The sequence below is a fragment of the Bombus bifarius genome, unplaced genomic scaffold, assembly GCF_011952205.1.
Source record: "Bombus bifarius isolate JDL3187 unplaced genomic scaffold, Bbif_JDL3187 scf7180000007975, whole genome shotgun sequence".
In the NCBI taxonomy this organism is placed as follows: domain Eukaryota; kingdom Metazoa; phylum Arthropoda; class Insecta; order Hymenoptera; family Apidae; genus Bombus; species Bombus bifarius.
In genome coordinates this window covers 1497790-1715152 of record NW_022884361.1, presented here as the reverse complement: position 1 = coordinate 1715152, position 217363 = coordinate 1497790, and the positions used below count along the sequence as shown (strand labels likewise).

The 217363-nt window shown below is 38.1% G+C and overlaps 1 protein-coding gene across 1 annotated transcript; it reads right to left on the bottom strand.

The window, feature by feature from the left end:
* Positions 1 to 16393: 16393 nt before the first annotated feature.
* LOC117217280 lies at positions 16394 to 175079 on the bottom strand. The gene is made up of 7 exons (XM_033464783.1): positions 174808 to 175079; positions 166121 to 166630; positions 114258 to 114372; positions 61540 to 61664; positions 19724 to 19965; positions 19403 to 19535; positions 16394 to 19308 (listed from the first exon to the last, which is right to left on the bottom strand). The coding sequence occupies exons 2-7, from the start codon at positions 166356 to 166358 to the stop codon at positions 18533 to 18535; spliced, it is 1629 nt and encodes a 542-aa protein (XP_033320674.1). The 5' UTR covers positions 166359 to 166630; positions 174808 to 175079; the 3' UTR covers positions 16394 to 18532.
* Positions 175080 to 217363: the final 42284 nt, after the last annotated feature.

The window sequence follows — 217363 nt, the reverse complement described above, 5'->3', positions numbered from 1 at the left end:
CTTTCCGTGATGCAACCTTAAAAGTAGAGATACAACACGTACTCTGGTTATCGGCTATAACCAGCACATCTACAAACCCACAGATGCATAAACATCTACTATGTGCATTCGATATCGGACTTTGATCGACAGGATGCAATACCGGTCAATCTAAACGCGTGATAAAAGGAATCTGGATCTGACGATGGAATTTGCATCGCGAGAATCGAACACCTGATGTAAATACGCCCCTTAGATTAGCTGTGCGTTTGCCGGAGCAAACCGACGACCCGTTTCACCGAAACCAGTAATTTCGAGACTTGGCAGACTCGGTGAGCCCAGTTGGACGCGTGTGACTAGGTATTATTCCGTGCCCGAAGCGGTACGTGCCACGTCCATTACTTTTTCGTGATACAACGTTCAATTTCCAAATGGAAATGGAACGAAGATTATCGAGTCCATTTCAATAAAACGTTCTACTTTGTTCATCGCTGTCAATTTCAACAGCAACTTCATGAGCAGAAAGGATTCTTTAAACCTCTGACCACGATTGATCGATTATTATTATATTGCGTCTCAATTCTTCGACGATGATGAAGCGTATGGTTGTATATTAATGAGATATCTTTCCTTTCTTTCCTATTCCATGAAAATTTTATAGATCCTGTTGGAATGTTCAGCCGTTTTAACGTGATTATCAAACTCATTTTTATTTTGAAAATATTTATTTGGAATAAAAACATGATGGACATTTCTATCGTATCATTACAGTGTATTATACATACAGCGAGGGATGGAAGTATTCGTACAGTTGGAGTGTAGAAATAAAAGTATCAATATCATTTTTATTATCCAATATATTCAAATATATATAATGGTTTACTACAATAGGCGTTTACATAAATAATGCAATTGTGTAATAGAACATACTTACAATATAAGAATCCATTTACTCATACGTGTTCACTGTTTTCCAACATTCGTTCATTCGACTATTCTTTCCTACTTAATCGACATCGGTGAAGACCGACCACCCTTTTAATTTTCTGTCACCTACTCGTTGACTTCGACATTACGCAGTGTCAAATATATGTACTCACAACAGCATTTTTGCATAGATGGTCAACGTACCGAAGAACCACTACGATCAGTTAACCCCTACGCACATACGCACAAAGAATCCAGCTTATTCCGGGGCTACAAGGCTCGGTTAACGAATTCAGATGGGGCACGTTCACACCTCCGGCTGATTAGGCCGAGCATAATTTTCTGTGTCGAAGCCGCGGCCGTAGTCGGACAGGGCCGTAGGTCGTTGGATGCGGACCCCGTGAGCCCTCTCGCCTCTCTCGATCCACCTCTCGATCCCATATCCCCATAGGTAGGGGAATGGCTTTTGCCAGGCACAGAAGTGGGGGAAAGGGTGGAGCGGTGGGGACTGGATGGAAGGGGAGAATAGTGGCGTAGAAGGTGTCGGGCAATACTTTCCAGGTCGTCCGTCGCCGCTTGACGTCTTAATGCACGTCGAGAATAATCTCACCGCCAATTTATTACACTCTTTCTCATTTCTTCCCGGCCTCTCCCCTCCGTGTTGGACGTGCCAGGCTGCCACCCCTTCTTGGCCAGCCTCACGGCGCACCTACCGGACCCTTCTCTCCTTTTGTACCCTCGGCCACGAGTAGTAGAGCGGCTCGTTTCCTCCTTGTTTCGCCGATTGAACCGGCCGCCACTCGATCCCCGTCCCCTCGTTTGCCCTTTTTCTCGCTCCTCCAACGACCGTCCGCCGACCGTGGCCTACCCTTCTTCTCTCTACCCTTCCACTTTTTCTCTCTCACGCTCGTTTCTCTTGCGTTGCAGCCCGCGGCCAGCCTCGCACCTAATAGAATACGTAATTTGAATTTTTGAATTACGCCGCCGCGACCGAGACTCCGAGGGGGCGGACGACCCACAAAAATAGCGAACGCGCAGTGCTAAACCTCGACGACAGCACCGCGATGCCGCGCGATAAATTTATCAAGTTTACGGCGATTTTTTAGTTTTGCGTCTTCTGACTTTTTCTTCTTCTTCTTTTGTTTCTTCCCTTTGGCCTCTTTTTTTCGTTTTTGCAAAAGAGATGAAGAGGAACCCTCCCTGGTGTTGGAGGACGGAGCATCGGTTGAGTGGAATCCGGGGAAATCCGGCCACCGGGAATAATCGATGCAGAGGCATCGGTCGTGCTGCGGAGATTAATCGAGTTTCAATTTTGCCGGAACGAGGGATCTTGTTTTTCTTGGCAGGTTTTTTAGGTTGGTTACTCTGGGCGGGGTTGGGCTTGATCGGTGAAGAATTTGATTAATGCGATAAACAGGTTTTTTCGTAGTAATGGGAGTTGGCTACGTTTGTTATTGTCGATAGGTGGGTTTATAAAATTGGTAGAGATGTGGCTAGGTTGTTGTACGCGGAACGAGCGATTTTACAAACGTAGAAAGTGGATTTAGTGGACGAACATGCCCGTTAAATTGCGTTTATTACGCATCGATCTAATGCCTGGACCAGTCGAATACAATATCACCATTGGTTTGTCAATTGTTTTATTCTAAAATGGTTAAAATATATCGAATCCGAAAGCTGAAAGCTCTATGAAGAACTCAGCCATTTTATTTGGCAAAGTTGTTTCGCTTCTCATAATTTTAAACCGTCCGAGAGTATTTCTGCAATATTTCAGAAGAAATTAAAGGGCCATTAACTGTTCTAACACTTTCGAAAGAGGTGTCCAAATGTAGCTGAGAAAGTGTTCGATGTGTCAGTGATAATTACAATTCCGATAAATAATTTCAGTGAAGAGAATTTATATTTTCAGAGTATCGTCCGCTTCTAGCTGGCATAACTTGTATTAAACATGGGTCTAATTTACATAATTTCATCGTAAATCCTACTCCAAGTTCTGTGTCCGTTTTCGTAAGTTCTAATGCCGCTAACTTTTTCATTAATATTCTCGGCACAACGTGTTTTTGTGGAACTTTGCTCACGAAGTCGAATATCGATTTAAAGAAATTTTAATATGTTAACTATCAGAAAACAGAATTATATTAACTGTAATTTGTACGATGAAATATTTCCTCGATAATCTATGATTTTACGATATTTCACTATTTTTGAAAATTAATTTCGTGCTACTGAAGAGTCTTAAACATTTCCCTGTTTCTCGGTAGAATAATAAATGTTCCCCTTTTGATTTACTGAGCTTGAAAAAACCAAGGGAAGACTAGGAAATTATATAAACATTTCTTAATATTCTTAAGATATTAATACTGAAGCTATGAAATTATATTTCCATTTTTCGATAATAAAATAAATATTTAAATCGACGAGGTGCTTAATGAAACTATGAAATTATATTTTCGTTTTCAAACAACAAGATGAATATCGAAATATTTATTAAAATCCACGGCATGTCTGTTGAAATTATGAAATTATATTTTCGTGCGAACGATAAAGTAAACACCAAAATATCTATTACAATCGACGGTGCGCCAGGTGAATTATTGTTTCCTAAAGAGCGGGCCAGGCAGAGGATGTAAGTCGGTCCAATTTCGCTCCACCTGGTTTCTCTAATGAAGCATGGAGAAAAAGATGAGCCAGGCCCGTTGATCCTGGGATGACGAAAATGCTCGTAAATCTCGCGCTCGTATAATAATTTAATAACGGATTCGTATAGGTATGCGAGACCGACACCTTATTTAGGCGACGGTTAAGCTCTGCGGCTGTCTTCTTACGTCCATAAATAATCATTCCCGGATTAAAAAGAAGCGGCACTCATGGAATCCGTGTATTAGCACCAAGCATCCGGAAATTTGGCTTTCGGCCGCTACTTTGAGGATTTTACGCGTAATAGACTCTTAATTTCGACTTGGCCGACCGATTGATACGCGATTTGGGAAGCGAAGTATGGCTTCCTCTCGAGTACCGCTTATGAAACTCGTCAGCCACCATTATGCTTTATTTTTTGTTGTTCGGATTTTCGATACGCGGTGGAACGTTCAAAAATTCTTTTGAGGACAGAGATAGTAAAATCAGAATTTTTTAATAATCCGATGCAAGAACCATGATGCAACGAAAATCATAAATCGCCACACAAACCTTTGATCCTTCCAAAACCCGAAACCAGCTCGCGAAGTAATTCTTTAAAAAAAAAAAGAAAACAGCACCTTTCAACAAGTATCCACTAAATCCCCCTGGTTCGGCGATTACCTTAACATTTTCATCACTTAAACGTTTTCCAAAAGTCGCCACTGGAACACTGTTGAAATTAACACGCAACCGATCAACCAGCGGCTACTAGTCTTCCAACAAAGTGGACATCTTTTCGGGGTTACAAGTATCATCCTCCTGAAAGACTCTCGAGTCTCATTGGAGTGGCGTGTCGGCTCATATAGGACGAGGCTATAAAAGAACCCAAACAAGAAAGGAACGCACCGCGCGCATGCAAAGAACGAAGCAAGATGGAGACTGCGAAGGATGAGAAACGAGATTAAGGGAAGAGAAAGACTCAGAAGGAGAAGAAGATAACGAAAGAGGACAAAGAGGAAGAAGGAAAGAAGGAAGAGGACGCGGCAGCTGTTGGCCAAATTAAGTGATCATCTCGTCATCATCAGTGAAGCCGCCACGAAAGGGGACCGAGGCTCGTAGGCCTTGCTACGAGTTCCACGTTGATGCCACGTTGCCGCCGCACTGCCGCCACGTTGCTGCTGAAGCGATACAGCCCCGTAAAATTAGCATCGGCGGATCGTAAAGGATGCCTGGAAGAGGAAAAAGATAACACGTACCAACCACGGATTGGACGTTGTCAGTAGGAGCAAGAGAAAGGCCTGAGAACACATGGATGATAGTCCCGTGGAAGGGAGAGGGCTGTATCGTGCAGACGAAGAGGAAGAAGAAGGAGAAGAAAAGGTAGGGAGGTTGGGTCAAGATGAGACTTTGGTAGATGCTCTTGAAAGACTTGATCCCGGAGCCGGACGAGAGATGTCCCTGGACGACGACGGATTTAATAAGCGCAACCGATAATCGGGGTATTTACGAGCAGGCCCCAGAAGTCCCTGACTCGAAATTAAATTATTGTCATAATATAGATGGCGGCCGTGAGACGAAGGAGGGGAGCCAGCCTGGCACTTTGTAGAGAACCGGCCTTCGTCCACCATGAACTGGGGGCTGTGTTTTCGTGGGTTAATGCGCAGGCTTTCGAGGCATGAGATTTTACATTGGATTTCTGGTTACGGGGAATTACGAAATTTTAGTATAGAAAGCATCGGTATGCATCATGAGTATTATTAGCGAAATTTCGCATGTCACGGGTTGCAACATATCAGTGATAATAAATTACTTGTACGACAGTAATAAGTAGACTGCGGATATTCATGCAAATTCGTATTCTTCTAAATATAATTTACAAAATCGAACTTAGGTAGAAAAATGTTTTATCTATTAAATATCTTAAAGGGCAACTGTACTCTGAATATTTTATATGTTTTTCCATTCTATGCAATTTTGTACCTTCGAGTTCCCTATAAACGCATGAAAGTTCGCGCTCTAGTAATAAATCTGATAATGCACCAAATAAAGGTCTAAACATGAGATTGGATTTTTCAAACGTAAAGGTTAAAGATTTTTCCATTTTAATTTTTAGCGCACGAAAAATTGTGAAATTCTAATGTAGAAAGTATTAAGCGACCCTTTTACGCGATTAATATTATTAGCGATATTTGGTAAGTCGCGGATTATAAGTTACCGGTGTTCACAAATTCTTTGAAATGCCAGTAGTGAGTCTGATAAAACAAGAGAACTTCTGCAAGAGAATTCTTCAAATCGCGAACCGGCTATTCGATGTAAAATTGTTGATTCAAGTTTTTAAAAGATTAGTCGACGAGGCATAAAGCTTCGTTAGTAATCGGCGTCAGTTGAAAACAGTGTTATGTTTTTGCAGTTCGCGTACTGTTTGAACCATTGCGTTATCAATCACTGTGAATGATTAGTACTTGCGCTTGGATAGAGCTCGACTATTGAACCATGACCAGTTTCTGGATATTTATACACCTATCGTCAGCCCATTAATTATTGCGGTCGAGCAGGCCATCGCCAAAGTTGTATTTTAACGTAACTTGCAATAAATATCCTCCATGATAGGTGGGAATTCACTGAAGCGAACAGCGATTAGTTGACACTAAGTAATGTCCCGGCATTTCTTTGGAACACACTGCAGACAGTGCAAACTGGAGACTACGAATTAATCAGAAGACTCCAATATATTGCCAATACTCGCGAAAAATATAAAGGATCACGTATTAGCTATGATTAAAAGTTTAATCACATCTTGCTACCAGTTTTTAACATTTTCCATCTCTAGGGCAAGCTGATCTTGATTTGATTCGTAAATGTAACAGAAAATCGTAAACAAGCCTTGTAAAATACAGCCTCTGACCATGGGAATGAGGGTTATTTTTTTATCAAGCAAAATTTACAGTGAAATTGGAAAATTTAGCCTTGTCCTAACTCTACGACCAGAGACTATGCATAAAACATCAGTTACAAGTATAGTCGATGAAAAATTGAGCATAAGCTTGCCTCTGGTCGATTTTCTTGCGCATAATATCCGTGAAACGTCGAAACGAGCGGGAACTGAGGCGGATGGAGCGTTTCCTCGCGCTTCAAAGCAGCGGTACGCAAAGTGCCATTTATCTGGTCGATCCGCAACGTTCAAGTACCGCAATTCCATTTACAGCGTATAACCCGACCCGTGCACCGGGATAAACCGTACAATTTATCCATCGTTTAGAAGGTCTTCTTTCGCCTCCTAGACCGCTCGCTGTCTTCGTTCGTCTCTCGTTCACTCTGTTCTCCCTATTCAGCGTTTATCCCACCCATAAGTCCTGCTATTACAACTGGCGTCGCTTTCCGCGAGATTCGAAAGAACCGAGCTTGAATTCCATCCAGGTAGATGAAGAAATCAAGCGTTAGATCGGACTCGCCTCCACTGGATTATAGTCATAAATATCGTTTATGCCTGGTAAAAGAGCCGTCGAACGAGGCGGTGACAAAACCGAACCGAATCTAATTGCCATTATTCGCGAAACCATTAATAGCAGTGTTTACTATAAGTCGGATACAAAATGGAAGGAAAGTGAAAGCGCCATTGAACCGTTTTGAGGATCGTTCGCGGATTATCAATGAAAACGCGTATGTGGAATGCGTGCAAAGAGGAAACGAAGTTTGGGCAGCTTACAGTGGAGTAAGGTGAGTTTTAAGAAAGGTATTTGACGATATAGTTTAAAAAAAGTTTGGAAAGGCGTAGTCGTTCACGATATTCCGGATGTAAATTGAAATGGATATAAAGAGTTCTTTTTTCTCCACGATCACCGATAAACTAGCCTGCGTGTACTTACTTTATCTGTACAATAGATATTCCTTTATACGAGGTCCTTCTATTTGAAGGAAATTATATTTACTGTCTGGACAAATGAGCTCCTGTCGACTGAATCTACTTAGCTGTACATGAGCTATTATGTACACAAAAGATTATAGGTAGTGGAGACAATCACTGAACTCCTACAGTATTCTATGAGCTTCGTATCTCTTAGCAGATTCGTATAAACAAAGTTCTATTATGTTATAGTAATAATATGTTGACAAACTATGATATGTGTTACGAAAATAATAATAAAATTGACTCTTCCAAAGCCCAGAACTAAAACCGACGGAATTAAATCACCAGAAAATTCAAAGGACTCTCTATGCTCACGATTACAAATACACTGGCCTTGTAGTATGGATCGAGAGGGTGAAAGATCGGCTACGACGAGAACATGGAAGATGGACTCCGAAAAAATCTCACTCTTTGTCCTGCAAATGGAGACGTTTTCACGCCATTCTCTCGTCCGCCGGGCAATCTTTCCACCGAGGGAAGAGAGACCTTATTTTTTCTCCACCCTCGTGTCCTGAACCGGCTTTTGACCTCTGGTCTCGCGACGCTTCCAACCCTCGTCGGGAGTTACACACTTTCGACGAGTTTATCAGGCTCTCGCGAAAGCCTCCTGTCTATTCTCTGATTCTGATTCCTTCAGGAACAAATCCGCGAGAGCTGACCGCGTTTTCCGGGAATCGAAGGGACACCAAATCGAATTACGTGGATTTACGCCTCGTCCATGGGGACAGTAAGCATCCCTTAAGTCCTTGGCTTCTTTCGTTCGCGCTGAGAAATTTCGTTGACGACGAAGGGTGGTGATTTCGAGAGATAGGTATCTTTGGGATTTCTTGGGATTCGTGTGAAGGTTTCGGGCACGATTCATCTGGTACAAATCACCCGTGGGAGGCGATTTTACCTTTCTTTATTTCAAATTTAGAGTCAGAATTTTATTTTATCTTTTATTACGAGTTTGTAACATTTAATCTTCAATTTCGTTCCTCTGTAATCGTAAAAGTAACTTTGTAACCCCAAAGTTTCTACGTTGAAAGACCTAAAAAAATGAAACTATAGTTAGAAGTGAAATTATAAGTACTTTATTAATACGGTTATGTAAGGAAATAGGATTTAAATAAATATTATATTTCAGCTTACAATATTTCAATACCTTGATTATTACGCCCATACTAATAGAAAGATTCCATATCGTCATATCCAGCGAAGAAGAAAACCGTCACGTCATAATCATAAGTAGTTTTGTACTTTCGAAGTTCTTACACTGAAATACCTGAGAAAAAGCAAAGCTAGAGTTAAAAGTGAAATTACAGGCATTTTATTAATACGGCTAAATAAGGCAGCCGGCTTTATATTGCAGCTTCTAGATATTCTAACAAGTAATTTATTTTCAATATTTCGTTTATTGCCACTTTGCTTTCAGGAAGATTTCGTGTCCTCAAATTCAGCAGAGAATGAACTCGTTAAGTCATAATGATAAGTATTTTTCGTAGTTCCGAAGCCTCTACGTTGAAACACCTGAAAAATGAAGGTAGAGTTAGTATTGCAATTCTACTGTGTTATACTTTTAACGGAGATTCTAATTTCAACCTGAAAACAGTAGAACAGATGATTTACTTTCAATATTTCGTACATCACGTGCATTCTATACATGGTCGCACGTTTAAGTTTCCCACAAATGCGTGATCATTTGCAATTTAATAACCATAACGAAGTTCCGCGTTAAAATTACACACGTTAGAAAATATCACTCTTTGCGCCACTTTCTACAATTTCCAAGTCTACGTATAGCCACGATATCCAAGATTCCACGAGTCTACGTAAGAGACGCGAAATTTCAAAGGAAAATAAGGCGAGCGGTAGACGGAACGTACGATCATCGATAGATCAAAGTGAGCGTGGTGAGGTCGATTGCGGAGGACGCGATGTTCCAGAGCTCATGTATGGAGAACAAGTTGGAGAGATTGGCGGTGGCTGCAGTTGCTATGGCGACAGGACCGTCTAAATCCGCGAAGCACCCTTCCGCCGTGACTGGTCGAGGGGAGGGTGCTGGCACACAGGGGTGACAATGGGGGTGCTAAGCCTGGAGATTTGCAGGGACCACGCCGGTTGGTCGGTTCATTGTTTCAACGCCAGCTCAGTCGGGAAACGTATCACCAGGAGAGCCAAGCTCTCTCCTTCTCTCTTTCCTTCTCTAATTTTTCTTCGCTGTCCCTCTGCCTCCCTTGCTTGGCGCAGCTGAGAAAAAAGTCGTGAAACTTGGGCAGAGACGAACGAGCGACGGTCACGTTGAATATAAATCGCGTCGCTTCAGCTTCTGCTCCGTGGAAACCACTTTCAGCTGAGAAAAATGCCGTTGAATTAAATCGGCCGCTATTAATTTAATGGCCACTTCATTAGAGGCTGCGATAGGAGTATCGGTTTCTCGCGAGCTCGACTTTTTATTCGTTTCTTTCCCCTTTTTTTCTCTCTGTCGCCTCTTTCTTTTTTTTCTCCGTTTTCACTCTCTTCCGATACTTCTTTTTGCGTCGTTTTCCTTTTTCGTTCGTCGGGTATATACGTCTACTTACTTTGTTGCGTGCTCGCGTACGTACATGCACACATTTGCGCGGCGAGAGCGGCGAGAGTATCGATTAACCCGATCCTCCTCGAGCTTGGACTTCTCGTTCGTGATAATTAATGCGGTGATTATTGATTGTGATTTATGCGTACACGCTAACTTTCAATGTTGCCTGGTATGGTACGTGCTTGGCAAATTAATCCTTTTAATGCGATCTGATCCTTTTTTCTGATCCGTATGTAATTTCCTAAAGATTTGGTATCAAAGCAAGTTTCTCGCGAAGGATGTTGTATCACGATACGAACAATTCATCGCCTTTTCCTTGAAATATGACCTTCAAATACGTTACTTCCTTAAAATTGATTTTATTCCACTGTAATTTCTTAAGGGATGCTTCTCGAGGAAAACGTTATTTCACAACATAAAATTTATTTTACACCGACTCACGGAATACTAGTTCGAAGCGGAGGACGGCATGGCGAAACGCGATTCCTTAATGATCGTGAATCGTCGCAAGAGGGTGGCTTGGTAAACGATTCGACGATAAGGGGCGGCGGTGGCGGGCAGAATACCACGATAGTGAAAACAAAACGAGAGAAGACGATAAAAATGTTTCATAGATAGAAAGAGCCCGCGGCTAGCGGCAAGTCGAGCAGTTCGTTCGGTGGAGATTGGCCCAAATGAAATTACCCCTGAAAGGCCGGCACAGACGATCTCCGGACAGAAATAAAAGCCGCGTGCTTTAACCTTTTAATACGTGCAGTTTCGTATGATAAAGATAAGCTTCTTCCGTGTATATTTACGATCGCCATTGATATAATTGCGATGGAGTTACGATCGAGGCCATTTTACGAACATGTAGCAACCGGTAAATTGATTTCCCGTGAAACTGACGATTCTACTTCTATTTACTGCATAAAGTAATTCAAAGTCGGGAGAATCTGTTTCAAATCATTATTTTAATGCAAAGTAGAACGTTTAGGGCTAGCAAGTAGACAAAGTTTTAATCTTGTATTTAGACAAAAATACCCCACAATTAATTAGTTCCGAATTCCTTAAACGACTAAGGAATAGGATATGCTGCAACGCAAGTTAATCAAAAAGAAAAAGCAACAATTTTAAGAACAGCATTCTTACAAAAGATTTTCCATGCCCACAAGATCGTATTAAATCGTAATTAAAAAGTCACTATTAGAAGAAAATATTTGTCTACGAAGCTCACGAACCTCTACGTACAGCACTCGCAAACCATTCTCTCTCCAATTAAACGAATCCGCGATTCCTCCGGTTTTATCGAAAAAGAAAAAAAAAGAAAAAAACAGTGTATCTCCCATTCACGAGACCCAATATAAACTCGTTTTCTGAACGGTTCCACCGGCCAGCCACGAACCACGCGCAAGAGCCGAGAGAATTGCGTATCTTGGCAAAAAAAATTAGCCGTAAGATAGAAGAAGGGGTGAAAGAGGAAAGAAAGAGGGAAAATCGGAAGGCAGACAGCCTGCGGCCAAAATGGACCATGGTCCGCGTTAGCCAGGAGCCGCTGCCAAATGAAATTATCCCTCGAAAGCACCGACGATCTCGGGGGTTAATTTCACGAAGGGGATGTGTGTTTGTTACAGGCCAACGTCGTGGTATCACTGCTGCCTTGGGCTGACCATAATTTAATACCGGCCGCTAATACATCCCTACCAGCGTCGCTCGTCCCACCGTTAGATAAGAGTTTCACCCCCTCTTTCCTCTCTACCCTCATCAGCAAACGGGAAAAAGGGTGGAACTGCAGTGGCAGCCAGAATTTCGGGTGAAAAGATGCGAGCTGCTTTTTAGGGGGTGCGCTTTAGGTGACAAATGAAGCTTGCGAAATGAAGAGATTACTGTGCAGCTGGATTTAAATGGTGGGCGAGGGTGGTTTGGAAAATAAGCTTTCTGAGGACTAGGTGGCACGTTTGGTCGCGAATTTAAGTAGCGTTATAATTTGACGAGTCTTGGCAGAAATTTTGAGTCGCGGATGGTCAGAATGACTTGCATTAGGATTACGATTATATTTTTAAATCTACTATGTAAAATACGGAATATGAAAAAAAACAAAGTACGTAATTTTAAATTAGCTAACAAACTTTTGTGTATTAATCGTACACAACTTGATGGTACAATTAAGAGTTGAACAGGATGTAATAGGTCTACCTTTTCGAACATTCTGTCTTCTGCTCGTCGATGTTCGTTAAAGGCTATTTAATAGCACTATTTTCTTTCGTAATCTTTATATAAATAACAATTTTTATTAATCGAAAACATTTTTAACACTAGTAACACCAGAGACTCTCTCTCGATATTCCTTTCAAGTATAATATTCTTACATACCGTGGCAGCTATCTTTTTCTAACGTTAGAACCAATATCAACTGGCGAAACAGAGAGCAAAAGTAAAAAATTGGTAGTTCCATCGAAAACCGTGTTCGTAGATTTTTCGTGGTGAGCGCGAGACTCCGCCAAGGATTTATCGTTTTAATTTCTGACGGGTCGGAAGCAAGAGAAGAAGAAACGAGGATATCTTGGGACCCTGGGGATCCTTGTGGCTCGCGCAGGACCAACTGGAAGCGAGGCAGCCTGAGGTACATTCATCACGAGTTATTAAACAAGCCAACAAAAGGCTTGGGTGACTGGAGGGCGCGCGAAAAAAGCTGGAAGATAGAATCGGCTAACCAGTACGGTCCGCGATGATAGATGACCGCGAGGATTAAGGCATCCTTGCCGCTCGCTTCCTTCCTGCAGAATTTCTTACCGCTACGATAGCAAGAACGAGGAACAGAGACGATAAGAGTTGCCACACGGCTGCGAGATAACGCGAGGAAAAATTAGTAGAAAATAATTTGGCCGTCGCGTTAACGTTCCTTGATTAAGACGGCCGTCTCTTCCATTCTTTCAAAAGAAAAATAAATTAAAATGATGCGCGTACTTACTGAGATATACAATGAAAAAATCCAAAATTTAATAAATGATGAGAACAACATAAAAAAATGGAGGATCTAGGTCGTTTTGTTGCATAGAAAAACTAACTATGGAATTAAGATTTTAAATAGTTTTGCGTATTTCTGTGAATTTGAGATATTATTTATGAAGGATATTAGTTTGCTTAATTCTTCTCATTCTTTTATACTTCTTTCATAATGAGTGCTATATCTCAACATGTGTGTACATATGTGATACAAGGAACTATTTATGTTTTATGTAATATTGTGCAATGGGATAAAAATTGGTAAATATTGTGCATAATGGGATAAAAATGGAAGATTCTAACTATTGTGTTGTGTATAATTAAAAGGATGAAATAATAAAATGATAATTGCAGACGATGGAAATATATTTTGTTTGAACATTGATATTGCTCCTGGTTTATGTTTTTCACGTTCTCGTGCGTGGACATATTAGAAGGGAGAAAAATCGTTTTTAAAAGCGCACAGTAATATCTATATTGAAAACCAGATCATTATAAATTAGAAATTAATAGAGCAGATCGAGACAGGATTGCTTCCAGCTAATAGTTTCCTTCTTTATTGAAACTGAAATTACCCTGTTATTAATAATAATTAAGCTTGTTGCCTACACTGTAAGAGTAATTAAATTTACTATTGCTAAATGATTCGCTAATTACTCCGTTAATCAATTTCGAATCAATCAGCACTTCGCTAAAATTTATGCGTCCCTTTTTCCGAAAAATGTTTCTAATACAACATTACATCCTGTAAAACACGATCTTCACTCTAGGGAATGCAATGAAGAGCTTTAAATCTTCTATAACCGCAATCATTATTTATTCAAAAGAAATATTATCTCAAAAATCTTCTTAATCATCTCAGATTCTGTACATCCATCCTATCTGTGAATTTCACTCCCATCGTGTGTACAACATTAATTAGTAAACTCATAGTTTGCCCTCTAAAAAATATAAATCTGCGAACTTCAAATTTCCTATAATCGCAATTACGTTCCACCTAAACGATTCTATCATCCCCAAATCTCGCACATATATCCACTTCAACCGTGAATTTTCACCAGGTGTACAACATTAATCAGTAAGCTCACAGATTGCGTTCCAGAAGCTATACACCTAAAATCCACAAATTTTCTATAATCCAAGTAGAGAATTCTATCATTACCAAAATTCTCTGAGCCGTCTCAGATCTTCTATATGCACGTCAACCATGAATTTCCACCGTGAGCACGACGTTAATCAGTAAACTCACAGTGCCGTTTCGCGTTCCCGTGTCTGCTCCCGCGCGTAAACACGCTGCTCTTGGCTGATGGTTAACACGATTCCACGCGACACGTTGAAGAGGAGAGGATTCGTGTTGGCGAAAGTTGGCTTGCAACGTGGCTCGCTGACAGACCGTCATCCAGCCTCAACCACACTCCATTCTCGATCCGTTTTACACGGGCAAATCACCCCCTTGCCCTACGAGGCCAGCCCTTTCTACATCCTCCGATCCTCCGCAACAGCAGCCAGCGCCACCCTCTCGTACCTGTAACATCAATTAAAATTCCCGCGGTCGATGAGCCGCTGTTTCGTGCGATCGCCCGCCGTTTTTAATTGGATTAGAGCGAGACGGCTACACGCAGCATCGGGGTCGCGAGGGTGGGTCGAGCGTGTCGAGGGTAGCAGGTTTGTTGCAGGAACGGGGTTGCCTGGAATATTCGGACGTGGCAGGCGAAGGGGTAAGGGACGATTTGGGAAGGTGCAGGTAAATGACAGAGACAATCTACCCACGCGCACCGCCACCCTCCTCGCGTTCCATGGTATTCGTATATGGGGGAGGGGAGAATATCGATTTGCGCGGTTTTGTTAGAAAGGAAAAGCACGGGGAAATTGGAAGACTCGATGCTGTTTGGCTGATCGTTTTCTTTGAATTCAAAAGAACAGAAGGGGTGGGGAACGGTAGATTGTTTTGGAAACGTGTAGGAGGAGGCGAGAGGCGTGAATATCTTTGAACGTTTAACAATGCAATAAGTTTAATTGATTTGTTGTTGAAAGTAAAATAAAATTGCGACAGCTTGGTAAAAATGGAAAACGAAGTTTTAAGTTGTTTTACTGATTATCTTTGGGTTCGGAAGGATGAAAGGGACGTTGAGAAGTTTTCTTTCAAAAAATAACATTGGATTGTTCATCGCAGCTTGCTAATTATTTGAGGTGAAATAGAGATAAGAACAACGAACTCGATTAGCCGCGAACTTGCAATTACATAAATGCATACTGCTGTCAGTCGCGAGAACATGTCAACTAGAACGAGAAATGAACATTAAAAAAACGATTTGATCATCGGTCACGCAGGCCTCAATTTCATCCAACAGCGGTCGTAAATTACTCAATTGCCATCTACTTTTCTCGAAAGAAACGTGGTCGACCTCGGGCGACGTAAATCATATTTATCCAATACAAAACAGAAGAAACATGCTGAATCCATTAGTTATTCAATGTTTTCAAATCCCAGACCACTTAATATTCGTATATGGATTAATATACAAAATATTCCGTACTAAAGTAGCGGAGAGAAAAAAGAATGATATTTATTCATTATTTCCGTCAAATATAATTCTCATTCATAAAATTATGACTTTTTCTTTTTTTTTAAATAGCTACGCTCAATTTAGAAATTTTCCATCCTCCATCACTACAGATTAACGACTTATTTCATTTTCTGCTATCACTTGAGCCTTCCTATATACGTATATTCGAGTTTTCAGTATCAGAACAGACGAATGCCTGGTCAGGATTGTTTGGATGTCGGTCGCCTTCCGCGAGCTACGCTCTCGGGAACGATTAACTATTTTCATGGGGTTTTTTCGGGGCGAACTTTCGGAGGACTGTCGGAATAAATCATCGGGAGAGCGTGCAAAGTGCCGGGGGCGGCTCGTGCATCGTATCTGCATTCGCGCCACGCGGCATTAATTATGTATTCAATAAATTTTAAACGCATCGAAATGAATTCAAATTGCAGATTAATATTAAACGGTGTTGGCTAATTGGCCGGGCAATTATGCGGCGTTAATTAAACATTAGGAGAGAAAGTCTCGCGACATAAGCACGGCCTCTGCCATCTATCGAGAAGCTCACCGACGATGCTTCGCACGGAAGTTTCTTGCGGACAGTGCCATCTGAAAGGGTGCCTCGATAATTGTACCAGAGATTCCAGACAACTTTTGGAATGTCTACTTTATCGTTGGACAGTCATCGTTTTTTACTACGTCAGTTTCGTCGGAATTCGTGGATTGTAATTTTTTATTTATTTGTTTGTTTGGAAGGGTAATTTGGAAAGCAGACGGTAGATTATGAGATTTGATGAGTTGGACGTGCAATTTTTTATAGAGATTTATAGTGACATGCGAAACACGAATGCGAATAGTATCAGTATGAGATACTAAAGAGTGTAATTGGGAAAATTTAATAGTTTCAGTTGATACATTTTTTCGTACAAATTTGTGTTTTATGTCACATAATTCTTATCGTTTAAAAAGGTATTGAAAACGCTAGGATTTAGTTCATAAACATTTTCATGATCGATAGTAAAATGGTAATCCGCTTGGTTAAAACGTTTGTGATGATTTTAGTACAGAGATAATTTGATATATAATATTCAACACGTATAACAAGTAGGAAAATATTGCAAACGATAATAAAATGATATAAAAGAGATACGGAAATCTAACAGCTTAGAGAAATGTACGAGTAGCAGAAAATACAACATTACGTATACATACACATTATAAATACACATACAGATAAAATTCATAGCTGTTGCTAGTCAAAAGATTTCCAAAGTGAAGTGACTGAATAATTCAACAATGCAGAAACGGTTTTTATTACGAATAATCTTGAATAAATCACAACGACAAGATTACGTACAATTTTATTCGAATGGGTTGGGTAAGGAAACAACGCGTTTAGAAAAAAAAAAAACGTTTTATTACACTTACCTACGATCTGTATACGTGAATATACGCAAGTCACGACGTTACATACACAACAACGTACGATCCTGCTCGAGGGTGAAATTTTTAACGGGATCTTTGAGATGTTCAAAATATTCTCAACCCTTGCGTAGAGCACCCCGCGAGGAAATAGGAAGGAAGTTTAAATCACGATTTCGTGTCGGATTGGATTAAAAACATTTCTTCGTGTTCTTGATATGTCCAAGATTGGCGAACGCAATGAAAGACTTTGCCATAGATGAATAACGATCAAGGGAAACGATTATTTAAATAATAGACAGCTAAGCGAACGATGGTACATCGTATGATGTAGTAGTAAGAAAATGTTTTGTACTCTAATCCATTTATTCCTTTTTCCCCGTATAATAATATTTATTGTGCTTCATGTCGATGATCCGTTCCTATGGTAAAATCTTTTCCACGATTCGTCAAACGATCGTTTTCTCGAATTATCGCTCGTAACTCACGGCATTCCCTCTTTTCCCGAAAATAGCCAAGCGAGTTTACGCCCGATTGAGTATTCGTGACCATATCACGATCACCGAGTTATATGTTACAGCATATCGACTACATTAATATTCTTCTTCGACTTATAGCTCCATTCCATTGGTTATGCAGCTTGAGAACGCGATTACGTGATTAGTTGAGGATAAATTTAACGGCGAGTTGCGAGTTCCCATGTCTCTTGATCTACTTTCCATGCGAATCATGGTCGACACTATCGGTTGCTTCACTTATAAAACGATAACTGGAGGAAAGGTTTATGCACCGATGGAATTTGCGATAATAAATGCGTTGAAACTATCTCTCACTCCAGAGTAAAATTATTAAGCGGATCAAACGACTGGCAACCCTGTACCTCTGTCATTCCTCCTGCATCGACACGCAAAGTACGATCGACTAGATTTTATAGTGGCAAAGAGATCACGGCCCAAGTAGAAGGCATAAATTACCCAGTAAAATCGAGCCTATACATTAATCCTTTTAAAGATACGTTGCTTATGCCACTTAACGCTACGCTTAGTTTATGCACGCTACCACAAATCTTGTTTTCTCTTTATTTTATCGATTAACATGTCGGCTGTTATAATGACTATGTGACACGTCGCTTGAGTAGTTACGAAACGTTAGAAAAATTCGTTTCGAGTTATTCTTTCGCAGAAAAGGAGCTCAATGTCAACCTTATTATTGATATTGTATATACAAGTTCTTTTCTCATTAGTCTGCATCTAATCTCTTAAGTAGTTTGCACCTTATTCACAAAAGAATCTTCAGCTTCCAGTTTATCATTCGACGACGAATCACAGGGAACTATACGATCAGCTGTGGATACTATTCACTCACATGATAACCATATTTTTGTCAATATCCACTTTATCAACTATAGATACGACCAAGATCTGTGCATATCCCTCGATAATACAGATTTCTTTCACGAGAGTTGTCAAAGTAATTCCTCCGACGAAATAGGTTGCACGCCACTGATTCCTCTTCAGTTTGTAATATAGAGGCTTAAAGTGGCGTTTCCTCCTCTTGCAGTTACCTGGGCGTCGGAGGAGGTGGTGGTGGTCATACGGCGCTACCTGTGTAGAAACCTGTTTTACCAGCCATGCCAGGTCCTCGTTTCCTCTTCTCACACTCCATCGTGCTAAATGTATTTTGGGCGATCTGCGACTTTCTCTTCGGGTTCTGCAGCGTCATACTTCTCTGACTCGAATTCGAACTAGAACTAGTTCCTGGCTCGGATACCCTTAAAATCCCAGAATGTATCGTGCCAAAATTCTGATAAATATATTGGGACTGAATAGCCGAGACAGACGTGTTCTGATTTTTTAGAGTGATGGGCACTGTCTGCCCTGCTAAACTATTGTATCGCGTATCGTACCCGAACGGAGTGTCCAACAACGATTCGTTTTTCTCTCCATACCCACTGAGTCTGGAATCGAGGAGACCTTCCTTTTCGGTAAAGCCACTCAATCTCGAGTCCACCACATTTTGTTCAGTGGTTTTAGGAGAAAATTCGGAATATCGTGGCTCTTGGCCAACAGAATGTTCTTTATTCTCTGTGAAAGCTATCATATTCTGTCGCGAATCAGACAGAATTCTAGAATCGATTAAACCTTCTTTATCGGCAAAACCGCTTAATCGTGAATCGATAACGCTAGCTTCTGACTTATCCCCGAAGGTATATCGGGGATCGCTACTTTTTGCATCCGGATACGCTGGTAAAACGTGAGATAGATCTGCCTTATCGACATAGCTGATAGCTTGCGGGTTCGAAGCACAGATATCCGGGGCTGTTTTGCATAACAGAGATGTTCCTTCCTCGGGAGCTCTCTGGGATGCTGAAAATGTGATAAATTATCAATTTTTATTAATAATTTGTCCATTAATTTACTTTAAGCTAGATAAAGTACGTAATAGAATAAGTAGAAGTACTTTTCGAGGGCTGCCCAAATCCTCGAGCCTGTGGAGGTCCAGGCGATTTCTGGTGAGCTCTGACTAAGTACTCTGAACTTAGTCCTCTTTGTTCCCGTAATTTTCTCTCAGCACCAGGCACCATGACTCTCACCTTGAAAAATCAAAGTAATAATAAGGTCCAATCAGAATTCAAAATGTAATTAGTTACAACACTCGATATATCAGAATGTTTATTTATATTCAAATCGAAAACAATTCTTTCTTTTTTCAAACAATTTCTGTATCAACTATATTTTATCCTTGTATGATATCCATAAAAAGCGATTATTACGACCGTACCATTTCTTCCACTGTGGAGAAACGAGCCATATACCCGGACATAGTTAACACAGCGGCAACTTCCGCGAGAATCAAAGCCAGCCCTGACAACTGAAGGCACCAACCATACTGATACTGTGGCAGACCGTTGTCATCAGCTTGCATGGTGGATGTAGAGGGCAGACTGTACTTTCCCGGTAATTCCAATGATGCATCTGATAAAGCAGATGCTAGGACTATCAGGCCACCACCTAACGAGAGTCCTGGAACACAAATGAAATTATTACTTGGCTTACATCCTAATGTCTTGAATATTTATGGTTTTCCGGCGGAATCGGTTCGACATTCGTGATTTACCATCGAAACTATGCTCGGTGTACTGTTCACCGGAATCGAGCCAACTTGATAAACTCCGTTGGATAATATGTAAACTTTCGTAACAGCCAGATCTTTATCATGGTCTGGATGTTTTTGAATTCAGTGCATTTTCAAGTTAAATCATTCGTATCTTGTGTTACCGCTCTGTGGAAGATTTGAAACTTCAATATTTATGAAGGGTTACTGTCTTCAAATGTTTTATACTTTCTATTTTCTACTATTCTTTCGCCAACCTAACAAACTTTCTACGATAGTTTCTGGAAATTTCACATTTCTAATCTTATATTCAAATTTTCTAAGATGTATTGTTTAACTATCGATGACTACAGTGTGTATTTTGTACCAGAGAAACGAAACTAAGAAGCGTGTAAAAAGAAATAAAAATTTGTATCTATATATATATATATTTATAAATAAATCTCTGAAATCTCTAAAAATGTAGCGACGCGAGTTCTATGGAATGTATCAGAAATCTTCGTTTTAACATAGATAGCCATAGCTAAAACATTAAGCCGAGAAAAGTAAGTAAGACGGAGTTTATTAATAACGCAGAAGGGGTTGTCGTGGATTAAGGCAGGTGAAAAGTTGAGAAACTGATCCAAGTTGCCGGCAGACCAAGTTCCTAGGCTTCAATCTTCCCTTTTATTATCGTTCGATCGCTCGTATCTCTTTAAGCCCGGCCAACAGCGTTATTGCATTCTCGTAAATACGCTAGCATTACAGTGGTAATGCGAGACGAATGGAGCCATTAAAATTGATCGTTCCATAAAGCTTGTCGCGTTTTCTGCGTCCTTAACTGTGCCTTTCGGCTGAATAAACGGCCCCACTAACAGTAATTGAGGTCTAACATTGCTCTGCACTCTTCCTGACCAACAATTAGATTCAACGTTTCAATGAAAAGAAAAACACAACAATCCGTGAAACCATTCGCTCCAAATACATAATCTTACTTTTTGAAACTAAGTAATTGAATAAACGAATTCTAGCAATGTGCTGACCTATTCTGTAAAAAAAGTTAAATTGATCTGTCGCAATTAAAAGAAGAAAATATTTTTCGTCGCGCACTCTTCGTTCGAAACGAAAATTTTCTCTTCGTCAAAAACGAGTACCCTTATCCTTCTGAAGCTCCCTCTGTCCTTCTTTGAACATATCAAAAAGGCCGTGTTGGCCGCGTTTACTTTTTATCTACAGCGTATCTTACCACGCGTAAAGCGCGCCGCATAAAAATTTGCATACGCGTAAAACGAACGAGGCAAGCTTGGTGCCATTTCCTCGACAGTCGATTCAATTCCAGTCGCACCCAGCCACCGTCAACGGGACATTGTTATGACGGGATAAGCCCTGCCGTTATTGCATTCTTAACGACAGATAGTCGGCCCGCGTCACGGCGACCTGGATTATCTCTGAAACGCGCGAGCTACGTTCTCTGAGTCTTCTTTTCAGATCGTTTTTGAGAGACTTCATCTGCTTGTCGTGTCCATTTTGCTTCTATTTCACGAGGATACGGTGTTGTTAAGTCATTCCATAAAAAAGTTCCTTCTTTATTTTATCTCCTTTAAGTTTGTTCTTGGAAACCTTATCATATATATGCTTATTACCTTTCTGTTTTACAGAGTTACAGACCTCCGATTTAATGCTATTAATATCGTTGAGGAAATTGTTCTACATTATTGTCAGAATTATTCCGTTGAACTAGATTATTTATTGTTCGTGAATATAGTTGGCGTGAAATATGCGCCTTTTATTCAGAAATGTTAACAAAATACATATATATAGAGCACAGCAAAGTTATATTAACACCTAAATGGGAAACTGCACGTTATTTAGCAAATTGAATAACTTTAGCTAATATAAATCGTCATTTTCGACGGGGAAGGTAAACGCATCTCTGTGGAATATCTTCGATAATTCATTAACGTGATTTATATCTGCATTCAAAATATTACACAATTAATACGACTCATGTGTGATGTGACGTATGAAATTCAGGAGAATTCAAATGAATGTGACAAAGTTCGAAAATCATCCGAGATTTCTTAAGATTCTCGGTCTTTTTGCTTCCTTGCTACAAAAGAGCAATAATCGGTGCACAAGGCAGTCATAGATTTCAAACTCGCTTGGAGATTAATTTCAATAATTGATTACTGCTTCAGCTTGTTAAATTGCAGTGGGCATAAAAAGCATGCATATTTCATTTGCGCGTCTCAGTTGAACGCTGAAAATGTGTCTGGATGAATTTAAATTTCAATTAACGCTGCCATACGTTTTACAATCGGACGTACGTCGTTTTGGGGGCAAAGTTTATGCTCCGTTTCGATTCGGGGCACGTATCCGCGTCCTCTCTGAACATGAACACGCGGAACGCACGCACGCCTTGTCACAAAGGTGATTTAAAATTTGAAAATAGATAGCGATCGGAATCAGCTAATCCCGTTGGTTATTTATTACCTTAAATCAATAACATCTACATTGAAATATGTATTCAGAGGGACAAACATCGAATTTGTAATTTATCTGGCAGTAAAGCTTACTTTTTCTAAATTTTTGTACTCTGAAATATACTATGAGTAATTTTAGCTGAGAAGGATTTCGCTTTTATAAAAGTTATTGAAATGTTAACGCTAACGAGAGTTATCACACTCGTTAAAATGGATTCTTCGTTTTTAATCTCTAAGCTTTCTTTTTTATTATATTTTGTCTATTTATTTATTTTCATCGTTAAAAAAATTTTAAAGTAACAACACTAAACGCTGGAACTACCAAACCCGTCGAAATGATCGTTTTCAGATTATTTTTTACGATTACTACAAAGATGCTGATATTTTTGCCCAAATTAATATTGAATTTCATTTATATAGACAGATAATTCGATATTAATATATTTTAATTAATATCATTTGAATTATGCTTACTGATTTATATGTGGAATATCTAGATACATATTATACGTCGACAGTTCTAGTGTTAAATGAAAGAACCTTGCACTTCTTTATTTTTTAAAAGATTCTTAATTATTCGAAGGGAAGAATCTAGGTGAATAGGTTTTTTTCTAGATCATCCGAACGTAGTTGAATCGCCCCAGAGAATCCACACGTGATCCAGCATTTCACACGTATTTTACCCTGGCACGTACAAAAACCTGTTCCCCCGTATCGACGAATCGAATTTCTATACGCAGAGGGGTTTAATTAGCGCGCTGCTTGTCAGCCGCTACGTTCCCTCATTCACCGATTTCATTTGCAAGTATGCCAGGCTAGACGCTGTTTATCAATTAGCCCTAGTTAGCAGGCACGACCCAATTTCACGCGTCTTCAGAAACAAGCTCCGACAGATGTGAAATAATTATGCGAGGAAAGGCCGTGGTACAAGTTTAAGGTTCGTTAAGGGCTGTGAAAGGGATCTTTGTTGAATTTGGGTTAATCCTAATTTGCCTGACTAATTACACTTGGATTTGATTCCTTTAGATTTCCGAAATTGAATTTCTTGAAATAGCACCACAACATTTGCAACAGATAGTGGCTACGTCCAACAAAGTAATTCTGTCGTTTTGTCGATCAACTTCGTTAAAGGTATAAAGCTACACACACTTTATTCTCGTTATACGATATTCCTCTTATACGATGTGATTGATAACAATTCCAAAAGATGAAATCAATATTAGTAAAAATTTACATTCATCAGTCACGAACGAATACGCTTGACGTATTCATCCAGATTCCTCTGAAGTTTCCTCGGGAAAAAAAGGAAGTTTGCAATTGTAATTGACACAGACAGATGACGAAGATTGTATCAGTATGGGAGTAGTATCGCGGAAATAAATCGGGGCTCGTGAATCATATCAGCAAACGAAAGTTCGCGGACAGTCGTCATCAGAACGTCGACGAGTTTGGAATATTCAATCGAGAGTCGTCTTCAATTTCCCCGTTGACTCGATTCCGCTACGCTTTGTTCCCGGACGACTCAACCCATTGCTCAATTAATTAGCAGTAATTGCAATTTAGTCGTGAAACGTTGGATTCGACGAAGTGAACTCGACGTTTCCATTGACGCAATATGAACGTGGCATTCGGACTCTGTTCAAAAGTAAACGTACAGGATCCTCGTGCTTATCAGAGTTAATCCTGGCCGAATGTTGAATGGAAATTAAGCAGAATTAGAGGTTACCCACTAATCCTTTGGACCTCCCGCTTTAGAAAATTTCGCAGAAGTCGTGTAAGCCTTAATTATATAATTTATCAACATGTATTATGTATTATGTATTTTGTAGAAATACCAAATTAGAGATGAGACTTTCAATGTACGAGTCTCAAATAAAATAGTCAAAGCTATACGTAATACATTTCGTGATTAAATGGTACTTCTCTCTCTCTCTCTCAATTTGCGATTGATTGAATCCTTAACTAATCCAACTGTAAGATTAGGTTCCAACGATTGGGACACTTTGTTATTCGAGAACTTTTTATTTTTCCTATAAATCTTAAGATTCTTACCTGTTTCCATTCAGAAACTTCTGCGATGGCATCCTCCGTTCAAATAATCTCAATCATTCGAAATACTCTTCCTTTACACTCCTGGATTCTAAACCAAGTACACATCATTCGCACGTCTATCGATCTGTTTCTAAACATTCTTCACTCGCTGAACAAAATTCCATCACTCTCACACTTCGAGGAAATTTAAGAATCGTGTTTCTTAGTAGATTCTCTTCCCTTGGTATACCAATCGTTTGCACGTTCCGTGAATTTCCGAAGGATAGAAATTTTGACCGATTTACAAGTCGCAGGATGGAATAATCGTGTGAAAATATTCTGCAGAGCCATCAAGTTTTGAACGGGTAACTGTACAATTCTGACAGTCAATGAACGTCAGTAAAAGCATGAACGACGCTCAATCGACAGACACGTCTGCTCTCGTTTATTGTCTATTATCTCCCGTGTCGTGGAATATCTTTTATCCTGCAAAGGAATTGGAGAACAAGTTGGTCTGACATATTTCCACAAACGTACGTATCTGCGTTTGATACTATTCATGAAGAAAATAAAAAGAAACATATTTTAATAATCTTTCATATGAATTTTATGCCGTACACGCAGGTATATTACATATTTTTAATAATATGTTATATTCTGGACGTTATCTGCTACTATATAAATATTTTTTACGAAGTGGTTCAACTGCAGCATTCAAGTTCAGCTGAGTATGATCATCCCAGGAAAGATTTATACATCATGGTTATCGTTATTGCCATCGGCTGGAAAATAAACAAAATACTTAACGCCGAGAGCGTTTCAGCGATGGCGAATCGCAGAGAGTCGGGCGCAGTAGTAGCGGACTGCACGAGTCAGCCATAAGAATTCCGAAGACCAGCGCTCTGTTAGGTCTTGGTTAGATACGAGCTCCGAATATAAGCTCTTCCTCTCTATCTGTAAGTTTGTAGATAACAGATAGAGAATATTAACCACTAAACATGCCTGTATTCACCGGAGAGTTTCCTCTGAAAATTTCGAAGAAAATAAGAAAAAGCTTAAGAGGAAACAATACAATGTGCCTAATATTATGAAGTAAAACTATGGTTTCCTTTATATAAATTGATGAATATGTCGACGAGAAGGATTCTGTCTAAGAACTATCTGAAGTTCTAGTAAAGACTATTGCGTAGTTATGCGATGGATTTTTGTGAGCGTGTTATTGAAAAGTTCGTTGGAGAAGTCGTAGAGAATGATTTCACTATTAGTAATGTCTCCGAAACTTGTTGCTGTCACAGAAGTTGCTCGAGTAACGAGCGACCATTTTTCCTTTGACTTTCCTTCTTTATTTTCTCTAGTGTTTGGCGTCTAAGAAACTTCCAGATAAGCTCGAAATTCATCGAGGTAAATGTAAGATATCGGTCGTACTCTTAGAAAGCTCAAATCGATTGAAATTAAGGAAAATGACGTGTAAAAATAGTAGTGATAATTATATCAATTTTTCTGTTATCACGCATTTTGCAGTTGTGGGTACGAGAAGTTATCGTAGTTTGATCGTTTAATGCGTTATGTGACATATCGATTTCCAAAGGTTTCATCCAACGTAGGTTAATCCTGTCTAGGATCATTCAGCTGGTAACGAGCATTCAGTGAAAAATTTATCATTCTACCAATACAGAAGTTTCGTGTTTCAATTTTTACAGTGGCATTTTTTAAAACATCATTTATTTATCGTAAATTACAAAAACATTAGATCGTTCTTGTTCGACGTTAATTTTGCAATAGCTTCTATTTCAATACAAAAATTACTATTTTATTCATTTCGCCCATAGAGATTATATATACTATCCTAAAATTAATCTATTCCGAAGTTTTTTAATTTTCTGCATCCACGGTATTAAAGTAACATTTTCAAACACTTTAGCCTTTGTACAATGCAAATACTCTCTTTATGAATACATTTTTGATGCGAAGTGACGACAGAGCCAGAGATAATCTTGTAAGACGCTGGCTGGAACAGGGAAACAGGAACAGAAATTTCCTTCTAAGACAAAATGCAGCTGCTGGCACCTCCTGTCTACCTTCTCGTATCCACTCCAGGTGGAACGTAACATGCATGTACCTTGTGTTCACCAGCGTGAAGCATCGCCGGTCCCTGGAAAGTAGCTTGCATCAAAGTTGACAAACTTGATTCACGGAACTTGAGGAAAAGCTTCAACAGTCTCTGCTTCAGCTCGCGTAATTTAAACTAGTCAAACTGTGTTCTTGCTAATTTAAAAGATAATATAGATTAAACTGGAATTCGGTAGGAAGTAATCACGTACTTTCATGTTTGATCAAAGAAAGAAACTCCCCACGTGTTTTTAAAGAGTGCAGTTTTAAAAATGTATACGCGGCTATATTATAGACTGTGTATTAAAATTAATGGAAATCTTTTTTTATTTTTATAATTCGCGAATGGTAGGAAATGTACCATGACAATATATGTAAATACCATTATTTTCCTATTGCAGATCTTTTCTTCCATTTTTTGAACCGCTATAGCCAAAGTCACATTAATTAAGAGTCTTTTGGTTTTTTTTTATTTCGGATAAGGAGCACGCTAGGAAGAAGAAAGATATAAGAAACATATGGTTCGAACAAATTATAGAGCTACGTATAGAAGAGTTGTCGTAACAGACAACCAATTCGAGAGCACTTACAAGAGAAACAAACGTAGTTAGATATTACTTTAGAAGGAGAACTCGGTCTCTTGAGTCATTTCTTCTCAAACACCGCCGCTGTCGTGCAATAGAACAGGGAAATAAGATTCGAGAGGTAAGAAATCCTCTAAGGACTTGCGAACTTTTGATTACGTCGGATCTTGTTTCCACAAGATCAAATGATTTTCTTGAAAACATCATTAAAAATACTGCTCCCTCTGTATCCAATTTTCCAGTATCTAAACCTCGTATCATATCAGACAACTGCTCTGTAATAATCAAATTCGCGAAAATAATTAAGCTAAATTTGTTACTCTAAAAATGTTTATCAAAGACTACGATTAATTTCTCTAAAAATATTATTGCAATTTTTAATAATTTTCTCAGTCGTACTAAAGTATGCCATAATATTATACATTACGTTTAATAATAAATGTAACTGCAACATTAAGAATATTTCTCTTTATTCGATTAGAGTAAATTCGTCTCTTAAGAGTCTTCAAAAAAGAAATTATACCAGAAAATTCAGCATTTCCTGTCGCTATTTCCGTCTCCGATCAAAGAAAGTTTACTAAAAACACACATAGCACTCGTCAAGAATTTCAGCATCCAACCGGAATCCTCGACGAGCTCCCCAACTGCACATGTTGAAAAAGATCGGCTCTGCAAAAATTCCCCTCTGACAATCGTTCACGTGTAGGGAAATGTCGAAAACGACGGGGTTTAATCTGTGGAGATTATAAGAGTCACTTCGGCAACGATTTTGTAGATCCCGAGGGAATCGCGAATTTCTTGGACGGCCAGGAGTATTTCGGCCAACTATTCACTCCGTTGAGTATTCCAGCACGGTTCCAGCGCATAAATTTCAAGCGTGCCTGCGATGCTTTATGCCGGCAGGATTAAATAACTTGACCCAGTCGTAACATATCACGCCTAGGAAGCATCTCACCTGCCCCCTTCCAATTGTCGTTCTCGCACATTCTTTTCTAACATGGTTCACCCTTTTCCCACGTTCCTCCACTATGAAACCCTTTCTTAAAACTTGTGTTTGACTTCAGTATGCATAAATGTGCGTTAAAAATGTTTAATATAGTTATTTAAATGTAGCACGATTTGGATGTTGATTGGACGAATGTACATTAGATTTTATAGTCGTTAAAATAGTCTTAAAAGTAGAATAAAATACATAATCGTTAGATACCCTTGGCAACAATTTTCTGCCATAAAATTCATCGTCAAACTGAAAGCATGTGTGGCAGTTCTCTCTGAATAACTTTCTCTTCTCAATCCTCAGTAAACACGCGTTTTCTTTTCCTCACAAAATTTTCCTTCACTGTTTGTAACAAACTGTAATCGATTACAATTTCTTCTTGCTCTATACCAAATCTCTAACATCAGTCCAGGCGATGACTGATCAATCCCTCCTACCAAATTATGATCAGTTGCAATTCATTCTTTCTGTATATCAAACCTCAAACATCAACCCGGAAAAAATTTTTAAATTATTTACGAACACGATTTTCGTTTGCAAAAGCCCCGTAACCAGCGAAATATTTAAGTTGTACCCTAACCAGTTCTGAATAACTTCTATCACTGAACCTTTAACGAACACACTATTCCTCTTCTCAAGCTGCCTTCTGGACCTTCTCCTTTCATCTATCCGTCTAGAAACCCATCCAAAAGGATCCCCAAACCTGTTCAGTTGGCTTCCTTTCACCAGCCACTCTTTGCTCATGAGGGGGTGAGTCTGGTAAAGTCTCGCGTGGCATTTCTCCGAGATGCAGCGAGTCTAAAACACGGGGACTTTCTCCATTGTAGTTGTAGTCAATGTTCCGCTGGTCGTCGTCGTGATCGTCGTGGAAATTGGATCGACCATTCGATATCGCGGCCGGTATTCTCGAAATTCAAGCGGGCTTGCTTGCTACGCAACGGCTCGTATTAATATTAAATTCCGGTTGCTGGTGGCTGAGCCACGGGTAGATGGCTCCGGCATGGCCGTGCCTCTGGATGCCGACTCGCAGACAAGAATTATATGAGCGAATGCCTCGCGTCCCTCCTGTCCGACGCACGATGGATCGCGGCTAGTTTTCACGAAAACGCTCGCCAGGGAAATGAATTCGGTTTCGCCTGGTTTGGGTGTTAATTTGCTGCACGCGGACTAGTCGGAAAATTGGCGTGGGAAACGTGGAAGTGTTGGCTGAGATTTGTTTTGTTCTATTTTTGTTTTTTTTTTTTTTTTTGTTTGGTTTCTAATCGATTTTAAGCGTAATTCGCTGCGTGAAAATATCACGTGGCAAGGTGTTTTTTGTTTTCACCGTTTCGTGATGAAAGAGATTATATGGATGTATAATAAAGGGTTTTCATAAGTATCTGAGCATTGCTTCTGCAGTAGATTATAGATTATAGGCACGAAAATATTGAGAGAAGCTCGTATTATGATATTTACTTGACTGATTACTTTAAATATTATTTTACATATGATTTGTAACGTGAAAATATTTTAAAATATGCAATAACGTATTGTAAAGATTTTATAAGGAACGAGAACAGCGAAATTCAATGTTCAGAGCATCAAAATTTCATACGCACTAACCTAATATCTTCCTTTAATGTAGTGAGATCTAATCATTCAAATTTCCTCGAAGAAAATTCGTGTAACGATTCAAGATCAGCTATCATTGGGAAGAAACGAGCGACGTTGCTTAAGAGTCGACGATAATTCGTGATCAAGCGATTCATCCTCTTCCGCGGATGGACCGCGTATTTGTCATGATTAACACGCGTCATAAAACGAGCCAGCTTCACCGTAGAACAATGCCGTGCGAATTAATGAGGACACGAGAACGAAGGCTGTCATTCACTGACGCGGAACTATGATCTCCGATTGGCAATGGAGAACTCGGTTGCGACATGTTTGTTCAATGGAATCCCCCCCCCCCCCCGAACACGGCTCATTTCACGGATCCATTGATAATCGAATACTTAACACGCGATGAATTACGATTGTCATCCTGGCGAAATTATAATACGTATAGAGAATGTGAAAAGTATACAAAGTTTCAGGTGTTCATTTTGTATAATCTGACATGAAGAATTTTCTAGCAGAATGTCGATTAGAAAAACTATGTCGATAGTATGTCAAAATAAAATGTTTAAATGTTCATGAATTCCCTTTTTGTAAGAATCTAGGTCTTTCCTCTTCAACGGCTGACTGTTCTTGCGAGTCAAGGGGTGTAACGTTGAGTGTGTCGTCAAGAAGTACGAAGAAGTACATTTGACGTTATAATAACGACGTCGTTAGGCGAAACTTTCCTCTCTTACGTGGCTTCACTGCGGTTCAAGTAGTCAGTTTTTCGCCAAGCATTCGCGATATCAATAACCTCATGATCTCTATTTTTCCTTTCCTGACTGCCGCAACGGAAAACAATTCTTAATTCCAATTAAAACTTCAAAGATAGAAAATACTACACTGTAAATCCCGTAATAAATATAACGGCAGAAACTTTCTAAAAATATAAAAATTCTCAAATAACGTGCCAATAAATTGTTCCTAGGAATAAATCTTCGTTCCCTACAAAACATTTACGAACTGCTTCACAACAAGTAGCCAACAATTCTCGAGTCATAAATACCCTATCAAAAATCCTTTCGTGTCAAGAGAGAAGTGATATCTTCAACAAGAAGAAATTACGATATTAACTAGGGAACGGAACGATATTGAAAAAAAGAAGAAGTCGGAAATGCAATTCACTCTGTAGAGGTTGCTATCTCGAAGGGAGCATATCGCACGGAACGAAAGAAATCGATTGGTCACCCGTGAAAGCTCGCAGGAGGCAACATGATTTATCCGACACCTCGAGCGTGTCCCAATTTATCAGAGGCTCGCAGGAATTAATTCGAGATAGGATCACGGTATCGACGGGTAGATTTGTATGACGGCCGGATGGCCAGTGCATTGCCACGTTACTCGGCGCAATTTGTATTCAGGCGGTGGCCAACGCTGACGATAGTAGTAATGGCAATGGAGCCCACGGCTTCCTCAAGATAACGTCCCAATCCCTCGGCTGTCGTTTTACCGCTACGATTAGCGCAATCTGGAAGTCGCATCGAAGCTTTTTATTCCTCTACAGCTCCTTGATCTAATAAGAGATTCTTCCTCTCGCAAATCGAATATCTTCTAGGGAATCGGTATAACGCGCGAAATAACGCGATGGATAAAGAGTATTATAAGAAGTTATCCGTTGGGTATCTTTTTCCTGACTTATTCGTTTCTACGACGCTATTATAATTAGAAGACTTTCAAATTGAAATTCGGTAATTGAGAATCGAAAACATTTTCATATTTTACTACTAAATCTATTTTACAATTTTAATTAACATGGTTTAATTAACATTTAATTATGGTTCCGATCTTCGCGCTACATGCTAACGAGAAGTGTTCATATAATACCTGTCTTAATATTGTGAAATTTTACGTATGCGTTTAATATGAATTATTATGAAGTACTTTCACGTAATTTCAGGGTTTTCAGCTCACGTGCCCTATTCAAGTACATACGTATGTGTTGACTCGTGCGTACGTCACACGTAATGAACATGTTTAGTGCATCGTGTGTTTACGATCGATGGAGAACTATGTGCTTTCAGTTTCTTGGAATTGACTAGAACTTGAAGCGAGTGATCTTCAAATATACGTGGAATAAGAATAATGTTCGAATAGAAATTTCGAATTACGCTGGTCATACGCTGATAGAATTAATAAGAACAGGGAACAACAGGGTGATTGGATTTGCGTTAATCGCGGCCGCAATTGGAAGCCGAATTGGGAATTAAAGTTAAAGTGGGAATCGTCTAGGAGTGGGGGTGGTTGAAACGTCTGGAATCGGCGGTGTTCTGGTAACCGGAGAAGTGGAACAGCGAGAATTGTTTCCGATCCAGTTAAGAGTGCATCTCTGATTTATGAAAATTATACCAGGGCCGGTTGTGCTCAAGTTTCTGAATTAATATGTAACTGCGCTAATGAAGTGCAAATTTAATGTGCCTGCGGGACAAACAGCTACGTGCTCTCTAATTAACGCTAATAATTAACGCCGAAGAATTATCGGGTGAATTCGCTTGACGCGAAACAAAATTTTCTCGTGGAACTGTGCTGGAAATTGGAGAAACCGTGACGGGTTTGCGATTGATTGGGTTTATAGAGATTCAATTGCCTATACCTTATTTGCTTAAGAAATAATTCTTCGCGTATGAGTTCACGTTTATTTCTTACTTTAGCAAAATTTTCTAACCGAGATTGCAGATACAAAGGCAAATAGCGAATCTCCATCCTTTAATTTTTTAGATAAGAAGAATATCCCTTTTACTGAAAAGTAAATTTTTCTTTTATTTGATACTCCTAATTAAAAGCACGACACTCATGAATTAATTTTATCTCCGTAGCAGATTCAAATCTATTCACGTATCAACCTCCACTTTGTTTCTTATCTTTTCTTCGTGCATTTTTTTAAATCGCCAGCTTAATTCTCTTTATTAAATCGTGTCAATCCAACCACGTGTTTGTATTTTGCCGAGAATTACTTTTTCTCCTCTTAAACTGTTGTTACATTTGGCAAAACTAGATTAAAGAATAATTAACCAATTTGGCGTAGTCACGATACCAGCTGCTGACTACTTTCCCCGATGATATGGAATTAAAAATAATATTTTGTAACTATGTTGGTAACATCGTCCAGAGTAGGTGTTACTTTAATTAACAGAAGTGAATTGTAAATGAAATTGCTTGAAAGTTTGCATAACACGATTTACTTGGTATATCTACAGTAGAAACAAAACCAATTCGTCGTATTTATATTTTGCGAACAAAATTATGAAAAATGAAAAGAGGCTTGTAAAATTTTTGAATATCTAGGTACATCAGAAGCTTCTACATTACATTTGCTTAAAATTTCGGCAGAAGGAGGTCGTAGATTTGTCAAATATTTTAAATTTTGCTCACTGCCGAAAGAAATTAGAATGTATCTATATGGTAATTCCAATGGAAATTCAGAAATTATTCGAAAGGCGAGGCGGAATATATTCTTTTGTTCTGTAGGAATTTAGTTGGTTCAGGTTACATGCAAAATTCGCTGTTGAATTTCTCAGCAAAGTGTTCAACGTCTTTCTCCTGTTTTTCTTATTTTTACCGCTGTAGAGAGATCGGTCTTCTGTTTTTATCTCTCTTTTCGTAGCTACATATTCTCTGCTCTTTTATTCTTTTTAACGGGAAGTTGTTTGCGCGTCAGGCTGAGAAATTAATTCGAATCTCTTTCTTTTGTTAGGTCACGCCACTGGGTGCAAGTTAACTTTCGTTCTGTCTTTAAATCGTGTTCTCAAGTAGTTCTTTCGTCGCCAGTCACAATCATAAACCAAGATTTTTCAAGAATAGCGTGCAGGAGAAATTTCTAGATTTCTGTCTTTTCTCCTCAGTTGAAACGTAAGTTATGTAAATTTAATGAGGGGACAGAGGAAGAATGGCACAAATAATAAAATTTCTGACTTTGAGTGTGAAGTTAAATTGAAATAGAAAACTCTAAAATAATATTAATTATGTTTAATTGGCCAAATATTTGGATATCCTTAAAAATTTATAACAGAATCTACATGAATGTAGGAATAAATATAGAGCTATGATTAATTTTCAAATGTCCAAGTTTTAATTAACGAAGAAGCCAACCACTTGTATTAACGTAAATTGAAAAGTTCTTACAAAATGATATCAAAGAAGCAATACGTATCGTAAAGTGCATAATTAACGAACGAGATAGGGCAAAAAAGAGGTGTCAAGAGTAGGTGGAAGGTGACAGTTGGAAAAGAGCAAAAACAGGGCAAAAGGAATGAGAAGCTTGAATGAAAATTAAAGAGCAAGAAAACGGGGTGGAGGGGTACGTGATGCGTGGGAAAGGGTGCTGAAACAAGAACAAACTTCTCGCTCGAGCGAATTCCGGCATTTTCATACAACGTACAGCTAATGAATGTAGTTACTATCCGGAAAAGTAATTTTAATATGCCGTATCGGTAATTTTCATCGCCGCCGGGCATCGTAAACTGCGCTAATAGTTTCCAGTTGTCGACCAGGCGGTAATAGATACATCCGGTTAATTAATTTTCATCTCGATTCCCCTCTAAACAATTCTCGATTTTATTTCCATGGATCGCGTGATCCCTGACCTATGAAAAATTATTTTTCACAATGCTAGAGAGTATATTAACCTCCACGGAATCTTTCGGTATAAAAAATATTTATTTGCGAAATATTTTGGTCTCATGAACATTTATCTAGAACTTATCTTTTAATAATCAGATGATCAATGGTCAATATTAAAAGGGCGATTGCGAAATATTAAATCTGTTATTCTCTTGTTAAACTCAAATCTATAGAAAAACGTACAAAAAAAGAAAAAAAAATGAAAGAGTGATCTAGAAAATTTCCTCACCGTTCTTCTCTGTGATTGATGAAACGAACAGAAAGATTCCATTTTCCCCGGCTTTCCGGTCCGTCAACCGGGTGCGTACCAAAATAAATCATAGTCGAGTATGTAGCAAATGTTTACAAAAGCCGGGTCGATTATAACCCGAGTCGAAGAGGGCGGGACATTCTATACCTTCCAAAAAAATTCCGAATCTAGCGTCGACACTTGAAACGAACCATAAGAAAAATAAAAAGAAAGAAAAAGAAAAAAACGGGCGAGAAAAATGGACGAAAGTGGACGAAATATTAATCGAATTCAAGTAGGGAAACTTTCGAAGCTATTCGGTATTATTTCATCCCCTCTCGATTTTACCCTCTCTTCCTCTTTCATCGTTTACGCGAACGAGGCAACGATCCGATTGAATACAGCCGGCGCCAGGTTTTTCAGGGACGTCACAATGAATCCTGTCAAACGAGTGAATCGCAAGCTTTATTTCGACCGCGTCAATATTTGACGAAGGTTTCGATATTTCATTACATTGGCCGTCCGCCCCACTGTTTTCACCGACGTTATTTCGTAAACGAAATATCCGGTCGCGGCTCTAGCTCGCGAGAAATCTCCCAGTGCGATTTGCTCTCCTTTTAACGCGACCGCACCTGTTCGAATTATCGATCATTTTATTCTATTTCCACCGGTGGAAATTGTGTAAATTTGAGGGAAATACTGGTTATACTCGCAACACCGGGCGGTTTATCGTGTTTAACTCTCCGCATCGCGTCCAAGTGTTTGTGCCCTCTATGCCTAACAATCGCTGAATAATATCGGCGAAAATATTTGTTTAATCCTGTGTAACGTTACTTTTCCGACGTTTTATACGGCGGAAATGATGTATTTCAGATATCATTTATTCTATGTTTACGGTTGAGAATATTACACATATATTATTTTCTTTGGAATAAGATCATAATATTTATGTAAAAATCATTTTACCCAATTTTTAAGTTTTCAATCATGATAACACGACATTCTGACATTTTGACTGTCGCTGGACGCTTTGCTATTTGTCGTCGGTTGTCGTCACGTTTCCATGACTTCAGTTTTTGTTTTAATTTAGCCGGCGTTTAAGCGCGAGACGAGCGTTTCCTGTATTTAATGGTGTTCTATTGAAGTGAAACGATCTACAAATGCACTAAAAAATTGCGGTAATTTGTGAGTTTAACGACCCAGTGAAAGAAAATGGTCAGCAAATGATTATAATCTCGATTTCTGTAACTATATAGGACAATCAGGACATAAATAAATAAATTCATGCAATGCATGAATGTAGAAAATAAATTGAGATAATATCATAGAGATCCAATAATGATGATGGATTCAATGTGATTTTCTCAAAAAGTGTATGATAATTATACAATAACAGACTGAATGATAAGTGCCGGCTGTTGTGACAAAGATCTACATCGAAATGTACGATCACCGAGACGTTGATGAAAATGATTTAGAGACTTAAAAGTAGAAATCGAGTGATTGATATATTTATGAATATTTATCATTGGAGTTTGTCTTTCGTACCATCCTTCATAATTTGAAAAAAATCATTAAAACTCAATCTCAATATACAATAAAAATGATCGATATGTATTATACAGATATCAAGTTGTTATTAAATCGGAGACGTACGAAATGAAAATAGTGGAAATACCAGAAGAGGCAGGACTCACAAACAGCGTTTGTGCGAAACGATCGAGGCGCGAGCGATGTAACGATCGAGGCCACGAATTTTTGGAAATTACTCAAAACGAGCTGAGCAATTTCAATTAAAATTCTGCGCGCGAACGCAATATTGGTTCCGGAGATCGTGATTATGAAAGTAATCGTGTCATGGAGACACGGTCGAAATTGCTGGAGGAGCACATTCGACGTAGCCACCGACCAATCGCGTTCGTTAAAGCCTGACGTTCATTAAACCACCATAGATGTTTGGTTAATTCGCAGCCGCACGTTTCCGCTGCAAATTACCCAATCCGACTGAATCCTGCGCACCGATTACATTTAATCCCCCTTCCACGAATTTTCCGCAATTCATTATACACCGTTTTCAGAATCGTTGGTTTTGTCTGAGATAAATTTTGATTAAGGAGTTAAACAGTGTATATGTAGTGCGTAATATATGTAAATATGTATGAAAGCGTTGTATAAGCATGCAGAAGGTGATCTTATGCAAAATACAACGTAATTTAATATTTTGCTTCATATTATCGAGTCACGTCCGTGATTTAGCAAAGACGAGTTGAATGTGTAAGAAAATTTAGTTTTAATCCTAGTTCAAGCTTAATTTTCCCGTGAAAAATATTAAATATGAATAGCATATGATGTTTAAATATTTTCTATCCGACAAGGTACTAGAACAGTTAATTAAAAATGATGATAAAAATAAATTACGAATAATCCTCTCCTGTTGACAACGTGTGCTTCGATATTAATAATGAAAAAACTTAAAATACAGCTAGTATGGCTGTTCTACATTGTTAATAACCTTACCAACGGAGTTATTAAGCACTCTTTTGCTACAAAATATTTAAAAAACTTTGGACGCAACCACTTTGTTTCTCTTTCTGAATAAACGTAAATAAAAATAGGGGAATTATCGTGAAAAGAAGCGACAATCGATTAAAAACAATAATCTTTCATTATGGAAATTCTTTTTCAAAGTACTACAGGTGACGAAAACGTGGCTGGTATTCGCCACGTGACGGTCGGAACGAGTCGAACGAGGACCAAGGTCGACCAGAGATTCATGAGGCGAAACTAACGCCCTGGCGATGTTCAGTTTGCTGGAAATTCGTCTGCAAGACGAGCCACTCGATCGGAGCGGCCAAGAAATTCACGTGGAAGTTGGCAGTGTCGCAAAGGAGCCACTCTATCGAAGTTCGACCGCATCAGAGCAAGCTTCGTCACACTTGAACCCCGAAAAGTGCAGTAAACGTGTCCTGCGGCGATTCTCGCGCTTCTACGAAGGATACACTGGCCCCGAAGTTGGATCGATCGACGATCATCATTTGAAACTATGTTGAGAAGTTGACTAGGGTAAATAAAGACCGATTTCACCTCCGGATCGCTCAGTCAACAATGCTGCGTCCACTTTCATTGAAGAGAGACTGATCTTCGATGAACTCATTCTCCTTTCTATTTTGGCTAGTCATTTTACGATGATCCTTGATCTTATAAATAAACTTATAAATAAGATAGAGTGACTGCAGTGATTGGAGTGGGAAATGCGATGGTAGAGAATCAAGAAGAGGAAAAAGGGTAGCTAAAGGGAGGAAAAAGCTCTTATCCGAGGGATTAAAAATTAGAAAATTGAATTTAACAGCCAGTAGAAGGAGGTATAGCGATAATTTATGAATAAATAAGGAAGTTTGTTTGGCAGACTTAAAAATTGTGGATTAAAGGATAGAACATAGGTTCTACAGTGACATGGATGACTGAAGAAGAGTAGAAAGTCGATTGGTAAAAGAATACGAAAGGAATAAACAGCGAAATTTAAGTAAAATGTCAAAAAATTGACAAAAAATGTCATAAAATATAGAAAAACGGATTTGACGATTAATAAAAAAAGGCGCAATAATTCTTTGTGAATAAATAAGAGAGTTTTGAGCAGAAGTAAATGTAGAGGAGACACAATGAAGAAACGCACTATTAGAGCGATAAAGGAATCAAATATCCTTCCACTTTGTTACAAACTTCAGAAGCAAATCTACTGTAGAAGCGTAAGAAAGGATCCTTTAAAGCCCATCTTCGTAACGAGGGCCGAAAGGGCCTTTCGAATGATTACGCGGCCATTAGAAAGTTCGGTGGCGAGCGAAACTAACGAAATGAAGACAGTCGAGCCCCGAAGGAACGGAGTAGTTTCTACGAAAACCGCGTGGAAGGGGGTCAGGTCCATCGCGATTCCTCGAGAAACTCGGGACAAAGGGGTAAAAGAGAAGGGCAGAGAAACGAGAGAGAAAAAGGGCAATACGAAGGTGGCCGCATTTGAATAAAGTTGAAAGACGTGGCGACGCTCCTCGGCCTGAGGCGTCTTATCTCTAGAGGAAGATCGGAGGGGGGTAGTTTATTCAAATTGAACGTGACAGAGGCAGAATGTCTGGAGCCACCGCGTGCCCGCGGCTTGTCAACTTTCCATTTTTATTTGCTTGACGTATTGAGTCGAGTGAACTTACCCTCCGCCCTACTGAATTTCCGGGAGTGGAAAACTTGGAAAGTGGAGAGAAGTTTTATTCTGTTGATAATGGCATAGAATTTTTTGAAATTGGCTATTGGATACCAGAGGGGAAAGAAGCACTGGTTTATTAACCCACTTGTTTATTAGAAATAAGTTTAGAAATTCGTGCGATTTCAACGATATAATCGGACTTGCGAATAAAAATTAATGGTTGGAAGAATCATTAGAATTTACAGAAAGGAGATTTCGTGTTCTTAATAGATTCTTTAAAGAAATCCAGTGAGTAACATCGATAAAAATATTTCCACAAAGTCTGTTATCGAACAAACCGGTACAAAGCTATTTTCACTTAAATGGGAACAATGTTAATTCAGTAACGTAAAATCTAATTTTAAACATTATAGCAAAGTTAAACAACGTAAAATAATTTCATAGCGAAGAGAGAGGCTTGCCTTTGTAATGATATTTTCAAAAATATTTGAGTACATTTAACGTGCGTCTTTTTACAATTTTTACATGGAAATTGTTAACAGCCGAGAGAGAAAGAGAGAGAAAGAGAGTGAGATCAGTTCCTTTTGGTTGCTTGTTAGTATTAACCTTCAAAGAAAACGAGGAATGTTATTTAATACAGGAAGTGATTTCCACCATGATGAGTAATCACAAGTTGACGCAACAAAACTTTGGATTTCCTTCAAGCGGTAATTTGACCTCATATTTCTCAATCTTCTTATTTCACTTGGTGGAAACTTCCTGCGAAAGTTTCACGATCTGTCCGTGGTCGGTGCAACGCAATATGGAGGAACGAAGACAGATAAATAGATCATTTATAAGACTGTCAGGATTGAAGCAGAAGCAGAAAGCGTTGACAAAAGGAGAAAATTGAAAAAACACGGAGCTTGTAGACGATTTTTCAGTGTTTTCAATTAATCACGGTAAATTAAACTTGCTACTCCTTCGATTACCATTGTCCACTTGGACTTCAGCATAGCTGCTGTTGCAAAAATATAAAATATATCATACACTTCGATCCTCGATTGATATCCTTGGGTCATAAATAACTATAGTAATTTCGTTGTTTAACTTTAGAACATTTAGTTTCAATTTTTTTATATTGATCACTAAATAGAACGTAGAATATAAAATAAAGTAAATACTTCACAACGTAATAATTTAATCCTTCTTCATTGCTATGATCATGTACCCAATGACGACAATTGAAGATTAAATATTTTAAAATAATTATTATAAAAAACATCCTTGTGCAATGTTAATAGAAGTTCAGATTCAATATCTATCACGTTATAAGAAAGTTCTTTATGCTACGTGCAGATATATAGAATTATATGTAAATAATTAATTTCTAATTTTATAATGTAATATTAAAAACTAAAAGAATAAATATTAACGGTAGCAACGGTGAAACAGAAGGTACTTTCTCGACTGGAAAGGGCAACAGGATTTGATTTAGGACAAAGGAAAAATCGTACCCGATGTCGAAGTCACGGTTGGATACAAGTGTCGAGATATTGTGATTTAGGGTTGCGGCCTCGGTTCGATCGAAGATGAGGGGTACTACTGAAACAGTATATTCAGGCAACTATGAAATAGTCGGGGGAGGCTGTAGATATCCAGCACCTAGCGTGTTTGATATTCAAAGCCACCCCTCGATGTCGAGTAATACGCGTAAATTTTTCCATCCCTTGTCAGACATTTATAGATCTCGCGTGGTACAGGGTATTTTTTGCTCAGACGTTTAAGATGTACCTAAAGGTCTTCATGTACGTAAAAAGAGTTAAATGTATGAATGTAAAGGAAGCTAAATTACATCAGAATATGATTTTGTTACAATTCAAAAACATTATTTTATTTATTTAAAACTTTGACTTTTCAGTACTAAATTTCTCACATTTTTTTAGAAAAATTCATTCCTGTAAAAGGTTTAAAACTTTTAATTCTTGTATTGACTAACGAAAGAGGTCAATATTTTCTGACAATTTGTTTCGAACTTCACGAACTCAAATGTTTATACGTCTCTAATTAATTAAATGTTAAAAGTCTTCGTAGACAGCAAACCTTCTGCTCATAATTTACTTGCTATCAAATTTGCAACGAAGTTGCTCTGTAAATGCATCATTAGCAAAAGCCGCAATACCACAACAAAATTCTTCCAGTTTTGCTATAAAATCATATTTTTAATGTTTAAAGTTTTTACACCGATAATATTTTCCTCAATACGCAAATACATCGTTCGTTTCTTGTGGACGATAAAAGAAATTGAAAAATACAAACTGCGTTCGTAGAAGTAATCGCGTTACTTATTACGCGAACAGTAATTTCGCTTGTTGTTGAGCAAGCAACTAAGAAACGCTGAATCTCCCTTACACCGGCCGACCTCTCTTGTTACTCGTGAAAACCGGAGTTTCGTGTTATTAGAGAAGTTCGTGCTCTTGAATATTTTACTAACACGGTGAAAAAATGTTTTCGTCCATTTCTGTTCGAACCTATGAAAGTGGGTAGTCCCTGGGCACGATGTAAAATATAACGCGCCTTAACAATGTAAAATATATGAAAGCTAATTGGCTACTGGCTAATATTTCTTTCATATTACGAAAACAAAATCAAGAACCGAAAGATAATTTTGAATGAAGCAAATTTAAATTCTTAATTGGCGAGTTGAATATAAAACGCTCCTAAACGTTTTGTCCTTAAAAAAGTGCAGATAAAAAATGAAAGAAGGATGCAAAGGAGAATAAGAACGACTAGGGATGTGTCAAACATGGCGAATGGAAACAAAGAGATGTAGAATGTAACAGGACGAGACAAGTTGTTCAAGTTGGCAGAAGTGGCGACGTCGGTCTCGTTATTAGTTACTGCCACTCGGGGAACTCTTTTTGAAAGTGCGTCCCGGCACGTAGGAGTTGTGATTAACTCGGGAACTTTCGGTCTAATAACCTGCGACACAGGACTCACGATTTACGAGCGCGGTTGCGGTTTCGCGGTTGAAGCTTCCTAGAAAACTAATTCCGTTCGGCATAAATTCCATTGCGTTTCATCTGCAAGTTCGCTGAGGGTATCTTGGAACGGAAATTTCGGAAACTTGCCCGACAATTCCGCTTCGATGCATCCCTTAACCGGGAAAAATCATTCTCGTCCGGTTAATAATATCCGCTGGTCGAGAAATTCTGCTATTCGTCGATTTTCGTGCTTCCAACGTCAGAATTTTATTAGTTTCCACCAGCTTTTAACAGTGAAATTGGTTATAAGATGCTGAAAATGATATGGCATATATATATAAAAAAAATGTCTTAAAATGCTATTTTAAAATAAAAAGTTACAAGCAAATTACCTTAGAATAACATTTCAAAGATTTTGCCATTCCAAAAATTTAATGCTAGTAAGACTAATCGAATCATTCTGATTTTTTTAAGGGTCAATAAAGATTATTATATATTTAAATTCTAATACATGTTTTTTTTTTATTTCTTAAAGACACAAACAACATGAAACTTAAAAAATCAGTTTCCTAATATTCTTCGTCCACTATACAGCGGAAATGAAGCGCAATTATTTCAATCTTCTTCCATTTCATCGAACGCTTCCAGACATATCGCGCAGACGGAAGGATGCACGTTTCGGACAAAGGAAATAAGAAAATGTCGCGGAGTTTTAAAAATGACAGGGACTCAAGCGATCGTGGTACCGGTAGATTTCTCGCGGCCTTTTATTCTTGATTCTCATCTAAAACATCACGTTCACGAAGACGCTGTCAAGCCCAATTCCTTTTCCGGCGTATCATCTTCCGCGCGTAAAAAAGATGTCGTCGGACGATCACGGCGACCGGACGTGGAAAATGGAACGCGTTCTGCTTCACGAAGGCAACATCCCCCGGGATCCTTTTTACCAAGAGCGTGAAAGTCTTGTCGGACAGTGCCTGCCAGGACGTTGTAGGACACAACTGATCGAGCAGCGCGGCGTGTCGATAAATCAAAATCATCGACACGAACGCCTAGAAAAAGATTGACCATCGTCGGTGACCATTTGTGGAAATAGTTTTGCAGCTCTGATGAAAGTCAAAGCATCGTGTTCATGCTCGATGCACGTTTCTAGCGTGTTAATTTAAACGGGATGGTGCGTAGGGAATGGATTTTAACTTTTCGGAATTTTTCTATTGAAATTTTTTCCTCCAAATTTTTAATGGGATTTAAAGATAGTTGTAATTGTATCGAAACAAAGAATACGAATTAATGAAAACTCGTAAAACTACAATAATAGTAATAGAGAAGGATTATATCTGATATAATCTTTATTAATAAAATAGCCAGAGGTATTTTTGACTGTCCAGATATCATGTAATTGGTCTTCCTCAATCTACCATTATGAAATTTAATAAGTTACCTATTGTTTCATACACAACATCGCACATTATATAGTTACTATAATTGCATAAATCGTATGCTCAATCATGTAAATCTTTGTTACACGAGTACAGATATCTCCGACCAATCTATAGTATCTTTAAAACATTCTCTTGAGCGTTTTCTATAGCAACGTTATATTGTAACTTTCCTTTACACTTTTATACTGTATCTCTGTTTCATTGCTTCTTATACATCTTATGTATGTCAATTCTTATCCTCTTTTTTCGTACATGTATATCTCCTGCACCATTTTATTTCTTTTCTTTATTTTTTCTTTCCTTTTTTTATTTTTCCTTTATATTTCTTTTTCTATATTTTTATTATAACAAAAGGTTTATCCCGCAAATAAATAAATAACAAAATAAGCAAATAAACAAATAAATAAATAAATAAATGTTTCTATGCCTGTGACATTAATTATCCAACATTTAATTGCAGCATAAAACAGTTGCAATTACATATTACTATCACAATCGAATAGAATATTACTGAAAGCGTAGCAATCTTTATTTACATCGAAAATTTGACATGGCGAGCATTTCCGCGAATGATCATTCATAATACCTGGAATAAGCGATTTTCCGAATCGTTGGTGCCGAAACTGCAGGAAAATCTTTGTACACGCAAATTCATAATAATCCGGTGGGAATCGCCGACGCAGGTTGGCCAAATTAACCCGAAATCCGCGGCAGTGTTCGGTGCATTAAATAAATCCGAAAACAAAAGATCGGGTATTAGCGAAATTTTGGTAATTCCCGTGGAACAATGGCCGTCGCGTCGGTTGACAGAGAAGAGAGATCTCTATACTAAACATCGTCCTCAAATCGGGTATCGATTACGCCAGGAGTGTGGTTTTTCCATCAGATTTCCGGTGGACGCAGCATGAAAACTAGCGCGGACAACTGAAAAACCGTCGGTCGGTTTCTTTTGGCACTTTGTCAAGCAGCGCCTTCTGATGCGGGCTTCCCTAAAAAGTTATGGTTTAATATGCACGTCTTTATTAATCATTCGTGAGTAATAATAGCGAAGAAGAACGAGTCCAAATACCTGCCACAGTAGAAAAAAAGGAATCCGGAGGGAAAGGGAGAAAGGTAAAAGAAGAGGGAAGATGTAAAAGGTTCTATACAGATTCCAGGACCAGCTTGGAAGACTAATAAAATGTTATTAAGCTCGAACGGTGGACTTTAATATTCGTCGGTGGCCCGTTAATTTATCGTTCAGCGAGCCGCTGATTTATTGTCGAGCGATTAGAATATTGGATTAGCGTATTAAAACGGCGAGGAGAAGGTAATGAACGCGACCTGAAGTTTTCGGAATCCCCCGGTAATTTAATCCTTGGTTAATTAAAAGGAATAAAATACGAGCATCCGGGCAGAAACGTTGCATTACGAGACGGATATTAATTTAGACAGGTTCGCCGTGATTACGGACTATAGCATCTTTGATCCGTGACGATTTCCACGATCGCTGTTTCGTGGCTGAGACGTGGGAGAAACTGGGATCTCTAATTGAATGCTTTTGGACGAATTCCGAGTAACACCTTCAATGAGTATAAGATACGATACGTATTAGTTAATTAAACGTATATCTGTTTTTTCACATGCAAAGAGTCGAAAAATACCACGACTTTTGAAAACTCTGCTTGCCCTAAAAGGCTTCAATACCACAACCATCTCGAAATTGAAACCAATTTAATTATGTTAATTAAAGTCTTCCTCACCGCGCGGCCAAACAAATGCGATCTCCATCCACGAAACGAATGTTTCGTTTCTTCTCGAAAAAGAAAAAGGGAAAAGAATGAAAGAGATCCACGTGACCATGAAAAACACCGGCAAGTTTAGTCGACCTTCGACGAGGAAATTGCTCAGATGGCGTAACTATGATCGTGATCAAGGTTGGGTACCTGGTGCGGCCGACCATCAGTTCAAGCCTGGAAAGTTCATCGTCTAGTGGCGACAAAACCGCGGGTGGCTTTTATTAAAATGTTGAATCCAGACGTTCTCCCTCTCTCTTACTGGTCGCTAGCCTCTCTCCTGACTTACGTACCACTCCCCGGTTACGAGGAGAAATCAATTTGGCCTCCCTAGACGCGATATTACCGCGTCACCCTTCTCACTTTCTCCCTTTCGCACCCTTGTTCAGGTGCTCGCTCTCCCCTCCCCCCCTTTTCTCAACGTTGAATTTCGATTTCGTTCGATCCATACTATGCGTCTATATATAATCTATACACATATAGAGGTACGTGTCGACTTGCACTGTGGATTATCGAGGAACGAAAGCGAAAAGGGAGGTCGACGATAAGGGGAAGGTAAGAAACACGGGTGCAGGTCGAATCGTAAAAAGAGCGGAAAGAGACGTGGCGAGCAAATGGAAAGATATCGTGCTCGACGGTGTGGTGTGTGCTCGAGAATCGAGCTTGAAGCGGTAATCCAGCGCGATCCTTGCGTGGCCGGAGCCTTGCCACGGGAACACGCCCGCCCTTTATTCCCGCACCTCTCCTTCTCTGCCTATTTCTTGAGATGTATTCGTAAATTGACTTCCATTCTGCCGGGTTTTACACTTCACGCCGTATTGCGAGCCGATATCCCGCCGATGGGAATCGGCGAACCAAGACCCAGACAAGCTCCCTTTTCATACGCTGTCTAGGAACCACGCGAGCGCAGAGAAGATGGCTACAATGACTTTATCTCGCGAATTTTATTTTTCCACTTCAAATGATTTTAATTGAACGGATATTTATTAAGTCGGGAAATAGCGAGCAATGATTTTGTGTTTGGTGTTTCGCTTTTGAAGAAATCCGAATAGGGAGGGATCATTTAGCGAAAGTAATCAACGTTCGTCACTCCCCAAAGATAATGTACATATAACGATATTACCAAGTAAGTTTACCTGATAAGTAATATAAATCGATATGAAGTAAGCCAAAAGAACATACTCCAATTAGAATAGGCCACGTACACTCAACTCAACACTCAAATACCATGAAAATGTAATATCGACGTTCCAAGTCTTGCCGGCGATATGTCTTGTTAAGGCTACGTTCCACGAAATAACAACATTATGCGAGACTCCGTCGACAAATCTTATCGAACGCAAATTATTTCAATCTTCTGAAACCCACCCCCGTCTACACGCGAATTGCACCACCCTTAACGAGGCCGTTCAAGTAAGACGTAATTTCCGGCTGGGAACGCGTAACAACAAACGTAGAAGCAACAACTCGGAACCGTGCGTCGTGATTTACAACACTTGCCGTGGGATATTAATTCAAATTCACCGCACAGGATACTCGGCCCCCTGGAACTCAGCCTGCTGCAAGCGTGGGTCCTCGATATGCGGAAGTCTCGCGAGCGCCGTTGCATAACCGAACATTCTTTCCTCGAAATGAAAGGAGTTTCCTTTTTGTTGGCAGAGGGAGGAAGAGAGAAAAGATCAGGATGTGGATAGTACGAGATCGCTCAATCGCGATGGAATTCTCAGACGGATTTTCCGTACGAATTTCTCCTTCTCTTGTCTCGTCGAGTTTCTCCCCTTTTCCTGTTCTCCTCCTTCCGGCTAGTCCGGAGTCCGACGACTTCGGACGGAGATTTTTGAAAAACTGCCAAACGAGCGACGAATGGGGTGAAATGTCTTGCGGGTAGACTTGAAGGGTAAAAAAAGGGTAGAAAGAAGAAGATATTTTTAATCGTTTTGGAAGAGGAGAAGTTTGGCATGACGGAAAGAAGGAAGGGAAACTTTGGGCTTTCTCAAGAAGAGTTTTGCGAGACAGTTAGATATTAGACTTGAAATTTGTAGATTATGGGATATGTAAACTTAGCATTAACTGCTTTGGAATTTAATATATCGGAATTATTAATAGAATAAATTTCCGCTGACTTCTACATTCTAAAGGGAAATTTATTGAAATAAAATCGAAATACTCAATCTCATTAGCCACTTAAACCCTGGCGGGTTCCTAGACGGGTTAAATCCCTGGCGAAGCGTAAAATTATCCAGAGATCGGTTATGAAACACAGGACTCGTCTAATCGTCACGGGCCTGGGTTCCCCTCGGGAACGGTACGGTACTCCTCTGGAAAAAATTCCACAATCTTGGTCTCGACGAAGACAGAAACCAAGGAAACGCATGGAGGACTAAAGAAACGTGAAACGAAAGCGGATGTCGCCCATCGCGGCCACCGCGACGCGAAGTGGAGGAAGGCGGGGGTTGAAATCGCTAAAAGGAATGCGCAGTCGAGCGAAAGAGGCTCGAGGGGGCGGTAAAAGGAAGATAAAATAATGTAGGAAGAGGTTTAAAAAGCCCAGGCCGAAACGACTGGAGAACTCGAGGGGCCACGTTTCCCTATTTTTTACTTCCTTCCATCGTTGCTTGCTTTGGCACGTTATCGATCGCCGTGAAAGGGGGTGGGGCGCCCAGGCAGCGACGCCGGGAAGCGGTGACGATTCTGTTTCTTTCACCGATTTACATTCGCCGCTTGAAAATCGCCGCTGATTCTACTGAATGCATTATGCATGGCGAAAGTTTTGTCTTCTGGTGAGCTGTCACGGCTCTGTCGAGGGATATTCTGTTGCTGAGACTTTGTTCAACTTTGGATGGTGTAGCATCGCTTGAAACATAGTACACGTGTTCTTTCGTTTCACTGGAAACAGCGTTTTTGAGAATCTCAACCGCGGGATGGTTTCTCGAGCGGTTGATGGACTATTAATATTGGATTATTTAAGAGATGTAATTGGTAGAAAAAGATACTTCGTAAATCGATCGAATGTGTTCGCAGCTATAGTTTCGATGACCTGGGTTTACTTGATGAACAGGTTCGTTGTCATTTAGCCTATCATCCCAATGTAATGTCACATGTGTTAACGCCACAGGAGATTGAGTAATACACGTCGTCGGCGATACAATCATTAGTTCGAAAAATGTCTGATAGTAAAATACAGTTCATATAATTAGTTATTAAATGAAATCGACGAAAACGTGAACAAATCTCAGGGAGGATTTTTATAAAATTTCAAAGTTTGCTCGAATTATTTCTTAATCTTGTACATTTAGTATGAGATTAAATATATTCTAGTACACGACATCTTTTGTTAGTCAAAAGGTAATAAATGTCAATAAACGTTCGACGGTATGCTAATGGAATGCATGCTTTGGTCGAAGCTTTAGCGTTTTCTTACTCGAACAGAGTCGAGGATCACGCGTCGTTTGCTCGTTCTTTCTTGCCTCTGGGAATCGGCAGCTGTTTGACTTGTTGGAAAAGCTTCGTCGAGTATTAGAGAGTGTTTAATCGGGAATTTACATCGCTTCCCGCCGAATGGTAAATTGTCGAAACGCTGGGAAAGCATATGTAAGCAGCAACTTGTTGCGCGTTGTTCATTTCGAATTTTGGTGGCTTCACTCGGGGTTTTTGTAAGTTTTCACACAGCTTGCGTAGAAATCACATGAATATTCTACAAATAGTTCATTAAAATACAGGAGAATTTTCAGGACAAGCTTCCTTTATCAATAGTGATTCAGAGATACCACGTAACGTAAAATGAGAAGTACTAATTCTGAATAATGAATTTGTCTTTTTGAAAAATCTTTAGTAACTGTCAACTCTTCTAAAAGACACAAGGAACCATGTTATTTGATTCGTAAAACTTGCTTATACTCTGCATGCTCGTTTCGTTTGGAAATAAAATTTTATAATTTATAAGTGATTGAAACGTTCGCCATAGGTGATCCCGTAGGTGATCGACTTGTGTACGGTGATCCTTGATTGTTTATTAGTCGCATGAAAGAAAGATCTCACTCGTGGCCGTTGAGCCACTAGTATCGACCGCTCGAAGTCTTAAGTAGGGTTTGAAGGCGTTCTCGAGAGGCTGGTCTTTGGTTTATTAAGGCCGTCTTGGATCTCCAAGAGGTCGAAGCTCGCTTATTACCTTGGCCACCGCTTCTCCAGGATGTGTGAAACCGCAACACCGTTCTCAAGCCTTAATTGAAACATTGTCTGAAGCGTGCATGAAGATTCCACACGTCTTTGAAGATGGGACGGTTTATCGATTTTCCAAGCACTGCTTGTACTTACGCTAATAGTTTGTTAAGTTACTGAAATGTTAAGTTACTGTCATTAGAGACAACTTTATAATAATATTCACATTAATATCCTTCTGAATTTTTGTGAATATATTTACTAATTGTTCATAGTAATTATGTCATTACTGAATATAGTTATTCAGAGTTTCAAACTTAATAAATAACCTGGAGTTACGTTAAAATAATCAAAATAATTGATACACTAATGTTAGAGGTTGCATCAATTTTCAGTTTCCATTAAACTATGTCGTTTAGAACTATCAATAAATCAAGGAACTTCGCAGAACATTAAACTGTTAATCATTATATGTATGTAACATTCTATAACAATAACAAAGTTATTATATTATATCGCTAATGCTACTTTAGTAATTGCCCTCTGCATTATCCAAGCAAATCACTACAAATATTTATCATGCTATTAATGAAACAAATAGAATTATCACACAGCAGAGAAACAATTTAATTATCTTCCTCGTTTATAGAGATATTTCATAGTATTTTAATAAAATCTCTAGCTACATGCTATTACAAAAACGAAATTACTCTACTAGAAAATAACCAAATTTCCAATAAATGAACAATTAACGTAAATTGTCAGATTCTCGAACTTCTCAAACTTTATAAAATTAACAAGCTCGCACAATTCATACTGTATTTAATCCCGTATTCCACCTTCCCAACAACATAGTCAAATAAATTTCTGGCGACGCTCAAGCCATTTAAAACCGCATTAACCGGAATTCTTATCAATGCATTGGCCCCATTTACAATTCCATTACACCATTACCTCGGCTGTTGTCCCACCATCGATCCTATCCGAATGGCCCCGATTAATCTCGTTGCGAGGAAAGCGAACAGACCGTGCAATTGCGGGGGTCGGAATCGTTCTTTCCAACTGCTTCGGTAAAGCGTCGTTAAATCGTGTCCAGCGTAACAGGGGCGTGAGGTAGGGAACGAAAAAGCAGCGTGAATTTCTGACGAAACGAGGGGAGAACTCGTCAGAGGGTTTAGTGCCCGAAGCGGCGGACGAAAAGAAAAGCCGTCTCGTTAAGGTGACTGTTTCAACCCTTGAAAATTCTGCCAACGGAACAGGCGGAAGTGAAGGAGGGTCTGGACGTTGACGAGAAGAAGGAACACGCCGCGAGCTTCGACGCGTTCGTTCTCGCGCGAAACGCCCGCCGTATTTATTTTAAAGCAAACTCTGGCATTTGTTAATCGTCGCAGACAGGGTCTTCGACAACGGGAAAGTCTCTTTTAGCCGGTCGCAAAGTTTAATTAGGTTAATAAGGCGTTAATCAGGAGGAAAGTTCGGGTGCGATTCGAGAAGAGTGACAACAACGTTCCGCTTATACTTAACATTCATCCGGACATTCAGTCTTCTAAGGTGTGAAATATATAGTTATATTTAAACTGTAAAACCCTGTGTCAGATTCTATCTAAATGTCCCCATCATCGTAATCGAAGTAGGGGATCGGCTGATTCGTGGTGCCGATACTAATCGAAACGAGAATTTACGACTCTCGTTGACGAGTCGCACCGCAGACGCGTCTCTCCGCGAACACAGTTGAACAGATATCCTAAATTATGAGAACATCCTTTCGCACAATTTATGATGATTACAAAATAGGAGTTAAAATACCCCAAAAAGCTAAATTTTGAGATTCGCGAAAAGTAAAAGAATTGGATATTATTCGCTTAATATTCTGCTTTACGCGAATGATAGACATTTTAGTGTCGTTTAGTTAATCTCACGGAAGTCGTTAGAAATTTCTTATTTTTCCGTGCTCTGTACTTCCAGCGAGCTCGCGACTTTCATCGCAGTTTTTCGCTGTTTTAGCCGCTCACTCGTTTCTTGGTACATTAATTTCGCTCGTCAGAGATGCACGTTAATTTTTACGAACTTTCGAATAATAACATGCACACGAAAGTTTGGCAAGGTTGGTCTAATTAACGAGCAACTGACTTTTCGGCAATTTTCGGTACCTCAGCAATTCGTTTTTCCACGCAAAAATGTTGAAACATTTCCAGTTTTTAATAGAACTTTTGCTTTGGTGCACTTTTGCTGTGAAAAATAATAAAGCTTACCTGTTTATTATTGCTAATTGATACTAATTCTTAATTTTTATTTCTATGATTTAATTCCAATTATCTACAAGCAAAGAATAATTTTCAAAGGGAATAATAAAGAAATAGTGTGTTGTTAGAGCAGGAAAATTTCAGACCGGAACTGTTATTGTTCGTGAAGTCTGGTTAGTGTATGGAAGACCGTGCGCGTTATAACATTTGCATGGAATATTTAGGGAACCGTCGCGTCAGAATCAACGTTTCAGTGTTTTCATAAAGAGCAGCCGAGGGAAATTACAATCATACAATTTTTTCCTCGGACGAGTTTAATATGAAATGTTGCTGTAATATTTAGGAGAGCACGCACTAAACCGCAATAATTGATATTAGAGATTTACGTATACTTCGTGGACTAATATAATTCTCTAGATATCCGATATCTCTGCTATTTATCGTCAAAATCTGAAACAAGCTCGCGGTTCAGATTAATCAAATTTCAATCTCCATCACCAATTGTAATTTAATTATCATCTATTAACGTTCACAAAATCGACGTATCCGATTGACTGTTAGAATGTTAGAATAAAACGTAACTCGTCAACCCTTGAAATAGCAACAATATATAGTAGAAATGGCAAGTTATAATAATAAATAATAGAAAGAATTATCTATTAATTCTAAAGTCTATAAAATCATAGAAATTTGTAACTGAAGGATTTCAAAAATATCATGTTAAAAAGAAAAAATGTTTATATAATAACCTTCCTTCCTTTTCCATTTTTGATCGACGAAAACAATGGAAGAAACAATTTTTACATTATCAATGTCGCTATGGCAATGCTAGCGAAGAACAAAGGGATAATTCTCGTACTAGCCTCTCGAATATCGGGCAGACAAAGAACGCAGACAGGAAATAGCTTTTTTTCTCGATCGATCTCGAGGAAGGAAGTTTCGTTCTTTGCTTCGTGTAATAGTAAGTAACCGGTGGTTTTGCCGTTCTCGTTCTTTACAGTTCTCTCATGGTAAGCATAGCCGGTAATGCGCTTCTTGGTACATTAACCTCGACTTGCACACAAGTTCGAAGCAGGCACACGTACACGGGTGAACAATAAAGGGTTGCGTTTAACTCAGCCCCGTGGGTTTCAAGTTGAACCGCCACGGAAACGAAACATCTTCCTCGTCGATGCACGTGTTAATTGAAATTATTAGGCTTTTCGTGAACATGGAATTAATTTTAGATTTTACTTTTTGGTTTAAGAATTTGATCTCATGGAACTTTAAAACTCACATTTGAATAGTATCAAACTGCGAGACTTATTGTTGATTTAATAAAAGTAGATTGGTTGAATCTGCATGTAACTATAGTTATACAGTATGTTAGAAAAAAGAGCCTAAGATTTTTTGAAATTGTAATATTTTTTCGTGACTGTGTACTGTATACTTATATGTTGAAAGTGAATCATGGAAAAATTGTAAATAACAGTAAAACTGACGAAGTTGTACCAGTCATTCAAAAATAGTAATCCCAGAAAAACGGAAAATAAAAAGAACAAAAAGACATGCTATGTAACTAAATAAAAGCGAAGATAAAGGACGTCAAACCCGTAAAACTTTTCTGAACGATCAAAAGAGTGACAGGTATATTTCCAAGGGAATGGCCAACTCATCGATTTCCGTCAACATTTTCACGAGATTTAATGTTTAACAACGTTTACGTGGAATATTTGCTTTCACGGAGAATTCATGGCTTTCCTGGCTGCCTGTTCCCAACCTATAATTTCTCGTGTCGACTGACTAAGCATTTCCAGCCGACCATGGACATCCAACGTAGTCGACGAAGCGTTCTCGGACACTGCCAGACCACTTAACCGACTGTTCCGTTTCGTTCGCCGACAATCTGCTTCCGATTATCGTTAGAATCCTCGATCTCGTTGCATCCGATTTTCCGTTCGCGCCTTTCGCTTTCCATGTTTGTATAATTCGCTTCATTTCCTTGCCTTCGTTAAACGGTTCGTATCAAATCGGTCGAATTTGAGAATAATTTGAATATTCGTGTGATTTTCTTATACAAGCTTAAATTTGAGAAAATTTGCTGCCACGAAAGTTGCTGTACAGCTAACTTTAATATCTGCGAAAGATTTAAGATACTCTCTACTTTATTTGGACAACTTTTTAATGCATAAATTATTTTGGAAGAAATTTCCAAGGAAGAAACTCTAACAGTTCCACTACAAGAATCTTTGATTTGTAAAACTCATAAACCTTAAGAATCTAGGACGATGAAACTAGTTCATCATTAGGAAAATGCATTAAAAATGCAGAATACTTGTTTCGTGTTCCGTTCGTCTTATTCATTTATCACTCACCATCATCAATACTTGTAATTCTAAAGATTTGAGAAAGAATTCATATCTAAATTCAATCATCGACAAATTAAGAATTTTTCAAACTTCATCGCACTAGGGTTCAAAACATAGAGAATAAAGTTCAATTGATAGACAGTTGCGGTTCTACGGTCGTTTGTGCGCGTTCACAGTGACAAAATAGCAGATAAAATGTGGCCAGCCGGCGCATTTCAGCCATCCCAGTAGAAAGGAAACAATTACAAGTATTCGCCAACAATTTATAATTCTGTAGCGCATAGCAGTTTCGTCGCCGTTCGCTCACAGGTGCTCGTAGGTACTTTTGAACGTTATTATTAAATCGTCGCAGATAATTTCCCCCGTTTATTCGTTATGGGATTTAGAGTTCTTCTATGAGTAGACTGGTTGACGAATTCGCGCCAACCGAGAAACACGGCTGGGGATGAATATAATTCGCTTTTAATTCCTGACAGCGTGATCCGACTGATGGAATCACGAGACGAACGGGAAGCTTCCGTGTTGCTAGAGAAAGGGGTAAAGAATAGAGAAGGACAGAGAATATCATAATAGCGAGAGTGAGGAAAATTCGAAGGTGCTATGCTTGATAAGTATATGATAAATTTGCTAGAGATATTATATGAGAATTATGAAAGGTTAATGGGAGTAATCAGTGACTGTAGTATGTTAATGAAAGTAATTTGAGAGATATTAGTAATGTCAATGAGGAAAGAATGGAAAAGAAAAAGCGAGAAAAATTTATGTACTGATAAGATGTAACAGTAATAGAGTAGATAGAATAGGTTAAATTTAAGGCATTAGAAAAATAACAAAAAATGTGGAGATATAACGAAAATAAGAAAACCTGAGTTAATGGCAGCGCTGTTCATTAATTTATTGCCCTTTCCATTTATTACGCCACGAGGCTTACTATAGACCGTATTTCTAAGGTCCTGCAGTGTCGCAGACGGATCATCTGATCTGCCCGACGGAAAATATACAATGTATCGACGAGCGCATAATTATCACCAAGCAGCGGGTTCTAGAAACGTCGATTTCGGTCCGTTATTTTTTCCACACAAATAAGGCGGCATACGTGATTATAGGCGCGGACGGTGGCGTGACCCGAGCGTAGTGGGGGTCGACTCCCAGAGAAGACAAAGAAATGATCGAATGGTAATTAGTGCCTTCTGAAAAGTCGAACGCATACATCGAGAGATATAATAAAGTCAGGTCAAATCCTGTATAAACTAATTATAATTGTTGAACAATTTGTGGCGTGTTCGTTATATTATTTTTAAATATTGTCAAATATACAATTTTATGTTAACCCTGTTAATTCAGTGTTAAATTCATTGAACTACCTCTGTTATCTTAATCGAAACAGGGGAACGATTACTTCGCGGCGTCGATCAGTACAATCGTAGCGAGAACGGTCGTAACACCTTTAAAAGATTATTTACTTTATCAAGATTTATTTATGTTTCATGGAAATTTAAATATTTTGCAAGAGTGAAAATAATTTCTCGTTAAATGGTTCAACAAACGTCAATACAAATAACAAACGAAAATAAATAAATAAAGAGTCTGATTAAGTAGAATTCATTTTTATATATAAAATGTGATGTCGTAATTAATTTCAATTTTGCCTTTAATTTTGTACATGGACAATCAGTTAACGTTCCGTAACAAAAACTTAATTTACCATGAAAACTTCAGCACATTTTTCATATGCAATTATCTCATTGTGCCGTGCAATGGTAATAATTACACATCACCTAGAAAATAGCACATAATTGTTATATTCGTGGTAAACGCTGTTAAAATATTTCTCATTTTATTTTCCAATTTTCAGAGCTAATTATGCACCAGAGACGTTTTTCTTTTATGGAAATAATAATTTATCTTTCTTACATGAAATTACTAAAAGGATAAATCAATATTAAAGAATATGTCTCTACCAGTTTCCTGACTTTTATTATTTTTCTTCCAGTTTCTATTTTATTTCGTTTTCGACTCTTAACATCCTAAAATCATTGCTTTAAATTTCTTTTATTTCACTAACCTCCTGCCAATTTTTATTAAATCTCCACACCTTTCTTATAAATTTCTATTATCTCTCCATTACTTCATTTCGACTTTTATCCTTTTTATTATCTTCCCCTTTTCAATTTGTACATTTCCTATCCTTCATTCTAAGTTTCAATGGTTATATTTTAATTTTTGTCGTTAGATGTCTTTCTACCGACCTCTGACTTACTCTTTCACGACTTCCTTTGAGTTCCGTAATTTTCCTTTCTTCCCTTTGATTCCCATTATTATATTCTATCTCCTTTCTTCCTATTTCTGGCGTCATTTTGTTACTTCTCGCTCAACTTCTACCATTTTTCAACGAAATGAAGCGATGAAAGTAGAATTTATTCGCAAATGAAACGTTCCTTCGACGTTACGTTGTACGTTTCTATTCCTCTCTTCTCGCGTCCAACTTCTTGATCGTTTAATTTTGTTTGTCTTTTACTGTAGACATAATCGTTTTGAAGTTTCAGGAGAAGAGTTCAAGGAACTTGGAACAAGTTCAAGCGGATTAAGAAAGAAAGCGGAAAAGACGTCTTATCGATAAGTATTAAGTAGTTATCGCGTAGTTCGAAGTCGTAGGTAACTCCGCGGTTCTTGCCACTCGTCATCGTTACCTTATCTTTTGCAGATTATCAAGTAATCGACAGTCATTTAGTTTCACTTGTTCTGTTCGTTAGAATAATTTCCACTTCGTTATATTTACTTACAATTATTTCCTCTTTACCTACCGCTAGCAACTCTATCAAAAATATGGAAATATGGAATTTAATCAATCTTTCAACTCCAAATTACAAAACGTTAGAAACGATAATTTTAGCGCGCCAATCTTTATTGCAAGGAGTAAATCTTTGTTAACAAAAGTATTAGAATGTATCGAGAGGAAGTTAAAGGAATTCCAGGAAAAGTTATACACGTTCTTAAGCAATAAAGGTAACGGAACTCGGTCGCTAAGACCGGCCAAATTGCGGGAAGCGGGCAACAAATAAATTCTTTGTTGGTGACACGGTTCACGCGATATATCGCGGCGCACAGAAACCGATTGCTTCGTGCTTCGTATTATTGAGGTCGAGAAAATCGAGCTCGTATTGCTTTCCAGCAACCGCTGCTCCCTTCCCTCCCCCTCTCTTTCACTCTTTCTCTGTTTCAGCTTCGCCTTTGATGTACGCGGAGAAGAACTTTTTCGGCACGGCAGAGCGTAAGGGAGTTTCGCGATATTGTATCGCTATCGATTCCGCCAATAAAACGTCACGTCTACTCGGCTACGCGCTCGGAACACGGACAAAAGCCACGTCGCTCCGGGTATCTGTTTTCATTTCGCAAAGTCAATCCCCAACTCGGACGAGATGGCGACCCAACACCTGTCTGTCCGATATTATCGCATTGCAAATTGCTTTTGGCAATTTATCGCTGTGCTTCGTAGGGTAGAGGGAGGATCGGAGTAATGGGAGGCATAAGAAAGTTAGACGGACAGAGGAGTAGGAGAAGAGAGTGCAAAAAAGATAGGTGGAATGGAAAGACTCGTAAGAACGGTAGAAATAGAAACATGTATAAATGCAGAAGAGGCGGAAAAATAAGAATGAATGTAAATTTAAAAGGAATATAGAGAGGGTAGTAGGTAGAGATAAATATAAATTTCAGGAAAGTAAAGGGGAGTAGAGAATTTGAAAAGGTTGGAGGAAAATGGAAAGAAGGCAAAGGACAGAAATAATAGAAAATAGAGAACAGTTAGTATAGTTTTCGAGGATAGGGAGAAAATAGGCAGAATAGAAATAGAGTAACTCAAGAATCAACGCGTTCAAGCTGTTCAAAATAAAATTCAAGTAATAAACCCAGGCCCGAGGCCTCTCAAAAAGATATGAATCACAATTCCACGCGCGAAATAAAAGACATCGATCAAGCGGAGAATTCCCGAGGATTTCAAAGAAATTTCTGATCCAGATTCCAGGAGCTGCCACAGAATTGCGCGCAGCCTCGAAAACCGAGAGACGAGATCGAGGCCCAGTAGTAAAGCTCGATATAAATCAGGCCGATCCTTCGCTTTCGAGTTTCGACCGCGGTCTAGTCTCTTTTTCTCTCCTCTATGATCCGGCTATCTCTCGTGTCCATCTTTTTCTTCCCTCTGCGATGGCCGACCTGTTCTCCGACACGTAATTACAAGTCTTCGTAGAAGAACTTCCAGTTTCCACCGCTTTTAGCCTCGAGCATGATTACCCGACGATCTACGAGGAAAGGAACGCACAAAATGAAAACGGAACCTTCGATAGCGAGCTATCGCGTCTTTGTAAACTGTCAGAGCTTTGTCTTCCACGAATAAGTAATAATAAAATAGGGAATGATACCACGATTACGATGTTAATCGTTATTTCGTTTGATACAGTGGTTAAACGAGGTTCGAAGTTTTCGTGAGACGAAAAAGAGTAATTCGTATTTTAATTGATTTTGTTGTTCGTGTCTAAGGAATGAACATGTTTAAGATAGAACTTATCACGCAGTTTAGAAAAACAAGTGTATGGATTGGATCGTGGCAGAAGAAATTTCTTTGATAAAAATTTCTAGACAGGGAAAATGTTTGGTGTTTATGACTTTTAAACGCTGTTAGAATTGATAAAATTTGTATTTGAAGAATATTGAAAGTGCAGGAACTCATATATTCGCCTTCCCAAATGATTAATTTCTTTAATGGGAAAACCAAAGAACATGGAAACATCATCATACCGACAAGAATTAAACATTCACAGGTCGGGAAAAAGCGTTTTTCACACGAACATGGAATGCTTTTGCATTTCGATTAAAATTTCGTTGAGGACAAATAATGCAGAATTTCAGCGCAAAATTGATATACACGCACGTCTGTATACATATATTTCGCTGAATGTTCCTGGTATAAAATTGGCGAGCTTTTTCGCGTGCTTATATCTTCGAATTCACGACGCGAAACGTACCGGCTTTTCGCGAAATCCGGCTGGCGCACGGCTTGAAAATAAGAGAAAGAACCGGCGGGAAAATGGAGGAAATGGATCCACTGGTGTGTTCTGCATGACTTCATCATCGCAGCCGTGTGTCTCCGTATGGTTGGAAACAAACGGAAAAATGTTTCGCCGCCGATACGCCACCGACAAATTCACACAGCACTGACAACAATATAAGATCGTTCAATTTCTGACGTTTTCTGCTCTCGTCGACCTTTCAGCAACGTATTATTCTTTATTTCCAGCGTCTATACGCTGCTTTCAACATTTCTCTTCGATTTCGACCTATTAGCTCTTGTTTTATCGACTTCAGTCTGTTTCTTTTGAGGGAAAAAGTTTTATTCATGGAGTGCATCGATATTGCAGTTTTTGCGCAGAGACGGATATTTTATGGTAATTATAATTTATCTTTGATCTCTCAAATCAATTTTTAATCTATTCAAAATCTGTTTTTCGCTATTGTCGGTCATTGACGATGTAATAAACATGCAGAGATTTAAAGGCAGATTAAATTATAGAAACAAAGTAACGGAAGAAATTTAATTAAATTTTCTCTTGGACGAACTTTGTGATTTATTTGCAAGCATCTGTGCAATTAAATGAAATAATATAACTTAATCTGAATTTGTGAAAGACTCTTGTACGAACGATGCCTCGTATATCTTGCATACTCTGAACATTTTCAAATTTTATATACATTTTAACAAATTGAACATAAAACAGCAACTATTCTGTCTGACAAACTCTAATTACTGATTATTGAAAGATCCAATATATTATTATTATTAGTATATAATAAATAATAATATTATGATATTCAACCCTTAAAAAGTAAAAAGCAATAAAAGACTGCTGATTTTCAGGTAGCAAGCGGAAGCGAAGCTTTTTCTTGAAAAAAGTCGGTAAACTGGTCGCTAATTACAGCCTGGCAGACGATTGTCGAATTATTTGATCGGAAGTCGAAGGCAGAGGGACGTCGCGTTTTATACTTTCGGTCGAGCGACGATCCCACCCGAGCGATTTTTAATCGAACTACTCCATCCTCTTCCAACTCATCCGCCGTGCATCCAGGAGCATTAGACTTTCCCAGGATATATACTTTTGCTCGATTTTCATTCGCCATTTCCGTTTTACGTTCACGCATTCGATTTTGCTCAAGTGGAAAACTCCCCCGATACAGGTTCATGACCTTCGTTGTTTTTTTATTACCTTCTTAATGATTAATTGTTTATTGCTGATCATGCGAGTGTAAAATTGTGAGTTAAAATTTTACCCATTTACGTGAATATCATAAATGATCGATGCTTGAATTTTTTTACTCTCAATCTTTCTTAATCGATACTTGAAAGTATAGAGAAAAGAAACATTGATAAAATTTGATAATTTATAGAAATATAGATTCCTTGTCAGTAGAAGATTATTACTTCGCAAATGGCAAGCTTGTACATTATCCTGTACATTTATCGTCCTTCCTTTTATTGGAGCTCCAGACACATTTATGAATTCCATCACTCAAATAAACTCAATTTACATTTACTCATATAATCTCCCAAAAACCACAAAGGGAGACGACAGGATCCGAATAACCAAGTGATTCACTTTCGTCGCAAAAACCGTGCGAGCCCAGCCGGCATGTAAACGTTTTATTTAATAAAGCGATTTACCTCCGACGAAAACAGCGTCGAATATTAAGAAGCCACTGGCAGGAGTACAAACTTTCCCATGAGAACAAGGAAACAACGTTCGTGATCTATGAATTGTTCACGCATGAAACTCATGTAGCCAGAGAGTTTAAAACAGCAAGGATCACATTGTTAGCTTTTCAACAGGGAACAGGGAGAAAGTGCGGTTGATACACCGCCAAGTAATTCTCTGAGATCGTGAAGGAGAAAGAAAGGAAGAGCTTGTAGGAAAGACGGTAGAAGAGGAAAGGAGAGAAAGAGAAGCTACGAACTCCATACGTGACCAGCGAACAAACGACTCGTCAGTTCTCAAAAATCGCCCCCACTCTTTTTCCGCCTCTTTATCGTTTCTTTCCGGTCGCGGTGGTCGCTCTGAAAGCGTCCACCGTGTTAATCACCGCGTTTCCACGGCGGTCTTGTCTCCAACCGACGATTTTTTGCCGGATCATCGCTGATTAGAAGCGACTGCTGTACCACCGAGCACTTTTTATGAGACTTTATGGTCCTCGGCCATGCTGACATTCCTCTTTATAAACCTCGGATCGTGTTAAGTGTGAAATGTACTTTTTGGCTCAAACAGATTGCGCCGGCCTTTCGCCGCTTGCTTTCTGATTTCGTGCGGTTCTAACTTGTTTCATTTAGGGTAAATTTTTCTGCCCTTTTTGAAATCTGATTATCGAATAGAGATAGAACTCTTAGTGAAGTTAAACGTGAAACGCACCTTTTCGATGGAGTAGTTTGCACGATTCTATCAAACAGATTGTTGTGTGTTCCTTAATTTCAAAAAATACTAACTTCCTCTTTATAGTAAATTTTATCGCTAGATTTTTTCGATTGCGGAAATTAAAAGATTTTCATTACTACTGATTTCTACATTCCATCTGGTATAGATTTGAAATAAAAATACATTATAAGATATCCAGCAACTGACTAATTTTATTTTTCAACTACGATTTGACATGAATACTTACCACTAAGAAGAAATAATCCACAGGCGACCAGGGTTCTGTGATCTGAATAACAATGTCCAATTAAAGCTGAAATTGTGGCGGCCAGGACAAGAGCTACAGCAGCTACTTGAAACGGTGCTGAGATCCTAAAATAAATTCGAATAACGTTAGTCAATTACAGTTATCCAAAGTTATGAAAATAAATAAAATTACATTTAATTCACTTCTAGTATTAAACACCTGTGTGTGAGTGCCACTATTATATTTTTTCAATCGTTCGTTATTTTCAAGTTTTTCATTTAATAACTAGGGAATAAAACAATATTTTTCAAAAAAAAAGAGCAGTAACCGATTTATTAAACTACTGCAAAAACTGCATTTCTCGTTCACGTGAATTTAATTTCCTGTTTCAGAGATAAAGTGTTTCAATCAAAATATTTGATCAAAAAACAATGTCAGGAATTATTGTGTAAAAAACAACATCACTGTTTTTTTACGATATTCCATGGGAAAACAAATTTCCACCAATGGCTGTACTCTTATGTAACGGATGATATTGATCTTTGAAGCAAAACACACAGTAGAATTTTTACTTCAAGATCTGGTTACTGACTTCGAACAATTCCTCTTTAAATAGCCTGATGTACAATGGATATTGAAATGTCGTACAAAACAAGTAACTACGTACAATAGATGCCTTGGTGAACGTGTGATTGGTCGACAACGGCACATGTCGTTGAAACCTTGAACGGCTATTGTCAACGTGTTCACATATTTCACAAAGTTTGCGCCGGGAAGTGAAACCGGACATAGTTGTCGACGATTTATTTATTATAGATGATCGTGTAAGAATAACGAGAGCATTTCCATGTATCCAACTATGACCGATGAAAATTTTTGCGTAAAACGCGATAACAACCCTCGATCGTTGTACGAACGTCGTTGATATAACGAAACGCTCGCAGTATTTTTCTTTCATTTTTTATTCAAATAGATTTGATGTTCATTCATTGATGATTACTTTTCTCTTTTCAATATAACGAAATTTAATTTCCAAATCTCTCACTGGGATGCCATTAAATAAATTAAATACGATTTAATTACAAACCATGAGTAATTTAAACATACATCATATAATTGAATAAGACAAACCTTTTTTCATATATATAGCAATGTTACTTTACATTCGAATATAATAATATTCACATAAATAAGTCAAAATACGAATTGAATACAAATTTTCTTAAATCGAAGAAAAAGATTATTGATATGCGTAACAAGTAATAAAGTAATAGTTCTACATTCATACTGAATTCGAGTTAGAATAATTACGAACAGAAATTTTTTACAGAGTAAATATATTACTTTCGATTTAAATAAAAATGAAAACATGCTCTTTATAATACTTTTTATGTGAGATCAACATCTCAATTGATTCCCAAGTTACAATATTTGAACACTGGCATTCAGAAAACATTTCTGTACCATACATGTACACAGACGATGTCCAATCGCTGTGACCTACATATATTTGTTTCAGGAACTCTATAAATCAAGTAGTAACTGTGAAAAAAACGCTGACTGAGCATCTGTCACTGACCAACGCACGCTGATGAAGCTTGGCGTAGGTCAGTGAGGATGTATGAGCGAGAAGTCCGAGCGTACGACAAGGACAAAAAGTAAATATTTAAAAAATTACACTTCTCTTCTAAATAATAATTTTTCAATAATGGAGATCCGGATCGATATGAAACAAAATGCATTTTAAAATGAATGACATTCTGCTTTTTATGACATCGAACCTATTTAGTCAAATTTATAAAAAGCGCACGTAGCTCTGAAATAGCAACCGTGCATGATTTGAATATTTTAGTAAATGTTATTCGTGTATTTTGTAGAATTTCTTTCGGATTTTATTGTGATATATGCAGGATTTCAGTTTAATATACATGATAATAAATGCAGTAAGCATTTTAAAAATGTAAATAATGGTAAAGTTGATCAGTTTTATAATTTTTTCAGTTAAGGAAGAGTAAAACTGATGAAAATTTTAATATATATGGTGATGAATTATTATCGTGTATTTAATATAACTGACGTATAAATGTAGATATTGGATATATAATTCAGAGAAATTGATTCATTTATGTGCGGAACAAATTTATTATACTGGCTATAAATAAATAAAATATATCGGATACTGAAATTTCTTTGCGTCTTAAATCCTAATAAAAGGAATCTCATTTCATTTTATTGGGAGTCTATATCACTTTTTATAAAATATTACCGCATTAAAGCTTCTTTGCGTTTTTTTTTTAAACGATCGAAAGTTACGATCGCTGCCGATATTAAAAGAAACTTATAAAACGTTTCCAATTACATAAAGTTCGTCTGTAAAACATTTTAGGACTCGAACAGTATAAATTTCCATCGAAATCCATATCTTAGCAACTAAATTTCTATTAAATGGGCTATTGAACCCATGCTAAATAATTTATCGTAAAGCGAAATGTGCGCGATATTCCACTATTACAATTTAAGTGAAATTACCAGATATATAATGCGCACAATACTATATCATTACTACAACATCTACTACGATAACTTCAATTTCTATCTATCAGACACTTCTGCGCAATATCGTTAATATCAAATTTCTCTTGTCAACAGCTTTGCAGACCTTAACATGATTCTAGTCACCATTAAGGATTAAATATTACCCCTAAAGCGCCTCTCCCTCGAATTTAACATGTGACATTCAACAACTATGCGGACGATCGTCTTCGTGAACAAGACGTACGTCATTGGGGGATGAAAATTGATGTTATGCTCCACCGTCACAGCACTTCGGGACTCTGGAACTTCCCAAAGACGAAGACGAAGGAGGTTAATCAAGATTTGCAGTAAAGCTGTAATGCTTCACAACCCGAATATATACCCTAAATTTTGATCGATCCCCTGACCAACTTCTTTTGAATTCTACCTTCGTTGCCGTGTCGAGGAAATCGCTTCAATTTATTACTCTTTCACATAGCACGTACACGATGACACGTAGTCGCATGATTTTGTACACACTGAGTTGTTGCCTGCGGTTAATTGAGAAAAACTGATGGGAGATTTATGTTTTCTTGGGCAAGTTTTAAATTCGTAAGGTGGTTATTGCAAAATATATCGTAGACTGACAAAAAGAAATTCTACTATTCATGTCTGACATATCTAAAAATTAAACTGCAAATTGACTAAAGATATTGGTTTTTATAAATTTTAAAGACTACGACATTTTCAATACGAATATTCTACAGATATTATAATCTTTTGAAGCCTATAGTTAATTAAATTTTTGCACATGAAATCGTCGGGAAATTACGAAAGCGCATTTCACTTTTCTATAGCGAATTAGCCGTTTAAAATGCGGCTTCAAAAAAAAAAAAGAAAAAATAAAAGGCAGAATGTTTTTCGCAATGAAAAAGGTCAATATTTATCAAGACGACTCACCAATCCCAGTGAAATTCGGTACAATTCTTTAAATGCGATCCTATTAAGTGACGAACGCTCAAGCGAGCATTAAAGACTGAAATCGCATTTGCATTATTAAGCGATCAATTCAACCCTACTCGAATCTGTACGCCATACACCTGGCGTTTTCTTTTCGCTGTCAATACCATCCCAATGGCTGTTTATGGACAGTGAACGAAAACGGATCAGGAAACGGCGATAAACTCCTCTTTCCAATTTTAAATTCTTAATTGGCTTACTTCGTGTGCTCGTAACTCACTTTGTAATTCCTAACTTCATCCTCTCTTCATCTTCTCATCATGCATATTGCATACGAACTGTTCTATTTGAGATTCGATTATTTACCACAAGCACCTGCTAACATTGTTGTTCTTCCTCTGTGAAGTCGCATTGTATTATACAATAGATTATTAGGAATGTATCATATGGTTTTTAATTGTTACATATATTTACACTCGTACGTCTTAATCGTTGAGCGGTCGAGGCAAGACTGAGGAATAAAAGGATTTTAACGACTCTCGGCGGTTATGGCGCAATACGTAACAATGACTCGTCTATGTCAACAATAAGTTGCGATTACACCAATTTTGTGTTTAACACGTCGAAATATTCTGTACTTAATATAATTAATACACTTAATAATTCTTAAGTAATATACTTAAGAATTGCATGGAAATATGTTACGAAAATTATATACATATTTTTTCCTCAAATTATAAATTTGCAATGCCCTATTTATATAATCTAAAATACAGGAATTAAATAATAGATGATTTTTCTTCGGGAACTCACGATATCCTTCATTCGGTTAAAGAAGAATTTCCAGGAACTCAATAAACGCATGAATTCACTCCGCACAGTTTAACCACGGTCAACTAAGCCTATTTGGGAAAAAAGCTCAACTTCACTCGCTTCTATAAATACTCGGCTCTACCAAATATCGCCAGGAGCACCTTCGAATTCTCCGCTAACCGTTGCTTTTTGAACAGAGTACCCTGCCAAAAACAGCAATACATGACAGATAAAATAAAGGTTCGAAAATTTCGTACAAATATACGATAGAAGCAATATCGATCAAAGATTTGTAAAGTATGTTCGTCGTTGATCGACGAAACGACGTTGAAAATTTATCACGGAAATTTTATAGCGAAAAATATAGTGACAGGCGCTCGTATGCGCTCTTCGATCTGGTTGAAATTTCCACGAAATTTTCCCCGCGAAACATCAGATCGTTTTGTCGCGGATGGTTGTCGTTTCAGATAAAATGGCTGCTGCAAAGGGGTGGCGGGGGGACAGTGTGTCACGGGGGACGGGGAATTTCGATACCACGGGTGTAATACACGTATTCGTAGCTATCGGGGTAAATGGAGCATGCTGGGTAACGGCGCGTCTCGCTCTAAGGGGTGCTGCTTGCTGGGATCCGCAATCAACCCTCCAGACGCTCGAGTTTTGAACCTACGGTCGTTTCAAACGGACCACGTCAATCACGATTTTCATGATTGCCGGAGACTCCACTGTTGTGCTCAAAATAGATTTTGAGAGATGGAGCGTCTGGAATTTGAAGAATTTGAAAGATTTGAAATATTCATAGTATTTACACAAATAAAAGAATTCTTACGTTGATATGTAATTATTCGGATAATCGTCAATCTGTTCGTCGTTTGAAAATTATTGGCTACATTATTGAGATAAGAAAGATTTTTTAAATTATTTGTGATTTGTAAGGATTTGGAGAGAAACGATAATGTAATGGTTAATGGTTAATTGTACCTCGAAACTTGTTGGCTAAATATCTCTCTATATATCTACTCATTAATTACGTATGTATTTTATACAGTCTAATAAATTTATTAAATAAATTACGCATACACGTTTTCCAGCAAATGCGAAACTCTTGTTGGTATTTATGTGGACAATATTACTTCCCGCTCAATCACGCGAGAACGTGATTACGCGTTAATCAAGCCCGTGTCTCATAAACGTCGTTTATAATGCCTCATTCTTCGTCATTCACAATAGCTGCCACAGATCTGTATAATGACATTGACGACGTGATAGCACATGCGTTTCATAGTCGATGCGTTCATCGAAAAGCTTGCATTTATTCCACTTAATATGTAATTGCTGCTAATAATTGTCGGCATTCAGCTTCGAATCATCCTCTCATTAATCTTTTCACTTGTAATTTCCTTCATAATGTTTCAATATCAGAAAATTATTAATCTAATAAATCAGGTAAATCATATCCTATTGATGATATTAAAATGCTTGAGATCTCTTCTGGTATGTAGTCAATAAAGGATGGACCGCCGTTCGAACATTTCGAATTCGAAAACGACTCTTTTAATCTGCGGAGCGTGACGACGAACGTATCGCTGGAAATGTCTGGCGCAAGACTAAAAAGAAAGCCAGTGGCAGCTGGGTAATGGAGCGTTTCTTTAAGCGCTTGTACATACGTAGTATTTCCAACCACCTAAAAATCATCTCCCTACCGTACACCGTTCTACAAAATTCTGTGGCGTGTGTCGCGAACGTTATGAGAACTGCGTTAGCTGCGCGCAAACTTTATAAACGCGACGCTGTGCTGTGGACGTTTCTCATATTCCCCCGGTTGTTTGACGAAACGACCTTTTGTCAGCGACCTGTCGCGGAAGTATACTCACCCGTGCGCCTTTTATTCACAACTTTTTCAAAAAAATCGGACAGGGTAAAAGTGCGACTAGAAACTAGCTGGTTAAAGTTCTAGTAATTGGTCGACGTGCATAGTGGTAAGTTTGGACGTCGATTGCACGAAATTTCGCGGAGCCACATGGGAATATTAAGCCGCAGAATTAATAACTAGTTTTTGCTACTTCTCAAAGGAGACGAAATCGTGGCCAGAGATAATAGGAAATTATATTTAAATGTTTAATCTGATTTTGTAGCAATAGAAAGTTGGGATGTGGCAAGGGAAAAGTTGGAACGTTCATTCAGTATTTTGTTATACGATGTTAATAATCTCAAATGGCAGCGAAATCAAAATATGCGTAAAAGAATATCTCTTTATAAAGCTCCTTCTAGAAGATTTTAAATTCAACTGGAAAACCCAAGAGACTTCTCTCTGTTCCAATTAAAGGGCAAGAAAAACATTCCAAATACTTCCGTATAAGATATTACAAGTTGATTAAAAAATACAGAAAGACGAAGTCATTAATATTCCTCATATACATTTTATCGATAAAGTACTTGTAAAACGAACCTACGTTTCAGGGTATTTTCTTCATAAACTCGGTATTGTGACGAACGAAAGTATGGTTTAAGAGATTCTCTTACACAGAAAATTTTCCAATATTCCACATCCTAATTCAATTACGTTCCCCGATATCGTCTCAGGTTGGAGAAATTGCGCCTGAAGGAATACCGTCAGGAATAATATCCACTCAGACGTAATTAATAAACAGTTTTTCCTGAAATCTCTTATTCGCTGTATTTCCCGATTCCCAGTTGGGTTGTCCCGGACAAGCATGAAAAACGATGTAAAACTTGATTAAAACTTGAGAACGGCGATCGATCAATGAAGGTTTTCATAAATTTACGCCTGTTAGGGAATTATTATTCGGTTTCGTTGTGATCATGCGACATCAACTAACCCGTTCGCTAATTACTGTCCGGTTTTAATGTTGTATTATGTTTTAACTGCGACACACAGTCGATACGTAAAATCCAAAGAGAGAAGAGAGAAAGGATGACAGTATGTGCATGCATAAAGGTACACGTTTTAACGAACAACGCTACCGGCTGGCTTTTAATTAACAACGCGTGAAATGATCCCGTCTCGACGAGGTTATTACGTCGTCGTTTTTCACATCGCGCTCATTGTGAAGTTTGTTTCCGACTTATTACGATTGAAATGCTTTTCGCAGATTGGATGCGACTGATTTATGGTCGCCTTGGTGCATACATTGCTGTGAAATACTGAAATTAAATGGACGAATTAAATTCTTTCATTAGTATGATTAAAGAACAGGTATTCGATCTAAACTGAGGTAAGTTTCTGATAATTATTTTTGGTTTTTCAGTTGTACTCGTATATAAATATTAAGAGAGACGCGTAATAATTTTGGGAAATATATCGAGAAGTTTGCATTGTTTGAATATGTTTAATTATTTTCCAATTAGGATATATTACCTTTAAAAACAATTTTTATATAACATAAATGAAATAATGTTAATGTTGTAAATATAATTAAATTGAACGATAAAACGTTGATTTGAATAACGAGACAATATAATTATTCGAAACTCTTGTTTGTGTTGGCCTAAATGAGAGAACTTACATGGTACTAAACGATTCAGTTGTTTATGTGCTATGCTGCTGAAATTATCTTACCAACGTAATTTCGTTACGCATGAAGTGATGCATTTTCCTACATACAATTCAAAACGTGCACACTAAACTATTGAATTCTTTAAGGACTATTTTTCACCACCCATTGTCTAGCACCCTACAATTTTTAAATGTTCCGCTAAAACCTCTCATTTTTCCACGAAGATAATTCATCAATCACCACAGCAGCAGGGAACGCTTCAAAAACACTCAAAGCCTTCGGTCGATATCTCTCTCCTGAAATTAGTTGGGCCAACGCGATCCAAACGCAGTATATATACCCTCTAACAAGCACCGACATCAGCGCACACGATTTTACAAAAGCAAAGCCATGCCACTCATCCCTCTAAAAAACCAGAGGAATCAAAAACGATGCTAGGTATCGAAGGAACTATTACGTTCGACGTTATTCAACCACAGCGTCATTTTCACCCGCACGCTGCATAATGACGGATAATTGTCTGCTGACAAGTGGAACGAAGCATAGGCTTGGTTAAACAACGATTTGCATCACGCATCAAGGCCAAAGGGAGCAACGATGGATCAAAGTTAGCCAAGTAGTCGGAACAGGAGAATCAACAATTCGGTCAGTGTCCAGGGCTGCGTGCTTGCTCTCGTTAATAACGGGCCGTTGTCACAGTAAATAACAATAAAACTCTATTAATGTGGTGGTACGACTAGTAACCAGGTCTGGCAGTCAGCCAGAAACATACCGGCACGGCTATTCACCCCATGGTGAGGCTAACCCGAGTTAGCCTCGAATCCAGCTGCTGTTGTTGCAACTAGTTCTCTCGCATACCTCACAGGCCGTATGTAATGCAGCATGGTTATATAGTATTACGCACTGGAATGGCCCAGCTCTGTTGGGAGTCGACCAGTAGCTAGATGCACAAGATGCTCGTGAAATTGTGGAAATCGATTTGAATGGCTTTTCCAAATCGAAGATCGTTCACAGTGTTAAGAGAGCTCCTTTCTCGCAATCAGTGAGCTCTTTGATAGCTGTGTCGCGATAAAGATGTTATGGCAGGGTGGGAAGTGGATCTTGAGACTAATTCTCGAGGTAAGTTCGCATTATGAGAGAGCTGTACTTGATAAAGATAATGTTCGTTCCTTGATATTAGACAATGGACTGGCTTTTGACGTTTGAAGAAATATTCCTGAGAAATATTAGTTGATAATATGTCTTCGTCGTTCAATTAGACATATTTTTAATTCACAGCAGTTTCGGTTGTTCGTCATCTACGATCCAATGATACGAGCTTGATGGTAATATTTTCAGTATTTTTTTCTTTTAGTGCTTTTAAAGCAATGTTTCGATGCTAATTAGGCGTTATCTAAATAGTGGAACATCAAGATTTCCGTTTGAACGAAGAATTTCCATGCGTTTGAACGTAACCGAGTTTCATTCTAAATTCTACCAACTATCGCGATATATCGGTGCGAAATAGAAGCTTCATCATTTAATCGGATAATCGATATTTACGGAATAATAAATACGGTTTGATTACGAAATAATAAATACCACTTGAAGTAGTAATAATGAATCAGTTTTACAGACAGAGGCTCCGGTAACTACATACATATGTAATGTATTGATTACAAATTTATCAGTTTAAGAGTCGTTTACGAACAAGTGCTTTATTTATCGCGTTCCGATATCCTGTTATTTGTAAAACCATATAAATCTGCCATTATCTCGATATAGGATTTATTGTTTATTTGACTCTGTTGTGTGTTTTTTTTCTTTACGAAGTTGTTTCACAGTATAGAATTCAAAATTACCAACCAGTTTGTCTGACCACACTACGTTACTAATGCTTTCAGTGCATCAATCTGTCCTGCAATTAGCCGGATGCAACTGAGACTTGGCTTTGAGTTCAAAGAAACCAATATGCAAAATCAGGCGTATTAATTACCCTTGGCCTTCTGCGTTTAAGAATTCTGTTTGCTTTTGAAGATAGAGGTTGCTCCAGCTAGGAAACGAATTAATCTATGCTAGTTGGCGCGCCGTGTAATATTGAAGAAATTTCTCTTCCTTTATTCCCAAACAGATCTACTTTCTTCTAGAATATACTACCAAAAATTTGAACGAATCTGCCAAAAAAGAAATTCTATATTTTCCTCCGATCTCCCAAATGTCTTCTTATCTTCTTGTATAATATTTTCTGTACTAAAATTAAAAAAAATAAATTTACCAATAAAATCTTTAATTTCGTTAATAGACCTGACACGCCACCTGACATCAATCTTTGCGGATAAGAATCCTCATTAATTCCGCAATCTTCATTTCCATAAACTTTTATCAAATGTAAAGGCAACCACCGTGGAAAGTAATAATTTCCAGCGGGTTCAAATTTTTCCATCGTAAAAAGAACCGCAAAGAACGAGCGTCAGCTCGAGCCGCAAAAACACTGTAGCCCGAAGCAGCGAAGCGCGAAAGTCGGCAAAGAAACGAAGGAGGAAGGAGGAAAGACACAGAGCTGAGTAATCCGTCGTCGGACCAAACCCAAGTCCAACGGCTGCTCAAGCAGGCGTTTGTTTTCTCTCGATTGCTATCGGATCGAGGTGGAAACGGTATTTGTCGCCGGCACCACCCACCAGAAAAGAAACTTTTTCCCCTTTACGTCCGATCTCACGAATTCTCTTGATTTTCAGCCTTCCGTTTCGATGGACTAAGATAAAAATCGAGAAAGAATAAAGAGGCGCGTCGTAACGGTAACCACAACTTGCTGTTTCGTTTCGCGAAATCGCATAAAACGTTTCTTCGTTGCGAAGTAACAGCGACCGCGATAAATTGCGAGCCGATGCAAGAAAAAGTAGATGTAGTGGGAAGGAAATCTGGATGGTCTGGCCTTAGTTTTATGTACAGATCGTAGAAGGTAACCGTCTGCGATTGTACTTTTATTTGATGGCTGTTACAATTCGATTTTACTTGCTGGCTACTTTGAAGGGTCAATGTCGTTCTAACAGAGGTTTATTTTTAAAGACATATGAAATTTTCGGCTTAAACGAGAAATTCGCATGTTCAGAATTTATAGATTCAGGATTTATGATTTTGAATTTATCGTTCAATGACAGTAAAAATAGAATTTCCTCTCGAAAAATGCGATTAGTCTTCTTAATTCGTCTATGGACAGTTATTTACGAAAATTTTGAGACATAGAAACCAAAGACGATCATGCTTATTAAATACAGGATCTTTGATACGTGTGGAAAATTAGAAAAATCTACTAATCAGATATCATCGTGTTCTACTTAATAAGATTTCGAAGTATGAAAAATTCAAATTCTTCGCAAACCGCCAGTTTGTCAAACGACCGTTTCTAATTTTTTAGAAGCAAGAGAAGGATCGAAGCCGCTTACGTATTTTACGATTTTCCTATATTGAATAAGACCAAAGTCAAAGGCTGCGTACAGAGGAAAATGAAAACTGCTGCGTTCGCTGGACAGCACTTGAAAAGATTTCCCTCCTCTTGTAAAAGGATAAACGTCGCTGAATGTGTGCATTCTTGAAACGCAGACTTTTGAGTGCACTATGCCATTGTTCGTACCAAAATAGGAGCACGTTTAAGTATAACGTATTTTAAGAAAAGCCTTGGTTTTTAAGCTGCTTAAAATTGAAGCTTTTCGTGCGCTGTTACTTCGTTCTTTTCACAACCGTGGAAAAAATGTCTGTATAAGGTTTAATGAAAATTTCTGCGACCCTGGATGTAATAAAACATTTTCCATTCATTGAATTCCCCATTTTTTTTTAGTACGTTGTCCCTATATTAAAGTAGTATTATTCGAGTAAATATTCCGAACAGTAGAAAATCTTTGACAGCCATTCCATTATTAAATACACCTCACATCCTTCAATTTAACGTTTTAAGGATAAAAATCTATCTTTAAAGTAACATTTTTATAAAAACTGATAAAATTACAAATAAATTACAAGAAAATATATTTCACTATCACGACATCAATATTTTTATCTTATGAAAAGAGTCACTCGCCTACAAAAAAAAAAAAAGAGAAAAGTGAATAATATGATTTACCGCATTCTTTCTCTGTAACCTTCAATTATTATATTAATCTTCAAGAAACTGATCACTGATAATTTTCTCAATGAACCATAAGAACACTGGAGAACCCTTTCAAATAAACATAAAATACCTAAATCTCTTTCTCGTGAAGGATGTGCACGTTGTTCTCCGAGCGATAGCGAGCATTCTTTCGCGTACGACGAAAGAACGGTGGGCCATTACGAGAATGTTGCGGTCGTTACGCGTGTTTCTCAATATTACATTATACATCAAGCGGCTTTTACACGATTCGACTTCTGAAACTGCGGGTAGTTTGGCGGGGGTTGAGGGCATCAGACACGAAGATCAATGGCTCAATCCTAGTCGGGGGCCGTGAAAGTGCTTGCATTTTTAAACTTCGAGTAATCCCGTTGCTGTTACGGTGGATGGGCTGCGGGGGCGGGCAAGCGAGCGGAAAGAAACAGGACGAGCAAGAAGACGAAGGGTAATTGATACAGCTTTGGTCATGAGATTAAATCGAGCGTAACGCGTGGCCGGGCCGTTGAGTTTCCCTGGCGAATAGGAGGTCCTCCAGATTAATTTCCCGTTACCAAGGCGCTGGAATTTCTTTCGTCGAGAGGGAGGAAGACGAGATGAAAGGAACGACAGCAAACGGTTTCGCGCTTCTGTTTGAGGAGGACACGATAGAAATTGCGATCCTACCTACCGAAAGGTTTTGCCATCTTCGGTTGAAAAAATTCTGTCGTATACGAGGGGCATGATATTTCTAGTGACTTTTGCTTGCTGATAAATAGGTTGTTTTGGTCTCGTATCGAACGCCAAAATATTGATTCTATCGAGATGAATGTGTACTTTCTAAATTGAACTTTTTACGGCTGAATAAAAAAAAAAATACTCCAAATGTTTGAAAAATTTGCGCTGTGCTTCGATCTGTTGTAAAATTTTCAATTTAGAGATTCACACGATGAGTTAGAGATGTATCGAAAATCCAGAATCGAAATAATCCGTGACACAAACAGGATAAAGAACATTTACGATCACAGTTGATTACATTTGGAACAACGCTCCGAGAGATCTATCTCTATCAAACATCGACAAAAATGTTCTTCGAATGTTCGACGTGTCTTCACATTCGACGATCCATTCTCGATTCGATAAAAAGCCATTTTATTAACGCGCCGCGGAATATGCGGAGGAAATGTTTGCAACGAGTCCCCAGGTACGTCGATGCAAATGGAAATTCGCCGTCTCTCCGGCAGCCTTCGAAATGTACCCTCATCATCGCGCGCCCCTTCGACCCGCGGCTTTATTTCACGGTGCGCTGCACACGCGCAGCTTTTTCTCGGCGAGTGCATTAATGGCCCTGGATGCAGGTTACACCAGCCACGTAAAGTACTCGTTCGTGCGCCGTTTCGAAGTGTTTATCGCCGGATTAGCAATTCTATTGCCGGCATCCTTCTCGTGTACGCGCGTGGAAAGAAGCTGGCCGTGCAACTTAATGGAAAAGCTTGTCTTTCGGCCCGGATAAGACGGAGCTCCGACTTCGTGCCAAGCGATTCTATTCACCATGTTTTGTTCCTTTCTGCATCTTCGTTTTTTAGATCGAATATTTAGATCAGCTTGGATGGGGCAGTTTTTCGTCAAGTTTATATGAGATACGAGAGCCTTCGGATCTTTATTCGATCTGATTGCAAGATTATTTGAGAGTCAAATAGGAGATTTGTAATAAATAAAATTTAAAAGTGACCAAAAGGATTTTAATCAAAATGTATCCGTTGAGCTTATGCTAATTTTAAGCGTTCAGTTAATGAATTATGTACGGTAATGGTAGGAAAACATAATGCAGGGTTGCTGGAATTTAATTAAAATGAAAAACATTAGTTTGAAGGGCGGTTTTTTTTAGGAAGGAAAATGCTTGAATTACAAAAGGATGAAGCATTTACATTTGATCCTTTTAATTTAATTTAAACTAGCAAATTTCACGTTTTTCTCTTTTCAAGTAACAGTGGAATTTTTTTGACAAAGGAATAAATTCTACTCCAAATTTAATTGAGAAAATAAAACTCCTCCTCTAGGCAGAACATTTGAAAAAGCTTTAAATAAGATAAAAACGTCGTGAAAGGGAATATTTATTCATCTTCAAACCAGGGAAATTTTCGACAAAATTTCTTTTTCGGCCTCTCCACCTCTTATGAAAATAAGAAAGAAAATTCCAATGTGTACCGATAAACTTTAAATTCGTAAATTTTTATCTCAACCAGAGATATAATTCTTCCATTTATTATGCTGACATAAAAAATTTAAATTTATCACCAATATCGATTCCCACGGCTCGATAATAAAGATATTCTCGATAAACCATAAACCAAGAGTCTACTTGTCACCTCGCCTATAAAATATCTCTAGAAACAAGCTTGTGGGTTGGAAACCGATGGAAATGGCCATCAGGAAGGTTGGTGAAACTTCTTGAAGATAAGCTCGCCTCTCGTCTATCTATAATCTGAATGTACATAAAATTCAGTGCTTGTCGTTGCCAAGATCCTAGTCGACGTTGTCGGCCGGCAGCAATGCGCTTTATTACTACTAAACAAGCCGCACTAGGCAGTATATTACTAGTGGACGGGTCTGATATATTACTAGGCAGGTCTGCCAACCCACTGGCCAATATCCATACCGAGGTCCCATCGGCGGCTAGCTCGTTGCCCCTTCCTCGCCTCTCAAAGCGACGCCTTTCCTTCCAAGCCAAAACTATTAATTTTGGTTTCTCCTCCGTTCTGTTCAGCGGCTAATTTAATTTGCGGCCTGGTCGCCATGGATCTCTGGATTATATAGAACCTGTCGTCGCTTCAGCTTAATTTTCGATTACTTGAAAAAATATTTTCAGTTGCGAAGTGCTGAAATTGTCCATTCGCAAAGCTTTCATTAATGAAAAGCGAAAGAGGTGAAGATTAAAAGATGCAATTTAAAAATGATACATTAAAGTGCATGATATAGCGGAGTATAAGTTTACACGTCTAAGGTGTTCGAGGGAAAGATTAATAAAAATCTGAGAAGATGACGAAAACCTTCATTAGATTCCCAAGAATTATACCTTAGCCTTATTACAAAGGTAGAATGATACACGAGGATCCCAGTGCCATCAATCGATGTCGCTACATGATATCTTCAATTAGAACCTCCCTACATCGTGTAGATTGCTATATCTTCTGCTATGTAGGTTAGGTTACTAGGTATTAAATAGTTTATTCGTGTATAATCATGTTTACACAGGACAGAATTGCAAATTACGTAAAGTGGGATGGTTACGAGTAATAATTACAGAAGTAACTAACGGTGCAAATTGTGCATAACGATCAAAGTCGTAGCTAAGGATATTTTGTAACGTTTATTGACCATTAACTTCTAAAATCCATGCATCTAAACTACATAATTTGTATTCAGTAATTCTTCATCTACGGAAATAAAATAGAGTTAAGCAAATAGAACTTTCCTTCGTTGAAATCATCGTGCAAAGAGTAGAATATCACTTGATATGGCCAGACAACATGTTGGATTCTTTCTATTCAAGACATAAAGTCTGAAATATTATTCCTTGAATGATACATAAAACTAAAAGCAGTTCTATAACTAGAATTTTTCATACTTTCGAAACGAAGCATCAAACCAGCAACATACGATTATTCGAGCAATGAATGCAACGTCCAGTTGAGCAAAGCACGAATTCGCAGGATACGAATTTATCTGAATTTTGTAATTGAAGGTCTTGAGGAGTTTTATTGAGAAAACGTCTTTTCATCCATTTACATTCTCAATTATTCCACGATGAGGAATTCTCGAGTGCACGGCGTCTTAATTACCGGCAAGTGGGCACCGTATAATTTAAACGCTTCAAAATTAGACTACGTTCTCTGGCCTGCACCGCGGCGGGATTTTTTCTTGTTGCCTCGGTTTCCAAGCGATTCTACTCATTCTGGCCGCGCAACTGCAACAGAACTTTAGCTCCACGAAAAACACGTTTAAACGTTTTCAAAACGCGATGAATGCATTCGCACCAGTCCGCTTTACGAAATTAAGAAAACATTTGCCTGAAACGCTTCCTTAAAACGCTTTAGAAATTGGACAATGAGAATTTCACGCCAAAGATGAATATTTCAATGAAACAGTGATCATGTATCTTAGTACTGGAATGAAAACATTCTCAAAAAATGCAGTTAACTGTAAGATGTGATAATGTAGATGAGAAAAAAATATTTAAAAACAAAGAAAAAAAAATAAAAATTTCTATCGTGCAAAATCCTATTATACCTTAAATTGCTTAAAGCAGATTAAAATCGACCTTTTCTTTGGAAATAAGGTATCGTGTAATACATAATTTGTGGTTTAACCAATAATTAATAACACTATCTCAATATTCCAAATATTGAATCGAATACATTCGACGCCAGCTTGGAACAAACGAAATGCTGGAATAATACAATGGATTCCACGAGCCACATATCGGTCTGACTACCACAACGAATTCTATTCTATTTATTTAAAATCATGAATTACCCAGTGGATATAGTCGGAGCTTGCCCGTTACAAACTGTTTTGCACTAATTACTCGCGGCTAATCCAGTTTATTCGGCCCGATTACAGGAGTCAGACGAAATTACCGCGGAAATTTTTATGCAACGCCACCGCATGATAAACGCGGTTCATTTTTCTCTCGAATAAATTGCATGTGATATCACGTGTCTCTGATGAACGAGTAACACATTGTTGCACGGGTTCAAAGTTGAAATTCTGGCAGGTAGCGCGACGAAGAAATTTCATTTTTAATACGACTCTACACTCGCTCATTTGCATATACGAATTCTTTCCCCTCGGATCGGGATAATTTTTGGAACGAACGTATGTATACCGAATTTTATATTTAAAACGCATGAATTGTAGCTGAAATTTATATAATCAGAGTAATCTCTACTCTTTCTGAAAAAAATGTAAAAATATTCCGGTAAAATGTATCGTCTAACGAACTGCACGAAATTATTTTTAATTGGAGTTTCTACATATACATATGTCAGAATTTTATACGGAGCAAATAAAAGTCAAACAACAATGTACATCCTATAAAAATTGTGTTTTTAATGGAAAATGTTTTATACCGCGTTAAATTAGAAAGGATAAACTCCGTCGTATTCATTTGAAGAGTAACCAGGCTTTATAAAAAAAGAGGAGTATAATACACCAAAGTTTGTCTAATTTAAAATTTATCCAACTAGGCGAAAGCTTGGAAAACTTGTTCGTTTTCAAAAAGCTTCAAACGAACTGTTATCTAGCATTCTATTCTTTCAGTATCAAAGCATGTTGCTAAATTAGGAAAGCTAAATTATAAAGGAAGGTGCTTCTTTTTGGTACGATCTTTTCTTTTTTTAGTGAAATCTGATCCCCTGCTTTCGCCTAGACGACGTTGCATCTTCCAAATTTCATGGAATTTTTATCGTTGGCTCGTGACACGTAAAGCGAAATATAAGATACGCTCGCGAAGGTTCATGGAGAAGTTACGTTTTCTGCAACTGCTCGAACTCGCTTGTTATTCTGGTTTGTAGGTAATCTGAGCGCCGCCATGCATTTCCATTGGCTACTTGCTGCGAAACGTTCATCTTCCGCGAACCTACTGAAAATGCATGGAGCCCCGCACGAGCTTTATTTTCGATTAAACAGAACGTTGCTTCGGGATGCAACTTTTCACTGTGCACCATATCACGTTGCCGATACGCTTCAAAGTACATTTCACGGTGTACTGGAAACACCCTTTTTGTGAAAAAGATTGCTACTTTAATATTTATGACTTCGTTACTTCGATATTCCAGTTAATTAGAGAAAAATCAATAGAAGAAAATCTATAACAAAATAGTAATACAAAAAAATAATTTACGATTTACAAAACTTGTAATATAGGTAACTGTACTAATATGATATAGATAATATGATATAGACAATTCATTAATATAGGTAATATTAATTGTAATGATATAATATGTATAAATTATATTGTGATATAAATAGTTCCGGATTTTTTTACTAAATACTATATTTAATTGATAAGATCACATTTTATTCTTTTTAAAACGTCTCTCTTTTCTCTACAAAATTCCATGAACATATAAGATACCGATTTTGAAAAATGCAATGGAATGTGTGTAGGACATAACATCTGATAGAGAATCTTTCTTTTTTGTAGATATATGATGTAACGTGTAGCAGAACTCAAAGCACAAAATCAAATGTTATTAATGATAAGTTTCGAATCTGTGATTTATTGCATGCCACTAATTCTTCCAGCAGAATCCATGATAAATCATAGGAATGTTATACCGCGGCTAAATTTATACGATTTATTCTGTCCTACGACTATTTCTAATATCTGGCAGAGAAATGAATTTACAAAGACAAATGTTCCAGCTGTGGTGAATTTGTGTGCCTGCAACGAATGCGGCTTTTTCACCCTGCAGCTTGCTGTCTCTATTTCGCGGACTGCAAAGCAACCGCGTGTACCAATGACATGCTGGTGGATGATACTTAAACGCACGAACCTTGACATGCCTCAATTTTCTCGGAAAATGGAACTTTTGGAACGTTTATGGCATTTCGGACAGTTCGACGACAAACTATCCATGCGATAATAATAGTTACAACCTTCAGGGGAGGCCATTAGCGGCCGCAGAAAGGGGACATCAAATAATTTACGCATTTTGTTAAGGGCTAAAGCTGTCGTTAAAAAGTGGCAAAAAAGGGGGAAAGAGAGAAATAGGAACCGAGATGCTGTTCTTAAATTAAGTAATCAGTACCCTGCGGATGTTTATAAACTTGTGAGAAATTCAGATATGTAGACTATTTTCTGCAGGCTTTTGCGAGTCTACAGGACGTGCAAAATATTAAAAATTATACAGTATATGTGTATAGTTTGTAAATTATAAATCGTGAAGTAACGCTACTATTCAAAAAATTCTCGAATAGTTTTATTCATCGAATTATTTTTTTATAAAATATTCACCAATTCCATACGCTATAAAATCTCTAAAAATGGATATTTCCACTTTTTCTCTTTCATTATTTCAGTTATAATTTCAGTATTATTTCCGTTATAATTACATTTCTCTAAATATTATTTTCTCCCTTAAATTCATTAGTGGTAAATTAGTAAATTAACACCTTTAATGGCTCTTTACCTAAACTGTTAAGTGATACAAACGGCGCTTTAATAAATATCAAGTTGGTGGGAAAGTTCTGTGGCTTTTTATCGTAAAAAATGGACGAAACTTTGGTCAAACCGAGTTCGCATTAACGCTCCAGCCCATCAAGCCGGGAAAGGGAAAGTATTTTAATTATCCTCGCGGCTTTATGGCCGGATACATCAGATAGGAAGAAATTCAATGTTGTTGAAGTGTGCTTTTATAGAGGCAGGATTTTAACCCCGTCGCTGGCTTGTTTTAGACATACCGCCATTTCGAGTAATGTTAAAATTCGATGGAATGTTTCAGTTGCCTACGTGTTTTGCTGCTATTCTGCAACCGATTCTCCGAAAATTTCGAAAATATTCACGAATAAGTGGACAATTCTTTAGTTCTTTCAATCTGTAATTCTATAATTTTTCTACATTATATGATTTCATATAATTCAAATAGAATGTCTGATACAATATAGATCAATTATATAATATTATATAATTTAGTATTTATATGAATATAAAATAATTGTTATGGTTTCGCAAAGTTTCTTCCGTTCAATTTCAATTTTTCTACGTATCGAGTTTATGTGGTGTGTTAGTTTATTTTCCAGTAAAATGTTTATCCTACCCAAAGCAAACAAAAATCGATACACCTCGCAGAGTACACTCCATAGAAAAATAAGAGGCAATACCGGAACTTGTACAAATTCACTAGAGCACCGAAATGTACTCGAACAAGTTTCTCCGCGCGTCCTTTGTAAACATTACCGTGTCGACGTCCCTCGGCATACTAATTCATCTTTCTTGAATAACAATAGCTTTAGACTAAACCACTCGACTATCTATATACCCAACACAATAAATCAATTAGAATATCCGTCATATCTCTGGGCCTTTTTCATATACTATAAATAATTGCAAATCTTTATGCATTATGCTCCAATATTATTATACTGATATAAGAAACGTTTACCTATGTACATCTATAATTCTTACAAAATTACTTTCTTTACCCTGTTCACTATTTTCCAACGAAAGTATAAGAAAGCTGAGAATAAAAATGTTGATCGTGTAATTTAAGGAAAATTGAATAAAATGTTTTAGAAAGCTGCAATCGGATTACACGAAAATTTACGTTCGCAATTAACTCGAGGAACATGGAGGTTCGTTACGCGATACGAAATGTAATAAGTAATACGATTAAAATCAGTTTGTTCTATAACGGTTCTGATATCCTCTTTTGGCATCGACTAGAACGTGAGAACGAGTGAAAACGAGTGACAGGCAGATTTTCGAGCATCAAAGATTCACGTTAATGAGAGTCGGTCGCGTCGACGCAGGTAAAGTTGAGACGTGTCCATAAAATGCAATTATAATTTTCCCGTTAACGGACCGACTTGGGAAATCATTACTTCTTTGATTCATTATGGCGTCTATTGGAAATCCGGAATTTCATATTACGCGACATAATACAGAAGATCTGTGCGATACACTATAAATGTTTTAAATCTATTGGTAGATATACCCTTTTAGTACGGGATGTTTCTCATGCAGCATAAACAAATGTAATAGATTAGATCCCACAATTTCATGGAGATTACAACGATGTTGTAATAGTGGTCTAATAATGGTCTTTTTGAAGATCGTGGAAAATATTTCCGTAGCTCTGAGTCATATAATGGCATTCTCCAAATTATTCGTTACTCTAATGTATCTTTTATATTTTTTGAGATAATAGTATACATATTGATTATTTTGTACAGACTTTTCGGTACACTACGTTAATGAAACTTTGGCTCATTATTTCACAGCTCGGCCTTTAACAGACTAACATCTTCATCACCCCTGCCATCGTGAGGAAAATCGACGAAGCAGATTTCGTTACATTTTCTTACGCTAAACAGACCGCAGGGGAGCACGACGTTCCAAACTTAATAATGACGTTTCGCGGCGCAAGTTGGAGGCGAAAGTACAAGAGTTAATGAAAACACGGAGTTCCGGCCCCCGTTTTTCGCGGATTCCTCGTTAATTCCTACGTAAACCCTGACTTACTCCGTCCGGATTGCACCGGGACTCGTTGATCAACGAGCAAAAACGGCGAGCTGCAACGATTCGTGCAGAACCACCACATCCTCTTTCGCTCTCTCTTCTCCCCTTACTCACTCTCTCATTCTCTCTCTCTCTCTCTCTCTCTCTCTTCGTGATCCTCGTAAACAAATAAAACCAGCCAGTGGCTTCAATGCCGCCAGACCGGTTCTCGTGGAGGGTGGAAAATGCTTTAATTTTCCGTTCGCGATTTCAGCGTCGGGCTGCGTTTTCCATTCCCTCGCGTCATCAACGTGAGACCGCACAGCTCCATGTGTCGCTGAAAATTTCGCGCGTCGAGACTACGCCTGTATTCAAAAACCGACGCGTGAATTTCGGGGGAACATCTGTCTGGATGCCCTTTGCTCGTCGTTCCATTCACACGAGAAACGAGAGAAGAACGTTCTTCTGTCTGGGATACCTATAGGGGGAGAGAAAGAGAGAGAGAAAGTGAAAGAGAGAACCGTTTTGGTTGGCGAAACTGTGATAAAAAAGCGATAAGTCTGTAAATTGCATCGTAAATTGACGCTCCACTATTCCGTTAAAATTTCGAGTAGTTTCAATGATCGAGTTCGCTTTTTATTAGAAAAAAAGGAAAAAAGAGTAAAAAAGAGAAAAATTGTACGTATGTGCTTTGATTTAAATCGTTGGATTAACAGTTTGCCGTTAGCTCTTCGAGTCGATATAACATTCGTTTGATAACTTGCCGCTTGTAATTATCTTTCAAAGTGTGGGTGGTCGTGTAGCTTGTTATATGATACTGTAGAGTACCAGAGTTTTAGTTTTCGTTGCGCCAAAGTTTGTCATTATGAAATAATGTAATGGATGGGTAGAATATTGGAGAGCTATTTAGGAATATCATCTGGGGAATTATTGGTAATTATCTTTGAAAATATTAGTTGTGGAGTGTACCACTTTATAGAATACTGTAAATTGGTAAAAAATTTTACTAATCGCTATAGCAGTTTTTACATTTTTTAAATGGAAAAATACCGAAATGTTTGACACGGAAGTATCCCGTGGTAGATCGACGATTTTTAATTTTGTAATCCGGATTCAGTAAGTATAAAATACTGACTAACAGAGCATGATGTAAAAAACTAGATTTTTCAATTAAGGTTGATAGTAACCGAATCGGTACTTCAAAATTTGAGCTCGCTACAAGGACACTTTTTATTCTCCTTGAATTGTTCCCTGAATGTTCTGCGAGGTTTCATTTTCCGTTTCCAATTCTTTCTGTCGGCAGGTGATAAAATCTGACATCTCCGGCGAAAGCCTTGTCAACCTCGTGTCGTATTCGAGAAAGAAGATAGGGTTACTCAGATCCAAATTTGATATTCTATCGCACCCTTTTCCTATTATCCTCTTGGAACGTTTTCTTTCTATCTTCTCTTTCCTATTCTCCACCAGAAAATCCGAGAAATATTGCATTTATCACGTTTGACTTCTGTATTTCTATTTCTGTAGAAACGTACTATCCGTAAAATGTAAAGTAGTAAGACAACAAATTCACGAATGCACTTACGCTACAAAAAGTAATTTATAAAATAACGGACTCGTCTGTTTTCATATGTTTTAATTTCTATGTCTAAAAGTTTGCTTTCGTTAAAGTTCAATGCAGAATTTTTTCATAAAGTTCATTTTAAACTTCTGTATCGCTTTCAAGATAGACATTTGATTACCGACAAAGAATCACACAATTGGCAAAAAATATTTAAGCGTTGCCAATAATTCAAAACCATTGTGAGATATATGTTGCCAATGTTAGAAGATTGGTTCTTGAATAACACCAGACAGAATCGTAGCCTGTGACCAAAAATTTGAAAGAACCTTCGCTCGACACGGCTCGACATTAACCAAAGTCGACACTACACGAAATCGGAGCTGTAGTTTCTCGTGACATAACAACGAAAATGGTACCCCTTTTCTGAAATTCCATGCTAAGGGCAGAAGGAGTTACGATGTGAAGTTTATAAGCTGATACTCTGCAAAAATATCCTGAAAGATGTATATAACTGTCCACCTTCCTGAAATAGATCCTTGTTCTTGGACTAATTATTTCCATTAATTCAATCCATCTTATTAACAAATTCATACACGAAATTCTACCAACTTATAATATTATCCATCTGATCAATTATCACTTCCATTCTGAATTCGTTGCTTTGATTCTTATGCATTTAGAATTTCTAATGAAACGTTAAAATAATTCAATCTACTATGCAATTCTAGCATTCGGTGGTTGAATGAAATTTTCAGCTCACGGAACAACCATCCTGCTAATGTAATTAATCGTTTACGAATCGATAACTTTGCTAACTAAGTCAATAACACGCAATTTGTCTTCATAATTTACCGGCCAGTAACAGGCGTATTTCATAATTCACTAGCTCTGATAGCAACGCCAATGATTAAGTTAATAGTAATTAGGTTGCCACAACAGTGTAGGCAAAAGCTTCCTAATAGTGATAATTGCATCTACACGAATTTAATCGATATAATATTCAGGATTATCAAGATATCGCATTGTAACTTCCTGTTGGGTTCTGCAAATTCATCGTAACGAGCGGTACAGCAGTTGCGTCTACCTTTCTGCATTCAGAACCAACGTCTTAGCACAGCCGCTCTCGAAATGCACGAGTAAATTGCGCTCAGCAAGTTAAATGTTTCGGAATTCGCATTTATCATTTACGAAGAATGCGACGTTCTACTGCATCCATGAATCTAAATGTAACTATCCGAGGAGGAAACATTCGTCAAAGCTTCCAAATGGATGCTGCCTTTCACGTTAGTGCAGTAGAGAAATGTTATTAATATTTCTGCACTGATAGATGTAAAATAGCGAATTCATGCAAATATGTACGTAATTATTGCCAGTGCGAAACGCAGTATCTTGCAATAGTTTCCATAAGTGCAAATTAAGCTTATACCAGTAATAAAGTACAAATCCGGTAGCTTCAAACATTATTTGTTAATGTTAACGTCGAGTTTCCTAACTCTGTAGCCAAAAAGTAAATTGAATTAAAAAAGATCTGGAATTTTAGTTATTCTGCTATTTTTCAGAGAGAATCTAGGATTTGTACTTCTTCCTCGCTTTGAATATCCCTAATTGCTAATAAATTTCATTCTCATAATGGCACTGCAAAATTTCAATCTCTCCACTGAAAACCAGACAAAATTTTCATTTTGCCTCTTTAGAAATTCATTCAATTTCCCAGGAGAACGGAGTGGCAGAGAATTTTCGCGGCGGAATTTCATCAAGAACAACGCAAGAAAGGCGAAAACGAAGTTCGCCTATCCCCAAACTGCGAATTTCACAAACATTTCGCACGTGATATATAATGCTCGCATTGTTGCACCAATGTTACAGCAATGCTCGCTGAATACACTACCTCAAAAGGCAAACCACGGAAGCTGAAGATATCCTTTATCGACCGGAAGAAGTCAGAAGGCTTAGGCGTAAGAGCGTGTTAGTAACTATCCCGGCCCGCCATTGTGCCAGTCTCGAAAATCCGAGAAATTCGCTTGGACTAGCTTTTCCGTTTATGTTAAAGATGCAAACGTTGATCTTCGCGAACGAACGCGCCGTTTTCTCGTATTAATTCGTGCCAATTCGATTACAAAGTCCGTGGGAGTCTCGAGTTGCAAACGATCTGCACGTTTTCATTGGTAGAATCTTTAAATTATGAACGTTGCAATTTTTGTGACGATGAGAAGGAAAAACTCTCTGACAGTATAAGATTCCTAAAGAATGATTTACATTTCTTTATAAATCTTCAATAAATAAATTCTCTAACTAAACTTCATTTTTGCCACAACTATGCTCTCATACGTACTGTAATCTTGCTTTTCTATCTAGCTCGTAACAAATACGTTCTTTTAAATCAAATCTATTCAAACACCGAATCACAAAAATTTTCTCGGAGATCGTTCCTCACATATCGTGAAACATTAGTCACCAAAGTGACAACTCAATTATCAACCTACAGAACCGTTCGCTTCGAATCTCCAACAATCTCCCAAACGATCGTCGATGCAGTCCAACTAAGTCTGCAATTCTGCAACAAAGGACTCAGTCCTATCTAACGATAGTGTGCCATCAATGATCAGCATCGCCCATCCACGATCAAACACCATCGCGGTGAAAGGCATTCTGACTGCCGACAGACAAGACCAGGGAACGCGGCAAAAGTCTGGGAACGGCTGTCCAGTTTGGCCAGACCTTTTCGCCATTCTTCCAGATAGCTATTCAGCTACATGTTAAATGGTGGCGGGGTGTACACCTGCGTCGTTCGAAGGGTAGGATGGCTCGTCATTTGTCGCGTTCCAGGCATCGTATCCTCTTTTCAGCAGGCTTGGGTAGGTTGGCAGTGCCTACAGCCATCTTTCCATCCCCGCAGGCCATTGTTGGCCAGCCTTCATTGTCTCCGCGGCGTTATCGTTCTCGGAGACTGGAGGCTCGCTGAGAGAGCTTGGAAACCGTGTCTCTGACCTAGTGGCGCGAGCACGCCGCGAGCTGGTTGCGCCAACGCGCGCGTTCATTCCTTTTCCTGGACGGTTCATTCAGCCGTGGAATGAATGGGGAAAGAAAGGTGCCACATTGCCGTTGGTCGAGAATAACGGAGATTGGACGAGGGACGACGTAGCCTGCAGTTCGAATGGGCCGTCGATTGAAAAAGCACAGAATGCCCTGCTGCTAATGGACGCAGTCAAGGCGATGGAAAGTGACGACAGTAATTTGCTGGACGCGACGACGCGACGTCTCCTGTAGACTAAGAACACCTACCTACCGGTGAATGTATTCGATGACCTCGGGACTCTTTCGAAAAATTCATGTTTTCAACCTTGTTTGAACGATCGATGGTTTGCTATATATATGAATATAGCACTGTTGTAAAAAATATGACACGAATTTTAATAGAACTGTGCCATTATATAGCGATGGCAAAAATTCGCTGCATTAACGGCTCGTTCTTTCGTTATTAATCAAGGTACTATAATTTATCATAGAATTATAGTGTCAAAGAAGTATCAAATTTTTACGGCAATGTCAATTTTCTTTAACAACTTGATATGCTTTTAAGAAGAACTTGAAAGCGTTTTTTCATCCCTACAGATTTATGATTATGTTTTAAAAGCTTAATAAGAGTACCTACAAATCTATAATATGTTGGCAAAACCTATTTATCGGTCGGAAACAATGATTGACAATATCGAAATTACATAATGTCAATGTAGCCGTGAAATGAAATATATAACTGTTACGTTCGATCAAACATGCATCAAGATAATAATCAATTATCATTATTTCGTACACAAAGGTAGGGAAAATCTTTAAGTTGTTTCGCCTTGGTTAAAATCATTAACTTTTAAGATAATTTTCTGAAAAATTATGTTAAATTTCTTAAAAAGAAAAAAGAAATTACTTAGAAACAGTCGCAAATGCATGGAACACAATCTGCGTTCGAGTTGCGACAACTGGAAGAATACGTACTACGAAAGAATTTTTACACACATTGCGTTGAAAATTTCATCGACAGTGCAATATTTCTGCTTGCGTAAGAAATGCATAACCATCGTAACTGTCGACTTTTCATTTCTCTGGATATCGTAAAACTTTTCCGGAAGACATTGAATACAAAGTGGAGTTCGCGATACGGATAAATCTAGAAGTTGCATGGTAAAAATATCGATAAAGAATTCCAATTCTTTCCAATATAAAATTTCCATATTTATATACAAAGAACCTACAAAATAACAATCTTAAAAATGTAAAAACTTAAAAAGTCAGTTGTATGAAAAACAAAGGCTATACAGTGTGTCCGGTTTATGTCGAGCCGCTCAAATATCTCGAAGGTGAATGATACGAAAAAATGTTTCAGACAAAAATTGTGTGAAATGGGGGGGGGGGATATATTATAGTCTTGCATATTTAATCTTATATTATTATTATTATTATTAATATGTAATGTAAAATGAAGGTATCCGTTAAAAAATTTTAATATGTCCTTGACAATAAGTTTCAAGGTCACCGTAAGATAGAATACACAAGAATATATCCCTTTTGATATCGTGCAATTTTTGCCTTAAACGTCTTTTTATATCATTCATGTCTTTGAAAATAAATATCTAAAGTGGACACCCTGTATGTACATAAATGTCGCAGATACTCGTGAAAAATATCGTTCAATTTCCTAATTAACGAACCAATGAATCTTTTACCAATTAATTATTTGCGGTTTGCGAAATCTTTTGGGAGACAACTCTGTGTCCGAAGGCAATAATCAAATAGACCGCAGTTGGAGGGTACATAATAATTCGCACGAAAATATACATGGCGCATCAGCCGGCTAACAATGAACTGTGGAGTTTGCAGTAGTTGCTAATTAAAGGTGCAGGCTGGGGACTGCAATATTCGACTGACTGCGGAATTATTGAATGGCTGGATTCTTCCAATGCCGCGATCATTTGCACCACCAACCAGATATTTTGGCTTTCGACACTGTAGCCTTGCTTACCTTCCAATCGATTTGCCATAACAAGCATAGCCTTTCATCTATCATATTTCTCTTATTTGTACTTGAAAACTATAGACCGGCAAACTATAAAAAGCTGCACGTATTTACTGACTTGATTGCTTTCGATTTACAATTGGTAATATTGTTTTGAAATTCTTTGAACAGGGATCTATTCGAGTTATTTTCGTAACGTGGACGTCATTTCCACGATTTTTTGCGTCTCGATGCAGTCTTCTTATTTCGCCGTATCGATTTTCAATGACGCTTCGCGCCAACACCCCTGTTCACTCGGCTATAATTCGTTAGTTTGAAAATCGTCACGAGCTAGGCCAAATCGTTCCTGCCCGTAAACATTTGCGCTACCATAATCAATTTTCCTCTCAGCGTTGAGTGACAATTTGAGTAGAGTGCGCGCGTGCACTCGTTACACTGTAAACAATTTAACCGCGACTCATCTGAAATTTCGTCCCTACCAGTGAAATGTTCGGCGTCTCTTCTGCGGACAGCCGAAAATTCATCGTGGCGTACGTTGATTGTTCAGAAGACGCACGAAACGAGTGGAAACTGGATGCAAACACCGGTAAGGTCTGTTGTGAATAAGCACACACTTTATTGCATGCTAATAAAAAGAAAGAAAAGATAAGTGTAAATCCTTCGTCGTTAAGCTGTTTGTAAATCTTTTCCCGTTTGTAGATCTTTCTCTTAAATCTCTAAATAATTTGCATGTAGAAATGTGGATTATATCTTTAATTATCGTTGATATTGTGCTTTTATTTATTTACCGTTATTACGTTATTTAAAACCGATGCATCTTTTGACGAAGTGAAAATATCGTAAAATAAAAATACCGAAATTATAACAGTCGATAATATGAAACAAAACTTAAAAAAATATGCTTCGTCAAAGTCGAATATTGAACATCTATAATTTCAGTTTTGGTTTATACATAGTACCATGAAATTTCAAACATCGAGGCAATATATACGCAGAGATTGGTCAGCCTCAAAGCCAGCGAAATAAACCGAATTTTCATGCAGGTAAACTGTTATACATGGTGAAATGATTACCCAAGTTTTGATTATGCAATACGGAATATCAAGCACATATACACAAGAAGTACGTTGAAAAGACAAATCAATATATAAATTGTAACGTGTAGGAGACGTAGAATAACGTAACATTATGAATTTCAAATTTTTTACGCTACTTCATTAATCCTCTTTATCAGCATCATTTACATATCATCTTAACATTTGGACATTCCGATAGAATTTTATCTCACACTCGTTAAATTTCCCAAGATTCGTCGTAGACTTCCTTCAAAAATAAAAGAAATCACATTTTGCAGAAGCTTCAATATTTTCACTGTTCTAGGTTATCAAAGACCCTGAAAATTTCTGCAAGTTAAATTAAACATTTGACATTTTTCTATGGAAGTACACATCTTTTGCGAAGAAACTGCAGGCTAAAATTTGGTTTAGAGAATGAAAAATACGGAGTAAATAGTGTACCAAAGATAAAATACAAAAATTCACCGTGCCATGAGTATAATAGTGAAGGTTATGCAACGTTGTCCGGCAACGACGCCCCAAAACTTCGTGTCGTCGCAAAACGACATATCAGAAACGTACACGATGGACGGTGACACGTGCACAGTCCGGAAGTTCGCGGTCTGATTCAAAACGAGTTTTCAGCGTGGTTAGTGGTACAAATAAATGGCCAGGGTGTCAGAGGCGTGCCAGGAGAAGACTGAAAACAGATCGACGAAAGCGATCGATACCGCACTTTCATAGACGACAATACAGTCGTGAACTATGGAAATTATTTCTTGATTTTCACGACAATATTCTTTTCGTTACCGAAACAAGATTATTTTGATATATTAAGAATTGTTTAAAATTCGCTTAAAATCGTTTAAAACCGTCGACAGTCGCTCTTTTCATTTGACGAGGAGCATCGAGTGTTTTCTTGCGTTTCGGTTAATGAGAAGCAGCAATTTTTTTCCTCGTAGAATTTATTGGTCGCAGGATAATCCGATAGCGGCCAATTGCGGGGATATTTTGTCAGCGATTAGATGGCGATTCAGGACGGTAAATTTTTCCCTGGGACGCGGTGCTACCGATTAAAATGGAAATTTCGGCGGAGCTGCATTTGCATAAATAACGGAGAAGTGGCAAGCGAGCGCGTTGAATGAAACTGAGAACCGTTCGTCGGAATTTATGTTTTCAATTGTTTCCTTTTTTTTACCATCGATCGCTATCGGTGCGATTTCAAAACGTATCGTTGCCTTGAAACGCGTACCACAATCATATTCCATTAATTCTTCCGCCATGGCGATGCTGGCCCGAAGTTTTCGTTGCTAGGTACCGGCAATTGTACGTTGAATTGCAAATACGATAACTTAATTGAATTTCGACGAAGCTGATCCGTCAGACAGGCGGGATTTTAAGCTCGCGGATTAGCTTTCTCGCTTCGTGTTATTTTAATGCACGAAAATAAAAGCCTCCGGCGGTTTCGGGTCAGCTACTTATGATCTCTCTACAATTTCCTTCGTTTGATCAGTTAATACGATTTTGCGAGAATCATGCACGGGATTTTGTATTCTCCGAATTTACTATCACGGACCGCTAGCAATCATCGCAAGATCGATAACAAGTTTTCGGATCGGTACGATCTTTAGTCACGAGAAGATACAAAGAAGAAAATTTCAGCAAAATATTCCTGCTAAAATTCTAGCAGCAGCTATTACGTCTACATGGAGAGTTTCGCCTCGAGCAAAGTTTTTCTTGTTCAACTTTATCTTATCACACGAGCTTTTTTTTATTACCTTCTATTTTCGCGTTCAGAATTTTTCTACAATAGTTACCTTTGGGATTTGTTTTCAAGCGGAATTTTCATGCTTCTGAACATGATCGAAACTTCACCGTTCCTTACAGTACAGTACAATCGCTAATTAGATATCAATCACAAAAGCTTTTACAAGCTTTACACGAGATTCCCGTAGACGGGATTCTTTGTGCAAAGAGCGTGGAAAAATCGAGTTCGCTAGTTGAAAAACAAAAGAGAGCGAGCAACGAACAAACACGTCGGTTTCTATCGTTATCGTTAACGGATAATCCGATCCATGCTGATCTTAATTAAAATACTAGATGACCGAAGGGGGAGAAGCGGAGGCGAGGGGCATGGCCAAAATTCACAACCGTTGAAAATCGAACGCGACGCCGTTGGGGGGTGGTTCGTAAACGGGGTAGACTCGCGGCTAATTCGAGTCTACCCTTTAATTATGATTCTGCGGGCCACAGGCGCATCGCCAGGACCCAGCCTAATTAGATCAAACGCTCACGACAATTTCATTTGCTCGTGATTCGCCAATTAACGTGGTACGCTCGCGATCGTACTCTACGTGTTCGTGTCGACCAGTCAACCTACCTCTCCCCACCCTTTACCCTTCGATCTCCGGTCACCTTCGCGAGCCCTTTGAGATGACCGAGGATCGTTCATCTCGATTTTCCTGTCCCTTTCGGACGGCTGCTCGCATGGAAAATTGAGTGCTCGGTTTTGCGAGCATCGATAAGTGCCGGGAACCTGTTTGACGCAATTAGAGAGGGTTTGAAAGCTTTTCGGGACGACTGCCGGTGTTGATGCCAGAAAGATGGAAGCGAGGGTGCTTACCGAACGTGTTTGCCGTGATTAATTATTCAAATGGAGGTCGATTAAGGTGATAATTTGATGAAAAAGTTGGTCTCTTGTCGAATCGAAGGTAACAGAATTATAGACAGTTCTTTAAAAAGAGGAGAAAAATTAAATTGAAAGTAAAAGGTTTTTACATTTCGTAGCCTTCTACTGTGCCTAGTACTCAGTCATCTATTTATGTTATAATAAATGAAACAGAGAAGATTTAATGACGTAACTTAGTGTAAGTAAATTGTTACCTCAGAGTCAGACAAATTTCAATCATCGCAGCTGAAGAATTGAAGCAAAACAAAAGAACGCGGCGCAGTGTATATTCGAGATGCAAATAGAAGGGAAGATAGCGAAGTGAGCTTCGAAAAACCGTCGATTCAATTCGTCCGGCTTTCTATCCGCTGGTTCTGGTTTATTTAGCGGAACGTGCTTTTCTCTGGCGAAATTGAACGATAATCTTCGCCACAACCACCGATAAAACAAAAAACACGACTCGCGACGGACGCACAGAACAAACAGTAGCCCGCACAAAAAGCTCAGTTACGTTGGACTTTTGATTGCTACCAGAATTCTCTTGGGTTCAGTTTTCCATTAGCTGTAAACCGCATTGTTCCATTGCCTGGATGCTTGTGTTAAACGCAATAGAAACTTAATGGTGCCCGCAGGTATTAAAATGCAATCCAGCCAATTGAAAGCCCCACTTTAGATCGATCCCCTGATTTAGTGCAGCGCAGGTCGTTCTGCTATCTCTGATCTGTCATTTAGTGTTATTTTGATTGGGCAATAGAAGGGTATTGCTAGCTAAGAGGAAACGCAATAACGAAATACGCTATCCACCAAAAATTTACGAACCCCTTGGTCCAATATTAATTCGAAATTGATTCCACAAACATATCGATATTAATTTTCTTTGTCTATATACACGGTGTCTCGGCTAAATGAGATCATCTTAGGGTAAGGGTGGAAAGAACATTTTCTCAAGTTCATTTTTTTAGAAGATTTCAAATTCATTGGTATTTTCCTAACTGGACCTCTTTTTGCACCAGTGGATGTTGTTGAGAATTGTGGATCTTTGAGGCCGAAATAATGTTATAGGAACACTAAATTTACACTGAGGATTAATAATAAAATAATAATGTATTTATTTCACGGACGATTCCTTATATATTCATCGATACACATTTGCACGCGTCTCAGCACTTTCTTCTATACCCGACTGTAAACCGACTCTTCGACGACCTTTAACCGACTGTGGAGTTTACATTCATCTGTTTTCGAGACGCTTCGGACACACATACTTCCACACACTGATATTCACATACAAATATCTCTACTATGCACTTAACCTAGTCCAGCACAGAAAATTATACATATCTCAACAGATGTGAGTTTTTATCCTCTACACAAAAGTATTAAGGAACTTATGTCGGAAAATGCATAATTTAGATGATTTTTCAATTCTAATTTTATCAAATGTAGCGTATGAAGCACAAGAGAAACAAATACGAGAGTATCATCGCGTCTTTCATTGTTTTTCGTACACAAAGTTTTGCGAAATTAAGGTTAAAATAAGCATTTCCCAACACACTTTTGTATATAGAATAAAAATTCGCATGCATTGATGTCAAAAAAGAAATAGAGTTTTATTTGAAAAAGACACCGACAATTGAAATCTTGTGAAAAAATTCTTTCCATCGTTGTACGAGTCCCTTAAAATAGCTCAACTTTATCCTGAGAAATTTTTCATACGATCGTAAATAAGGCAGATATTTAGATGATTTCATTTTTTAACTAAGATACTCTGTATATTTTTTAATCGAAGAATTTCCCAAAGAAATAGAATTCCAGGTTGAATGTTTTCTCAAATCCATGACTTCTGTAAAATATATAGAAGATATAGATAGAATATATAGAGTATATTAAAAGTACTTGTGAAAAAATTATAAAGAGACTTTATGCAAGCACACGAAGATAACATTATGTAAGAGGAAAAAAATTGTAAAATATAGAGGGAACTGCAAATACGATGTTGAAAAGGTTATTTTTGTACTGCATAAATTGGAAGAGGGGCTCGGGATATCAATTTTTCCACTGTTTCGCTTTATGGTAACACCGAACGTAAAGTGTAACGTGATCATGAAGGAGATTATATTATATGATGTGTAATAAATAGCTGCGTTTTCATTCTCTATTATGGTTTGATGTTACATAACGAGGTTACATGTTTCGCGTTACCAAAGCCCGCTGCAAGTGAGTTGGTGGATTTAAGTTTCTCGGAAACTTTACCTGGAAGTTTCCTTTAATAATTATTTTCAGTCGTAGGCTGTTCGACGATATGAAACTTCGGTTCGAAAGTTTTCCTAATGGTTATGTTCGACTCTTGGCGTGTTTGAACTGAACGTCAGTTCGCGATTGCTTTTACTTCTCCCGTTGCTACGAAAATTTCCTGAAATTTTTTTTATATTTCTCCTTTTGCTCCTTCAACGCTTACTACAGCATTTCTTACCCGACTCGAATTTTTATAACATATCGAATCGGATAATAGTGTGCATTTTGGTGGCACAGCAATTATCATTGACTGCTGAAGTATATTTTCTTTTGCAAATGTTGTCAAACTATTAAATTAATTCTTAGATTCTCTTACATTGTTATTTTCGTTAATTGCAGATTCCTGAAAGTCGCAAAGTTGTAATATTTGAGACTCTTAAGTTACCTCTTTACTGAAAATTTACTCGACAATGCGATATAATATCAACGTGGTCATATATCACGATGTATACCGCTGAAAAGAGGAAACACACGGTATCCAGCGATCTGATCCTCGTTCAGCGGAGTTCAGATATCGAGTAACTATACGTCTGTGGTATTGAGCCATCGTGGATTCGTGCTAAATGAGATAGAAAGTTAGACGAGCCTGCAGAAGTTAGGAAACTGTCTAGAAATTCAAGTTCAAAGGACTCTCTCACGATTATTACCGGGAGGAGCTTAGGTGAATCGATTCTAGATGTTCAATCTCTCTCTTTCTCTCTCTTATTATATTGCTTTATGGCTGTAGTAAATACGTCGATAACAAATAATTCGATACACGAACACTGTCTGAAGAATGCTATACAGCGAACATTATATCATAAAACTACTTTAATAGAAATATAACTTCGCGTATGAAGTACAATTGAACAAATATTATTTCTTTAGATACTGCATAACTCTCTGCGTATTATTTTATAAACTCGTCTAAAAAGAAATAAACCAAGAGTGTGAGGTTTAATCAACATTATTAAGTTTCCTGCAACTTCGATAAACACCTCTATCATCCCCACCCCTAGGCGATACGAGATTCGCCCTAATACCACCCTATCCTTCATCACAGTCTCCAATTCCATGTTATGTCTGCGCTAATTGAAACGAATCGTAAGCGAAAACTCCGATACAGCAACAACTCGGACGGAACTTGCCGAAAAAGCGAAAACGTGGAAAGTCGAGGAACGAATCATTTTATAACGCGGCAGAATGGACGGTGCAACGCCGACCATCGTCAACGCCATAATTAGTCTGGCCTATAGAACTCATCGGAACCTACACAAGTTCTCGATTACTCTCGGCTAACTAACAGCTTTTAACTTCGCTGTCTAAAACTCGCATCTGGAGAAATCGAGTAACAAACTTTGATGAAGCTGTGAAAGCACCGGGGAAACAGGCGGTTTCGCAGCTTGTATTCAACCAACTTTCTCTGGCAAGAAGTTGCTAGGATAACTCTTGGTTCTTGGTAACTTATGCCACTAACCGCTCTATACGAAGACCTTGATGTTTCAATTGTGGCTAGTTAATCTGGGCATTTAATGGACAATGACTTGTTCCCCTTCTATGATAGGTAGATTTGAAGAAACTGCTTTTGCTTTGATACAAAATAGTAAATTAATAAAGAAGAATTAATTTTAATTTAGATCACTCGTATCCCTCAAAAAGATTAGTTATTGAGGTTCTTAATTTTTGCGATGGTGTAATAGTATCGCAGACTAAAGACTTTTCAAGACGGTTTCAGTACAATAAATGTACCCTTAAGCATTATTATTTTAAGAGTACGAAAAGTTTGAGACGTTTTAAACGTTTTGAAGCATTGCAGGAATTAAATTGTAACTTTCTGTGGCGAGCTATTAAAGTATTAATTATTATTATCGTCCTCCATCGCATACTTTCGCAGCAGCATAATCATTTTACGCGGCATTAAGATCCTCTGGGACGTTCAGTGACTAAGTTTCGCTATCCTCGAAACTTTCGAGACATTCTTCCTTCGTTTTGGAGGACTTTAAACATATTTTAACACTTCGGATAACAGATAATTTTAAACAATTTTCAAGCTATTTAAATAACTTTTTTTCGCCAGTTGATGATTTAATAAATAGCATGGTAACGAAGGATCTCGTGTAGTAAAAAGAAGGAAAAAAATACGAGAATGATGTAAAGATAAATAGTGAAAGATAAATACCTCTCAGATATTTATATAACAAGCGTCCGCCGATAAATTAAAATAAAAGGTAGCAAATTGGGTAGCGTTAACTTATACTACCTTCCTTCCTTTCTCTTTTTTTTTGAAATCCTTTCTGTACGCCTTTCACAGAAAATACGCTTCCCCGTAAAATCCACAAACTCTGCCGCCCCGTTTTACATAACAAATTTACCGCAGCTGTAACAGAACGCGTAGTACAAAAAAAAAGCTTCAATAAAACTTCTGTCGCAGCGTTAATGCAGCAAAGCTGCACCTCTGCGCCAGTACCATTTCCCAAATACTGTCACACGAAGATAAATATAATAAACGCTGTTACAGTTCCACTATAACGATTAAAAAGTTTTAGCAACGATATTTAATCGACAAAATTGCCATTGCAATACTTAGCTAGAACAAAGGGAAAGTACCCCGTCTACTTGCAATTTAATCGCTATTTCTTTGTAACCTGATACCATTATCGATGAAAAGTTTTATAGAAAGTACGTTATCAACTTTCACTTTTAAAGTGATAATTTCGAATGGAAAGTATTCAAAAGAACGTCCAAATTCTATAACAAAATCGAATCATTTCGTATGATAAATTTTTTGCAGCAAGAAACGCAGAGATTATTTCTCACTTTTGTCCAGAAATTGAACGGTGAAGGATTTTATGTATGGGACGTACCGATCTAAGAGCGTTGTCCCTTTTCGACTTCACGTCATAATTTCCTGCTGTTGATGATTATATTATTGTTATAAATCACGTAAAAGTGAGGAAAATCAGGATGACGGGGTTGACAAGGGTGATTTTGGTAGGCACGCGAAAGGACTGCAAGAGATGAGGGCATGTTAAATCGTGTATCACTAATGTTGAATAAATGTAGTGTAAGCAGAACAAGAGCGACACAACGAACGTCAACTTGTCTCGATGGCTGGAATTACTTGGTTGCGAGATATCGTCATTAATCTTGATCAACCGATAGCCTGTACTGGTCTCTGTGCACCAGTTCGACATTGACAGAAAACTTTGTTCATAAATCTATGTCCCGTACTCCATCAAATATTTTTACTGTGCCTTTATTACAGCTACTCGATGAACGTATTTAAACGAAGAACGTGTCATTGTTAAAGAATAAGAGATCGAGAACATTGTGGAACATGTCTGATTTCCAATCAATAAGAATGAATGAAGAAATATTTTATTTAAAAATGAGTAATTGAGCAGTTTTTAAACAAGAGATATGTATGAGAAGAAGATTATAGAAAAATAGGAATTGTTGAAGCTGAGCGATTGATGATTAGGCTGCGAACGTTTATGTTTTTAAAAGAAACTCAATGATGTAAAAATATTTAAAAGATCCAAAGTACTTGTAATTTAATATTCGTTATGATATCTAGCGAGTAAAACAAATCTCAGCGTAGATTCCATTTCTCTAACTGTGTTCATAAAAATATAAAATTGTATAAACACCCGCAGTTTAATGATTATAATTAAATATAGTTTCGAATAGTTTATAGGAAGAATCATTTTCTAGTTTACTAGGTAAAGAGAAGGGGAAACGCACGAAGAGCAAATGTTCCTCGGTGGCTGTCTGACCGAAGTTGGAAGTTTCTACTTATACCCGCTGGAGGACTGTTTCAGCTAAAAACAAATACGTGTGGGGAATAGTGAAGTGCGAATAAGTTAATCTTCCTGTTAACTTTCCCTATTTATTACAACATTACAACATTTTGATGGAACAAGCTATTCGGTTTATGTTAACCATCTTGTTATAAACTTTTCAAACTTGTATTTCTTTGTGCATAATACTCTGATTACTTCAACACGTGAATAAACTGTTTCGTGTAGAAATGCGGTAAATGAGAATAGTTATGGTTATCACAGTTTTTGGCGTCTGTGATAACCTGGTGAATCGATAACTCGTCACGTGAGGCAATTACCGGGGAAACCTTTCGACACTCCACAGTTGTCAGCTGCAATTTCAACCCTGCCCTACGCTTCCCTATAGGTAGCTTTCTCTGGCTAGTGGTTGGATAAACTTTATCAAAGCCATGCACAACTCTGACATCACCTATTCGAACGTAACCTTTGATAGAAACGTCAACCAAATTCTAAACTGTTCTAAACGACATGCAACTTTTGAACGACCGTTGGAGAACTATCGATTTCTCGATCAGCCAAGGGAAAGGTAATATTACGAATATTTTCTTTGGATACTTGATAAAACAGGACAGAATTTCTTATTAAATTACTCAGATTTCATAAAGGTTAACATGGCCAAATTTTCTTGGTTAGAATATACAGGATTATCCACTTAATTCGGAATCCGTGCTCGCGAGAACATTGAGAATAACAACAGTGTAACACGTACCTCTACTACTACAATCAAATGTTGCGAGCTATCTAATACTAAGCTGTCGAATACTGCTGTTACATCTGTCGCTCAGAGACACGTTCGGTTTCTTATGAGTGTAACATAGAGAACTTCGTTTATGGACTAGTCAGACACTGCACTACGAGGGTTAAATTCACTTCTACCTTTTAAACTGATTATGGCTTAATATAACTTCTGTAAAATGTCCTGTTGTCTTAAGATCCCAATTGCTTTCCATGTTCCTTATTCTTACATTCGATAGCAGAGCGATCCAAAATTTCGTAATAACGGTTAATTCGTAGAAAGCGAGCATTAACAAATTTTAAAAATAGAAATTATCGAACGAAATAGAAAAGGAGGCTCGATGTTTGTAAGAATACGAATAATTTCATTGTAATCCGTTAATAACGGCGGCGATCAAATGCGATTTTAAATAAACAAAAATTACATTGTAATTATATTTTAAATAAGCATAATCCAAGATGTAAGTTATAAAAAAATGTGGGAAGAAAATCTGGCGCGTTTGTTTGCTTCGAAGCTTAGGGACATGAAAATTCGTTGCACTCAGCAAAAATGTGTAACTCGTTTTCTCATTGATCGTCTTTTCCTTATTGTGACATCAAATGTGAAGTTCTTCGGTGACAATCACACCATTCTGTTTTCTCACCATTGTACTTCTAGCAACAGCTTAGAAATCGTTCGCAATATTTGATTGTAGTAGTAAGAGTATATGCTACATTGTGCAGTTCTCAATGTTCTCGCAAGCGTGGGTTCCGTGTTAAGCGGATAACCCCGTATATTAATCCTTCAATGTACATGACACTTGTGAAACTTGTATCCACATAGGAGATAGCTATGAGAATCTGTTGTGCTAAGAAGAATTTCTAGCGAAGTAAACGACATGTTTAGTTCCCCAAATGTATCGGTGAAATGTTCGAAGTGCTTGTTCCCAGGATCATTTCGCAGTTCGTAAAATGCCGTAAACGACAGAAACGTTCGACTGGCAATTTATAGCAGTTCCAAGTGTTCTAAACGACAATCACATTAGTATACTGCGGTTGATTTTCCGACCTACTGGATTTCTGAGATCTGACAGTTAAACGAGATGTTCGAGTCCAGCTCGTGGCTAAGTTTTCAAGACGGAAGTTCGTCAGATCTAATTGAACTCGAAAATCAAAGTTCGTTTAATGCTTATACTTCGCTAAAGTCTTTTCTTCGAATCCAAATGTTAAGTGAAGGAAAAATCCTCAGAGCGTTATAGAAGGATTATTGCAGAAAAATTCAATTTAAGTATAAAATTTCTTATACTTCGATAGAATTAGTATCTATATTACGCGGATTATATCTTGTTAATTCTGAATAATTAAATCGTTCCAGTTTCACGAGAAAACCCAACACGTCTGTACAGTTCCGCTTATAGATGAACTGGCAATTAAGTAATAACCTTTCCAGTAAGTAGATTTCCACATTGAACCAATGAAAACAAAGAGCCACTGGAACCCTTCGTATATAATGAAGGAAAATGGCTAGAGAAGTAAGATCTGCATATGATAAAGACTGTATCGATTAACTAGATTATAACGCGTCGAATTTCCTCCATTACTTAACGTTGTTTCTGCTAAGTACCCGATCATCGAGTAAAATCCAATTTGATCGTTGAAAGAATCGATAAATTATTTATCTTCTCCCTCTTTTTGTTAGCTTTCTCGCGGAATAGTTTCCTTGAGAAGCTTTTCATTTTCAAATTCTTTAATACCTGAATTACAAGTTGGATCGTAAATTAAATTAATATAACATCGACAAAGGTTTCTTCCGAATACTAGTTCGTGACTAATTGTATAAATTTTGTTCAAATTGAAATATTGTTATCACAAATCAACCAAAGCGTCTGGACACTTGTGAATGTATTTTCGAACTATTCCTCGCTGAAGAGAGTGGAATAAGTTACTTGCAGAAAAGATACATGGAAAGCGGCTCTTGCCAAGGAGAAATTTGGTCCACGGGACGACATGGAACTCTGTAGGACTCTCCGCCCAATAACTGAGTTATCACCATGCTGCTGGACGATACACGAATAGGGCGGTTGCGCGTATACAGTCGGCTACACGTCATATGGTGGATCCCTTTGTATCAGCCCATTCAGGAGAACATCGGCAATACCAGCGTCGCGTACATTCTCTGAGCGTACAACGAGCTGGCTTGCGCGTAATTCGTGATGCCTCGGTGGTGTGCGTCAAAACGTGAGCCCTAACGATGCGGAACGTTGGAATAAACCATGTCTCTGCGTCTGGCAGTTCGTCCCCTCTTCCATTTCTCTCTCCTTTTGTTTTATCTGCTATTCCACCCTTCGAAACAACCACCGTCTCTCGCTACGTACCTTTTCGTTTCCTCGTACTTTTTCTTTCATTCCGTTGATAACTTTTATTCCATTCTGGAAATGTGAATAGTAGGATGACAGTGGAACAAAAGACATATTCAGCACGGTTTTTCCCTAACCCATAGATGCAGATGAATAATTTCTAATACAACGTCTGAAACATTTCGCTGCATTTGGTAAGAGCGCGTATTATACGCGTGGGAGTACGCGTGATTAAGAAACGAGAATCATGCGGAATTTCAGAGGAACAGAAAGTTTAGAGAATTGAGTCTTGAAAGCTACATATCCGAATCCTAGAGCCAGAATGTTTTAAATCATACTTTTCAAACTCCAGAGGAAAGCGAATTAAAGTTACGTAAACTTTATAACGAGACCTAATATCGTTACTACTATCAAGTATATTAAAAACTAAACGACTTCGACCGAAAAAATTTTAACCGTCGGGAAGAGTGGAAAACTTGAAAAGGAAAACATGTAAAATACCATGTTTTTAAAAAAGTGGATTTCTGTGATCCAAACATGTATTTTAGAATTAAATTGCTATTTCATTATTTCTGTTTTATATTAAATGAACAGAAAGCTTCTCCTGTTTGTCAAGAATCGGAATATTTTCTATGTTCTACTCCTAACTCCTTATAACTCAATTGCAGAAAAAGTCATTATCGACGGTTTCTCGTGGCCAAGAAGCGATCAGGTTGAGTTCCATTTTCCGTGGAATTGGGTTAAGCTGGAACGAGTAGTCGAGAATCGCTCTTCCCGAAACATGCCAATGGCCCAGTCGGAGACACGAGTGCTGTAGTTTGTTTCTACGGTTCTGTAGGATTTGTCGTTTTTCGTTTCGAGGAGTTTCAAGTTGACTGACGTTGGTCGAGAGATGGCAACCTCTTTTTATTACTCAAGTACCAACGAGACAAGTTAGGGACCCATGGAACTTCTTCTGGTAGAATTTCCTTGCTAGAAGTTGAAGATGTATTGCTAGCTTTAGCTTCTAGCTTTCGATAGATTCTCCTATTCTCTACTTTTTTTTTAATTGAAACGTCACTGCTTCGATTGGAAATTATTGCTAGTCGGTGCGAAATCGTAATTATTTAAGGTGAATCGCGCTTGGAGGATAATAGAGAACGACAAAAGTTTTCCAATTTCCATTAAAGCTGCAGGTAAAATCTTCCAACGAGACATTTAAAGTATCGCAACAACCGAGATTCGTCGATGAACCAACTTCCTTCCTGAATGTTCTCTGGATGCAGAAAAGTTCGCGGCGATACTAACTGCTATACAATCTCACATCGATTTCTGCCTGTAAGAAGAACCACTCTGATACGAAGAACTCGGAGGAAAAATGGTGCCGCGATTTTACACGGTGGATTCTTATTTGACCAAAACCGTAAATAAATATATGCATATCCGAGAACACACGTTTCTTTTCAAATGTCTAATGTGAAATAGTAATATTAACATATGCAGGTACCCAGCTTAAATTTTCCCCTGTCCACCACTCTGCCTTATTTCTAAAACGAAATAAAACTCGCTCTGAGCCCCTCATGTATTATTCCCGCACTCTTATTCTAGCAAATTTCGCAATAAAAAACTGTAAAAAGAGCAACGAAATATATTCCGTGCAAACAACATCTGTCAAGATATCGACAAAACGGTCATCATAACGTTTCAGTATACTCCAGGCATATATTGATGAATCAAACATCATCAAACATCGACGTGCCCAAAATCGCGGTTGGTACCGCGTGTTCGTAGCTTTATCGTCGTTCAATTTAGGGGGATGTTTACCATGGAGCGGTTGGCTCGATCAGTTGTCTTCTTGCAAATTGCAAATTGGGTTTTTGCAAATTTTATATCGAGAGCTACGCCACGAACGAATTACTGACTGGCCGCAAAGAAACGGGACAACGGAGAATATTCTGCCTGATCTAATTTCGAAGGGAGCCACTTAATTTAAATGTCTGTCCTGCCGTGCACCTCCACTGCTGTTTCTCCCTTGCCCTTTATCGTTCCTTCGAGGACGGAATTAATTGCTTCTTAAAGAACTGGAATTATGTTTTCAGGAGCCATGCCTTGCTCTTGTGAAATTGTCCCTTTCCCTCGACACCATCCCCTTTTGTTTTAGATGCGGAGAACACTGGCTTCCTATTTTGCGCAAAACGAACGTCAAATAAGCCTACTGAAGCCCGTTCTCTGTGAAGAATAATTAGCTGTAAATAGCATCGCTATTAAATAAATGCGAGTGGTACTATTGACAAAACATCTGCTTCTTCATTCGGAACGGAACTATATAGAGGAGAAATAAAATTCGCCAGAAGAGATACGCTTATATTGTGGAAGTAAAAACAGCCTTTACGATTCGTGCAAGCCATTACGAAATATTACTTTCAATGTGATGTCCGTAAAATAGAATTTCGGTTAAACTTAGATACGTAAATTCAGAATTCGCGTGATAATAAATGACACAATATGTAAAATAAAACTTTTCGAATTTCTATCTCGATTACTAGAAATTTGTGGCTTTGTATTTTATTACGATTAAAATCACCAATTACTAACTTTAATAACTGTTAATAACATCCTTTTCATTTTTACCTTCATCGCTTCGCGAAGACCATTTCGTCCATCTGGTCTTTGATTAAATTCCTTCACCTATTAGCGAGAATATCGTGGCCATTCATCAGTCGCGTTTTCCGCGATCATCGAGGGAGGAAAAGCAGCAAGGAAACAGTGGTTGAACGCTTCGAGGTTGAAATGTATTCCCTGTTGAAAGGGCGAAAGCTATTCGGAAAGAATCGAGGAAGGGATCAGAGACGCGCGAAAAGTGTGACTAAAAACGGGAGTTTCGCATGGGAATTGCAAATGCAATCACTGGAATAAAAATTGGCTGTCATCTGATGTGAAACGAAAAGGGGCAAGGTGGAGGCGAGCACGGGCATGAACAGAGTCGGTGGAAACAGTGGGAGAACTAGAAGGAGACAGAGGGGAAAAAATGTACGTAACCGTTAGATGAATTGGTCGGAAATCGATTTCGGCTAGCGTGACGCTTCGACTGGATTGCAAATACGAAATTGCATATGTGTATCGCGTGAACGAAGTTTATCGGATTCCTGCCCGACCAACATTTCATTCCTTTCGTAATTCACGTTGAGCGAATACTTTGAATGAAATCGGCGCGAAATTTATTCGAATAAGTGTTGCTTGAAATTATTTTGTCAGAGGAAGTCTTGCAAATTATAGAAGATTATGACAAGTAATTTACGAAATATAAATAATGGGACATTGAGTAATTAAGAAATAATGGAACATTGAGTGGAACTAAAACGGGTAAGAAAAATACATGAATTTAGGTATTGAAAAGTCTTCCCACAAATAATACGATGTTGTTCCTGCATTATTTAGACCAATAGTATCTAACCACACTAACCACAGATGGAAAGGGGTGAATGAGAACTTGGTGCGAATGTTTATAACGAGTGATTGAATTTTGAGTGTGGCATCTAGTTCGACCTAAATTCAGGGTGGACGTGATCGAATGTGTCCTGGGAATATCTGCGTAATTTGTCTGGAATGGGTGAAAGAGAGTATAAAATAGAGGAAGGGGGAATGTACGAGTGTTAGTAAGTGCTGTGTGGAAGGTACGTGCGTGAGTAGTCGAATAGAATCGAGGCCAAATTCCCTGACTGAAATACCCAAATTGTCTATTTTCTGTGATAAAGTGAAAGGGGATTTGTTATCACCGGGAGCTTGTAAAATTTGATCAGTAATATTAGTTTAACTATTGTATTATATATAATTTTAAAATTATTTTTTCAACCAATTTCAACAAACATTTTCCACGCATTCGCCTAACATCGAGATACACCTTTTGGGCTAGTGTCGAACCAAACAACCCTTTATTTAACTTGGAATCCTAGAATTCCCCGTGTGTGGTTACGTTTCTGGTATCCAGGCGAAACAAATGTAGAGGAAATGGATCGTAGAAACAGAACGATGGCCCGCAGGATTCGAAGCTAGCCGAAATCCGACGTCTGATAAATTGTTCTGGCGGAAGAGAGAGCTACGAGCACACTTACATCGTGGAGTCTTGCACGTGCGAGACACACGCGGCCGATTTTTTTCTCCCGTGCTCCACGCCGATGAATCTTCCGAGTTTCCTCGAAAACCGATAAGGTCCCGACTGCGCCAGCGAAAATGAGTACGTTAAAGCACCGGGCGTACCAGCCAGCCTCGCCCCGATAAATTTCGGGAAAATCTTATCTTCCGAGGCATGGACGATGCGGCGAACGAGCGACTTGTAAAATAGATGAACAGTGAGATCTCTCGCGTGTATGCTTACGTTCAATAAACTTCGGCGAACTTCGTCGAACCGAGAGATCCGTAATAAAGAATCGTTGAATCGAAAAAATCGTTGTTCGAAAGTTGTTAAGTGGAAATTTCACGGCGTATAGAATGCAAGGCAACGGTATATAGCGTAAAAAGATGTTCCCACGTGAAAAGATTCGAGAAGATGATTTTAAAACGGTACAAAATTCGAGAGGAATATTTGAAGAGGAATATCGTTATCGAGGATTAAACGTGATTATGTGAAATCGATTACGAATTTGTTGACTGATTTACAACAAACTTTTATGAACGCTGTTTCGTCGTAAACGAAAAGAATTATATTTCGATAAACAGAAGTAAATTCTACTTCGATAAATTAAATATGGTAATTGACAGACAATAAAATTACAATTACCAAAACTCGATAGATTTACTCAAGCAACTAATCAAATAAATCGACGTAAGAGCTATATCGGAGCTAACTCTCTGTCGATTGTATATCCACTAGCCGTAAAGCCATAATTGCGTGTTAGACATTACGATCTCCTAACTTTACGATCGCACTTCAGTGGTTGTAAACGAATCGTTGTAAAATTTTTCAGCCTGGAAATATCGTTCCTGACGAAGTTTACAGCTGGAAGATCACACGCTTTCGAATGGTTGTCTTAAACGTCTGACTTACAGCGTCCTATTTTACTCACACTACAACGAGTTTGCGAGTTCAGTCGTAAACTATTTACAAACTTAAAACTCTAAGATATTACATACGTAAAAAAAATTGATATCAGCGTTATTTAAAAAATTCCTAAATTAATTTCATTCGTCGTAGAATCAAATCACAAGTTTTCTGATGTTTCAATGCAGAATTGTCGTAATTCAGTTTGTTTAAGAATTGACTTCTCATCTCTGGTAAGAGGAGAAATATGCCGAAGAGTCTCATATTTTATGCGATCCAATCATTTTTCACAGGGTGATGCGAGTCAAGTGCATCGGTTTAAACGTTCTTGACTGTTTGCATTTTAATATCGCATCCGAAGAGATGCATCGCATCAGTGCAACAGGTGACACGATTCAAAATTGTCAACATTTCGTTTGACGATAAAATCGGATCGAGGTTCACACGTAACGCCTTCTGCTACAAGGATCTCAGACAATTTCTCAAACCCTTGCGCAACAATCAGTCGCGTTCCAACACTGACACGCGTCACCGTAATGCATTTGCATATCGCGCTGACGTACGAATAACGTTTCTTTCTGGTGCGAGGGATTCAAGAGGAACTGTGCTTTGTAGATATCGATACACGAACTTTACAACTATTCTGAAATACCAAATCACGAAGCTTTCTTTGCAGAATCACGCTACTATTTTAAAGTTTACAGTGAAGTATGCGTTTGGAAAATGTGAAAAATATTCTAGCGAAGAATATTCAATTCAATACACGATGAGAAGATCAACAGAATTAAAACATTTAAATAAACGTATAAAGTCACGGAACTACTACGGACCGTAAGATGAATACTTAAAGGAAAACAAAGAGACATTTTTGTAAAACTTTGAAACGCGCGTACCTACTTATTTGTACATGTAGGTCGTGTAGAGTGGTTAAAAGGAGAGAGGAAAAACAGGGTGAAAGTGGGGAGTTCTGTGAAAGGGTAAATGAAACTGACTCTGAAATATATGCCTTCTCCATTACGAAAACGTATACTCTGACAAGGAACCTAGCTTTAACTCTTCAACGATTTGTAATCGTGTTAGAAGCATTTAAGGTCAAACGTTCATCTGTACGTTGTAGTCGGAAGACAAGAGGCCATTCTCATTCGATGTTTCTTTTCTTTTAATTGTTCTATATCCTTCTATGATTTCGGAAATTTATTCAGTGGCAATGCGATCGAGATGGCGAAAAAGATGCTTTCCGGTCCTGTAACTTACATAAAATTAAATAAATAATACTTTAAAGGTAAGTACGCGGTATACTTTCAGAACCGATTTTCTGAAGAGTGAAGTCTTCACTGAAAACACGTTATTTTCTATTTTCAACTCATTTTTTCGTGCAGATGAAATAAGTTCGAAAGATACGTGGTATAAAAAAAGTTGCTTCTATTTGTTCAAATAAATAAATGTCAAAAACATGATACATCCTAAATTCACATTGCACCATATTATACCTCGCGCAACTTTCACGGGAGGATTTATAAAAATTTCCATCTCGACGTAATATTTTCAGCGGGGTTTTTGGTAAATTAAATATTTTTCTGCTGTAACATACAGGTCTTTCCCGTCTATGTGAAAGGATTTTCGGTGGGTGCAGGCCTGCGATGAATTATTGACGGGTCTGCGGTCGACTTCGTCTCGTTGGAAAAGTAATTTATAGCCCGACACAAACCCTTAGCGAGGCTTGTAATAACAAGCGCCGCGACGATCGAATATTCTTGTGTAAAATGTCATCGACAGTAGAAAAATATCACGAATCTCCGACAACAAATCGCAGCCGGTCAATTACGTTGTGGGGGGGGGGGGGATCTTTGAGCGGGAGAAAGCGCGTGGAATAAGTGTCGGTTCAAGAAAGGAAAACGTCAACGTGGAAATTTTCCTTCGCGTTTTTCAGATGTCTCCGAGCAAAGTGGAAATATATGAAATATGCGTACTTTACATTATTTATAAGATATTTAAAAAATGTGTCGAATAATATTTTTGACCAAAAATGTTAGAATCACGTATCTCATATTTTAATGAACAATTTGTATCTTAATAAAATTTGCGAAGAAAATTGTAAAAGAAAAAGATCGGTCGGTCCTCTATAATATCCAATATGAAGATTATTCGATGCATTAAAAATAAAAAAAGAAACGACTATTGTTGCATTCTGCAGGGAAGAAAGATTATAAGAGCGAACAGTAAAGAAATAATGATCGATCAGAATGCTATTCTTCTTATAAAAGACCCAAACACCAATAAAGTTTGTTAAAATATGGAAGGAAGCTCCAATGCGGGACGTAAACAGCCGCTATTAACTTTCCTCGATAATTGAGATCATATTCCATCGTAAGAATAGGAATTTAAAAAATAGAAAGAAATAACTAAAGATTTGTAAAGTTCATAGTCATTCAAGAATCGTTTTTCTACCTTTTTTTATAACAATCATTACTCAATTCCTATATATCCACTTTCATCATTCTCCAATAATATTCAACCTTTATCTATCGATATTAATTCTACAATTCTATCTTTCTTTTTTTCTCTCCTCTCCAGATAGCTGACACTCAATCAGAAGACTGTACCATTGATATCATCGACGAGCTACCATTCACCATGAATTCCAGATAGATTCAGGGAGCTTCTGCTCTGTTAAATCCGTTCAGATTTTCATCGAGCGGGCGCCACGTCCGAAAAGAAATATTCTCGGCAAGAAAAGTATCTTCAGTTTGGTCGAGGTAATATCCGGTGTTCCCTCGATCCAGAATTTCCGAAGTTGCAGGAAAAAAGGCGCAGCCTGGGCGCAAGGAGAACAAGTCACCTTGTTCCAGGGTTTCGTGCACAATAGCCGTTTCAGGGGCGAGACTATCCGAAGGTTGAAATAACGGCTAGTGCGATTTCCAATCTCTGTAGCCGAAAATCGTGCTTGATCCCTGTGCGGGCAAAGAAGTGTAGAGCTCATAGAGCCTCGAAAACTTTTCGGCTTTCGAACGCGATAAGGGAAAAAAGGAGTCGGGGGTGACCCACTTGGATTACAGGCAAAATACGCCACAACGAAATCCTTTCATCCCTTAATACCGATTTCCCTCGCCGACTGACTGGCGTGTCGTCTCACCTTGACACGACAGAGTGAACCGGTAACACGAATCTAAGATTTGATTTTTGTGATGCGAAGCTCCCGGAAGAATAAGAATGTCGAAGTACGACCGACCCTGACTGGATACTTAATACACTTAGGATAAGCGTTAAAGTTATTAAAGTTAGTGCTTTTTCATAGCTTCGTTAGAAGTCTACCTTCGTAAGAAGTTTATCTGAAATTGGCGAATTCTCAATGATTTATGAATGGCAACGTTTGATGTTTGATGCAAAAGTCGATGGAACTTCCGCAGCTTTTCGTAGGATTTTGTTAGAATTATTAAAGTTCAAAAGCTGAAAACTTGGACATAATAATCCATCCAAAGAAGCTTGTGGTTTAATTAACGTACGGTTTAATTAGTAAAAATTCATTCGAAATTGAGATAATCTCTCATGAAAACTAATACGACGGATGATTAATCAACTATTTTTTCTACATGTACATTTTCACAAATCTTCTATTTTCTCTCCAAGTAATACTGACAAATTTTCCAATTTAATCGACTACGCTCCCAAAGAATTTCTGAATTTTGGTATTTATTTGTTCAATAAGTCAAGCGATTAACTTCGACGCAGTTGATCGTTCTATCACCTCTGACTGGAATAACGTTTAATTACCCATATCGTACATTGAATTATACACAATTATCTCCCATTGAATTATCAACTGCACAATTTATTAAACGATTAATGTTGATTAAATAAACAAGTAAAACAACGGTACGTGTCCTTGCGATCTTAAAAGTTATACCGTCGGTAAGCGGAACGTAACCGCTGTTTTGCTTGCTGCTGCTTCTCTGGTTTTAACCTAACAAGAATAAACCTCCCTCGAGAGGATAAAGACACGGTGGTTCAGCTGCGCGGGCGAAGAAGTCGGAAAGTGAACACGATGAAGCAACGAGAGGAAACGAGAGAGAAAAAGGAGATAGTGGTGCAGAAATGCAGCAGAGAAATAGATTATGGCCTGCGGGCGAGAGAGGAACTCCGTTATTCCTCGAGGAAAAGAGATTACAAGATGTATCATCGCTGAGGCTTGCCAAGACTTTATGGAGCTGTAACCGTTACGATGATCGGGTTGTTAATGCCATGTAATAGCATCGATCCGGATAAACTTAACTCGATCATTTGGAAGGACATCAAACATTGGCAAAATCAGATTCTCGTTTTTGAATACTTCTCTTCTCATTAATTAAAAAAAAATAAAAATAAAAAAAATGATAGCAAACTGTTTCAACTCTTAATTTCCAAGTATACAGAAATTAGACTAGTCCGATGGTCTAATATAAATTGCAGCTGCAAAAAATTAAATTACAAGAGGAAGTTAAGCTTGAAAAAAGGTCAACGTAGGATTTAGGATAGATTACTAACTACACAACCTCTGTAAATGGGAACATATTTTATAAGAAGATTGTCCGTAGTCCTCTCTTTAAAAGAAAACTTAGAAATTCCAAATCCTCCTATTTCCTCGATGACTGACTACCATTTTTCTATCCACAATTACATTATCGAGAAACTTTCACATTCTACAAGCATCGGTCGCTGTCTGAAAATGAAAATTACTATTTGTTTCAGCTTCCACGAAAACTGAAACGCGTATATCTAATACTGTTTCGCAATTTTGTTTCGGCCAGCAGTGGTGCTTGACGTCCAACACGATCCGAGAAAATAGGATTTTCAGGAGGATTCCATTTTTGCTACGGGCGAACAACATAGAAGGACAATGTGCCGACGATTCAAAAAGCTGATTGTGTTTTCTGATAATGATTTACGATATGTAATATTCGGACTTCGTTCCGTTGGTTTTGCAACTCGGTTGGTCGAATGTTACCGAAATTGGTTCAACTGGTTCGCCCTGTTCCTTTCCCCGTGAATTTTTTTTACGGTGCCGTGTATCTTTTTAGTAACGTCTAAAGTAAATATCTACAGCAAATACTGGAGGTGGATTTTGGCAGACGTAATGGTAACACGGTCGATCCTTAAAAATCTAAATGAAAAAGCTGATACTCGAGATATTTATTTTCCTTTGCGTAAAATGTACAACTGCGTTTTTCATATACACCGTATTTCTTATGAGATGATTTGTAGGTCTTTTTTTACAAAAAAGTATCGATAGGATGGTAATGATGCTGAAAATATAGCGAGTATCGATTAAAAATTAAAGATATTTTATCTTTACGGAAACGGAGGATTCAACTTGACTCGAAAATTGAATTTTGAAATTTTTTGTTAAAAAAAGAGAGATTCGATGAAAAACAACTGCTCGCCTCAAACAAAAGGAATCTCAATTTCTGTTTCTCGATATATCCTAATTCAATTTTACCAAACCCAAGCTTATTCTATAGAGACGTACGAGTATTTTCCCAAACAATAAAAAAAAGACCCTCGGCCGAAAAAATCCCCCGGTCTCCCGTCTTACCCTATCGATTCTACTTACACCTTCCCCAAATCTAAAAAGACATCAAAAGAAACGGTTCAATCGTTCACGGTTGCGATGGAACGCCCGAAAAAGACCTCGAGGCCATCTTCCACCCTCGCGTAAACCATTAATCCCCTCCTCCTCGACATCAGATCCATTCAGCGTCGCAAACAAAAGGCGAAGTAAAGTTGGCAGCTGGTTTCATTGCCAGCAGAGAGTGACTTTTAATAACCGACTGGCTTCGCGACTCGGTTAAGACTTACTTAAATAGCCGAAGAAGGGAAAAGAAGCGCGAAAGGAGGAAGACGCGACCCCTCGGAGGTTGTTGCCAGTGCGTATCGAGAGAGCTGGTTGCTAGCCGTACAAGTGGAAACGAGAGGTTGCCGTGCTAGACAGAGACCCAGGAGCGAATCCTTTTGTTCTTGGCGGGCGTTTTGTTTCAGGATTACGAGCTTATGAAGTATTCGCGTTTATCTGCAGCAACTACACGACCAAGGGTAGAAACGAGCGACGACGAGGTTGCAGACGCAAACTAGAGCGAGACAACTAAAACCGGGGCTTGGATGTCTGTTAATCTGCGAGCGGTTCTGCTGATTTCGAATTAATTATCGCGTTAAACTGCTGTTCGCATTTAATTTCTATTCGTGCTGTTGCTAGCTCCGCCGTAAATAATCGTCCGGTACTCCGTTGATTTTTATCGCTTCCCCGCCGCTTTTTCTCTACGGTTCATCGCTCAAAATATTTCGGAAATTTCTAATTCTACGATGTAAGCGAATTTGTCAAGGCAAGAAATTTGGCGACGATGATTCAGTACTGATTGAGTTGTTGCGAACGCTGTTAACGAAATCGACGAAGATTTTTTGGCGAATCGAATATCCTAATATATTTACATAGATATCGATCGTATGAATTTATTTAATCTGTTGTAAATAATTACATTGTAATAATTACAATTTCCTGCTTTACTTTTGTTGAAATAGAGAGTATTTGAAAAAGAGAAGTCTACGCTGATAAATGATAATTTATTGGCTCGATTGAACTCAAATAATGCTTCAGCGTTGATTATATTAGCTTATTAAATACTAAATTAACGATACGCTTTGTAATTTGTCAGTAACGTAAGTGAATATTCCGACATTCAAATTTCGAATTTAATACTTACACTTAGTTCCGCTACGCTCTCATTCATCTCGTAATTGCAATTTTTTCTATATTACTATCTCTGATTTATTGCGGCAAGAAGAAAGCACTATTATTAGAATTCTGATACATGTATATAAAATGTAGGATGATTGTTTTCCAATAAATTTCATCCGCAAACAATCTTCTCTTTCAAAAAACATTTTCCATCATGCGTGCTCCGACGACATCGTTACTATTTAAAGAGAGTGTATATATAAATCGGTAAGAGCGAAAGGGTTGATTTAACGTCGATAAAAATGAAGCGTCGGCGTAAAAAGGTTTATAATAGGCCTGTTTATGATAACCTAATAACACATGCATGTCGCAGGTTAATCAACTCTTACCTCATTTTCGATACGACGGTAGGGGTGAACTCCAGTTGAGTGAATCCTAAATCCTGTGACAGTATATCCTCCAGGCTATTGTATTTTACATACGAACAGGGCGGTGTAGAAATAGCTGAAAGAATTATTCGGTTTTATTGAAAATCGATACACACAATCATTCATTTCAGGCTTTAAATTTAATTTTAAATTATCTACAATAAACATTCGAAGCGATATCGACGGAAGATAATTGAAATTTAATATTTGTCAGGATATAACTCAGTTCTATTGTACAACAATGGAAATTTCTTTCGATTTATTTCAAAATATTTTACATTTCGATCTTTTTCATCGCATTTTCCGCTGCAAACTTTCAATCTGGTTTTATCCGACGGGTTGCGACGATACGTTCAGAAACACGTAGCCTGTCTGCTAAGAAACCGGTGTTTATTTATTTATTTCTTCCGACATGCAATAATTTTTCCCGTACAGCTCGCGCCTCTGTTAATTTAATATTTAAATCATGCTCCGCGAAATTGAACATCATGCCGTTTTGGACTTGTGCCGGCTATGCCAGGCTCACTTTGTTCGGCCGTGGAACCGCGTGAAAGGCTGAAAGGGTGGCGCTCGAATAACGAGCCGACGGCGTTAAGGTCGAAAAATCAATAGGGTCGCGTACATTCCTCATAAATAAATATGAATATCGCGTATCCTAGCCCTGCGCGGACGAGTATCGAGCGTAAATTTATTATAACGACGGGTGCATGGCACCGCGTCGATCCTCGATTCGCCGTTAAACCGGAACCAGCGCGGATCGATTCGATTCTCGATAGCGGATCAATGCGGTACCGCGTTTGTATTTGCGTTTCGCGGGCTGCTGCGTTTTACGCTTTGATAAAAAGTGAAAGCAGCAACCGGGAAATTTAATTGGTGTTTTCGGAATTTAACGGTGATCGGCTGTTATAGAATTTTCTTTAATTCGGATATCGACGTCCTGTTGTTTTATCACGAGACATCGAAGGTAATCGTTCAAGCCGGTACGGTGTTTTATAACAAAATGTGTAATTCTATGGATTGAATGAGATAAAAGTCCCACGAGCATCAAGAAGACCGCGAACAGTACGATATTCACCTTGTAGAAATCTGAAATCTAGAAACAAGCGAGCGTATCAAAGGACGCAGAAAGAGAGGGAGGTTTCTTGCGCGAAGGCTCTTGTTCTTAAATTCCCGAAGGGAATAGGGATTCAAGCAACTGCAGCGCAAAGAGCTACTGACAAGGGAAGAAGATAGAATGCCGTGTTGTAAAAGAAGCGATGAAGGCTTTCTTCGTCTATGATAAATTTTCATCAAGGCACAATACTTCTTCCTTTCTTGAATAGTAAAATTAAACAATTTTTTCGCTTTTAATATATCTCCTACAATACCTTTCCTTTTTTTGAAATGTCTCTAATCCAAAGAGTTACTAAAGCCAGCGTCGTAAAGCGAGGTATAAATTTTCTCTTTATTAATGACATATACACAATACGCCTTCATCAAGGCGTAATCCTTTTTCCATTAATAATAAAAGAAGATTTTTGTTTCAAATTTGATTTGCTCTTTCCGATCCTTTACGTGACAAACAGAAAGGTAATGTCTCAGATTCCGATTCCAAAACGGTGTACTGCTAAATCCAGTACTACATAGAAACTACGAACAGTGGAAACCACTTCTACTTCAACAAATACCGACTGAAACAACAAGAAGTACGAGAAGAACGAAAACTTAACGGAATAATGCAGCTACACTGTAGTTGGTAGTTTCGCGTAGTGCTTAAGTTTCGCGTTGTTATTAAAGGATTAGTGTTACACATACATGTAATTCCAGAAAAGATGCTTATTATGACAGGGTAGAATAAATTCAGCATTCAGAAATGAATGTAAATTCCAACGGAGCGGAAGAAAGCTGCGAAGAGACAATAAGCAGCTGTATTTGCTTAAGCCGTCACACACGATAACGATGAAAAAAATATCAATCGACCAACCTGATTGAATGGCAGTTCACTGATCGTTCCAATCACTGTAATGAAACCACAAGAGAGCGCGGACAGGTACAAAACATAATACCAATCTGCAAAAAGGTTGGTCCATAAATTCCCGGAAAAGTGAATTATAACAGGCTCTCGCAGCCGGCGAACATAAATCCATCTCTACCAAACCATTATCTCAAATTGTTCGCCGCTTTTAAAAAAATTCCCTCGACGGGAGCGACTCGGCGTGGAGGCGAGGAAAGACGGTAAAAGAAGGGGGGCTGGGCGAAGAAAACGCAAACTTCCGAATCCCATGGGCATAGGGGATGGGGTCACGATTGTTGGCGCGCGCGCGCGTACACTCGCCCTCAAATGGGGGTGCAACTTCTAGTCGGCGAGTTTCGAAGGCGCCTCGAGCACCTTTGAGCTCCGGAGTTTATACTTACTGCAGACAGCTCGCTTTACAGCGGGAAATAGCTTTCTCAACCCCCTCCCCCGGCCTCTGGTTACCAGGTTCCGGGCCAAGGGTTGAGAGAATTTGTCGTGTTTTAAGCCGAGCTGAGGAAAAAACCGAGAGCAATTCGCGGCCCCGTAACGTTCGACGACTTCGGAAGAAATGAGGAAACGTCAGGTACCCTAAGGAACTTGACTCGCGCCAAGCGCGAAAGAACCTCATCGATTTTACAATCTCCGCGCCTCCTGCTCTCCTCCCTTCACAGGCTATTACCTCTTCCACGTCCCCACCTGATAACTCCATGTCCCGAAATTTCCTCCACTCTTTCCTCCTGTCGTGTCCTCTTTTTCTACTCCTGTCTCTCCTTTCTATCTCACGCTTGTCCCGCCTTCTTCTTTTTCCAACCATCACCCATCCTCATCCTTCCTCTGTCGCTCTATCTACCTTGGACGCTTTTTTTCAGGCGGTATTATGTTCTGCTGATTCGCAGTTAATGAGGCGAGATCAGACCCATGAGGCTATCCTGTATAAATCGAGGGTGCTTGCAAATTATGAAAAAAAATTCCTCTCTCTTCATAGGTGCATGGAAAATTCTGACAACAGAGGTACGTTTCGTAACAAGAGATCGAAGCGAGCACCGTGATATTATCTTATGGCTTTCAAGATACATCTATCGTTTATATTTAATGATAGCAATGGGAAAAGTCATGTTTTTGAAAATTGAGTTCCCTTTGTTCCAATTACGTTTCAAGTTAACTGGCAAAAATACACGGTCGGTAATTAGTACTCTTCTAGAAATTATAACAATTTTCTTCTCATACGCTGGAAATATTACATTTCGAGGAAGAGAGTAGAGTTTCCCTCTTGAGTTTCACATTTATGCAGGCGCACGACGAAACGTTGATATTCATTTCCTGGTTCCGTTCCCATTAATCCCCGCATAAAAATGAAGTAGAATTGAAAACGCGATGCACGAGCGCATGGGTTTATTTTAAGTGAAATAAATTTCGTTAAGTAAATTAATATTTTCGCGTCGTGTGTAAAAACGCGCAAGTGACCGTCAAAATTATATTCCTGTATTTTGTGGGGACTGTGTGATGTAATAAAACTTTATACGTGGCCCGACGTTGAATAAACGACTATGAAAACTACACACATCTGACGCACGCGAGGCAATTTAAAATTGTTTGAGCTGTAAACGCGTCAGACATGCGGACGCCTATTTCGTGACAGGAAGTTAAGAATGTGGATAAGTTTCAAAAAACAATGTGAAATTCAATTCTATGCCGTTTGCCAAAGCCTCGTTGAAATTTGACAGACCATGGCTTCTTCTCTGTTGATTCAGAAATCCTACATCCGCTATATGTATGTTTGTACATGCACCTATCTATTTATTCGTCAATCTACGTACGCCGGTCTCTTTACGTGTTTACTCCTCGTTAATGTTTCACACTCGACACGTTCGCATCTTATTTGGCTTACTTGGCTGTTCGAGCTCGTCTTTTAACTCGAATCCTTCGAAATCACCGTATCACTCGACAACGTGCTCGAATGAAATGTTAAAACGTAAAATTACGGAATATAGGTCCTGCCGTTATGCTTCTTATCTGAAGAAACGGTAACGGGCGACAGTGAATCGAGACGTCCCAACAAAAATTTCACCCCCTTTTCAACTAACTTCATTCATTACCGAGAAAGATCCTCCGAGAGCATTTCCACGTGAAAACATCAAGCCAGAAGACTTACCGCCTTTCAGAGCCAGGTGACGCGTTTTATTAATTACAAACTAAATCGCCAGCTCGTGGCTGCGTTAAACAAATCAACGAACTCGTACGAATTATTCTAATTTTTTATTATTTTCAAGCTTTTCCTAAGTTGAATCGAAAATCTGTTTCGCCAACTTTTCTAAAATCATTCGAACATCTCCTTTTCCTTATGATTTACGAGAATTCATTGAATCTGAACATTTCACAGAACGTTCTGTGGAAGCACGTGCTTTTAAAGGGTTCCATTAATACTCGCACAAGTAACTGAAATGCACTTCATTTCTACAGAAGCTCCGCGCGATCGTGAATCATGTTAACAATTAATTGAATGCGTTGCACCCGCGAGACGTGGCCGTACATACCGGACGAGGTTTCCTCGCCAACATTTCGGCCGTGTAACGCGTCACACGTGTGTTACAGCGTGACGCCTGGACGAGGGTAGATTTTCATGAAGCTTTTGAAAATCCAAATTAGCTAGACCGGTGACAGGTGTGTCATCCGGCGTAATTTAAAACGTGGACCGTCCAGTTCCATGAAATAGCTGGTAATCCCATGAAACTGATAAATCTCGCAGGAATCCAACAAAGTTACATAAAGAGAACAAAATGATACTTCGTACTAGCAGGCGATCCCAGATTTTTCCACAGTAATATAAATCTTCCTTGGTTATATTCGTCGACGGACCATTTGCTTCGATAATCCACGAAACGCACTCTGTCTTTGATCAATTTTCCGTATCGAAAGCCGCAAAAAAGATTGCTCAGTACGATCGTCAATTCAAAGCTTTCATCGTTCACAATCGATATTCGAAAGCATTGAAAAATGGACAGGTACGAAGGATTTTGAAGCAACAAATAACCAACGCGAACAGCCATATCGTGGTAGCAATGGTATCATCGAAGAGGGAAACGTCAAAATCCCGATATTCTCGATATCCAACATTAACCGGAAAGCGGCCTCTTTAAGCCAAGTTCCGGCGATCTGGCATCAAAGGGCCGACGGTTCTTTCAAGAGCAACGTTTGGAAAAGGCGCAACATACCACCGAAAAGGGTGGTGCACGAACGATCCCCTTGAAGGCCGATTCTAGCCAGCGCACAGCAGGCCAGCCAATTTTTGTGAGTGCACCTTGAAATAATCATAGCTTTTCAAGCTAAGTGGAGTCCCTGGTACATACGTAGAAACGTGGGTACAGGCGGCTGTAGCCGAGAAAGCGGCAGCCACCCCGTGTCGAGACACACGTATACTCGTCTCTCGATGTGCCAACCTCTACTGATACACGGACCTCCGCGACGATACGACCGTCTAAGATGGCTGTAAAGACGCGAGTATCTGGCAGATGCTGGTCGTGTGGATGCTATATAATATTCATGCAGCGATATTGCATCTTGAGTGGTGCCATTAGAGCGGAGCGTCAGCCATCGCGGTCTCGTGGCGGTTTGTTGTTCTCCTGGCGCCTTACTCGCTATTCAACCACACACACCCTTGACGACCGTCTCTTTCCTCTCCAACCCGTCGTCATCAGACTTCCTCCGGTCTTTGCTATTCGCCAGTTACGTAAAGGCGTCGCTGGAGTGAAACTTATTTCTTAAAGGACGAAGTTTCTCCTTGTTGCGCGTATTTTAGCCGAAAATGACACCTTCCGCAGCAATTTGTATGCTTAATCGTATGCTTTGATCGCTTAAACCGAACAAAATTTCTTTCTTTCTATGCGAGAAACTTTATAGAAGCGATAAAAATTCATACACAGGAATCGGGGATGCATGATCTCGCATAGAAATTTTGCAGCGGATGAAAAGAATCTGTGTTGAGCATGTAGAGACCTTCCCAGGTGTACTGTGACTGATAGAACGCATTAAAAAAGATTGTGAATGCGAACCTAAATCTTAAATCCTTCCTCTCGCATTAAAGTTTCGAATGGCATTAAATCCACGTGGCAGCAACAATATCGGAACTATTACTCAACGTTTCATTAAAGTTTCGTCGTTACGAAGCCGGGCATTAGCATGGTACGTGACAGAATGGTATCCGCAAGTTAATGACGAAAAATGGTTTCTTATTTTTCGCGTTGACAGGAAAAGGACGGTTCCAGGGATCAAAAGCGTTTCACCACGCAGTTCTTCAGGGACACCGAAGAGGACGTTAAGTATTCATCGGGCGTTTTCGCGTCTTCATGCCTTCTCGTCACTCTGCACGGCGTGTCTTCGAAAGTGGGATCGCTGAGTCTCTCCGCCCTCACCCTCCATAACCGCCATTATCGCTCGCTTCTCACCCTCGATTCTGCTCCTCACCCTTCGACTTAATGCCTCGTCCGTTCTCAGCGTTGCGTCGACTCGAAATTACTTATAAACGAGGCTCAAACATATTAATCCCGAATACTTTCTACGTACGTGTCGACAGAAATATTCTTATTATAAAATCTTTTCCGAAAATTCCCTATGCTCCTTCGTTTCTTACAAGGTTACGCTATACTCAAGATAAAAATGCAAATACCGAATACTATCAACCAACGAAATATTTTAGCTGTGAGTAATATATATTATATATTACAAAGGAATCGAATAAAACAATATTGAATGGAAACAAGAAAATCGTCTATGTTTTTTAGGAACATTTTTCAGGGAAATTCTAAAGCAAGTCGCAAAGGTCCCATTCGTTTTATTAGATTTACGACACGTCGACGTTTGTTTCATCACTGCTATTACAATTTTACCGGGGCGTGGTGAAACTTTTTCGCCTCGAGTTACCATGGATGGGTATCGCAGCAAATAATTTTGTTTCGCCCGATTGCAGGACCCTCTTAAATTGTCAAGGTCCATTTATAGTCCGGCAAGTACGTCGGATTGTAACAGATGCCGACATGCTAAGAGCTTTTCATTCTACCGCCTACTCTTTCGAGCTTTATAGGATTTCGTGGCTTTTTATGCCGCAGGTACAGCAAGGAAGAAAGGGACTGGAAAGCTTCTACAAGGAAATGGATTGCGGGGACGAAATCGTAAGCCTGCCAAGTAGCGTCAGAAAGAGGCTCGTCTGTCAAGTACAAATACTCTTCTACCTCGAGTAACGCGCTCTCTGGCGTCCGACGTTCTTCGAAATTCTGAGAACTCCAAATAAGAGTTTCGTTGAAGATCTACTGAAAATTGATTATATCTTGCAAGCAAGTGTTCTATGTTCATGACAATAGAAAAGGAAATTACAACTCGCGGTTCGTTCACGATTTAAATGTAGCTCTGAAAACGTTGCGAAACGTTTTGCATGGTTGGCAAATACATAGTACGTACTTAGCATTAACGAAGTAGCTTGATCATTAAGCGTGATGTATAATAAACGCAATTGCTTTCGAAGCATCGAGCCAAAATTGCCACCGACGAGAACAAATAGATTACTTTCAGGTAAAAGCAACGAAGCCCCACGAGGACTGGATTATTCGAAGCAGAGCGCGGTAAAAATAATCGTCGACGCAGCGAGAGAACGCTCACCGAGTTCAGTCATTCTCTTCCCCTGAAGCGGCAAGATGGCCGGCCAAAACAAAGAGCTGGGAATGACGTTGTTTACGAGGCTCGATTGTTTTAAAAAGAGACGAAGGTCGAGCATCGCTGCCGGTGTTCCCACGGGAGTAACGAAGAAGAACTGAAAGAACGGGAAGAGCCGCGGAAGAGCGAAAGAGCGAAAGAGAGGAGGGTTTGGGAAGCGCACAAAGAGGGCTGGAACTGCAACGAGCAGAGGGATAAAGAGGGACATCGAGGAGGGTGAGGATTTCTCTGTGACCTCATCGACTTGAAGACGCGGCAGTCGCAGAATAGACGGGAAGTGAAAGAAAGAAGAGGAGATAGAGAGGAAGAAAGAGAAGAGTCAAGAAGACTCGGAACGCTCGATTGTTTTATTGGGTCGGATTAAAAAGCATACTCGGGACCGATTGTTTGTAATTCTGATGAAAAAGCCCGGCGATAAAGGAATCGTTGCCCGAACACTGCACCTGCTGGAAACTTGCATCGAGTGTTCTCTATAGCGTGTCCGGGAATAAGGCGCGCGGATTTAAAGCCAATCTATCGGGACCTGCAGCTCTTCCGCTGGATTGAAAAGACGTAACGCTACCATCGAAGAAGAGATTTCTTGAAAAATTTCCAAAGCCTTAGTATGGACTGAACAATTGTTTAATTTTTCGATTTTATTTTACGATGACAAAGGTGTAAAATTTTGTATCTGATCATTAGCTACAGGTGTAATATTATTCCTCCATTGCCTGCCCATTCTCTTGATTGGCTTTACGTATTACATGTAATTACAATTTTAGATCACGTCTCTTTAACCTTCGATTCGAAAACAACGTCGAGGTCGACGCTCTGCGAAACATTTAGCGCCGCAGTAAAGGATCGTTCAGAATTATTATGCGCCAGGCTGCATTCATATACAATCCTTAATCACCTTTGTTCAGCACTTCTAACGTTATTCGTTCTAGACAGTGCGGTGACCATTAAGAAACGGACGTCGTATAATTTTCATGATGTAGAACAGTAATTCGAAAATACAAATTTTCCAAGGTTACTATCATTTCTAACTATGAACTCTTGTCTCTAGTGAAAATCAAGGTCCACTTGATGTATGAGCTGCTATTAAGCAGATCATAATATATAGAAAATATTATTAAAAATTGATGGGATTCGTAAATCTGCAAAGTTTTGTCGAAACGGATACTTGACAACCTACACGATCCGCTTATCGACGAAAGTTCAGATGATTTAGCTACCGTTCTCAAAAGTAATAAAAAATTTTGCACTCAGGAAAATGAAAACAATACCGTTCGAGTGTGCTAAGCACTCGTTGCCTCGTACCTGGAAAATTATATCACACTGGGTAATTTACGGGAATGTTTAAATGCCCCCTATTAATCTGTAAGTTTCACGATTCGTTCGCAACAACCTTATGAATACAGGTGCAACCACTGTGTGGTGCAGCAGGTGAATTTTTATGCCGCATTTAAATGTCGTGGCTCACTACCGTCCCATTAATTTCCAGGATCGTTCCGCTTCGAGCCGCGTAAAAAAGGAACGGCAAAAAGACGCAACGTCGGAATTAAAAACGTTGAAATATCTGTTATGAAACTCGCAACGAAATGACACACGGTATACATTCGATGGATCAATTTGCTCGCTACAGAATTCGAATCTATCTGATCTGAGATCATCATATTTCATCTTATTACAGTTAGGTATAAAAAATTGGAAAAATGTTTTGGCAATTAATGTCTATTGATTAATATATCACTAGATTTTTTCTCTAATATCATGCATTTAACAAATTACAAAAAAGTTTTCGAAATACTCTAATATCACTCTTGGTGCACCGTTTTATCACCACAAATATCTTACATTGGTGAAACGAATTTCGTAATTATAACTATGAAAAATAAAGCAGTCCGACTGTTGAAGTTTCTTCGAAATTCGTAAAGTTATCTGAATTCGAGCAACTCCACTAATAAAACTCCAAACGAGAAACCATGAAAATACTCTACGATCAAACGCGTCCCTGAAACCTCGAAATGGATGCAAACTATTTACGAAGACGAGCAAGGGAGTGTCCGCGTGGACCATAAACTTGCAGTACATTTAACACGGGCGTCGACTAGTGAATTTGCAGATTCCTTCGAATGAAATCCGGTAGGTACGATTGCGTCCGATAACGACATTAAAATCGAGGCTCGGGCGCGAGGAGGCTATCCGCTGGCAGAGATTTCAGCAAAGCGTGAAATTTCCAGTAATTTCGCCCGGACAATGAATAATAATTCAGGAGTCATCCACTTGTCGAACAATTCAGGACGACCGTATGGCGCCAGCGTCCCGCTAATACATCGAGGCTTTTGATAAAAAGCACCGGCTCCCTCTCTCTACGTGTATTTGCAACGGCATACTATTCCGCAATCACGCACACGTGGAATTAAGCTCCCATTGAACGGCCAGTCATTATTCACTGTGCCACGACTCTGTTTCCGCTCGCCATTAAAGATAGAAAATTCACCGAACCTGGAACACACTTTTTTTCTGGCCTCGATGCACTTTCGAAACAAGAGTTATTCGCAAGCTGGCCGGCCAGAGCGAAACGCGACGATCGATCAGCCGGAAAGCATTAATTAAATCTTGTTAACTGGTCAATCGATGCAGTAACCTGAAATTACCGGTGTGTCTAAACCTGGTCATTACCTTGTACTCGTTTATCGGTCGATGATTTTAATTAGCAATGTTTCCTGTAAAATACTTCTAACTTGAACTCGTGCGAGTTTTTATTTTATTTATTTTATTTACGCTGTTGATCGTTATAATTAATCTAGTTCTCGCGTGTTATTTTCAGCACCGACCTTATATTGGAAATGCTAGCAGATGCTGACAAAGAAGGATTAAAATATCTTTGATAAAAAGGAATAATGACTTCGTGTCAATACCCTTATTATCAACGGTGTATTAATATAACTTGCCACGTCATGAACTGCTGACCCCCTTTACATACGACACCGTAATTATAGATAGCTGGAATTAAGCTTCCAGCGGTCATTATCCATCGTTCCTTACACTTGCGTTCACATTCTTTAGTTTTACAAAGAATTCTAAAAATGGATATCGAAAGATTAACGTAGAATTTTCGTAAATCAATATTTTCTCCTATCTCAGTACCCTTTCAAAAATCCAAGGGATCGTCACACGAACCACCGATTTCGCTTCCTCTTTACAGAAAATTCAGACGAGCTACGCATGCAACTAGGTTAAAATATTATACTGAAAAACAAACTAACGCCTCAGAACGCGACATGATGAGTATGATGCCGCGTTTGAATTAAACCGCGAGCGCAGTTAGTCCGTGGTTTTTTTTAAGGGCAAGTTGTTGGCATCGAATAATTTATGACGGTGCAGGGAACGTCCTCCGATCTAAAAAGCTCTAACCGCCCGATTTCTAATTCATCGACGTTTGTTCTCAAAAGGATGCGGTTGAATGCGTGCGCGATATCGATGCACTTTTTGATTCTATCCTTGACACAGGTGACCCGATTCAGGAAAGTCAATAATTCAATAACCGGACAGGGCCTGGCAAACAAGTAGTGGATCGATGTGTTTGTTCGTCATCCGCGTGATTGATGATGACCAACGTGGAACGGTGGAGACACCGAATCTGGTTGGTCACACGTGACAGACCGATAAATTTCAGTCTTTCGCTAATTCGATCTTTTCCCGAACAGTTCCACATGAAATTGGCTAACTTTTGACGCGTTGATCCGTCACGGATACATTCTCTGATTCTTTGACATTTGCGGTGAAAGATTACGTTTCGTTTGTTTTTCTACTTCTTCCTTTTCTTTTCCTTTTTTTTTTTTTTTTTTTCGAACGAAGGGAAGTAAAGTGGATCAATGATTCATTGTGACACGGGGTTGACATAATCTCTTGCTTGATTTAGGAATGTGCGAGAATAAAAAGTTTGCATTAGAGTACTAGTTGTTATCGGAATTAAAAAATGTTAACGTCCGCCACAGTCTCACGGCAGTATTTGAACATTTACCACTGAAAACTTTTATGAGTAATGCGTCTCTGCGAAATATATGCTTACATTAAATATTTTATAGCTCCTCTCTACATTTTTAAATTTGTTTGAAACTTTGTTAACATGATCATTATCTCATTACATCGCATCTCGTTACAGCGGTCTTGAGATCCCGGAATGTTTCGTATACGACACAGCACATATTCGTAAAATGCGTCTTCAAATGATTTTCGTTCTTCGGTAATTCAATTTCTCAAATGCAATAAAATTTAAGAAGAAAATCCGGAGCATCCAGTGATAAATTCCTCATTCATAGTTCAACAAGGACTGTTCCGGAATTGGGTTAAGCGTCAACGAATATCGGAATTGCCACTTAATCGAAGTAGAACTGTCATCGGACTATAAATCCCTCATGGAACGTTCTATGGTATGTGCGGCAGGAGTGGTCATCGGAGGACATTCAAGGATGTGATCCAATCAGAAACCACGCGTGTCCTGGGGCGACCGTGGACATCGGATTATGCCAGGTAGCATCTTGGTAACACTCGTAAAAGTCGTCGTTCAAGGTGGCAGTAAATTCAAACTACGCGTCTACCAGAGAAAGATTGCTGAATTGACTGAATCGGAAGGGAATCGGCTGGATTCAGCGATCGGGGACTAGAAGGGGATTACTCGCCTACTTTCGGACTGCCTCTAGCCTGACATTACGCGTTTGGTTAATCCGACGCTGACACTGATTCGTTTTGGATTAACTCTTCTTTAGACGATGTCAGAGTTCGGGCTGTCGTTCCTGCGTCAGCTTACATAACGTCGATTGGGATGGCATGTCAGTCACGTGCTCCGAATAAACCAATTTTAGTGTAACAGTAACTAAAAGATCAGTTGCAAAATGAGAACAAGAGGGTAAAGCATGTTGAAGATATTTCTTCGGAATTCTCAAAGTTCAACTAATTTGTTAACTGAAAATGAAAGCTTTTACATACATAGATATATGTCGGAGATGAAAGGACATCGGGGCCTCCCTTTTGGAATGTTGGAGAAAACCCCAATACCCTAGTCCAGACTTTTACTATAGCTACACTTAAGTAATAAAACTAAGAAATAGTTGTAATGTTCTAATCTGATTATGGGTGCTCAAGGTTTATGACGATGGGCTTGGGCTCGAAGTGACATAACGGGTCACTGAACGTAGCCACAGTCACGGGAGGGACGTGTACCCAACAGAGGTATGGAATAATTATATAGCTGTCCTTAAAAACGAAGATTGACCCGAGAGGTGGGGAGAGGACTATATAAGGGCAGTTCCACTTGGACTGTGATTGAGTCTATCGAGAGCAGTACTATAATACTTGCACGTTGAGTGACACCAGGATCGTGTATCACATCCCATTCGTCGTCCCGTTGGCCGTGAATTCGTTATCGAACCTGAGGCCACCGTCATTCGTTTCTAATCACCGCGGTTACTCGATAACTTTGTAATACTTACGATTGTGATAATAAACATTACCGCTATTGTATAACAACCATGGCTAATCCTAGCGAAAGTTCGTTAAACGCCCCTAACCCTATTCTTGACGTGAACCCGATATATATACATATAAATATATTCCTAGTATTGTTTGTGGGAGGATACACGATGAATGTTTGACAAGATATAAATTGTAAGTGGGATTATTGATTTTAAACGTACTGATAAAGCGCAAGCTTGGTGAAAACGGTCCATCATGTGAGATTGCGTAACATGGCTGGAATCTCCGAGATTCATTGGTAAATAAACCATGGACCGGAAGGTAAGTTCTCCGGTAATCATCAATTATATACGTCGGGGAGAAAAATCGATACTGTACCGTGGCCTACAGTACGCTGGACATCTAAAACCCTTCACTTACTCCATTTCGTACAGTATTCTGTTTCTCAAACATTATCTTTTATCGATACAAGTTGCAATATAAATCTAACATATTGTAAAAATACTAATTATCTACTTGTGCAAAGAAGATTCAGTTACTATGGACGTATCTACTCAAAGAAAATGAACTTATCTTTAAAACGATTATAACATGATGCTACCGTAATATTCAGGTTAGGAAGTCACATTTTTGCCACGAGAAAATGATGAAAAAGATTTCGTGAAACGCACGCAACACACTGCCAGAGCAATGATTTGTACCAGATTTTAATTTCGAATTGTACGTCTCCTAGGTGCAATCAATACGATTAACAAATAAAAGATTCTCACGAAAGGTGTTTCCAAAGGTAACAGGGAAAAAACTACACGACGCTAATCTCTTGTACGATAGTATGTTAAATCGGCAAATATTCTGTTAACAAACGCGAGGCTCTTGAAGGGAAAGCGGATTAAAGTAAAACACACAAATACTGGAGGAATCAGGGAGTTACACGAGGATTGTACGAAGCGATGAGTCGTGAAGGTAACCGACCGGAAGCGTTGGATGAGCGCCAAAGATCGAACACGAGTGTCTCGGCTGGGTTGTTGATACCTCCTGATGCCCGACAAAGGGATTACAAGCGAGTTATCCGAAAAAAAGAAGCATGGAAACGATATTTGCAATTTATTCCCTGAAATTCGTGCCACAGTCTCCCGGCGATGCATACAGATGGTCGTTCGATCGCGGAATCGAATCCCGTGGATTTGCCAGATTTTATGCAGATTTAGCAGATAAATAGAGCGCCGACCGATCCCGCTCGATTGTTCATGCGTGTTACATGCAACTCCAATCCTTCATGCGTATCTGAATAATTAAAATGTTGCTGCAGCTATTACGAGAAATGTACTTCGCTATTATACAGACTGTGTAGAAAAGAGATGTGAGTTACTTCTTCTAAATATTTCCTTTTAGATATAGGGATAGTATAGATCAGCTTGCAAAAATATTTGGTAAGTTATTACGTACTTAATATAGAAAACTTTTATGTCCATATTTCATGTCTATAAAACAGTTTGAAATTTCATTAACTCCGTAATGAGACACGACTGTTATGATTTCGCATTGATGATCAAATTTAAAACCAATCTAAAAATATACAATATATTTGTAACAGGCATGCACAAGTATTTGGATACTTTCGTGAACCTATGCATATGAAATTATGGACAACATATTATACATTTGAGGGCAAAATGTCGTGAACTGTGTGCAGTTTCAGGCTCATCTGGATATACGATGAAAGGAATTTCTCTGGACTAATATTTGTCCCCCATCGATCGATCATCCGATGAAAGTCGTAACGTATTACGGGGTTTTGTCATCCGATTTTGGCCAAAATGAATTGACAGTCCCATATAGCTCTTGATGGATATCGCCATTAAGCTTCCGTAAAGAAAGAAGAAAAATAATACACATGAAACTGTGGCATTCTTTGATCCTTTCTATAGCGCAGCAGCATACATTGCTAACGATGCTTTGAAGAGAATGTCCCGCATATTTTAAAATACAAAGAGACTTCAGAGCCGTCTTTCGCCCTGAAAGGATTTACGTTTTTATGGGGTCCGGCTTATTCAGTACGAATTTGTCCTGTTAATTTGCGGGACTAAAGGATATCCAGTGCAGTTCCTTCTTTAACAACAAGCATTTTTGACATACGAAATTACTGTTTCCCTATTTTCCATTCACGAGGCCATGTTACACATTTCAGAACCTCGAATGTCTTCGCGTCAAACGCTTGTCCATCGAAAAGCGAAATACCGTTAATCATACAATTAATTATACAGGTTTCTTCTAATATTTTCCACTATCTACGATTTCCAAAAAGATATTTTACTCTCTTATGCAAAGGCTCTCGTGTAAATTCGTCGCATTCGAAATGTAAACATCGAAAGAGATGACGGATCAACACGGTGAATTCTAAATCGGCTGATCGGTGAATCCAGTATCAGAAAGTGACGCGAGGCGACGAGAGACGAGCGTGGAAACTTGCCGTCGAAGTTTCCAGCGTTAGTCTAAACTACCGGAAACGGAAGGAGACGGCGACGACGCGGATAATGATCAGAAGGTTCATTAAGAGTAGATCGATGGATAGGCAAGCAGACATTAGCCACCGGGCACGGGATATTGCACTGAGAACACACCAGCATCCCTGGCTTCATCGATTTCCGGATTTGCCAACGATAACGACTCAAAGCTCACCGTCCGCCATTGCTTTCCGAGAGCCGCTCATAAATTCTTGCACAGGAGGGTGGTTCGTTCATCGTCGAAGGACACACTCCAACACCAGTATTAAGACCTGTATCACAATGATCAAAGGATATCGCGGCTGAAGGAGGATGCGTGTACACACTGTGAACAACAGCCAGAGTCTCGTTATACTCGCCATTACGCATTATGAACCATATTTACGGAACAAAAGGCTGGCCAAGATAATTGGCTACGTCAAGTGTACGAGCAATAAAGTTGCAAAACCGGTGGCCGGTTCCCGTTGATGGCTGGATAAGCGAGACTTGTGCGGTATTCGCTGTATGGCGGATATTTAGATGGAAATGAAGTAACTTCCTATGGACACTGACTACGTTAGTTATGTTATTACGTTGTTACATACGATTTTTCACAGATGCTTGTATGATATTGATTTTACGTGATCCAAATACACGGTTTGATAAGACTGTGATTTAATTGGAAGTTGCTGAATGGAACTCGAATGAATTAGCTATTCGAGTTGGATACTGGATGTTGAAGAGATGAGGATTTGCTGGCCGTAGCATCGTGGAATGGCTGCGGAAAATGGTTGCATGGTACGTGGAAGAGAAAAGTTATAAACGGACTACCGAAAAAGTGTCCAAATTACACAAAAGCTCCGGTGCACGTTCTATTTTTATATTGTCGTGGAAATAAAAAAGTCCTTTAACTGCCGGCGGAAAATACGGGCAGCAATCGTCAAAGGCGGATGCAACGAGCAAAAATATTCCCTTTCCCTGGTCTATCCATTATTTCGACACAGAATGTAGCTATCCATTAGTCTGAAAATGGATTTCATAAAATGCTTTTATGTCATCAACTCGGTGATATTAACAAAATGGACGTCTAGGCCCGGGCATAGCGTAATGGAGATTCGAATCTAACTGAACTAGTATTGCACTTTCTAAAATTCCTATAACTCTCGGCTTACGATCTGTGAGGCATATGATTTGTTTGAAAATGATCGAAAATTGAAGAAAAATATTCGACGAAGTTTGTATGAACCTGATGATTTACCAAACGATCCTATGATTTAAGAAAGCTGTGGAATATTAATCGACGATACTAAACTGTCTACACATTCAATGCACATCTGAAAATCAAAGGACACATTCAAAGCAGACACGTCCCTTTCGCCGAAGGCACTAACACTGATGAGACTTGTTAATTGGACGAAAGGCATGACAAGATCCTTGCCAATGTCTTTGTGTTTGTGTTAAACTGGACCATCCTTTGAGCTAATGTTACCTTTCAACGGTGGCCAATAGGCCATTCTGATGCCTCTATATTCAAGGGCAAATGTTCATTTAAATAACTTCCTCAGACATTTAAATTCTTGTTAGACTATTTTAATCCTATCTGTCATCAAAAAAATAAAATTGTATATTTTCAAACTTTTAATTAACAAACGAGGTGTATTAAAATTATCAATTCGCGTACTCTCGAATATATCGATATATATAACGAATATATATAACGATGTCGTTTCAGGATTTGACTCCAAAGGCACGAAGATGATAATGCAGTAAAGGCATCCTGATCAAAGGAAATCTTCTTAAAAGGGATAAAATCGACTCGTGGTTAGGGGAAATGCTATATCATAAAGGATTTAATCCGGTTAGACATTCCGTGTTAATGCTACTAATTTTGGCATTCGACTCGGAAATCTCGCTTAATGTAATCTCTGTACATATTAGCTACCAATCCCCTATTTTACCCCTCTCAGTCCTCAATCCTTGACTACGTACGTCAGAGTACAGCCCTTGGTAGATCTTACTTCAATTTTCCTATTCTAACTATTAATATTGTTAAAATAGTTAAACGATATCAAATATTATCATTTCTTTAATTTTATCTACGTTAAATTTATTTAAAACGAAATACCAAAGAATTTGTATCGCGGTCGAGTTATTTTCTATTTAAGAAATTGAAGTTCCGATATTAATTCAAAAACGTGTACTGTTCCTAAACTCCTATTTTACGATTTTTATTTTTCCGTAAAATTTTACATGACTCTACCACGAATTTAAAATTACATCGTTTTATATTCTAGATTTCGCAGCGCAAACTAAAATGCGAGGACAAAAGTTGCAAAAATATCGATCCCAGTAATTCAACTCGACTGTTGCCTTGTATGCATTTCCGGCTAAGCATACGCTTTGGGAGAAATTTGCGATTTCTCGTGTGAGCCACCAGCATGCTTCGTATAAATTACTTTGAAGCACCGGTAAAAAAGAAAGAAAAAGGAAGAAACTAAAATATTTCTAATCGCGTGGAAATGCTTGGCTACGCGGACCACGTATTCGTCGACCTGTAAAGTTCGATAAGACCAGGCAAGTGATAAAGTCGACCTTAAGGACAGTAGACTCGTACGGTGGTTTATAGCCTTGAACTTAAATCGCAGCCGCTGCACCTGCGCGCAAATTGTGTTCATCGAGAACGCATTTCCTCCAAAAGCTTCCTCAAAGTATTTCCTCAAAAACTTCTTATCGTTAATTAATATAGATAAAATCGTAAATACATGGGAAATACAGATTCTTAATACCAAGTCCTTTTCTTTTACATAAATTTTATACGAGATCATACTATTCCTTTCGTCCAGAAACTAATTATATTCTCTGGCAAAATTGTTATACGAAATAAGTTGCAATTTCGTGCAATTTCCAGCGCGCTGTCGTAACTCTTGGCATCAATATCTCTTCAGGAAAACGTGATAGGAGCACAGCGGGTGGAAAAATTTCGCTACTGTTCGGTTTACAACGAACGAGAAACGGTTCGACGATTAATAACTTCCAACAGGCAACGACCGGTGTCGCAACACCAGAAAATAAATCGATTAAGGGAAAAAAGAAAAATGTAGGAAAAGAGGGTGAGGCGGCAGGTTTCGAACCGGTGTATGTGTTTTATGGTCGATAACTGGTTTACTCGGCGCAGCTGGTCGCGTTGCATTTATCACGAAAATTCGGAACTTTTCGCTAACTTCTGCTGTTTTGCGGGTCCTGCGCTCGCAAGGTAGCCCTAGCTAGGCTATGAAATGCGGCCGCTGGTTTGTTGCTGCAAAATCAATATCACCAAGCCCATCCCTTCTTGATTCCCTCTTTCTCTCTATCACCTTCCTTGTTATTCACTCTACTCCGTGGCATGTCGCCTTGTCGCCGCTGTCTTCTACTTCTTTCCAGGACGCTCTTATCAAAATAGCGGGTATGCGCGATGCAATTAAACCCTAACGAGACCGTGCCATAGAAAATGAAAGAGGCCTTGAAATTAATGTAATAAGAAATGGGAAGCACCATCCATTTTCTTTATCCCCTTTTTGCAATTTTCTCTTTACTTCTTTCTCTCTTTTTTTATAATTCTATTTGGAGCATGCGTATTAGAGACTCGTTGATGTAAATTCTTGCGACTCGGGGTTAATCTCACTATAACGGGATAGAAAAAATATGATGGACTTTTAATTACGTATATACCGTAAATTGAACTGAACGAAGAAACGCGATGTGTTACGGTAATGCCGTTAGGAGCGACTGTCTAGAAATGTACTTAAATTAATTATCAAGACGCAGGAATTTAATTTAATGGCGCATCTTCCTTGATTAAAATATTTGATAAAAGCAGCATTACCCGTGAGACTCGCATCTGAGTCCATGCAGGCGTTTTCAGTTCCGTAAACGCAGTATTCATCTATACGGCGATTAAACCTATAATTAAACCGAAGCTTTGTAAAGAAACGTCAGCTACCTTCTGGGACAATTATACGTAACAAGGTGCATAGAAAAGAGATGTTGATTGTAACGTCCTGGTACATTCTTTTCCCTATTTTTATTTCTTCTCCTAAAACAATACAGACGAACTTAGATAGGGCACGTTGTTGAGAGTATATGTTATACTATCAATTACTTTTTTCCTACGTCCTCCTGTCCTCTACATTTTATTATACACGAAACAAATCATAGATACTCATCACTGCCGGTTTCCTCGGCGGTTCTGAATCCTTAAGAGCTTCATTTTTTATTCCCCTATCTGATTCTTTGCGCTATTCCTGCTGTCATTTATCAAGAGGAAAAAGTCAGCGAGAAGAAAATATCTTGTACGCGCTTTCGTATACAGGAGGAGCTTTTGATGTTTAAACGTTTGCATACTTGGCGTTCAATTTATTTCTTCAATCTATTTCCCTCTTGCATCCTCTCAAGCCCTTTTACTTTTTTCCCCAATGCCAATTTGTCTGCTTTCATTATTTATCACGATGCAAAACATTCTCGCATTGCATTTTCTTTTTTGTAGCTCGCACTAGTCAAATCCGCTACTTTATCGGCGATGGGACCCTCCTTCTGCGAGTTCGTGCTTCAAAGATTTCGTATTTTCATTATAACATCCAGTTTCATCAGATATAACATTCCCGTATATCTGTAGAAAATTACATTTCAAGAATTCCTCAACTAAAGATATTTGATTTTATGGTCTATCAAATCATCGACTTGACATTTCAATCTAAATTCGAAGCTACCGAAATCTGTTCCAGTTTGTGAATACGCGCAGCTGCCAGGAATTTCGAAAAGTTCCACGAAAAATTCCGGTTCCAGGCAATCCCAAGTCCAGTTTGCGTAAACAACGAGGCCAAGAATCCGTGAAATCGGCCAACCGTCCTGAAAAAGACGCCGATCTCGTCTGTAAACTTCGATGTGCAGCTCCAACCCGCAGACAAGTTCGGCAACTGTCGCGGAATATGGGTCCCGAAGTTTTCACGGTTTTCTACCATCTGTATTCGTCGATAAAGGAAAGAAAAAATTGAACGCAACCATCGGTTCTTCGTTGACAAGAAAACTGCATTAGTAGAAGTCCAACTGGCTGGTATCAGTCTCGGTAAAAAGTTTCGGTTAGACAAAGATTCTCGTGCACGAGAGAAACCGTCTTTGACCATAGCCGTACGGCCAATTCGACGTAGTTGTTCGTCATCCTCTTCATCTTGTCTTTCTTTTTTTTTTTTTTTCGTATGACCGGCTTGATGCGCTTCCTATCCTTCGCCGACCGTGCACCCAATTGGATTTCACGGATAAAACGAATTACTAATAAACTTTCGACGGTCGAGTCTATCGGCCACTGGTCACTCGATCTATACGTCATTCGGATAAATCCGGTGCACGGCCGAAGGAAGATCGCGTTTCCGCTCTACACTTGGAATTCGTTTCTCTTTCCCTCCATTTTTCTGTTACACAGTCGCCCGGTTTCTCTTCCCAAAATACCATTGCGGGGCTATTCTTTATTCTCTGTCCATTTTCTTCTTTGATCTGTATTAAATCGAACTAGATATCGCAGGAATTCGATAGTCACTGATGATAACACTTTTAAATATCGTTGCATTGTCAATAAACTGGATTCGATGAAAAATGAACGGAAATTTTTCATTTTTTAATATTTCGTTGATGAAACTAGCTTAACACGAATAATTAAGAATTCGCTGTCCTGGTCTATCGAAAAGACAAACATAAAGTACCGATGCGAGAACTTGTATATAACTGACGAGGATGCGAACGTATTGAAAATATGATCCGTTTTTCGGTAGCCACAGAAGATCTTTTTACAGCTCCGTCGGAGTGGTTTTTTGCCTTGACTATGTTGGGCCGCTGATGCTTTTCCATTTCAGCGTTGGCCGGTTTTGGCAGCGAGTTCGTTAACCCGTTTACTGAAATCCCACGGAATGAGAGACGGTCGATCGGGATATTTTAAATGGAACTGGAAACGACAGTGGGATTAGCATCGGATCGTCGGAACTTTAGCAAAAAACTGCCGGCGAAGAAACTTCAACCGATATAATTAACGTTCATCGGGAAATCGAACAATTTTTTTCATAAAATTATAACGAGATAATCTAAAGCGATTGAAGCAGTTCGTAATGAAGCTGATAATCCTCCATGTCAATTGGAACTATGAAAGTACGTGAAACTGCGGATTTCATGTACAACGCGCAAACAACTTGCAACTTACAATTGTTGTGCAAACAAACATAATCCAGTTCAATGAAATATTTATTAAATAACGGCAAATCGAAATGGAAGCCTCGACGATAACTAATCTCGACTACTCGTATAATTTATCACGTATTTCACTTTTCACATGCGAGGAACGAATCGATCGGAGTCTGCCTTGAAAGGAGATGTCAGAGGGTACCAAACGATGTTCGATTATATCAAACGCCAGGCGCATCATTTCTCATAGTCACCAGCCAACCGATAAAGCTTCGAGAGAGGATGCAAGTGTAAAACAGGCGAACGGTTTCATTCTCGAGTCGAACAGCTTTTAGCGATTTTCACCGATCGATCCGGTATAAAGAAGCGCCGGCAATTTGCAAAACAAATTTAACAGCTGACAAAAGGTTCATTGTCAGTCACGCAGCGATACTCGAGTCTACTTATTCAGTCAGGATCACTTAACCCACTTCTTCCTTCAGCAGACATTACCTCTTAACCCCGTGCCCGGCATCTGGTGCCTCAAAGAAACTCACAAGCACGGAACGCATTGAATTGCAGAATCACGCGGTGGTTGCTACTCGACTTGATAAAATTTTGCAGCAAATTCCCACTCCTGCTGCCCGATTGAAATAACGCGTGTAGAGCACATCGTTAATTAGTTGTCCCGCAATTCCAACGCTTTATTATTCGTTTCACGAACGAGAGTCGCGAGTCGAACCGTCTCTAATAACGCGAGTCGCGTTTTCATTTACGTTGATACCTATTCATTCGCAGCTCGTGCGCTTTTTAATTATCGCGATCGAATTTAATTCGTTTGCACGGCCGTCGTTTAACCGTGCAACTGACGCTGCTAACGAGTCGATTAAAATGAGTTGCGTTTCTCCAGTTCACAATGCGACCAAGGAAGCTTTTAATATTGAGTTTAAAGAATTGCGCGTGACGTTGTCAAAAAAAAAAAAAGGGAAGAGGGAACTCTTTATTTGATTTTCACTAGAACGGGAACTGCAGATCATTCAACATTGATCAATTAAACCTTACACGATCTAGGATTTAAGTGAACGCAATCTGCGGGAATGTAATTCATCAACGCTACCACATCTAAAGGATCCAGACAAGGAAAGCATCTAAGATGTAAGTGGAGCAACCGTGATCTCCAAAGGTATGTTCTTGGATAATTACTATCTCAGTGTAGCATGGAGATAGAAAGATTCATGAATTCTAATCAACTATTAAATCTATTAATAAAGAATATAATTCTAAAAACATATAATTCTGCTAAAAATGAAATGTCGAGTATTATTTTTCAAACCGATGTATCATCAAAGGAAAATAACAGATTACTAGAGAACTTCAGAAATAAAGTTAAACAACGTGAATATTTTTTACACTCGCGTTATTCGTCCCACTTGACTTCATTTCAAGCCAGAGAATTTCGTCCTAGCCAATAAGATACGATACCCCGCCGACCTCTGGCACATTTAAAATTAAGTTTGCAATCGTGCCATCGCAACTTCAAAGATTCTTTTGACTTTCTCAAAGATCCACTGGCTGACACGAAAGCATAACACGACGACTACCTGATCGAAATCTACCTCGATCCCGAGGGAGATTTTCTCGTTTCCTGTATCCCGGAACGCCTTACTCTTCGCTATTTGCTGAACTTTCCAACAGCGATGTAGAAGGCGAAAGTAAAATCGAATCGTTCCGATGCCAATCGACGGGGAAAAAATGTCACCAGTAAATGGAATAGAATAGCAGGACGAACGTGGTACGTGTTATATGTAAAAATGTAAAAATGTAAGAAACAAATATTCGCAAATAAAAAAACGCGTTAATCTATGTTGAATTAATTAACACACCTTCCTGCATTTAAATTCCCCTCGATAACAATCTTTAGAACCAAGCCGTGATACATTTACAGTTTTTGATTTGATACATTTTACAGTTATGTTAGTTTGCCATTTTTTTAATTTTATAACGAATACAGTGGTGAGCAAAAGAAAGTTTAAAATTCATACCTATATATAATAAGAATATCTAGCTACACATGTCAAAAATAATCATCCATATTATATTCATTTATAACGTAATCATCCTTGTCGATTACAACTCTTTCTTTCACAATTGTGGTGCCTTTTTTCTCTACTACTCCATTAAGCTTTCTTCTGTTCTCCATTATATATGTACATATAATATCTTCCGACAGTTTAATAATAATCTCAATTACTGTTTGAAATAAGATTACAGGGAAGGCTGCAACGAATCCTTTGATCCTGAAACACGAGAAGAGGGATGCACATCTCCAAAATTTCTTTACACCATAACACTAAGCATTTCGTGTACACGATATTAATTTAAATCGAACAGTTTCAAGCACGTTTCCGTAGAGTGCCACGAAATAGTCAGCCACAACTTGCAGCTAACTTAACGAGTATAATACGAGTCAAAGTTCTCTCAAAACGGTCGCACCTGCAACACCGTCCTCCTATACGAGAGCATGGCATTTGAGCACGCTCCAACTCGGCTTCAACTTACCTCTAACTTGTCGGCAAAGTGCGTGATCTAAAGATAATTCTAAGCTGCACAAAGAAACCAGACTATTCACGTCTTACCCTTCTTTCTAAGCGCGCTCACTCTTTAACTCTTTAAGGCATACGATTTTAAAGGAAATAAAAACCCAAGTTGCACAGAATGAGATGGGATGGGCGGGGTACATACAATCCCATTCAGCTTCAAAATTAGTATAAAACATCCAATAATACGTTTTTTTATTGTAAAATTATTTATTTACTCCTAATAAATTTTAAGAAAAGAAACAACATATACCGTTACGAAAGACAAAAATTCACTGCACCACACAATTCCCCAACCTTAATCACGACATTGTCAACTACTTACGAATCTGTTTGGACTTGTACAAATTTTTATTTTTACTTATTTCACGCATTTACCGTTGGTTCATAGCATTGCCAACTGAATGAAAAACTTTAAATAAAATATTAAACTGTATGGCTATGAGTAACTTCAATTTTTCCAGGTTGAAATATACCCTACTATGCATAAAAAACTAAGCAAAAGGTAGAACAGTTTTTAACCCATATAATCCAAAAGAGTTAAGACGCTGCCAGTTAAGGTGCCAGATTTCTCGCATCTTATAAATTTCTGGATAATTTCAAAGACTCGCGACACGATAAATTAATGGAACTTAATTTTTTTATAATTATTTTATAACCTTTTTTTAGGAAGAATTTTCTCAAAAGAGAAATCGTATTTATTTAAAGCCGTATGGTGTCCATTACAAATATATTTATAACTATTAAACGAAGCCTCAAAGCACGAATATTTCATTCATTTTGTGAAACTTTATATAAACTGAAATAATAAATCTGTTTTTTTGGCATGTACTTATTTCAAAATTGAATATACAATTACCAAGTCATATTTATTTTATATAACAAGAAAACTAAAATAGTTGGTCCACTTGACGATATTGCTCGATATCCGAAGAGGACAGTCTATTATATTTCAAGACCACGTAACGAGAGAAAAAGAAATCTTGACAAACAAGGTTATACTCGAAATAACAAGAGGAATTGAAAAAGGTCCGGCTAATACTATTTGTAGTAGAGTTCCATATTACGAGGAAAGCAATGATTAAAATGACAATATATATATGACAATATATATAAAACTACAAACACAAGAATTTTTTTTCTACACCTGCCAATCGCCAATAACATCTTAATCCGATTCGAAGAAGAAAACTAGTCAAGTGAGTAATTTTAATGAAATCAGTTCGAACTGTGGAATCAGAATAAAGAGTAACGACAGCAATTTCATAGAAACCTCTTAAATTTGAGTCAACATTCTTCCACGTGGAAGGATATACGTCTGTAAAGATACGTTTACGGCGAAGGCAGGGCGAAAGAAACGAAACGAAGGAATGAAAGAGTACAATCAGTACAGTTGGAAGAAGTTCTTGGAAATGTAACGTATCGATGTTGTGCAGAGAAACGATGAAAATGTTTACAGAGGTACTTCTCAATAGCGTGGCTCGCTGAACTTTATGGTAATGCATCGCAAAGAAACCTTTCGGCCAGATGAGTGAATACGAGTCTTGGCATTTTCTAGCATCGCCAGTTAATCCATGGCCTTCTCCATAAGTCTCGAAGGTTGGTCGACGCTCGATTTATCGTCGGCACAATACGTCGTTGTAGTTGCGAGCTCCGTGAGTGCTCGCATTCCTATAGGGGACTGAGAAGATCGATTGCCAAGGCGGACCAGTGAAATTTGTTGGCATAATTCAGCCTACGAGGCCTGCCTTCTCAGGCAAATGCACGAGATTTTGCGGATCGTGTGCTGTGATGCTGTGATTACGAAACTTCTCTATCATCACGATTAAACGCACTATTCAAATGGGAATTAGTATCACGTCAAAGTGATTGATCCATCGTTTGTCCAACTAAATCAATTGATTGCCAAAGTTGACATTGGATCTATCAATTTCTATATTTCCAACTGGTCGAATCGTGATGGATTTCAACTTCGCCAGATCGGTCGAATGTTAGAAGCAAATCGTTAAATTTACGGATAGTATACGAATGTGTTTACGTGTTTTTCCTGACGACGTTTCTCGTTTTTCGATTTAACATAAAGGAGAAGAAGAGAAAAATTCAAGCACATACACTAAGTCTGTTTCACATTCACAGTCAAAGTCAGGAGAGATTTTCTCTTGTCCATACAGAAACCTCTCGAGTGAAAATAATCTATGAAAGAAATGCTAAGCGGTCTCCCATTTAGACATCATTCCACTACGACTAGCACCACCCCGCCCACGCGGGAAGTTTCCTTCCGGTGAAAACGTCGATGTACGTAACTCTCGTGTCCATGCACGTAAGTTTCAAAGTGTCGTTACGAAAGAGGGACGAGCTGTCTCTCTAACGTCTATTTTTCACCTCCTTTGGTACACTTGTAAGCGCGAAAAGGGTACAGAAGTCGATGACCAATTTCTCGAAAACGTTCGAGAAAGAAACTTCGAAAACACCGTTTTCACTGTTCCACCACAATAAAAAGAGCAAAGAGAAAGAACAAAAAATCGACGTTCAACATCTGCTCGAAGTGATTGGAAAAGTGTAAAAGGGTAGAATAAGAGCGTAAAATGAAGTTGATTCCCCAAGTTTCCACGTATTTTCACTTTTTTCCTAATTTATACCAGAAACTCGAATACTCGGACACGAGTTGAATTTTCCACCGACGGGAAACGGTACGAACATGATTCTCCTTTCTCTACCTCTCTCGGTTTCTGCCTCGGTTATGATCTGTCTACGTTCCTCTCGATAGTTCTATCTTCTTTCCAACATTGTTCAGTGTCGGACGCTGTGTATCTAGTTGCTAAAGGGTTTCGAAGCTTCGATAACACCTCAATTTACGATGTATCCCCTTCCAGTTTCTACCTGGCCGTGCATTTTATCCCGTAGCGAGTTATTCGGCGCCTTTTATACTTCTCTTTCTTTCGGTTGTTACACCAGGAAGAACGTGTCTGCCAGAATCATCGAAAGCTTTCGAATATTTTTTTGTTGGACATGCTTGTGTTGATTCATTGTGATCGGGCACTTTTAATGATTTTCACGGTACTTTAAGCTTACTAAAATTTTAACTTTGTCTTTCGATATAATGTTACAAATCTTCTAGAAAAAGATAATGAAAATTGAAGTTCTTAGCAGAGTAGAATTATGTTTACAAAATTGCAAACGCCTTCTATCACTCAACCGTGATTCAGATTATATGAAACTTCGTTTAAGACTTTAAAAAACTCATTTAAATTATCAATTGCATAAAATGTCGGGAGAATACCAATCAAAGAATCAAAAACAAATTTAAAAGCGAAGAAGTTTGTTCAACTTCTCGAATCCATTTCCCACAAGACGCATCTCGTAAATATTTTTTCAAGCCATTCATAATGCATCCTCATCTTCCTATGCGATAATATTTTGCTGCAACTATGCGAAACCGCGGTTCGAAGGCGAAATTTATTCATAACTCTGAAAACGTGTTTCGCCATGAAAACGTGTTTTCAAAGGAGGAACATTTCCAAACTCGGTCAGTGTACCGACAGAAAATGTTTTGTTCACCGGTGAAGTAATAAGCGCGTATTATACGAGGTGCATCGGAAACGCGTCGAATATGTCAACCGATTACAGTTCCAGCTCGTGTGTATTTATATTTGCGATGTGTGCCACTATCAATAGGCAATCACTGTCCGATGCGTCGGTGTCGTCCGACCGGAGACATCGTCTTACTACTAGATAGCAGCGATGTAGTTAGTAGTCCATCATCTATGATCTGGCATGGCATATAGGTATTTAGCGAGGGTTAACCGCAGTTCTGTTTGCCTCTACTGTCTGCAGTACTCTGTCAGCTTTTACTTTGTGTACATTCCTGATTCCGTACTGGACATGGCTGACCTACAACCCGTGGACCGCATACAAACTTCCGGAATATGTAATGTAGATTCCATGCGATTTTCGTCGGTGAAAAACCCGGGCAACAGCCAGAGCACGAAACGAGGATCTACCGGGAAAATGGAAAAGTTTGTGTACTGAACGTTCCATGGTCAGAAAGAAAATGTGTATCCAGCTTCTTCCACGTTGGAGGACTCGTTAGTTTTATCCGACTGCTGTGTGGCGCCGATGCAATAATTCGTCGCTTTATTCGCAGAATTTGAAAAGTTCCATAAATAAGGTTCCGAAAATAGGGCGAAAAGAATAAAAGAAGAAAATTAGAAAGAAACGAGAAGGAAAAAGAAAGAGACAAAACTACTTTTCAAATATTACAACCGTGATGTCGCAGCTGCCACATGCCTAAATCGTTAACGAAAATTCTCTATTTCGATTTCAAATTGTATCGTAGAAATTTAGAATAGCATCACTACAATCGATGCAGTACACGATAGTCGTAGGATAAAGACGTATTTTTACGAGACGTACTTTAACATAAACATCAATTGATCAAGATGTGCGATCACACCATGAATACTCGTTCTTTCCATTTGCTTCTTACATCTTTCACATTCTCGTCATGCGACGTGTGGAACTTTCACGGATTCACGCTCGTAAAGCTGAATTTGCCAGCAGGCAGGGATAAAAAGTAGCGCGCGAAAAGGCGAGAAGGTGAGCAAAGAAAAAGAACACGAATGAAAGTCGACTTGGTAGGGGAACAAAAGTTTCCCTCGTCCTTCTCGTAGCTATGAAAGTAGCGGTTAGAGTCTATGGCCAAGAAGGTAAAGGATGAACGAGTCGTCGAAGGAGGAACCGAGAAAATCCTAGCAACGGAGAAGGAGGGGAGAAAGTAGAAAATTTTCCTCTTAGATTCGCGGTGAGTAGCGATCCATGTCGGTAACATTAGGACAGCCAGGAACCAAGCTTTGGATAATCGGTCTTTTTCTCCTGCTGGAACATTTCCAGATCGGCGGTTCCAAGTTGGCAAACCAATGCACGAATATATTAATATTTGTCTTTTTTCTATTTTTTTAAATATCCAGATACCATTTCAAATTCCTCCTAGAAACATTCCTTCAAGAAATATTTCCCTTGGCGTTCGAAGGAATTTAACTTCCTCGTCTTCGTGATAGTCGTGTGGAGACATACAGTGTTTCGGATTCTATAACAAAGTATTACCCTCGCTAACAGTTAATTAATCTTATTTACTCTATTGTAGCTTCATCGTGAAGCAGCAAATTTCGAGGACAAACGAAATACGATCGACAAAAATGCCCGACACGTACATACATCCGCATAACTAAAGACCTTTCAACGCAGAGCGGCGCTTAATTAAACGCTTGCTCCATTATACGCGTTTTCTGTACATCGCGACAGCCTATTAGTGCGTGAATTTCCGACAGCATACAAGTGTTGCATAGAATTAAGCAACGATTTAAATGAGTAACGAGAAATTCCAACGCACGATCCACGTAAGCTTAATTCCCAATTTTTTCTCCTGCATAAAAGAGCAAAAAAAAAAAAAGAAGACGAAAACGGCCTGACTGACCGTTCGAACTTATTCCACTAACCAGAATTTCTCCGGCTACCGAATAAAGTCCAATTTACGGGAATAATCTCGGGAAAGAGGTAGATTACGGAAAGATCTCGCCATAGAGTCTTAACGGAATTCAAGAACGAGAAACTTTCCTCCAAAGTTTTGCGCGATCAATGTGAAATCACAATCGATTCTTTTTAAGTTGTAAGAAAATCGATCGATCGCCGAAGAGTCACATAGTGGATTCGTTACAAAACGCAAATAGCTCGGCACACACAGTGGCAAATCTAAGTTTGATGAAATTCAATTGCCTTGTTGAAATCCGAGGCGCAGGTGAACACAGACGTTCATCCAGCCGCGAATCAATCGGCGAACGTTTTCCGGCGAGCATGCGGCCCTGCGTAAGCCGTTCGTTCCAGCTTAATTGCTGTGAAACATAAATTCTTACCGTGGTCAGTTTCTGTTGCGGCGTTCTGCATCCAAAGCCATATTAATTCGGATCAGTTATGGCGCTACGCTGGTTAAACGTGCATAGTCGCGTGCACCGTTTGCTAATAGCACGGATCCGGACGGGCTATTGTTATCGCCGCAAAAAACTACCCTCTCGTTGCGATTAAAAGGTAGGCTCGCTAAGTGGATTAAGAGCTGCCATCCTGGCGAAACAAAAATACCTCGACACACATTCCATTACGATTATCATTCTTTGTACTTTCGAATCTTCATTTTTACCTATCGAAGAGTTTATGGTGAATTTACGAATATGGAACCACTTAATTTGAAGTACGATACAATCGCTTGTTCGTTTGAAAGGATTGCATAGAATATACCTACGATTAATACTCAAATCATCGAACTCAGATTTTTGTTTGTGTAATTACTATTATAGTAGCACGCAGATACTTATAAAATCAATATCGAGTTTTATTCAGACAGAAATATGATTATATTAGAACATTGCCATAGAAAACGTTTACGTCTTCATATCGTATGTGTTATATCAATTTTGAAATCTCATTAGCATAATAAGACACAAGAATCTTATAATATAATAAGACTATTATGATCATAGCGATCAAATTTGAAAGAAATCTGAAAATGTATCTGCAAATGTACAAATTTGTAAATGTACAATCTGGAAATATCAAAATTACAAGATGTTTAGTGCAAAGTAACTCGTTGCCTTTCCACAAGCTTTCCATTAAATTCGTATAAAACGTGTCTTTCGAAATAATTCATTGCTCTTCCATATTTGCTGTATTAAAAAATTCAAAGTAGACCGAATACTTCCTTTTTGATGTTTGTAACAAATTTACGTTACGCTGCTAGCGCGATTGAATAACTCCTATTAAAAATGCAATATAGCACAAATTCCCCGTAAGGCGGAACAGGATGCTTAAAAGTTTTTTATGAGCAATTTTAACGTTGCATAGTTATCATCGTCAAAGGTAAATGCACGTTATTAAACAGTTTCCATTATATGCATCTCGAAGATACTCTTTCAAAAGAAACATCGACCTGTTTTGCCACTCGCCGAGTAAAAATGTAAGAAGCGTGAAGTTTCAAAGTAGTTTCGTGGAACTGAAGTCCCTTATTACATACAAAGTGACTTTAGATGAACAGTAACAGGACTGATGGCGATTTTTCTTCCAGCAATTTATGAAAGTTTGTGATTCAAAATCTTCTTGTAACAAGATTTCTTGGTTCCATGGGAATTGTGAAATAATTTCACGAGAAGAACACGTGTCGATATGAATTTTATACGTTCGCCGCTTTAAAATATTATTAAACTTTACGATCATTAAGTTTAATTCAACTTTGAATCAAATATAAAATCTTTTAAACACTGCATCCCTATATTATTATTGAAAAACCAAATCATTAAACTTTGATGTATTTGTTGCTTCTAAATGTACGGATAATTTTAAGCTTCTTTCTGATAATCTGCCAACATAAAATTTCTCCTGGAACATATAAAATATGCAAAAATCATATGTGAAACGTTTAAAAATATGAACATCGTAATTTCCAACGTGACATTTTTAAAGAGCCTCCTATCGGATTCAGCGGAAGCGCGGAGCACTCAACATTTGGAAATTTGAAAAAAAGTCTCTCGAGTACCGTGTCTGGCGCTGAATATTTCCTCTCGGTGATATTTTTTCTCGTTAAAACGTTCCGACTAAATGTACATCATTTTAGTGTTCGCTTCCTTGGGAAACTTAAATTTACGTTAATCATTTAAGGATGTTAGAATATGAAGCAAGATTCAATTAATTCGACCATATTTCTTCAGAATGGCCGATCCAAAGTTCTTAATAATCACGCCGTTAATTACATCGAGTTTCATTCGGGACACTTAAACTTTCGCTACATTTTTATTTCGCGTTCAAATTTTAAATGAAATTTTAACAACCATTAAATAGATTTGACGACATCTCGTTGAATTTGAGAACATTATAAATATAGACGCGATTTATCGAGACACGGCGTCTTCTCTCGCTTTAAAATTCAACTCATAGAAAAGCCACTCCATCCGGCGACCATGTCACCATCTCTCTATCTCCACATCTACAACTTAGTTGGCTAAAGCTAACATGTACCCACCTGTTTCCCGTTTTCTCGAGTAACAGGAAATGTCTTTCGCGATGATATAACCGGGGCGCATTCCAGCCGCGTATCTCGAATCGAAGTCGGCCCGAGGCATCGGGTCTGCTTTTCAATGAGGTTAACTAACCGGAAATGACGCGTAGATAGACGCGTTGAATGCCACACGAATCAAATCGAGAAAGAGAGAAACGCGGCCGCTCCCTTCGATCTTTCGATCCGGCACGTGGCCAGACGGAAATGACGCAACGGCTGCTTTAATCGGATGTGAGAAGCCTTTCAGAAAGGACTCCGATACCTGTCAACGCTATTGACCCTTTTAACGCGGATCGCATGCTCCAGAGCTCGCAAATTGAGGAAATAGAACGAGAATTTCGCGTCGTCACGGCTGTCGATTCGAATTCAGGGCTCCGTGATTCAACTGGAAACGTTCTGCCTATTATCAAGGTACAAGTGATAACAAACGAGCGATAAACTCTTGTCGATGAGCGATCGAACAGAACTGGTGCACGAAGAATGTGTTAATTCTTACGTATTTTACCGTGTCGGGGTCAGGTCTTTCAGATCCCATCGTAAATCACGGCGTATTTGAAAGAATAACATTCTTTTAGTTTTAAAAATCTAGAATCTAGGAACAAAATACTTATTAATTAAAATTATTAATTAAATAATTAGTAATAATAATTATTATTATTAATTAACATACTTATTAATTAAATATTATACAAAAGTAGTTCAGCAGTGAACTCTAGTTCTTATATACAGTACGATATATACATATGCGAAAATTATGATTTAATCATTTTATCAACATTCCCTGCACCGGCGACTCCTTTGGACAAGGTCCAAAGATTTCACATCTTCAACAAGAAAATCGGTAGAGAACATTGTATGTACGAGATCATGTAAATTAGGAAGAGGTGGAGCGTTGCCAAACCAAAGTGAAAAGCGAACCCATGCGACGAAGAAACAAATAGAGCAAACATTATGAGCACATAACTGCTGATTTCGGTTCATAATTCAATCTCTTCGAGCAAACGTAAAAAACGCGAGTCCTGTTAGGGATAATAATTGAGTTAGCGAAAGCTAACAAAATCTTTTTGCTTCGATCTCGTTAATTTTCTTCCGAACTTTTTCCCCTCGTCGAGTTAACCGTGTCTCGGATCTTGGATCGGCCACTGGTTTATAAAATCTTGCCACAAATTTCCAGGTCTGGCACCGATCTTCTTAATTGAAGTCGAAACTGCTACAAATCGATCCGCCCCTGGGGCAAATTAACGACAGACGTTACCTGTGACAAATCGTACAGATGACCAGCAAACCAACAAGAAACTCCAGAAATCAATTTTCCCGTTCGCCACGACGGAAACGTGAAAAATTATCGTGTGTCACACGGAACAGTTAAGGAGGAAGAAATAGAGGATGTAGACACGAGACTCTGTTTGCAACTCGAGTTACCAGAAGGTAAAACTAGCAGCATGGTGTCGCGTTAGCTACAAGTAGCGATGGGATCAACTAAGTACAAATTTGAATTCATCTGAAAAATTTTAAGTAAACAGAAATGCACGTACTTTTTTATCTTTCAAGATTGAAGTATTAAGTTTTACGAGATTCGATGTTTTCGAATGACAAAATAGTTACCAGTACTCGTTCGAAACTATCTCGTTTAACTCAAGTGCTTGTACAATAAATACAGAAAATGGAACACAAGTTTTTGTAAGTAACAATGAAAACGAAACTAAACTTTGGTATTGGAATTGACTCAATTTCATGAATATGATTCGAGCTTGATCCCATCACTAGCTATAAGGTGGTAAGAACGAGCAAGCGAAATTAATTGTCCTTGGTGGCGGTTCGTAGAGCGAAAGTTTTGCAGCCATACGTCATCTTAATTGGCTTAATGCCGACAAGTTACAGCGCTACACACAACCATGGTCATTGTGGCGTCTCTCTTCATTTCCTTCTTCCTCTCCGTTTCTCTATTTCCTCTCTGCTCGCGTCATAGTAGCCAAGATGTGACTGCTGGTCTCCACTGACCCACGTTGCTCTCTGTTGTTCCGTAAGCATCCCATGGGAAAATGGAATCATCTGGAAGTTTTCACGGCGACGTATACGTGCCGCATCGCCTCTGGCAATTTTTACGTCGTCGTCCACGCTCTCTACGAGCAACCTTCAGCACAACGAAAACGATCTCTTGTCGCGCGTATAAACGCTTGCTCCCTCGCCTGGCATTTGTACGAGTGTCAGAGGTAGAAACTCGAAGTCGGTCGAACCTGCACACGTGTCTCGTGAACATATTCTGTTTATGACCGCCCTTTTCCTCGGTAAAACTACCAGGATATAGGTCACTTTTAAGCATGCGCGTTTTATCTCGTACACGTTGCGACTTTATACACCACGAGTTATTAACATGTCACGCGTTGTTTCGAAATTCTTTTACATTTTCTCGTTAACTACTCTGGCCACTCTCTCGCACTGCTCGTTAAAGGGATGTATTTACGTACGAAATAAAATTTCTTCAGAATCTTTGTCCGGGATTCTTCTTTTGGAAATACAGCCGGTGTATCGTCTACTATCTGTCTTAATATCTAGAACTTAAAGGACCATTAGAACATTCTGAATGAAAAGAAATTCTTACTTTTCTTACTTATCTTCTTTTATTTATCATTTTATTTATCGTTACTTCTCTTCGTTATTTATCGTATCCACTCCTTAATTCCAACCCCGCAAATAAGTAGATACGTATTGACATTACAGTTAATTACTATGATTTCCAAACTAACATTACAATTCCACGCTACCTTCTTCGCTACAATCATTAATGTCTTGTAAATTGATCCATAGTGTTGAGTAAGATTAGAGTCTCGACTAACCAAACATCTCTACTCCAATCTTTCCACACTCTATTTCGACAAGTAGTCGTATGTTTCACCGAAGCCTAATGAACGTCTGCGAATCGTTTCCCTTACAAATATAATACAACCAGCGACACGTGTACGCGTGTGCGTGCCAACATGGCAGTCATCCACTGATAGGAGACGACTCTGTGAGTAAATTACATGGTTCCTTTGATCTTCATCCCACGAACTTCTGCTCAGACGACTTGGCCCAGACCGAAGCTTCAGATACCTTTTTCTATCCCTGCTCCCCTGTCCTCTTCTCCATCGGCTAGACTTTCGCGCGTCAAAGAGCAGCTCGACCTTCCCTTTTTCCGGAGGACGTGGATACCCATTACAAGAGGACAGAGGGTGGTTTTATTGATAGGCGTACTGTTAAAAAGAGCGAGACGACGAAAGAGAACTCCACTCTTTCGGTTAATTGCTGACTTTGAAAGGTCAATGTTACCTGCATATTTAACCCCAGCTCGTAAACATTAATCGATATTTCTCCAATACGAATGTTTGTGAAATTTATGTATTTAAGTTTGTCCAGGTTTCTTTCGGTTTTACAAATTTTTGCTAGATCTTTATCTTTATGATACAACGTTGCACATTAAAAATATTTAAACCCAACTCGCAAATGTGAGTCGATGATATTTCTCTGATATGAACGTTTCTGAATTTTACAACTTTCTCTAGACATATATAGATTTCACAAATTTTTATTTTCACGATACGATATTGTACGTTTTATCTTTGGTTAATGACTGGAGGGCATGCCATTTGGATAATAATCGACGATCAAAGATATTATTTGCAAGAAATGAAAGCTTTGTACGTAGGGAAATTATGAACGTTTGTGTTTTAGTGTTAAAGAAAGAAACTCGAATACAGATAAGTTAAAGTTGAAGAAAGAAAATTGAATGAGAGAATTATTGTCGGAATATAAAATAGTAGAAAATTGTTCCGATTGATCTAAAATTTTAGAATGAAACAAAGGGAATATGGGAGTAAAAGTTGTTCAGTAATAGATTCACCAGCGGAAGAGATTGATCTTTAATAAACGAAAAAATGTATGTTCAACCGGCAGAAGACTGAATTTCAGTTTCTCTAAAATAGCGATCGATTGTGTTGCAAGAGAAAAATTGAAAAGCGTGAAAGCTAAAATATGAACATAAGTCTGCAAGAACTTAACCAACAATATTATATTGCATTTTTTATTAACGATGTATTCTTCTCGTTTCAACGTAATAATATAAAATTTATACAATAACCTAACAGCAATTACTTTTCGAATATATTGACAAAGCATTTTTTAGATATTTTATTACATTTTTTGTACACGAGTAAACGTTTACTCACACCAGCACCACAAAAAGTAAAATATTCAATGAAATATGAACAAATTTTAGAGTAAACATAGTATAAAAATAATGCTGTAATATAATAATCTTTTCTTTTTTTTTTGTAGATTATCGGTAGCAACATAAATCGACATACGGGAACCGGTATACTTGAGTGGCTGTTGAGGCAATAACTTTTACCCAAGAGAAATTCTCCTTCAGGAGAAGATATAAATCCCCGAAATATATTACGTTTTTCCCAACACTTCCCCTTACTTCCTTTTCATTATTAACTCTCAAAGCACGATTATAGATTTTTCAACCCAACAATCGACGAAGCTAAACGTTTTCTTCGTAACGTTGTTGGATATTATATGAAAATATTTTCTACAGAAATTTACAAATAAGGGGGGAAAAAGAGATACAGAAGATATTCGTGAAATGCAATGCATTTGTACAACTATTTTAATATAAGCATAATATTAATTATGCAACAACAATTCATGGAAATTTGCGTCGACGCGGTATTTCGTCGTTCCATTGTTTGCTATGTACACGATGCTGCTGATTATAATAGCAGATCTCGATTCTGAGAAATTAATTATGCATGCATCCAATCAGTAGTGTCATTATGGACTGTTGGCATGCTGAGAAATATGAAAAAGGTAAACTACTTGATCGATTAAAATGTACCGATGGCTAATTGCGTTATTATCAAAATTAAACACAGTTGTAATATAAAACCAATTTTCTCAAGTCCTATATAAATATCAATTCCTCCATCAAACTATACACTTCATATTGCTCCTTAATTAATAAAAATATAATGGTGACTAGTTTTTCGGAAATTTATTATTGTATCGACGAATATTTAATTTCTATTTTGCAATATGTATGCACCAAGTTTACAAAAATTTCAAATCAGAAGTTACATACAGCTCTGAAAAGTAAGCTAGAAATTGCTAATTATTGAAGTCTTTTTAAAAATCTTCCTAGAAAATTCTAATGCACTGATTCGATATCATCTTGGGGCTAAAAGGAGACGTAGGATCGCCACAGATTATTGTTATCGAAACGCGGTTCTCGTCCAGAGGGACTTCGATGGAGAATTACGGTTGACGAGCTCATTATGGCGCTAACGAAGCCGGAAAATTAATTTATCGGCCGAGTGGAATCACGGATTGCGTTGTTTAATAGCCGCAGCGCGCAAGGGAAACTAGCAAGCCGGAAGCGTACCGCGACCGGAAGGTTGAAACTTGATTACCGCTTCGAGCAAAGATATCGTTTCTGATAACGAACCTGCTTTATCGCTTTCCAGTTGAATGCATCTGCAGATCGATGGAAAAAGGAATTTTGTTGGATGACACCAACTATCAGACTGCGATCACGTTAAAAAGGAAATGAGAATGTTTTCTGGTTGCCCAATGAATTCGATTCCGTTCTTAGCGGTATTATTAGACAGAGTCGATTTTCATTTACATTAATCAATTTTTAATTTTTGGTTTCCCGTATTTTACACACTGATCGTAAAAATTGAAACACGATACTCGTTAAATAAAAAGTATTCGTCGAATGAAAAATATTTATTTTGTTTCAAAGCAATGCGACAGTTTCGAGAGAATTTAAGGTAAAAACAAAGTAATAAAAGAAATGAATATAACTCATAAAATGGCTTGTGAACTAATACACTTACAATGACTCGTAAAATAATGAGAATATTAACGAAATTGCTTTGAAGTTATTTCTTCAGAGAAATGTACAATATCCACAGAATTTAATTCCGCCAAATTAATCGCAGGCAATTAGTTACGCTCTTTAATTGTTGAACTTTAGAAAAAATCAAATATTCGTTATTCTATTTAGAGACAAGAGAATTCCGTGAAAAATTACAAAATGAGATTTCTTCTGTCGTTAAATTTACTTTATCTCGTTCCACTTGACGTGACGCGCAAATCTGATAACTGATCCACACAAACGCTGCGTTTCGGTATGCAAAAGATGATAATATCTATTACAATACCCATGCACGATCATAAAACAACTTAAAGCTTAAAGTTCTCGAAACAACATAATTTCGGCCAAAAAAGACATCGATTTCTAGCTTCAAAACAAAGTTCTTTCCCACTCTACGATTCGTTCACGAATTTTTAAGTTGAAGGAATGGTACTAAAACAAAGTCCGAAAATTGGTAGAATGGCTAATGAAACTATTAATTCAAAGCGATGAATTGTATTTCGTTATTTCCCCAAGCGAATCGTTTTCTAACACAATGATTGATAAAAAGAAATTTGGCAACCTAGCATATTCTATGTATCGTAAAATATTGTTTAACGATGGATAAATACAAAAGTTCGTAACAGAGTTAACTCGGCTATCTCGAAAACTGCTGTTCGCAAAACTTAATTTTCAAAACATCGATTTTTTTACACCAATTTAAAAAGTAGCAAAGGGTCGATAGAGAAGGTTTTGGAAAAACAAGCCAGATCGTGTTTACGATACACGATACAGAGTTAGAGTAATTTTTCCAACAAGCGTTTCCTCTTTTTATCGCCAACGAAATAAACATCGTATCTCCGTGAAATAAAAGTCCATAATCTTCGTAACTGAGTATCGAGATTTCTGAAACGATTCGGCCAGGACTATAAAAGGAAAACGGTCCTTTTTCCGGAACCCTCTCAAAACAAATAACTGTCGAGAGTGCCGATGGGCGACTGTCGAACGGTCAAAGTGCAATAAACGCTCGAAACTTTGGCATTCGATAGGTTCGTACCCGCGAAACGATGCGAGCCGTTTCGACAAGAAACACGGTTGTGTTTGTGATCGTTCGCGTACACGTATGCGCACAGGCCCCCACATATTTCTGCGTATAACGAGGGTGGGTCGGAAAATCGAGCGATAAAGATTGAATTCCGATATCCGAGTCGCTTGATTGGCAAACGAAATATTGATGGATCCAACTAAAGATTCGCTTTAATGAAATTCCCGTCTTACCCCCTCCCCCAATTAACACCCTTTTCTTTGTAAACATCTGTAATTTAATTTAATTTTTAATTAAAATCTTCTAAAGGAATTACAAAATTCATGCACAACTAAAGCATAACTGTAATTTAGAAGCAATCCTCTTTTTAATAATGTTTGACATAAAAGCGAGTAACTAGAGTTTAGTGGAACTGAACCGTAAATAAGGATTAAAGCACGACATTTACAGATGGTCCTAGCTCATAAGTTAAACAGTCATCCTATAAATTTAATCTCGTTTCAAGACTACCAAGTGCAGGGTTATCCTCGTTCAGGGATACATTAAAATAAACCGAACACAGTCAGCAAAGTACACGCTGCAAATGAATGTTTACCAACGGTCTGTACTACGACTAAAGCACACGTTTCGTGTCTATTCTGATGAATCTAACGTACGTATCTTGATGGCAGGACGACAAATTTTCTTTGTTCGATCTTTCACAAGTGTAAACGATCGAATAACCGAAAATAATGAGGAGATATTTCTAGACAATTTTAACGAGGCATTTTCGGGGCTGTTAACTACACGTTTATATAATTTTCATTTATCTGTATCATCGCGTAATCTCGCAGTCGTAACTTCCACTTCAATAAATCTAGCAAAATTATCTCGCAACTAGACAATCCTATTTATGAATGAATGAAAGCTTATGATTCTCGTGTGCAGTCTCTACGCGAACACTGATTCGACGTGCCAATATTTGAACGAAAAACGTATAGTTCCATCGAAATTTTGTGCCGACTATTTCAACTTCATAGATAGTCATATCGCGAATATCCGGACGTACGAACTGCATTCGCTTTTCAAACAGTAATCAGAAAGCGCTTACGGGAAATCTATAGCACGTCTAATCCTCCATCTTTTTCAACAAACTTGTATAATATAACCCAGTTCTAAGGTACACGACAACCGAATAAAATGTCTGCAAAATTTGTTCACGGTCGATTATAAAAAGGTTTCGCAAACAAAAGATAGAAGGAACATTTTTTTGCAAAAGCTCACTGCCATTTCACGAACGTGTGTTTTTGAATCTAGCGTGGCTATCGATTTTTACATATCGTGCATTGTGTAAAGGATTTGAGACCGACAAAATACGAATTTTCTTTTTAAAACGCCAATTCTATACCGCGAATTACAGATATTTCTTGCAATATCATATCGACGAACGATATGAAAGAACAGAACTTTCCAAACAGCGAATTAATGAGAAAACTCCTAGTCCGCGATAATCGTGTTAACAATGAATGAGTAAGGTGATTTATGTCGATTGTATCTTTTAGCCAAAACTTGCGCGATTCCCACGTAATGCTTTACAACGGTTCGCACTTGGCCCCAACATTTTACATCCACTTCGAACTTCAAGTTTCACCGTTCCGTGAGAAAATCACCAGAAAGTCTTTCGTTCCCGACTAATGAAATTTGAAAATCAATATTGAAACTTCAATGAAATGAAGACGACATTCATATATTGTAATAAGAAGTATCGTATACGCTAACAATAATACAAGCGGCTTTCATTCAACTTCTATAATAGTACTCCCGTTTTAATTATCAATTAAAACCGTGATTCAGAAACCGATATAAAACGATATTGTAATTTTCTAATGATATTTAGTATTTATAATTATGATATAAAATGTTTTCTAATGATTAACGAACGTATTTTTGAAATAAAGTAACCGGACCAACGTAGTGAAATTTTAATAGAGGAGCAGAAGCTGCTTGAAATCTACCCCAATGACGCCATTAGACTAAAAGCTCTCCGAAATTGTAAATCAAGTAAAAATAGATGGGATCAGGTGGTAAGTCGAAAAAAGTTTTCCCGTGTCGAGTGCTTGTCGATTCCACAATCTACGGCACTGAGAACCACACCGAACATCTGGTACATGGCACCGTCCCATCAGGTAGTCGATCCAAGTTTCTTGCTGCTTACCACACCCTCTCGCCGCCCTTTTGCTACCCTTATGCGCACGACATTCTTTCCCTTTTTATCCCGCTGTCTGTGGCAATGCCGCAAGAAAATCCAGCAGATTTTCTTAGATTTCTCGAAACCACGAACCGAAAGGACTGGAATTGCAACCACGTCGATCGTCAGGTGTCAAGTGTGTTAAGCACAATTAGGAATTATCCCCATTGACTATCGTTCGATCCAATTACCCTGATTTCACTCTTCCATTCCAACATATCGTGCCGTTTATTTAAATTTCACCGATTTTCTACGAAATTACTCGGTTATAGAGTCGAAGCAAATGGCCAAAAGGGCTTGAATTGGATCTTTTATTGTGTAAAAATTAGTAATTGTAATTAGAGTAACTTTATTGATTTAATTGTTTCAAACGCTTTGGTTTCTAGTGGAGATTACCTGTCAGTGGCAAACGTAAACGTGTTGGAAATGAAATAAAGTTCTTCGCCGGAGCGGTCAAATAACGGTGTTTGTCCCCGTGAATATGTCAATATTAAAGTGTTTCGACGTTAACCGTGGAAAAGGGGACGCGCAGACGCACCTTCAGAAACAATATTTAATGAAACCGAAGAAAGCTTTTAAGATGGAGGTACCGGAAAGCTTTTAGTTGTATTACGACCAGAAAATTGCTTTAATCTATCCCAGTAGCACGTAATCCTATAAATGAAAAACACAATCAATGCTCGCAACGCAATTTCGTAAATTGTAGTTTCCCTTTTCATTTTAATTAACGACGTTTCAATCGATCATCTGACAATTCTGAAGCTAGCGTACATCGTTTCCTAAATTTATAATCGAATTCCCGAGGAACAAAAATAAAAAAACAAAATGTTGAATTAAATTAGTCTGCCCAAATATTCTCCATACATTCACGAAAAAAGGCAAGCCAATTTAACGTATTTTGTTTCATGCATAAAATTCATTGGCATAAAAATGGCATGTTTTGTTTTACACATCGCAATAAAGAATTCAAAGCAACAACTAAAAAATTGGAAAGCAACGAAGATCAGACAGTCAAATTTTTGACGTCCACGTGTATCTGCAACGCAACAGGGCGTAAACGCACACATGTAAACCTAAAGCCGCGATGAAATTGTGCATGCACACTTTTATTCAACATTTTATATGAAACAGGAAAACAGTCACATTTTTTACACTAAAGCTATGTTTGCCGCCTGAAATCTCGTTTTTTTTACCTTTCTCTCGATATTACCACACAGTTTTCAACAAAATACGGAAACTCGTAACTTTACAGAAGGCAGAATATTTTTCAAGTCGACATGATACCAAAAACTGAAAAATTTCCATTGATCTCCCTCTAAAATATTTCAATGTTCTCATAATTTTCGTAAAGCTTCTTTTCCAAACGCTTTCAAAGTTTATAATAACGTTGCTGCAGATTTGAACTAAAATACATGATGACATATATTTCCACGTCGTTGATAATTCAGATAGTGATGAATCTAATTCTGTTATATCTCGAAGCTCTCGAGAATTCTTTGATTGACACCCCGTAGCTTTACCGGTCGTACGTTGCCAGTAATTGAATAATCCCGACAACAGCAATCACGTAATTGCGTGACTAACAGCGACGGCAGCTTGCACTCGCACCAGCCACGATCAACATCAAATTTCATTGGGTGGCATTTAACGAGGCTTACCGGCAAGATTATTCAAATTTCCGTTTGTCCAGAGGAGTAACTACCGGGGAGCTTCGCCGCAAGCTCGAGTACAAATAAAAGAAAAGCCGTGGCTGGTGAGACCGATAGGACGAAACAAGAGGGAACGGACTCTGATTAAATTGCTTTGGTGCAAGGCCGAGGGCGAGAAAGAGAATTTCGCGACAGAGAAACCGGTAGACGAAACGAGAGATCGAAATAACGAGAAACAACGAAAGGGAAAAGCAAAATAAAATAAAAACTGGGAAAAGAAAAAGAGGAACAATGGAGATGGGAAACAAGGGCGGAGGGAAGACTATTTTCTCGATTTAAGGAAAAGTTCAAGAGGGAATCGTTTCATTGGGGGAAAGCTTGGTGAATGGAGAAACAAAATTGTAAGCTAGCAAAGCTGAGGACTTTTCAGGAAGTTTAGCATCTGTAGACCAGTTTAATTTTGCGTGCAACAAGAAAACTTTGTTTAAGTTACCATCGTTCCTTTGCTAGATTACAAAGGAAGAAACTCGGCGAAACTTCACTGCTCGTTTCCTCCAACATTGTACGTTTTACTTTAAGCTTTCGTAAAATGATGCGATTCGTTAAAATAATTTTTATATCGAATTATCGTCGCGACGAGGTAAAAACAAACGCTCGTTAATATTTCGCGATTCAAAGCATCGTGAAGTCTTACACACTGTAAAATTTCCAGATTATTTCGGTCATTATTTACTGTCTGCAGTACTTATTATACGAAGGACCGGCGTGTTTTGCATTCTAAGAGAACAACGACTAAGTTTACATTTTAGTAAATGCGCGATCATATTTCGGATTTCAGAGGAAGTAGCTGACGAATTGCTTTTTTATTAGAATTTTCAGTTGAAATATCTGGATGAATAGTTTTGACGTAATTGTCATTTTTTTAAATACTCTCCCAATTTTATGGTGCTGAAAATTTCCACCAAAATTTATGATCAAATATATTATACTTCAACGTAATCGTCTTTAACGACGGACCGGTGATGTACAAACAAATTGCTAAACTATTATCCGGCTTGACAAATTTCACACAGCGAGAAGCTTAATCGATCAATGGGTTTTGTTTCAATCAAGTGTTAATTACGTTAAATTGTAACAACAGGATAAAAATCAATGAGTATAAAGCAGATTAATGTCATTTCTTTGCTTAATTATTAACAATAAACCTAGTGGATCCACAGAGTAATCTGTTATGAAAAAAAGGATACCTAATCTTTAATCAGACATTGGCTAATTGTTTGCCAGTAATTATTTTAATTAAGTTCTAGTGAATATCAGATTACTCAAAACGAGCTGCAAACTAATTTAACAAACATAATGTGGGTCACATGTCAACCAAATACGTTACATAATATTACAATTTTACAGCAATTAATGCCAATTATTACCGTGTATTAAATATCGCATATTCACAAACATTATTATCATCATAACCTTACATTGCAATTACTACAGCAACTAATACAAATAAATTTGCATTCGTTAAAGCAAAAATTAATAAATGCATATTATTTCATTAATGAATGCAAAGTTTCCACATCAAAGAGAATAATAAATTTGATTTATCAAAGAGGAGAAATCAATAATTATCATCATGCTATATTACCTCACGAATTTTCATTCAACATAACAAACAAAAATTTGACGACTTAGAGAATGAACATCTGTGAAGAATTATCTTCGCGGTCAAATATCTACCAACAAAGAAAGGAATCTCGGATTAAGGTAAAATTTTATCCGAATCTGCGAATTTCCAACTGCTCGGCGATTTAATTTAGAGTATTCAGAGCACTCGTTAGAAGTTAATACGACTCCGTTAGTCGCGTTTTGCCCGTTTATTTTCAATTTTCCTCCCTTAAGCTCCCTCCGCTATTTCTCTCTCTCTCTCTCTCTTCTCGCTCTCTGTCTCTTGGCTTCTTTCTCCAGTTGGCAACGAAAGCTTTCTTCCGCAACAGTTCTACCTCGTCCAGAAAGAGTCGTCTCGGATGGGCGCGTTTTCTCTCCTCCCCTCCCCCCAGAGAAAGCGGACAGCACTCCGCGAGCGGAATTTTAAACGAGTGGATCCAGGAAATTAGGAAGATTTGATCAGTCGGTGCTGGAATTACAAATAATCTCATTATTGTGGCGAGGGTGCACTCCGCGTCGAGACAGTTGCGATTTATATTGTCGAATTTCCTCCTTCTTATCCATCGCTAAAAACGCGTACACGTGGCCAGTAAACTGAAGAGAAAGAAGTCATTAGACGATATAAATTGGCGATCGACGATTCTCGAGCAATCCTTTCAAGAAGTCTTCTTTTTCTTAATTAAGAGAAAGATTTAATAGCAAAGGGAAACTAACATTGGAGCAAACATTTTTTATGGAATAAACGAGAAGAATCACGTAAGTTTGATAATTGTGAAAAATGGTTTTGTACGCTGAGAAATAGAGGAATCTCTTAGGAGTATGTACTAATAAAATGATATATATCTACTGGAAGAAATTCAGGTTTCTGTAGCAACATTCTGCAAACATTCTACATGATTTTCTCTTGAGGAAAATTGTTGGTAACATTTTTGCACCAATAGCGTTAATTTTTGATTAGGTGTGAATGGAGTAATTGTACTTGTATGCAAACATTAATATACTGAATGAAACTCGGTGGTCTTTAGGGAACGGCATTGCACGCTCTTTGCCCATACTCTACTACCATACCACTACCATACCATACTACTCCATACCACTCTGAATGGATCTACTAAATAAATTAAGGCAACCTCCTTGGTTACTTGGATACCCTACATTGCGAACTTTCTCCAACGTGGATTTAAAATTGTTCGTGAATGAATCGCAAAACGGCTTTTAGTTTTAGGTAAAATTTCATAATTTAAGAAAGTATCAAAGATCCATTTGTTATTCTGCGAAAGCACGATCGAAGCAGCTTAAACTCGAAGGGAATTGTTGTTAAATTCCCATCTCTACTATCGTATCTAAATAATTAACAACTTCGTTAATATTTGTTTAAAACTTTAGACTCGAAGTAGGTAGTCACCGTTTCATTGAAATTTCTCTTTTCAACTCCTATTTATAATTTCTCAAATCTAGCAACGAGTCGATGAAACCATCAGCTTCAAATCAGAAATTCACAATGAACGTAACACCACTGTTTAGTTATTTATATTTATGTTTGTGATTCATCAAATGTGTATTTCGATATTGGAGAAAAGTAAAGCTCGTTACGTTCCAGATAATTAATTACCTTTGATAAAACTGTGGAACGTCAACGATTTGTCTCCATTGAGAAGGCGACTTATCAGGTTGTACGGCTTACGATACGCGCCAAGAAGAAGAGTCAGCCGATGGAAGAAGAAGCGGCGGGCGAAAATGAAAATAAAAGACAAAAGGGTGAATTGCGACGACGGGCTAAAAGAAATACACACACCACTTTGTCGTCATCCTTTGGCTATCGAGCCATTCATCAATTGTTTTATAATATCGTTACGTCGTTTGTCAATGTTTTTGCTTCTGCTCCTTGAAAAATGAATTCGAAAGCCGTTTACGGTTCGACTCTGGAAACAGCTGCCGAGGAAACCACGGGTCTTTTCGCAACTAATCGTTAACCGTCCACATGGAAAATGGCTGGATTCCTTTTTCGACCGAGATTCTAAGCTCTACGTGCGATCGTGCTTCGGTGGCAAATTGAAGGAAATTTCTCCTGTTTCTTTATTGCTGGAGTAATAGGATTTCGTCGAGTATATGAAGAGTGTTTGGGAACTGATAAAAATTCGACTTACGAATACGTATCTGGTTTAGAGTGTCTGAACCATTTGCTTGAAATCGTATGAATAAAATTGGACGGACGTATCTGAATGCCTTTCAAGGATGACTGTATCCAGTAGAGAAAGCAGAAAATTGTACGAAGGGAAAAAATACGTGTGCAAGCTTAAAAAATGAGATCTGCCGAAAATGATATATTTTAAGTAGCGTTTAACGCCTCGTGTTAAGCAATAAAACGAATAGCGAAACTCCAAATTCCCCGGGATATAACCGGAATGTGGTCACTGTATGATTCGCGCATTGATATACAGTTTAGTTACTTGTTCGTGACGTAATTTGATTACTTTAAAGACTACCATCATGTTAGTTAGCACGAAATTGCGGTAATCGGTCAATTAGCGTGGTTTAATCATTTGCAGATCTGCCAATCAGTACACCCTTGTACTCGATTGAGATCAATACGCGACATAGAATTGGGCTTAACGTTACAGTCAACATATAATGCTGATCATTAATGCGAATAGCACTATATAATCCTGTCAAAGCACTCTGTACCGTTCGATTTTAACAAGACATTATACCTTCCCATCGATACGTCGAAAATTCGCGAAACACGAATCTCTAATTTAAAAAGGAACGAAAATACAATATTAATTTTCCAAATAACATACGAATATCTATCAATATTAGCCACCAGCAATATTAAATTACATAATTACCGATCTGCTGACCATTAAATCACGTTAACCTGTATTTTCCCCTATCGTGTTCGCAATCATGTTGTCCTAGTTTCAACGAGTAGGAGATCAGTAGTAACAGTATGAGCATAGTCAGACGGAAAAGTGGTAATGTCTCGCAACGTAGCACCGGCTCGTCGCTATTTCGGAACGATGCCGAGCATTTTATTTAATGTCTATCATTAATCAACGATCCATTGGAAATCAGCGTGCTCGTCGCGATTCTTACGAGGATTCGTCGGCAGCGAAACGAAAACCGACCGATGACGAAGATAATAAGGACTCGTTAGCAACCCTGGTAGATTTTGCGGAAGACCGAGCTCGCTTCCCAGGCCAAATTCTACCAACTTTTTCCGGCCCGATTGCGCCCGCTTCCGCACGCTCTGCGAGATCAGCTTTTTAAAATGCCGGTAATTTCCATTTTTAACGAGCCAGGATGGAATCCCCAGGCGTTACGTCAGATTTATCTTCCCCGCTCTAACGGGTCTGATCGCATAAGGGAAATTAATCGTGTGAAACTGCAGGGAAAACCTCCGCTGGGCTTTTCTAAGGAAAGAAAAGGAAATGGACTTTTGTTGGCAAGTGAAGAAAACGACGTATCATCGACCACGAAGATAAACTCGAGAAGCCTCTTCTAAGTTGCGATATGTTACATCAACGTTCCTTTTAGAAATGATGAGACGATAATTTGAGAAGTAACGACGACCAGAATCATTATATAATATTATGTTATATCATATTAACAAGAATTTGTCTTTAGTTAGAGATTTAGTTTAGGTCGATAAATCTTTTCTTTCCTCGTCTCTATTTCTAAATAGAGATCAATTTTCGTAATTCTCTAGAGATTGTCATTTGAAAACAACTAAATCGCTATATGGTTTCTTAAACATTCCTGGAAACTTTGCACACGAGTTTGATTTCCCGGTAGGTGGATTTCTCTTACGGTTGCTTCAAGAATCCCATCCGTGCTGGTATGTCAGATCGTGGAGACGAAGAAAAAAGAGAAAGACAACAATGCCGAACAGCACAAGACTCTGATCCCAGGGGGATACAGGAGGAAGAGCATCCGATGTCTCACTTGCAACTTGGGCTGACCCTCTCCGTGTGTTTTTCTTCCATTCATCGAAACTGGATCTCAGTTCTGAACACCGCCAAGAAAACAACGAGAGAGAGTGAAATACAGAACTTCGGTCTCCGAGTTGAAAGATTAACCCAAGTTTTGAGATCATTGTGAAAGATTGTGGCCATATGGACGAAAGAGATAAAACGTGACTCGAAGTACTGTTCTTTTATAATTGAAAAGCAATGTCTTGATCATTCCATTCAGCTTCTAAAGGTATAAGAAAAGAAAGAAAAGGTATAAGCCTGTCCTATCCGAAAAATCGAAGAATCGCACACACCCACTTACATCGTTAATCAGTAGATAGTAGCTAGGCTACAAAAAACTAAAACTACAAACTAAACTACAAAAAGGAACAGAAAACGTAGCGATAAACTGATGTGTAACGTCGGCACGCCCATACAAGAATACACGTACGACGTACATAGAGCGGATGGCAGGAAAAAAAATCTTGGACCACGGCAAGGAAAGTAAGAAAAAGGGAAGCAGACGAGGAAGACACGGGCGCCGAGAACGTAGGAGAGCCAAGAAAAGAAATAAAAGTGAAAAGCTCCTGGTCGAGCGAGCGAGACGAGACAGCAAGGGAAATAAAAAGAAATTGTCATCGTCCGGGTGGTTGCAACCACCCTTGTAACCGTGCCCCTTTCTCTCGAGCTTTCCTCGACCCCGCTTTACAGCCACTGTCATTTGTTTTTACGTTCGCTCGACGCCGTTCCTGAAAATCCTTCGCCTGTCGCAAACGCTATTCACCCCTCCTTGTCCTGCGAGATTTCGTCCTAGAGTTGAGAGACAACGTGGGCCCGCTCATCGAGAAAAGTTCAAACGCGGTGGCAATCTCCGGGATCCCCTCTCTTTTCTTCTTACGGAGTAAGAAGAACGCGCAAAGCTGACAGAAAATTTCGAAGTCTCTAGATAAAGGTGTCCCACCCTTCCCTGCCGCCTCTTCTGTTGAAGTTGCCACGAGTGGGCACGCTTTCTCAGAAGCGCGGAACGCGCGCGAGAACTTTCAGCGATGTTTTCTATATTTGTCGGTGTTGAACTTACGAGGAAAGTTTTCGGATGAAATTCTGTTCAACTGCAAGATCAACCAAGGATCTCGGCCAGGATTAACTCAGCTGGGATATTGACTTTGTGAAAATGTCTGATAGACATCTGTAACGTTCAGACTTTCTAGGAAACTATTCCCCTAGATGATTTACCTGAGATCGTCATGTTTTTCCTCGAAACGTTCTTTAAAAAGTTTGACATTTCATTTTAGATTTCCTCGGTCGAGGATAGAATTTTTGGAAACTTTACAAAGTATTTCCTCGATCGAGGAAAGAATTTTTTGGAACGTTGAAAAGCCACCATGACATTGAAAAGATGTGTAATTCAGTTTTTTAAATTGGGCGACAATTTTATCGAAGAGCGAAAGGTTTTATAAAAGAATGAGGCTGATGGGAGATCTTGAAGATCTTTTGAATAGAGGTTTCCTGCTTGAACTTCGCGAAAAGTTTCATGAGAAAATAGAGAAAAAGGTTGAGGTTTGGCGAACGCTTGCCAGAAAGATAGAAGTTGAAGACAAAGGGTATCGCGTATTAATTCTGTCAGACTATTTAATTAGCAAGGCCTAAGTATGGAAGATAAGAGTTTAATGAATACAGATAGTCTTGTAATCCTAACAGTTTTCCTTTTCCACCTTATCTGCTTCTTCGTTCGTTGTTAAAAGAACAATGGGACGAAGTGAGAATCTCCCAGCAAGAATAAAATTGTTACTTGTTACCGAATTTCTCTCACCCCTTTTAGTTTTTAGCTATCCAGATTTTATCAAAAAGTTTCACTAAATAATACAGAATAATTTCATCACGTTGTCAAATATTACTTTCCAGAATATTATTTCTCTTGTAGTATCGTGGATAGATTGCCTAAGAAATATCGGGTGAACCATAAAGAATGTTGCGAGAAAGCCTAAGTGCCGATAGGCCAAAAAGGTCTGGAAACTTCAATGGGCCGAGCGGCCCATCAATGTGTCGTCAGTCCTTCAATCGAATAGTTACGCGGAAGAAGGCTTATGTGACCATGACCGCGGACGGTTACGGAACACGTACGTGGTGGGGTTATGAGAAGAGACAAAGGGATGCTTACAGGAGAAGGACGAATTAACAGGCAGTCGTTAACTGAGAGTCGAGTTGCGAGGAGTGGAGGGTTGAGTTGCCAAGTTGTTATGAGTCGTTAATTGAGAGTCGAATTGTGAGGAGTGGAGAGTTGAGTTGTCGAGTTGTTATGAGTTGTTAACTAAGAGTCGAGGTGTGAGGAGTGAAGAGTTGAGTTGCCGAGTTGTTATGAGTTGTAAACTATTAGTTGTGAGTTGTGAATTATCCATTTAGTTGTCTTAATTATAGCACATTACTGCAATTAGTTCACGTTAAATAACTATCGTTTCCTGTTTAATCCATTGTAAATAGATCCATCTATCAATAAACTTATCATATAGGATAGAAATCATTGGAAACCCTAATTTCTAATATTTCTGAATAGATAAATCCTATACTCTAATAGGCCTATTCGAAAATTATGAAATCTAAGATCTCTGTTCGTCGTATTTTCAAAGCTTACTTAACACGTTTGAAAATAGCAAGTTCTTATAGTTAAAACAAACATGTGTATCTGAAGAGGTTTCAAATATATTAGAGTCACTGATAGATGTTCTACCTACTCATGTTTCACTCGCGGTGTTAATACAATAATTACTACTTTATATTACATTTCGCCATATCACTTATCAACTAGATCATAACAGAGCTCCAAATTAATCCTGCAAAAATTACATCGGTAAAAGGAAAAGCTACTCACTCAATGTTACGTTGGGAGGTGCTACGATCTTCGGACAGACCAAGAAGAGCCCCAAGTTGAATCGCACACTCACGACATTGGCAAAGTTACGTGGTTGAAAAGGACTATTCAATTTTTCCTCGGTGTGAAGCCAAGCAGGACCGACGAGCGCTGTGCTGAGAGCAGCGAGCGCCGCGATTCCACAAACCACGCCACATCTGGTCAATCTGATGCCACCAGGGCCACCCGAGCAGCACATCTTCGTCTATGGGATTCCGCACTCTCTTCAGGAAAACATTCTACATAATCTATGGAATCATCTCACCGATTTCAACCATCCTCTCCTTTCTTTTCGGCTAGAAACTTCTCGCGAACTTCGACACATTCTTATACGATTTGTTCTCAAGTTCAATACACTGTCTTTCTTCCTGCGTCACTTTTATACTTAAAGTTTCACGTATTCATCATAGTGCGTCCTTGAATATAAAACGACGCTCCTGGAATGGTGTCTTATTGTTTCCGTTAAGCATCCTAGAAAGAACAAAATGAAAAACAAAGTTAGTACTTCATTGAAATCATAATTTAAATAAATAAATTTATATATACATTTATTTATATTTATATAGGTAAATATTTCTCAGTGATTTCTCCTTGCAAAATTTTTGATATTATAAAAAAATAATATTACATATTACATATCATGATTGTTAAAGAAGATGAATATGAATATGATAAAGGCTCTCGATTTTCACAGCGAGTCTAAACGTAGGATGTTTCAAGCCGGTGGCCATTTGTCGCTCAGCTAACGATATTGTCGTTCTCGTTCGACGAAAGCGAATAATCCGACCACGATAAGCGAGTTATCGAGGTACCATCGAGTTTGACTTTATCGTACGCCTCTTGGGAACCGTTCTCGTGACCGTCGCGTGCCACCGCCGTTTAATTCGCAATGAGAATTCTCGCGGTTGGTGCTCAACACTGATTCCCACGTTGAAACGAAAGTTGTAGTCGCGAGCAAATAATTGATTGAGGAACGTTTGCAATCAAATTGAAAGTTTTCCCTGTCAAACGCTGTCAGCACGTCAACATCAAATAATTTTTTTCTTTCGTGCAAAGCAAACTAAAAAGCGTTGACGTTATTGCAACGGTATAGAGTTACTTGATACTCGTTTAACTTTGCTTTTTCATCCAAATCCCATCTGTGTGGATTAAATAAAAACAGTGGAAATAAAATGAAAAACAAAACGAAATACCTCTGAAATAAATATTTGTTATCATTTCCTAATATCTGATAGCGTTTCGTTTCGACCAATCACTCTTACAGAAAACGAAATGCAACGTAAAACTGATCGATGCTACAGTTCTGACGGAACGGCCGTTCATCGTTTTCGAAACTGGCATTCGGTTGAACAAAGAATAGCGCAGCCGGTTGTTTACCGGATCAGAAATGTCACTGAGCTAGTTTTATCGATGCTGGTGTCGGAACAGCGGATGTTCCGACACGGACGCGTACGGAATTCGTTGACTGTGAAACAGATCAGACTGACAACGGTCCGGATAGATGAAAAAGGGGGATGGAAAAAAACCACCGCGTGAATTTGTTTTAAATGGCGAGCAACGCTAACTACTGCGTCCAACCGCTTCATGAATGACAGACATATGCCTGGATTCCATTTGATCCTTAATATTCTCGAAGAAACCTGATCCAATCTAAATTTTTATTCCACTCGTTATGGATAAAATCTGGATTTATCCTGTTCACGGTTCAATTCCCTCTGGTACGAAGCTTGTTCAAAGCGAGAAAAGATAATGAAATTCTTGTTAGAATTGGGGATTTGTACGATAAATTAACACCGTTACTGATATTCCAGAGAATCAATTTTAATACTAGACGATTGTCGAATTTTTCACCTTTTGGTCCATTTTGTACGGATATTATCATAAGACTCTAAGAATTTCTACTACTCCTCCTTTCACAAGTCCTTTATTTGATAAAATATATGAAATTAACGAACACGTCAATAAAATTGGTATCAGCAGATTACGTATTGCAACTTTGTTTATATTTCGCCGATAATCATTATTTTATGTGTATTATTTTAGTAGATAACATACCAAGCGAGCCAATATTCCCGAACTTTCTCCAAACACGTCTTTCATAGAATGGCAAACATAAATTATACCATAAAAGCATCTGTTCCTCGACACGGTTGAAACAGCATCGAGGAATGCCGTTTCGATTTTAAGTAGAAGCGTTTGATACCTGTCGGCTCGTATTTTTCACACTTGGCGTAATTTTACGATACAATGAAACCGCAGCTTATAACCGGTGACCTGATGTTTAAGCGACGCGCATGCAGCGGAATAAAGCTTTTTCGAAACGGCACCGGGTGGCATCGTAAACGGGAATTTACTTCCGCGAGAATATTTCCGTCTTCGTAAATATAGCCCCGGCGACTTCCTGTCGTCGCGCAAATTTCCGTCGAGAAGTTTACACCGTTCGCTCGTTCTAAGCAGCTGTGCCACCAGCACTCATTGAAATCCACGGATTTTCGGAAGTTACGCCTCGCAAATTGCCCCGCTCTCTTTTCTAACCGTCGTCGTCCACATCCTCGCTGTCGATTCAACTTTTCGATCGCGTTAACCCACTTTCTCTTTTTTGTTTATAATTTCGGCGAACCTTCTGAAGAATTACGGAAGCTTCATTAGCAAGAGGCAACGTCGATTTATCGACGAGTATTTTAATGAGCTCCTTTTAAAGGGCAATTTTATTCCTCTAACTGGGTCACCAGGAAGGGAACGAAACGAAACGAAAGAGACAATGACAATGAAAGATTCCTTATTTCTTCGAAACACTAACAGCCGGGGAAATATCAGAGATTCCAGATATTAAAGACTTAGAAGCAGAAAATGGTGATCCTATCGATCGAAGGATAACGTAAAGCACATAAAATTACCGAGTCGTGGAGCAAAGAGATGGCTCGGTAAAAGGTGTCGTCACGCTCGTGCTCATTTTCCAATCGGACGTTTATTATTTTTGTCCCGATATAAAAATGAATATTTATGGTCCGTTATAAAAATAATTATCCGATAATAAGAATGAGTTTATGGAACATCATCGCAAAGTCGGTACTTCAACTCGAGAAATAAAAGCTTGGTAGAAAAATGGATAGTCGCGAGTATGATGATTTACTTTCCTTACGAACAATTAATTCATTTCACAGGCTAATGAAAATATAAAATATGGTATTGCCATTATTGTTTTGTTTTTTCTGGTTTTCTCGCTCATAGACGATATCGAGGAGTACTAACAAGAATCCAATTAAATCGAACACATATCGCAGACTTTGGAATATAAGAATCCTATTGCTCGTACTGTTCTCTATTATTCGGTTATTCCATACTCGTGCACGAGAACGTGAAGTAATACGAAAAAAGAACTCAAGTTTCCTCTGAGGCCCGACCGAACCACCCACGATGTGGGAAATGTGGTGGCGATAATGGTATCCCTCCTAGCATCCACATACCGCGATCACTAGCTGGGAGGTAGGCAGCTTTTTCAACCACCGCGATAACGGCAATTGGAATTAATTTCTTCGAGAGCGGGCAAACGTTTTAATGGTTTCTCTGCATAACTAAAAAACCATTAACGGTCTGCACCTATCGTTTTCCCCAGACCGCACTGTTCCATCCAAGAATGGCGCGTTTTTCAACTCTCTCCAAAACGATTTCTGCTTCTCGTCAAAATTCGCGGCTTCTTCCATTCTAGCTCGACAAATATTCAATTTTATCGTGTTACTTTCTCATTTACAATATACCTCCTGCTTCTACAATGAAAAAATTATATGTTGAATGCAATTTAAGACAAAGAAGATAGCTCAGCTCAGTGAAAGATTTCAACGATACATTATTTTGAAACAAATTCTTTGTTTTATTTTTGTTTTCTTCTCGTTTTCTATAGAAAGAAAGACAATGTATTTGCTTTAACGTTAATTAATTTAACACGTGTAAAAAATCTGTAGGTATAGATAAAGTAGTATTTTCATTAAAATGGTCATGTGATGAATATACTGTATATATTTGGCCCTGCTCAAAGGAAATAAAGTAACCTAAAAATCATGGTTAAAAGACGTAATTAAATCCTCACCATATTTCATGCAGCTTTCATCTCTTTCAGTCGAAATTCATTGGTAACTAGCGAGGGAGAAGTTTTCGTTCAAAAGCGTAAGACAGTTTTTCCAGGTCCCGGTGAAGAGCATTCCAAGAAAGCGAGAGAACATTAAAGAACGTTAGAACAACCGTCGGCATTCGCTCAGAAACCACTGTGGGATTTTTCAACTTTTCTCATCGGAACGTCGAACCTGTCGTGACAGCCGCAAACTTTTTCAACAAAAAAAACCGATCAGAAAAAGGGAAACAAGGGTGTAAAAAGAAAGGAAGTCGAGGGGCCGCGTGTCACTCGTGAAAGGTGAACGAAGAAGGCGAGAGCAAGCTTGGCACTGATCTTTCCAGGCGTGAATCGTGGTGGGTTCGAACTTTTAATTACCTGATACTTAAGAAACGGTCTACGAAAAGAGAGAAGAAAACGAGAACGGCGAAGAAAAGGAAGAGGAAAGTTGGAATAAAAAGAAGCGAATAAAATGGCCCGCGAAACGTGCAAGCCTAGGAGCGGCTTGCGTTTGCGGAACAGACTTAAATAACCACTCGAAACTGCTTCCTAACAAGAACGAAAATCTTTCGAGTATCCTTCTCGGACGAGGCAGCAATTTGAACTTCGAACGCTGCAACGCTCAGTTTTTTTCAATTAATTAAACCAAAAGTATTGAGAAGCCCCGGTCGACTCGTATAAATTGCAGCATGAGAAATGATCCTGTAATTGGAAACTATTTTTTACATCGGTCGTGGGGGAAAAAATATGAAAACTGTTGATTCGCAAAAAGCAAACACGTTATTGGAAAAATTCCAATACGAAGATAGGAAAGATGAATTGAAAGATATATTCTCCGAATGTTTCATTCTTTGTCGTATATGATTTTTCTTCTCGTTAGTTGAATTTCATAACATGCGCTCGAGTTCGTCGACATGAAATTCTGATTTCACTGAAAAGATCGAACAAGCAGCTGCGGATATTATATTTCTTGTTGTATTGCTTTCAATCGCAAAATGATTTCTTCCTACGTTACATTAATGCGAGAAAGCATTTCTTGTTATTTCTTCAAAATATCCTGAACAATTTTGTACGCCATGCAAGATTTTATCTGGTTTTGCTAGAACTGTAACTCGCAACTCTCGTGAGTAATGGAATGGCAATTCATTCTTGGACAAATTCAATAAGAGTCGGTGATCAATCATGGAGTAATGCTCATCGTGAAATCATTTGTATCGTTTTATCATTAAAGATAATCTATTACGAAGAATGTAATCCGCTTTACAATGCAAGATTAATCTTCCCGCGTGAACAAGAATAAGCTGACCGCGTAACTGGGCAATTATTCTTCTATACTCCTTTTGCATTATGCATAAAAAGAAACACGAATATCGAATGAAGTATTGCAACAATAATAAATATTTCTGACATTTCTACGAAATAATCTCTAAACTTTACAAACAAGAGATCATGGAAAGAAATTAATCATTTCAGACGCAAATGCTTCCAATCTATACTGTCCCCAAAATATATTACGTGTCGTTAATGCAACGCGTTGCCGATTCCAAAATTATCAAACAGAATGAAATAGAATTAAATTTAATGCACGCAATCAGATCAGGAAATTGCTTTCATTTCATAATATCAAGTTAAAACGATCGAACGCGGCTTCTTTAAAATTCGCGATCAACGAGCAAACGCGAATCTCGCGGTTGATTTTTCGTCACCCCTCTCCACGCGTCGACTCTGTATTTCCCAGTAGACGAGTCTCGGTATATTTAATTGAAAAACATGTAATTCGTAATTTCCCAGGAGAGACGTCCGCGCGACTCCTCTTGATCGTTAAGCTTCGCGACGAGAAATCCATAGAACAATTTCGGAATAACGTTGAGCGTTCTCCTCCTCGTTTCTCTGTTTCTTTTACATTCCTTCGCTCGTATAGATTCCAACTTAAATAAATTAACGCGCACCCGAGCCGCTTCTCTTTCCGTTTACTCGTACTTATTCCTGTTAAAACGTCGATCTTCGTGCTAAGTTTACTTAGGATCGTCCGATTTAAATCTCCGACTCCAGCATTCATTAAATTGGTCGACTTAAAGGAGATGAATAAAACTTCTAATACAATGAAGTTATGATTTCTTTTGGGACCTGGCACTTATCCGTTTTAATAGCACGAAATAACCGGAAAAGTTTTATGGATAAAGGTACGTAAGAATATTTTTCGAAATTTACGTAAAGAGGATCATGATTCGCCATGTATATTTTTCATTTAAAATATAATTTTTATACTTTGAAATTTGTTATTTTGCAAGAAGAGCTAGGCAAATGAACATAGTGGAAAACGAATAACTTTGTTCTAACGACTCGGTGACATATGAAAAGAGATTTAAACGCGACCTAGTTTTCAAAAACTGCGGAGTTTCAACGTTTTTAACATTTTTTGTAACCCATGGTAACAAAAACGTTCATTAGCACCATAAAACAAAGATTATAGCTGAAAGTACCGTGTATTGACGTTTGTAAATTACACATGAAATGTTCAAACACGAATAGAAATGGGTGCGAACTAAAAAAACGTAGTTGTAAAAATTAAAAAACATTTTCGCAGAAGGTTTAAAAAAATTCAACAAAAGAATTCTCCTTTATTAAAAAAATGTTTGAAGGAAAACATTATCGTTCGATTTAACAAGACTTAAACAAAAATGTCTAAAATCTTAACATCCACTAAAGATATTTCTATACTAATCACATGAAATTTTGTTTGCGTTTACGTTTGTTGCATTGACTTAAATTTTCCAATAAATATAATTCTTAAATTTCATGACAATTAACGTGTATGATCGTTGGCATAACGTTTTCTCATAAGATTTTTATACTAGCGTGTTACCATATATTTCAACGCTATCATTTATCCTCTTCGCCACCATACTGACAGGTTCACAGTAAATAGTAACAGCGTAGCTCAGTTTCCGGAAATAAAAGACGTAAACAATTTGCGGGGAAAATGCGGCGTGCCTCGGCTTGCGAATACACAAGGGAATATTGAGCCGTTTATTTCTCTGTCCTGTGAATCATCTACACGGAGATAATAATTCGCCGACCACGAATTACAATTTATCTGAAAATGTTCTTTCACAGTTACAAAATTGAAAGTCACGTCTAATTAACCCGTAATTATTCAGTTCTCTATTCCCTTACTTCCTTCTGCAAAATTTATTTAAAACAGCTTAGTTTTGGTACAACTGGTAATCTTTGTTTGAAAACTTTCATTATTTCTGTTCCTAGATTGCTGTTTAATTAAAAATTTAAATGTAAAAATTGTACAAACTATGTCATAATATATGTTAGAAGATACATTAATTGAGCTTAATTAATTTGACTACTTTCTAAGTTCAATTAATCAGAAGGTAATTAAATATCCATCAAATTCCATGAATGATTAATCTTATACAAAAGAGCCCTAAGACTCATTAATTACGAAAGTATTAATTTGAATAATCTGTATATGAATATGAATATTATTTAGTTAGAGATAATTCTTCAAAATAAAAGGAATTCCTTTATATATATGTATATTACATTTAATGGTTGATAAAATGACGAGATCCTCGAAATGAACGAAATAATATGTTTTCAACATGTAAACAGAGTCCCGAATTTGTATTTCTTACAAAAAATTGTAAACACGCATGTTTACGAGATACGCATTGCAACCTACTAAACCATGTTGTTATCAAAATTATACGCGATGGGAAAACCTTTTCTATGATGTGGTCTACATTAATTAATTAATCTCTCTTTAGCTTGCTACTTTTATTTAAAGTCTACAATGGTAATAATTCATTTCATTATCTAATGAATAATCCGTAGACCGGAGTCGGACTTTCGAGAGAATACCATGGTACAGAATCGTACAGAAAATATCAGAATAATATATTCATAATCCCCTGCTACACACAAAGATAAAAGTATCACTCGTTACTGTATTTCTCGTATGCACAGTATCTTCTGTTCAACTACGTAGAAAGGGAGGAATATTGCGTTCCAGCGTTGTTAAATTAATGATTCAATCAAATCAACTCTCACGTTTCGATGCATATTGTAAAAGTTCCGAAATAAATATGAAAAAGAATTCAACTATTGATTCTTGTTAAATTCGCGAAATTATTGAATTATTTCTGGTTTACTTTGATTTTCAAATAAATTTTATGAACTCCGTTTTTCATTAGTACGAAATCAAATCTTTCATTAGCATGTTACAAGCTATGGATAAAAATATACTCCAAATTTCTTGTAGTCGTTATAGTCATTATTTCATACACTCAAATACGTTAACCAATCACCGAGATTCTATTAATTCCAAAAGTTATTATAGAACACTGACACCAGTTTTATCATAACAATCGATCTTTCATTCGAGCGATACAATTTTTTAATATCAATAAACCCACATAAAATGCCATAGAATCCTATATTATCGACGGAGTCTGGCGTTAAAACGTCAAAAATCTTGCATGAAAACTACTTAATTCTAAGATATCCAATTATGTGTAAAACATACCTGTACTTGAAGTAAAGTCGCCAAAATCCAGATGTGCAACGTGTATGTAGAAGTTCCAGCATTCGATCACTATCCGTCAGGAATAGTCACGTTGAACGATGCATAAATGACGTGAGTGTCTGCATAGTGGGTGGAGGTAGCCGGTAGCACATTTGGACACTGAACTGTCACGAGAATATAACACACAGCTGTAACAGAGGTTCGCGTTGCTCGAGAAACGTCGTATCAATCCGTTCGTACTCGACGGCGGCCGGAGGCGAACTGCCCTTCGTAACACGCACGCCACCACCTAAAGCGTGCCAGCGATTCTATCCGAGTGATACAAGGACAGGCGAACTTGCACGAGCTTTTTGCAACGGGCTTTCTTCGGTATAAACGTGTGTGAAATCATATCACAGTATGCTTTCTCAGATTTACAACGTCTACGATTGATTAGTAAAGCTATTCTGGCAATTCTAGTTAATCGCTATTCAATTTCAATTCCATAATCTTAAATTAACAATGCGAATATTAAGACAATCAATATACAACAAGACAATATATATATAATACAATAACAGACAATAACAATAAGTCGAAGTATGAAACATGACGCATAACAAGCTATTGGCATCATATTTAATTTTTCGAACGATTACCATTGATCACCCTTTCATAATCACTTTCTCGTGATCACGTACTCGTACAAAAAATTAAACACGATGCCAATGGCTTGTTACGTGTCATGTTTCATACTTTGATTTATGTTTCGAAAGAGAATATTCGAATGGACTTTCGATGAGGTGTGATAGTTTTAATATTTGTATGATGCGAGATGATATTATTCATTTGAGGTTATGAATTTGAAATTGTAATCTAATTGCGGTTTACTAGTATTTGAATTATCATGGGTGACTTGATATAGGAACTGAAGCATGTAAACGACGCCAAGAACATTCACTTTTGCAATGATTACACACATGTCGAAAATTTGACACAAATGATATATGTAGACTTAAAATCTCCAAATACCTTAATTGTTTCCATCTCTGAAACCGAGTTGAGCAGTACTAACGATATCTGGCACTGTTAATTACGCTAATCACTTAAATAATGTACAAAAACTGCAGAGCGTGACGTATGCTTGTAAATCTCAAATTGGCGGGAAGCGTAATGGCGGAAATCGAAGAATTCAATCTCAATCGACATTAATTCGGCACACCACCGATAGATAGTGGTAGTATCGATCTAACATCCGCTAGTGCAGCCGCGAAATACGAACTAAATATTTTATATATTTATTAATAATTTACGAGCTATTGCGTTTAATATACTGCAAGAACTATTTCGTTACAATTAACAAATGAATTTCCGAGTATCCGGTGAAGGCATCAAACGTAAAATATATTAACGCTTAAATAATTTATTGACATATAACGAATTGAACAATGCCTAACAACGTACTAACAGGAACTTTAGTTTCCAAGCGATTAAACTTTCACGATGAAGTAATTAACTGCATATATTATATCTCGGTGTTATTAAAGTTGCAGAAATTCCTCGTACAGTTATGTAGCAGTCTATTGTTTTACACTGACTTGCTAACTATTACGAAATGATTATATTAGTATCGGAAAGCATCCTTAATACCATGCTTAGAGCATGCAATCTGAAACTACTCTTAATAAGATGTCTACCATCAAACACATATCATAATAATAATTACTATCTTGTACTTTTGCATTTTTGCAAGCGATGTTTACGATATTCAATAAACTTAATTTCATTCTCTTCACACTTTTATATCATTCTTACGTAGGTATTTTTAATATTGTACTTTTCTAAAAATTGAATTATCCAATTAGCAGAATATCCTATTCTTTTTTCTAGAAATGCCATATTATTTAAACTGTAATTTATATATGATACTTTCCGTAAAATTATATTAAAATTTATAAAAGAAAGGGAACAGAGTACACTTTAGAATTTCAAAATTCAATATCAAATTTTGTATCTCATATCTGGAATACAGGTCATATCTGGAATACATAGTTAGCACACAAATTCGTACCTGTTTCCAATGAATTACTATTTTAGATTATGCTACATTAAAATCTATCCAATAGACGTTCAATAAAGTTTGGCAAGAAAGGGAATAATGAGAGAATTTATGTCGGGACCTATGAGCTCAAGCAATTCACTTTGCATTCTAGCGTACGGATGCAGTCTGCTGCACGAATTCGCAATACGCATACACGCCTCCGCGCGAAGCGTTGTATATAATTGTGTTATAATAGCTATCGCAGGTGTCGGCTCGTTAAATTGTTAATACATTGCTGCACGAGCCTCGCAGAAATTCCACCGATTAATGTTGTACCATCGTACAGATATTACCTTCCGTATGACACTTTCATTTTCGTAGCGACCGGAAACAACGTTGAGCGAATTCGAATAATGGACATTGCAATCTCATGGAAAATTAATCAATTAAACTACCAAATGAAATCGATACTTCCTGTTCCAATTGATAAGAGTGATCTTCTTTTATCAAATTCTGTCGTGACTATTCCGGGAATCGTATCGCACAAAAGTTTTAAATTGCAATAATTGTTTATTACAGCATTAATCTTATTTAAAAAAATTATCGTGCTTTATTTAATAATTTTATTTAATATGAAATGTTAATTCCTTTTTCATAATATATGAAATAGTAAAGATAGTAATTGCGAGATTCAGATCCGGTCAATAACATTACAGCCATCCTAACGCCAGACGTGAACGTCTAATGATAATTAATTGCCGAGAAATGTTGAGAATAATTAATCGTTGGGAAATAATTAATCGTACCGGATGATAAAATAAACATGATTCGACCGTAATTTATAATGTGCACGTGGTGGACGGCAAAATCCCCAATAAGCCCTGAAAAAATTTGCTTCTCCATAAAGTTATTAAGCACTCTTTTCCAGCAAACTGCTGCAGCATTAACGAAATTTGTGTACTCTCTAATTCTTAAATACTAAATTCTTAAATAAAGAATACTAATAAATAGTATCTTTAAGTCCTTAAATATTAAAGAAGTCAAATGAAAAATATTAAAAAACACACGTATAGTTGCAAAAATTTTATCTGACCAGAATATTTAAAGCCTACAAACTTCATAATCTACAATATTCGATACGGTTACCTCACATACATGTACCTTCAACACTTTTGATAACCTGTTCGATATTCCAGGCATAACTGCCGAAATTCAAGAAACGATACACGTAGCAGAAAAACGACAGCCGCGGGAGCGAAACTAACACCAGCGACAGAAATACCTGCCAGACGAAACTCGCTCCCTGTGCAAGACCGATCGATCAATCCTGAGGAAGCAATAGAGATTCGCGTCCCGCATTATCATTTTCCTCAACGTCGTGTGTAAAAACTCATTATAAAACGTGCACGCGCATAAAAATTTCTTGTGATTTATAGGAGCAACATATAGTGAGAAACTAGTTCAGGAATAAAGATATCAAGGGATAGCGAACGTTAAATAAAGTTACGTATTGTTATCGAATGAATATAACTTCGATAAGTTATGTACAATAAATTGTTTGCAAAATCAACAGAGATTTGGAAGGCAAAAAGGAGTGAAGAAGAGTTGAATCATTTGGAGAATGAGGTTTTCAGAGGACACGATCTATCCTGAGGTCATATACCAGGGTCGAATGCCACGACAGATACGGATATAGCACTGCAGGTGAAGATATACGCGTCAGAGACATCCACGCTGGGATCAAGGAAACCGCTAAACTCCGATAACAGATCTCTCCTAGTATGTCTCTTAGGTCCGTTAGCTAAATTGCCTGTTAAGTAACATCATGGTAGTAACCATTAAAGACGAATGTTTAATTATGTTTTAATTAAGCATTACAAATTGGGAAACAAACTTTGTGATATTCTGATAATTTACGTTGTGTAGTCTATGTGATTAGGAACAAGTGATAAATTTGAAGTCTGATTATCATGGGTTTGAGTGAACTGAAATTTAAAAATGTATAAGTATTTTATGTAGTAAGTCATTGTATCGGCTGTTTACGTCTGCATGAATGTTGTGGATACCCTTTACAATTACTACCCCTTACAATTTGTGTGTCGGTTTGATTTGGCTTGATTCGGTTTGATTTCGGTTCACCCTAATTCGATGTAGTTACCGGCGCAGCCAGCATAACGATTTGCGGTCGCCTACAATTTACCTTGGTGTTTGTCTTTTAAATTTTAGCTGCGGTTCACGAACAATTTAATTTTGTTAACATTGCGAAACCACAAAAAAAAAAAAAAAAATAGGACATGTATCGTGTTCTTTCCGTGATCCATCACCGCTTGAAATTTGCGACACTGTAGTTCGTTTTAAATAGAGATCAGATTTCAAGGAAGGACACATATTTGATGGAAATTGATAAAACCTAGTTCTTTGCTGTAAAATGAAATGTTCATGTTAATTTGACTCTAGTAAACGAAATAAATCTCATTTCTCAAGCCTTGTTAACTAACCCATCGTTTGAATAGTACGATCGGAATCAAATGGCTCGAAAATTATATACGAGGCGGGAATAACATCGATGAACTGCTTTAATGTTCAAAGGAATTTAATAGATTTATGCTATTGGACAAAATCGATATTGGACCGTACGGAAACGTTTCCCTACGATACTAAAACTTGCTCAAATAATCTATTCAAGTATCCACATAACGTGCCAAACATAATGTATCAAAATTCTCTCTGTACATCATTCCACGTAGTATATTCTTTTCGTTTAACGATCGTTTCTCCAGTGAGAATAAATATCCTTTGAAAGGAATCCTATTTACAAGCATGAAATATTTCGGTCGATACTTCGCCGAAAGAACATATCAGATCCAGCATCGGCTACGAAACAATTCGACAACGTCATGAATTTCAAAAGGTATAATTCTAAAGGGAGATAGATCCATCCCTCGAGATAACCATAAATCATAAGATAAGAAACACTCCCATCGAATATAATCACATTTAATGGACTTCTTCGAGAAATTTTGTCTGATCTCCATTGGGAACAGAATTCGAACTCAAAGAGGGCGGAAAGATACGCGTGATGCCGACACGTGGCGTCGAACAGTCAAACAATGGCCACAGCAAATGACGTGTTAAGTGACCAAAGACAAAAGTATGGGTGCGGAAAATCAGGTTCCATTGTATGTTCCTTGTAAACTTCGCTCTTCATACCAAATAGGTCGAAGTACGACGTGAATGAAGGGCAGAGAGAAGCAACAGAGGAGTGGCAGAGGGAGAGGATAGAGGAGACTCGAGAGCTGTTTCTAGCCCATCAATCATGGTATTTACGTGCGCAGGCTAACCTCCACGTGCTAGCCGGCACAATGCTGAAAGCTCGTCGAAAGGAAAGCCCTGAGTTTACCGAGAGAGCTTCAGAAACCCCATTCGCAAAGCTCGCTCTTTCTATAGCGTCGACTATTCTTCGCATAATAATATCTAACAAGTAACGGAGCTTCTGAAGTGTGAACGATATGAATTAACGCGAAAGAAAGTGAGGATCTGATCATATAGGAATATTTATATTAAGCAAGAAATTTTACGCTACAGCTATTAGTCTTCAATATCTATCATGATATATTATACAAGTACATTGAAGTGATATAATCAAAATAAATGTCAGGTACATGGCGCAAAAAAATGAGTACCTTTATACCATAATATCATTTAATGATGATAAGTTTGCCAAAAGCCTCTGCATATATCTAATAAATGAAAGAACAAAGTTGTTATTACGTCAATAATTTTAGTAAACCTTCAATATTGCAGCTTTGTATCGTAATTTAATATCTGGACATTAAAAATTCTGGTAAATGAACCGTTTAGTATCGGTGTAATGCAGCATTCATAAATTATAGTATCGCAGCAATATTCAGATAAAATAAGATTTAAAAATGTAGGCATGTAGATATGTAGACGACACTGTATTTAGACGGTTACATGGTAGGGAATTTACATAAATGTATAATGCAATCTTTTATCTCGACGTTTGCTTAAATATTCGTCCTACTCTAATAAATATATGTAATATAAAGTGTCGTATATGTATTTTGAAAATAGAGTCGAAGTGTAATATTTTTGTATTCCACCAGCGATCTTCCTTCTTATCTCGAATTCCAGTACAGTCGTACTGGGTCCAGGTAACCCGCAGGTCTGCAATTTTCTTCCCAAACTGTTATCAGCTTCTCTAGAATCCCCTACTTCTCTGTCTTAACCTGCTTTCTTATTCATTCGTTTTATCTTATTACGCTTTCCCAGAAACGATTTCGATATAGTACAGTAATCTTTAGTTCTTTACGCTTGGGAATAGCATGGAAACAGCATGGAAATCTCTCTTCTGAGACGAGAGTGCAACAGGACGAAAGGTACAAGTACACGTTCGTAGATTCACACAAAGATACTTTGCCGTATATGAGTGCCCTCAGTTTTAAATATGCTACGAAATATTACATCCGAAAATTAACATAAACTCGTCGAAAGTTTCCTGAGCTATTTCCTGGCAACACGGGAGCTACACTACATTCGAAGGTCAAAGAATTTTAATAAATCGCAACACTGCTTCTTCTATCTAAAATATAAACGCTTGCCACAATTCTTGTTAATATTATTCAATTAACGATAGTATTTTCTTTTTTAAAATAAAACTCATTAATTCCACGAGGGAATGAAACGTCTCATAAATTCGCGGAAATTCACGGAGTAAAAAGTAAAAATGTTTATTCTCTAAAGTAGTAATCCCAACGACATTTCCATAGTGGAAAGCCGTTTTGCGTGCAGCTTGTGTGTCATCAGGATCTACGATGATATTATGATAAGGTAGCAAAATTCCACGGTCTGTGTAGATGCTTTTTAGTAGAGGACAAAAGCGTGTCCGACAGAGCGAGCGGAGCAGTAGCTAATTGCTCGCCGACTGCATTACAGGTGCATCAACTGTAAAACCAGGTACACGCAACTCGCACAGTACCCCAGTCTAATTGAGCAGACTGAGAGACTTCCAAGCAGACTGTCGCGACTGATGCACTTTTACAAAACATCCGTCCTCGTTTCAACGAAATAGAGCTTAACAAAAATTGTCGAGGGAACTGTCAGGAATAAATCCATGTATTTCAATATGCGCGCCCAATAAAGATGCGTTGGTACGAATACACTCGAGCAACAATTCGATGAATGAAATTGCTGGCGCCCGTGTGTCGAGAAAGTAATTCGTGGTAAAACGAGTCCTTTCAACTTAAAGCACGATCGAGTGTACGTGGTGATTCAGAATGCAAAATACACTGTTCTATGTCAGCTCCAAATTCTATGAAAGCTTTCACGATTTTCATGGTGAGTAGAAACTCTTGCAGATACCAGCGAAACGTGCTGAGAAATATTTATTCGTTGGTTATTCAATTAAAGAGATGTGGAAGTGAGAAGCGAACGTTCGTTTGTCTAATGTTCTTTCGTATTTTATTTTCCTACAGACTGTAAAAGTCTATGACGTAAACTTACCACTCCTATTGGATCTCTAATATCACCAGTCGGCGAACTATCGTGCAATACGTCGCGTGAAGTGGCATATGTGTTTAATGCATTAAAATTTTTTCTCTAGTTTTCCAATGATATCATAAATCGTATCCAAGTATATAAAACGACCCTCTCGATTTACCCCCTCCCCCGCGCTTCTGACCGTTTCTTTTTGAACCGAAGCCAGAACAAAATCTATCGCTGGAAAAGATCAAAGGTCAGCAATTGAGAGGCTGCACCTGTCGGTGACGACGCCTGTGATGCCATTACAGCGCGGAATTCTGCGTGGAAAGCGTCCAGACGCTCCTAAATAGGGAACTTTTATTCAAAGAGTGTCTCTGAACGTGAGATCAAATTAGTTCGAGGTGTCAGATAAAAATAAACTCCGTCTTTCTTCAGCTGCATCGCGAGAAAAGTAGGAAGGAAAGATGGAGGGCGGGGGGCGAGAAAAAAAGAAAGAAGAAGAAGAAGAAGAGAAAGGGAACATTCACGCTCTTTTCATCCCTTCTGCCAGCGTTCCTCCATTTTATTTCGCCGTGGCTGCATGGAAGAGCAAGGTTCGAACCAGGATGAGCAAAGAAAAGGAGCTCGAACGGGGTGAGGTCACAATGCGGATATAGCGAAGGAATTGCACGTGACGCGGAAATTCGTTTACACGGTGTCTGTACCTCTGCCCTCCTGTAATGCGTACTGATGTCCCGCGTTCCATTCTACTCCAATGACACGGATCCTGAAACTTTATTTCCTAAGTACTCTTAAGATACATTTTTATGAACGAACGCGAAGAATTGCGCGACAACATGTTGTCGCGAAGAAATTGTTCAGAACGGAGGGGGACAATTTCTTCGCTTCTAGCGGAAAACCGGAAACTGTGTCTCTTTTAGGTAACCAACTGTATTTTTTATTTGAAGTAAAGATTTTGACAATCTTTCGTGATCCGCGCCGTTCACGTTCAGGCCATATTTCACTTGCGTTGTAAGATTTAAAATCAGAGGAAGAATCAACGAATGTTTCTCGAATATTTCTTCAGACACAAAAGTCGCCGTATTCTTAACATTTCTGAACAATGTTCGATTCGAAGCATACTTTATCTTTCTTAGATCAAATTCCAGCAATTTTCTCAAGGCGACTTCCTTCGAATCCTCGGATAACGTGTTCTAAAATTGACGTTGGAAGGGCAATTTCGAAAATTACTCGTTGTGGTGTACAGGCAGACGCGAAAGGGGGCTGAATTGCCCCCTTCCATGCCTTTGGAGGGCTGAATTACCAACCCTACATCCTGTGAGTGACGTTATCACGGTGCATTTGGTGCATTTGATGCATCCGGTAGGTTCGTGCCTAGGTGTCTGTCTGTCCAGAACAGCCAAGTCACTGCATTCGATATTCCATATTGCGGAACGTTTCTGCTTACCAACAGGTACAACCTGCTCAGCTGTTATTTGCATTTACCTTTGCCCTAATAGCAAACAATGCATGCCTCTCAAATACGATGAATCTGCATATTACTCTACTATTCAACTACAAACTCCACTAAATCTTTTATTATGTATCGTCAGGAGAGATATTAGTTATGAAAATACAATTGCCAGTCTAACTTTAACACGATGATGATCAGCTATTTCATGTAAAAACCAACGTGTGCCATCGGCTGCGTCCGTAATTAGATAAAGAATTGTAATGATTTTCAATAACGAATTAATTGTACAATTATACAATTCTTACGATTATGCAATTTCTTCCATTTCCATTAACTTTTTTAAGGTAAAAATCAGAAACTTTGTAATATAGCAGAAGCTTCGTTCAAAAGGAAGTACACTTTTCGATATGACTTACAATACTCTCATTCTCTGTCATTCTAATTAAGTATTCCGTACCCACTTAGCGCAACACTCGCGTCCGTGCACAAAGTTCGCCGGTCAATCGAAAGTTTCGTCGAAGTTAGCGGGGGAACTTAATTGAAGTAAATATTCCGTACACTGACGAAATACGTGCATGCACGACCACCATCCTTTCGAAGACGATCGCTTGTCTTGTATTTGTACACTTGGAAGATACAGGCTTGTTCCCGCGGTTTCTGCATTCTCCAGAATCCAACGACTAATTCCCTGCAGTCCTGCCCTCGAGTAGAAACGTGAGACACGGAGGTGTAGTATCATGGAGGTCGTGTGTCGTAATGGCGATAACCTTTATGGCTTCTGCACCAGAGATACCAACTATGTATGTCGCTACGTAGCTACGTCTCAAAACTGTACTCACTATAACACTGCGGATGTTACGTGATTTCATCCACTTTGTACGTTTCTGGGACGCGATTGTTCCAAGTATCAGATACTCTCATTGCTTGTGAACATCGACGTTTTCGCCACTTGTTTCGATCCTTCCTTTGTTAATAATATCTGATGCCTGCAATACGATATGTCGAAACCAGCGAACTTTCAGTTCAATGTACGTAGCTTTTGACAAGGGGTGGTATTATTCAAGAGTTTGTTAATTATCATTATATAAATTCTGAATTTATTTGGAACGGAAGCACGTGGTCTTTTGTGTTGTGAGAAATTATCGATGCAGCGTGTTGAATGTTACCTAGGAACAACGTGCCGCGGAAAATATTCATTGTATGCGGTGCTAAAGTATCGACGAATAAATACATAAAAATCGACGCTGCATGTGTGGCACGTTACATAAAATAAAATCTCAGCTTGGGAACGTTGAGTTATATCCTGATAGGTATACGCTTCTTAAGATGATGTTTCCTTAAGATGATGATTATATCCTACATGTGAACATATTACTTCCATAAATCTTTTACTGGACAGTTTTTTAAGTTAATGAAATTTTAAGTTGATTATTTTTTAAATTCTTGGATTCCATCTGCTTTGTTTTTCTTTTTCTTGGAGATGTAGAGAATCTGGGAACAAAGAGAATGTATATACATAATTTGGTGTAGTGAATCGATCGAATCTCAATTTAGATGGACCCGTCATACAAGACGAATATTTCGCTTCGTCGAGCAACCTCTCCAGCAATAGACGTTTCAGATACGCGGAGATAAGAGCGGTTGGGTGTTAGGTTGCACTCCTGGGTTTGCATCATCCCTCAACCCTGACCCTGCATCCCTTGCCATACATACATCTCCGTAACCTCATGGTTAGCTACTCTATGCAGTGCAACAAATATTCACTACCATACTAAATTTTTCTGACACTGGATGGATAAAATATTTCCAATCTTCTATTTTAGCTTTGAAATCGCATTCGAATAAAATATAAAAATGACAAAAATGTACGATAGTCATGAAAAATATTATCCAAAATGTGACAAGTTTTAACGGCTGCAATAGAGAAACACAAATATGGTCAGACATTCTAAGCGCGAAAGGCAATAGAAGGTTCTCTGAAATTAAATAATTATCCAAGATTTCATGTTGATTTTAATTGTACCAGAATGAAGGAAAGAAAAGAACGCAGTAAGCGTTCTGCCAGCAAATAACCAAAGTTTCCGATTCAAAACTGTAACGAAGAAAGGATAAAGCTGGAAAAAGTTCCCCCTAACCACTATAATATTTGCATAATCGTACGTAACAATTATCGTTCATCGGACTAGGGGAACTAGATCCAACTGAGTTTTTCCTATCCTCAATTTGCATATGCAAATTTACATATACACGACAAATCTTCAATGAGTTTCAAAGAATAGCTACCCGTTGAAGAATTCTAAATCCTCGACCTATTTAATGAAAATCTTAAACAGCATCGGCTGCTGTTCCTACCAACGAATTTTTCCTCAAATCGAGCAGTATTTTCGAAGAAATAAGGAAAAAAAGAAGACCCAAGAAGCAGAAGAATAATGCAGGAGGGTGAAAGATATCGTTGATGGTGAAAGAGGGATGCTGGCGGCACAGATCGAGCAGCGGAGGCTGTAAAAAGTAGTAATTCGCGTGGGGTCCATAAAAATGTTTATCACCGTCAATAAAAAGACTCTCTGGTCCTGGCGGGTTTCTAGCTCTTTGCCGCTCCACCGGTACGATGCTTAACGTAAAGCTGAAAAGGAAGCCAAAAATGGACGGCGAAGGAGGCCAAGGGTGTAGCTTTAACCTTAACGACGAACCAACCGATAAAATCTACCGACCGCGGCTGTTTACTCGTTGTTTTTTGTTTTAGAAAGAATTATTAATCGCGAGACTGTGTTCTGTTCAGAAATTGTATCTGAATACCTGCATACCCAGGTTCAGGTTTACGAGCAGGAAATATTGGAGGAAACGTTGTGAAGGTACGCGATTGGATAAAAAAAATGACAAACGAATTCTGGCAGTCGGGTGTTGCATGGAATCGTTTTCATTTAAAACATTCGCCATGGTTCCCTCAAAAGGTCCAACCAACACTCGACATCTCGTTGAGGTTCGGCCGGAAAGAGATGCCGTCGAGATGCATGTAAAATGAAAACAAAACATTTCTGATTGTGTAAAAATATTTTTTGAGTTATATGGTCGATAAGATTCCTTGGTGTTGTTTTAAATAATCACAAACAAATTAAACCTGTTTATAACTCGACGAGAGTGAATTCAATGGTATATTAGATACAATAATTTTTATTTCGGGAAACATACAGAGTTTTAATTTTGAGATAACATTTCTTATTTCCAATTATTTATCTCTTGTTTCTAAATAAATTACACTTCGAACTACAACAGAATACAAATCGGAGATACAACATTGTAATACAGCTATGTCTCGTTGTGAGAAAGAAAACGTCATTCCAACGCTAATAAATAATGTCATTATCTTCACGATAGCTTGTGTTTTCGCGCAGTACGCTGCCTACTATACGAGTCGTGCAATAGCAATTTCGCCTTGTCTCTGCATAAACTTTTATAGAGGCATTGAAAGTCTCGGGTAGTAGACGTTGCAAACACTAGTGAAGTTAAGACACCATTGTCGAGCGAAGCTAGTTCAAATTACAGTGTACCGTGTTAGAGTTAAAATTTCTAGTAACAAATTCTCCACCAGTTATATAAGAATATTCAGTATCCAATAAGCGGTAGTGTCCTATCTCCTTTAATATATCCATTTTATCATCAGTCAATATTTTATTGCTATTGCGTCAGGAAGGTCGTCAAAATCTCTCTCAGGATTTACCGGAACGCTTGGCACGTGAGTGGAAAATAGAGCAGATGGTTGATACATGGGCAGGTTAATATAATACAAGGGATTTATCTGGCTTACCAAGCGCAAACGTTAATGAGAAAATAGATTTTGGTTTATTCCGGCTAATTGCAGCAAATTGTGACAGAGATTTAGCAATTAAGATAAATGAGACATAAGATATGTAAATTGATTTGTTTTATTATCGAAAAAACTGTCATTAATTTCTTACTAATTCAATAAAATTGTTAAAATTGTACACCATATAACGTACAATTTGTCTCTTGTCAATCTATTATAATTAGTAAATTATTATGCATTGTGAAAATCTCGTTCCAAAATTTGTTAAACTTTGTAAAAACCATATTCCATCGTAAAGGGCCTCCTATGTTACGAACACTTATTAAATAGCCAATAGCCAAACATTCTAGTTAGTTTCTAGTTTATCGCTCGTATTGAAACTCTGATGGTATTAAATTTCTAGCACAGAATTATTCCAAACATCCGTAAAGTTTTATCGAAGCCAGAATTTCGAACGTTTAGGAAACTCTCTTGTTGCAGCTGCTGCTCCTAATTTTCGGAACTACGATTTCTGCAACAACGAACTTCATGCAGCGTCGAACACCTGTTGAAAATTAAAATCAAATCCAAAATTCACCAATTTTAATCCTACTTTGCAGACACGAAAATCTGTGGAAAATACAGCGCGAAGTAACTGGAACGCTCTTGTCTTGCAATTTGCTCGTGACTTTGGGAAAGAAATATAGAAATATATTTTAATACGACAGTAACGTTGAATTTATCGTATAAATTCGTCATATTACAAGCGTAATTCGAATACAGCTTTCGTTGTTCGATTATTATTATACAAAAGCGAATAAAGAGAATACAGGACAATATTATAACAATTGTTTTACCCCGTATGAAATGTTTTCTATAATTGCAACACAATTCGCAACGTGGTTTACAGAGTGTCTCTCGTTAATATAACACCGATGCGTAGTATTCTACAAACGCCCGAACTAACCACTCATCCAAAGCACATCTCATTAGTATACATGGGTTTCACGATGAACGTTTGCATTCAAGTAACAGTCGATACCCATTAGACGACTGGGCAATATTACAATAACTGGAACCAACGTGTAATTTAATAGTAATTAACGTTAGTGGATAGTGTATTGACATCGACGCAACGTCCGGAAGCATCAAAATATAATTCTCCGAAGATAGCGCTACTATGCGCACGTTAATTTTATCTTTGATGGACAAATTTAATTCTATATTTTTTATTTATTTCAAACTTCCGACGAAAACAGAAATATTTCATTGGATAGACCGCCCATCAATGACCATTCATAATTTCGAAGTTATTTATTAAAATATTATTTCCAGATTCATAATTCGCTGTAAAATTGCACGTTCGAACGTAACCCGAATATGATGAAATATTGATTACAAACATTTTACATATTCAATTTCTGACAAAACAAATTTTAATGCGAAACTAAATAAATGCGTTGATATAAATTCATGAATATTGCTGTTTCTATTAAAGCAAGCATCGACAAAACGGATACTCTCGTTGACAAGATTTGAAATTCTTTCACGTGACGAGCAGTGTCCTACAAGCGAGGCGGTGAATTTCCATCAGGAGAAGCGATAAGCATGGTAACTTTTATCTCAGTACACCTCCCCAGTCCATCCCCTTCCGTCTAGACGCAACCCTCGTATCCATGCGACTCGCTTTTTAACATAATTTCACGTTTCATTGTCTCCGGGAGTTCCAAGTTCCTACAGGGGACCTGTGAGAAGTCCTGAATTTTAATACGTTCGTATAGCGACTGCATCGCCTTTTCCAGTCGGGACTGGATAAATTTGCGTACAAATGCGAGCGCAATCTTCATACGCAAAAAGAAAGAAATTTCGCTGTACAGTTGCGCTCTTTGCGTCTTGCGAATCTGACGAATCTGGAAAATTGACAACGTCGCCGATACGTTTCATGATTCCATATCCCGCGAAGTGAAAATAAAATTAATATCAAACAGAAAGGAAATGAAATTAATATCTTGCATTATCTATTTCAAGTAATTATGATGAACCTAAGTAAAAGTAATTCATCTCTTATGCGAGACTTGTAAGTTACGTTATTCTTTAGCATCATAAAGTTTCGTAACTTCTGCTTGTGCAGCAGTATGCTTGCATTAGTTTTCAATTGAGTGGAACATTTTCAATGTTCCCAGATCTCAGAATGACTAATGCCAAAAGCTGAAACCAACAGAAATGCATCGTAAACTGAAGCTGTTCGTGTTCCTGGTAGCTACACGAAGTTAAAGAGGTTCATCCTGATGTTCATTCGTTCCAACATTCGTAGTTTAACTTAAATGGCAACCAGAGACTTGCTGTGTTCGATATAATTTCATATTTCATTGTCTCCTGGGTTCCAAGTTACTGTACAAAGTTTGCGGAAAATCCTGAATTTTAATATACCTGTGTAGGAAGTTTCTATCGTCCTTTCTATTCTGTTCTTGCAGGTTTCTTGCTCGTTTCCCTGCGGCAAACTTATTTTCTGTTAACATTATTGCAACTATTAGTCACATCATCTGCACTCTTACTTGAGATACTCATAAACAGATTTACGATTCATATTCTTGTTCTGAGATTATAAAAATTTCCAATTTCAGTAAGTATTATTTCATGCAAAGGCTGGTATAACGAATAATTTACAATTTGCAACGTGACACGTTTGACTCTTATTCTAAGCATTTTTAAATGATCATTTCGCGAGACTGCAAACTCAGAGAATCAACAGAGTCGAGGATGAGAGGGTGAGAAAACAGCGAACTGAACGCCTCATTATTCCTAAAGCTTGACTTCCCGTAAGTCTGGTTGCGAGCTTTGCGGCACGTTCTACCCACAAACAACCCTTCTTGCCCGGGAGGCAGAAACTCCGCAATAATATCCACGAGGATCGATCACGATTCACGAAATATACCATCGGCAACGAGCAATACTCACTATAGCTAGTTGATCACATAATTCTTGAACTATTCGAAAAATAAAACGTACGATATATGGTTTCGTTCTCGATTTTCGAACGATTTACACTCTGATTTCTTAAAAGTGTTGAGCACTAAAATCAATTTTCCCCTTTCAACGTCTCCATGTACATCTGAATCCTACGAGAATGGAAAACGATTGTTTCTGAGATATTCTGATCTTTGCGGAACGAGATCATTCTTCGGCCAATTTATCGGCAATTTTTCTCGTGAATCGGAGAACAACGGTTTCCTAGCGAGAATCACGCTACCCTTGACAAGTTCGACGAACGACCAGCGGCCAGTCGTGGTAAAAGCCTGTGAATGAGGGGTCGAGAACAAACGAGCGCATTTTTCTGAGGGCTAAAACAAGAAAGAGAAGCCAATGGAGAGCCTTTATCACTCCGGGACGATTGCTCGTGTGTAAATACGTATTTCTTTTGTTTTCGGTCGGACCCTCATCAAATTTCCTGTCGCAGAGAAGCACCGGCTGCTTGACGGGGAACGACCTATTCCGAAAGGTTTGCTCACGTTTCGACATGCGAGACCATTCGAAACTAACGTTACATGCAAAAATTTTATAATTAATGCACGCGTATATTCATTTAAGTTAGTTACAAGATAACTTCGAGTACTCGATCTGTCATCGTTTATAAAATTTCTATCCTGGGAGTTGCTTATTGTGTAATTTCTTAAGAGGCAACATCAACCACAGGTTGATACATGGGTAATGGAAAGTAAGTTATTCATGGCTCTGAGCTAATAGTCACATAATGGATAACTTTGGAAGCTTTAAAGGCACCAGATGTATCCATAATCCCTCAGACACCGAGAGCTTCCATGGGTGCTGAAGTTATTAATAGTCTCAGGAGTCTCTAAGGATTCCACGAAAGTTGACATATCGAATATTTCAGTATCCAAAGTATCTAGAGATTTGGTGGACACTATACAGCTAGAGGTCTACGAGATCCGTGACACTCTTCATGTATTAGGCATCTAGAATCTAGACAATAGAACCAAGGGTAGCTTGGGAATTGGACCAGGGACAGATCGAGAATTTGAAAGTAAAATTCCAAGAGTCAAGGATAATACAGGATAATACAATTCTTTTGGCAAAATGATACGATTTTTCTGCTAAAATTGCTAATTGCTGTAGGCTTTGCAGATAAATGTGTGTTGTCAAATATAGGCCAAAACTGCAAACTTCGGTTGCGTACGTGTGACTCCTCTTGGTAAACAGGAAGGAAACGAGATGCTTTACGATCGACTCTTTTGCCGGTGGCGGGCTTCCGGATTTCTTCCGCGAAATCTCTCCGCATTGCCTCTGCCTGAAGATTTAAAGCCTTTCAGAGGATGGAAAACACGCTGTTATGAAAAAAGTCGTTTTACTCCGATTGTAGAATGTAGCTGAGTAATACGGCACCAATAGGTATTGAAATATTTTATAGCACGAGTATCCATTGCTCGTGACGTCAGCAACCAGATCGATCGGCTATAAAAAAAGTGGAGTTACGAATATTATATAACCAAGTGCTCCTTTTCATATTTCCTAAAAGGCAATAATATTTGATACGAAAAATATAGCTGAACAAATTCCCTAAATTCCCACTCTTCGAAACCTTTCAAAACACGGGATAGGGCATGTCTATATAGGTTTCACACAAATTCCATACATTTTAAAGATACAGCTAGAGCAATGAAATCTAAATAGAGGTTTTTTCACGCTTGAAATAGAATAAAGAGAACTTAAAATTTTCCATAAATGCGTAAACATTCAATCATTAAAACAGACACTCACAAACTACACCTTAGTTTCCCTTCAAACTCAAATTGAATAGTAAATTGATGTGAAAGTCTTCTCTTCACTTTCAGGCCTTGCCAAAATCGAGTTCTACATGTTTAATAGCTATTGTAATTGATCTAAACAGAGAACGGAATTGCCTGTGGAAAATAATGGAAATGAGAGAAGGACGGACCCGAGTGATCCAAGTTTCCTTCGTTGAGATGCAAGGATAACAATTTGAAAGGGTTGGTCGATGCTCCAGGAGATCAGTTTGTCGTGTAGCAGTCTGAAAATCGATGTTCTATGTCTATGACATTACCGAAGCGACGCGATGATCGTTTCACAGAAATTCTAGTAAAATTTGTATAAAAACTTGGTACTAAAAATAAAGCAGTTCTTTTTCCGGTAGAAATTGTATCAAGGAACAACAAAAATTTTAAAATCGTTGAAAAAATTATCTCAGGATAGGACATTTTAATTATTTAATTCGTATTGAGAAGATATACAAGCATCTGAAATTTATAAGTCATAGCCAGCGCGCTATTTTCATGAAGCGGTTTTAAAATATTAAAATCAGCAATTTGGTATAAACGTTTTCGAGCGTAGTAGTTAGCGAAATTCTATTTTTAAAGTTTCAACCAGTTTAAAATTCAGTTTCATCTTCTGCCTCATTTTTTATTCAGTATAGTTGATTCAAATAGAAGAGGTAGCGAATAAATTTTCATGAAATTCGTTCACACGAATATTCACAGGCATCCGTATTAACATATACAAAATTATTAAATCTGGTGTATCAATGTAACTTAATTAATGCGAAACATGTAATTAGTTCAGTATCGGGGTAGTATTGATTGAAAAACAAAACAACCTTTATATTTTCCCCTCCGACTGTAAATTTTAAACACTCGCAATGGCAAGAAATCCAAATTAGTCCTAAAACTAGAGTAGTCGAAATGTCCAATTTGTAATTTCTCATAGAACTTTGATAGAGTTATAACCGTAAATGTTGGAAAATCTGAATAATTCTTTCTAAAATATATAGATTGCTAGACAGATAAAAGCTTTGGCATAAGTTTGATACTTCCGTCATTGGAGATTTCAGTATCCAACTATTCACTATCCAACATCTACGCAAGAGCTCGGTGAATGGAACTCGAGGCTTCGTTGCTTTTTTTTCGCCTTTATTTCTCGAGGATGTTTATTTTTCTTATATTACACGACGCACGCGTATTGCCGGAATATTATATATTGTATATCACAGAACGCGCCAGAAGAAGAAATGCGAGTGTCAAAATCCACCAAATAAATCATAACAAAGTAGGTGGCAACTAAATTGCATTTCAGAGAAGTTTCTCGATTTGCAAGTGGACGAAACGCTAGTTCCAAAGGGTGTTGGCTTAAGGCTCAGTCAAGAGGAAATCGATCGCCTATAGAGTTCCCAGGATGGAGGACACCCTTAGGATCCTCGAGGTTAGCACCCAGCTCTGTAATAGCGCTTAACAATGAAATATCATTGTCTAAAACGCCCTGACTAGTCTCGACATCAGAAACGGGACTAAATGGATGTTAGACCCGTATTTGAACGATCTGCGTCCGACAATAATTTAACGTCTTTCTAGAAGCTCGTCGGCGATGTCTATATCGTGACGTCAGTGACACTACGATTTTGATAATCGTTCGAAAGAGAAGAGGGATAATTAATCGTTGTTTGGACTGGTTGTCGGAGGGAGATTAATGAATGGCGAGAGCTTGTTTCGGTGGAAATAAATGAATTTGTAGGTTGATCAAAGTTTCGAATGAAATGCTAAATCGACTGAAATTAAGAAGTGTAATTTCTTGCGGAAATGGAAATTTTCTTCAGATTTTATTACGCAAATGATGAATATTACAAGAATCATTTGTCTTTAATGCATCGAGGAAATCCTCTATTGGATGGAGCTAATTTTTTCATAAAAATCAGAGTTTTGTATATATACATACAACCTCTCTTTGTTCCTGTGTATCACAAATATTTGTAACACCTTACCAATCGATTGAGTCAATAGATACTTTACCAAGTAATTCTAAAATTGAATCGTGATCACGGCATATCTTGGCAGTCTGAAAGACGCTAGACAGTGCAAAGATCGATATACCCATATCCCATCAGGTTTCGAAAGGAATTCTGCGATCGTATCGAGGCTGAGTTGAGCACAGAGCTCCTTCGTAATAGTTGCAGGGGTCGAAACATTCCCAAAGGAGTCCTAACGCAGTATATTCATAGGAACGTATATCAGGCCCATACGTATGCCGACGCGCAAACGCGCATATACCTGGACAGCTGCAAACCGATGCATCCAGACACATAATCCGTAAGGATATCTTAAATGTACAATGTAGAGATGGTTTCTATGAAAGTTGATATAAATTCCTTGATCTATTTTTCCTTATTTTAGTATTGTTTTTCACCCCATGTATTCGAAAGGCGGGAATAAACGAAAGTGACATGGTTTTAATAAATTGGGAAGAAGAGAAATTTATACATTAGTGTGTACGTTAGAAAATTTTTGGAAGGAAGTAGCGAAAGGTGTAAACAGATGGATATATCAGATGGTTGTGTAAACAGGCAGTTGAGAAAGGAGTGCTGAACACATAGAGACACGAAGAAAGCAAAGCACAGGTGCATAAATTAGTACGTAGATCTGACTGAAGTGGGTAAACGAATGAGAAATGAAACGGATAGACTGCATCGCAACATATGTATATGTAAACCTATGACAAGGATAATGATATAGGGCAAGGATATAGAGCCCAGTACAGTTGAAGAATGTAGATAAATGAACGTAGTAAAAAGTTTAGATATAGAATGATGAAAAACAGTCTGTAATTTAGGTCAACTTTTAGAGGACACTTGCGTAGGAGCTATTTATTGAGAAGTAGAGGACATCTTGGAACTGACGTAACTGTGTTACTGTTATTTTTATACTATAATACACTGAAAAAAAAATAGATTTTTGTGATAGCGCAACAGTATAATTTTACGCATGCTGTAATATTTAAATTCATTCTTTTTTCCAGAACACCATATTTGCATCACGCGGTACAGGTAACCTCCAGAGAAGGTGGTATTCAGCCTATAGGTACGTCGTACATGGCTACTTGCATAATTCACCAGACGACACGTAAAAGATATCGAGCTTGGGTCTCAGGTTGGCCAGAAACGAGAGTTGCTCAAGAATCCTGGGCATTTTTATGGGGCTTCTTTTCCAGGGGGACTGAAGAGAATACACATGGGATGTGTACCTTGAAAGGATAAAAAAAGAAAAATGTAATAGATGCCGAAAACTTTTTTAGAGTTTTGTTTTTGACGTAGCTACTTCTTTTTCGATTATTACTTCTTACGTGTAGATCAATGATCGCTGTAAGTTTCATTAAAGTTTGATCAAATGCGTAGAACATTGATTTACAGGAATGAATTTTCATAACATAGAAATTGTACAACTTTTAGAAGAATTATATTTTCTTATGGCAAATGAAAATTACCTAAAAATAGCAAAATATCGAAATCGATACGATTCGACGGTTAAAAATCCACGACTGAACCTTTTAACAGGAAATTCTCACAATTTTTAGAAAAACTTCCATGATTCTGGCCGATAGATAACAAGCCGGAAGCTACGTCTGCTCCTTACAGCGCTGTCTACAGATCCCAGACAATTTTACGTATTCCACGAGATTTATTCAATAGACCAGGTACGCTCGATGTACCAGGTGAAAGCGTGAATATGAAAAGTAAGAGCAGGAAAAGAGACTGCTTTTAAATAAGGATAGGTAGCTCCCTTATGGATATCCTTGGACCCCATTGTACTGGCCAGCTTTGACCACTGAAGACGGTTTCCATATTATTTTCTCGCGTCTCACCTTTCTCCATGGCTTTACTCCTGCGTCTGCAAACTTTCTCAAGTCATTTTCACGTTTGTTCGAACCTGCTTTGGATAAAGATAGAACTTTGTGCGAAAAGTTTCTCTATAAAAATTTTCCATGTTGACCATCGTTAAAACGTTTATAACACACTTTAATTCAGTGAAAAAATAAACGAGAGCACTGTTATTAATAATTCGAGATATAATGCGTGAACGGATAGTCCATTTTTGTTAAGAAGATAAAGAAACAATATCTATTACGCAATGGATATAAATTTTTACGAGAATAAGAAATTATCGTTGCTATTAATTAATAACGCAGCTGCCGTTACAAAATCGTAACGTAACCAAATTCCAAATCGATGGATATTGTTCTAAAAAATTGATGGAAAAAAGAAGCTTCGAGAGTAATATCTTTACAAGTGTTGAAATCTTTATAAGGCCGCCTCCGGACATTCGAAATGGTTCTCCGATATCTGCTGTCAAGCGGGCGTGTGCGAACTCAAATTCATCCCCGGGGATTTTCGCCACTCCACCATGAAGTAATTTTCACGAGACTATTCTTCGGCCGCTGGTAAATTCGAAGACGATGTGCCGGCATTAAAAAAAAAGAACAGGAAAGCGGAAGAAAAAAGGAACATGCGAAAAGTAAGAGAGAAGTTCACCGGTGATTTAGGAGAGACGAGAACACGACTGACCTCTCACGTCGAAAGAAAAAGAATAGACGAATGAACGTCTTTCTTGTTCAAATGGCAGTGGCTGAATAGCAATAAAAGTCAGTGAGTCTGGATAATCGAGAAATTTAACCTCGCGATCAGATGTCGCGTTCCACTGCCTCTTTGATATAGTATCACTCGCATTTCGGGTGTTTCTGTTGTTTCGTAAATCGAGAAACAATCGACTGAATCGACCAGTTTTACTTTGCTGCTTTTACTTTTGTCTATGCTTATATTTTCCATACCTTTTCCGATATAGTGTACGATGGCTATGTATATATTTCTGTTCCATTGCATCCGTTTCTAGAAAGTTGAGGCAGGAAGAGTAACAAGAATAACAGGTAGGATGGAAATGAAATTTTTCTCGAAATTCCTCGGTACATTCATCTTATTTTATATGGATTCATATCACAATTTGTATTGTAAATATCTATTGTAAAGTCGATTAGACATATTTGCAGAGAACTATCTCTTTGACAAAATGTTTCATTAGAGCGTTAATAAAATATTAATTTAATAAGAGTAATAAAGATAATATTGAAAAATATTGATATTTTATGAAAATTATAACTCCACTCCATGTATTTGATACATATTAGCACGATAAATGTTTATTATAATATAAATCACGTTACCTTTGTGAAACAGTATTTTCCTGAAATTCGTTCTGATATTTTTACAAATGTTGAAAAAGATATAGAGGATACTAGATTGAACTTTCAGCGAAGCCCGTAAATCCATTTCATCACATTTTCTACGATGATCGAAGGTTAATTGAGGTTGAATTTTTACTACAAAATGAAATCGATTTACATATCCACAAGAGAATTTCAACTATCTGATAGAATTCGTCTTCATATTTTTACAAACGCCAAGAGTGATAAAGAGCATTAAACAAACTTTTAATGAAACTCGTAAATCCAATCTCTTTTTCTACGATCGTCGGTTATAATTGTCGTTAAACTTTTATCGCGCACAAAACCGATAAATTTCTACGTAAAATCTTATAGATGGATATCGAGATTTATCAGTTTATCGGAATACGAATTTTTATGTAGTATTATATTCAGTGGTATCTTTTCAATTTCGTCGTCCGTGGGGAGAAAAAGGAAACCTTTCGCGGTTTTGTCCGGGTGTAATTAGAGTGAACGCACTATTTCTTTGGTGAAATGTCACTGGCCAGGCGAATTAACACGCGAAACAGTTCCACGTATTCACCAATTTAACCGTGAAAGAGATTCAACGTGTAGGTGCGCGAAGCAAAACGTTATACACTGCCCTGGGAGCATTGTTGACGTATAATATCTTCCTTCCTAGGTCGTTCGTACTCACCCAAGGGAGTCCTGCATCCTGCAGGATAATAAATAATTTAGTTCAGGAAATGTTGCAAGTTATTACGGTCCGTACTGGCAACGTATCCACTTACTTGGCTGACAGAAAAAAAGGTCGTATCACATCAGATTTATTTAAGACGCGTCCCTTCTTCCATCTCGATCCATTTCTTTTCATCTTTTGCTTTTTCGTTCCCTCTACTTTCACGCTGGGAAGCATCCAAGGGAATTATGCTTTAAAGTTTTTCTATATTTCATATATTTCCTTGCGAGATCTTGGGTATATGTGGTTAGAAGTTAAGGTTTGTTAATATAGATTATATTTGGACAATATCCAAGTTAAGGTTTGTTAATATAGATTATATTTGGAATATATTTGGACGTATATCATCTCGTAATCTTGATTTGCATAGATAAGCAAGAGGCTACTACAATCGTGGTGTTTGTGGTCTAAATGGGTGTACTCCAAGAAACCGATTATTTCTAATACATGAACTCGATGGCGTTGTTTGGTAATGTAGTTTCTTTTGTTCAATGTTAAGATTTATCGTATACCATCGTATGTATTGTAATATATATTTTTATTATATATTTATATAATTATATGTATAAATCGTTTAAAAATTGAGATATAAAAATCACGGTGGAAATTCAATGATAATAAAATAAATCCGTCCCGAAGGATAAAATATAAGTTATGTAATGAAAAGCTCGTAAACCAGGCAAATATGAATCTCTGCCAGAGAAATAATTCAATTTTCAGAGGATATAAAAATTATTCTGTCGACGAAATGAAGGGAACGTGTAGGAATGTTCTGTCGAAGATTACTCGATGCAGGGGCATGTAATAGAGGCATCGCGACGCATTCTTGGCGAGGAAATTATCGCGATGCACGACAGATGCGTGTTGAAACATATCCTGCATCTGGTACAGAGGAATGCATGCAATAAATCATACGTGTTGCAACTAGGATTTTCACTTATCGTTAGAATGCCGTGATAATCTTCGTGCATTATATGGAGGATATTCCCACGAGGATGTTCACTTCCAAGCAAATTCATTTATATTGTTAGAAATAAGAATCGTGATTAGAATGTGTATTTTTATGCAAATTCATATTTTTGATAATATAATTAAAAAAGGTAGTCTCGGTAGAAAATCGTTTTACCTGTAAATATTATGGAAAGCACAATACTTTGAATATTTTATGTATTTTTTCATATTACATGTATTCTGTGCAATTATACTTTCAAATTCATATAAATGCTTATAACATACTTAATGAAATATAAATTAATTTTGTCTCCATAACATTCTTTTCAATGTCTAACATTCTTATCGATAGTTATTATAAATTAAATTATACAATGCGAATGACTAGATACACTGAAATAATCATATTTAACAATAATGTTAATAATAAAAGTAATACGTACCAATAATTTCTAACACAGCGTACACATATTAAAAATTAATTATAGCGAATAAGAATACATATTATATAATATATTTACATATTATTATATATTATATATAATTATGTATTATATAAGAATAAATGTTAATGAAATACATTAATTATATTAATATAATTAATGAAAACGAAAACAAACTAATTGCAAAGGGCAAGGGCAATAGTATTCGTGTTCGTTCGATTTGCTTCCCGCGGTTTCCCCACTACCTTGCTTATTTCGTGACCGATTTGTAACGCAAGTTTAGTGTCGAAAGTCGTACGGCGAGACGTGTTACTTTACTCGACGTGTGTAACCTACATATTATACGTATGTAATCTATATGTCGGGATATCATTAGGATTTAAGGCGCGTAATGATTCTTCGTTTGAATTAGCCATTGTTTTACGAAACAGAGAATATATTTACGCGAATAAACAAGATTTTACAAAAATATTATGAATAATGAGTTTAATAAATGATAAGATTAACAAACGATAAGTTTAACTAATAATTAGATTAAAGAATAATAAGTTTAACGAACAATAAGAGGAACGAATAATATGTCTTACGAATAATAAATTTAACGAATAATGAGATTAACGATTGATAGGTTTTACGAATAATGAATTTAATTAACGCTATTAACAATGTTCCGGGGTTCAAACGAATCCACGGTCAACGGGATAACTCTTTACTATGCGTAGAATAATTTTAAACACAAAAATACGATTGCTGAGACACTAGGTAAATTGCTCGATGTATCACTTTCCAAGGCGATCACACGAATGAATATCTGATGAAAATCTTTTTCGCTATACGACTGCATTTGTTTGTTATATGCTCGCTGGAAACATCGAGAAGGTTCCAATCGTTGTTGCTAGGCAATTTCTGTCAAAAGTTTGTTGTATACTCTTTGGAAACATCGAGAAAGATCCAAACGCCGTTACTAGGCAGTTTGTGTCTGGAGATTGATTCCTAATACAACGTGTGTCCCATTATATAGACATCTCTAAAGTACAATTCTATGTGATTTCTAGGGAGAACAATACAACCGATCCACCCTTCGTCAGGCAAAACGTTTATCCCGTGACCGTGGCTACGTTCGGCGACCAGTTGTCACCTCGAACCCACTTTCGCTTTCACAAATATCAAACAATTATAAATGACAATTGCTTAATTACAGTTATGATAAAATCTAGGCTAAAGCATTAGAAGGCTTCCTCAAAATTGCAAAGGGAAGGCTCCGGTTTTCCTTTCATCTCCGACATATATAATTCTTAAATATTCACTTTTGCTGTTATTCTGTTACCGTTCGTACACTGTTGTTAGCTTCGTTTGTTTAATATACGTTTCGTATTTCATAATTTAGTAATTGTTATAATCTGTGATGTTTTGTGGGCAATTTAATTTATTCGTATCTCTCGACTCGTTCATTTGGTTAATTACCGGTAGTTTACGCGTATTATGAGGTTACAAAACAAAATTGAGCTGGGTTGCTGCTTCGTTTTAACATAATTGGTTCCGCATATATATATATCTCGTAGTTTTGATTTCCTTTGGTTGGTTAATTGCGCGAATGTTTTAAAAGAACTCTACGCCGACGTCATGTTGGTTAACGAATTCTACGATGGCCTACCATGGATTTTCGATTTATTGCAATGAAAGCAATGGTATGTATACGTTTGTATTGTCTTTTTATTGAATAATTGATAATATTTAGTTATTATACCATTGATATATAGTTGATAATAATATACGTACATATATATTGCTGTATGCAGTATATATGTAACGTTCTTAAAGATTTTGTAATTGCGTTATTTTTGCCTTAATTGTAATATTCTATGTTTTCTTCGAGATTGTTTACAACTCCTATTCTCTCTTCCTACACGGAGTCGGATTGATTGTTCACGATAACAATCTTCGTGGCATCGTCTTCAGTGATTTCTTCTGGCCTACTCCAGTATCGATGACAACGTTCTTCGCATATAATGGTGAGTCACGTCGTTTCTGTTCCTCCGATCACTCAATCATGTCATAGGATGAAAGGTCCAAATCGACACGGATGACTGGTTGTGTTACGTAGAATTGTTGGCGAACATAATGACCACGAGTTTTTATCATACTCGTGAGTGGTAACGTTCCTCTTTTTGTGTTTTAATTGTCAATTTAGGATAGTTCTTCTTGCACGTCGCGTTTTTTTTTTCATTTGTAATATGATATCAACGATTAATATCAGTATAATATTGATCATAATATTACTAATTAGCATTGGTAAATAATTTAAATAACTATGATTGAGAATGTATTCACTACAGTTATTTATAGAATCAGATACAGTTATTTGTTCAAATTAAATATTCGTATGAATAAACAAGTATGAATAAATAACATATACATATTCAAATAATTAAGGAATGTTAGAATGCGTTTATTTGAATATTACGACTTCATTGTTGTAAAAATTGTAATTATTACAGAGCAATAGTAATTACCGTAACGCTGTAATAATAATTAACTTTTCATCCTACTTTCTGCTTTATGAAATTCATATTTAGCATTTTCATATCTGGTATAATCTCAGTAGAATTTAAAATTTGAAATATGAAGGTATTAAAACTGAATGTTATTCGCCAGAAGGAAATGTATCAAATTTCATATGCAAGAGATATGTCGCCATCAGCAGGTTTCAGAATCAACACAAATTTTCGATGTTGTTGTTTTCACAGCTTTGTTTTGATAAAGAAATCATCTAGGACTATTAATACAGTCAATTATTACATACACTGAGTTTTAGTCTGTCTTTCAATAAGCGTGCTCTTTCTCGGTAATTTATGAAGTTATTAGAGTATCGAGCCATTTCTTGAAATAAAATCTGTAAGTACAAAATGGAAAAGCTTCAAAGTAAAAAAGTTTAGTCTGTTTGATACAAGATATATAAGTACATTAATAATTTTTTTAATAATTAATTTTTTTTTAAATTTTTGTTCATACACGAATTTCTGTCGGATTCATATTAAGACTTAGTGTTGCGATATTTTGTCATGGTTTCTAAAATTATTTTGTCAGTTAGTGTCACAATATACTAGGTATTCTTCCACTAGGATTGTGGAAGTATGTTGCTCTTTTTCAGATCATTTGAGATAGATAAAAGAGGTGCATAAAGAAGATTCTATGCCATTAGAATGTCGAAGAGAAGGTTAGGAAGATGAAAGGTTGGAAAGAAAGGGGAAGAAAGGGAAGAAAAGTGTAGAGGAAGTAAGAAAGGAAGGAGTCGGAAGAGAAATAAAGGAAAGGTAAAGGACATACGTAATTAATTCAGTCCAATTATGTATTTCAGAAACCATAGTGAGATGAATGAAAGAGTATTCGAATTTTGTATAATATTCTATACAATATCCTATTACTTTGTCGTGATTACGAATTTATACAAGTAAGTTTTGAAAATCATTCAATCTTTAATAGGTAGGTTAAATTACATTTATACATTTAGATGGAATTTTTTAAACTCAAGTTTAATTTACAGTTAGACATATGCTTTTGAGGTAAATTAGATTTATAATTAGGTTAATAGGAAAACACAATAGCGCTTAAATATGTATATATATCAGTATTTAAGAAAAATATATAATGGTTAATATATTTTACTTAAATGTATACATAATGTAGAATATATATACACATACATGTATATATAATATTTATATAAATAAAGTAGGCGTAATTCTTTGTGGAATGCTTTTCACTCTTATTTTTTACATTATCAATTATTTTACTCTTTCATAACAGTAAAGTATACATTATTGACACATGTACCAAATAGCTTCATTTAGAATTACAAAGTTAGTATAAGATTTACTAATTGTATTGCTAAATTTAGTTCTCAGTGTTGGTCTTTTTCTTTAAGTTCCTTTTGTTGTTCGTTGTTTGTTTCTTTTTTGTACAATGATCGAAGCTTGAAGTTTTGCTACAAAGATAATTTATTTAAACATTAATTAATTTTTGCCTGAAGAGACAGAGGCCATCTAGATGGAACGTGGTTAGGAAAGGACTTTGTTTTTCTACCGTAAATCGATAATGTTAGAAGTGACACTAAAATGATATTGGTTAGCGCTGGAATCTGTTGGGTAAAAAATGTATTGGATGATAGATGTGTTCACTAAATATCATGTATACCAAAAATCTTCTGTAGATATCTAAGGAAGTTATTCTTGTGAGGTATAAATAGGTAAGATTCTTCTAACCTACTATTGGTAATGATACTTTCTACATGACTCATATCTTGTTTCGTTGCATTTAAGCATTTCATTCAAGTTCTATCTTTTTTCAAAAAGGAACAGTTATTACAATTATTAATTTTTCTTATAGTTATGTTTTATTTATTTAGGAAATTTGTTTGACCATTAACAAATTACCCTCCTATGGAAATATCACTAAGTTCCATGTTCACAGTGTAAATCAATAAATTTCCTTATCGGTAAGACGTGTTTGAATGTACCATCAAAAATTTCCTTGGTTCACTGCTATTGTATTTTATCTACATATTCATGATAATAGTATAAAGCAAGTATAAAGCTAATTATTATTTTGTAATAAATAACGAAACTATGAAATATTACGTTTTATTCGTATTTCTTAATCTTCGCAACAATTTCCAATTCGTATCCAATTTTCTTTCTTCCAGAAAACTTTTATGCTCCGTGAAACTATTCTGAACAATTTCTAGAACTATCCAAAACTTCCATATCTACATACATTTTCTTATCGTAAATCTCACTTCATCTTCCCTCATCTTTGCTTATTTCCTTTATATTGTATAATTTTTATTTGTACCCACATTGGTGATAGCTATGAAGCAAACTAACAAAAATTGAAGGTTCTTTCAAACATCGTTGTTAGTAGAATTACAGTTAAGAAAAGGTAAAGAACAGGAATTGAAAAAGATATAAGGCGATGTAAAGTAAGCTATATATCCTAACTAGTTTCTGAAAATCCTAATAAATATTTAAACTCAAGTGTCTCGAAACCAGTAGATTCTCCAGCAAGTCTGGCATTTTACCGTGAATTTTAACCCTTGTTTTCTATCGATGGACTACACTTGCGTACACGTTCCCTTCACGTACGTTGGTCGGTAACACAGATAGCATTGTAATGTCCTATTTTAACCAACCACCGGCTGCTGGAGAATTCGAACGTTTCCGGAATAATCCACGATTCGGATGCCAAGCAATTCTTCGTCGAGTGTCTCTTTCGTCTTCTAACATTCATTCGATTATCCTTGTCTTCGAGCACACGTGCATGTATGTATTTTTTTGCTAGTGGGCACGTCCACGGAGCGCTCAAGCCGTGGAGCACATGGCTTGAAGAATCACGTTCCGCAATCGGGTGAAGGGTTGAAATTTTCAAGGAATGGGAATAAAAAGTGAAAGTCGCGATTTAGATGCAACCTCACGCGTGAGTCCATGCGAAGCCTGCTGATTATGGCGTTATATCGAGATAGGTTCTATAAAATTTTAAATCCATCGTAAAGGAAGATAGTTAGGCTGTTAGTATTTTAAGCAGAGAATGTTGGGATTAAAGATAATTCATTTAACATATCTATACAATTTATTCGTCCCTTTGTTTGTGCATTTAAAAATTGTAATTGGTAATTCTTCTTGAAATACATCGATCCCCGAAAGTTATAAACTTTTGCTCCTAGTTGATTTTACGAGTACGTTATTTCAAGCAGTTATAATACCTCTGATTCATTCCACATAAATGTTACGATTCGCACAATGATCTAGATGTCGATTTCCGAAATCATTTGGCAAAGTATGGGTAAAGCACCATCATAAAAGCAAAGTTATTCGTTTCAAATGAAACAGAACATGCACACCCCGATTGCACAGCAGCCTTGCGATCATTCGTTCCTTTTAAAATAAACGCGAATGATGCAAACACTGTTGGATCCCTCTATTAATCGCCCATCAATGGCAAAAACTGCTGCCCCTTACGATCGCGTCAATGCACGCCTCAATTTACAATTAATCAATCTGCGGCGGCTAAACAACCCTCGATGCGTGACTTCAAAGACTGCTGACACCGTGCGCGATAAATCATCACCGGTTGCCGATTTCGGGTTCGAAAATGTTTTACGATCGAACAGATGCCGAAATATCGCCGTGGCATAATAACATGCCCCGCGTTTATTTGCTGCCGTCGAATAAACACACCGTCACAGATCCGTGATCGTTTTCACCATTGCCCCAACTTAATTGTCGGCATTACATTTATTCCAGTGAAAATATTTCACTGGTTTGGCATCGGTTCGTCGTGATTCGGGAATACCTATATATTTGGTAGTCACAGCGTATGTTTTCGTCACGCGGATCTGCGCGGCCATTAACCACCCCCGAACGCTCATCTAAATGCCGTCAGTTAACCCCCTCGTTTAACGATACTTACATTAACCGAACCGTGTTTATAACGCCGGACGTGCTGGAATGCCTGTGCCGTTTTTGACGTAGGGCACGTGCGCGTGATTAATTAACGCAGTTGCTTTAAATGACGAGTTTCGCCTTCGTTTCGAGCTGTGACATCCCGATGATCGATGGATGCTCTTTAAACTCGAATCTTAAGGGCACTTTTAATTCTTGTACGTTAGGTTTGTGAAGCTTCTCGCTAGATTTTTTTCTAAAAGAGTTTGAAACAGGTGTTGCGTCCTCGATGCTGATAAAATTCCCGTCAGCGTGCGGTAAGCTTGGCTAAGGTCGTAAATCATCTTTTAAATTGTCGAGTCTACCTTATCCTTTAGTGGAATACATCGTTTATCAATAGTATCTAAAGTGTATAAAATTTTTGAACTCGGTGTCAAAATCGCAGTTTCACGTGACTTTTGGAGTGGATAATAATATTAAAAATATCTGCTTCAAAATTGATATAGAAATCGACAAATTCTACATACGAACAAAGATTAATTTGATATTTGTTTTAATTCCGACGCTATTTATATAGGAACATCTATATGCCGTTATCTGTTATTAATTTACTTATATGTATAATTGATTATCAAAAGTAATTAAATTCAGTAATCGAGGGATGTGAAATTCGGCGTACTGATGTGCAATTTTCGCAACACGTTAATCGGACAGTAAAAACAGAATAATTTGAGTGTATAAAGAAAGCTTTTATTAAATAAATTTGCAATACTTTAATACGTCTTTCTCTAAAATATTATATCAGGTAAAATACAGGATATTTCATTACGAAAATGAGATAACGAGCTCGCAAGGTCGAATATTATACATATACATATATTAAAGTAGATATTAACTATAAACTGTGAAGTATAGAATACGTCAATTAGTGCAATTAATTATTCGTAGTTCGAAACTTCCAGATAGCGGTGCAGTAGCTAGTGTAGTAGCAAATTAGCAGAAGTGAATAGCAATTCAATCTCTAAATTATAACTAAACGGAGTTAACTCGATTACATTTGTTAGTCAAGAGATAATTAGTTTCTGTTTGATGTATTAGCCTGTCAAATAGCCTACACGTAAATAAATAAGGAGGGAACGTTCAATAGCATATTAATCTGCATTCATATCGCGGTAACTTTACAAATCCACTCTTCATCAAACAATGATTATTTCACAATTGCCATTGTGTCGTTTAATACGAAATTATTCCAGGACCATTCAGTATCCAATTTCAGAATTAATTTTTATATTTCAATCATAATTCGATCCTTATTTAATCGATTTTCAGCTACAAGAAAAATATAACCAACAGCAAGACCTTGGAAATTTTAATACCTTTTCCTTATAGAATTCAAATTATAAATTGAATAAATAGGCAAAGTTTTGAGGTGGTAGGACGTGCAAGGTGCCAAAGAAATACTCGGCGTTTTATTTAATAGTGTGTTTATTAATTCGACTAATGTCTTCGTTACAAGTCCCGACTCGCGATTCGTGGGGACGACAATTTATTCGATTCTTCGCTTACGACGCTCGTTTACGATTCTCTATCACGACTGATCTCTTAATCCCTTTCTTTTCTTTTTGTCACCTCTCGATATCCCCACCACGTACGCGTTCGTTGTACTTCTTCAGAGTATTTGGTGGAAGGACCGTAGGGATATCGATGGCTCATTAGGCCTGTAGGCACTTATGCTTTATCGCGGTCTTGCTTATGTTTCGTCGGTCTTTCGTAAACAGCCTGTCAACAGTGGCACGTACCGACGAACCATTGGAAAAAGAGTTAATCTTTGCTGTCGAGTACCGCTACAGTTCCAAGCTTTTACAATAATTGGTAATGTTAATTTCCTCGATGTCCAAAGAATGTTTAGTAAATGGACATCTCAACGAACGATCTTCGGGAAAGTTTCATCCTTCTTCTGCAATTTTTCTTTTCTTATTCTCTACTTCTAAGAAGATTCCACTATGGCTATGGTCAAAGGTAGTAGGAAGAAATAAGAACTCTGGGCGTTCAAGAATTATTTGATATTTATGTCATTATTTCTCATTCGCGTTTAGTCGTTTACTATCAGTGCATTGAATGCAAATTACGCGTCCTCGAGTAACACAGGTTGCCACTTACCTGTGGAAAATTAATCGAACTATTCGCAACTACATCGGTTTTCAATTAATTTTCCCGCGCTATCGGCGTCGATTGCTACAAAGGCGACAACCGGGACGGGATGCATGCATTTGACAGGATGTCGGCTAATCGCTTTCCTCAAATCTCGCCTTTAGTCTGCCACGCCACTCACCTGTCTCTTCCGCGATCCTGCGTGTTTCACGCGTGTACAAGCTTTCAGCCCCTTCTCTGGGACAAGAGGGTAACCCTGGCAGTCAAAACGCCCAGGGTAATAGGAATCCTAGTTAGACACTTTGATTTCCTATCAACACGTTAGTTTCGCGTACGCAACTGTGATATTTCCAATACGTTCCCTTACGTGATATTTCAAAAAAATATTTCCAATATTTCAAAGAGTTGCTCTGTGCAGTTTAGCGCTTGAAATTTAAAATTCTCTGAATTTTCTTCGCGCTAGTCACTCAGACTTATTTTTTCCTTTCCCATACAGAGATTTCTAATTGTTCTTTTTGCATTTGAAACAAATAAATGGAAATGAACGTTGCTCTTATACGCTTAACAGTCGAAGCAGTGCAAGCATGTACAAAGGAGTGGAGGGCAAAAAGAGGCAAGCATGCAAGGTAGAATTCGAAGGAACTGAGGTGTCGGTGGGATTCCACGGATGAAGGAAAAGGGACCGATTGTGCTGCTAGTAACAATTGATTAAACATGCTCCCAGTTCGAGCGAATTCAGCCCCGCCGATCGAATTTCCTATTCGACACCGAATGGAAAATAGCCCTCGCGGTGACGTTCACCTCTGGCACGCTGGTACAATCGTGTCTCAACGGATCTGGTTAGCTGGAATCGGATGGTCCAGATAGTCTGATCGCTACTGGAATTCGGACTACGGGGGGTGAGCCAAAACGCACAGTCGAAATTCAATACCCTTAATGGAAGGGTCAGGTATCGTCGAGGGCGATTCCGGGGGTACGAAGTATGTATCCGCGAAAAGTATTTCCGCACAGATTGAATTAATTGAACTAATGAAGAGGAGTCTACTATCTGCCTCTATTCTACAAATGGGATACGAATTGTGCAAATGGATACTGACGACGCGAACCTTGCCTGTCGCGATTCGACTCCAGGATTTTCTGATTATCTGGATTTTCGTATTCGCGACTGAATGAAAATTTGAACGTATCCTATAGCGTTCGTTCAGGGACAAATTCAAATGAAATTGAAAAATGTAATCGGTACTTGGAAACTTCATTGGTATCAAACTTGATTCCAAAATTCTCGTGCTTTGACGATGATTCGAGGGCATTTTTGCGAATCGATGTGTCTTTAAATCCGAATTTATATTCAGAGTCTCAGGTAAGATCGTATTATCTTTAATGGTGGTAAATAGAATAGCCAGAGAAAGTCAGTTTCTTGATTATTTTTTCAAGTTTAAGCGCGAACATTTGTTAAACACGCTGGTAAATGTTTGAACATTATAAATTGTAAGTACATCTTTTGGAACGATCCACGTTTTCAGCGTCGTTGTGCCACTTAGTCACGAACTATATTACGCATTAGACGCTATTAGTTCTCGCGATTTTTCTTCAACAAGCAAGCTGTCGGTTGAAAAGAGAAACTCTCGAGGCAGAGCGAGTATTCTCGGTAGAGAACTCTAGAAGCAGAGTGAGTTTCTCTTTTCAACCGATAGCTTGCTTGCTCACGCTTTGCCTAATTATCTCGCTCGAAGAGAGAATGTTTCGTTTTAGTGCGTTCACGTAGGCCGTGCTTCACGAATAGAGGCAGGCATTACGCGTCTGAGCTCCTTAAGTTGCAACGAGCATCCCTGTCATAAGTCGAGAGAAACGAGATTTTCGCGCGAAACCTGTCGGCTTGGAACGGTTTTAATTCTGTTTTACGCTTCCTAACGAGCACACTGTTAAACGACCATTGGATTATTTTAAGCCACACGAGAAATTTGATTCCTCTTACACGATCCTTCTTTAACGCCAGAAGGCGACAGATGAATTCCCTCAAGTTTCTGTCTGCTCTTGTTCGAGGAACGAAAGGATAAGTTAGGTTTCTTGAATAGTAATCCGAAACAGCTAACATTCGCAACATTTTCGTCACTGAAACCTCCCATTAACCTGGTAATTTCCCTCACAAAGCGAGGGAAATCTTGAGCGCGGAATGAAAAACGCACGAGGGAACCGAGCAGACAAAAATTTTAATTAAATTTCGAGGAAAACGCAGTTGTGAAAATTTCTCGTCCCGTGGTCTGGTTGGAATTTCATTATCATCTCGGTCTCCGAATTTATATCCTCCTGTTATGAAAAACAGCTCCCATACCAATATACAATTTTTTAATCCTAATGCACTAGTATTTTTGTGATTTTATGCTTTTTTCTTCGTGATTCGCACATTTTCATTCGAATATTGCCAGAATTATTATGAACGGCACGCATACTCGAAATGCATTAAACGAGCCAATATTACGCGTTACGAAATGATACAAAATCGCGACGAACTTTTCGGTTTACGATGAATTCAATACTGCATCGATATCAAGTTTGTATCGATAATCGACGTTTCGAAACGAAATTACACCTGCAGCGTTTACATCAGGTTTCACATTTTAATTACAACTTTTTAATAAAACGTCTATGAACTTTTTATTGTACTATGTTTGCTCTTACGATCCCCTATAGAATATGCCAGCAGAGCTTTAACTGAAACCTGCGACGAAAATAAAATAAACCATAAACGCCGCGTTTTAACTCGACAACAATAGTTAATGATGAGCCTGTCACTAGCAGTGGAGGAATATTAACAGGTCTTTGGTGCTTTCTCGCGTTCTCGAATATTTCATCTAGGATTTCGCTATTACGTGGATAAAGGAGCAAAACGAGATTTAACGAAGGGTATTGCCTCTCTTTTGCGACCATAATTAGCTACAGGGCATCCCTAGAAAAACTACTGGCCAGTAGCTCACTTAATATTTCACTGTATTAGCCGGCATCCGCAGATTACTCATGGGGCCTTTCATGGCAGTGTACGGAGAATGCCAGGTCTCGCCTCGAGAGTGGCAATCGTCGATAAAACGGAATTACCGGCGTTAATAATCGAGACAAACCCGCACGTTTACTCGCGGGACGCTACCGGTTGTCCAACTACGCGCGCTCGTAAATTATACACGAAACGATGCCACTTTAAATCCTCTGCAAAACTTCTCGGTGACAATTTCGTTCTGTCCGTTTGATCTCAAAACTAATCGGCTAAGAAGTTTCTCCGTAATTAAACAAGTGTTGTTCCGTTGAAGGTTCACTTGTATTTTTTTTTTTTTTTTTAATATCCGCATATTACCGTAATGCCTCAAGTTGTATCTTTTTAAAAGTATCCTAAGTTAAACTTGCCTTTTTGCCTTTCCTTCATACACGTAAGTTGTTCCAGAAATTCATCAAATATGAATATGGCACGCGCCACAATATATGATTAAATTATCAGTGGATATATTTTTGTTAATTCTTCCCTAGGTTTCGTTCCTGTTAATCCTTCCTTTCTTCTTCCTATCTTTTTTCTTAAAATATACCTCTTAAAACCTCGTGAGAAAATAACGAACGTATCCTCACGAACTATATATCCACATACATTTACGGAAACGAAGCACTGATACTACGAGAAATATTAAAACCGATGAAACTTTAACACGATTATCCTCGAATGTCACAAAGATAACTTATCCTCCTACACATACATTTCCTAAGAGAACGATCCATTAGCGCGTAAATTGAACAATAGGACGTGATAAAGCCGCACAATTGAAAAAGAAATAGCATCCAGTGGGTACGCGGAATGCACGAAATCGTCGCCGAGTTTAGTTTCCCAACTCCGAGGCCATTTCGCCAAGGAACTTGGCCTCGCAAAAACTTGAAAGAGAACCATTACTCGGTAATTATCAGGGATGGGTTCCGGCCCGTGCTGGGGATTATCATAAAAATGGCGGCGTATTATCGTGCCAGAGCGTTTCGTTCGTGTCGAGGAATTATTGCCACGGCCGCGATAAGCTTTAACGAGCCAGTGTGAAATTTTTATTTTCAATGATAGGGTGTGCGCGCGGATGTCGCGGTCCTCGTGACCGCGAAACGCGCAATATCTGCCGCCGCCGTCACGTTTCAGGGATTTATCAGCCGACGGTTGACAGGCAAAATAATGAAGTTGCCGCGGTGTGCGAAAGCTGGATACCCCCCGTTTGTCAGTTTTCTGGCCGTGGCGGAGAAGTGACCGTTTTCCCTGATCACTGGCTGTATCTGCATATTTAAATCGGCCGCGTATCGACGCCCGGTGCAATTCGCTTTTTCGAAAACGTCCATTACGCGACGTTACACGGCATCGACAGTATACGTGCATAAATTTTCTTCGAGGGACTAACCGGAGAGAGACGAGTCGCAATAGGGTGACTATGGATCGTTTTTGATTGTTTTGAATGACCGGCGCTTTTTGGAACAGACAGAGTTGATCCGGTCAAATGATGTTCCCTTGTTTACAAGTGAGCACGAAACGACAGCTGGCAAATTGTTTTTACAACTACCTCTCTGCTTTTCAACGAATTACCGCGCGCTTTGTAATTTTCGAAAGTTTATTAGGACGGAAAAATTCTGCGCGAAATTTGTCATTTTTCTCCATTCCGGGAAAATACCGGTGGACGTTATAACTGCGCGAGAATTATTTCACACATTGAATAACTCGTAAATAGTATTCGATGGCCGAACAGGTTCCCAGTTTCTGCCAAAGTGTAGATAATTTATAAAACAGTTCGATGAGCAGTGGCGTAATTAGTTGTGATGGCATGATAAACACGATTCAAATTTCGCCAACGTCGAAATATAATTTATAAGCACGTAACGCTATACTTTGTTCCGTGTGAATATTGTACGCGAAATTTAGCGGACACAATCCTGTTAGCATCAGGTGGCGAGATAGACAAACTTTTACTAAAAGTCGTTACTCGTTCGCGTGTTTAATCTTGTCGTGAATTTATCGAGGTTACGAAATTTTTCGACCGAGCGCTAAAGCATTCACTGTAAAATATGGAATGCAAAGAAACGTTCTTTTATATCTCTTCTCCTTCATTTTGGAAAATTCGTACATTTGTCAAATTTATTTTGTTTGCCATGTCTGCGCTAACATTAACATGGAATTATCCAGCCAGAATTCATCGCCGTGTAAATCAGACTGCAGAAAACATAAATTTAATTTTATAGACCGTGGCCAGAGCTAACACTCCTTTTATTAAATGTAGAGCAACTTCCGTGAAGCAAATTTTGTACTGCCACACACGGAGGTTGCAACGTTCTATTTCATTTGAAGGAAGTTTTTCACATTTGCCTCAACAACGGCTGCGCGATTCACGTACATTTTCAGCTAACGTTATACGTTCTGTTTGCATTAGTTACAGTCGCGTAAAGTGATTTCATTTCGAGGAAGTAGAGACTCTCCGAAGCAGATCGCACGAAAGGAAACGAAGGAAATCTGTAAACGAGCCAGTCTTCGCGCACGTGATTAATGTTCATCCGTTAACAAGTGCAAAGATATAAAAAAAAGCGTCGGGTGGGCTAAAAAGTGTGCTTACACGAAGATTATGCGAGTTACAGGAAGGGTTTTAGATTTATTGTATAGTGTGATCTCGTTGCGTTAACACGTTCGTTCCTGATTTTCACGATTCAATGTAATTTAAGGTACATATTTTATGTTCCGTGTTTTGTATTATGCTCGCAAATTAGTCGTAAATTAAATCGTAAAATAAAGATGATAGTTAAATTTAGAATATATTGATTAATGTGCATCTCCGTATCTATTTTGTTATTAATCGGGTAATTTGGAATTTCAGAAAACATATTCTCTTGTATATTTCTCCAATGTTAGAAAAGGTTCAAATTATAAGAACATAGGTATTTTGAAGTATCTTTTAATTCAATTAGAATAGAAGATTTCGATGTAAAAGGTAATTCGTACAAGATCTATTTCTATGCAAATGTTTATTTCAAAATCTCATGCATGTTTATTTTTTACACTTGTATATTGTGTTTATTTTGTACACTTTACAGCATTGCATGTACATCGTAAAACTACGTATCGATTCGGATCCTAGAATACAATGAACGGTGGTAAAGCTGTGCATTCAAAAAATAGTAGTAAATTGTAAGAAGTTTCATTGCTTTCGTATCTTCACGGTAACACGAAAGGGAACAAGTTTTACGACACGATATATCTAGAGTCGATACTCCGGAACACGTGTCACGGTATTTTCATTTTACCGGTAGCGTGTCGTAAAAAAGGATAAAGTTACAGGTAATCCTTTTCGCGATTGAATATAAAAAAAACATGTAGGATTTCCTTCTATTCTGTCGGTTGCTTCCTTGTTGCACGTATCACTTTTACGGTTTCTATATTACAAGCGGAAACTCTGTGAACCTTTTTTGTTTACAGATTCCAGACAACTTTCCGTAGCGCTGTTTGTTTAAGCGTGCGTTATCTCAGGACGCCACGTGTACATTTTGCAACCCCACTTGCGGCGAAAAAAGCGAAACTCCCGGTTCCTCACGCCTGTGTATACCACCTACCTGCCTAGACCAATAAAACGCATCTAGGGTAGCTTTTTTACGAGGCTTTGGAGGGCGACACATGCGTCGAGCAACGAGATTTTTCTTCCCCTTCGCGTGCCCATCCTATTCGTGTCCACCTTTTTAAGGGCACCGCGATAAATCGCAATATCGAATATGTTAGCGAGAATATCGTCTATGATGCAATTTTATATTTTTTCCCCCCTTTTTTTACGCTCTTCGCAAGGGCCATTTTATATTGGCTTTTACTCGGAATTTTAGTGCGAATTTCGGCGCCCTTCTCCTTTTTTTTTTTTTTTTTTTTAACAGAAGTTCCGTTTTTATGTCATTAATAGTAGATTATTGCGTGTAAAAATTTATTCCTCGTCTCCTTCGTATAGTGTTTTTTTCTCGTTTCATTCGCCTCGTAGTGCAGGAATATTGGGAAAATGTACTTGGATAGCGTATGGATGGTAAGTAGGCATGAATGTTAGAAGAAGCCCGGACTCTTTTTAATCCATTCCGTCTCAGTCATTTTTTGAACGACAGGACGTGTTCCAGAATTTTAGTTGCAAAAAAAAAAAAAAAAGAGGACGAACAGCGAAATTGGTTTTAGCTTCGACATATCCAGCCTTTCGGGTTAGCATATTCATAACTGACTCAGCCAGGTACATTGCCATTAAACACGCTATATATCAAAAGTTTGCGTTGCTGTCGAAACACTTTCCGAACGCGAGCACCATTTAGGCATTTGTATCAATCTGTGTTATTAATACATCTGTAATGATATACCGCTAAGACTGTTATATTCTTTCAATTGATCCTAAAGTTCCTTACGAATGACACTTTGCTTTTTCAATTCTTCGGAAGTTTCGTTTCGCTTTCAATCATTATATCTGTTAAAAATGAATTTGACGCTAAGACCACTTACAATCAAAGTAGGAAACTTGTACCGAAGGGATCGAGAAAGATACTCAATGATCCGTTTACTTTACAAAGATCATTCAAGTGGCCAGAATTGAAAAAATCGCTATAAAGCTTACCTTTCTCAAAATTGCCATTCGTCCGAATCGCAATAAACAATGGAGCCGACGTTAATCGGATTTCAATACCTCTGGTAATTGCCAGGCGAGTCCCCGCCTCCGATTTCTACGAAAATCAAATCTCTCACGGTATAACACAATTTTCATCGATCGATTCGCAGATCCGTGACTCTATTTTCTCTAACGATGCTTCCTCCGGAACGAGTCTTGTTTTGAAAAATCGGCGAGCTAATTAAATGCTCTGTAATAATGATAGGGATGTCTCATCGACTACACTGGTCGCCACGTCGATCCGGAACACATCCACCGGTGGCCGTAAATAAAAGGGACAGGGCTATGCGAATGATAATTAACTACTTGACAAATACGCTCGGCTTTGGTGCATTCCATACGCCAAAAACCTGGATACAGAATTTGATGGTTCAAAGTAAAGCAAATAGCGGCGTGCAACAGCGGTAAGGCAATTCGACGTGTACCACACGTAATGAACACGTTATAGGCCTGCTGGATATCACGGTTACGAAACTACGTCGATTAATACGACAGCGCTAATCACCGATTTTCACTGATCCGTCAATATCCGTGATTTTGTTGGTTCATTCTTGCTGTTTGGGTCTTTCGTTTTTAGTCACTCTTCACAGCGAAAGGGATCAAACGTCGTTACACGAGCGTACCTGTCGTTTACAGCGTGCAAAACTCGAGGGATTTAATCGCGCTGCGAATTTTTGCTCATTTTCGCTCGTATCGTGTTAGTCCAGCGTCAAAAAGTTTATGTCTGAGAAAAATGTTAAAACATCGCGAGTACGCTGGATCTTTCTTTTTTCGGGTAGTCTTAATTAAAAATTCGAAGGGCTCGTAGCAGGTGATTTTAATAAAATTTCCGTCTTATAATAAAATATAATCCGTATAATATGATCATTCAGTTCGTCGACAATTTGTTACGTTCCGATAATTAATCTCCCGTTCGTTCATTCGAATAATCGATTCGTTTCACCTTTCAGGAATACCGTGGAAAATACACGAAAGTTTTGATGGATCGACGAACAAAAAAGTTTCTCAGGTTGACACCTGTTTTTAGAAACTCAGGTGTATTCCATTTTACAACGTGGTTTGTAGTCTAGTACGATGGAGAAAATTTTTCCCGTGGTAGCTGGAATCAATCAGCCGATCGGTTGGCGGAGTACAATTTCGCGTATTTGCCTATTCCTCCAGGCGAAAGTGAAACAAATGTATTCCCCGTGTTTAATCATCTGGCCCGTTGTCTCCCTCTTCCCGACGTCAGCACCCATTGAGTTACCGGCTTAATCGTTACAATTCCCCGGAGGTCGAAAAAAAAAGTAAATTAGGCTACTTTTGCAGCCAGATTTACGCCTGATTCACCAGACTGAATGCAATGTTTGTGAATAGTTCGTGAAACGGTACACACGTGTTTAACCC

Coding starts and splice junctions, on each gene's coding strand:
- LOC117217280 (XM_033464783.1), bottom strand. CDS start 166,358: ATGTGCTGCTCGGGTGGCCCTGGTGGCATCAGATTGACCAGATGTGGC. Junction 19,966..61,539: donor TGGATTATTTCTTCTTAGTG/GTAAGTATTCAT, acceptor TTTGTGTTCCAG/GACTCTCGTTAGGTGGTGGC. Junction 19,309..19,402: donor ATTTGGGCAGCCCTCGAAAA/GTACTTCTACTT, acceptor TCACATTTTCAG/CATCCCAGAGAGCTCCCGAG.